General features: G+C 34.5%; 40 protein-coding genes, 6 long non-coding RNA genes, 2 other non-coding genes and 1 pseudogene across 90 annotated transcripts in view; 28 read left to right on the forward strand and 21 right to left on the reverse strand.

Moving 5' to 3' along the window:
- The window catches only part of LOC103837786 (tetracycline resistance protein, class A), a 12105-nt gene extending 6518 nt beyond the window's left edge, over positions 1-5587 (forward strand). For 2 of the 5 annotated variants that reach the window (XM_033278241.1, XM_009114162.3), the window contains exons 12-16: positions 1212-1290; positions 1384-1454; positions 1545-4751; positions 4867-4998; positions 5114-5587. In XM_033278241.1, the coding sequence (XP_033134132.1) occupies positions 1212-1290; positions 1384-1454; positions 1545-1637 (243 nt within the window). In that variant the 3' untranslated portion in view covers positions 1638-4751; positions 4867-4998; positions 5114-5587. Of the gene's footprint in view, positions 1-1211; positions 1291-1383; positions 1455-1544; positions 4752-4866; positions 4999-5113 lie in introns of those variants that run through there. The other 3 variants (XM_033278242.1, XM_009114161.3, XM_033278243.1) reach the window with 3 other exon arrangements.
- The window catches only part of LOC117127672, a 5651-nt gene extending 20 nt beyond the window's left edge, over positions 1-5631 (reverse strand). Inside the window, exons 1-2 of the long non-coding RNA XR_004450694.1 lie at positions 5433-5631; positions 1-4667 (exon numbers count right to left, since the gene is read on the reverse strand). The exon at positions 1-4667 is cut by the window's left edge and continues 20 nt beyond it. This is a non-coding gene — a long non-coding RNA (uncharacterized LOC117127672). The remainder of the gene's footprint in view (positions 4668-5432) is intronic.
- Positions 5632-9881: 4250 nt separating this feature from the next.
- On the reverse strand, positions 9882-12507 carry LOC103837789 (F-box/LRR-repeat protein 10). The gene is made up of 4 exons (XM_009114164.3): positions 12198-12507; positions 11904-12109; positions 11727-11820; positions 9882-11544 (listed from the first exon to the last, which is right to left on the reverse strand). Exons 1-4 carry the CDS (start codon positions 12390-12392, stop codon positions 10099-10101), a joined length of 1941 nt encoding a protein of 646 aa, XP_009112412.2. The 5' UTR covers positions 12393-12507; the 3' UTR covers positions 9882-10098.
- A 196-nt stretch (positions 12508-12703) lies between these two features.
- Positions 12704-18070, forward strand: LOC103837790. 2 transcript variants are annotated; one of them, XR_004450688.1, is made up of 3 exons: positions 12704-17292; positions 17354-17535; positions 17610-18070. It is a non-coding gene; the product is annotated as an uncharacterized LOC103837790 (long non-coding RNA). The 2 variants fall into 2 exon arrangements; XR_626958.2 differs by having other exon boundaries at positions 17354-18070.
- A 6679-nt stretch (positions 18071-24749) lies between these two features.
- LOC103837791 (NAC domain-containing protein 22) lies at positions 24750-26302 on the forward strand. The gene is made up of 3 exons (XM_009114165.3): positions 24750-25251; positions 25324-25592; positions 25664-26302. Exons 1-3 carry the CDS (start codon positions 25095-25097, stop codon positions 26075-26077), a joined length of 840 nt encoding a protein of 279 aa, XP_009112413.1. The 5' UTR covers positions 24750-25094; the 3' UTR covers positions 26078-26302.
- A 238-nt stretch (positions 26303-26540) lies between these two features.
- Positions 26541-31728, reverse strand: LOC103837793 (probable inactive receptor-like kinase BSK12). Of its 3 annotated transcripts, XM_009114166.2 has the most exons (9): positions 29671-31728; positions 29461-29596; positions 29126-29259; positions 28954-29020; positions 28785-28870; positions 28454-28642; positions 28218-28373; positions 28006-28119; positions 26541-27920 (listed from the first exon to the last, which is right to left on the reverse strand). In XM_009114166.2, the coding sequence occupies exons 1-9, from the start codon at positions 29932-29934 to the stop codon at positions 27666-27668; spliced, it is 1401 nt and encodes a 466-aa protein (XP_009112414.1). In that variant the 5' UTR covers positions 29935-31728; the 3' UTR covers positions 26541-27665. The 3 variants fall into 3 exon arrangements, with proteins under 3 accessions (XP_009112414.1, XP_033134129.1, XP_033134128.1); XM_033278238.1 differs by having other exon boundaries at positions 28490-28642; positions 28954-29259; XM_033278237.1 differs by having other exon boundaries at positions 28954-29259.
- A 3318-nt stretch (positions 31729-35046) lies between these two features.
- LOC103837794 (ubiquitin domain-containing protein DSK2b) lies at positions 35047-40074 on the reverse strand. 8 transcript variants are annotated; one of them, XM_033278710.1, is made up of 11 exons: positions 39679-39928; positions 38898-39593; positions 38427-38668; positions 38234-38347; positions 38029-38084; positions 37681-37712; positions 37404-37493; positions 37240-37313; positions 35439-35522; positions 35311-35350; positions 35047-35220 (listed from the first exon to the last, which is right to left on the reverse strand). In XM_033278710.1, exons 1-9 carry the CDS (start codon positions 39926-39928, stop codon positions 35448-35450), a joined length of 1629 nt encoding a protein of 542 aa, XP_033134601.1. In that variant the 3' UTR covers positions 35047-35220; positions 35311-35350; positions 35439-35447. The 8 variants fall into 8 exon arrangements, 6 of the variants coding, with proteins under 6 accessions (XP_033134601.1, XP_033134599.1, XP_033134600.1 ...); XM_033278708.1 differs by having other exon boundaries at positions 35072-35350; XM_033278709.1 differs by having other exon boundaries at positions 35072-35350; positions 35439-35517; positions 37235-37313.
- Positions 39848-41175, forward strand: LOC117127875. The gene is made up of 2 exons (XR_004450812.1): positions 39848-40074; positions 40105-41175. It is a non-coding gene; the product is annotated as an uncharacterized LOC117127875 (long non-coding RNA).
- On the reverse strand, positions 41033-43578 carry LOC103837795 (probable serine/threonine-protein kinase PIX13). The gene is made up of 6 exons (XM_009114170.3): positions 43006-43578; positions 42461-42780; positions 42157-42292; positions 41925-42067; positions 41731-41854; positions 41033-41639 (listed from the first exon to the last, which is right to left on the reverse strand). The coding sequence occupies exons 1-6, from the start codon at positions 43088-43090 to the stop codon at positions 41209-41211; spliced, it is 1239 nt and encodes a 412-aa protein (XP_009112418.2). The 5' UTR covers positions 43091-43578; the 3' UTR covers positions 41033-41208.
- Positions 43579-48234: 4656 nt separating this feature from the next.
- On the forward strand, positions 48235-51772 carry LOC103837796 (uncharacterized protein C1604.06c). Its single transcript, XM_009114171.3, has 15 exons — positions 48235-48737; positions 48801-48893; positions 48965-49038; positions 49150-49211; positions 49299-49350; positions 49436-49536; positions 49604-49671; positions 49753-49854; positions 49929-49987; positions 50067-50241; positions 50318-50491; positions 50628-50766; positions 50987-51044; positions 51128-51233; positions 51315-51772. The coding sequence occupies exons 1-15, from the start codon at positions 48330-48332 to the stop codon at positions 51435-51437; spliced, it is 1794 nt and encodes a 597-aa protein (XP_009112419.1). The 5' UTR covers positions 48235-48329; the 3' UTR covers positions 51438-51772.
- Positions 51773-54590: 2818 nt separating this feature from the next.
- Positions 54591-56176, forward strand: LOC103837797 (homoserine kinase). Its single transcript, XM_009114172.3, has one exon. It carries the CDS (start codon positions 54808-54810, stop codon positions 55918-55920), a length of 1113 nt encoding a protein of 370 aa, XP_009112420.2. The 5' UTR covers positions 54591-54807; the 3' UTR covers positions 55921-56176.
- A 1403-nt stretch (positions 56177-57579) lies between these two features.
- LOC103837798 (calcium-dependent protein kinase 6) lies at positions 57580-60762 on the forward strand. 2 transcript variants are annotated; one of them, XM_009114173.3, is made up of 8 exons: positions 57580-57828; positions 58099-58902; positions 59257-59400; positions 59486-59638; positions 59725-59840; positions 59918-60085; positions 60192-60416; positions 60496-60762. In XM_009114173.3, the coding sequence occupies exons 2-8, from the start codon at positions 58164-58166 to the stop codon at positions 60604-60606; spliced, it is 1656 nt and encodes a 551-aa protein (XP_009112421.2). In that variant the 5' UTR covers positions 57580-57828; positions 58099-58163; the 3' UTR covers positions 60607-60762. The 2 variants fall into 2 exon arrangements, with proteins under 2 accessions (XP_009112421.2, XP_033134598.1); XM_033278707.1 differs by lacking the exon at positions 57580-57828 and adding an exon at positions 57844-58009.
- Positions 60763-60768: 6 nt separating this feature from the next.
- Positions 60769-63068, forward strand: LOC103837799 (F-box protein At3g17710-like). The gene is made up of 2 exons (XM_033280739.1): positions 60769-61314; positions 61473-63068. The coding sequence occupies exons 1-2, from the start codon at positions 61116-61118 to the stop codon at positions 62210-62212; spliced, it is 939 nt and encodes a 312-aa protein (XP_033136630.1). The 5' UTR covers positions 60769-61115; the 3' UTR covers positions 62213-63068.
- On the reverse strand, positions 63028-64082 carry LOC103837800. Its single transcript, XM_009114175.3, has 2 exons — positions 63572-64082; positions 63028-63291 (listed from the first exon to the last, which is right to left on the reverse strand). The coding sequence occupies exons 1-2, from the start codon at positions 63837-63839 to the stop codon at positions 63257-63259; spliced, it is 303 nt and encodes a 100-aa protein (XP_009112423.1). The 5' UTR covers positions 63840-64082; the 3' UTR covers positions 63028-63256.
- A 532-nt stretch (positions 64083-64614) lies between these two features.
- LOC117128615 lies at positions 64615-64733 on the reverse strand. Its single transcript, XR_004452009.1, has one exon. It is a non-coding gene; the product is annotated as a 5S ribosomal RNA (ribosomal RNA).
- An 8826-nt stretch (positions 64734-73559) lies between these two features.
- Positions 73560-76449, reverse strand: LOC103837866 (annotated as a pseudogene).
- Positions 76450-78754: 2305 nt separating this feature from the next.
- Positions 78755-83878, forward strand: LOC103837803 (AT-rich interactive domain-containing protein 3). The gene is made up of 13 exons (XM_009114178.3): positions 78755-78918; positions 79627-81675; positions 81760-81799; positions 81910-81962; positions 82074-82119; positions 82337-82429; positions 82530-82640; positions 82726-82780; positions 82876-82948; positions 83036-83102; positions 83179-83229; positions 83325-83417; positions 83501-83878. Exons 2-13 carry the CDS (start codon positions 79640-79642, stop codon positions 83600-83602), a joined length of 2820 nt encoding a protein of 939 aa, XP_009112426.1. The 5' UTR covers positions 78755-78918; positions 79627-79639; the 3' UTR covers positions 83603-83878.
- A 3552-nt stretch (positions 83879-87430) lies between these two features.
- Positions 87431-94910, forward strand: LOC103837804 (thioredoxin reductase 2). 2 transcript variants are annotated; one of them, XR_004451585.1, is made up of 3 exons: positions 87431-88487; positions 89073-89363; positions 94870-94910. XR_004451585.1 is itself a non-coding variant. In XM_009114179.3 (2 exons), the coding sequence occupies exons 1-2, from the start codon at positions 87446-87448 to the stop codon at positions 89141-89143; spliced, it is 1113 nt and encodes a 370-aa protein (XP_009112427.3). In that variant the 5' UTR covers positions 87431-87445; the 3' UTR covers positions 89144-89438. The 2 variants fall into 2 exon arrangements, 1 of the variants encoding a protein (XP_009112427.3); XM_009114179.3 differs by lacking the exon at positions 94870-94910 and having other exon boundaries at positions 89073-89438.
- On the forward strand, positions 90757-93910 carry LOC103837805 (thioredoxin reductase 2). Of its 2 annotated transcripts, XM_009114180.3 has the most exons (4): positions 90807-91939; positions 92463-92519; positions 92661-92835; positions 92968-93910. In XM_009114180.3, exons 1-4 carry the CDS (start codon positions 91015-91017, stop codon positions 93770-93772), a joined length of 1962 nt encoding a protein of 653 aa, XP_009112428.2. In that variant the 5' UTR covers positions 90807-91014; the 3' UTR covers positions 93773-93910. The 2 variants fall into 2 exon arrangements, with proteins under 2 accessions (XP_018510389.1, XP_009112428.2); XM_018654873.2 differs by lacking the exons at positions 92661-92835; positions 92968-93910 and having other exon boundaries at positions 90757-91939; positions 92463-92548.
- A 246-nt stretch (positions 94911-95156) lies between the features above and the next one.
- Positions 95157-98670, forward strand: LOC103837806 (MLO-like protein 7). The gene is made up of 14 exons (XM_009114181.2): positions 95157-95504; positions 95583-95640; positions 95728-96032; positions 96119-96179; positions 96264-96352; positions 96438-96512; positions 96590-96678; positions 96780-96829; positions 96904-96944; positions 97027-97200; positions 97290-97325; positions 97418-97485; positions 97575-97635; positions 97739-98670. Exons 1-14 carry the CDS (start codon positions 95313-95315, stop codon positions 98054-98056), a joined length of 1617 nt encoding a protein of 538 aa, XP_009112429.1. The 5' UTR covers positions 95157-95312; the 3' UTR covers positions 98057-98670.
- A 54-nt stretch (positions 98671-98724) lies between these two features.
- LOC103837807 (plant intracellular Ras-group-related LRR protein 5) lies at positions 98725-100969 on the forward strand. Its single transcript, XM_009114182.3, has 3 exons — positions 98725-99499; positions 99579-100492; positions 100580-100969. Exons 1-3 carry the CDS (start codon positions 98980-98982, stop codon positions 100694-100696), a joined length of 1551 nt encoding a protein of 516 aa, XP_009112430.1. The 5' UTR covers positions 98725-98979; the 3' UTR covers positions 100697-100969.
- A 3579-nt stretch (positions 100970-104548) lies between these two features.
- Positions 104549-108366, reverse strand: LOC103837808 (MLO-like protein 8). Of its 2 annotated transcripts, XM_009114184.3 has the most exons (16): positions 108100-108366; positions 107811-108013; positions 107653-107710; positions 107307-107524; positions 107097-107213; positions 106962-107022; positions 106651-106739; positions 106440-106514; positions 106272-106360; positions 106142-106191; positions 106030-106070; positions 105781-105954; positions 105669-105704; positions 105508-105575; positions 105372-105432; positions 104843-105292 (listed from the first exon to the last, which is right to left on the reverse strand). In XM_009114184.3, exons 2-16 carry the CDS (start codon positions 108000-108002, stop codon positions 104843-104845), a joined length of 1779 nt encoding a protein of 592 aa, XP_009112432.1. In that variant the 5' UTR covers positions 108003-108013; positions 108100-108366. The 2 variants fall into 2 exon arrangements, with proteins under 2 accessions (XP_009112431.1, XP_009112432.1); XM_009114183.3 differs by having other exon boundaries at positions 104549-105292; positions 107811-108365.
- Positions 108367-123361: 14995 nt separating this feature from the next.
- Positions 123362-127280, forward strand: LOC103837809 (protein PIN-LIKES 5). 5 transcript variants are annotated; one of them, XM_009114186.3, is made up of 10 exons: positions 123362-123464; positions 124980-125203; positions 125290-125369; positions 125487-125611; positions 125728-125849; positions 125931-126185; positions 126280-126380; positions 126469-126521; positions 126659-126844; positions 126937-127280. In XM_009114186.3, exons 2-10 carry the CDS (start codon positions 125069-125071, stop codon positions 127059-127061), a joined length of 1182 nt encoding a protein of 393 aa, XP_009112434.1. In that variant the 5' UTR covers positions 123362-123464; positions 124980-125068; the 3' UTR covers positions 127062-127280. The 5 variants fall into 5 exon arrangements, with proteins under 5 accessions (XP_009112434.1, XP_018509651.1, XP_033136322.1 ...); XM_018654135.2 differs by having other exon boundaries at positions 123367-123464; positions 124952-125203; XM_033280431.1 differs by having other exon boundaries at positions 123409-123433.
- Positions 127281-127859: 579 nt separating this feature from the next.
- LOC103837810 (exosome complex exonuclease RRP44 homolog A) lies at positions 127860-134021 on the reverse strand. Its single transcript, XM_009114188.3, has 24 exons — positions 133841-134021; positions 133626-133757; positions 133392-133549; positions 133213-133268; positions 132974-133096; positions 132726-132856; positions 132404-132644; positions 132155-132314; positions 131666-131906; positions 131419-131575; positions 131231-131299; positions 130801-130926; positions 130671-130723; positions 130476-130582; positions 130243-130297; positions 130050-130149; positions 129795-129906; positions 129333-129453; positions 129075-129134; positions 128884-128989; positions 128712-128807; positions 128542-128623; positions 128395-128460; positions 127860-128262 (listed from the first exon to the last, which is right to left on the reverse strand). The coding sequence occupies exons 1-24, from the start codon at positions 133892-133894 to the stop codon at positions 128064-128066; spliced, it is 2805 nt and encodes a 934-aa protein (XP_009112436.1). The 5' UTR covers positions 133895-134021; the 3' UTR covers positions 127860-128063.
- Positions 134022-136176: 2155 nt separating this feature from the next.
- LOC103837811 (high mobility group B protein 4) lies at positions 136177-137646 on the reverse strand. 2 transcript variants are annotated; one of them, XR_004451586.1, is made up of 8 exons: positions 137377-137646; positions 137216-137308; positions 137086-137143; positions 136970-137014; positions 136815-136895; positions 136655-136726; positions 136491-136568; positions 136177-136438 (listed from the first exon to the last, which is right to left on the reverse strand). XR_004451586.1 is itself a non-coding variant. In XM_009114189.3 (7 exons), exons 1-7 carry the CDS (start codon positions 137421-137423, stop codon positions 136548-136550), a joined length of 417 nt encoding a protein of 138 aa, XP_009112437.1. In that variant the 5' UTR covers positions 137424-137646; the 3' UTR covers positions 136181-136547. The 2 variants fall into 2 exon arrangements, 1 of the variants encoding a protein (XP_009112437.1); XM_009114189.3 differs by having other exon boundaries at positions 136181-136568.
- Positions 137647-138329: 683 nt separating this feature from the next.
- On the reverse strand, positions 138330-138671 carry LOC103837812 (protein transport protein yos1-like). Its single transcript, XM_009114190.3, has 2 exons — positions 138643-138671; positions 138330-138578 (listed from the first exon to the last, which is right to left on the reverse strand). The coding sequence occupies exon 2, from the start codon at positions 138568-138570 to the stop codon at positions 138334-138336; it is 237 nt and encodes a 78-aa protein (XP_009112438.2). The 5' UTR covers positions 138571-138578; positions 138643-138671; the 3' UTR covers positions 138330-138333.
- A 1271-nt stretch (positions 138672-139942) lies between these two features.
- On the forward strand, positions 139943-142507 carry LOC103837813 (cyclin-B2-1). Of its 2 annotated transcripts, none has more exons than XM_009114192.3 (9): positions 139943-140251; positions 140317-140440; positions 140538-140721; positions 140800-140931; positions 141027-141116; positions 141194-141415; positions 141505-141603; positions 141687-141869; positions 141980-142507. In XM_009114192.3, exons 1-8 carry the CDS (start codon positions 140191-140193, stop codon positions 141867-141869), a joined length of 1095 nt encoding a protein of 364 aa, XP_009112440.2. In that variant the 5' UTR covers positions 139943-140190; the 3' UTR covers positions 141980-142507. The 2 variants fall into 2 exon arrangements, with proteins under 2 accessions (XP_009112440.2, XP_009112439.2); XM_009114191.3 differs by having other exon boundaries at positions 141687-141865; positions 141976-142507.
- Positions 142508-143055: 548 nt separating this feature from the next.
- LOC103837814 (phosphoserine aminotransferase 2, chloroplastic) lies at positions 143056-144619 on the forward strand. Its single transcript, XM_009114193.3, has one exon. It carries the CDS (start codon positions 143164-143166, stop codon positions 144409-144411), a length of 1248 nt encoding a protein of 415 aa, XP_009112441.1. The 5' UTR covers positions 143056-143163; the 3' UTR covers positions 144412-144619.
- Positions 144620-144872: 253 nt separating this feature from the next.
- LOC103837815 (protein NOI4) lies at positions 144873-145951 on the forward strand. Its single transcript, XM_009114194.3, has one exon. It carries the CDS (start codon positions 145514-145516, stop codon positions 145721-145723), a length of 210 nt encoding a protein of 69 aa, XP_009112442.1. The 5' UTR covers positions 144873-145513; the 3' UTR covers positions 145724-145951.
- A 1336-nt stretch (positions 145952-147287) lies between these two features.
- LOC103837816 (pentatricopeptide repeat-containing protein At2g17670) lies at positions 147288-151177 on the forward strand. Of its 3 annotated transcripts, none has more exons than XM_033280429.1 (2): positions 147288-148845; positions 150838-151177. In XM_033280429.1, the coding sequence occupies exon 1, from the start codon at positions 147346-147348 to the stop codon at positions 148840-148842; it is 1497 nt and encodes a 498-aa protein (XP_033136320.1). In that variant the 5' UTR covers positions 147288-147345; the 3' UTR covers positions 148843-148845; positions 150838-151177. The 3 variants fall into 3 exon arrangements, with proteins under 3 accessions (XP_033136320.1, XP_033136319.1, XP_009112443.2); XM_033280428.1 differs by having other exon boundaries at positions 147289-148845; positions 150846-151177; XM_009114195.3 differs by lacking the exon at positions 150838-151177 and adding an exon at positions 149132-149355 and having other exon boundaries at positions 147290-148845.
- A 14756-nt stretch (positions 151178-165933) lies between these two features.
- On the forward strand, positions 165934-169863 carry LOC103837821. Its single transcript, XM_033279809.1, has 2 exons — positions 165934-166742; positions 166774-169863. The coding sequence occupies exon 2, from the start codon at positions 167578-167580 to the stop codon at positions 168442-168444; it is 867 nt and encodes a 288-aa protein (XP_033135700.1). The 5' UTR covers positions 165934-166742; positions 166774-167577; the 3' UTR covers positions 168445-169863.
- On the reverse strand, positions 169793-173483 carry LOC103837820. Its single transcript, XM_033279806.1, has 6 exons — positions 171604-173483; positions 171390-171518; positions 171131-171307; positions 170907-171050; positions 170708-170826; positions 169793-170627 (listed from the first exon to the last, which is right to left on the reverse strand). The coding sequence occupies exons 1-6, from the start codon at positions 172078-172080 to the stop codon at positions 169964-169966; spliced, it is 1710 nt and encodes a 569-aa protein (XP_033135697.1). The 5' UTR covers positions 172081-173483; the 3' UTR covers positions 169793-169963.
- Positions 173484-173734: 251 nt separating this feature from the next.
- Positions 173735-177668, reverse strand: LOC103837819 (serine/threonine-protein kinase STY8). 2 transcript variants are annotated; one of them, XM_009114197.3, is made up of 15 exons: positions 177359-177668; positions 176870-176984; positions 176704-176783; positions 176509-176619; positions 176360-176414; positions 176089-176199; positions 175907-175957; positions 175574-175746; positions 175377-175484; positions 175079-175152; positions 174829-175004; positions 174609-174704; positions 174447-174527; positions 174302-174355; positions 173735-174216 (listed from the first exon to the last, which is right to left on the reverse strand). In XM_009114197.3, the coding sequence occupies exons 1-15, from the start codon at positions 177559-177561 to the stop codon at positions 174064-174066; spliced, it is 1641 nt and encodes a 546-aa protein (XP_009112445.1). In that variant the 5' UTR covers positions 177562-177668; the 3' UTR covers positions 173735-174063. The 2 variants fall into 2 exon arrangements, with proteins under 2 accessions (XP_009112445.1, XP_033135699.1); XM_033279808.1 differs by having other exon boundaries at positions 176089-176263; positions 177359-177603.
- Positions 177669-178511: 843 nt separating this feature from the next.
- Positions 178512-180980, forward strand: LOC103837818. The gene is made up of 6 exons (XR_626970.3): positions 178512-179033; positions 179211-179346; positions 179470-179537; positions 179840-179917; positions 180008-180229; positions 180332-180980. It is a non-coding gene; the product is annotated as an uncharacterized LOC103837818 (long non-coding RNA).
- Positions 180981-189024: 8044 nt separating this feature from the next.
- Positions 189025-191009, reverse strand: LOC103837822. Its single transcript, XR_626973.3, has 2 exons — positions 189402-191009; positions 189025-189326 (listed from the first exon to the last, which is right to left on the reverse strand). It is a non-coding gene; the product is annotated as an uncharacterized LOC103837822 (long non-coding RNA).
- A 3223-nt stretch (positions 191010-194232) lies between these two features.
- Positions 194233-205250, forward strand: LOC103837826 (receptor-like protein 6). The gene is made up of 3 exons (XM_018655003.2): positions 194233-197361; positions 198278-201206; positions 201816-205250. Exon 3 carries the CDS (start codon positions 202088-202090, stop codon positions 205034-205036), a length of 2949 nt encoding a protein of 982 aa, XP_018510519.1. The 5' UTR covers positions 194233-197361; positions 198278-201206; positions 201816-202087; the 3' UTR covers positions 205037-205250.
- Positions 205251-206835: 1585 nt separating this feature from the next.
- LOC103837825 (bZIP transcription factor 27) lies at positions 206836-224889 on the forward strand. Of its 6 annotated transcripts, XM_033279134.1 has the most exons (8): positions 206836-207357; positions 207574-207840; positions 208153-208540; positions 208616-208877; positions 208987-209077; positions 209220-209274; positions 212603-212619; positions 216243-216640. In XM_033279134.1, the coding sequence occupies exons 1-8, from the start codon at positions 207271-207273 to the stop codon at positions 216348-216350; spliced, it is 1275 nt and encodes a 424-aa protein (XP_033135025.1). In that variant the 5' UTR covers positions 206836-207270; the 3' UTR covers positions 216351-216640. The 6 variants fall into 6 exon arrangements, 5 of the variants coding, with proteins under 5 accessions (XP_033135025.1, XP_033135027.1, XP_033135029.1 ...); XM_033279136.1 differs by lacking the exons at positions 206836-207357; positions 207574-207840; positions 208153-208540; ... (2 more) ...; positions 212603-212619; positions 216243-216640 and adding exons at positions 223642-224257; positions 224352-224428; positions 224591-224697; positions 224734-224859; XM_033279138.1 differs by lacking the exons at positions 206836-207357; positions 207574-207840; positions 208153-208540; ... (2 more) ...; positions 212603-212619; positions 216243-216640 and adding exons at positions 223642-224257; positions 224352-224428; positions 224597-224697; positions 224734-224859.
- Positions 214915-215723, forward strand: LOC103837824 (la-related protein 1C). Its single transcript, XM_033279143.1, has 2 exons — positions 214915-215342; positions 215426-215723. The coding sequence occupies exons 1-2, from the start codon at positions 214964-214966 to the stop codon at positions 215686-215688; spliced, it is 642 nt and encodes a 213-aa protein (XP_033135034.1). The 5' UTR covers positions 214915-214963; the 3' UTR covers positions 215689-215723.
- Positions 217082-223218, forward strand: LOC108869626. Its single transcript, XM_033280357.1, has 2 exons — positions 217082-219559; positions 219591-223218. Exons 1-2 carry the CDS (start codon positions 218232-218234, stop codon positions 223216-223218), a joined length of 4956 nt encoding a protein of 1651 aa, XP_033136248.1. The 5' UTR covers positions 217082-218231.
- On the reverse strand, positions 224772-227454 carry LOC103837827 (protein MID1-COMPLEMENTING ACTIVITY 2). Of its 6 annotated transcripts, none has more exons than XM_033279139.1 (6): positions 226576-227454; positions 225941-226364; positions 225774-225845; positions 225590-225696; positions 225416-225512; positions 224772-224971 (listed from the first exon to the last, which is right to left on the reverse strand). In XM_033279139.1, exons 1-6 carry the CDS (start codon positions 226987-226989, stop codon positions 224892-224894), a joined length of 1194 nt encoding a protein of 397 aa, XP_033135030.1. In that variant the 5' UTR covers positions 226990-227454; the 3' UTR covers positions 224772-224891. The 6 variants fall into 6 exon arrangements, with proteins under 6 accessions (XP_033135030.1, XP_033135031.1, XP_033135032.1 ...); XM_033279140.1 differs by lacking the exon at positions 224772-224971 and adding an exon at positions 225004-225361 and having other exon boundaries at positions 225400-225512; positions 226576-227446; XM_033279141.1 differs by lacking the exon at positions 224772-224971 and adding an exon at positions 225004-225361 and having other exon boundaries at positions 225396-225512; positions 226576-227446.
- Positions 227455-230297: 2843 nt separating this feature from the next.
- Positions 230298-233258, reverse strand: LOC117128293. Its single transcript, XM_033280391.1, has 6 exons — positions 233252-233258; positions 232951-233031; positions 232750-232861; positions 232514-232671; positions 232325-232445; positions 230298-232241 (listed from the first exon to the last, which is right to left on the reverse strand). The coding sequence occupies exons 3-6, from the start codon at positions 232768-232770 to the stop codon at positions 231900-231902; spliced, it is 642 nt and encodes a 213-aa protein (XP_033136282.1). The 5' UTR covers positions 232771-232861; positions 232951-233031; positions 233252-233258; the 3' UTR covers positions 230298-231899.
- On the reverse strand, positions 233091-235072 carry LOC117128292 (kinesin-like protein KIN-10B). Its single transcript, XM_033280390.1, has 6 exons — positions 234988-235072; positions 234495-234830; positions 234354-234417; positions 234181-234243; positions 233461-234042; positions 233091-233376 (listed from the first exon to the last, which is right to left on the reverse strand). The coding sequence occupies exons 2-5, from the start codon at positions 234704-234706 to the stop codon at positions 233749-233751; spliced, it is 633 nt and encodes a 210-aa protein (XP_033136281.1). The 5' UTR covers positions 234707-234830; positions 234988-235072; the 3' UTR covers positions 233091-233376; positions 233461-233748.
- Positions 235073-235559: 487 nt separating this feature from the next.
- On the forward strand, positions 235560-237422 carry LOC103837828. Of its 3 annotated transcripts, none has more exons than XM_009114211.3 (3): positions 235560-236159; positions 236513-236798; positions 236901-237422. In XM_009114211.3, exons 1-3 carry the CDS (start codon positions 236076-236078, stop codon positions 237278-237280), a joined length of 750 nt encoding a protein of 249 aa, XP_009112459.1. In that variant the 5' UTR covers positions 235560-236075; the 3' UTR covers positions 237281-237422. The 3 variants fall into 3 exon arrangements, with proteins under 3 accessions (XP_009112459.1, XP_033136280.1, XP_009112458.1); XM_033280389.1 differs by having other exon boundaries at positions 236513-236780; XM_009114210.2 differs by having other exon boundaries at positions 236513-237422.
- A 435-nt stretch (positions 237423-237857) lies between these two features.
- Positions 237858-239671, forward strand: LOC103837829. 2 transcript variants are annotated; one of them, XR_626980.3, is made up of 3 exons: positions 237858-238753; positions 239085-239230; positions 239310-239671. It is a non-coding gene; the product is annotated as an uncharacterized LOC103837829 (long non-coding RNA). The 2 variants fall into 2 exon arrangements; XR_626978.3 differs by having other exon boundaries at positions 237878-238753; positions 239090-239230.
- A 1060-nt stretch (positions 239672-240731) lies between these two features.
- Positions 240732-242450, forward strand: LOC103837830 (rac-like GTP-binding protein ARAC1). The gene is made up of 7 exons (XM_009114212.3): positions 240732-241196; positions 241294-241381; positions 241456-241565; positions 241666-241729; positions 241800-241864; positions 241960-242025; positions 242136-242450. The coding sequence occupies exons 1-7, from the start codon at positions 241098-241100 to the stop codon at positions 242235-242237; spliced, it is 594 nt and encodes a 197-aa protein (XP_009112460.1). The 5' UTR covers positions 240732-241097; the 3' UTR covers positions 242238-242450.
- An 887-nt stretch (positions 242451-243337) lies between these two features.
- Positions 243338-243411, forward strand: TRNAI-AAU. Its single transcript has one exon. It is a non-coding gene; the product is annotated as a tRNA-Ile (tRNA).
- Positions 243412-248289: 4878 nt separating this feature from the next.
- On the reverse strand, positions 248290-249495 carry LOC103837831 (chaperone protein dnaJ 11, chloroplastic). The gene has a single exon (XM_009114213.3). The coding sequence runs from the start codon at positions 248944-248946 to the stop codon at positions 248482-248484; it is 465 nt and encodes a 154-aa protein (XP_009112461.1). The 5' UTR covers positions 248947-249495; the 3' UTR covers positions 248290-248481.
- Positions 249496-254662: 5167 nt separating this feature from the next.
- LOC103837832 (transformation/transcription domain-associated protein) lies at positions 254663-271070 on the reverse strand. Of its 3 annotated transcripts, none has more exons than XM_033278598.1 (35): positions 270726-270783; positions 269878-270593; positions 269625-269750; positions 269433-269518; positions 269192-269300; positions 268892-268987; positions 268730-268792; positions 268594-268653; positions 268439-268507; positions 268196-268277; positions 268052-268104; positions 267893-267964; positions 266580-267812; positions 265472-266461; positions 265045-265380; positions 264655-264913; positions 264348-264570; positions 263829-264219; positions 263578-263727; positions 263260-263481; positions 262850-263071; positions 261838-262488; positions 261388-261645; positions 260955-261302; positions 260197-260609; positions 259689-260106; positions 258199-259497; positions 257788-258048; positions 257401-257691; positions 256905-257321; positions 256379-256810; positions 256007-256285; positions 255322-255873; positions 255021-255230; positions 254663-254943 (listed from the first exon to the last, which is right to left on the reverse strand). In XM_033278598.1, the coding sequence occupies exons 1-35, from the start codon at positions 270781-270783 to the stop codon at positions 254824-254826; spliced, it is 11565 nt and encodes a 3854-aa protein (XP_033134489.1). In that variant the 3' UTR covers positions 254663-254823. The 3 variants fall into 3 exon arrangements, with proteins under 3 accessions (XP_033134489.1, XP_033134488.1, XP_033134487.1); XM_033278597.1 differs by having other exon boundaries at positions 263578-263751; XM_033278596.1 differs by having other exon boundaries at positions 254665-254943; positions 263578-263757; positions 270726-271070.
- Positions 271031-273296, reverse strand: part of LOC103837833 (protein WUSCHEL) — a 7106-nt gene continuing 4840 nt past the window's right edge. The window contains exon 3 of the mRNA XM_009114214.3: positions 271031-273296. This exon is cut by the window's right edge and continues 2734 nt beyond it. The gene's annotated coding sequence lies outside the window, so the exon portion shown is untranslated.

Raw genomic sequence — 273296 nt, forward strand, 5'->3', positions numbered from 1 at the left:
TGGTAAAATATTAAATATTATTACCAGATTTTTCAATTTCGACAGAAGTTACAGAGATTCACAAAGAAACAGAAGTGCAAAAATACAATCTAAACAGAAGAACCCAATCAGTAAACGATCAAAGGAAAGATGCAGATACTGGGATTAAGCACAAGACAACACCAGAGTAATGACGGACCAGAGGAACAGACGTGAACGGAGCGGGAACTAGTTGCCGCGAGCTACCGGAGAGAAAGGCGACCCAAACCTTGAAACACATGGCTCCTACAGCTTCTGAAACCCACAAGCCACAACCTGCACAAAGAATCACAATCTCGAACCCGTCCACTCACCCAAGAAGTATCGCCCCGGCAGCACGAGGAAGATCCTAAACCAGTGATGCCGTCGTTCGGAAAGGACAGTTGAAGATTGCTGCCTCCAACCAACCATCCCGGGACCCCGGGACCGTGTACACCCATTTAACTGGAGACCCGAGAAGAGTCGGAAAGGACAGTTGAAGATTGAGTTTGAATTGGTACCTTAAAATTGGGATCGGTCTAGTTCGAATCTTCAGATCCAGATATTTTCCCGGGCCTACTTCCATCATTGGTTATCTAAACAAATGCGTGCATACGCAGTTAACAAATCTCCCTAGAGTAATCCATGAGTCAGTACACTTTTTTTTGGCAAAATGATCATCGGTACACTTGATCCTTTTAGGTCATTTTAGGGTTTACACCAGTCGTAGTATAGTACGACACTTATCAAACCTAAGTCACAATTAATACCAACTTCTTCTAAATCCAATCGTCGTCAATAGAGTTTGCAGGAAGCGCCACTCCACATATATATGTTTGACATGTAACATCGTAATCCCCCCCCCAAAATTTGTATGTAGAGGCATTAAACTCTGCTGACATGTAACATTGATTAATTATTCTAGATTTCTTTATTAATTTTTGTATGTAGACGCAATAAACTCTGGCATCCAAATTTTTTATACAAACATGATAACGTGCTTTTGTTGCTACAGGATATAAATTCCGTTTTAATAGTACTGTCACAGTTGGTAAAGTAAATATACATGGTATATGAGTTCTACATATTCTGTTTTCATTTGAATGAAATACACATAACATCTCACACAAATCTTTTTTTTTTGTCATTAAAGATTTTGTTAAACTTCCACAGCTTCTAGATAGTATTCGTTTCATATTTCCATATCCTTTCAGGGGAAGGTCCAGGGATGCATATATGGGGTAAAGTCATTTGCAGAAGTCGTGGCTCCATTTGTATATAGTCCATTGACAGGTATGTGAAGATGTGAGAGTGGACTTACAATACCATTCATTACTAAGTTCTAATGAAGACCTCTAACAAGTAAATGATTTGGGTTTGATATAGCATTGTTTCTCTCCGACAATGCACCGTTCTATTTCCCTGGATTCAGTCTTTTATGCATCGCCTTATCTTTGGTATACTATTTTCCACCATCTCATCCACCAAAACTATGTTGATTATAAATGTATTAGTTATCCATGACTAATATTTTCTTACATGCACAGATGATCGGTTTCCTTCTGAGTCTTCTGATAAAAGATGTTCCCTCTTCGTTAATGAAGAAAACAATTAGCAGCGCTTCAAACGAGGAAGCTTGACACGTTAATAGTTCATGAAGCTATATATATAAACTATATGTATATGCTGCGAGATTTTTGTGAATGTAATGAATTAAAAAAAATATCTATATACTTTTAATCTTACGACAAAATTTTGTCAAAGTAATAGCAAAACATTACATTTTGTTGAATTTATTTTTCCAACTAACAAAGTTCATGAATTTACTATTAAGCAGAATTCAAAACAAATTAAAAGAAAAATGGTACAAATTAGCGACACAAATGTCACAACCAACATATTTATTTGATATATACATTTAGTTCATATTAGATTTATTTTATTTAGCAGCACAAATTTCACAATAGTCATACTTATTTTATTTTATATACATTAATTCATGACTACTTAATACTCATGTTCGAGATTTGGTTAGGTATGAATCAAGTGGTCGATTCGGACAAATCGAGTTAACAAAAAAAACAGAGATTAATCAGTTATTACTCGGGGATTTAATCATTTTAAGTATACATATTATATATGTACAATACTTACAATGTAATGCGCCGATTCAGATGATTATTCTGATTCTCGTTCAGCTACATCCATGGTCGATCTTTGCATTTGTTATCTTAACATCGATTTGAAACTATTCGGGTTTTAAAGATTTTTGTGGTTAAAGATTTCAGTTCCATTTGGAAATTATTAAAATTTTGGTTTGGGTTAAGTTCAAATATTTGTGGGTTTGGTTCGGGTTCGGATAACCCATTAAAATTATTTTAAAAAATTAATATATACTTTAAATTTTTCAAAGTCTAAAAATAAATTAAGATATTATATATAAATTTAAATAATATATTCTAAAATACATAAACTTAACATATAAATTGGTATAGCTTGAATATTTGGATAGAAAATCAATAGATATTTGAAGTATTTTTGGTGTTTTGAGTTTTGTTTAGATATTTTAAACAGTTACTTTTAACTATTTGTATATATTTTCAAATATTTTGAACAACTTTAAAATATCTTCTATATTTAGATATGTTTATATATTAAATCTAAAAAATAGTAATATTTTAAGTATATATTTCTCGGATACATTTGGGTAATCCGAAACACTTCAGTTCAAATCGAATTTAGTTATGATTCTCTAGATACCAAAATTTTGAATCCGTTCAAATATTTAACTAATTTCGATTCTGATTCGATACAATTTTTTCAAATAGGATTTTTCGGATTCGACAAGTTTCTTTGGATTTGAGGTTTTTAATGAAATGAGATGACAAAATTTTAATTATACAATAATCTTGACCTGCGATTTTATAACTACCGCCTCTATTTTTTCTCTCACATTTATTTCAAGTTTTGAATCATTTTTTACTCTATTCTTTCCAATCTTCGTAGATCTAACAAAAACCGTGATTTTTGACGTAAATCATAACAAAACGAAGTTTCTTCAAAATTTCCGAGTTAATGGTCGATTATTGTCGAATCGCCATGGTTGTTGGCCGTTGCACATGTAATCGCCGCCTAGCCGGCTGACCTACGTGATCCCAACAGTCCATGTGTATCCATAATACATTTTTCTTGTGTGACCCAACAGTAAACGTGGTCCAGATATCTATCCTATACTAAAAGCACGATATAGAGTGATTTCACAGTGTCCACGTCGACAAATTTATTCGGCCAATCAAAACATTTCAATAATACACGTATGATCTCCTAAACTGTTGCTTTTGTATGGGCTTCAATGTGGTTTTACTGGGCTTCGTCGGTTTCAATCTACCGGTATAATTAAAAAAAAAAAACCTGAGACGGATAACACGATGCTCTCTCCTCTATCGCTTCGTCTTCACCGTTTTCTCTCCATCCTTTCAGTTCTCTCGATCCTCATATTATAAATATTCGGCTTTAAGGAAATCGGAGAAGGAAAGAAGGAGACCATATTGACAGACATGCATTTGAAGATCTTCACAACCACATCAAGAGCTCGGCGGTGATCGTGACGGAGCCCGATTTCAACGCCAAGATCTGCCACTTCGGCACCGGGCAGCTCTGTGGGGAAACAGACGGATCGAGAGATTCCAAAGCCGTTTGATTCGAAGGAGTGATAGGATACATGTCGCCCGGATTTTCAGGCTTTGGGGGTTGCGACTCAGGAATCAGACGTGTTCGCCTTCGGAGTCATGATGCTTGAGCTTCTCTCCGGCGAGGAGTCGTTGAAGTATAGGTATGAGAAATCGACCGGGGATTTTGAACGGACTTCGGTGATTGAAACCGCGAAAGCGGTGGTTGACGGCGGATATGGTGGTGACGTAGGGGGCGGTTGAGGAGGTGGATGGATCGGAGGTTGGGGGATTCGTTTCCGGTGACGGTGGAGGAGAAGTTAATGCGGTTGGCGCTGGAGTGCGTCGAGGATGAGGCGGTGAACCGGCCGGAGATGGGAAGAGTCGCCGGAAAGATATCGCAATTGTATTTGGAATCGGAGAAATGGTTGGCGAATATGAAGACTTCCTTTCCAGGTTTCAGAAGTCTCATTTCTTTGTTAGGATCGCAGAGTCTGGTGAGCCGCTTTGGTCAAAGAAACCTCTGTGTTGGGAGATACAAAGCTAGAGGAAAAGCGGGAAAAAGAGACCTTGTGTTAGTGCTTTTTTAGATAGAGGAGAGTTTGATCTTAATGTTGCTGGAGGTGTAGCAAGAAGTAAGGCAAAATGTTGTGCCTTACCCAATGGAGACACATGATGGTAATTCTTATAAGTTGTTGTTTTAACCTACTGATTCTCACACAATGCCTTTATTTGGAAGGGTGAAGGTCTCTTTACAAGTTTATATCGCTGACTGTCCCAATGAACCAATCATTGAGATACTGCAGTTTGAGAAGCATCAAGACATGGACCAACTTTCTGATCATGAACACAAGGATCCATATGGGAACCTTTTGAAGTGGTTGATACCGTTGGATAACACTATTTCTCAGCAACCCCGTTACCTCCTATAAGCTCTACCCCAGATATCAGCAGCAGTGCACACAAGCCATTACTCTCTTCTGGCTCAGGATCTCAGCTCTTCTCATTCGTCCATTTTAGAAGCTACTCCATGTTAGCTCTGCCGGCGCCGTGTTTATAGTTTCTGTACGTATGTGTTTGTGGAAGGTAAAGGTCTTTCTTTTTGAATGTGGGTGTGGCTAATGAGCTCAAGTGTTGTGGTTTCATGGCTCATGTTGTTCTTTTTTGTGTAGCTTAAGCGTTTTGGTTTCATGTCTTACAGCAGTGCACACAAGCCATTACTCTCTTCTGGCTCAGGATCTCAGCTCTTCTCATTCGTCCATTTTAGAAGCTACTCCATGTTAGCTCTGCCGGCGCCGTGTTTATAGTTTCTGTACGTATGTGTTTGTGGAAGGTAAAGGTCTTTCTTTTTGAATGTGGGTGTGGCTAATGAGCTCAAGTGTTGTGGTTTCATGGCTCGTGTTGTTCTTTTTTGTGTAGCTTAAGTGTTTTGGTTTCATGTCTTACAGCAGTGCACACAAGCCATTACTCTCTTCTGGCTCAGGATCTCAGCTCTTCTCATTCGTCCATTTTAGAAGCTACTCCATGTTAGCTCTGCCGGCGCCGAACACTGCACCAGTTACTGGACCGTAAAAACTGAAAGCTCCAAACCATCATTTGACCTTGAAGACTGGAACTGTTACTCAGGTCAAACATTATGGAACGGTCACAAGTCTGGGACTGAAGAGCTCTTATCTTTCCGGGGTGTCCCTTTGGAGCGGGATAAATTCTCTGTTCGTTGGGACGTGAAGGCATATGCATTCCTGGTAAGAAGATGGAGGAAGAAACTCGAAATCATTCAACCTATTGATATCAATTCTTTTACAGCTGATTGTAATACAGATAAACATTTAATATAAATAGTTTTAAATTTTTATAATAAATTCTAATGTATATATGTAACATGGTCATATTTAATATAATATGGGTATATTTTGTTAACTCTTTGGAGGTTCAATCTTTGACGGACAAGAGGGAATAGCAGAGCATAAATCCCAGTGATATATTGATGGGCTTTAAAACAAAAGAAATGTCAAAAAATGTTGATTACATACAATCTGTATCACCTGTTTACGAATTTATAAACATAAACAAAGAAATAACTATTTAATATCACTAAGCTTCAATTTGAAATAAACTTTAGTATCACTAGGCACAAGCTAGGTTTTTAGATTTGTGGAATCATAACAAAACGAGAAACAAAAAGAATGGAAAAAAGCTCAAGGAAAATGATACAGTCAAATAAGTGGCGATGTAAATTAGACTGAAGTAAAAGTAAAATAAAAAAAACCATTATACAAAGTCGAATAAGGTGGCACTACAAATAAGTAAATGATAGGAAGAGTAACAAAAGAGTTTGTAGCAAAGACGCAAAGAAAAACACAAGAAATTCAGATAAGGAAAAAAATAGAAATTAAAAATTGTTAGTAAAATGGAAAATTCAAGAATCATATACAGTATCAAAACCTTAAAACAACACAAATGAACCCCGTAGGCAATAAGTAAAATCAGTGACCACATCAAAACACAAAATTCACAAATACGGTATCACTTACAAATATGATCGTGACACATAACAATTATATATTTAAGATTGTGACATTTGTTAATATATCTCATAATTAAAGATAAATTACATTTACGTATTATATATTTTTTACATATTATAAAATAATAAGTATAGTTTGTAATTAAAAAATTCAGTAACTATTACATTTACGTATTATATGTTTTTTTTGTGGAATGTTTAATAGTTTTAGTAATTTATGATTTTGAATAAAATTCAATGCAAAGTCTAAAATCTAAATATTAAGTTGTGAATATTTGTTCAAAGCTTTTATAAAAAAAATCAAAGCAAATTTGATTGCGTTTCGATCATTCTCTTCTACGAACTTGAGATGCTTCAAAGCATGAGTTAGCTCTTTGTGTATGCCTAATGACAGGCTTAACGACGTGATTAACATGCTGAGGATTAGTTTAGATTAGCGACGGTACCACGAGCTTCACGTCATGGATAAGTTATGGTGTTCTCTTTGTGGAGTAGATCTACTAAGCTCTTGATTTTCTTTTGTACGTAATTAAATGACAGCTTCAAGATTTATCTCTTCTCAACATGTTCTCATTTTTTTTCCACATAATTCTAATACTCATGCCTTTCTAATGCCACAGATAAATAGTTAAACAAAAATTAAATGGATCGCTCTCACCGTCTTTCCTCTTTCTCTTTGTTTCCGTTAACAAACATGAATCACTTGAACATTGATTTTGAGAACAAGATTGTAGAGTTTATACAATAATTGAATCTAAAAAGCCTTAAGATGGTTAAATTTCTGTGGATTTTATTTATAATCAGATAGCTCATGCTGATTTGTTTCGGCTATACAAAGCGGCTGAGCATTTGTGTTGCCTACATGAGGAAATAACACAAGCACAAGTCCGTATTCTGATTAATGATTGTGCTGCTTTCGAATAAGCTATATTTATTAAACCATTTAATTACTAATAATGAAGTTTTTATGTACGGTGTTATAGAATCTAAATGTATTCTTAGAATCTATATGGATCATAATTAAAGCTTAGATAACACAAATTCTCTTCGCCTCTTTGTATATAGCCGAAGCAAATCAAAACACACGAGAGTTATGTGATAATAAATAAAATACACCAAAATTTTATCATTTCTAGGCTAACACAAATGCTCTGTATTCATTTCACATGTTTGCTCAGCATCCCAAATATATTTTTTGATTGTAACAATAAGAAAATTTTGAGTTTAAATCATTGCAAATTTGATATACGATTTATATGTTATATATCATAGCCATGATATATAAGGATTATATGTTAAAAAAATATAACTGTCAAAAACCCCGGGCGTAGCCCGGGAAATTCCCTAGTTATATTAAAGGGAAAATTTGGAGAAATGCACTCAAATAAGATTATAATTTGAAAACTACACCCATTTAAATTTTTTGGAAAAATACACTTATATATATATATATATATATATAAATTTACCTAATTGTCCAATCTTAATATTTCTAACTAGATTTCCACCCGCACAACCGTACGGGTATATATTTTCATATATATATATATATAGATATTTGTCTTACATAATTATTATATATTTTTAATGTTAGTCACATATTTAAATGTTTGTATAATTATGTCAAATATAATAATTTTATAGTTTTCATGCTGTAAATTAAAATCATCACATATATATGTTGCTTATTATATATTTGTCCTGTTGAATTTGCGTTTGATTACTAAACTAATTTTTTTAATGCATGAAACAACATATATGAAAATAATTTTGTATTTAATTTATTATAATCATGATCCGTAATTCAAATCGCTAGATTTTTTTAGTAATTTGTAATGTTTATTAATTTTATATAATAAATTACTGTATATTAAAAAGTTTAAGATAAGAGAAATTTTTATACATGTATTATATAGTTTACTAATATTAACATGTTCTACCAACATATTATATTTTTAGCATAAATATTTTATATTTATGAAAATAAAATATGTTAACTTATCAATTTAAAATAATTTTATCATATTTTGTTCAATATAACTTTTTTATTTTAAAATGATAGATATTATTATAAAATTGATAAAATAGGATATAATTTTATTATTTTAGTTACATTTCATTACTAATTACAAAATTAGTTGAAAATATTTATATTCAATTTATGACAATTAAGATCTTATTATAATCTTTTTCAAGAGATTTGCTAGAATTTTAATTTTTTTTTGAAAAATTAAAAGATATTATGATTAAAGTAGTTAAAAATATTATATATATTAGCATTAGTGATATACATTGAATAGAAAATTTAAATGATGGTCCAAATAAAAATATCACTCATCAAAAAATCATGATTTTTATTTTATTAGAAAACAAAATTGAAAAAATTAAAATCGAAATAAATATTTATTTCTAACAAAATCTTTAAAAATTATTAGTAAATGTGTTTTTGAAATTAATTAATTTCATTTTATTTAAATTTTTGTTTATTAACCAAAACTATATTCAATTTTTATTTCTAATTATATTTTATGATAGTTGAAATTAAAACTAACTAATTTTCGAAAGTAAATTTAAAAAGATTTTAAGAAGATTTTTAAAAAGATTTTGTTAGAACATTTTAAATATATTTATTTGTATTTCAAATAAAAAGATAAAGATATTAAAAGATATAATAATGAACTTATGTAAAATATGATATTTTCTAGGAATGGTACAAACTAAAAAAAATCACACATGAAAAAAAGTCATGACTTCTGTTTTAATATATTAGATATATTGTTTAAAAACTGTTTTTTTAATCGCAATTTCTAATATATTGTTTAAAATTTGTTTTAAAAAAAAATCGTTAGAGAATCTATCTAATATCTTTTTAATATATATACGCAATATCATTCCCATATCTTTTTAATAATATCTTAATTTTTTTATTATTTTGAAAAATAAAGAAATCAAGACGTGTATCATCTTCTCGTCTCCTTCTCTCGTATCCTCTCCATTTCTGATTTTTTTTTTCTCTTAGTTTCACAGATTCTTTCTTTTAGAGGTTTGTTGATTCATAAATCATATTTTAGTTTCTAATTCTGATTCTATTTTATTCTGACAATAGTTCTATTTTTTTTTTTTTTTAGGAATATCATGCTGCGTTTGGCTAGAGTTTCAAAAGAGTGGAAGGTGAATAAAGAATCATGGAAATTCAAGGAATTTTTTTTTTAACAACGTGACTTGTTTATATAAATTGAATAAAATAAAATAAAGGGAAATATGTATAAACTTTATGATAAAGTCAAAACAAATCATAATTTACATATTTATCTTTGTTATTATAAATTTAAATGATAAAAATAACATAATTATCTTAAACAAAATAATTTTAATGATATTTTTTTATTAATTACGAATTTATATATTAATTTCGAATTAATATATTAATTATTGAAATATCTTGGGTAAAAAAGTCAATTCATAATTAAAGAAGTGTATTTTTCAAAAAGTAAAATAGAAAATGCAGTTATCAAATTTCAAATCCTAAATTGGGTATTTTGCAAATTATCCTTATTATATTAGCTCAGCCACGTCCCTTATTCCTTCAACACTTTTACACTTGACGGCCTCTGCGCTTATAGTGGGTATAAATTGGTGGATGAATTCATTTAAATTACAATGAATTCATTTTAATTATCCCATCTCTAAACTTTTAACAGAACAACACCACTTTCACTAGATATCTTTATTCAAATAAACAATACAAAAGTTTAAGAGAGATGCGGTGATTAGCACAACAACAAAAATAATTCTCAAAAAAATACTACAAGCAAGTGGCTAAATATGAAGAGAATTGGTGTTAAACATATAGCTTATAAGAATACAAGATTGCGTACCTATTATAAACTTATAGTTTCAGTATTATCATTCTTCTTCTTCTTCACTTCCTTCATCATCACTCTCGTCTTCTGCATCCTCCATCTCAACATCACCTTCATCTCCAAGAATCCACTGCTCAAGCTCATCTTCCTCTGCTTCCATGTGCTGCTGTATGTCAGCAGAGTCCCAGTCGTCTTCCCCATCAATTCCAAGCTCTTCTCCGCGGCAAGAGACCTTCAAATGCGGTCGTCTCCTCGCCAAAGCATCTACAATATCTCTGTTCACACTCCCAGTGATCCCTAACCATTTGAGCCTCGGGAAGAACGGTTTCTTCAGCCATTTGAACGAGAGCTGAGTTATGCCGCCGCAGTCATAAAGATCCAGCAGACACAAGCTGCTCCCAGGACACTCGTCTTCGTACACCCGTGTAGACGCAAGAGCCATGACCGAGGGATCGCCTATGAGTCTGCATTCTCTCAGCTGGAGCTTTGTGATCGGAGCTCCGGATTTCGCCAGAGCGAAAACGGCAGCATCAGTCAGGTTAGGAAGATTAGACACGTCGAGCTCGCGGAGCGCTAGCTTTGAGGATCCATCAAACAGAGTGGTCATGAACTTGTCAGTTAAGTTTCTGCATCCCCTGACGGATAGAGAAACCAGAGAATCCCAAACTCCTTCTTTAAGGTAAGAGAGCCCAATGTCACTCACATCAGTGCCATCAAGAAGCAAAACCTTCAGTTTCCGTAGATGCGAGACGGCTTGTAACGCTTCGTCCCTTATGTTTCTGCACCCTCTCAAATCAAGACTCTCCAGCTTCAGATTCCACGCCAGATTTCGAACCGCGTGATCCGTGAGAAGATGGCACCTCCTCAGGCTAACGTGGCTGAGCGAGAGAGCAGTCGCTAAGACATCGTGGAAAACAAGATCGGTCAGTTTGGGTCCGTGGTATACGCTGAACTTGGAGAGGCTAGCGCAAGAGTGGAGGATGGTCTTGAAACCAGCGTCCGTCACCCGGCAGAACCCGCCGAGACAAATGCTCTCCATCCCCAAGCATTTGCCAGCAAGAAACAGCATCCCTTGGTCGCTAACTCGGCGGAAGTAAGCAGAGTGAAACTCCTGGCTACGGATCAGAGAGAGGCGCTTCAGCTTGCCGTTTTGGTTGATCTCCTGGAGGCCGAAGTCCGTGAGGTCTGACAGTTGCCTCGGATCCTCGAGAGGCGCGTCTCTCAGGTCCAGATCAATCAACGACGAAAGAGAATTAGATATTGCCTTGACAACAGCGTCGGTGATACAATCAACAGAGAGGCGCAGCTGCTGGACGTTTTGGAGCGCCCGGCCGCCGCTGCCTTGCCCTGTTGATGTGAGTAGATGAGTCATCATCCTTGAGGAGATGTGTCCAAGCTCAAGATGGGTGAGTTTATCAGAGGCCAATCCGAAAATGCGGCCGTCACCAGGACGTAAGTATAATGAGAGGTCAAACATAAGTGCTAAGACCTGCCAAAACAACATATATGGTATGACCCCATGATTCCATTACACAACGCTAGAAAAACATTCTTTATAAGTGGTTGTGACGGATGTGAGAAGAAACAGATTAACAGAACGATAAACAATAAAGAAAGACACGTGGTTCACCAATAGGCTACCTCCACGCGGGCAAAGGCATTATTACAAACCTCTAAATGAGAGCAACCGTTCAGCAAATCTTCAAGAGCACCGCGAGTAACGGTTCGACCAACTTTCTCTGCTACAGAGCCCAAACAGAGGAGCCTAACAATAGGGATGACCAATTCGTCAGAAGAATGAAAAGATTTTTGATAAAGAAGATGCATCAATAAACAACACGCACAGACCTTAGATCCTTGCATTTCTTTCCGATTTCAGAGATGAGATCTCCACTGAAATCGCGGCAGTTGTGAAGAGAGATCTCCCTAAGGGAAGGACGTGCCAGCACGTCAATGGCTGAGTTCCCAAGGCGTCCACAGTCAAGCTTAAGGCTAGAGAGTTGCTGATTCGGAAACAACAACGGTCTAACCGTTTCCATTGACAGTGAAACATTCTATAAAAATTAAATTCTAAAAGTCAATTTAACATAATCTTTACTCATATAATATAAGTTGAAGGAGGGAGAGGGAGAGGGGACTTACGAAGAGGTGGAAGTTGGGAGTGAAAGTGAGGACACGAGAGACGCAGCTTTTGAGCGTTTTGCAAGTGGAGGCCAACGAGCAGAGAGAGGCCACGTCGAGCTTCGTCATGATTGTCTCCAGGAGAGCCGCTGGTAACATATCGAGGCTTCTCTCTTCATCGAAACCGTCAGCATCGAGGACGACGGTGGTAGCCATCAACGGAGTCTCTCTTCTCTTCTTTGCGGAAACAGTAGAGATCTCTCTATGGAGTTTTTGTGTTCGATCTGATCCCAAAACCGGATCCACTTAACAAGGAAATTAAACATGTTGATTCCACCCAAAACGGCAGCGTTTTATGAGAAGAGAACGAACTAGGCCTGGGCATTCGGGTCGTCGGGTCGGGTCCTTTCGGGTCCGGGTCTTTCGGGTCTAAGAGTTTAGGACCCGATAGGGTAATTTCAAATTTTCGGTTCCGGGTCGGTTCGGGTCGTGCCGGGTCCGGGTCGGGTCGGGTCTTAGATAGCTAGACCCATTCGGGTAATTAGAATTTATCGGTTCGGATTCGGTTCGGTTTCGGGTCGGGTTCGGTTCGGGTTCGATCTAAAAAAGGCCTAAAAATACAAAAAAATATCTGAAAATATTTATATATCCGAAAATATTCAAAATTTTATTCAAAATTTGTGTGTTTTATTATATTAAAATGTGTATATATACTAAACTATGCAAAATACAACAACAATTCGTTGTCTCCTAGTGGTTGACCCCTATATTCTCTAGACATATAACCCGTCTTTGATTCCCCCTTGATGCATTTTATTTAATTTACATTATTAATTCGGGTACCCATCGGGTTTCGGGTTCGGGTCGGGTCGGGTCCAAGACCCGCGGGTCCTCTACAACAAGACCCGATAGGGTAATTTGATCGGGTCGGTTCCTACCCGAACCGGGTTTTTTCGGATCGGTTTCGGGTCGGGTCTTCGGATCCGGGTAAAATGCCCAGGCCTAGAACGAACCTTCCTAAAACGCTTATCCATGTGAGCATGGCGGTCTAGTTCCACCCGTAAAAGGCCGGGTCGGGTCCGATTGGATCGTTTACTTTTTTAGTCGTCTATAAACTGCTTTACCTTTGCATCCCCTACTATTCTTACATCAATCAACTTCGCTCGTTTTGGCAACATTCCCTGAACACACATTGTAGTTCTTGTCAGTTTGCTTTATCTTTTTTTATCTTACTATCATTTTCGTGTTAGGCTTTACTAAATGACGCTCAAATGTCTGCTTATTGCTAATATCTATGAAAGTATTTTACCGTCTCAGCATGATGAAAATCATCCGCGAGAAATATCATTCCTTTGTATGAATTTTTAGAGTTTAAGACCCCTTGGAGATTCAACGGATACTAAGGTAAATCACTCTTATACTTGTTGATGAAGAACATATAGAGGCTTTTTTTTCTAAATACCACGAGGTTTGGGAACCAAGCCCATAATCCATCCTGATCTGAAACCACAATGTGTAGTATTAGTTTTTGGTCCCATCAAAGGATTGGGGACCTCTGACACAATGGTCAAAGATATGATGTTAACATGTATAATTTTACGCATCTAAAATTAACGGGATCGAACATGGGTATAAATTTTAAAATCCATATTTACTTTGGGTAAATACAAATGGGTATTGGTGTACCCATAATTTTTCAATTATATAAAATTAATATTTTTCACCAATAAATTCAATACTCATCATTTGCTTGACAATAAGTTTTTCAGCTATAACCACAAAAACGAGTTTTCCTGTCAAAACAACAAAAACAAATTTTCACGCCAAAAACTGGAAAACGAGTTTTTTCGCCAAAAATGAGTTTTTCCACCAAAAACAAAAATGAGTTTATGCTAAAACCGTAAAAATGAATTTTCCCGTAAAAAATTACAATACGAGTTTTCTCGCCAAAACCGCAAAAATGAGTTTTCCTACTAAACTGTTTACCGCCAAAAACTGAAATATATTTTTTTCCACCAAAACGAGTTTTTACGACCACAATTGTAACATGAATTTTCTCGCCAAAACCACAAACGAGTTTTTCCGCCAAAATCGGAAAAATGAGCATTCTCGCCAAAACCGAAAACACGATTTTTCCAAATAAATTGGAAAATGTGTTCTTTTCCAAAAACTGTAAAATGAGTTTTCTAGCCAAAACCGAAAAACTAGTTTTCCCGCCAAAACGATGGTTTCCACAAAAACGAGTGTTCCCAATAAAACTGCCAAATCAAATTTTCTCGTCACAACTGAAACAAATAATTTTTCGCAAAAACGAGTTTTACTGCCAAAACCGTTAACGAGTTTTCCGCTAAAACGAGTTTTCCTGTCAAAATCAGAAAAATAGTTTTCCGCCAAAACTCGAAAATAAGTTTTTCTGCCAAAAATGAAAAATCTCTAATTTGTTTGATTGTATTGTTTCTCACATGTAACCTAGAGTGACATATGTTTTCAGTGTACCAGATTTTTTAAACCATTGATGCCCTTTCGAGGGTTGATTTAATATATACAATTATTATTTAAAAAAATTATTGATTTATGCATAGATATAAAAATTATCTTTTTAATGGTATATAAAACGTATAATCTGATTATGCATACAAAATATATTTAATATTGTACATAATTTTTTTAGAACAAATAAAATAGTAATTTGTTTGGGTATAAACTGGGTCGTGTTTTTGTGGGTTGGGCTGAACTGAGTTAGTTTACCTTACATTAACATCCTTAGTTATATTTTATATCTTTCCTCAAAACAAACTCTTGCTGCGACTTTTTGTAATCATGCAGAAATTATAGCGGTTCAAGAATCTTACGAGACTGTGCATGTTTTAGGTATACTAGGGTGTGTCCGCGCTACGCGCGGATTGTGCCGTTATAAAATTTTTCTTTTAATTTAGTATAAAAATATCATTTGATTATTTTGTCGTAAAGAACCAACAAAGTATCAATTGAAAAGTAACTATTTTGTTGTTGTTTTTTTATTGAACTTACTATTTTGTTGTTTTTTGTTTATGTTTTATCGATGATCTCTTTTAGTCTTAAGATGTATTTACAACAGAACTTTTATGCATGTAAGTTTAATATTTTCAAAAAAATTCAGACTAATTAGAGTTGGACATTTTGAATAGGATAGAATGAGAAATAAACCATGCATATCGAGATGAAGTGGTTATGCTTTTCCTTAGAGAAACATATTTTGTTTTTTTTTTAAATCATTGAAAACATGTGGACAGTGTAACTTTTAAAGTAGCATTCAATATGAAACAAAATATTTCCAGCAAGATAAAACAATTTTACGACTCGAATATTTATTCAAAGAATCTTCTTCTTCCTCTGCCCTTGTGACTTTTGTTGTTTCAGCCGGTGTAATCTTTCTTTTTATGACGTCAATACGTATAAAAAAACACATATATTCATTAACAAACGATAGTCTAAGAAATAGATCTGTGATTAACCATAATATATCAACACAATGAATACTAATTTAATCCAAGAAACGGATCTGTGATAGACACCACACAAAATTTGAAACTGAGAACATCAATTTAAATTTATCTTCACGGCAAATGTACTCACCTGAGTCTTTGTAAATCCCTCCAACAAACTCCCAGGCTGTTTCTACACCCCCACAAAATTTTTTTAATAAAAAACACCATAAGCTGATGTAGATTTTTATAGAAGAAATATTCATGATTCTTGAAAAAAGACTAACCTCAGATGAGAAAACGTGACCATGAACACTGAGAACTTCATGCTTTCCAGATTTTAAATCTGTTAGTTCTCATTTAATAATCAGAAACAAAGGATGACATAATAAAAAGAAAAGAAACAGTCTGACTTCATATTTTCCATGTATAGTTACCATCACAACTTCATCTGAAGTTAATCTCTATGATGCAGACACGAAGAATACTTAAGAACATGTATCTTTGGATCATGTATCTTTGGATTTGAGCGAAAATTTGGTACCTTTCGTTGCCGTACGTGAGTTAGGATCTGTGGCAGGAATAAAGCCTTAATCATTTCTCGGCTTTGGCTGAAATTTTTCACTTATATATATTAAAGATGAAGCGGTAGGAGTCATTTAGAGGTCTTTAATATTAATTTGGAACTCAACCTGTTTATTGAAGATGAGAATTTAATTGTAAAGTATATGAAGAGGTAGAAACTCTTGGCTTTCTGGTTTGTGTAGGCAGCTAATACTAATAGAAAATTGGAAGAAGTAGCAGCAAACCGTCCGTGAAGTTTCATTTTTTTCAAAAAAATATGATGTGGATTTTACAAAATGACATGGCAGTTTGATAACATATGATTAGTTGATTTAATTGGCTGAGGTGGATAGCTTAAAAAGACTCCCTCAATCCCTTTTAGTATAGTATAGATGACTCGCCACATACAAAAAGCAAACAAAGTACTTAGTAAGAAGGAACCGACAAAAGTATCAAAGAAGGTGATATCAAAAACGACAGAACAAAACATATCCCTTCAAAACATATCCTTCTAAGATTTTTTTTCGTACGTACCAAAAAATAATAATAATAAAGAAGTGGACATCTATTATATCTGTTCATGTGATAATTTAGCTGATTTGTTTACAAATGAGCTTCCCATACATTTTGAAAAGGGAAAATTGGAAAAAAGAGACACTTTCAACTTGGATTTGTCACTCTAAAACTTTATCTACATTTTTTGTCTCATTAGGACTTTAATTTTTGTAAATACCCTTATACCCCCAAATTAATCTAAATTAAATTTTATTTATTAAATTTAGATATTTTAATTAGATTTTTATAAAGTTAAAAAAAGGTAAAATAGATAAAAGGTAAATACACATCACTAAACCTAATTACCATCTATCATCTTCTCCGCCGATCTCCTTTCCTTTCTTCAATGACGATTTCACCTCCTTCATCGGCTAAAACCCATAGTCTATGTTCTATGTTTCTTCTTCTCTATTTCTTATTCTCTGTTTCTTCTTCTGTACTCTCTGTTTCGTCGTCCTCGTTTGCTCGTCGTCGTCGGCTCAGTTCTTTGTTTCCTCATTAGTTTCATCAAATCCTACGATTTCTCACAAACGGTATGTGTTAATTTGATTTTTGCTCTAATCTCGTTTTGATGTTCCTCCTTTTCCTTGTCAGACACGAATTAGGGAACTGAAGATTTGTTCTTCGTCTACGGTTTCGTGGGACAGTCTTCTTCTTCCTCTACGTGTTTCTTTGGACGGTCACCATTTGACATTGACTGGCTATATATGTAATTCAACGGTTTGGCATGGCTCTTCTTGGATGTATCCACAAACAGCTCACTACTCTACACGGAGGTAATCCTAGTCACGGTAAACTAATCTCCTCTTGTACGAAGAGGTTGGTTGACCTATGTGGATAATAATGACAGGAGTTTGATCCTAGTCACAGTAAGCTTGTGGTGGACTTTGCGGTGAGCAGAGAACAAACGAACGAGAAGGGAGAGAAAATGTACATTCAGACAAGAATGGCAGAGTATGCAGAAGAGTTGTGGGAGTTGCTGGAAAAAAAAAGACAACACCTTTGTTTACATGTGTGGTCTCAAGGGTATGGAGAAGGGTATCGATGAGATCATGATATCACTTGCTGCTAAAGATGGTTGGGGGATTTTAAACAGGGATCGATTGGTTGGAGTACAAGAAGCAATTAAAGAGGAGTGAGCAGAGGAATGTGGAAGTCTACTAGGCAAGCTTGTGATGGATTTTGTTACTATTTTATTCTGTAGATAAAGGAGCTGATGCCATTGTCAATTATTCATTCTTTGCATCTTTCATTTTTTCTTGCAACAATATGTTTTTATTGGAATACATACCAGCATCTCGCTACAAACAATATCATAGTACATAAGAATTTGACATTTGAAAAGTGGCAAGTTCTAGTGGACACAAATCGGCTGCAGTTCATGAATTGGGATTTGGCAAATTATAAAACTTAATTGTTCTAAGCAAACTACTTTCTATTCTTCAGTCAAGAACTTTGAATTGAGATCAAAAAATTTTAAAGTGAGATTGTAATAGATTAATAGAAAACAGTGGCATCACAACACCTTTTCCTTTGGTGCCATTTTCTTGATTCTCGCAACAAAGAGGATGCTGGTTGCTGATGTGGAAGGGTAGAAGCGCACTGTTTTTGGAGTGCATCCACTTCTACATGGCCATTTCAGTCTCATGTAGCTCTGCATTGTCACCATCACTCACTTTCATGTTACTTTGTAAGGTCTACGGGAAGTCCACTGCTTGAATGTTTCTTCATCACATGCCCACCTGGATAATGAACTCTTTAGTAAAAAGTGTTTCTTGCTGTACAAGGTAGGTTTGTGGTAGGTGGAAGTGAGATAGCAGTTATATCAGCAAGGAAAAATCGACTTCACCGAGATCATATTTTTGAACCATGCTCTGCAGACAGAGAGGCCATGCCCTTAACACCCAATAGGTCTAGCATCATACAAAGTTTAGCACCTTATAAATAGACGCATTTCTATCTGAGACAAAAGCTAGGTCTTGACAATCAGCAATAACTCCTTTCAACTGTCTGAAGAACCACCCACATGAATCATTCATTCTCTGAATCAACAACCCAAATGCAATCGAATACAAATTAGAGTTACCATCTACAGCAGTAGCAACAAGTAGAACTCCTTTGTATTTATTTTTCAGAAAAGTTCCATCAACAACAATCACCTTTCGCATTGCATTGTAGAATGTGGAGAAAATATTTTCAAATATATTTTGAGAGATTTATGGTAGATTTAGTTTAGATTTAGGAAACTTTTTTAACCAAATATGGAAGTTTCCATATTTTCACGATTTGCCTATAATATATACACTACCTAAGCAGAATACCGTATAGTAGGTGAGAAATGTATTCTTCCTGTAGGCGTCATATAAGATAAAAGGTAGGACAAGTTATGTCACGTAATATAACCAACTTATATCATTGAGTTGTGGCTATATATCGTTATCAAGCTGTAGGTAGACCGAAGATATCTTTCTTGATTATAACGTAACTGATTCTATCTAAGTTAGAATATACAAGAAATGTTAGTTTACGGTATATACCCTTGATATATCTATGTTTAAAACATAAAATCGGATATATAAACTAGGTAGATTACCAGAATGAGTTTTCTAATTGTAGCTAGAAGATAAAATAAAATATGATTCCAATTTTTTTTTTTAAAAAGTTTAAACATATATATTGACATACTTATGTTTCCAACGGTTTTCATATTTTTTTACATTTTTAAAATTTAATTTACTATTTTTCTCATTAAAGAAGGGTAAAACATGTCCAAAATTATCAAAAGTATGAGAAGTCTTATTGTGACAAACAAAAGTTCAAAGTGTCTCATTTTTCCAATTCTCCCTTTTGAAAAATCATTCATTATATCATGATGCATTAACTGCGTGATCTTTAAAAAAGTTTGCTCATCATTCTCAGAAGAAAATTGCAGTAATTAATAATATTATGGCACTTCGAATTGAATTTTTTTTTCTTTGTCATGGTTTTCATCCTAACATATTTTCTGTTTATCTATCTGCAGACTCCCTTCCACGTACTAAAATATTTAATTAGTTCAACTGCAGTACTAATAGAGTAATCTATCCCTTGCTTTTCAACGTAAGATAATAACACGAGTTAGCTTTTCAACGTCAGATAATAACACGAGTTATTTAGCTTTCTTTTTCTCACTTTACACTCCTCTCTGGTTGTTTAATTCCAAAACAGAAAACACACACACATATATATATATATATATATATATATATATATATATATATATATATATATATATATCCTCACTTAGTAATAAATTTTCAACAAATGTGATACAACAGTTTTTGTTAAGCAACGAGTTTTATTTTAAGACTGAATGGTTTCTCATCTCTACGGAATATACATTGCAGTAACATATATCTTAGCCCTAGGCAAAATATATGGATCCGAATATCCTTAACCGGATCAATCCAGATCAGAATTTTAAGGTATTGAATCAAATTGGTTTCAATCCAACATAAATATTTGATCAGTATTTAGATATGAAGAATCGGATCCAAACCTGAAACGAACAAAAAATAATGGATAACCAAAATATAGAAATCTTAACATATATATATATATATATATATTATAATTTAAATATAAAATTAAAATAAGAATTTCAACAATTTAGTTATTTTAGATAATTAAATATTTTTATTATTTTAAATATTTTTGAACACGTTTGAATTAAAAACCCAGATCTAATCAAAAACATTTTTGGTTCTTTAAACAACACTAGACCCTGGATATAAATTTTTGGTTTTTGGTTATTTATTATATTTAACTAAATGATGTATTTGTAATATTTGATGTATTATGTTTACCAAGTAAATAATTTTTTGGCATCTTAAACCATCTATTTATGACGAATATTCGATATCATATAAAAAATAGAACAAACAGACGTAATTAGAAAATTGTAGACGATATATAAAAACAATGGTTATTAATGTAAAATATGAAGAAATATTATATTATGACTTATTATGGTATAAAAGATTATAAATTAGTTATAGATGTTTAAAGAAAATACAATGATTTTTAAACTTCTATGAAAAATTTAACATATAAAAAAGGGCGATGATTTAGTCATCAAATTGTAAATAATTTTATAATTTTTTTAATAATAAATTATTTGTAATCTTTTCGTTAAGATAATTATTAAATGTTCATAACATTAATATGTTAAAAGACCATATTATGAAAGCCCATGTGTAACCGTTTTTTTCGGGAAGTGTAACAAAAAAAATTAGATTTAACTCTTCATTTTGTTTAAGTTCTATGTTGGTAAAAGATTAAAAAAAATCTCTCTATCTTTTTTAATGTTCAATTTGAAGCTTATTAGGCGAAAATCATACGCAAATATAGGCAATTGGTTGGAATCTCTATATTTTTATATTTTTATATTCTTACAAATTTTAAATTTATTGTTTCCTATCCTGCAAGCAAATATATAACCGAAGTAATAGATCAATTAGTTGTAATCAAATATATTGTTATAATTAGTGTAATTATAATTACAATTTCTATTAGGGGTGGGAGTTCGGGTACCCGTTCGGGTACCCGTTCGGGTTCGGATCGGGTATTTCGGATTTTCGGGTATTTCGGTATAGAGGTATAGAACCCGTTCGGATATTTCTGTACTTCGGGTCGGGTTCGGATATTTTTAGTTCGGGTTCGGTTATTTCGGATCGGGTTCGGATATTTAGATTTTGAAAAAAAAAATTTAAAATTTTTAATTCTAAAGTTTCTTGTATTTAAAAATATAAGTTTCACTTAACTAATTTTTTTTTAATAGATTGAATGGTTACTAGTGTTGGACATAACATTTTGAAACTAAAAAGGACATTAATTTGGTTATTATTTTTAAATTTTGGATGTAACTTTTTGTTAATTTTTGAAATAAAAAGTTTGACATGCATTTTAAGTGAGTAGCAAATCATTTTCTCTGTAATTCTATGTATATCATATGAACTTAAAGTATGTGTAGTATCAATGTAGATATTTTATATAAAATGAGAGATGTAAACTAGAAATATATGGTTATTTATACATATGTTCGGTTAACTTCGGATATCCATTCGGGTTCGGATATTACCCGTTCGGGTTCGGATATCCAATCTCTCCTAATTCAATACCCGTTCGGATATTTTGCTACTTCGGTTCGGATTTCGGTTCGGGTTTTTCGGATCGGGTTCGGGTGCCACTTCGGATATCGGGTAAAGTGCCCACCTCTAATTTCTATATTTAATAAGTACATTAAAGATACGACATTGAAGATATTATGTTTTGATTAATAGAAGATATTAGATTTTGAGTTTTTTTTAATTGATTTGTTTTTTTTATAAAGCTTAGAAAATCAATAGGATGATTGGTTGGTTGATACATCCTATAAAGAAAACGAAAATTATAGGTGGTTTGAATATTGTGCATCGATCTATACATGATGTAAGTTGACTATATAAAACTTGAGCATGATCATTTCAAACTAAAGTATAGGAAGGTTATATGCATTTGTTATATTGTAGTTAATATTTTTTAAATATTACATACGTCAAGTGATTCACGTTTTCGTAAAAATAAAATTCAAGTTCATTAATGGACCGTACTCGTCCGTAATAAGCTACACTAAATATGATATATTTTTATATTTATTTAATGACATTAAGTTTAAATTTGATTAAGAAAAATTCATGAATTTAACTGAAAAAGACAAACATTAAAATATGTAGGTTCATTCAATGACATTAAGTTTAAATTTGATTAAGGAAAACTCATAATTTAACTGAAAAAGACAAAGATTAAAATATGTAGTTTAATTTAATTCTCAGTAACATAGAAGTGTAAATAAATTAGAAAACTTATGAATATTTTTTAATAGGTACTTCTCTTTTAATAAGGGAAAATCGCATAAAAAACCTTGAAAGTGTCACTTACTAGCACTTTAAACCTTGAACTATTTTCACTAACACTTTTAACCTTTAAAGTGACATTTTTATCATAAAAAACCTCGAAAGAAGAAAAATGACCGGTTTAACAGGTTAAAAACAGTTTTTAAAAAAAAATAATTATTTAATTAATAAAATAAACAAAAAAATTAATAAAAATCGAAAAATTAAACAAAAAACTCATAAATTCAAAAAAATCAAAAAAAATCAAAAAATAAATAAAGATTTAAAAAGTTAAATAAAAAATAACAAAAAATAAATAAGATCAATTTAAAATGGAGAAAAATATAAAAAAATCATAAATTTCAAAAAAAAATGAAAATTAAAAAAAAATTCATTTTCAAATGAATTTTTTTTATCAACATTCATTTTTAAATATATGTCAGAAATTATCATTGGAGATATGCTAAAAACCGTATCATTGGAGATATGCCAAAAACCGTTATTTCTGACGTATCTCCAATGACGGTTTTTGGCATATCTCCAATGATAATTTCTGACATTATATTTGAAAATAAAAAAAAAAACTTTTTTGAATTTTCAAATTTTTGAAATTTATTATTATTTTTTCTCTATTTTAATTTGATCTTATTTATTTTTGAATTTTAGGTATTTTTTATTTAATTTTCTAAATCTTTATTTATTTTTCTCACTTTTTTTATTTTATGAGTTTTTTGTTAAATTTTCCGATTTTATTAATTTTTTTGTTTATTTATTAATTAAATAATTATTTTTTGAAAAAAAAAACTTTTTAACCTGTCCAGCCGGTCATTTTTCTTCTTTGGATGTTTTTTATGATAAAAATGTCACTTTGAAGGTTAAAAGTGTTAGTGAAAAAAGTTCAAGGTTTAAAATGCTAGTAAGTGACACTTTCAAGATTTTTTATGCGATTTTCCCCTTTTAATAATATAGATATGAAATTATGAACTGATTGTTCACAACATATCTGATCCATAATTAGAAAACATGTGACTGATATAAAAAAATTGTAGGACCAAAATATCTAATACCCAAAGTATTCTATCCAAACCCAATCCGATATCAGAATGTCCCCCAAGGCCCAATCCAATTCATCAGTCACTTATGTTACAAAAAAATCCTCCTTACAGTTTACATACTTTACACTTTACACAAGTTTGTTTTTACTTTTGATGTACTATATGATAGGGACTTCTTAGGACCTTCATATTTGTGTAATTTCGTTGTCTGTTCTTTGTCGGCATTTCTAAGACTTTTCCGCAGTTTCCGAGAAACCTTTATATGCTAACATACATTCCTCAAGCCGCACTACTTGCTGCTCACGACTATTTATTGTGGTTTGTTCTTATATTAAGGTTGGATAAATATTTTTTTATTTCTGAAGTCGACCTTCATCTTCATTTAGTACTCCATAGAAATTTACGTACATTTACTGAAACATGCATAGTAAAGAAAGAAAATAAATTAAATCCAATTTTGTAGTAAGGTGTTTGACAGTTGAAACTTTGATCATGAACTTTTCAAGTTATCTATTCTTCCATTTTTCTTTTGTTTTAGATACTTAACAAAAATTTCTTGACCACATAGCCGTAAGTTTTTGAGGTGTTCTGGATAATTAGACCGGAATAGAAAAACTAACGAAACAATGAAGTCTATGAAAAACACCCAAAACAATTAGTTAAGACTAAAATATATACTATTTTTCTGAAACGGATGGAATATCACTTTATATTACCTTAAAATAATAGTATGTAATTTACAAAGTTATATTATCAAAGGAAAAAAAAGTTTATTCATCTTTAATGCGCTTTTGTCATATTGATTTATGTTAATTAGCACTTAGAAGAAAAAAAAATAAAGTTCAAGGTTCTGTCCCACAGAGGAAAAAGACTTCCCGTCTTTAGAGGAGACTTCAAAAGTCAAGCCTCAGATTAAACTAAATGGTGGAAGTCCCACGATCAAAATACACTGATTCTTTTGGGGCACCAAAGCTTCTGGTCCAAAACCTCAAGACCCTTTCTACGATAAAAGCGCGTGGGCTCCATTCACTTTGATCAAGACCTTTCTCTTTCTCAGTAAACATCACAAACGTCTAAAAGTATGGACATTAAGAAGAAACTACCAACACATTAAAAAATTGCAAACATGACTTTCAAAATTTAATATGTTAAATCCTGCCTCCACATCTTCCTCTTGACTTGGTCTGCTCCAATAAAACATAGCCCCATGGCCCTCATCAGACAAAGAATCTCTCTCATCACATAAGGTCTTAGTGTTATATATAAATAAGCATTGCACCATTAGTGATATCACCAACAACCTTTTCACTTACAAAGCTTTTAAAGCAACCAAAACTTCTGTAAGCGTCTTTAGAGACAGTGAGAGCTATGTCAAGAGAGATTGAGCTTCCAGGTTTCAGATTCCACCCGACCGAGGAGGAGCTTACTGATTACTACCTCAAGAACATGGTTAACGGGAAATTCTCCAAAGTCGAAGTCATTGGTTTCCTCAACATCTATCGCCATGATCCATGGGACTTGCCACGTATGTACCTATTACTTTCTTCATTCATATAAAAATCTTATTTATTAATAAAAATCTGAATTGTGATCACAGGTTTATCGAAAATTGGTGAGAGAGAATGGTATTTCTTTGTTCCAAGGGAAAGGAAGCATGGGAACGGAGGGAGACCAAGCAGGACAACTGAGAAAGGATATTGGAAAGCAACTGGTTCCGACCGTAAGATCATAAGCTTGTCTGAGCCAAAACGTGTGATTGGGCTCAAGAAGACCCTTGTGTTCTACAGAGGTAGAGCACCAGGTGGAAGCAAGACTGATTGGGTCATGAACGAGTACCGCATGCCTGACAATTGCACCTTACCAAAGGTACCTTAAAAAAAAGCTCTGTTATCAAGAAACAACTCTTTTTCTCATCTTGTGTTCTTGTTTGGTCGCAGGACGTTGTGCTGTGTAAGATATACAGAAAAGCCACTTCACTTAAAGTGTTGGAGCAAAGAGCAGAGATGGAATCTAAGATGAATCAAACAAGCCCAAACTCTCCTCTCTCCTCTTCCGAGACCATTTCTTACGTTGGAAAAGAAGAAAACTTGATGATGACTTCGTTCCCTTTTCCTCAAGCATCAGCCATGCAAGAAGCAAACAACAACTTCATGCTTCAAGGACATGAAGAGAAACAAAGAGAAGCAGAGCCGAAGGAGTCTTCTTCATCACTGAAGCTACCATGTGGAGTCTTGCCATTACCAGAGCTGCAATTACCTAAACAAGGATTAGAATGGGGACAAGACCAGTTCTTGAGTATAAGCCCATGGCTCCAGAATCTTACCCCAATTGTTAACCTACTAAATTTTTAGGATATGTAAAAAAAAAAAAAAAATCTCCCAACAGAACTAACTATTCTTCAGTGATACCTACCCTCCTTCACCTGAGCAAAAAAAAAAAAAAAAAACCTTGTAAGATGCTTGGCTTCAGCTTAAGAATTATCAATAAAATTTGTATTTACTCAGCAGATCTATGTATCTTTTGTAAGTTTGTAACATAAGAAAATCTGATGTAATAAATATTCAAACTTTGAATCATGAACTTCTCATGGATGATAATTTCTTTCGAACATACCAAGATATTCCATGAAGTTTCCGAGAAGAAAACTAGGGTAAAACTCATTGAGTCCTTACATATGTCGAATCAATCGTTGTTGCTCTTGTCCTGATCTGCAACAGATCTTGCTTTGTGGCCTTTCACACTGACTTTAGTCAGTGTGTGGGACCTTGGAAGTGATAAGCCCATCATTGACCATAGACCCATTAGTTTCATCTCATCAGTGCGTGTGACTCATAAATTACTATTCTCTGACACCGAGAGACAGGGGAACGTAAACTTGACTGTTAAATACTTAAATGCGTTTTTTTTTTTTAACTGTATTGTCTTTGTTTTTGGCCACTAGAATGGAGGATTAAGGTTTGATGATATCTCTCTTTTAGAGAGTGAGATTCCTCAAGTTATGGTAATCCATCTCCCTCTTGTTAGAATGGTAAATGGTGAGTGAACAAGAAACATAATATGGAATTCCTACCTTTTCTGGATTTTTTTGCCCTCAACAAGGTCTATTAAATAAAAAATTCAGCCGATTTTAAAAATTAAAAAAATCACTAAGAAAATAGAAGCGGTCAAAAACTCTTAAAGAAAAAGGAAAACGGCACATCGCCTATCATCTAGGGATCTAGGGAGGAAGAGATTCATGTAGGCACATCGCATTCGCATATCTGTCTAGACACATCGCCTATCGTCTAGGCAACCTTCCATCAAGGCCAAAAAGACCTAGTTATCTCATAAACGTTATTATGGCAACTTATCTCTCTTGTAATGAACTATAATTACCTTGGCCCCATATACAGCTTTTATCCGGGTTTATGCAGATAAAATCAGCATGTACTATCTCTATATTTTATTAATATTTTAATATATTTGAATAATATTTATTAAAATTATATCTAAAATCATATTTAAATTCTAGGAAGCATATTTTGTATACACCAAATAGTATGATAAGAAGATATGAAAGTCAAATATATAAAATTTAGCATTTATATACGGTAGAATCAACCATTTTCATATTTTATATAAAATATATATTCTAAAATAAAAAAAAATTCTAAAAAGAAAAGTTTGTAAATTAATAAAATATCAAAGTCCCAATATTATTAATTTATAAAAAATTTACTGTTAAGTGCAATAAATTTTGAAATGTAAATGATTATGTTCTATCTTTCTCTTTAGAAATCATTCTATGGAAATAAATCTTTTATGTTTTTATATTTTTTCTTGAAATGTAATTAAACAAAACTAATTCAAAATATGGTCACTGCAAGAAGGAAAAATGTTTCAACATTTGTATATCCTCATCTCAGAGTTTACACAGGACAAAAGTATAGATCAGCAAAATCAAGAATCTTGCTTACGGCGCTGTCTTTTTGCTTCAAGAAGAGTTGCTTCTTTCAAAGTATCAGCAGAATCAGTGATCATATTTAATTTGGATAGTGCCACAGACTGCAAGTAGAAGGCGGTTGGCCAATCAGGGAATACTTCTTGCGCAATCATCCCATCGTGAAGTGCTCGATCTGGTTGATTGCAGAATAAATAGCATAGACTACGCCTCGCATAAACACTTGGATACACCGTTCTCCTAGAATCAATGAACTTCGGACAGAAAACATACAGTTATAGAAACAGTATTTTTAATATATGCAAGGTAAGATGCAATAGGGTTGAACATACTAGTTACCTGAGAATAACAGTTAATGGCGGTTTCAAAGTCTTGCTCTAGGAAGGCTTGATCACCGTGTTTTCGAACCTCTTGAATATATTTTGCCTCCTCCATCCATTCTTCGAAAGAGAACTTAGCACATAAACAAAGAAACCCATACAAATAGAATAGTAAGCCTTTTGATGCCAGATTAGCAGCAGAATCATTCATTACTTGGTGTGTTTGGTTACCTCGACCACCTCCTTGTCATCTTCATATTCTGCTATCACCAAGATTTTATGAATAGCTGTGAGGTCCATTCTCAAACTGGCCTTTCCTAGTGGCGAAAGTTTATTCCCAGATAACTCTCTATGATGTGCCATTTCAAGCATTGCGTAAGATGGAGCCTGCAAGCAAGAATATCGGTGTTAACATAAATGCAAAAAAGAATATCGAGGATGAAACTACTGTCACAATAATAGATTACATCTGTTTTAGTTTGCAAGGTTTCAAGTGTTCTAACAATGTGTTTTGTGTCGCGACTCTCTCTATCCTCGTATTTCAGACATTTAAAGGCTAGTTTGAAAACTATGGTAGCTTCGTCTGCAGAAAACTTTCCCTTCAAGTTTGGATCAATCAACTCAGCAACATTTTTCCCATGTATCGTCTCATGAGCCTAGAAGCACAAAATTAATAAATGTCAAAAACTGACAATGAAAGATAGTCCAGGGGTTACACTCACAAAGTAAAGACAAAATGATTTATATCCACATATCAGCCTACTTATAAGTAAGAAAAACTTGAACACAATAACTTACATGGCTTGGAGGAATTGGCTTTCCAGTAAGCAAATCCACAAGGATGGTACCAAATCTAAACATCACACTTTCAGGGTTCACACTTCCTACAACCAAAATATAGTATCACATTCTAATAATAATAAATAATAATAACAATAATATGAATAGATGATTGAAAATCGATTACCGGTTGCTTTTCGATCATTGTTGGTCTCCTTCATTAACCCAAAACAGGAAAGACATGCATCACCATTCTTCAATATCCATGAAACAAAAATATTAAAAAGGTGGTCCAGCATCTTTAGACCAGAAGAAGGCATAGCTAGGAAAATGTTTAGAGAAAAATCTATTATCCATACCTCATCAAACATAATTGAGTAAGCACTTAAATTATTGTAGGATGCAAAGCCTGCACTACTACAACAATCCAATGCTTCAGCTATAGAATATGCTACTTTCAATCGCACTTCCCATTCCATGGTATGATTTTTCCCTGTGAATAACAATGGAACAAAGTTCAAAACGTGAGATGCTAACAAGTTCTGATTCAATCGATTGTACAAACATAATACAATGATACATGTTAGGTTTGGATCTTTCTAGTCACAACATTTGTTTGTCTTCAAAACCATCTAAATGACAATAATGTTAAGTAAACCACCAATATATAATGTATAAGAGTAAGAGAACATACGACGGAACAAATGCTTAGCAAGAGTATCATTTGGCATGAACTCGGCAACGAGAAGCCTTTCATTTCCTTCGCAGCAATATCCAATCAAATTAACGAGTCTCTTGTGCTTTATTCCCCCAACTCTATGCGCCTTCTCCTGAAAGACAAACGATAATCAAACCCATCCGTCTCAAAATCGATACAAAAAAATTTCAAACAAATAAAGGATACCACAAATGTCTTAGGATCAGTCCAAGCCATATTATTAAATTTTTTAACAGCGATCAAGCCACGATTCTGCAAACGGCCCTTGTAGACAATATTGGACGATTCTCCTCCGCTCTCTGAAACAACATTTTTCAAACTAAAATTTTCGGTGGCCACGTTGAGATCGGAGAAGGAGAACTTTGTCAATGGTGGATCTCCTTCTCCGTGGTTTTGGTGGGCTCGCTGTTGAGGAACTTCCCCGGAAGACAATGAATGGCAACACCCCATGATTTTTTTCAGCGGGCAAAAGCAAAGTTTCAAAAGTATTTCTTTGGCTTATTGATTCATAGTAAAAAAAAATCTGATTTCTTATTTGTTTAGTTGTGATCCTTTGACTCTGAGGCTTGGTGTCTCTTTGTTACCAATACAATTGTCTGATTTTATAGCATTAATAACATTGACCATCATATTCTGCCAAAATAAATGACTTTCTATCTTTATTGTCTCCCTCAAGACCTTTATTTATTTCTTTTCTAGGGCTCAGTATACAGATAGCATTTTGTAGAGAGGAAAATTAGCAAAACTGTAAGATATCGTTTTTTTTTTGTAAATACGCAATAAATTTATGGTAAATGTTTTAGAAAAAAAAATAGATTACATAAAATAAAATATTGTAATCTCACATTAATTTTTTTAAGTGCACGAAAACCTCTCCCATTTTTGGGTAGAAACTTGAATTTCTTTTGTATAAATTAAAATAAAAACTTCTACAATGTGGCTATATCATACCCTTTATTTTCATACCATTTTCTTTTCTAATTGTCATTAATGTATTTATGGGTCAACTCTGACCTACTTTGGTCGGAAACAATCAGATAGTTTCCATGTCTGAACTTTGTATTGTGGTGACAAGTATTATTAATTTATTATACATAGCCAAAATTTGCCTAGTCCAAATTCTTGTTTTGTTAAAAATACAATCGGTTTAATTTTTTGGGATTGATAAATTTAATTTTTCATAATAATTTGACTCCAAAGTATTCAACGTTTTACATTTAAGATTTAACATCGAGTAATTATGATAATTAAATCACACTGCTATTTTTTAACGCATGAAACCTTTTCATTAAAAATTCTCTTGCATGGAACAATATGTTGTTCATGCATACATCTAGAAAATAAAGCAGATCCAACCCAGTATGACTAATGTAAGAGATCACGTGTCCTAGATATTCACAAGTAATGGGGAATACACCGTTAAGTTTGGATACTAATTCAACTACCGTACAATTGAGCTCTCACACCAAATTTGCTCAATCCAGGCAGATTGTAGAACAAGAGGAAGAAGGAATTTACAAAGCAACTTTATGGATATATCCCTCCTAAGTTGAAAACTTTATGGTGGAAGAATGCGCATACTAGCTTATCAATTGCAGATGCGCTGGTTAAAAGAGGATTAACGGTATGGAGAAAATGTCAATTGTGTGGAGAAGCATCTGAAACCATTTAATAGCATCATGTTTCATTGTCAAGTATCCAATTTACTTTGGAAATTGACACCATTGAAGACTCCACCAAGGCAACAACTTCAATCACAAACTTTGTGTCCCAATCTTTATGTATTGCTAGTAAGCTATTATGCTGTAAAGCCGATAGAGAGTATATTCTTAAGACCAAAATACTCTAAAACAACTTCGATCACAAACTTTAATTGAGAGTCAATAGAGACCATGTTGATTTGTAAGACCATCTCCGATGGCTTACTCTATTTTTTACTCTAAAATAGAGTAACTCTATAATAGAGTTTGAGTTTGCTCTAATGGTACTCTATTTTAGAGTAGAAAATAGAGTGGTGAACAAAAAAAAAACAAATTACTCTATATTTGGAGTAAACCTATTTTTTACTCTATTATAGAGTGAGAAATAGAGTACTATTAGACCATCTACAATGCTACACTAAAATTTACTCTATATTTCACTCTAAAATAGAGTAACTCTATTATAGAGTTGGATTTGCTCCAATGGTTCACTCTATAATAGAGTTACTCTATAATAGAGTGAAATATAAAGTAATCTTATTTTTTCACTCTATATTTGGAGTAAAAAAACAAGATTACTCTATATTCCACTCTATTATAGAGTAACTCTAATATAGAGTGAACCATTGGAGCAAATTCAACTCTATAATAGAGTTACTCTATTTTAGAGTGAAATATAGAGTAAAATTTAGTGTTGCATTGGAGATGCCCTTAGAGCATTTTTTTTTAGAGTGAAAAATATAGTGGAGTTGGAGATGCTCTAAGTCACTGGTAAGCGTTTTCCACCCGCTCGTTGTAAAGCTTCTTGAAACCCTAGGGTGAAGGATTCTAGTGTTTGGCAAAAGTAGCCGTGTCGTTCTTCGAAGTGCCACGATAGCAAATATTGAGTTTTAATTGAGAAATTAAATTTTGATGAAATCTTACACCATCTGATGTAGTAATTAACCGTAGTAACGGATAATGGGTTGTGGATTAGATTTTTTAGTCTAAGAATTCTCAAACAAATCAACTGATGTTGAGCTTGTTGAGAAATATTAGAGTTCATCACATGCATTTCTTTTAATTTTTGGACTTGATTGATCATGTTGTTCATGATCTTTGATTAATTAAATGCCACGAGGGTTGATTTGATTTCTTCAACTGGATTTGATATGAGTTATGTAAATTGTTGATTAAATAACAAAAGATTTCAAATGATTTTAAATTTTACGTAAATCTCATGTTCATAACACATGATTTGAAATGGTATTTAGAAATCATTAGTTGAATAACAGAAAATTTTAATAAAAATCCAAAATCTCCTAAAAGTTCAAGTCCAAGACACCCCTAAATCATTTCTACACCAATCCCTTATATATTAATTGAGGAACATTTGAAAAGATGTAACCTCAATTTTATATTAATTAAAAGAGGCTCCAATGCATAGGTGTCACTCAATTAGGTAGTCAATTACATTCAATTGAAAAATAAGTAGGTCCACATTCGATTTTTATATGTTGTTAGATACATAAGTTGGTCAAACTATATGATATAATGATATGATATGATATTTTCTTTCCTTAAATAAAACCTGCGGAATTACCATAAATGACTAATATATATATGACAATTAATGAGTTTAATAATAAAGATTTGATAACAATGTATATCTCCTCCATCATTTTTGTTTAATTTTATATTATTAAAATAAATTAAACAATCAAATTAGCTATAAAAATAAAATTTAGATTTTTTCGTATATGTTATATTTTGAAATTTTAAAAACGACAATAAATGACTAAAACTATTAAAATTATTATGTTAAAAATTAATGATCAATGGTTTAACATTTTTATTATAAGAAGATACACATGATTTTAAAACCATATGAGTAAAAAATATTATTTAATAATAAAATAAATATATATATATATATATATTAAACACTATATACCATAAGATTACATAAATATTTTAATATTAAAACTTTCAATGAATTTTCAAGAACATTTATAAATTATAAACTTATTAAAAATTTCAGATTGAAAATTTTGTTATCGATGATTTAAATATTTTGTTATAAAACGATATGAACGATCATAGAACCGTATGATTATAAATTCTTATTTAATAAATAACTATACAAAATATACTATTCCTAGAAAAATAAGTTGGTCCATCTTAACTTATATTACACTTTTTATTAAACTAACTATCGAATTGATAAATAACGTACCAAAAAATGTTTTGCACTTTCCTTAAATAAAAGCTACGAAATTACCTAATATGATTAACGTATATGTGAAAATTAATTATAATGAATAATAAATATTTGATAACAATTTTTGTATCTTAGTTCTTTTTTAATTTTATATTATTAAAATATATTTAAAAATCACATTAAATATATAATAAAAACATTTATATTTTTCTTATATGTTATATTTTGAATTTTTCAAAACGTCTATAAATTATTAGAAATTTGAAGATCCCCACTCTGAAAATTTTGTGATCAATAGATTTTTTTTTTGTCATAATAAGTTACAAATGATCATAAAATTGTATTAATATGAACTTTTATTTAATATTATAAGAAGATACACATTATTTTAAAACGATATGAGTAAAAATATCATTTAATAATAAAACATATATATTTATATATATATATATATAGATTATACTATATACCATAATATTACATAAATATTTTAATATTAAAACTTTCAATGAATTTTCAAAAACATTTATAAATTATAAACTTATTAAAGATTTCACATTGAAAATTTTGTTATCGATGATTTAAATATTCAGTTATAAAATGATATGAATGATCATAGAACTGTATGATTATAAATTCTCATTTAATAAATGACTATATAAAATATACTATTCTTAGAAAAATAGGTTGGTCCATCTTGACTTACATTATATTTTTTATTAAACTAACTATCGAATTGATAAATAATCTACCAAAATTGTTTTTCCACTTTCCTTAATTAAAAGCTACGAAATTACCTAATATGATTAACGTATATATGAAAATTAATTATTATGAATAATAAATATTTGATAACAATTTTGGTATCTTAGTTCTTTTTTTTTAATTTTATATTATTGAAAGATATTAAAAAATCACATTAAATATATAATAAAAACATTTATATTTTTTCTTATATGTTATATTTGAATTTTTCAAAACGTCTATATATTATTAGAAATTTGAATATTCCCACTCTGAAAATTTTGTGATCAATAGATTATTTTTTTGTTATAATAAGTTACAAATGATCATAAAATATAACGCATATGAATTTTTATTTAATAAATATTCAAACTAAATAATATATATATATATAAACACTAATGATTTAAAGCAACAAGATTGGCTGATCAATTTAGTCGTCCAGTTGAAATCTTTCAAAAGTATGTGAAAGACTAAAGTCAAAGTAAATATGGATTTAGAATAGTAGTTATATTTTACTAACCAAATACCGAAAAAAACTGAACCGAACCGAAACCAACCCGATATTCGGGTTGAACACCCGTAATCCAAATGAAGCCAAACTATTGTTTTATTCTCTAAAATATAATAAAAATAATAACTTAATTCCGCGCAAGGAGTGGGTCTTATCCTAGTTAAGAGTAAAAATAATCAAAAAAAAAGAATTTGACATCGACCAAGAATAATCAAATTTTCTATGCATTTTAAGCTCAAAGTATATCTTCTCCAAGTGTTTCTTTGTGTAACAATATTAATAAAGTTTAGTTTGATTCCAACGATGTTCTAATGAAGTTTAGTTTTGGTTAAACTTAGAACCGGGTACGGTTGACTGGAAGGAATCAAGCCGAAAAAACTAGTATTTTTTTTTGCACGATTCAGTTCGGCTAAGTGATTATCCTCGATATTAATCCTATGCTGCATCAAAGCCTCTTTGGAATCTCTTAAAGATGAACACATCACAACGAAAATCTATAGGGTAACGTAAATGTAGCCATTCCAAGCTCCCAAACTAGCTCTTACAGAGGTATGCGTTGCAACAACTCAAATAAAAATCTGAAAGATAAAACGACGAAGACCCAAAATATATAAAAAAAGGTTTTGGGGGAGATGATGGATGAAGAGAAAGAAGATGACCACCAATACCGTATCGATGCAGCTTTTCTATCCACAAGTTTCAGGGATCCTATCATAAAGTATAAAATTATAAGTATTCCAAAAATATCATCATTACTGAAACATATTCAAAGATGATGAATCATCAGTACACGAACCTGCTGCTGCTACTGGCCAATACTTCCCAAGAGCCGTTCTACAGCAGCGTTAACGTTTCCATTGGTTGCAAGCAAAGCCCTTATGTTCTCTGCGCTGTCATATATATATATATATAGATTATACTATATACCATAATATTACATAAATATTTTAATATTAAAACTTTCAATGAATTTTCAAAAACATTTATAAATTATAAACTTATTAAAGATTTCACATTGAAAATTTTGTTATCGATGATTTAAATATTCAGTTATAAAATGATATGAATGATCATAGAACTGTATGATTATAAATTCTCATTTAATAAATGACTATATAAAATATACTATTCTTAGAAAAATAGGTTGGTCCATCTTGACTTACATTATATTTTTTATTAAACTAACTATCGAATTGATAAATAATCTACCAAAATTGTTTTTCCACTTTCCTTAATTAAAAGCTACCAAATTACCTAATATGATTAACGTATATATGAAAATTAATTATTATGAATAATAAATATTTGATAACAATTTTGGTATCTTAGTTCTTTTTTTTTAAATTTTATATTATTGAAAGATATTAAAAAATCACATTAAATATATAATAAAAACATTTATATTTTTTCTTATATGTTATATTTGAATTTTTCAAAACGTCTATATATTATTAGAAATTTGAATATTCCCACTCTGAAAATTTTGTGATCAATAGATTATTTTTTTGTTATAATAAGTTACAAATGATCATAAAATATAACGCATATGAATTTTTATTTAATAAATATTCAAACTAAATAATATATATATATATAAACACTAATGATTTAAAGCAACAAGATTGGCTGATCAATTTAGTCGTCCAGTTGAAATCTTTCAAAAGTATGTGAAAGACTAAAGTCAAAGTAAATATGGATTTAGAATAGTAGTTATATTTTACTAACCAAATACCGAAAAAAACTGAACCGAACCGAAACCAACCCGATATCCGGGTTGAACACCCGTAATCTAAATGAAGCCAAACTATTGTTTTATTCTCTAAAATATAATAAAAATAATAACTTAATTCCGCGCAAGGAGCGGGTCTTATCCTAGTTAAGAGTAAAAATAATCAAAAAAAAAGAATTTGACATCGACCAAGAATAATCAAATTTTCTATGCATTTTAAGCTCAAAGTATATCTTCTCCAAGTGTTTCTTTGTGTAACAATATTAATAAAGTTTAGTTTGATTCCAACGATGTTCTAATGAAGTTTAGTTTTGGTTAAACTTAGAACCGGGTACGGTTGACTGGAAGGAATCAAGCCGAAAAAACTAGTATTTTTTTTTGCACGATTCAGTTCGGCTAAGTGATTATCCTCGATATTAATCCTATGCTGCATCAAAGCCTCTTTGGAATCTCTTAAAGATGAACACATCACAACGAAAATCTATAGGGTAACGTAAATGTAGCCATTCCAAGCTCCCAAACTAGCTCTTACAGAGGTATGCGTTGCAACAACTCAAATAAAAATCTGAAAGATAAAACGACGAAGACCCAAAATATATAAAAAAAGGTTTTGGGGGGAGATGATGGATGAAGAGAAAGAAGATGACCACCAATACCGTATCGATGCAGCTTTTCTATCCACAAGTTTCAGGGATCCTATCATAAAGTATAAAATTATAAGTATTCCAAAAATATCATCATTACTGAAACATATTCAAAGATGATGAATCATCAGTACACGAACCTGCTGCTGCTACTGGCCAATACTTCCCAAGAGCCGTTCTACAGCAGCGTTAACGTTTCCATTGGTTGCAAGCAAAGCCCTTATGTTCTCTGCGCTGTCATAGAATCCCATTTCTTGTAGCTGCTGCAACTGAGTCGCAAAGCGTTCCTCAGGAGGAACTGGAATCAAACAAGAAACTTGTTTCAGTGGAGTGGAACCATCTCGTAAAATTGCATAAGAATAAGAAGAAGAGGGTATAACAATCTAACCACTGGATTGGTTTGTGCCACTAAGGCCACCAGCACCAAGACTGCCAAACAGATTCATCAATAAATCCATCCCTCCGTTATTTCCTGCTCCTATAAACATTGCGATCGTAATGATTTACTCAATAAGTTCATTGTGAATTATATATATATATATATATAAGGAAGCAAAGAGTACAAAAAGGCGACTATAAGAAAAGCAACTAAAGCCTTTAATGTAATTCAGATATATATGATAATTTTACGAGTGTTGAAAAAAAAAAAAAATTTATACGAGTACCTGCGGCAGCAGCACCAGTTTGCCCTGGTTCCCTACAGAGAAGATGGATTAGATTAGGAACATGAATAGGGATTGATGGAAATAAATAGAAAAGGAGAGATAACAACACCCTGCTAGCTTAACAATTAAAATGCTTCACCGCCCTTAAGAAAAGTTATCTACGATACGATAAGCTCAGTAAAAGATACAAGAGTTGCTGCATTACTCATCATGATTGAATCCATATATTGCTTAAGATAAAGATCATTCACCACCAATATAATTATTCGTTTAGCTAGTTAGACCATTGTCTAAACACAACATAGCACAAAAATACAAGTAAGATATATAAAGGATATCCACACTTACTGGCTGGTCGTATTTCTATTCTGGGAGGAAAGTAATTGCTGTAGAGACATCATTTGCTAAAGAACAAAAAGATACAATCCATGGCATTAGGTTAAAGAAACTTCGCATTTGGTTATAGCTAGAGATACAGAGAGATGTTTCTTTGGAGAGAGACCAAATGTTCAAAATTCACATGCATAACGAAAACACTGGAGGCCCAACTAACCTGCATCATCTCCGGGGAGCTAAATTGACGAAGGAGATCTGGGTTCTGCATCATTTCCCTCAACTGAGGATGCGAATCAAGCATACTTCGGAGCTGTGGGTTGAGATTGATAAGCTGGAAACCAAGAGGAAACATTAAAGACATGTTCACAATAGCAACACCGTCTTAAGCACAGGTTTAGCCTAGGTGTTACCTGGTTCACGTATTGTGGATTGGAAAGCATGCTTTGCATCATCTGGGACATGGCTGGATTTTGCAACATCTGGTTCAACTGAGAAGCATCTGGAGTGGCACCAAGAGGTGAATCCGCTCCAAGCATACCCAGTCCACCAAGGCCTCCAAGCCCACCAAGTCCTCCTAGACCACCAAGACCACCAAGTCCAGGGCTTCTCGCATCCCCACCAGGATTTGTCCTTCCTGGGGCGTTTGTCTGTCCTGTAAAGTATCCCACAATATTTAACTTAGAAACAGCCCAAGAAACTTACTTATAACAACTAATAGTGAGAACTATATGAACTAACTCAACAGTTTATGATACACATTACACAATATCGCTCATGAACCAGTGTGGTAAACATAAACGTCCATTTCTTATAACCAAGTCACTCTTACTGTTATCAAAAGACGAGTAATCACACAGGACAATGAGAACACAGTTTCTTACCAGCAGTAGCACCCCAAGGATTAGGAAGTGGGTTTGCATTCGGAATACCATTTCCTGTCCCCGTTTCAGCATTAGTAGAACCATCGCTACCTTGTGTAGTAGTAGTAACCCCCTGGTTTCCAAGGAGAGCAGCAAAAGGATTAGAAGCCGCATTGCTCCCAGCGTTCCCGGACATAGTAGTAGCATTCATGAGCGGCTCCTGAACATTCTCATACATACGCCTAAGATGGTTAAACCCCTCAGGCATAGACTCAATATTACTCATGGCCCTATCGGTATTCCGCATCATCTCACGCATCAGCTCCGGGTTCCTCGCAGCTTCCAAAGTCTGCCTGAGGATGCTAGGGTCATTAAGCACGTGGCCAAGCTCAGGGTTGCGGTCAACAAGGTCACGCATCTGAGGGTTGCTCATGATAATACTCCTCATGAACTCGGGGTTGTTCATAAGATTCTGGATGGCTGGGGAGTTCATCATGTCTCTAACCATGTTAGGGTTCTGAGCTAGCTGCTGCTGAGCCTGCTCGAGATCCGGTGGTGCTCCGAATAAGCTCCCACCGCCCAAAGGGTTGAATCCAAACAAAGATTCTCCAAGATTCGAGGTATTATCAGTGGTTTGGTTAACAGGAGCAGAAGGAGGTGGTGCTGAAGATGGCGCGAAGCCTCGAACCATATGAACAGTGTGATCAGCCTGCAAACCTATATACATACGATTTCAAATCAATTTAATCCACAGAACAATTCAAATCTACAAAACGACGACGAATCAGGAAGGGCCCCCCACCGTAGCTGAGAAGAGTTTGATCGTCCTTGAGGATGCGACCTTTGTAAATCAACCGCTGCTGATTCGCTGGGACGTCGCTGTTCTGCGCCACCAGCTCTTTGAAGGCTTCCACCGTGGAATCGAGGCTCGTGCTCACGTTAAATTTGGATCCGTTAGAGCATCTGACGTTGACGGCCACCAGAGCTCGTCCTTCTCCTTCGCCACCATCATCAGCGGTCAGCGGCTTACTCGAATCTCCTTCTCCACCCATTCTTAGCTTTTGGATCCTCCGCGAAATCGATCAAGAGCTCTAACCCTAGGATTAAAAAAAAGGATTCAACGAAGACGAGAAGTTGTTAAAGTTGGGTTATGGTAGATTTCTTGAGGAAAGGGATATGTTTTTTTTTTTTTCTAAAGGTCGAATAACAAAAAAAAAAAAAAAAAAAGGTCGAATAACAAATGAGAGAGACGAGAGAATTGTAGACAATGACTTATTGTTGCCTCTGAACGGTTCATGGTACTTCAATTCCAATTTCGGTCCAGTTTTGGTTTAGTTTTATAAAAATTATATTTTATGTTAATGATATATATTTAAATTTATAACATTTATGAATTTTAATTTATATAATCAGATATCGAATTTACTAAACCATTAAAAATAACTTTAGTATTCTTGTTTTTAATAGAATGATTTCCTATTTTATTTAACCATTAAAATTAAAAAAGATTGTTATACTTTTAAAAATATAAACTAAACTAATATTATTAATAAATAATATTTTTATAAACATATTTTTACAGAAATAATTATATTTTAATTTGACAAAACTGTAAAAGTCAAAACAATTTTGATTTAAAACAAAATAACAAATTATTTAAATTAAAGTTTAAATGTTATATCGTATCAATAAATCATTTATATATAGATCATCAGTTGTATCATATATTTATACATATCTATACTATAAAATATTAGTCTATTTTTAATTAATCAGTATTTCTGGTTTATTTGGTTTAATCAATTTATATACGAACCCTACTTATATACTATATTTCCAAAACTTAATATACAGTTTTAATTCGGTTTTGATTGATTCGGTATTATTAAATTGAACATTTTTTTTTAATTCTAATGAGAACCGAAAGACTTGGGCCACACCGGTCGGGTCAGAACATGTTCACTTGGTCGGGTCGAGTCGGATGGTTCTTGAGTAATTTTGCAATGAAGGTTTGTTGTGATCCTCAACCATAGATTTAAGGGCCATGATACATTTTTAATCAGTTTTTCATGATTACAATCTAATAATGTCTTTTCATACCTTTGGTAGTGTACAACAGTACGTTTTGTTTTAGTCTTTTGGTTTTGAGCAATTAATTATACAAACACACACAACAAACACAACACATTTACTACTTACAACATATGCTTTGTCTTGTCTTTTGGTTACATGTAGTATTACACGCGCAAATGGTTTTTGTAATCATCTTTTAACCAATACAAAACCAGAGAGAGAGAGGGAAAAAAAAGAATCTCGTGAGTTCAAAACAACACTAGTGAGCTCGAGCCACGGTTTGCCTCGGTTGAAAAGACGTCAGATGTTCTCTGCGGTAATGGCTTTGTTGGTGACCGACACTTGGGGAATCTCTAGCGGTCCTTCGTTCCAACGGTTTCTCATTGGCAGCTAGTACGAGTTCGAGCGATTCCACCACTTCTTTCATCGATGGACGGTTCTTTTGTTCCGGTTCAAGGCATTTCAGAGCCAGTTGAGCCACTCGGAAAGCAGATTTGAAAGGGTACTTTCCTTCTAGACGAGGGTCCATTATTCTCCTCAGCTTTCTTCTTTCAGACAGGTGAGGCTTGATCCAGTCAGTTAGATTCTGTTGTCCCGTAGGACGGAGAGGATCAACCGCACGTAAACCAGTCAAGATCTCAGCTAAAACGACACCAAACCCGTAGTTATCGCTCTTTACATACAAATGACCTGGTCCATAACCAACCAACATGTTCAAAGTTTGTCCACCAAAACCAAAACCAAAACCAAAACCAAAAAAAATATATCAAGAAACTGGTACCTGTAGCAACATACTCTGGAGCTGCATAACCTTGTGTACCCATTACTCGTGTTGTGATGTGAGATTGACTCGCCGAAGGACCTAACTTGGCCAATCCAAAATCTGACAGCTTGGCGTTATATGACTGCAACATGATCAAACACGTTGAACTCACTCCACACTTTTATTATCAAAATTCATATTTTTTTACTTACAGCATCAAGTAGAATGTTTGAAGCTTTGAAGTCTCTATAAATTACTTGCTTCTCTGAAGCGTGTAGAAACGCTAAGCCTTTAGCTGCTCCTATTGCGATCGTAAGCCTTATCTCCCATGAGAGCGGCTGAACAACAGAACCCTCTGGAAGAAACAGAAGCAGATGATAAAGCAATTTACAGACCATGTTAAAATATGACAAGTAAAAGAAAAAAAAAGAAGATGGTTATTACTTCTGAAGAGATGATTCTCTAAGCTTCCTTTCTGCATATACTCATACACTAGAAGCAAGTCGTCGCCTTCCAAGCAGTACCCCAACAGCTTCACGAGGTTCGGATGAGAAATCCTCCCAAGAAAATTCACCTCACACTACACAGAAACAAAGACACAATCTATTGTATGAGTGACCGCTGGGACGAAACTAATATTACATGCTGTGGTTATCTCCTCGTATTAAAAAAAAAAAAGACACAATCTATCAAGTAAACAAACAAAACTACTTATTGCATATCATTGTTACAAATGGACTCTACTCACTTGCCATTCCTCAAATCCTTGGAAGCTTTCAGAGTTGAGTTTCTTGACGGCAATCACGGTACCAGTACTGCTGTGACTCCCGGGGCCTTTCTCTTCAAGCCAGCCTTTGAAGACTTTCCCAAACCCTCCCTCTCCGAGAACATTCTCAGACTTGAAGTTCCTCGTTGAAGCTCTAAGCTCTGCGAGGCTGAAGATCCTCAAGTTCGGATTGGGAAGTATCTGACCTTCAGGGTAAGCATCTTCTCCACTTGCAGCAGAGAACCCACTAAAGTTAGATATGGTACTTCTTGATGTTCCCGTAGTCGTTGACTTAAACGGACCTGTTGCAATTATTTACAACCATTCCAAAACAGAGTCAAGCCCAATATCAACAACAACAACAAGAGAACGCAATTTCTGTAAAAACCCATATAAGAAAACAAGAAAAGAAGAGTTTTAAATCAAATTAACAAAAGGTTCCATCGTTTGACCAAGGCTTAACCATACAAGGGATGTAAGAAAGGAGTAACTCACCAAAGATAGGCAGAGAAAGTGAGAGGACGAACCTGAACTGATATTACCAGTAGAGGCAGGTGTTGTTGTTGTTGTTGAAGGAGATTTAGATGGAGAAGAAGACCAGCAGAGCCCCATACCGACAAACAAAATTAAAAAGCCAAACACACTGTTCTACCTCTTTTTCAAGTTTATACAATCATACACTTTAAAGAAAGTCAATGAGAAAGCAAAAAATGGCGTGTGAATGTAAAACAGAGTGCTTTACAAGAAAAGACAGAGCAAACAAGAATAGAGATTGGGCAAGACCGTTTGAAATTGGGTGTGAATGACTTGACAAAAAAAGAATTAAAAGATAACTTTATTTCTTTTCTTTTTTTCTCTTCTCCCTTCTCTGGCTAAATTATTTATTGTATGGCGAAGAAGTAGAAGTAGAAGCAGAAGCAAATGGTTACAGTATCACCCCATGCCATTTAGAAGGGGAGGAGAAGACTGAGTCTTAAGAATTGTTGTGGTGCAAGGTTTTGAGGAAGAAAGCGGTGAGAGAATGTTTGTAGTTTAAGGGTCAAGTCAACTCAAAAGAAAAAATAAATGTGTCCACACCTTTAGATAGAAATCAATCAATTCCCCCACCAAATTACCCTAACGCGTTTCCTTCATTTCAAACTTTATTTACTTTTCAACGATGTCACTATCATTTTGAAATAGTTACAAGCTCGACCATTTTGCTAAGTTAGAACTCAAAATAGGAAAATGATTGTAAACATCATAGAATATACCTAGAGCTTGATCCGCACGCCCGCACGAATATTTATTTTCACTTTTGATATAAATGAATATTATTTAAGCTTTTATTGGTTTATATTTTAAATATTTATCATATTTTAAAATTTTTATAAACACAACAATCAAATAGTTTACGTGCTGTAAAAAATATTGACCCAATACTAAACTTTCCAGAAATATTGATCTATTGATATGTTTGAGTAATATTTCTTTTAACATGAAATTATCTTTCAAATGTAATAAGAATTTAAATATTTTGATCAGATATGGGGCATATGGTGAGATTTAAATACGTTAGAAAATAATATTTGGTTATAAACATTAAACAGTGTTTTATAAGTAATTCAAAGATATTTAATTTTAATATTATTTTTTAAAAATAATTAATAGTAACCGAAATGGATAAACATATGTTTTAGAAAATTTTGAAATATATATAATCTTAGGCGAGATTTAGTTATATTAAAAATAATATTCAGTTACAAACATTTCATATTGTTCTATAAGTAGTTTAAAGATATTTTAATCTTAGCATATATAGATTTTATTGTTCAAAATAATTAATGGTAAGTTAAACATATATTTTAGGAATATTCATCATATTGTTTAATACCGAATTTAAACTTGAATTTTGTTCAAAAATAATTAATGGTAACATTATCCAAGTTTAATATTGTTAAAATCGATTTTAAATTTGAATATTCCCAAAAATTAGCTAATTTTTCTAGGAAATATATTAAATACGAAAATTAAGCTAAATTTGATTTAGGAAATGGTTTAATAAATAGGAAAAGACAGTGATTAAAAATACTTTAAGATATGTTCATTTAATTACTTCAGTGGCATAATATTGTAAATAAGTAGGAAAACTTAGGGGTATTTTATAAATGTACTTCTATTTTAATAATAGAGATACTAGGCTACTACTTTATACTGTATATTAGTTCAAAAATCATATAGATTACTGCTTCTTCTTTTTTGAACAACAAGATTCAATTGATTAAGGAACATAGTTTAAGTTACATGGGTTGGGTTGCTGATCAAATGGGTTGCTAGACAATTCTTTGCAAGCCCATCAGCAAGTCCATTTAGGGAACGTGAAATAAAAAAGAAACGACAAGATTGAAACGGAGAAGAAGTAGAGAAGGCGATATCATCGATATTGGCAAGAACTCCAAAGAGGTCTGTTGATCGTCGACGTGCAGAGATCGTGTTAACGAGCACTTGAGAATCTGATTTAATACAGATATATCGGTAGTTGAGGGCAGCCGCTTGGAGGAGAGCTTCGCGAATGGCAAGGGCTTCAGCCATACATAGTGAGGAGACGAAATCTTGAGCACATGAACCTCTGTGCAGTTCATTTGCCTCATGATCGGTGAAGATCCAAGCCAAACCCGCCGATTGGAGTCCTCCTTTCCATGACGCATCCGTGTTGCAGAATACTTCCATCGCTGATCCTGTTGTTGCGTGACCCCTTGGTGAGTTCTTTCTCTTTGATTCCTGTGGAATTGGTTGTGCACTCTCCCATTCTTTTAGACTTCCTATAGCTTTAGAGAAGACTTCCGTTGCTGATTGTGATCGATTTTCAAACAGGAGTTGATTTCGCGAAGTCCATAGTGTCTAGCAGATCCATGGAAAGGCATTTCCGGTGACGCCGTATGGGGGTAAAGGGGGTTGAAATTTGGAGAATTGGAGTTTTATTGTTATATTGGTTCATGTATTTGAAGATTAAAAATGATGGTTCAAGCTTGAATTTATAATTTCTATAAATTTAAATAGTTTTTATGTTTTTCATATTTTATATTTCCTAACTTGTTTTTTTCTTAACTTGTTTTTCTCTTTATATGTTATAAGAATATCACATATTTATAGAATTGTAATCAAGAACTAGATCTTGATCCGCACAACCGCGTGAATGTTTATTTTCAGTTTTATATACGTAGATATTTATTTTTGATCATTAGTAGTATACATTTTTTAAAAATTAATCATATATTTAAATGTTTATATAACTATTTCAGATACAATATTTAATAATTTTATAGTTTATATGTTGTAGTTAATCAATTGTTTAAAACCATTATATGTATTTATTGCTTCTTATTATATATTTATCTTATTGTATTTAAATTTAGTTATTAAAAAAATTAATATATATATATATATATGAAACAAAATATTTGAAAATTATTTTGTATTTAATTTATGCTAAATTCTGACCGACTTATCTGAATTTTCTTTTATCAATATTTTTTACTTTTATTCATTTTAGATAATATATTATTGTACATATAAAAATCTTATTTTTATACATGTATTATATAATTTTCTAATATTAAGTCGTTATGTCATCGTATTATATTTTTAACATGGATATTTTATATTTATGAAAGTAAAATTTAAAAATTTATCAATTTAATATAAATTAATCATTTTTAGTTCAATATAATAATTTTAACATGATTATTATATTAACTTTAATGAAATACATGTCAATTTTTATATATGTATTATATAGTTTGATAATGTTAACTCGTCTTACCAATGTATTATATTTTTGAACATAAATATTTATAGTTATAAAAATAAATTATATATAAATTTATTTTTAATATAATTTTACCATATTTAGCTCAATATAATAAGTTTCTTTTAATATGATTGATTATGATTATATAGTAGATAAATATATGACATAATGTTTATTTTTATAAACAATAACTGAATATATTAATTTATAATAATATTTCAAAACTAATTACAAAATAAGTGAAATTATATATTTTTATATATTATAAAATGAAAAGATATTATGATTAAAATATTTGAAATATTTTATGTGTTATTAGTTTAATAAAAATACATTTAATAAAATTTCTAAAAAGATGGTCCAAATTAATAATCCTACATGAACAAGTCATGACTTCTATTTTAATAGAGTAGATTAATAATCATGTTTATAAAACTTAATTTGATCTTTTATAATATGTGCAATATAGTCATGTTGAATATTCAGAATTACTACTATTAGAACGTGTGAAGAAAACAACGTTGAAAACGGCTATGTATAATAAATACATAAGAAAGAGACATTATTTTTCAGAATATTTTAAGATGATTATAAGAATTATAAGAATGTTTGCTCTAAGCCGCCGCTTCGTGTTTTTCGCTTGCATATCAGGTGTCTGGTTTTACCGGCGTCGTGAGAAAATCTCCTTTCTTTTATTTTTGTTTGTCTGATGCTTTATTTGTGGTTAGATAGTGCGTTAGATTGTTTTTTGGTAGTTAGGTGTTGGCGGAAGTAATGTTGTGATGGACGCACGTAGGATCGAAAGTGTTGGTTTTCGTTGTGTCTAATATTAAGAAGATCGGATATGTTTTGGGGTTCTCATGCCTCTTTTTATCTTCTCGTCTTATTTTCCAACGGTATTGTTGTTGAGTTTCTAAATATCAAAATATCTTTTATCTCAGTTATTTCAAATTATTTGAATTACCTAAAAATTTGAAATCAAAATATTTTTTTATCCGAGATATTTAAATTTATCTGAATTATCCAATATTTGATCAGAAAAACTAAAAATTTGATATTATTTATATTATATTCTAAATTATCCAAAAAATTAAAACTTAACCAAAATCGAATTGGAACCAAAAATTTATCAGATATAATCTGGTTTCTAACATGGTTACATGATCTAAATCCGAGATAACCAAAATGAATCAAATTTTACAATTAAAAATTGAATGTGCAAACCTAATTGAAAACTCAAAAAATCCAAAAACACGATTTGCGTCTGATAAGGTATCTGAAAAACTTACACATGAGAGATTCACATTTAAACCGAAAATATAAATAAAGTAAATCTGAGTGGCCTTCATGGTCCAGTGATAATGGATGGGCCTTGAATGCAAACACAGTTCGATCCTCCTGTCGGAGAAACTAAGGGGGGTGGAGTGTTCAATATAACATTTGAGGTGATTTGATTTTTAATTGAGTTTTAGATAATTTTAATAAGTTGCAGAGATTTATGTGATTTTTGTTAAACCACTCTATAATATAACCTAAAACCATGAGATTTGAGTTTCAATTTTTTTAACTAAGAAACTCTACCCAAACACCCTAAAATCACTTGAAAACTCCACAATTTAAAATATATTTAATAACAGTGAATTTTTAGAGTACTCTACGAAATGTTAAGTTCAATAACAATTGATTTTAAATGAGTTTTTAAAATTCATGTTTGAATAATAGTGTTTTTGTTATTTTAATACAAATGATCTTAAGTTTTCGGTTGAATACACCCCTAAGTTATATAACAGACTCGAGGGTAATCATTTCCAAAAAAATAAAAAATAAATAAAGTAAATATTGGGGTCAAATGTTTATATTTAATTTTTTTGGTGCCTATATGTTATTTCCAAAAAAAATAAAAGATAAATAAAGTATAATTTGTTTTTTATTAAGAACCAAGATACGACGTCGTGTTACTGCAATCACATCTTTAGGTTTTACCTCGCGCCTCTCGCTCCTAAACCCTTTCTTCCGTCGCTTGTCTCCGCCACGACCTAGAGAGAGAGAGGGAGCTCAACAATGGCGTCAATCCTCGCGAAGAAGCAGAAGAAGAAAGAAAACTACACCTTGAAAGACCTCAAGTCACTAGGCTCCGACCTACTCTCATCCCGAGCTCACATCAACAACCTCCCTCTCCTCCTCTCCTTCATCTCGCCGGACTCTCCGCCGCAGTTCGTGGTGGAATCCCTCCTCTCCCTCCAGTCCTTCTTCACTCCTCTTCTCCCTCAGCTTCCCTCGTCCTCTTCCTCGCCTGCTTCTTCGACGAAACGCCCTCGTTCCGATGAACAAGACGACGACGATTCGTCAAATGAAGTCGATGGTGACCCTGAAGTCATCTTCAAAGCTTGGCTGAGATCGAAGTTCGACGAGTTCGTGAAGGTTCTGCTCGATGTTCTTGTCTCTCAACAGTCAGAAGATGCTCTAAGGGTAAACTCTCTCATTGCTGTGGAAACGTCGTCGTTTCATGTGTCCTTAACGTTTATTTTTTAGGATATTGTTTTGGGAACGTTAATGGAGTTTGTAAAGCTTCTGAATGCTGGAAGATTTCACTCTTCCATCTACAATAGGATACTTAATGCTATTGTAAGTTTCCTTTCAAACATATAATGTGAAAAGTCTGTTCTTTTTCTCACTTTTAGTATTGTTCTTTGTAGATTCGTTCTGCGGTTGATGTTGATATGTTCTTGGATATACTTGACTCAAAGTACTTCAAGTACATCGATGTCCGGTATGTTGATGTTGATAACCCTTTGGTTAACATGTGTTCTTTCTTCTAGTTTAGCATGTTGTTGTGTTGCTCCTTTGGGAATTAACTCTTAATCATCGTTTTATGCTACAGCTATTTTACATACATCAGCATGGAAAAGTTTGTCAAAACTCTGGAAGCCTCAGCTGTTTCTGGTGCGTCTCCTTTTTCTTCTTCCCTTCTTGGCTTCTCTTTGTTTTTGTGTAAGTGTGTGGAACTGATGTGGTTTTGGCCGTTTGTAGCTGACAAAACAGTGATAGAAAATAGTGAGGATGAGAATGAATCGAAAGACAGGTTAGTATCAGTTTCTTCTAGACTGTTTGAATGTAAGTTTTTTCTGTTATTGTTCTGATGATCTGGAGATTTTTATAATTTGTAGCCTGGAACTCTCTATTCGCAAGATCTATCAAGTTCTATCTCGAATTCCACCACCTCATAAACAAGCTGAAAAGTCTGACCATGAGATGTGGAGTGGTTCAGGTGACTATTTCCCCTTTAACCATTTGTTTCAATTAGATTTGCTAATAAAGATTATGGGTATTATCAGATGAAAGTAGTAGTAGTGAGAAACCGAAAGATAAAAAGAAAAAGAGCAAGAAGGATCAAGACAGCAATGTGAGTTTTTTCATTTGCAAGTTTGGCTAAAACATACTGAATCCTTTTTGCTTTCTTAATTTTATTCTGTCGAAACTATAGCTTCTTTCTCCGACTACAATTGCCAAGAGGATGAAGCTGAAGTTCACTAAAGCATGGATCTCTTTTCTCAGACTGCCTCTTCCCCTTGACGTTTACAAGGAGGTTAGCTTCTTTACTCTCACAACTAACCCTTTGTCTGGAATAAACTTACTAATATGCTATCTTTTGACGATCAGGTTCTTGCTAGTATTCACCAGACAGTCATTCCCCATCTGTCTAATCCTGCAATGCTATGGTGGGCTTATTTACAAAAAGCTTTTACTGTTCTGTATTTTGTTTCCGTTTGTTACGCTTACTTATGTTTCACAATACAGCGACTTCCTAACAAAGTCTTATGATATCGGAGGAGTTGTCAGTGTGATGGCTCTAAGCAGCCTCTTCATCCTCATGACCGAGCATGGTCTAGAATATCCAAACTTTTATGAAAAGCTCTATGCGTTGCTGGTTCCTTCGGTCTTTGTTGCCAAGCACCGTGCAAGATTTCTTCAGGTATTGCTGGATTTGAATTTACTGGTTTATAATCCGTTATTCCTTTTCCCTCTAATATCTGAAACGCTTTCTGCAGCTTCTTGACGCTTGCCTTAGGTCATCACTGCTTCCAGCATATCTGGCAGCTTCATTCGCAAAGAAACTTAGCAGATTGTCACTCTCTGTTCCTCCCTCGGGATCGCTTGTCATAACGGCTTTGATCTACAACCTGTTGCGTAGACATCCTACAATCAACCATCTTGTTCATCAGGTATGAAAGTATTGCAAACAAAAAAAACATGTTACAAGATGGGAAAGTAACTTACTTCTAATATGATTGTCCCTCACGACTAAACAAAAGAACTTATAGAAAGCATGGATTTTCAAATGTGGTCGCTCTTGTGCAGGAACCCGTTGACAACGCCAATGAAGCCAATTCAGAGGCTGAGGAAGACAATGAGAGCAGCAGACCAAAGACTAACAAAAAGCTTGGTATGGACTATTTCAACAACCAGGAAACTGATCTCAAGAAAACTGGTGCCATGAGTAAGTATTTAACACTCCCTGTCTTTTATATGTATCTTTCACCCAATGTAGATTTGCAATGGTGGCACTCTAGCATAACGAGATATATTAGCTTTGATTAAAATGCCATGTTCTCTAGATTCACCTCACGAAATGAAGTTCTGATTGCGAGGTTGTGTTTTGCTTCCTGTGAGGCCATTTCCTTAGAGAAGTGATAGTATTTTTCATTATTTGTTAACAGGAAGTTCCCTTTGGGAGATTGACACATTGCGCCACCATTACTGCCCACCTGTTTCGAGGTATATATTTTACTCAATAAACGATACCTTACACACAAAAAAAGTTAAAAGTTTGATGATCTCTCTTTTCTTGCGTTGTGTAGGTTTGTTTCATCGCTGGAAACTGATCTAACAATCAGAGCGAAAACCACTGAAATGAAAATAGAAGATTTCAGCTCTGGTTCATATGCCACCATCTTCGGAGACGAGGTAATTAGAGCCACCACTTAACACTTTTGGTCTCCATGTATAGACAAACTAACTGTGGGGAGATGTTTTTAAAAATGGCAGATTCGAAGAAGGGTGAAACAAGTTCCATTAGCCTTCTACAAAGCAGTTCCAACATCTCTGTTTGAGGATTCTGATTTTCCAGGGTGGACATTTACCATTCCTCAAGAGGAGGGCAAATGCTGAGTGCTATCAAAAGAGTAGCCAGCTCATGACGTAAAAACAATGCCGGTATTGAAAGATTTGTGATACCCAAGTTTTGTAGTTCCGATATAGTTTTTGGTTTTGATACTGAGTGTGTCGTTAGGCGTACATCCACACTATAGCACCACACATTCGCGTCTCTGGTTGATTTGAAACTATTTCTTTTTCACCCAAAAAAAAAAGAAAAATTCTGTTTGCTCCTTAATAAGGTTGACGCTGCGAAACCGGGATGGTCGATGCTAAACCTATGATAAGAAACTTAATATATTTGTAAATTAAACTATAAACTTATGATAAGATTATACATTTACTAATCATTCAAAGCATAAACTCAACTCCAGAACTACTTGGAAGTTGTAAGACCAACAAAAGTGGTATCTTTTCTAGTTCGGTTTAGAGGTGTTTGTGGTTAAACATTGTTTCCTTGGTCAGGTGTGAATGGAAAATGTCGATATTTGATTCTGATCTCACTCCAATGATCATGATTTTTATTACTTTGAGTTAGTTGAATTTAAACAAGTTTTGTTGCTGTTGGTCATTAACCAGAGGCGTTCCTTCTATACATTTAAAAAGGCACTAGACTTTGACCCGCGCACCCGCGGGGGTTTCATTTTTTAATAAAATGAATAGTTTATAAATAGTTTAATACTATAGATATGTAACATTTAAACAAACAGAGATCAAAAGCAATCCCGACATAGAGACTTCGTTCAAGATGTCTACAAATCAATGGATATTGAACAAAAACCGGATTGAAACAAAATCTAAAGGTTTGTTTTCAATTTCATTATGGTTTTGTCTTTTTTTTTTTTTGTTTTACGAATAGGAGTAGGTATTCTTCAAATGCATGATAGTAATCGCTTCATAACAAATTTGTTTTGTTTGAATCAGATGAATCGAACATAAAACCAAGTTACCAAGGTGAAAATGTAGTGTGTTGGAAGCTAATTGAATAAGCAAATCATTATTTTTTAGTTGGAAACATTCTTAGTTTTTTACCAAAAAAATATTCTTAGTTTAATTCTTTTTTAGAAAAAACATTCTTAGTTTAATCGTATTGGTTGGATATCTTTATTCTCTTAGTTTTCTGATTTATTCACCGTTGTGTGTAAATATTTTTTTCTCGTTAATCGTTTAATCTGGTTATTATTTCAGATTTATATGAATAGCTTCCTGAAAAAGAAAAAAGAACTTTCGAAAAAACTAAAGTGAAAAAATACACGATTCAAACCACCTCATAAGATTCAATGAAATCAAAATGTTATACTCTTTCTTGTTTTTGTATTCATTGTTATGTCAAAATATGATTCACGTGATTGAAATTGGGGTTTTTAAGTAATTTTTTTCAGACATTAATATAAGGTGTATTAATAATTCAGGAAACACTAAGTTCTTAAAACTCTCTCTGGTTCAGAACATCGGCAACAAATAAGGTTTAGTACTCCATGTAGCCAACATAATATAAAGTAAGCTATTCTGATAAACTAATAATTACTTACGAAGTTAGTAATCAAGATTTTTAATGAAGTAATTAATAAGGCCTTGATATACCGAAAGTAAGAACTTACATATGCATCTGAGAATATTATCTCTAATCTTTCTCAGGACATGGCAGTGAATTGCTTCAATGAGATGATTTCAAGTGTCTGACTAAACTGGGAATTGAATTGTTTCAAGGTGTGAATGACTTCCACTTGGATGTATCAGCTCGTTTTGAAGGCTTCACCTCACCTCGTCTAGGTATGATAGTCTATGCTTAGCCGGCATTTCCTCTGTTAACGCTTAACCTCATCAAGTTTTGCTTTGTGGACATTTACAGGGAAATTGTAAGAAAGGAACGAATGTATTTATAAGAAATGATAGGAAGAGTTTTACTCGAGTATTGGGATTTACTATAAGTTAGAAATATCTCATTTTAATAGCATATCTTGAGCATCAAACAAATTATAGTTATGAAAATCGATATTATGTTTTAGAATATTCGGATCATTTATGTTAAAAATGACGATTTTCTTATTCTAGTTTATATATTGAGTTTAAATCGATATTTTATCACCATATTTGGGTAGTTAGCTAATAAATAGCTAAAACCTCTTTATTGTTCTGATTTTTACAAAATCAAAGTATCTCTTCGATAGATTCTTGGATTTTTCTAAATCCCGGCAGTTTTGGTTTCGAGTTATTGCAAGTTAATTAAGGCGGGTAAAATTTAATGAGATGGTTTAATACTGTTATAAAACGACCGTGTTTAATCTAATGGCATGAAATGGTAATTATTTAGAAAAACTCAGGGTTAAGTACAAAATGTACTTCAATTTTAATAGTTTAGATTTGTTTTAGACCCCAAAATATATTATAATTTTAAGGGCTCTTAATTTCACGAAAGTGTGCGGGTGTCCTAGTGGTTTTGTTGTTACACAACTGATTTTTAGTGTCCCACATTTGAGTCCTTTCTTTTTTACTTATGTCTTTATTTTATTTTTGTTTTGATGAGAATTCTTATGGAAATTCAATCGATAATCAAAACCAAAATTAAATTACAAACGGAAAATAAATCTTTTTTACTTATAGTGTTCGTTGTTTCGTTTACTTTCAATGTCACCATCTTATTTTCTTATGCAGTGATATTTCTTTCTTCTCTTTTTCTAGTTGGTAATAGTATATAATGTTATATTTTATGTTTTTGTTTCAGTTTTTTATATCGTTTCAAAACTATATTTTGTACTTATTAATAGTTATATTAAAAGGTCTCAGTTTTAAAACTCGCTTTGGGTCTCTAGAAACCCTCGTACGGCACTGACCATAAACAAAATTAATTTCTCATGGGAGGGCACAAAACATATGTTATCCAATAAGCATTAATCATGTATGCATGATCCTTGTCCCCCCTTCCCAAAGTCACACTCTAATGGTTAGGTAGCTGTCAAGAAATGAGAATATAAAGAAAGCAGGAAGATTCAGAAAAACAAAGATGAAGAAATAGTGTAGAGGATCATTCAAGAGCTTTCTCAGTGTCTTTAACCATTCATCATTGTGTCTCCAGTCCTGGTGATGTCTTGGAGTTGGTTTCTTCAAATATTGGACATAGTATAGGTTGCCAACAGAGACAATCATCTAAAGTCAGCATAAAAGTGGACAAGCTTTCCGGTCCGGTTCAGTTCGGTTTAGAGAGATTCAAATGGTTAAGCCGTTAATTTCAATGTCAGATATCTGAATCTGATCTCACACTCCACTTTTAAAATAATAATCAGCTAAAGAAAAAAACAGAACACATTAGGTTAGGTGGCCACGTTTGTTCATCTCTTATATCTCTCCTTACCTTTGATCTCACCGACCAACCTGTGTTTCATCAATGGCGACTCTCTGCTTCCAATCTCCCACCAAACCCATCTCCTACTTCCACCCCAAATCCAAACCCTCTCCGCCCCTTTCCACCAAAGTCTCCCTCTTTCGATGCAGAGCCTCCCTACAAACCCTCGTCGCCGTCGAACCGGAGCCCGTCTTCACCTCCGTCAAAACATTCGCCCCCGCCACCGTCGCTAACTTAGGACCCGGCTTCGACTTCCTAGGCTGCGCCGTCGACGGCCTCGGCGACCACGTCACTCTCCGCGTCGACCCCTCCGTCCGCGCCGGCGAGGTTTTAATCTCCGAGATCACCGGAACCACGACCAAGCTCACCACGAACCCTCTCCGGAACTGCGCCGGCATCGCCGCCATCGCGACGATGAAGATGCTCGGGATCAGATCGGTCGGGCTGTCGCTGGACTTGCACAAGGGTCTCCCTTTAGGTAGCGGTTTGGGCTCGAGCGCGGCGAGCGCCGCCGCGGCGGCCGTGGCGGTTAACGAGATCTTCGGCCGGAAGCTAGGGAAGGGAGAGTTGGTTTTAGCCGGTTTGGAGTCGGAAGCGAAAGTCTCCGGTTATCACGCCGACAACATCGCGCCGGCGATCATGGGCGGTTTCGTTCTGATAAGGAGCTACGAGCCGCTTGATCTGAAGCCGTTGAGGTTCCCGGAGGATAAAGAGCTCTTCTTTGTCCTGGTGAGCCCCGAGTTCGAGGCTCCGACCAAGAAGATGAGAGCCGCGTTGCCTACCGAGATTCCCATGGTGCACCACGTCTGGAACAGCAGCCAGGCGGCGGCTTTGGTCGCGGCGGTGCTGGAAGGGGACGCGGCGATGCTCGGGAAGGCTTTGTCGTCGGATAAAGTCGTGGAGCCGACGAGGGCTCCGTTGATTCCCGGGATGGAGGCTGTGAAGAAGGCGGCTTTGGAAGGTGGGGCGTTTGGATGTACGATCAGTGGGGCTGGACCGACGGCGGTGGCCGTGGTTGATGCGGCGGAGAAAGGGGAGGAGGTTGGTGAGAGGATGGTGGAGGCGTTTATGAGAGGTGGGAACTTGAAAGCTGTTGCTTGTGTGAAGAAGCTTGATAAGATTGGTGCTAGGCTTGTCAGTAGCATCTCCAGGTGATTTGAGACAATGTTTTGATAAAATTTCATGGGATTGGAATAGTTGTTCCTCTTCTGTAAGCTACAGATGATAATAAAGATTTCAACTTTGGACTTTGTATCCCACAAAGATTCATGGGACAATGTTCTCTGACACTTTGATTAGAGAGGCCTGGGCTTTGATTGGATGTTCAATATTGTTAGGGGTATGTGATTTCAAATAAAAACTGTTGTAGCTCTCGTGTGTTTCGAATGAATTGATGTATGAGAATAGTTAAGATTGGTTCTCCTCGGCATTTTATTAAATGGTAATACTGAACTTGTATCGATTTTGTAAATATATGGGCGGACCTGTTTGCAAAGCAGACCGAGCTGCCGGGTGTAAGAGACATTGTCACAATCAGGACTTGTGTTAAAGGATCACTCTCCTAATCAAATTCCCTAATCGAGAAGATACAAGAGAGCTGGAAGACCTGAAGCATGTTAACAAACACTGTTTGCAACTCTGATAGTTTGAGTAGCGAAGCATAATACGCACACATCCACTCAAAGAGGGAATCAGGCAAGATGAAGATAGTATTATGTATTACTAACACAAGCCTTAACCCCCTTCTATGATTCTGTTAATCAACAATTCTCTATTCAAAATGTCCCTTTACATTTATGTTGAACATTTCTTAACCAAGTTGATGGTGGTACCTCACTATTTTTGTATAATCTTCTGTCCTATTGAAGCTATAAAATTTAGAGTTGAAAGGTCTTTGCTGGGTAAGCTCTTTGACTCAGACTTACTCTGCTTGGCTGTCACTTAGCAATCATCTTTGAGTCTTTATCTTTTCAAATGCGTTTGTTCAACCGCTGGATTTGGATTGTAAGTAAAGTGCTAATGAATGATATTTTTTGCTGTAAACAGAAACTACAATCTACAAGTGATTGAGGTAAAACTCAAAAAAGGAAAGTGTATGGTTTATCTTTGGGATGATGCTACTAGGCACCATCTTGTCTGAACAGAATATAAGACTGATTATTCTTCTTTGATTGCTCAAAAGCTTCACTGTGAAAACATGTGAATTTTCGGAACTGCACGAAACAGTAATAATTTGAGACTTTTGAGTGTACTGATTTACTTTCGAGAAAGAAATTTGTTATAGAAAACAACAAAACCTTTAGTCCGAAACTAAAATGGCACCACGTGCGGAGACAATTCTAGGCTGCGATCTTTATAATCACTGACCGAAAATGACATGTCTCACGTCTTTGCCCTTGTAAGAAAAATGATGTTTCATTTCACATTTAGCTTCCAGCGAAATGGAAAAACAAAAGTGAAATCTTGATGAACTAATGTGAAAAGTCAACTTAATAAACCTTATATTCTTTTAAAATCAATCAAAAGTTTACTCTGTTAATAGAAGCCATAAATAAACTCTTAACTATTTAATAACATCTAGTAATAATACTTTTTGGTAGTTAACCATTATAAGCACATCCCAACACTTGCAAGGTACTACTACTACTATAACGTTTGGTTTACAATCATTCTATTTTTAAAATAAGTTATCCTAATTAAATGATTACAAAATTAACCATTTGCAACTATCATGAGACCAGTAAAAAAGAGATGATTAAATTAATAATTAAAGTGGGAAACGAATGAAGAAGGTGAGACGAAACCGCGTCTAGGTGATGATAACTAAGATCTTTCTCTCCTTCATCATCATAACAAATCCACAAAGAATGAATCTTCTACGCTCTGTTTGATGATTCAACGCATCCTATCACCCAACCACAAACAGCTACACACAGATAAATAAAGAAAGAAACCTTTTTCTGTTATCATTTTGACTTTAATCAGATTTCTTAATCCTAATCCTAATCCTAATCCTAATCCTAATCCATCTCCTCGTGTCCTACCTGTTCTTCTGCTATTCTGGTACAAGATCCTCTGTTTTTTCTCTTCATGTTTCTTTTATTACAGAATCCTCATTCATTGTTTTTTTCTTTCCTAAATGGTCGATGAACATTTTTAAGATGCGACTTTTCAGGAGCTCTTGTCTTCTTTCTTTTCTTGATTAAATTACAAAAACTTATTTCTGATTCTTGATCTCATGAGGGTTTGTCTGATTTCATTATTAATTCGATAATTTTCTTTTAAAAATTGTTTCTCAGGTTTTGATTTGATATTCTTGTCTATTTCTTTCAGTGATCATTGGATGATGAGAAGAAGAAAGTGAACGTTGTGAATAGAAAAGTTTCAACCATTGTTTCATGGGCAATTCATGCCGTGGTTCTTTCAAGGACAAAACCTACGAGGGCAATAACAACAACCTGCCCGAGGAAAATTCCATCACCATCACCCACGTTTCCTCCGTTCATTCTCCCACAACAGAACAAGACTTCCCTAAAGAAGACAACAACAACAACAACAACAACAAGAGCCCTGTTCTTGTGCTTCCCGTGAAAGAACCTTTTATGCGACGTAACATGGACAACCAAGCTTACTACGTTCTCGGTCACAAGACTCCTAACATCCGTGATCTTTACACCTTGAGCCGTAAGTTAGGACAAGGACAGTTCGGGACCACGTATCTCTGCACCGAGGTCGCAACGGGTGTTGACTATGCTTGCAAGTCTATATCCAAGAGGAAGTTGATATCTAAGGAAGATGTTGAGGATGTTAGGAGGGAGATTCAGATAATGCACCATTTGGCTGGTCACAAGAACATTGTTACGATAAAAGGAGCTTATGAGGACCCTTTGTATGTTCACATTGTGATGGAGGTTTGTGCTGGTGGTGAATTGTTTGATAGGATTATTCAGAGAGGTCATTACACCGAGAGGAAAGCTGCTGAGTTGACCAAGATCGTTGTCGGTGTTGTTGAGGCGTGTCATTCGCTTGGTGTCATGCATAGAGACTTGAAGCCTGAGAATTTCTTGTTGGTTAATAAGGATGATGATTTCTCTCTTAAGGCCATTGATTTTGGTCTCTCTGTTTTCTTCAAACCAGGTAATGTGTTATTCTCTTTCCTTTTTGTAGTTTTGGAGTTTTCACATACTTTAAAAAAAAAATATTATATGTAGTAGTTATTCTAATTCATATGGATAAAATGGGGTGAAGAAACTATGAAGTTGCATTGAAATACACAAAATTAGGATCTTTGTGAAACAAATAAAAATGTTAAGACTATAATCTTAGTGAAACCTTATTTAGGAAAACTTATAGATTGATTTGGTTGTAATGAATTTGATAGTATGTTTTATATTAGATGAAGAATCTTGTTCTCTGCTTATAGTATGTGGTTAAATCTGTGAGCTTCTCTTTGTTCTGAATCTTAAGTAATCTGTTACTCTAAAATTTCAGGCCAAATATTTAAGGATGTTGTTGGAAGTCCATACTATGTTGCTCCTGAGGTTCTTCTTAAACATTATGGTCCTGAAGCTGATGTGTGGACTGCTGGTGTTATACTCTATATTCTACTAAGTGGTGTCCCTCCTTTTTGGGCAGGTATGCGTCAAATGTGTGCTCTTAATGCCATAGGCGACGTTTCCTAATGTTTGGTTTGGTGTTTCTTTTTCTTTTTTGGAATCAGAAACACAACAAGGAATATTTGATGCTGTCTTGAAAGGAGATATAGACTTTGAGTCAGATCCGTGGCCTGTGATATCCGACAGTGCTAAAGATCTGATCAGGAAGATGTTATGCTCTAATCCCTCTGAACGCTTGACAGCTCATGAAGTCATGCGTACGTAATCATTTTATCTTCCAATAGTGGTTGCATGCTTTGGCAAACACATAACTTAAGTAAGACTATATATCTTTTTTGTTTAGGTCATCCATGGATCTGTGAGAATGGAGTTGCACCAGACAGAGCTCTTGATCCGGCTGTTTTGTCTCGTCTCAAACAGTTTTCTGCAATGAATAAATTAAAGAAGATGGCTTTAAAGGTCAGTTTTGTATTTTTGGAACTTCAACGTCCATTGTCAGATGAGATGAACTCATAGTACTTATCATGGTTAATCAGGTGATAGCTGAGAGCCTTTCAGAAGAAGAGATTGCGGGTTTAAGAGCAATGTTTGAGGCAATGGATACTGATAACAGCGGTGCAATCACTTTTGATGAACTTAAAGCTGGTCTGAGAAGATATGGCTCTACTTTGAAAGACACTGAGATCCAAGATCTTATGGAAGCGGTAAAAATGCATGGGAATATATATATATATATATATATATATACATATATTATTTTATTTCTCTATATAGACAGACAGTGACCATAGTTATGTTGTTGTGTCTTAGGCTGATGTGGATAACAGCGGTACAATAGATTACAGTGAGTTCATTGCAGCGACCATCCATCTGAATAAGCTAGACAGAGAAGAGCATCTTGTCTCTGCGTTTCAGTACTTTGATAAAGATGGAAGTGGTTACATCACCATTGATGAGCTGCAACAATCTTGCGTGGAACACGGGATGACTGATGTTTTTCTTGAAGATGTAATCAAAGAAGTTGATCAAGACAATGTAAAGCTTTGCCACTCTTGACATGTTTTTGTTTTGTCTCTTCATGCTGATATATTTTAAGCCTTTTTTTTTGTTACAGGATGGACGGATTGACTATGGAGAATTTGTTGCAATGATGCAAAAGGGGAATGCTGGTATCGGGAGACGAACAATGAGAAATAGCCTGAACATCAGCATGAGAGATGCTTAGTCACTACACACGTCTTTGAACCATTTGTTTGGTGAGGCTGCAAATGTTTCGACGGAATCAATATTTGCAATCTTTAATCACAGAGAAGGCTGAAGATAAAACCGGATTCATAGGTGCAGTAAGGCAGCTAAATCCTTGAAGGGTTTGACTTTAAAATGTAAAAAAAAAAAATTAATGAGTGATTGACAAAAAGTGGTTTGTTCTGTTTCATCGGTTAGCTGTGAGGACTATCTCTATTCTCTCTCTCCCTCTCTCTCTCTCTCTCTCTCTGTCTTTTGTTTTGTTTGTAACAACTGTTCAAGTTTGGTGACCTTATTTCATCTCATACATTATTGAAAAGCTTTGCTCCTCTTTGGTTGGAGTTGTCTATGCTTGGCATAAATTATTGGCAATATTTCCTTGTCCCATAAGAAAATAAACTAAAATAGAATTTCTTTTCTCATAGTATTTTTATAAGAGCTATATAATTAACGAACTTAGATATTTTTTTTAAAGAAACAGAAGACCTAATGGCTCAGACGCTGAAGCAGCTTCCGTGGGAACTGGAGGAAAATATACTCTCTCGTCTTCCACCTCCATCTCTCGTTCGACTCAGAACTGTATGTCAAAGATGGAACGCTCTTTTCAACGACAAGAGTTTCGTCAACGACCACTTCTCTCGCTCTCGTCCCGGATTCCTCTTCCTCGGCAGTCCCAAAACTATTCCATAGACATCATCAATCCCAACAGCAACGATCCTACAACACAGTCGTGTGAGCTACCCTTATCTGCTATGCCTTACCAAGATTTGCATTACCGTTGCACAACCATCAAGGCTTGCGATGAGCTCTTGCTTTTTAACAATAGGTATTTAAACGGTCTTTCAGGTCTCTGGAATCCGTGGTTGAGCCAGTTTAAAGTGATCAAGAAGGACGGTGCACAGTTTAATTGTTGCGGCTTAGGATACGAGATTATTGATAGAACCAATAAAGTTTACAAGATTTTGGGTTACTTTGATCCTGACCCTGAGGAAGAGTACACGAGAGTTGCTGTCTACGAGTGTGCGTCTCACGTGTTTAAACATATAGACTTGCCTGAAAATAAGTGGTTCATGTCTGAAGGTGTACGAGATACTGTGTCCTTGAAGGGAAATCTCTACTGGTTTTCTCTTTATGCCGAGACTGATGAGTACTTCATCCGAAGCTTTGATTTCTCTGTTGCTACTTTCAAACCTTTTTGTCTCCTTCCGTGTCAGAAGGACGACGATAATCGTGATGAACTTCTTCTCCAGGTTTTTAAGGAAGATCGTTTTTCGTTGTTAAAGCAAAATTACTTAACAAGGAAGATTGAGATTTGGGTAACGAATACGATATATAAAGAGGAAGTGGTGTGGACAAAAATGATGAATTTGCCAACAACTAACTTTCCGAGGCTGTTTGAACAGTTTTATGGCAAGAGTTACTTCATCTATGATAAGACTCTGTTTGTATGTTGTTGCGAAAATTCTACTTCTGTGCCTTGCATCTACATTGTCAGGGAAGATCTGTGTAAGCAGATTCATATAGATTCTGGGATTTTCCAGTGTTGTCACTGTGTTTACACTCCCAGTTTGTTCCCGGTTCCTTAATTTAAAGATACCATAGAGTGGTTTTAGGAACCAATGGATTTGTTGGAATTTCAAGTTGTTTTGAGTTGATAAATAGTTGAATAGAATATAGCTTAATTTATACAGTTGAATATAGACTAAAACTAACTACATAGATTAAGCTATATTTGAATATGTATCTTCTCCACAAGGCTAACGTGGAGAAGGAAAGGGTAACACTCGTTTCATTCTCTCTCTCTTGAAAACATAAGAGCATCATTAACCAAAGCATGCGTGCTTAATCAGTTTTTTATTTTTAAGGGTTCAACTGGAATGTATTTTTTTGGAATAGAAACTTCCTGAATGCTTAATTCTTTTTTATTCTATAAAATATTTACCAGTTGCAATGAAAAAAAGGAATGACTATTCCATTTCATTCTATACTATTTCTTTCCATTCCAAAAAAAATATCAACATTTTTTTGAAAAACTATTTCACGTAAAGATAGTTCTGGAACAAATAGAATACTAACTCCATTCCATTGAATTCCACTAATTATTATTTATGTAATTCCACTTCTTCCTTTTATTAACATCCAGTTACGGCCTAAGTAGGATTTAACCATTTCATTAAGAAACTTGTATATTTTGATCTTCCAATGCAAGGTGCTTATTATGGGATGCTTAAAAAAATAAAATATCAAACATTGTTTTTTTTTTTTGATAAAATTTATTTATTACATAAAATATATTAAAAGATAACATTTTAAACGTAGATTAACTCTAAGCGCCATGACCCATTTGATAGAGAGGATGGGTGATGATAAATCTCAGATTCAAAAAAAAAAGGATAAGCTGGACCAAGAGAACATAAATTCTTGAGGCTGAAATGCAAAAATCAGATTTGATAGGGCGGAGACTCCTTGTTAAGGTAATCATATTATTCATTGACAAATAGAATTAAAATATTAATTCTTGTGTGGTGGAATTTGTAACTGATGCATATACACAAGTCTCAAGTGTTACTTCGTATTTGAATTGCATTCTCTTACTGCGTCCTCTCCAACTTCACCAGTTATTTCCAGCTTCACTTGTCAAACTCCCATATCACTCCTCCATCCTCTGCAAACACCCCACAAACACACATGTTCACAATTTTATTACAGTGTCGTGTACACCATAACAACACAAATACAATGATAAATAAACTCAATGTTACATAATACATGCCGTAATTATGAATTACCCATTATCACAATTATGCCTTTTAATCACCCAAAAATACAAAGCAAGTATACTAATACTCAAACAATGTTCATTTTCTCCAGAAATAAAACAAGATTCAAGAAAATGAACCATCAAGCAATAAGGGATTGAGTGAAAGAAAAAAAAGGAAGGGAACCTTTGACTTTGTTGTTGATCCAAGACTCGATAAGCATACCAGCACCAATCCCACCGAGGACAAAGCTTCCATAGAAGGCAAGAGCCTTAGGCCAAGGCTTCCTAGGGAGGAAGTAAGCTTCGTACTTCTCCTCAAGTCCCCTCGGGATCTGTTTTCTTGCTCTCGTCACTCCAGAGCTTGGCTTCTTCTTCTTCTTCTTCGTTTGATTCTCATTCCCCCATTCTTCTCCTTTCCATGGATCCTTCGCCTCTTCACTTCCCATCTGCATTTAGAGAGACTTAACCGGTCAGATCTTAGGGTTTAAGAAGGACGGAGGTTCGACGAGAACTGATGGTTGAGAAACGATGGGAGTTTTAAGTCAGATTTATAATCCGAATCGTTGGTTTAAAACGAAGAAGATTGAAGGACATAGTATTTTTTCACATCATAGATCAAACGAAAACCAAATAATTTTTTTAACCAAATAATTTGATTGTTAGAAAAATGTGATAAAGCAAAAATTATGTGTATCAATTAGTTACTAGATTTTTATTCTCATTTTTTATTTTCGCAGAATATTTTTCAGCATAATTGTTTGGTATAAAAAAAGGCAAAAAAAAAAAGGTAAAATTTTATGTTAACCACTTTCATGATACTACTTTTCATCTTTACTACTGCTAAAGGTACATTTTCAAAAATATATTATTCATTAAGTAATAAAAGATTTTTATACTCATTGTTATATTTTCAAATTATACTTTTTCAAATTCGAACTTTTTTATAAATTTTTTTTTTGAATTATTTTTATAGAATTTTTTTTTAAAACTTTTTTTTGAAAATAAAAATTATATTTGAAACTATTTTAAATTTTTATATATATATTTTTAAGTACTTATTTATATATTTATTAGAATCCTAAATTTCACATTTCAAAACCATTCTCCACTACTCAACTCTAAACCCTAAGTCTAAATTGGTTAACTCTAGAGGTATAAGTGTCTTTTACCCTTTATTAAAAATGAGAGTAAAAGTGATTAGTGTTTTTTTGGACATCAAATTAAAAAGGGGTACAACACGAAGACTTCCCGGGAAGTCACCCATCCTAGTACTATTCTCGCTCAAGTACGCTTAACTGCAGAGTTCTGATGGGATCCGGTGCATTAATGCTGGTATGATCACACCCAAATTAATTAGTATAAACATAAAAATTGATACTACGAACGTAGTATTTATGACAATTTTCCTAAAAAGTAAAAAAAACAACAATGATTTTTTGGATCGAATTTTAACATTTGAATTTAAATATTCATAAGTTAATTTTTATAAATACATATATATATATATATATATATATATAATAATTAAATATATATTATTTTTTGAAAAATATTTATTAATTAAACATATATGTTGTTAAAAAAGAAAAAGTAAACATGTATGACTATGCTAAGAGCCTAAGCTAAATAAAATGTTGTCACCCATCACTCTATTGCATTAGAGATTATCCAGTACCGCGATAGCACCTCTTATCAATCAATAGTTTTCTAAATTTACCCTTTATGAATTCGTTTCACATACTTCTCTATCACATCTTTATATACTGTTTTTTCTTTCCTTGCTACAAACCATAACCAAACCTGCTCAAATCAAGCTCAAGCGATGGCCATGAAACCAAAAGGCAAGTCCATGTCTCCTCCGCCAATGCTCACAAAGTTATGTTCTTCAAAGATATCTCACCATGTCCCCATGAAACCCAGTTATCATCTGATATATTTTTGGGACCCTTATTGGTCTGGAAATTCTCCTCATAAATTTAGTTTCCCCTGATTTTTATTTTAAATATAGTTTGTCTTCTTTTTTTTTTATCTCTCTTAACAACACATTGTCCATGTTAATCTTCACATCGTCTTTCACATTGTCTTATAAAGACATTGTTGAATCGACAAAGGAGATGAACGGATCAAACACTTACTCTTTCGCTCATTCAAAGATTTCTATTACAAACTTTTATAGCAGGCAGCACCATGAGAAACTGTTCTTTGATATGGATACAAACGTGATCGGTTCAACGAGCTTAAATCCAAAAAATAGTGGGAGGTAGGCATGTTGACTCCCTGTTGTATGATATTTCATCTTCAGAGAACCCAACCTCAAGGACCCATTTCTATTTTGATAGCGAGAGTAACATAGGTAAGGTCTGACGTGTTTGCTTTGCTTTGCTTTGCATTCTTTTTTAATTTTCAGTTTGTATTAATTGTACTTATACACGGTTTTTCTCAGTTTCCAGGGGAGTGAAGATGGGTCCGCCTCAACTGCTACAAAATATGGAGGGGTGAAGAAGATTGAATCATTAACACTGTGAGAGCTGAATTCTTATGTAATCATTTCACCACCACAAGTTAGCCTCGAACTTAAAACCTCCAGCTTACTCTTTTGCAACTACCCTCTTACAAACCCAAACACTTGCAGGCTGCAGAGTTCTTGTGCACTGCGAAAGTTGACAGCATTGAAAAAGCAAATGGGTGGTGCTACTTCTCATAATCTAAATGCTCCCGAAAACTTTAGCGTAGTTTCTCATCTCTCACGTGCACAGCCTGTCATGATGCAAACATTGTAGTTATTGTAAGGTAATCCAGGTTGTACAATGTTTTAGACGTGCTTTAAAACTTCTGAGAAGGAAACAAATGCACCTAATCCCTAACAAATCTTATCTATCTTCGATGACGAGGTGCCGGGTTGAGATGGTAACAGATCACTCGAACTCTGTTCTGTTTGTGGTTTGGACGCTGAGATGAACAAGCTTACCGATGTCCCTGCCTCATCACTGTCTCAGGCCATGGTAACATCCACCAAATGACCTTTGTTATCTGTTTTTAGATTTAATAAAATGGGATGATGATCATTTAATAAATACTCAATCTCAAACAGGGCGCCGGAGTGGAAGACTGGAGCTGAATCGTGTCTACAGGGAACTGAACGGTTATTCAAGGATTCATTCCATGAAACAAGGATCAGTTTACAGACTCTTCAGCTTCTACCAAAAGCAAACCGGTTTCGGGTTGCTGATCATAGCATAGCCATTTTTTCTCATACAACTCTGACATGTTGGCTCCCTTTTTACGAAGACTGGTTCTGGTTCTATTCATATGAGGATTTTGAAACTAACTGTGACCTCAAAGGTGACCTTCACGGTAAGCTCTCTAATATTTCATATCATCTCTGAGTTACATTGTTTTATGATTGGATTTAGTCTTTAGCTTTTGTTCCTGCATTTACAATATAGTAATTAGTTGAATACAAATAGTTTGTCAACGTTTGCTAATGTGATACTAATTTATTCACCATTCCAAAAATGTCTCTGCTTCTGTTTATGTTTTCATCCTAGGCGTTTTTTGTTGTGTGTCATTGGTTGCTAATTTTTTCGTACTTCACATATAGGATCGCTAAAAAATATATGACTTATTGATTATACTATATTTTTATGAGCATATACTTGGATAGGATTATTGTAAGTGGTACATGAGAGGGTCAACATGTGAAGCTTTATCGACACAGGAACAAAAAGAGCAAGTGAAAGGTTGGGCGCAAAATCAAGGTGCACAAACAAACACTTGAATATCCTTAAAAAGATCTATGATAGAAGTATTATTTTTTGCTTAAAGTAACTCAAGATTGTTTTGTTTGGTGCTGCACTCTAAAGCCATTGCTTTGTCTCCTTATGTTAGCAAGCTTCTTGCTCCTTGCTTCTGTTGGTGGGATTACTAATAGATACATATGTTTTTCCAGTACAACAACAACTTCCTTAAATACTTGCAGTCAGGTAAATTTATTATTCAGTTTTGCCATGATTTCACGTGTAAAAAACAAATGTTATAACCGTCTTTGTTATTTCATATGACAGATTGACAGGTATGCAATCTAGCCATGAGTGAGTGAACTGGCACTGTTGTGTGGTGACCAAGCGTGATCAGTGAATAATGTGGTTTGATGTATGGGTTTAGGACTTGGGTTTTACATAGCTGGTGTTGCTGATTTAAGCTGCTACAAAAAGCATAAAACCTTGGCTGATGTGAAAGACTAATATGACTCATAACCTATGTTACATAGAAACGAAGCGGATACGTGGAACCGGCAGCGTATGGAAGCGCAGAAGCGAGATTTTTAAAAAAATTAGGAAGCGGGTACGTATTGGAAGCGTATGTATATATATGATTTAAATTTAAAATAAATCATTTATATTTATAATAATTATATGATTTCGTATTAAAACTGTGAAATACACATAAATTAAATTATTATATTAATTATTTTTATTACTTTATAATTAATTGACATAATATGTTTGAATATATGATTTATCTTTAATAAATATCTCAATGCATAAAGATAATTTATAGTATTAATTTTAATTGTTTTATATTTCTATTCAATCTATTCAATACTATTAAAATTTGGATTTTATATAAATTAAAATTAAAATTTTATATTTTTATTGATATAATACATTGTGTTTTTTTTAAAGAATGAAAGCGTGATTCCAAAACGGAATCGTAAGCTTCCAACGTGTTTTTAAAGATAATATTTTAGAAGCGTTTTGGAAGCGAGATTCCGTAAGCTTCCACAAGGTTCTGATTCCGATTCTGGTTCCGAAGCGGGAAGCGTACGTCCGATGAAGCTTCCGTGCAATGTAGCTCATAACTGGCTTCATCTATCACATCTGTTCAGTTAACAAAACAGACATTTTGTAAATCGATTTTATTGACAGTTTTCTATTTGTTGTGCATTAAAAACAAGAAAGAGAAAGCAATACAGGAGTTCAACATGGTAGTTATTCAAATATCATTTATGTGGGGGCAAATCACTAGAAAAATGGTGTAATTGCCAACTTAGACCAGGAAATTACACAAACAAATTGGTACACATATTTTAAAGAAAAAGTATCAATCAATTTATAGAATATGTGACGTACCACCAGAATTTTTAAGAAACACAAAGTAACAATCAAACTATAGTATACTAGGTTAAGACCCGCACCTTGCGCGGGATGAACATTATATATATATATATATATTATTTTATATATTATATGTTTATAACATATTATGAAATAATAAATATATATTAAATAATTAAAAAGTCATTATATACTACTTATATAATTAAATTGGTGCGAACATATAAATAAATTTTATAAATCGAAAAAATATTTTTTCTATTTGATATGATATATAATTAAATTTAAATGATAGTAACATATATATGGTATAATTTTAATATTAATATTTGTTAGATGATGTTTTTTGCTCATATTTTTTTATCATTTTTATCTGTTATAGCAAAAAGTCTAACTTAGTGATAACAAAATTTTCACAGTGGAATTAATGGTTTAAGTAATTTATAATATTTTTAAAAATTAAGTTGTCAATATTTTTTCAAATTTTTTATCAAAAAAATGTTCAAAGTAAATTTCAAAATTAAGATATTTATGTATTTTTATATGGCATATAGTTTAATTTAAAATAATACATATATTTATATATCTTTTATTTTTGATACTTATTAAATGAGACTTTCAACTTATATTATTTTTTAATTATTTGTATCATATCATTACAAAAGTTTTAAATCATAGATCACAAAATTTGAATGTGAAACTTTGAATAGTTTTAGTAATTTATACTCGTTAATTTTTATTATATAGTTACTATGATTGTTTAATTTATTTTAATAGCTTAAAATTAAACAAATATAATTATAATACACATTTATTTTTATCAAATCTTTATTATTCAAAATCATTAATTGTCATATATACTTTAGCCACATTAGGCAATTTCGTAATCTTATTTAAGGAAATAATGAAGCACATTAATAATGTATTTATTGTGGTTTAATAAAAAGCTTATTATATATTTAGATGGACCAACCTATTTCTCTAAGGATTCTAAGAATCATTCTAGTGATGACACGTGGCTACAAAAAAATGTTGCAATGCTTCTCAAATAATATATAGGGGATGTGATGTATCTTCCGAGTGTATATCGACAGTGGGCACACATGTTTTCTTGGCATTGATGGCACATACTTTAAAAAAAAAAAATATATATATATATATATATATATATATATATATATATATATATATATATATCATAGCTAATCCCTAAGTAATTATGTATTCATCACAATTATCTGAAATCGAAAAACCGAAAACCAAAGAACCAGGTTCAGTTTGGGTTCAAAAGATCCTATCAATTACCCGAGCAAATTCTATATCTGTATAAGCGAAAAACCAAAATCGAATTGAAACTGATAACCAAATGAATACTCGAATTTTTATAATATAGTTTATATAATTATTAATATTAACTATATTTAGATTTAAAATAAATAAATCTTTCTAAAATACTATTTTTAAAACAAAATACTCAAATATTTTTTTATCAAAGATATTTTAAGTTATCCGGGTTTTTCACAAAAACCCCAAAGTCTGATATTTTATCTGAAACTTTAATTTTACCTTTTTAACCCAAATTAACCGAATAAACAACACCAAAACGGATTAGATTCAAAATTATCTCTGATATTAGTCGGTTCTTAACTTTGTTACCCAAACAAAATCGAAAACCGAAATAACTAAACTGAATCAAATTGAATTTCTTAAATGCCAGAATGAATCATATATTCTAGAACCTAAAACAAAAATAAACCAAAGCGAGCCGATACACGAAATACACGTGCCCATATAGTTTTCAAGAATAAATTTGTTTTTGAACATTAATCATAATTCATATTTATATAACATGGATAAAAAATTATAGGTATTACACAAATTAAATAAAAAATATTAGTCAAAAACCCGGGGGTAGCCTCGAAAAATTCCTAGTATTTATAATGTATAGATTCTTTTGTTAATTATGGACTAAACGAATTCATTTAAGTTTTCAAAATCCTAAGTGATTTTAACTTAGACATGAAAAAATGTGATCGAAATTATTATATACCGCATCACCATTCACTAATGTAGTTTTCCTTCCTGACATATAGTATCCGATTGAGAATCAACCAACGTTAAACTGTATATAGTATAGACCAAACCTTTAAGACCTTGTAAATTTCTTCTCAATAAATAACACCAAACTTGAAAGTCTTCTCAACCAGTGGTGACGCCACTAACATTTTGGGTGTGGGACAGTTGCCTCCTATGATATTTATAAAATTGGTGTAGCTGTTTACCAAATTTTAATGCTGCTCCTGTTGATTTATTAAATTACTAGGTTAAGATCCGCGCCTTGCGCGGGATGAACATTATATATATAAATTATTTTATATATTATATGTTTACAATATATTATGAAATAATAAATATGTATTGAATAATTAAAAAGTCATTATCTACTACATATATAATTAAATTGGTGCAAACATATAAATAAATTTTATAAATCGAAAAAATATTTTTTCTATTTGATATGATATATAATTAAATTTAAATGATAGTAGTATATATATGGTATATTTTAATATTAATATTTATTAGATGATGCTTTTTGCTCATATTTTTTTTTTATCATTTGTATCTGTTATAGCAAAAAGTCTAAATTAATTTCACCGTGGAATTAATTTCTTAAGTAATTTATAATATTTTACAAAATTAAGTTGTCAATATTTTTATCAAAAAATATTCAAAGTAAATTTCAAAATTAAGATATTTATGTATTTTTATATGGTATATAGTTTAATTTAAAATGATACATATTTTTATATATCTTTTATTTTTGATACTTATTAAATGAGATTTTTAACTTATATTATTTTTTAGTTATTTGTATCATGTCATAACAAAATTTTTAAATCATAGATTACAAAATTTGAATGTGAAACTTTTAACAGTTTTAGTGATTTATACTCGTTTAAAAAAAAATCAAAATATAATATATAAATAATTTTTTTAATTTTTATTATATGGTTACTATGATTGTTTAATTTATTTTATTAGCTTAAAATTAAACAAATATAATTATAATACACACTTATTTTTATCAAATCTTTATTATTCAAAATCATTAATTATCATATATATTTTAGCCACATTAGGCAATTCCGTAATCTTATTTAATGAAATAATGAAGCACATTAATAATGTATTTATTGTGGTTTAATAAAAAGCTTATTATATATTTAGATGGACCAACTTATTTCTCTAAGGATTCTAAGAATCATTCTAGTGATGACACGTGGCTACAAAAAATGTTGCAATGTTTCTCAAATAATATATAGGGGATACTTTAATATGTAACTTTTGTCTCCGCCACTATTCCCAACAACATCCTTAATTGAATAAGGTAACAATTCAGGATCTTCTACCTATGAGATATCACACAATAGGTATAATCATTCCATACACTAACAGCACGAGATCAATATAAATAGATATGATATTGGTTTACCCCATCTAAAGAACCATTCATAATCTTTGACGCCTTTTCACTAACAATTCCTTTTGCTATGGTATCAAGCAGCTAGCATGAATTTTGTTACCACATCAAACTTAACTATAAACTCCACAATCTTTCTTGATCAGTCTCACTAATGTGCAAATAAAATACTACATTCGTTCCCAAAAGTAAGATTTTATATAGATTTCAGACTTATTAAAAATATAATAAATGTTTACAGTTTAATTTATTATTTATTTTTCTATATACTTTCTAATTACTCTCCACCAATTAAATCTAATCAATCCAAATATTTGTGATTAATGTTTTTCAAAAATATACAAAAATATCTTAAAAATATATAAAATCTATCTTTGTGAAACAAGAAGAAAATCTTACTTTTGAAAATGGAGAGAGTATATTTTGCAATCAACTAATTATTTGATCGATAAGAGGAAACAAAATGGTTTTAAAATCTTTCTTCTGTAGTTCTAAATGAGGTCATGTTGAGTGAAGAAGATGATGAATAAAGAATAATACATTAATAACAGCTTTACAAGTCTAGCAAACTACTTCTTCTAAAACCAAAACAACACTATCCAAGACCCAATCATCTCTTCCACAATAATCCTTGTTGTGCATCTTACTCCGTCAACCTAACACTAGCTCGACATGTTGGGCATGTATCAGCTCTGAGGAACCAAGTGTCCACACACTTCCTATGGAACACGTGTCCGCAACCGGGAAGTCTCCGACACCATCGTCCCTTTCTGAATCCATCAAGGCAAACAACGCATTCGCTTCCGTCTGGTCTGGCTGGTTTGGAAGTTTTGAATTGGGGAAGCTTCTGCACGAGTGTGGAAGATAATCCACCAGAGGGTTCATCTTGGGGATCATCTGGGGGATCATCTTGGGGATCAAGGAAACTAACGTTGGAAATTGATCTTATAATGCTTAATACTGAGAAAGAAAGAGACAAATATGGTGAAGAGAAGATGATGAGAGCATGCATCAAAAATACACAAGAATTACATGAACAAGAAAAAAAATACACAGGAATTACATGAACAAGAAAGAAAAAAAGGAGAAGGAAATTCAAAGGTTTGTGTGTAAGACAACAAGTCACTGGGTCAGAAATTATTAACCTCAGATCATATGGGTTGTGTGATATGTAATAGTAGATTAGGGTTGGTAGTATAAATATGTAAGCATATCGTAAGGAAAAGGATAATAGAGTGAAAATTAATCAGAAAGTGTATGAGGAAGATAATCCACCTGAGGGTTCATCTTGGGGATTTGGTAGACTACTGTTGAATATTGATCCTATGCTTAATCCTGAGAAAATAAAGAAACAAATATGGTGAAGAGAAGAAGATGAGCCTATGAAAAATACATAGGAAAACATGAAGAAGAAGAAGGTCACGTGCAAGGTCAGAAATGACTAAACCCAAAGCATATATATGGGACGTATGTGGTATCAGTATGTAATTAGTAGATTACGGTTGATTGTATGGAATAAGGATTAATAAAAAAGTGTAGGAGGAAGATAATCCACCTGGGGGTTCATCTTGGGGATTAGGGAGACTACTGTCGAATATTGCTCCTATGCTTAATCCTGGGAAAAGAAAGAGACAAATATGGTGAAGAGATGAAGATGAGCCCATGACAAATACGTAGGAAACATGAATAAGAAGAAGGTCACGTGCAAGGTCAGAAATGATTAAACCCAGAGCATGTATATGGGACTTTATGTAATAAGTAGATTAGGGTTGATTGTATGGAATAAGGATTAATCAGAAAATTTAGAAGGAAGATAATCCACCTGAGGGTTCGTATAGGGGCCTGGGGAGATTACGTCGGTGAAGGAAGAGGAAAAGGAGGAGGCTAAGGGGAAGAAGAAGACCGGCAGTGACGATTACGATAAGTGTCATTGTAAACCATTTACGAATAGAAGGGCAGACTTTTCATTAGATACAAGAGATAATATATACGCACATAAGGCGTGAGAAAACCCTAAGGTGACCAAAACAACTGTAGCAACAATTAACAAATAAGAAAACATACAATACATATATTGTAAAAAAAATATTTTGGACTGCTTCCAGAATATATAAACAAAAAAATAAAATAAATAACATTTATCCTTTGTTGTAAAATAAAAAATAAAAACCCTAATAACTACTTATTTGACCTAAGTCTCGTGGGTTAGAAGTTACAGTTGGAGATAATCTGGACTGGCTGTGGATGATACATGGCCGCAACTCCGGCGTCATTGCTCCCAGAAGCTTTCACAATGAAACCCATTGTTCAAGCGCCATGGTGAGTTTTTTTAAATCGAACTTCCAGGGCATGATCTCTGTATTAGGGTTTAGCTTTTGTGTTATGTTCTATAACCGCTTTCACTATATATATCCAATATTCGAACCTACGTCTTCCCATCGTTGTAATATCTCTTGATGATTCACCGTGCATGTGCTTCTTCTTCTACTAGTTGTCGATGCAGTGTTAAGGCTAGAGAAAATCATGGATCAAAGAACAAGTGCACTAAAGGATTGTGGGATCTAAATATTCCCTCAGAGCTCTTGGAGGAGATACTATCCCGCCTCGGAGTAAAAGACAACATAAAAGCTTCCGCTGTCTGCAAGGCATGGTGTGAAGCAGCTGCTTATGTCAGAAAGTTCAACCCGCTTTTCTATGGATCAAAAGAGGGAGACTATGGTGATTGGTTTTTGTTTTAGTTTTTGGTTTTTATTTTTTTCAAAATCACTTTTTTAAATTAAGTTTTAGTTTTTAGTTTTTAGTTTTTATTTTTGTAAAAATTATTTAATTTGCCAATCACGATTTATAACAAATAACTTCCCTAAACTTAGAATAACTAGTTTTTCAAAATTTTAACTAATTTATGAACTTACCCAATAAGTGGCGCTTTTTACCCAGCCAAATGCGTAGCTTTCTCAGCCGCTCCTACATCAACTAGTTGCTTGGTGGTCTCCTTCAGCCAATTAGGTTACAAAGATTCTTTGTGATCGCTACTTGGTGACCTGGTGAGACCGTATGGACCATCTATAAACAAAAATACACAGAGAAGAGAATCTATCATTTCGTAATAATACTAGAAATGATAAAAATAAATTAAATATAAATTAAACTTAACTTCGCCAGTGTGAACACGTTTATACTAATCACTAAGACCATCTTTAACCCTATAACCCCATATGGATTTCTTAATAATTTTTAATTAATTAAATATACTTTAATTGTACTTAAAAACTCTAGTTAAGAAACCTTTAAAATGTGTGCTCCAGTGGTAGTTTCTTAATTAGGATTCTTAAAAAAATTTAAGTTGTGTTGTTAAGCTTGTGTTGCAAGCAATTGGAGTTTATGATGCCTCCAAGTAATATATATATATATATATATATATATATATATATAATATATATATATATATATATATATATAAATACAGGAGAGGTGGAAGCTGAGGCTGAAAACAATAGAAGATGGCTTGAAGGGTACAAACACGTTTTCTATCTGGCAAACGACTACAAAGACTGAAAAAACTGGCAAGATTTTAGGATTCTTGACGAGTGGCGGTGGAGGATCAAAGAAAAGGTCTAGTTCTCAGCCACGAGGCTCAGTTACAGGAAGAATCCATGCTATGAATCAGCCGAGCAACAGAGCTGCAGAGACTGATGGAAAAGAGAACTCAAAGATTTCAGCAAACGGTTTCAGGGTTTTTGTATGACAGGCTTCAGAAGGAACCATATAGAAGAAAAAAATGAAAGGCATGTCTTTTTACATGGTACTCAGTGTAAGGTGATGTTGCCTGCTGTGTAGAAGCGCAAGCCGTTTGAGGATGAAACGAGTTTGATACCTTTGTAAATCTTGTGAGAGCATCGGCACGGTTTAGGAACAGAGAGGGGTTTGATGGAACAAGCCTTCTCTAGGTCAGGAATTGCGTGTAGGTGAGAAGGAAGATCGATGTTGAACTGTGACAGCTTTGATCACTTTGGATCTACTCCTATGTCCAGTATGGCACATGATACCAACGGTAGCACCTGCATGACAGATGATGATGTGTTAAAGACCTGTATAAGGGATATGAACTAGTTTTCCAGTACGTACCAGAGATACGGTCGGCTGAGGAAGAGAGAAGAGAGGCGGTGAGGATGACGGAGGAGAGTTTGATGTCTTAGCCTGTGCCACAGCACCCTCAAGCACGAAGATGCAGATCTACTTGCTTCAACAGCTCTTCTTGCGTCCGTTTCTTCCTCAAAGCCGAGAAAGCCTTCTCCTTTCCATGTTCCCGGATTAATTCTCTTGCTCCTTCCTTCTCAGCTTCAATTACTTTCTCAACCTAATTTACAAAAAGTTATGAAGGTGGGTTAAAATGGAATAAGCCAAGAACTCAAAAGCTTGAGCCTTTTGTTGTCATCAGTACTAAATAACAATCAAAACCATTTATAACAACATAGGCTTATTCTATCGAATGAAACAAAACTTCAAATGGTTAAACCTATATGATCACAGTTCATATAGAAAGGAGATAAGATTGGATCAAACAATACCTTTGTTTCAACCTTGGAGGTGCGAAGGAGAGCTTGGAGGTGCAAAGGAAAGCCAATTGAACAAACAATACGTTTGTTTCAACCTTGGAGGTGCGTAGGAGAGAACGACAGCCATCGTCGTCTTGCGGAGACAACGGGGGAAGCGGCGGAGAAGCCGAGTGAAACCAAAGAAAAGAAAAAGAGAAAAGAATAATAGAAAAATATATGCTTTGTCTTTCGTTAGCTGACACGTGGAGGAAAAACCTCTTTAGTTATCGATCACAAAAATCCTTTCTTAAGGATCGATAACTCCCCTTTTATTTAGTTTTCATTTAATTAAATACCCAATTAACTTTAAAACCCCATTTAAAATCCCCCGTTAAAGATGCTCTAAGAGCATCCGCAATAGGAATCCTTAAGAAGGAGTCCTTAGAAAAAAAAAAATTAAATAATCGATGGACTCCACTAAAAGTTAAGGATTCATTCCTTAAAATTCTTAGATAATGACTCTTTCTTAGTGAATCCTTGCACTATTTGCGGATCCCGACAACATGTGGTGACCCGCGATTAGTTGATATTTATTTATTTTTTATCTAATAAAGAAAAAAAAATAATACTAAAAAAATCAAAATACACTTTTTCTAAGGACTCCCTTTGAGTAACACTATTGCGGGTGCTCTAATAAGACTATCTCCAACAAGACATCAAATTTGGTGTGATTTTATCTCCAACAAAACATCAAATTTAACACTATCCCACCAAATTTGGTGTAATGTAAATAGTGTTATACCAATCATCACACTAAATCCTTAAAATACATATTTTAATATGTTTCATTTAAAAATATAGTTTAATTACTATCAAAGTTGTAGTTAAACATAAATATATTGTATTGTTTTTATTTTAAATTTATTTTTCACATTTGATGTAATAATATTCATTACACAAAATTTCTAAAATATATTTTAGTATGTTTCATATAATAATATAGATCAAATACTATCAAATTTGTAATTAAACATAAATAATATTATATTATTTGTATTTTTAATTTATTTTCATATAATTAAAAATTTAATTTTTATTATTTTATTCAAAATAAATTAGTAAATAACTATTATTATTTATCACTTACAAATAATAAAAATATAAAATTTTTAAAACTGAAAACATCAAATAATATATAATATTACTTTTGGTGTAAGATTTGGTGTTATTGTTAGAGATGACAAAACAAAAATTGACACCAAAACACTAAATTTGGTGTAAATTCAACACTAAATTTTGTGTCATTGTTGGAAATGTCCTAAGTGTTGGGTTATAACATGTTGTGTTATTATAGATGAAAAATATATAATATACTTGTGTTTTATATTATTAAGGTAAATCATTTCGTAACAATAATACTATTAAAAACAATTAAAATAAATTAAATATAAATTAAACTTCACTTAACTTCGCTGATGTGAACACGTTTATACTAATAACATGTTGTGTTATTAACTTATTATAGGTGAAAAATATATAATTGTGTTTATATTTAAGGTAAATCTTATCGAAAACCCTGAAGAAATTTTTTGACCAAAATAGTCCATAAATAAAAAGATACCAAAATAAGTTTATTAAAGAACAAAAAAAATTAAAGTACCATTTAATGATATACGTCTAATATAAATAAGTATTTTTATTTTTATTTTTAATATTGTCCAAAAGACAGTCGTATATATATTACTCACCGGTAGATTCGATGGTTGGATCTACGGAGTTGATAGGAAGCGGTGGTGACGCATTGGCCTCGTGACACGTGTACCTTCGACGGTGAGGATGGCAACACGTGTCCAAGCATCAAAAATGGGATCTGCGAGGCGGCCGAATCTACCTTCTTTAGGTTTTTAGGGTTTCTCAAGTTGGGCCGTAGGTCTAGTCTCAATTGAGGATCGGGGTTGTCCGTTTGGTTTGTTGGGCTTTAGTGTGAGTTTTTGTACTGGGTTTGGCCCGTTTTATTAATCAAAATCATCCGGTTGGAAAAAAAAAATATTACTCACCTAATAGTAACACAACAGTTGTTCAAAAACAAAAGTAAGTAACACAACAATCCCGAAATTATTATTATTTAATAATATCTGAAGGTTAAAAATTAAGTTGTGTCCATTGACACTGAAGACATTGGGCCGAGATTAGGTTAAGCCCGTGAGCCCAAAAGCTAAAAAAAGGGAAAAAACCGGTTCAAATTGAAACCCTCGATTTCGCTAAAGCTTTGTTCCAATTTGTGATTCGGTGGAGGAAGGAGGAGGACGAAAAGAGTGTTTTCCAGTCACTGCGAAAATTCATCAACCTTGTCGTCTCTCTCCCCCTATCTACTTCTTCCCTTTCTTTCCGCGAGGTATCTTCTCGATTTCTTTTCCGAATTCGCAATTTTTTTATATATCTGTAATGAATCCGAAATTCGCGAATAGAGGTTTTGTAAAATCGTATTCTTTTGTTATAAATCTGAAATTGACTGCGTAAATAGACATTTTTTCATTTCAATTTCGTTGTTTGTTATTAACCCCTCGTCGAAATTTTGAGTCTTTATTGGCATATGCTTACTACTGTTAAAATGAAATTTGAGCATTGGTTTATAATGAAGTTTAGAGATGTGAGAAGTCAAGAAGGCAAAGGTGCAACCTTTTTGCGTTTTCTTGAAAATTGCTTTGTTATGCCTTCACTTGTCTCTTTGCTTTTGAGTTTTCCTCTTTGTTGACACTTGAACTATGCTATATTTCTTGTTTGTATAAAACACTGATACTGCTGAAACGCTTCTCCATCTCTATTTCAATCTAGATCAGTAAACCAAAAGCTAAGTTAGAACCAGACTTATCTTGTAGATTTGTTGAATTTATCTCCCCTACTAAGGCCAATGATCAATAAACCCATTTTAAGATGTTCTCCTTAGCTCCAACTTGTTTGTACTTCTCTAGTGTGTACCAGATTTACCTTTTCTGTTTTGGGGTGTCTCTAAATTATTAGCTTCAAGGCAACCTGTGTTCATTTCTTTTGTTTCTATGCAATTCGTATTTGATAAAATTATTGTATCCGTGAATTGGTATAGGTATGCTGTTATAATGGATTCGGCATTGGAGAATATAACAGAAATGGAGAATGAGAGAGTTGAACAGGGCACAGACAAGGAAATTGAGACTAAAGAGCAAACTCAGGATAACGTTGTGGAAACCAATAAGGAGACTGAGACTGACGAGCAAACTCAGGATACTGTTATGGAAACCAATAACGGAATGGAGACTGAAGAACAAAGTCAGGATACTGTTATGGAAACCGAGGATAAGAATCCAGGAGAGACAGTCGGAGAGGAAGATCCAGTAAGCGAACTTAAGGATCCTCCTTCTCCCATGATCACTGAAAAGGAGGCCGACGATGATGATGATGTACCAAAGATTGATGGTGAGAAGAATACCCAATTAGAGACTAGCCCGCATCTAAGTCCTCCTTCAGTGGCTCTAGATCCTGAAGAAGGGTTAAGCAAAGACAATGTTGAACGGAACATTGGGTCCAGCGAAGTAAGTTCGGGTGTCTTGAAAAATGACACAGATTCTGTCATGGTTGACAAATATACTCCAGTAGTCCATGACGAAACGGCTACAGTAACTTATAGCAAACTCTCAGAGGAAAAAGGATCGCCACATCATCATGCTAATACTGTGACGGATCAGGACAAAGCTACAGAAGAGCAGGACATGGCATCCTCAGGAGAGTTGAACGTGATTACAGTCACTCCTGATACCAAACTCTTGGAGGACAAAGGATCACCCCTTCATCATGCTGATACTGTGATGGATCATGACAAACCTGCAGAAGAGCATGACATGGCATCCTCAGGAAACTTTAACGAGATTACGGTCACTCCTGATACCAAACTCTCGGAGGACAATGGATCACCCCTTCATCATGCTACTGTAATGGAGCAGGACAAACCTGCGGTAGAAGTAGAACATAACATGGCATACTCAGGAGACCAAAACGAGGTTACAGTCACTCCTGATACCAAAATCTCGGAGGGAAAAGAATCTCCGCATCGTCATCCCAATTCTGTGATGGAGCAGGATAATCCTGCGGAAGAACATAACATGGCATCCTCAGAAGACCATAACGAGATTACAGTCACTCCTGATACCAAACTCTCGGAGGACAAAGGATCACCGCTTCATCATGCTGATACTGTAATGGAGCAGGACAAACCTGCAGAAGAACATAACATGATATCCTCAGAAGATCATAACGAGTCTCCAGTAACTACTGACACCAAAGATGTTGAGGAGAACAATGAAAGGCTAGACAAGGGCGAGGCTAACAATATGAACTTGGCTGACCATGTAAGTGAGCCAGTGGATCATGATGAAGGAACCACAACGGAGAATGAAAAAGAGCCAGATGTGCCTGTTTCTGAGACCGAATCAAATCTGGAGAATAAGCCATCCGAGCCTCTCGTAGAAACCTCAGTGAACGTGGAAAAAGAGCCAGACATGCCTGCCACTGAAAATTTGACAGAAAATGACCAAAACTCTGATGTGTTGGCTGCTGTAGTTTCGGGAGACAGTGACAAAGGGTTATCTCTCTTGCCCGCTACCCAGACTTCACCTAACCATAACGAAGGAGTTGCTACACTTGAGGCTGAACGTATGGAAGACATGGAAGTCGACGTCCCTGATTCTATTTTGGTTACTGATGCTAGTATTGACCCTCCAAATAACAACGATGTCAATGCCAAGGCTCCTACTAATGCTGAAAATAAAGATTCTTCTATAGTATTAGTACCTGAGGGAAATGATGCTGATAATGAGAGTGCGTCAGTGAGACGTGAACCTGGTCCTCCATGTGTTGCATCTTCTGATACGAAGTCTGAAGTGGGGGCAAGTGGTGGTTTGAATAATGGGGTCCATCAGATAGGTCAGCCATCACCTGGTTTGGATAGGCCCATGAGCCCAAAACGCTCTTTCCTGTTGGATGATTCGTCGGAGGGCTATGAATCTGGAACGGAGGAGGATCAAGCTGCTTTTATGAAAGAACTGGGTCACTTCTTTAGAGAGAGAAACATGGACTTCAAACCTCCAAAGTTTTATGGAGAGGGACTAAACTGCCTTAAGTAAGCTTTCTCCCCCACCCATCTTATTGTGTTTTAACAATTTCAGTTGAAGCTGATGTTTTCATTCATTTTCTTTGGCGCAAGGTTGTGGAGAGCTGTAATTAGATTGGGGGGTTATGACAAGGTACGCCCCCACTGTCAATGCGCCTGATGAACGATATAGCATCTTTGTTGACGAGAAAATTTGGCCTTTGCATTTCGTTCATGATTAAAATTATACTTTATTTTGAATAGGTTACTGGATGCAAACTATGGCGGCAAGTAGGAGAGTCTTTCAGGCCCCCAAAGTAAGAAGAATTTTGTCCTTTACCATTGGCCTTGTTCTTTTCTTATTAGTTGATTTTATCTGCATATTACCAAGAGTTTGTTCAAATTAGTTGCTCCATTTACTTGGCCAGGACATGTACAACAGTGTCATGGACTTTCCGAGGTTTCTACGAAAAGGTGAGAGATTATATATATGTCCACCCTCTTTGTTGATCTCCATTCTCTGCTTTTTTCCCAAATAACGTGGCTCTATGCTTCAGCTCCCTCTTTGAGATAATTTAAATGATTGAACAAAGAGCAAGTGTGAATCCTCTGGAGATATATTTCCTTAATATCCATTAACATCTTGTAACCTTATTTATGTTAATATCGTTTCTTATTTTATTTTTTTCAGGCTCTTCTTGAATATGAGCGGCATAAAGTCCACGTGGGTGAAGTACAGATACCACTTGCTATTGAACCAGAACCAATGAATATTGATAATCAGGTAAGTTTCTTGAACATTATATCATGCGTCTGTAGTTTTCTGTTTGATCTTTTTATGCTTATTTTTTTGTGTGTTTATAACTTAACCTGCGGTCATGTAGGCTTCTGGATCTGGTAGAGCGAGGAGAGACGCAGCAGCACGTGCTATGCAAGGTTGGAATTCACAGCGTCTTAATGGGAACGGTGAAGTTAATGATGACCCTGCATTTAAGGTCCGACAGAATCTTGTATTCTTTCAACTCTACACCTTTGTTGTTGTCATTATCTTCTGAACCGCACGCTATTTTGTAACTGTAGGATAAGAATTTAGTTCTTCATCAAAAGCGCGAAAAACAGATAGGAACATCCCCTGGTATGAGTTCTGTTCGATGAAGAAGTTTTTGTATATCATTTGTATTATTGAAGCTTTGACTCAGTTTATTACTAACATTCTCACAATGTCATCAGGTTTGCTTAAACGCAAGAGGCTATCGTCTACTGAACATGTTGCAAAACATTCCATCCAAGTGTCTAATCCTATGTATGGTTATTAGTTTTGTACTCTTGAGTTTTTTGGGAGATGATACTTCACATTTGAATCCTGATTCCGTTTTGTTCATCTTCTTAGGTTGGATGTGACAGTTGTTGATGTTGGACCACCAGCTGACTGGGTAAAGATTAACGTACAGAGGACGGTATGTTACTTTCTTGAAAATCTGAGAAATTAGTTTTTATATTATATTAATTAGTATTCTCTTCTAATATCCGCAGCAAGATTGCTTTGAGGTGTATGCATTAGTCCCAGGACTAGTCCGTGAAGAGGTTTAGCTCTCTCACTCACACACTTGGAACAGAATCTGTGTACTTCTCTGTTTTGGTTACGTATCAACAACTTATCTTGGCAAATAATAACACAGGTCCGAGTCCAATCAGATCCGGCAGGGCGGTTGGTAATAAGTGGCGAACCGGAGAACCCTATGAATCCCTGGGGAGCTACTCCTTTCAAGAAGGTAATGCTCCTTAGGCAAATTCAACACTTATATATAGATTGTTGAGTGACATTTTTGTTAAATTTCTCTTGAATTGTATGTAGGTCGTGAGTTTACCGACAAGAATTGATCCTCATCATACATCGGCTGTGGTGACCCTGAACGGCCAGTTGTTCGTCCGTGTGCCACTCGAGCAATCTGATTAGAAACATTTTTACAGTTTAACAAAGCCTTGAAGAAGATCCAAGAGAGAAGGGAGAAGAATGTTTAGAAGTAGTTGTGAGGATCTTTTGTCTGTATATTATCATATGATTGAGAGCATAACACAACCTGAGAACCCACTTTAGGATAACTTTAATTAGGTCATCTAGTTTATCATCTCTGTTCTCTTTGATTAAATTCTTAAAAATCAACATTTATATGTACCACAAGTTCTTTAAACATTTTCTATTAAGAAACACAAATCTACAACCTTTTTAGTATTTGTCTTCTCATTTACATTTGGTCTCACGTCTTTGTGTTTGTGGTAGTCTCCATAAGAAAGCCTTGATCATGTTTGGTCTTCTATTTGCTAAAATGTTAACGAGTGTTATCTGCATGATCATTAAGGCAACCTTATCATTTATCAACGATAACATCTAGATATCCAGAAGCACAAGGATTTCTAAAACTGACATGATTACAATTAGATTCATGCAATTCAAACATCTTACATGGTGACAGGTCTGAGGGCCCAGTCGACACCATTGGTAGCATGACCCATCAACTAGAGCAGGAAGATCACTCGATCATCGCAAATTGAAAAGCATATATGATCCATGTATGATACAATCCATCTCTTATGATGGTATCAAAACTTAATGATGCATATTAATTTATACTCATATGACAGTAGACTAAAGACAAGAGCTCCTGGTTTATTAACAAATAGAGCAGGAGAATTCAATACGACAGATTATTTCATTTTACCTATCATTCGGTAGAGCTAAACACGAACACGAAATCAGGGACGGCTCAGTGGGAGGACAAGCGGTGCGATCGCTCCGGGCCCAAACCTGTGTGCCCCCCGTATAAAAATAATTAAGAGGTCCAATTTTTTTATAAATCTATATTTTTATATATAAAAAATTATAAATATAATAAATCAAAATAAAAAGGGCCGAGAATTATTTGATATGTATATAGTTTTATTTTCATTACAAATATATACAAAATATTACATATTAAATTTTATATATATTTTAAACATTATATGTATATAAATTTTAGAGGGTAAATTTTTTTTTTGCCATGGCTCCCTAAGAATGTTGAGCCGGTCCTGCACGAAATCATCCAAATTGAACAGAAACCAAATTAATAGTTTGCTAAATCTGGTTAAGGACATCATTTTGATTTGTTAAAACTTAAAAGTTTGTACTGTATTTTCTTGAGAAAAAGACTAGGATAACATTAAACCAAGTTTTTGTTCCCAAACTAGCACTCAAGTCTCAAAATCACAAAAATAGGTTTTATTAAAGAGGTAAATATACACTTATATTCATTGGGTTAATTAATCCAAACCTTAGGGTTTTGAATTATAAAAAGAAAATTTGAAAAAAAAAAATTCGAAAAAAAAATTTCAGAAAAAAAATTATAAAAAATTTCGAATCTAAAAACATATAATCTGAAATTATAAATTTTTTTTTCATTTTTATTTTATTTGTTTTTATTTTTTTTTGTTTGTTTATTTAATTTTAAACCAAATATATTAAAGATATTTTACCATTTAATTTTGTTATTTTGTGACTTTCTATTTTAGTGCCATTTTTGAGACAAAAACTTGTGACAATTGCCCTATTTTCTTTTGTTAGGACTTATGATTGTTGAAGATAATTAAATTTTCATCAGTTTAGTGCTGAAGGATATATGTCTTCCTTCAAATAAAGAAAAGTATTATATCATTCTGGCTTGTAAGGAAAGGGATAACCCAATGTTTAATACTCAAAACGATTATATTCTTGTTACATTGATGTTCCAAATCGTTGCATATATAACAATAACTAGGTGATTTTTCCGTTCTCATGCACGGTTATAAATGTTTTTGAAGTAAATATACTATAATAATTGATTGCTATTTACTTTTAAATTTTAAATTAATTTAGAATTTGTATGCATCATTTATATTTATAATATTATATTACTTTAATAATACATATGATTTTATATATGTTATATTTAACCGGTTTTGTTGTTTTTACAATCAATTTAGTTATCATTTGCGTAATTTGGATGGCATCTCTGAATTCAACTATAATATTTTTATTCTAAATATATTAAAATTTTGATTAATTTCTTATTTTCATTTAGGTGGTTGTTGTCTTAAATATGTAAATATATTTTATGAAGATTATGTATAAGTTCAGATATATTGTGCTTAGAATAAAAATAATAAAATAAACTAAAGTGTCTGATTACAAATTACATAAATTAATATAACGATAATATTTTCAAGTCTCATGCATATATATAAATTTTAGAAAAGAACTAAATTGTAACAGTTGTTTAATATTTTATTTTCATTTTAATATGTTTTGAGTTGTTCTATAATTTATATTTATAAAATAAATTACTATTCTTATAAAATTATATATTCTTATCGTAGTTAAATCTATGATTTTATATATAAGTTAGATTAGTCGAATCACTCATGTTGTGAGTATATTGAGTTACTGTTATTCTTTCAAATTCAAATGAAATATAATTACTTTTTATTATAACCAAGTCAAATCAAATGAATTTTATTTATTGTTTAAACGCACATATATTTTCATAGTATATATCAAATTATATGTTGATGTTTTTTAAAATATATTATAAAATAAAGTGATGCTCAATAGGAAGTTACATAGATAAGTAGGTGATACATTTTTTGAACCTCATGAACACATATTAATATTTACAATAATTAAAATATTTTATAAATTGTAAATAACTTTATGCCTTTGATTTATTGAATGGAAACTAAAATTTTATTTTCAATAATATTAAAAATGAGAATTCAGATTTGCTTTGGTATTTTGATTATGGTTATATTAAGTTCCACAAACATAAAATTTAAAGGAAAATTATATATTAAGAAAACAAATAACTTTAATAATGATAAAATATAATATATCTATTTTGCAACAATTTGATCAAACGATTTTTTTTAATATCTCTTAAAAATAAACAGTAAAAAAAATTGTGATTTTATTTGAAAATAATATTATATAAGTAAAATATAATTTATCGATATTTTTTTGATGTAATTGGAAGATATTATAGTCAGTAAAATATATGAAAAATAAATAAAACACTTCAATAATACTAATTATAAACTATTTTTAGTCAATTAAACATATATTAGTTTATGTTTCTCAATTATTTTATGCAATCTTCAAAGAAAATCGATAGATATATAAAAATACTTCTATTAGTTTGAATTTTTTTGTATTGTTTAAAATTATGTTTTAAAAGAAATGTTATTTCTTTTTCTAATATCAAGATTATCTGTGTAAATTTTTCTTAATGAAATCACATCATATACAAATTTATGCTTTTCATCTAAGAAAATATAGATATAAATAAAGTATTTTATTACTTCAAAAGTATATTTTATGTTATTTAAAAATATTTTTTAAATGTAATATTACTATTTTGTGAGCTTTCTTTTTTTTGAAATCATATTATATATACATATATTTTCGTTATCAATTTGTTTTTTTTTTACCTTTATAAAAAAATTCTTTTTTTTATTATAGGTATATGCTTTTGGAAAAAAATTAAAAGGAAACTAAATAAAAAAATAAATAATAGTATTTAATATTTTTAATTGATTAATGTTATCAGTGTAATCAACCATCGTGAAAGTTAATATGAAAACTGACTTCTCAAATAGTATCATAGAGATTCTCAATATGAAAACTTCAATTTCTTCTTATAGAAACAAATATTTTATTAAAGCATAATTGGTCAAACTGAAAAAGTAAATTCAAATAAAGGTGGTCCAATTATTCAACTTTTTGTGGAAGATGTGTTGGATCTCTGTGAGCCAATTAAAATCATTATTAAGCAGAGCAGGAGGCTTTCTACTCGGATCTGCTCTAAACGCGCCGTCTCTAACCTCCTCCTCTTCATCTCCCGCCGCCATGGAAACTCACAAAACCAAGGTCTGCATCGTCGGAAGCGGTCCCGCAGCGCACACGGCAGCGATCTACGCAGCTAGAGCGGAGCTCAAGCCTCTCCTCTTCGAAGGATGGATGGCTAACGACATCGCTCCCGGCGGTCAACTAACCACAACCACCGACGTCGAGAACTTCCCCGGCTTCCCCGAAGGCATCCTCGGAATCGACATCGTGGAGAAGTTCCGTAAGCAATCGGAGCGATTCGGCACCAAGATCTTCACCGAGACGGTTAATAAGGTTGATTTCTCCTCGAAGCCGTTTAAGCTGTTCACCGATTCGAGAACCGTCCTCGCCGACGCCGTGATCATCTCCACGGGAGCTGTGGCGAAACGCCTCAGCTTCGCTGGATCTGGTGAAGGCGCCGGTGGTTTCTGGAACCGAGGTATCTCGGCGTGCGCCGTGTGCGACGGAGCTGCTCCGATTTTTAGAAACAAGCCTCTGGTGGTTATCGGCGGCGGCGATTCGGCTATGGAGGAGGCGAATTTTCTGACTAAGTATGGTTCTAAGGTTTATATAATCCACAGGAGAGATACGTTCAGAGCGTCTAAGATTATGCAGCAGAGAGCGTTGTCGAACCCTAAGATTGAAGTGATTTGGAACTCTTCGGTGGTGGAGGCGTACGGAGATGAGAGTGGGAAAGGCGTTCTTGGGGGTTTGAAGGTGAAGAATGTTGTTACTGGCGATGTGTCTGATTTGAAGGTGTCGGGATTGTTCTTTGCGATTGGGCATGAGCCGGCGACGAAGTTCTTGGATGGGCAGCTTGAGGTTGATGAAGATGGTTATGTGGTGACGAAGCCTGGTACGACTAAGACGAGTGTGGTTGGTGTGTTTGCTGCTGGAGATGTTCAAGATAAGAAGTATAGGCAGGCTATTACAGCTGCAGGAACTGGTTCGTTCTTTGCTTCTCTTTTTACCCTTTGAAATCATTACTGAAATGTATCATAGAAGCAGCATCTGATATGCTGTGTGCGCTTGTTATCTACTACCATAATGTATTTAGTTGTTAGGTGTTGGAGAGTCATTAGCTTTTTATGATGGGCTCTTTACGTTCTCAAAGTGACTTTTTGTATATCATTTGATTTACTTAACAAAGAGTAGGGTAGGCATGATTTGTGTTTCCTATAGAATGTTGGTCCTTTTTGGCGTTAGAAGCTTCTCTACTATTCTCATACATTGAGAAGACACTGTAATGGTCATTAGCTGTTCTAGGTAGGATGTCCTGAGAGCCTGCAGTTATAATTAGACTGTTTCAGGTATCGATATAAAGTTCTTTAATATTGCTACAAGAAGAACCAGGCATATTTAGCTATCTTCACTGCTGACGACCAAGTTGAAATCAGATTGTTTAGGGGGGGCCTAGGATAAATTGTATTTCTGTCAGACCCAGTTTTTGGATACCTTTTTAGACAGTGATTTATCTTTTTAATTTCCACTTTCATAAGCAACACTGATCACAACTTACGGATTGGTGCAGGGTGTATGGCGGCCTTGGACGCAGAGCATTACTTACAGGAGATTGGATCTCAGGAGGGAAAAAGTGATTAGATAAGGTGTCGGTGAAGGACCCATTTATAAGCTTCTCTCTATTATTTGCAGTGTCATTTGCAGAACTGTCGAAAAGATAATCTTAATGAGGGAGTATGAGTAGTAGAGTTGTAAGCGTTTGCAGTTGAACTTGATTCTGGAGTTTGTGCCAAGTTGTAACTCTTTAGTGGGTCACAGATTTGAGCAATCTGCTCTTCATTTGTTCCTCAGGACCTCATTTGTTCTTCAGTTTGAGTTGAACCGATTGGATTTGGAGTCTCTATAGCTCAATAAAACTAAAATGGATTTCTAGAAATATTGGTCAATTATTTAGAGAAAACGATAAAAATAATATTGTTTGTAATCTACAACACTTCAAATTTAATTATAACATTTAGACATAGTTTGCCTTTTTATTGCATTTCAAAATTCATATTTTAAAAATACTTGGGGGTTATTGGTTGTTGTATTTTAATGGATTTAAAAATCCGAACTAAATTTAGTGTTATTGGTTCTATGATTTTTAGTTTTGTATTAAAATCATGTGTTATTGGTTTAATGATTCATAAATTATATATTAAATCAAATATTATTCAGTCGTACAAATTTACTAATAAATTTGATTTTATAATGAATTTGAATGAGTTTTTTTGGATTTTTTTTGTGAAAAATACAAAGACTCAAATCAGAAAAAAATCTTCGGATTTGTAAATATTAATCCGAATTTTTTTTAAAAATCTGCATATTTTTTACTTGGATTTATAAATATTACATGGATTTCTAAATCAATCAAAATATATAAACCGATAACACATAAATAATTATTTCTTATCAAAATTAAAGAAGATTATTTTTATTATTAAACAATTTACCTTATCTTAATAATATTTATATTTTGTAAAAGTTATTTTAAAACATATATCATTATTTTAAGACATTTATAAAATATTACTCCCTCCAATTCATACTACAGTAAATGTCGTTGTATACAAAATAATGGCATTTTGAATTTTGGTGCAAAATTTATTAATTTTAAATGTTGTATGACTATATATTCTACCGTTTATTTTTCTATTGATTAAAATATAGTTAAGTGTATAGTTAATAATTTTTTTATTTAGAAAACATATGAAATTATAAATTTTCTTAATTTGTGTGCACAAATTTAAAATAATTTTTCAGAAAAATGTAAATATGAGAAGATAAAGAGAGCGTCGAAATCACGGTTGATTAAGTTATTTAGATAACCCGCTTTGATTTAGCTGGTTTTTGGACGGGTGAATATTATCCAAGTTTAATATGCAAAATATTGAATTTCTCAATGAACCTCTTTTTAATTTTTAAAATAAAGAAACTCAAAGTTCATAATATAAGAGGACATTTGAGATCTTTTATTTTCGATTTATGGAAAGATCATTTCTGATTTAGAATTCTCTATTTGGCTTAGGCATTCGGATTTGGTTTGGTTAATTCAAAATTTCAGTTTTTGGTATTATATTTATAAGTCTTATATGGATTTTACTAACTTGTGGATGGGGTTCGGTTCAATATTTTTTCAGTTTATAAACAGTATTTGAAATCGTAAACTAAAAAAATATTCAAAATAACAAATAAAAAATATCAAAATCTTTAAAATATTCGAAAATATCTAAATTAGTTTAACATATATAAAAATAATACGTTTAATTAATTTCAAATATTTTTAGATTATTTTAGTTCAATTCATAGCTCTTAAGACCCGTTCCAATAATTTTCTGTAACGATTCCTATGAGATTTCATGGTTCGGGTTAAGGTCGGGACAACCGTTTAGGGTAAACTAAAAACTCACAGGCCTAAGCAGAGCGAGCAGGAGGAGAGGCTTTCTACTCGGATCTGCTCTCTCCACGCCGTCATGGAAACTCACAAAGCCAAGGTCTGCATCGTCGGAAGCGGTCCCGCAGCCCACACAGCAGCGATCTACGCAGCTAGAGCCGAGCTCACGCCTATCCTCTTCGAAGGATGGATGGCCAACGACATCGCCCCCGGCGGTCAATTAACCACCACCACCGACGTCGAAAACTTCCCCGGCTTCCCCGACGGTATCCTCGGCATCGACCTCGTCGCGAAGTTCCGTAAGCAATCGGAGCGATTCGGCGCCAAGATCTTCACGGAGACTGTCAACAAAGTCGATTTCTCCTCGAAGCCGTTTAAGCTTTTCACCAATACGAGAACCGTCCTCGCCGAGGCCGTGATCGTCTCCACGGGAGCCGTGGCGAAGCGCCTCAGCTTCCCTGGATCTGGTGAAGGCGCTGGTGGTTTCTGGAACAGAGGTATCTCGGCGTGCGCCGTGTGCGACGGAGCTGCTCCGATTTTTAGGGACAAGCCTCTGGTGGTTATCGGCGGCGGCGATTCGGCTATGGAGGAGGCGAATTTTCTGACTAGGTATGGTTCTAAGGTTTATATAATCCACAGGAGAGACAAGTTCAGGGCGTCTAAGATCATGCAGAAGAGAGCGTTGTCGAACCCTAAGATTGAAGTGATTTTGAACGGTTCGGTGGTTGAGGCGTATGGAGATGAGAGTGGGAAAGGCGTTCTTGGGGGTTTGAAGGTGAAGAATGTTGTTAATGGTGCTGTGTCTGATTTGAAGGCTTCTGGATTGTTCTTTGCGATTGGGCATGAGCCAGCGACGAAGTTCTTGGATGGGCAGGTTGAGCTTGATGAAGATGGTTATGTGGTGACTAAACCTGGTACTACTAAGACTAGCGTGGCTGGTGTGTTTGCTGCTGGTGATGTTCAAGATAAGAAGTACAGGCAGGCCGTCACAGCTGCAGGAACTGGTATGAGTTAGCGTTTAGAAATCAAGAATGCTGTGTGCTTGTTATATCCTAACATAATGTTCTAAGTAGTATTTGGTACTTAGGTGTTTGAATGTCATTAGCTTTTTCTCTGATGTGCCATGTCATGTTCTCCTTGTATCGTTTCACTTAACAAAATGGTTTTGTGTTTGCTAAAGAGTGGTCCTTTGTTGTGCCTCTTTACTTTCTTTCTAATACTCTGTTAGAAGAAACTTTAATGGTCATTGATTATTCTAGGTGGGATATCTTGAGAGCCTGCAAGTTAAATTAGACTGTTTCAGTACCGGTTTAATGTTCTCTTCTAGAAAAAGAAGCAGACGTATTTAGCAATTTTCACCGCTGATGACTAAGTTGAAATCAGATTGTTCTCGGTGGTCTAAGTTGATTGTGTGTCTCCGTCAAAACCCAGTTTTCATACCTTTCTAGACAGTGATTACCTTCAAGTGTAATGTTTTTCATTTCAGCTTTCACAAGAAACTCTGATCACAACTTATTGATGGTGCAGGGTGCATGGCCGCCTTGGATGCAGAGCATTACTTACAGGAGATTGGATCTCAAGAAGGTAAGAGTGATTAGAGAAAGTGTAGAAAAAGAACCAATTTATAAGTTGTTCTCTCTCTCTCTTCCCCTTATTTGCTGTTTGATTTGAAGAACCGTCAAAAAGATGATATTGATGAGGGAGTTTTGTTATGTGCGTTTGCAGTTGAACTTGGTCAAGTTGTAAGAGCAACTCCACTCACGGTATATAATGAAGTATCTAGGAGTACTCCAGTCACGGTATATAATGAAGTATCTACGAGTACTCCACTCACGGTATATAATGGAGCATCTACGAGTACTCCATTCACCGTAAATAATGGAGAATCTACGGTTAGAAGGTAACAAAAATAAATGAAAAAAAATTAAAATTTTAAATGATATTTTTTTGTCGAAAATACAATACGCAATGTGATAAATATGGGTGGAGAAGACAATCCAAACCAAACTAAGATCACAACCATTGATTGTAGGGAAAGATACAAGTGGAGCCCAGCTGAAGATGTTGTTCTTATCAATGCGTGGTTAAATACAGACAAAGATATAATTGTGGCTATTGATCAAAGAGCTTCTTCTTTTTGGAAAAGAATTGCTGCATATTATTCATCAAGTCCTGCCGCTGCAAGTCTACCAAAGCGAGAAAGCAGTCACTGTAAGCAAAGGTGGCAGAAAATAAATGATAGTGTTCACAAGTTTGTTGAATGCTATGATCATGCTTTGAGACAAAGAACTAGTGGCCAGTCTGAAGATGATGTTGTCCAAGTTGCATACCAATTCTACTTCGACGATTGCAAAAAGAGATTCACGCTTGAACATGGATGGAGGAAGCTCCGTCATAGTCAAAAATGGTATAGTTACATCTCTAAATGTTCTAAGAGTAATGGAAGTTCAAAACGAGCAAAATTGGATGAAGGGGGCACATTTTCTTCAAGCTCTAATACAAAAAGTAACGTAGAGGAACAAGCTATGGCCCATCCTATTGGTGTGAAGTCATCAAAGGGCGAAGGGGAGAATCTTGTTACTAAAGCAACAAATGAAGAGAATGTTGCTACTAAAACAACAAATGAAGAGAATGTTGCTACTAAAACAACAAATGACGAAAGGGAGTCCAACTCCCGATCGAGGCTCGAGAACTTGTGGGCTCTAAATGAGAGAGATATAGCTGAGAGAAATAAACTATCAAGGATAGAGCTGCTTAGAAGCCTTCTGGGAAAAACAGAAAAACTTTCAGAAAAAGAAGAAACTTTGAAGAACAAACTCATCGATGAAATGTTGTAATATCGTGTAACTTATATATATTGTAATAATATGCTGTAGGTAAGCTAATATATTAGCGTGCAAGACTTCCTCTTGATCATTATCTCCATCTTTGTAATACAACACTTTCTAAGGTCGAAGTAAGCAAACTTCTTCAAATTTTCAAAAATAATAAGTAGAAGAATAATCCCTATAAGAATTTGAAAGTTTTGCTCAAAATAAATAAGTAAAGAATTAAAAAAAAAATGTATGCTAAATGATGCTCTGCAAAGGAACAATTCATATACATCTAAAGGGTGAGCATTTGGGCAAGTAAATTCCAGACTCTACAACTACAAATATGCCTACTAATATGGGCAATGTTTTCAGTTCAGGTTCTTTTTTCATTTCACCTTTCATAATAAATGTATGCTAAATGATACTCTGCAAAAGAACAATTCATATAAATCTAAAGGGTGAGCTTTTGCACAAGTGAATTACAGACTCTACAAATATGCCTACTAATATAGACAATATTTTCGGCAATCAAATTTGACTTCATGATGAAAATAGACGTCATCAGTTAAAGATTAAGGCTTACTTAATTATAATTTGGATTATGGTTTAATATTTTGTTCTACCATTTTTAGTTTTATTTTTATAAGTTTTTTCTCTAATTTATGTTATTAATTTTAAAATTATAACTCTTTTATTATATTATATAAAAAATTGCTTTATTATTTTAAACATAAATTATTCTTATTTATTTTATTATCGGGCTTATGACAGATGAGAAAAATAAAAAAAAATTAACAGATACAGTTAAATAAATTTCAAATATAATTTTATATGTTTAAATGTTTCTTAGATTTTTTTAATTAAGATAAGTTTTAAAAATTATTTTTCATAAACTAAATTACAATAAAATTAAAATAAGATATAATAATATTATAGTAATAAGATACTATTTTACCATTGGAGCTAACAATTTTGGTATAGTTTCTTAACTTAAATTTTATTAGAACAAAATAGTATTATATTAATGAGATATATAGTGAATATCTTCCTAAAAAGGTTATTCTAATTCTTTGGTGGTCAGACCTTTGATCACATTGCTCTTGAATTGTTTCTCATTTGAGGATTTTTGATTTTATCTGATTATGCAATTTCAGTTTAAATTAATCCGAATGGATTCGAGTCTCTATAGCTCAATAAAACTAAAATGGGTTTCTCGTTATATTGGTTGGTTAATTCATAGTTCTATACAATTCTCAGTTGAATATTGCATAGTAACTTCCACTAATTAAATGGGATAAGTTACAAAACTAAACTACACACTTGTTTCTTCGTCAACACTGAACTGTTTAATTTTCTGATTCATGATATTTAACGTTTTAAATGACCAAAGAATATATAAAACATATACGTGTACTGTGGTTATTAACCTCTCAATAAATACAACTTCAGTTGTACAAAAAAGTACTAACATAAGTTTTTTAAACTCTACATTAGTTTTTTTCTTTTTGAAACTTAAACTCTACGTTAGTTGTGTCTTCCTTCTTTCTACCTCTCCTTTTCACTCATGATCACAACAAGCAAGAGTCAGAGATATTTGTTACGGTTTCTTGTGCTCCACGGTGGAGCTACGGCCGCGGCAGCTCCCTCCAGCGAGAAAACGCTCTCTCAGACACCCACTTGGGCCGTTGCGGTCGTCTGCACATTTCTCATCATCATTTCCCATCTCCTTGAGAAGGGTCTTCATAGACTCGGCAATGTCCGTCTTCATTCTTCTTCTTAAGTGTTCTTGTTCAAACACTCAATGTCTGAACCATCTTTCTTTGTTTCTTCGCAGTGGTTATGGAAAAAGCAGAAAAACTCTCTGCTTGAAGCCTTAGAGAAAATCAAAGCTGGTTAGTTAGTAATGATTGATATTATGACAAAGCTTGAATTGGTTTTTCAAGAAATTTTTTTAAAAATGGTGATTGATTAATCTGCAGAGCTGATGATTCTTGGATTCATTTCTTTATTACTCACCTTTGGAGAAACATACATTCTCAAGATTTGTGTTCCTTCGAAAGCTGCTCTCTCTATGTTACCATGTCCATCTGAAAAGACGAACACTCTGGCTCCGTCTCTTAGCAAACATCTTTTGGCTGCTGGTGATTTATCTGTGAACTGCAAAAATGGATCTGAGCCACTAATAACTTTGAAAGGGTTGCACCAACTTCACATCTTGTTGTTCTTCTTGGCCATTTTTCATGTTCTTTATAGTTTAATAACCATGATGCTTAGTAGGCTTCAGGTATGAAGAATCTATTTTTCACCAACATATCGATGTTTGATGGAGTTAATAATGATGGCTTCATTTTTGTGTTGGCTACCTTGCAGATTCGTGGATGGAAAAAGTGGGAGCAAGAGACATTATCTCATGATTATGAGCTTTGTATTGGTAAGTTCTGTTCAAATCCCTGAGATTTGTCTTTTTTTTTTTTTTTTTTTTTGTCTTTAATACTTTCTTTGGCTGTGGGAGCAGATCAAACAAGACTTAGGCTCACTCATGAGACTTCTTTTGTGAAATTGCATACAAGTTTCTGGACAGCAATTCCTTTCTTCTTTTACGTCGTAAAGAAACTATTTCTTCTTTCTCTTCCAATTCCATCAAACGTGTTCTTGATTTTTGATTTTGAATATTTTGAGCTCTTTGCAGGGGTGCTTCTTCAGGCAGTTCTTTGTATCTGTGGGAAGAACAGATTACTTGACCCTGCGCCACGGATTCATCTCTGTGAGTTTCAAAATCTTCCACCTTCCCCTTTTCTTTATTGTTGCAATCTTGATGTGTGAATCTTGTGGTCTGATCAGGCTCATTTAGCTCCGGGAATGAAGTTCAACTTCCAGAGATATATCAAAAGATCTCTTGAGGATGATTTCAAGTTAGTAGTTGGAATAAGGTACAACACAATCCATAAACATAATATGCAAATGAAATTATTTTGGTTGATCTTCTATTATTGTTTTCTTAATATATTTTTTTTTTTGTTTTGCTCCGCAGTCCAGTTCTTTGGGCATCATTTGTGATATTCTTGCTGTTTAATGTTAATGGTGAGCTACACATCTGTCTATATATTTTTTTCATATTCATTTCATATACTGAAGTGTACCTATTCAATTTCCAGGATGGAGAACATTGTTTTGGGCATCAATACCTCCTGTGCTAGTAAGACTATCCCTCTCTCTATTTATGCTAAACCTGCTATGGAGTAAGTTCTTTTGTCTCAATATAAGAAGTCTTGTAACAGATAATTTTAGCTGTTGGAACAAAGCTTCAAGCGATTTTGGCAACAATGGCGCTAGAAATAGTAGAGACACATGTAGTAGTACAAGGGATGCCTCTAGTGCAAGGTGCAGATCGATACTTTTGGTTGGATTGCCCTCAACTGCTTCTTCATCTTATTCACTTTTCCTTGTTTCAGGTAATAACACTAAGAAAACCATGTCCTTAGCATCTTTGTTCTTCTATTATGTTACTGTATAATTAATATATGTTTCCTGTGGTCTGCAGAATGCTTTCCAGATAACACACTTCTTCTGGATATGGGTAACAAAAACAAGAAGCACCTCCTTTTAATTTAAATATTTTGGAATTATTACTGAATAACATACATATAATATTAACCTTGGGGCTTGCAGTATTCTTTTGGATTAAAATCATGCTTCCATAAAGATTTCAACCTTGTAGTCATAAAACTCTTTTTATGGTAAAACGCTCATTCAAACCCTTAAAAATTATGTTTCTTACAATAGAAATCTTTTATTTAAAAACATGTGAGGATGTATGTATATGCAGCCTCGGGGCTTTGATCTTATGCAGCTACATAACTCTCCCTTTGTACGCCCTGGTGACTCAGGTTATTTCTAAACAAAAGTTTTTCGATATTCTAGTCATGTGACCTCCTAATGAGAGTAGTCTTGAATGTGAAACGATGAAATCTTGTGTTGATGTGTGAGCAGATGGGTTCACACATGAAGAAAGCAGCGTTTGATGAACAAATGGCAAAGGCATTGAAGAAGTGGCACAAAAATATCAAAATGAAGAAAGGAAAAGCAAAGAAGCTCCTGAGCAAAACACTTGGTGGTTCGGGGAGTTTCAGCATCTCCCCCTCTTCCTCTGGAACCACTCTACATCGTTCCAAAACCACTGGTCACTCTTCTAACGCCATATACTACAAACAAGAAGAAGAACACGACGAGATGTCTGATCTTGAAGCTGGTGCAGAGGATGCCACTGAAAGGTTTCAAGAGCAGCATAAGCCATTCCATCATTCTTAGCTGTTTTTAGTGTACTCTTATTACTTAAAGGTTGAGATGTTGTGAGAAAACAATGTTTCTACTGATTAGCCAACAATAGACTTATTTATTTTAACTTAACTACAGACGACAGATTATATTTAACCTTAGCACTATATAGTGTGACCACTGGTATGAGTGGTGAATTCACTCTATCTCTGGCTCGTAATAGTAGCTCCCAGGCCGATACATCAAGAAGTCTTTTAGGAAATTTACCCTTAGTTAGGTATTGTTTCTTTATTAATGATCTGGTTAGTTTACATTACTTCATAGCTTATACACTTGACTACTAGGAAATAAGGCTTCTCCTTCCTTTCCCAAAGCTTTTAACTTTTATATGATCTCTAAAACACTCCTTAACATTGCTAGTTTTCACTAACTAGTTATTAAATTGATAATTCGTTTCAAGAAAGGAAACAAATGATACTTTTGCACATATTTTCTTGGAACCGTAGTAAATAAATACATTATGAAATATAAAACGCATTTGTTTATCAGGTTATGGAAAGAACAAAGAGAAAAATACAGAGTAAACAAAACATGAATTTGCTTACAGAAAAAAAAAATTAAAAAACAATAAGAATATCCATAAGAATCGGAGAAAGTGGAAAGAACGTGAGACACTGACATACGCCGAGTCTATAGATAACTGATTAAGAAGAGCCATTATTAAAATCTCAAACTCCTCATAATATTATTTCTTCATATGTTACACGATCATTTTAATATATTAATTACAGTTCACGTCAAATCTTTAAAGATTACTAATATCTTTTAAATTATTAATTTGCAGGTCGAGAGAGAAGAAGAAACGAAGAATGAGAAGACGAAAGAGAAAACAGCTGTCATCATCATTGTTTGAGCCTATACAAGAACCGTTGTGAAAATCATCTTCTTCATTGGTGATGATGAATCAGGTGGTGGAAGAGATCATGAGCATCCACAGATCCTTACCTCCTAGACCAGACATCGACGACGTCGAAGCCGCGACTTCTCTCATACAGAACGTCGAAAACGACGATCAGAGCCGCTTGGACGCCGTCGATAGAGAGATCAAAAGCTCCGGCGTTCCTCAGGAGCTTTTCGACGTGTTGCAGGAGATGAGGAGAGGCCTCGTTCGTTTCCAGAGTAAAGAGCAGAAGAGAGAGGCCGCGAAAGTGCTCGATCTCGAATCTGCACACGTTGTGTTCGACGAATTGATTCAGAGAGCTTATGCGAATCTCTCTCGGCCTCCGCTAGCGCCGGTTGTTTCTCCGGCGAGTTTGTATTGTTCTGATGAGGCTCATGTCAAGTCCAAGGACATGTTCACGCGCGACGATACGTTTGTTAACAAGGTCAAATCTTCGCTCTATAGTGACGGTTTCTTAGCTCCTCGCAAGCCTCAGGTTTTGGATTCAACAACACTTCAGGCTAAGAACCTCACTGGTGAGATAGAATCTGAATGATGTGTTATAGTGTTTACATGTGATTAGTTTAATAACTGTATTGGAATGATTGTGTGTAGGCCATGATGGGGAGAAGCTGAGTCTCATAAAGCTTGCAACTTTGATTGAAGTGTCCGCCAAGAAAGCTACTCAGGAGCTGAACCTGCAGCACAAGCTGATGGATAATCTCGAGTGGCTTCCTGATTCTCTAGGAAAGTTATCGAGTCTCGTTAGGCTGGATCTGTCTGAGAATTGCATCATGGCGCTACCAGCGACCATAGGAGGGCTTTTGTCCTTGACGAGGCTCGATTTGCAGTCGAATAGAATCGGTCAGCTTCCTGAGTCTATAGGAGATTTGATGAACTTGGTCAACCTGAATCTTAGTGGAAACCAGTTGACGTCTCTACCATCGTCTCTGAGTAGATTGGTTAATCTCGAGGAGCTTGATTTGAGCTCTAATAGCCTCTCTGTTCTCCCTGAGACCATTGGTTCTATCGTGAGCCTCGAGAAGCTCGACGTTGAAACAAACAATATCGAGGAGATTCCTCATAGTATCTCGGGTTGTTCTTCCTTGAAAGAGCTCCGTGCAGATTACAACAGGCTTAAAGCTCTTCCGGAAGCTGTTGGGAAGATAACTACTTTGGAGATTTTGAGTGTCCGTTACAATAACATTCGGCAGTTGCCTACGACAATGTCCTCCATGGCTAACCTCAAAGAGCTTGATGTGAGTTTCAACGAGCTTGAGTCTGTACCAGAGAGCTTGTGTTACGCTACAACGCTTGTTAAGCTGAACATTGGGAACAATTTTGCCAACCTGAGATCACTCCCGGGGTTGATAGGCAACCTTGAGAAGCTGGAAGAGCTTGATATGAGCAATAACCAGATCCGTTACCTTCCTTACTCTTTCAAAGCGCTTTCACAGCTGCGTGTTCTTCACACACAGCAAAATCCACTTGAAGAGCTTCCAAGGGATATAATCAAAAAGGGGGCTCAGGTTATTACTTATCTATGTTTAGTGTTTTGTCCTGTCTTTGCTTGTATGGATGATTGATTGTATTATTGTTTGGCTTCATCCTCTCAGGCCGTGGTTCAGTACATGAATGATCTAGTGGAGGCAAGAAACACCAAATGTCAAAGAACTAAGCAGAATAAGAGTTGGGTCGTCAGAATCTGCTTCCTCTGCAAGTCCACCAACTAGAGAACACGGAGCCACTCTTGAACAAAATCTGACTTCGATTTCATTCTTACAACTCCTGAAGTCCAATCAAAGATTCCAATTGTATACTTTGTATTTGTTCATACCTGACTTGATCCTGAGGAAAATGTAATTCAATTTCGTAATGTCAAATTGTTTATATTCTTGTTTCTCTTGTTGTAACTTTTTTTATTTTTGAAGGGCTTACTTCTCCTGTTGTAACTTTCTTCTTTTTGAATGCTGAATTGAATTGTAATTCAATGCTTGTTTCTTCTTCTTTTAATGTGTAGCAAAACATGTACTGGGAGTCTGGGATATCCGAATCAAAACACGTTTCCACAGGCTCTGCTCTTTTTTTTTCTGTTTTAACCTGTTAAAAAGTTTACTGAGGAGAACATAAGTGGCCGAGCAAATTATTGAGCAATATATTTGTCATCTTTTTTTTTTCTGTTTTAACCTGTTAAAAAGTTTACTGAGAACATAAGCGGCCGAGCAAATTATTGAGCAACATATTTGTCATCTATTTCATTTTATTGACAAGTTTTTATTCATAGCCAGCCGTGGGTGAACACTAAAAATAATTCAATTGATAGATACTCTATTAATACTTTACCAATAAATACTCAAAAAAATAGAAAAGGTCGAAAAGTTTTCAAATAAGTTACCTTAAAATATTCAATTATCATGTGTCTGTGGACAGAAAATATCAAAGTATTATACAACAAGTAAATAAATACTCAAAATTTGAAACAATTATATATTATACATTATATTTAATTTTTGGTTAAATCTGTAGACAATTAGCAATGAGAATGTTGAATTTTTCCAACATTATGAAACACATATGGATTACATTAAGATGTTGAATTTTAAATGATATAATGAAGCTGTTGAATTTTATTAAAAACACATATGGATTACATTAAGTTGAATGTTTTCAACAGGTTGAAAGAACTGAAATGGGTTCAAGGCTACAATTTTTATTTCCTCCAAATTATAAATTTCAATTATTTTGTAGTAAAATATTTTTCAAAAAAATAAAAGTTATACCAGAATTCAGTATTTTATAGACATATAGATAAAAACTAATCTCATTTTATTTAGATACCAAAAATTCATATTTACTATACTTTCTTTTATTAACTTCTAATCAACTCTTTTGTGTATTTTAATTTACTTTTTTTGTCAAATGGATCCTATTAATAATTGTGACAAAAAAGGATCCTATTAATAATTTTATTAACATTCAAAAATTTTGTATCTTTCATTTTAACAACGAAAATTTTAATAATTATCAGTTTCACAACTAAACTAAGTAAAAAGTAAAAATAACTAAAAAATAAGCAAAATATAATTTTTTTTTGGGAAATATAATATTAAAGTGAAAATATTGTCTTTTATGTAGTAAGAAATGGAAAATTAGAATTCATCTAATGAAATAAATACTCAAACGTTAAGAAAATGTGTTAGAAAAAATTGAAAAAAACAGTGATGACAATTCACAATCTCAAACTTAAGCTTCATATGACACTATTAAATTTTCTAAACTATGAAATCTGATAGTTTCCATATGTATGTATTTATATAAGAAAATATTTTACTTAAAATGTAGCACGTGCCATACCTCTTTCAAGTACAAGTCTGCCCAGGTTTGATATTGTAGAAAGATTGAAGTTGTTGTAAAAAAATTGTGTTATGTTTCAGTCTAAAAAGATTAAATTGGGCAAGCCGGGCATAGACATCCTAAGCCAAGATCTAAACCCACCATTTTGCCCAACGGTGTATCGCACGTTACACCACCATCCCAGTTACAAGAGTTGGTGCCAGGGACGGAACTATTAACACCATAAGGGGGTCAGCTGACCCCATTAAAATTTATAATTTATTCACTAAATATAATAATTTTCTTCAAGCGATGCCCTAATAAATATGTGTCTGACCCCGTTTCCATTTTTTACTTCGGCGTTTCCTGAAGAAAGACTTTCTCTTTCATGAAAAAGGGAACAATAGTAATTTTAGACATCTACTTAATTTCTGTTTTTATGTATAGTATTAATCAATTATATTAAAATTAAAGTACAAAATAATATTTTTTTTAAAAAAATTTAAGTGGTTTTCTACAGATTTTCATTCATTTTTAATTAATCCTACCTACTTCATCTATTGTCTTATCTAATTAATTCATCAGTATTTATTACAAAGTACTCCTATAAAACATAACTTACCTATTTTTTCATTCTTTTTAACTACTTCATTAATTATATTTATTATAATAATTTGACATCATTTATTTTTCATATTCACAATAATAATTTCACAAATTTAAATGGAATTGTTTCATTCGTAATAAAAATTCAAAGCAACTTTTTAACTGGCTTCTTAACTATTTATATTTTGTACTCTGTAATAAATGACTTCGTATTATTTGAAAAAAAACAATAAATAAAATAATTTAAATTAGTTAAAAAAGGAAGATGTACGAAATCACTTAAAATTAAATAATGTTTTGTATTTCAGTTTTAATAGAATAGATTAACAATTTATTTGTCTAAGTATTAGAATTGCTATATGTAATTGACAAACAATATTGAATTTAGTTTCTCATCATTACTTATACATAGTATACTATATATTTTTATATTGTTTCCATTTCAACAACAATCAAAAGTATGTATTCCATATATAATATTTTATAATTTTACACATATCGGCACATACGTGCACAACAATGTTAATTAATGTTATTATAAACATTTAACTATACTAAAGTATAAATTTTACTGGAATAGTTTTTTTTTTTTAAACACTAATTATATTAACCAACAGAGATTACAGGAGTGGAGTACAGTTTAGGTTACATTTGCCGGCAGGTTTATAAAAAACCTCCAGAGTCCAAGGCTCCAACAACGGAGAAGCTAAGCCCAAACATGGGAATTAAAGACAAGAACATGAACCATCCTTAATACTAACCGATCTAAAATAGAAGAAGTGAGGAACCAAACAAAATAACCTTTACAAAACAGTGAACAATAAAGCACGATGACTTCAAATGAACCCCTTTGAACGAGACAAGGCGAGGATGCTATCCAAAGCTAAAACCTCCGGCTTGTGACTCCTCCTATAGAGAATAGCCCATGCGATTAAGAGACCAGTTCTTCAAGCTTTCAAGATCCAGGAGACAGAACAATTTCAGTTCTTAAGTCTACCACCGGGAATGGGTTGACGGAGATAGAACATCACGAGACGTCGAGATGAAGTAAGACGAGAGATAAGAACTCGATCAAATCTTTTGGTAAATGACAAGGAGCGAGACAACTCATAAATGGGTTCAGCCATTCTCGAGAGATCAAGAAGGACGAAGATCGAGACCCAAAATGAGCCAAAGAGAGTTCAAAGCCAACATGCAAATCATTTAACCCAAAAACAGGTTCATAATGCGACCAAAAAGAAGGGAAACAGAACCCAACTCACTTCAACTAGATCGATCAATATCACACACAGAGAACGACATGCAAGCTCTCATCCCCGGTAAGGATAAGATCTAGATCTAAAATCCAACCAAAGAGAAAAACGAGAACAAGACATGAAGATCTAAACTGATTGAAACCAAAAAGGATGGTTCAAAGAAACTAAACCCGACTCCGGCTCTGAGAGAGCAACCGGAGTCGGAGAGCAAGCTTCAACAATGGAGGATTGATGAGAGAAGGCAGAGTATTTTTGAAGAGAGAGAAAGAGGACTACTGGAATAGTTTTATACGACTTTTATTAGAAAAATTTATTAATACAAAATTGCACACTGAAATTATTATTATTTAACCAATATATTACTAATAAAATTTGTATAAACAATACTAAAAAAAAACTTTTCTGACTATTTAACTTGCCCTTCATGTTCTTAAACCATAACTCTTATATCAGATTCTGGACGGGAACAATCGCAATGGCAAACACAAAAACCTTACTTAATAAATATGGTCGTCAATACTTTACTTTGTCACCACGGCATTGATTTACAAAAGCATTTAGATAAATAAACCAGAAAATAAATATCTTCAGTAAACCACTGTTTGCTGCAATGGCTCTAAACTCAAGAGAGGCTTGGCAAACTAGAACTATATGGGAAACACTATCATCGTCACACGGCTGGTCTCACCGGTCTTGCGATGGTTCTTTAAGCGGTGCAGGCTTGACAAAGGAGAACTCCTTAGAATGATTTTCACCGTCATGGCTAGTCTCACCAGTCTTGGTCTCTAGTTTATCTTGCTCAACCTTCACCGCAAGCTCAATACCTTGAGCCGTTGGCATGGCTGGAGACATGGGCGGAGTCAAAGCTTCGTTGTCTGTGTCAAGATCCGATGTTTCAGGGTCAAGTCCTTCGTATCTCATCGAATGCCCTGTGGTTTTATAGCGCTGCAATGACCTTATGGACAGAGAAGACCTAACCGTTGATGCCGTAGGGCTCACGCTTCCGTCTCCACCTAGCCTCTTGGTGGTGGTGCTAGCTTTCCCGCCTTTCTTCTTCTTCACAGCCATTCTCCATTTCTTGAGCGCCTTTGATGTTTGTTCGTCGAATACAGATTTCTTCATCCGTGAACCCATCTGGATAACGCAGACTTTTCAGTTCAAAGTTCTAAAATAGAAATGCTATATTTTAATGTTATGAACAAAGGGAAGTTACCTGAGTAACGAGTGCGTAAAGAGGGAGTGTGATGTAGCTGCAAAGGCATAAGACTCCAAGACTGCAAGAAACCAAAAGAATCAAGATTCGTGTGTTTGTTGTGATCACAAGACACTGAGGTTAGTTAGATTCTTACGCTATGGCTACTTTTACAAGGGCGATCTTGAAGTCAGGATGGTAGCAAGAGTTCTTCCCAAAGGAATACTGAATATTATTGCATAAAGGATTAGTCATTCTTGTAACAAACAAAGGAAGTAATTAAAGAAAGGGAAGAAAAGTCTTTAAGTCTGTTGTTACCCATATCCAGAAGAAGTATGTGATCTGAAACGCGTTCTGCAAAAGAGAGAAAATAGAAACATTCAGAGATAAGGTTATGGTTGTGTCATTACACTATTTCTAACAAAAGTACCTGAAACAAGGCGAAATGGATGAGATGGAGAATCAACTGGGGACGACGGAACCAGAAGTACTCATCGTTGCCTTGTACAAGTGGCATTCCTTGAACCACTGCGTGCTTATCCGTGATCCCCAGAGCCATCCTTGTCATGATTGCTTGAAGCTTTGTCCCCACAGCTAAGATTATCTGGAAAGAAGAAGCAAGATTATAAGAAACTGTGAATCAAGAAGTTTTCTATTTGAATTTTAAAATATATCTTACAATAACAGGCAGTGCAGATCCGATGTATAAGATCTTGAAGCCTGAAACACCAATCAAAGAGATTAAGAAACACAGTCCACTCAGTGATGTATCATACACTCAAGAGTCTGACCTTCAACATTTAGGAGTAGGAAAAGGACAAAAGATGCCCACAGGACAGGGCTGCAACAAGAGGCAACCGTGTTAGTGTTGCAAGAAGATAAACATAATCTACTTAGCTCAAGTGTTGTAAGAGAAGTTACCTGACTCCGACGACCAACTTGAAATCATCCTCCAAGGATCTTTTAATATACTTCTGGAAGTTGAATTGACTCCCTGGAGCTAGATGAACCTGCACAAACCAACAACATATAACTCAGCAAGAAACAATACAAAATATCTGACTAAAGAAGCCTAAACTGGAGACTCACAGCTATGAATCCATTTCTCAATGTCAAGTAGTCTGTTCTTCCGACAGATCTGAAAAATTGTCTGAAAAAACATTCCTGAAAACGCGTTGAAGTTACAGAAAGTGAGAACTTGACACTAAGAGTTTCAATAAAAGTTGAAGTTACAATAAGAGTTTCCAACTTAGAATAATCTATAAGTTGAGTAAGAAGAATAAGGTCGATAGTTTCTTACTACATAGAAGAAGAATGGAATCCTAGTCCAGAAGCTAGTGTGCTCTCTCACGAAAGATGTTTCGTGAGTGAGCCTAAATCTAGAAGTATCTGCAAACACACACACAAAGTCATTAACCAAGGCTCAAGACCACAACTCAGAGTATCTCCAATGGTACTCTATTTTTCATTCTAAAATATAATTTAGAGTAAAAATGCTTCTAATTATACTCAACTACATTATAGAGTTAAGTTATTTTGAAGAAAAAAATAGAGTGGAGCATTGGAGATGGTCTCAGGCAAAGAAAGCCTCGAAAGCCAAACCAAATGTACCTGTAGAAAACTCGTAGTGATGGGATGATGTCTCTTTCTCCCAGTGTTTCCATCCTCGAATCTGAAAGTGCACACATTCTATAACAAAACCAAATATTGCGGAAAACTAAACTGTGATGTCAAACTATTAAGTACCTTTAACCTCCCAAGCATCATGGTCAAGAAGCTGTAAACAACGTGGAAAATAGCTAAGAAGAATATGAGTATATGCAACTGATGAAGTGCCTCGCTAGAGATCAGCTGTTCATAACCCTGGCACCATCATTAAAAACATAACAAGATATTCTCAGCTGCATGCATTGTTTCATTTTCACAGTATACAAAAAAAAAGCATAACTCTCTTACCTCTTTGCACTTTGTAGAAGATGTTTCTGACAGGAACCTGTGCTCAAACCACAAGAGCTTCCTATGACCTTCTCCTTTATCATCTTCCTCCTTTTCAAGGGGAGCAGGAGCAGGGCATGGGAGCATGGTGTGAGCAACATGAGAAGGGATACAAATCTTCAAAATGTAGCTTGATCCGAATGTAAGAAGCAATGAGATGAATCCAAGCACCATCAGCTCTGCAAGAATCAAGAAATGGAGGTGGATTCAGATTAAACCTAACCAATAAAATATCTAAAACAATCAAAAGAAATAACTGAAAAAAAAGACAAAGTAATTAAAAAAAAAAAAGATTGCAAATTTTCACCTGATTTGATCTTCTCCAAGGCATCGAGAAGAGCTTTCTTGTGACGGTCCCATAGAACCTGAATCAAGAACAAAAGTTCACTTCAAACACAAAGATAATAAATCGAAACACTATAAATCCTTATTAATTCACATAAATATAAAGAAAAAGAATCTGACCGTTCCAACTTTGTGAATCAGCTTTTCAAGAACAACAGAGACAACGATGAAGAAGGTGCAAACACCAGCAACAGCCCAAGTGGGCGTCTGATTAAGCTCTCTCTGCACCTCTGTCTTCTCATCGGCTGCCGTAACCACCACCACCACCGTGGAAGCAAAGAACCACCATAGACAGAGAAAGATTCCTAACATAACTCACGGTTCTGTCTTTCTCCCGACCAAACTGTGTTAGTTGTTGTACCTGCTTCGCTACTTAAAACAAAACAAGAAGTAATGTGTAGAAGCTGACCAAGAGTGATGATGACTTGATGAGCTGTGTCTTCGAGTTCACATTTGCCGTTTTGTAGTTTCACGCGGTTGAATGAAGTCTAGAACTTGTTAGTTTTTTTCTTTTAGGAAAGGCCAAATCAATGGAGGACGCCAGAAACGAAATCTGTGAGGGAGATTACAGATCTCCGCAAGTTTTGTTTAATTTGTGAGAGAGAGAGAGTAGGAAAGGAAGTTGATAGCTTTCTTTAATAATTATCATTTATGGGTTTTAGGCAGAGGAAGGGAAGACGACAGGAGACAGTGAGTGAGTTTTAAAGCGCGTGGAGTTTTTCTTTTTGAAAGCAGTGAATCATGGCTTTGATTGATCAACCCTGATTGATTTACTTGTTTTATTTTCTTTTAAATTCTCTGTTCACCCAACTGATATAAATGGGATTATTCGTGAAATAACCTATAAACCCACCCAAAATTAGATTTTTAGAGAAAGGATAGAGTGAAATATGAAGAAAAAAGAAGAGAGAAAAAAATAATTGTGGTTATTTGGTGAATTTGGATTTTTTTTTGAGTAAATGTGTACAGTTTACTGTATAAATTATGGGGATTGAAAGAAAATACTCAAATATCTAATTAAATTTGATATATTGTATTCTTTATATTTTTGATTATCAGAATGTTGGGGTGAAACACATAATTCGTCTAAACTTAAAATTTTAACACGTAGTATTTCTTATTGTTTGTTTTAGTTACCTTAGTGATTATTCCCAATCAGTAAAAATAGTTTCTGAATCTATAGAATGGCAAGCATACGCAAACTATTTGGAAGATATCGAATTCTGATAGAGAGCTTTAATCACTCAGTGTTTATTTATGTATCAAGAACGCAGAATACAAAGACGGACAGTCTGGTATACAGTGCTCGGAAGCAATCGTCTTTTCTTGTTTATATGAATTTGGAATTACCAAGTTAGTTGGCAAAGTATTTATATTGATGACAAAAAAAATTCTGAAAATCGAAGGAAATAACAATGAGTTTTTTTAGGAGGTGAACCTATAGATTCACCAACCAATAGTATTTTGTTATTTTATATTTTATATCTTTTAAAAAAGAAACAAAGTAATAAATATTTGTCAAATTATATTATATTTAAAAAAGTAGCAATTACAAAAAAGAACAATTTAAAAAAAATATTTTTAATGCCGAAGCACTAAAACCTAAAAACTAAACCTTAAACCCTAAATACTAAATCATAACTTTTGGGTAAACCCTAAACCCTTGGATAAATCTTAAATCCTAAACTATAAACACTAAATCTTAAAAACACTAAACCATTAATCTTAAATTCTACACCTTCGTATACACCATAGGGTTTATGATTTATCCAATGGTTTAGTATTTAGGATTTAGGGTTTAATGTTTTGCTGATATTTTCTTTGCAACTATTACTATTTTTAATTTTACTTTCTTATTTTAAAAATATAATATAACTTGCAAATTCTTATTATTTGTTTCTTTTTTAAATATACTGAATACAAAATAACAAAATACTATTGATTAGTGAACATAAGAAAAACTCAATAGCATTTTCATACTAGAATATTTAATTAAATTTAGTAACATTAGATTCTCAAAATATTTCTGGGATAGTAAGGATATTTTAGAGCCAGATCCGTAATTTTCTCAGAGCAAATTGATAATGTTAAAATTTAGGTTATAGTTAAGAAAAGAAACAATGGTTAACTATCTTCATAGTTGACCAATCATAAAGAAAGAAGGAAATACAGATCTTTAGCTTTTTTTTTTTGTTTTCTATGCTTTGGCTTTCTAGTCTATTTCACATTCTATGTAGAAACACAAATCTTTAGCTTTTTGGATTTTATTTATTTCTTAAATAAAACCTAAAAAGGATCTTTCTTGATTAGCGTTCCCCACTTCCCCTACTCGGTCTGAACCTGATTTACAAATTATTTTTATTCTTATTGTATATTTTCAAAGCGGGAAAATTCCTTAAAAATACACTGACTAATTTTCATTTGCTAATAAAATACACAAACTATTTTGACTCCCCGTTTAATACACGAATTAATTTCCGTTGCCTATTAAATACACAAACTTTCGAAATTCGCAGGTTTTACACATAGTTTTAGACGGCGTTATCTATATTTAACGGAGGTGAAGACGATGTTAGTGTTTAATTAAACATGTGCTTAATTTATGAAAATAAAATTCCTTAAAAATACACGAACTAATTTGTATTTGTTAATAAAATACACGAACTAATTTTTATTTGTTAATAAAATACACGAACTATTTTGGATCCCCATTTAATACACGAACTAATTTTTGCTTCTCATTTAATACACAAACTTTTAAAATTTTCAGATTTTACACATCGATTTAGACGACGTCAACTATGTTTAACATGATTTAGTGGATGTCAACTATGTTTAGCAAAAGTGAAGTAGATGTTAGTGTTTAGTTAAACATGTGGTTAAACTGCGAAAGACAATTAAAAATCATTCTGATAGATTATATTGGTAGTTTTCTTCTTCATTACACTTGCATAGTGTAAATTAACCTTGATTGACGAAAAACAAGAATCAAAAACTAATTTCAAAATCAGAAACTCGTTTAAAATTACCTAGTTTTCTTCGTCATTTTTCATGACATGGAAATCAACTCCACTTTGAAGCAATATAAAATGAAATCAAAGCGAAGAAGAAGAAAAGGAACATAGTTTGATGAGTAAAAGATGTTGAAATAGATTAGGGTGTCAAACTTGAATTGATGCTAGCTTGAATATAAGGATCAATCGATTCGAGTGGTTTTGGTTGAGGGTGAGCGTGCTTTTCACATTTTAACTATACTTTTAGTTAAAACTAAAGTCATTTCTGTTAAACGTAGTTGACGTCGTTTAAATCGATGTGTAAAATCTACAAATTTTAAAAGTTTATGTATTAAATGGGAAACAAAAATTAGTTCGTGTATTAAATGGGGATCCAAAATAGTTTGTGTATTTTATTAACAAATGAAAATTAGTTCGTGTATTTTTAAGGAATTTTTTTTTCATAAATTAAACACATGTTTAATTAAACATTAACGCCGTCTTTACTTCCGTTAAACTTAGTTAACGCCGTCTAAAACGATGTGTAAAACCTGCGAATTTCAAAAGTTTGTGTATTTAATAGACAACAGAAATTAGTTTGTGTATTAAACGGGAATCCAAAATAGTTCGTGTATTTTATTAGCAAATAAAAATTAGTCTGTGTATTTTTAAGGAATTTTCCCTTTTCAAAGCACAAATGACTTCGTTTTTTTTTTGAACTTTTATATAACTGTTGTGCATCTAGAAAATTTATTTTATGATGTAGTACACTTTCATGTTGGCTTTTTCCGGTGGATGTCTAGATATAATCCAAAAAAAGGGGGCATCAATTTATTTATTATGACAATGTTGCTTTTGTCGTTATTCACCTAACCGAATATGAACGAAGAAGGAAATGATGCTTGACGCCTTAGACGACGCCTTAGACGAGATCGAAGAACGCCGAGACCAATAAATCCTCTCAATTCAAAACTACCAGCACCTTGCCGAGAGCTATTACAACATGAAAGTTCAAGCAAGGCCCTTGGAACTTAACGACCTCGTCTTGAGAAAAGAGAGCAGATGTTTATCAGCTCGAGATATTTTTTGGAGAACTCGTACCGAGGACATTGAACTCCATGATCCTCGTTAAAAAAATAACTACAAATGGCTTGATCCTATTTGGGGGTATGTAAGCAGTCTTAACAAATTCTGCCGCAACAAAAAAGACATATACACATACACAAAAAAATTTAAGGCAAAATCGTTTGCCGAGTGAATAACAGCCACTTATTATAATCAGGTCCAAATTACACGGGTACGTCATTTAACCAGATTAAACCGAGCTTCAGAGATCATTGATTACCGCCGAGAAGAATCATTATGCCGACTATGAGACAGTTTCACCAGTTACTTTCACCTCTCCAACTTTCCACAACACAAGCGTCTCGACGAGTGAATGGTAATTAACCTTGCCACGAGAAACTTTCTTGCAGAGCAAATGATAGTCATACTCGTCATGATTAGCCCAGACTACTTCGCTGAGTGCATGGCGACGTCCTGCCATATTCACTCCATAGCATATTTATATGGCAAAATCTCTTGGCCAAGCTCTTCATTCCCGGACCTACTCTCACAAATTCATTGAGATAGACTTTTTCTCTCACAAGTGAATTAGGAGGTTTACTGTTAGAGATAGATTGCATTCTTTTACAAGGTCCATTGAATAATAAAGCTCTGCCCAAAAGCTCGTCGCTTAAGCGATCAATCCAAAGGATTTGGTCCATTAAACTCGGTCAAACACTAGGTCCATCGTACTAGATCAAGTCTGCTTTAAGGCAAAGAAGGAAGGAAACGAGTATAAAAGAGGGTGGGAGAGATTAAGAAAGACATCCAAACTTCACTACAAAGATTGATGGCTAGAACTTTTAATTAGCTTTAATCTTGTTGACTTATACTTCTCTGGCGCACTCTCGTTGAGTGATGTCTCCTTTCTTTCTTCTTTGCATACAAATGTAATCTTTCTTTCATTTTGATAAATAAAAAGCTTTTAAAATAGTCCACAGTCGAATTTTGTTCTTTTTTTAGAGTCGACCAAATTCATATTCAACATTAACATATTACTAGATTTTGATCCGCTATTTGAAAAAATGATATATTTTTTGTTTTATAATATTTTCTTAGAAATTTAATTTCCATATTTTTGCTAATTATATTAAATTTGTGATATTTTTTAACTATTAAAATTGTGATGTTGTATAACTATACAATTGTGTCATAGTCATTATCCATAATATTGTATTGATGAAACTGAAATATAATACCGCACTACACCATTCACGTAACCGTTTAAAACAACATAACATGGAAAAATATAATGTGGTTACTGTCTAGGGAAATAGAAAATATTATAATAATCTATTGACACATTCACGTAACCGTTAAAACAACGTAACATAGATATAGAACATTTTATTATAACCGTTCGTTATCTCATGCACTACATCATTTGCGTAACCGTTTTTGTTTTTGTTTTTTTAAGTCTAAGGGCCATTCTATTATTCAAGTTTAAAGTGGTTTGGGTAAGCCATTCTAACCGTTTTTGTTAAAGGAGAAATAAAAAGTGGTTAGTATTTAAATATAGTTGGACACAAATTTTATCAATTGGAAATGTTCATGTTTTAATAGAATAGATAAAAGATAAAAGTAGACTAAGAAAAGAGAAGTTGTGTGTCCATTAATTTAGAGTAACCTATTATTCCATTCATGTGCGTTATTTTATGTTTTTGGCTTTATTCTTTTTGAGTTCACATTTTATCTAGAAACATAAATCTTGCTTTTAGGTTTCTTTATCTATTTTTTCGTAAAGAAAATCTAAAAATGCTCGTTGTCACAGTAGCGTTCTTCTCCTCGGTCTGAACTAAATATTACCAATGATTTTTCTTGAGAAAATTACAAAGGATTTTTATTCTACTGGTGTATTCAATTCAAATCATAAGTGATTATTTTGCAACTACAAAGATGATTCTATAGGGTTGTACTTTTTTTTCTAAAACATAGGTTGTACTTCTTTGATATGAGCCAAAAAAGTATACATTTTTAAAAAAACGACCTGATAGTAGGCATTGGAACAGAGGTTTCCGACTAACCAGAAAGAACAGTTGATCTTAGATTACTTTTTTTTTTTTTTTTGATCTTAGATTACATGGAAGAGGAAAGCTTAAACCAGAAGAATAGACATTAATTTTATTTTTATGATATCAAAAAAATATAATTCAAGAACGGCAATGTTGCTTTTGTCGTTCTTCACCTAACAAAATAAAACATTGCAAGTTGATAATCACTTTCGCATTCAATAGTAGGATATGATATAAATCTGATTACTGGATACATAAAAAGTAATGCTCGAATGAAAACTAGATAATTATAACATAAATGGCTATGGGTCCAGCAAAAAAAAAAGAGAGGCTATGGTTTGTGTTCCTCTATTTGCAAAATCGATTACTAGTAAATGTTGGGATTCTCTCATGCAAACATTTGCAATAGGATTTTCTATGTGATTTTCAAAAAATATGTTGTTTTACTTAAACTTTATCGGTGACATGAGTTAGAATTGATTCATTTCGAATTAGGAGCATAACTCATAAATGTTATTAGTCATGAATTACTTTTAATTTTTTAAGTTAATGTTTGAATTAGAATGTGTTGTAATTGAGTTACAATTTTGAGTTAGCCCTTGAGTAAATTGGATAATTCAAATCATAAAAAAAAATCATGCATTAGAAATTGAGTTAGTATTTTTTTTTTTTTTACAACAAAAGGCGAGAGAGAAACTAAGTAGATTCCTGATCCAAAAGCCACCTCAGGGGAATCGAATCAACATAAACCATAGTTGCAGGCTGATTTCTAGCACCTCGTGCTAGCTTGTCCACCATTGTGTTCTGTGCCCTCGGAATATGCTGAATAGTAAAGGGATGAAAAAATTCCTTACATCGTAGAAACTCTTCCATATGTGTAGTGAACGCCGGTCATTCTGTTGGTGTAGACACCATCTTCACCAGTTGAGAGCAGTCAGTTGCAAACACCACTTCTGAGATTCGTAGGGTCTTCATACACTCCATCGCTCATATCAACGCTTCACATTCGGCATGTAAAGGTGATAGACTTTTGCGAATAGACATGGCACCCATCATAGTATCAGTTGATCCACCTGCTTTATAAACTCATCCTTGTCCTGTGCACACATCTTGTGCTCTCCATGCACCATCTATATGACACCTACTTATATCACCTGTACTAAGGGTATCCACATTGTATGACGATCCCACCGATGGAGAATCCTTGGTCTGTGAATCCGTCCACATGACGCTTTCTATTTCCGCCGTTCGAAGAAGCTCGAAAGGATCCCTTGTCAGATTCCTATAAGTTTTTCCATTCTGATTATTCCAAATAAACCATAAAATCCAGGGAAAGCAACTCAAATTTGGTTATTTTGGTAGCCGCCAGAATAGATAATCCATGTTTGTAAAAATAGATGCGGTCGGGAAAATCCCTGGGCAAGATGAAACATTAGATAGTGCCCAAATTTGAAGTGCGAAAGGACATTAAAAAAAGACATGATTAATAGATTCCTCCTCAGCCCCACACAATTGACACTGCGTATCACATTTAATACCTCGTGAGTAAAGATTCTTATACACTGGTAAGCAATCCAAAATTATTTGCCAGACAAAATGTTGAAGTTTTGGTGAGCACTGCAGCCTCCACGAATGAGCCAATAGCGGTTTGGTATTTGGTCCCATATCAATATTTTGTTCACCCATATGAGGATAAGATTTCTCGGTACGATATCCAGATTTAACTGTATATCTACCATGATCCGTAAAATGCCAACCATATGAATCCGGCTTAGGATTTCTACTAATGGCTAGACTCAGTATAGTAGTCACATCGTCCTGATGAACATATGCATTGAGTAGATCCAGGTTCCAAGACAGATCAACTGGATTAATGAGATCCTCCACCTTAAGTAATGGATTCAGAAATTGATTTGTAAATTTTGGAGTTAGTATTTGTTTTGCATTTTGTTAGTTAAGTTACAGTTACTTTGGATTTTTAATCATTTTAATTTTTAATATTGTACACCACTATTTCTTCACGTCACTTTTCATTTGTTAAAAAATCATTTTATTTTTTATAATTACTAACTACTTAAGATTTTCTGATTTTTTTTTAATTTTTTTTAATTTTTTTTTAGTTTTATAAATTTTAAGTATTTTTTTGCTATTAATTAATTAGATCATTTAAAAAAAGAAAGAAAAAATTGATACATCATTATTTTTACTGAAAAATAAACAGGGGGTGATTAGTTGAGATTTATCTCTGTACTTTAGTTTTATTTATTTTTAAATCACTAAATTTTACCAATCATGTTGTAGTTTCACTTTTAAAAATTAAAGTCTACATCAAGTTTTTATTTAGTTTTACCAATCGTGCTTTAGCTTTATTTTTAAAGCTACAGCAAAAAAATAAAGCAAAACTTTTCTTACATATTTTAGGCAAAAACCCTACATCTTCTTTTTATAGGTTGTAGAATCTGTAAATGAAAAAAAAATCTATAATATCAAATAACTTATATAATCATAATAAAAAAAATTATAAATATTTTAATTTTGAATTTGAGTGTCTTTAAATTATAAGATATTTAAATAATACAAATATTATTTACATATCACATTTTAAATTACAATAAATTTTGATAATTTATTAAAAAATATTGATATAAATTATTTTAATTGATATAAAATAATAATTTTATATATACAACACATATTTCATATATTTTATTTTAAAATATCTACAGCCTATAGCTTACAACTACAACAAATTTAACTACATCAAAAGTCTCTATAGAAAAAATCTACAGTAACAACTTTACAGCTACAACCGATTTATCTACAACTAAACATCTACAGCTAAATTTTTAAAGTTGCAGTCGAACCAATCATCACCAGTGTCAATCACTTATTGACTTGACGAGTAAACTCGACTAAATGTTTTTTTGATAGAAATGTCACATTTTTAACACAATAGAAATGTCACTATCTATTCTATTAAAACAGCAGTATGACCAATTGATAAAATGTTGTGTCCAATTTAAAAATATAACTGCAATGAACTGATTAAATAGAATATATCAATATATTGTTATTTGTCCTGATATGTTAATAACTGCAACGATCCATGTTTTTGTAACTGCATTCAACTGATTAAATAGAATATATTATTATCTATAGTGATGTAACTGCATCGAACCATATTTTTATAACGGCATCGAACTGAATAACTGCATGAACTATTTGTACACTTCGTAAGTTGGAGTATCTTTACAGTTATATCATTGACATATCTTTTTATAATGATATGTTAATTGTTTCTCATAATCTGGGTTAAGAAGTATAAAATGTAATTATTAAATTACACACTTTATATTTGTTAAGAAATACAAAAGAAAACACTTATAGTAGTTTTACTTTTTATTTTCACCCCTAATATTACGAAAGAAAATATATACTCTTTTCGTTCTCAAAAGATCCATGTTTTAATATTTTCACATTTTTTAATAAAACATATTAAAACTAAGCTACAAATACATAGTTTTTTATAATTTTATATTTCTTATATTTTTAAACCAATAAGATTTTAAGAAATACAATTATTTTTTTAATTTCTCATTATTAGTTGACAAAAATTGCATTGAAAATATAGAATATGTATCTTTTTGAAACATTTTTTTATTTAGAATATAGATCTTTTAGGAACGGAGAGAGTACTATTGTCACTGATTATTACATCATAATATCTAACTATAATAAACTTTGATATATTTTTCAAAAATCATTATCACACTACAGTACACATAACTTATATTTCAATCCAAAAAATTGAGACTTATTCAATCAGACATTAATTTAATCAAATTTGAAATATTCTACACAAACATTAAGTTTATCGTTTAACAAAGCACGAGATGTTAAAATAAAGTTTAACGGGGTTTAAGTGAATTTTTAATTGAAATAAATATTCATATAAACTCATTTAGTACAATAGGTTTTAAATAGGTTGTTCGATTAATTTTTTTTATTAAATATGATCTTACTTCAAGTTAGTGAAGACCATATATATATATATAAATAGTTGAACACTTTAGAAATAAATTTTGAAAATAATTTCTGAAATGTGTACGGCACAAGTGTATAGTTATGCAACTTTACATATTTAATATATTTACTAAAAAATATTAAATTAAATTTATAGTAAGCATGAATATGATTAAAAACTCAAATAGAAAAAATTAAATTTCTCAAAAAAAAATTAAAACAAAAAATATACAAAGGGCGGGTTAGAAGCTATTAATATGTTAAAACTGTTTTTTGCTTTTTGATTTTTACACGAGTCTAACAATAATGGTATATATAATCAATACTTTTAAATTAGGAACATGACCTATTCATAGGTGTGGTCTAACTATTTTTATAAAATTATAAAATCTTTTATTAATTATTTAAAAAATATTATACAAAGAAAAACACAGATATAACTAAAAACTAAAATATAAAAACTAAAAGTTATAAAAATATAAAACAAAAATATACCCGCCCTTAAGGGCGGGTCATAATCTAGTAATTTGTTAAAATGTTAGTTAAATAATTTTAAGATTTAAAGTGTTAGTAATTATCACTTTGAATATTTTTCATGCGATTTTTCTTTTACAAAAATACAACCTTGTGTTTTCTGTATTCCTAAACTCAGCTAAATAGCAATTTTCCCCCATCCCTACCAGATGTTAGAAACGAGTAATGACAGATCAAAGAAAAAAAGGATTTCTGTTTCGATATTGAAATGGTCGCATTTGTCTAAATTTTAGTTGTAAAAGCATTAAAAGTGATGCTGACTGATTTGACTATTATGAATTAGGAGCATTTTTTTTTTATATTGCTGCCTGCCGTTTTGGTAGTCTTAAATTTAAGAGAATTTGTACTCCCTACACACAACATATTCCCTATTTGCACTCCATACCCTATTTCCCCCCATTTTTTTTCCCCCCATCATCACCTTTTTCCCTCAACTCTATGGTATCTCACTTCTTTTTGTATATTGAGCTAATTTACTCTAAATTTAAATGCACCGTTCAGATATACTCCATGTCGTGGTGGATTATTCAGAATTTTCTAATTGCCGCAAATGAAACGAAATCGCATAAAAAATATTGAAGAATTAACACAGCTGATATCAAATTGCTTCCGGTTTTTCAATATAGATAAACTTGTTATATGCCATATGGCCAAAGACGAATTCAGAATTCTCTAGAGGAGATGGAGGGCTTGTCGTTAGATCACATTCCTAAAGCATTCAAAGTAGTTTAAGACGTATTAAAAGTACTTTGTTTCTTCCTCATTTTGTTCTTGTGATTTGTAACGGTGATCATGTGATAATGAATGATTTATTCTTCCCTTATGTTGCCTATAGCCCATGAGTATTCTACGATAGGCCCAAAATGACAATGTTCGAATAGGTAACAAGTACAGCACCAAGCAGCCCAATGTATTAACATATACTTTTAATGTCAATTTTAATTGTCTAAATCATAATGGGTAACAAGTACAGCACCAAGCAGACCAATTCATTGTAGCTGAAAATTTCATAATCGAATGACTATGAGTAATAGATGCGTGTGGCTTGCATTTCAATGTCATTTCTCTTTTTGTATCTCTTACGAGTTTAATATTTTCTTAAGATTTCAGATATTTTGTTCTGTTTTTTTTATCCCTGTATCGATTAATCAATTTTCGGTTAAGGTAGAATTAATATAAGAAAAAAAATTGAACATTTCTCAAATTTATTAGCCACAGAATTCACTAAAAATGTTTTTGGCCTAATTTAATTAAATAAACATTAAAAATATAAAAAAGACTTCTCATCTTTGAAATTCAACAAGATCTTCTGCATATGTTTACCATTTAAATACAAATCTAGGTCAGCAATTTTGGCGTTGGAGGACTGGGATTAAATTTTATGATTGAGATTGATTTGTGGTGGAAAACATACAACTGCCATGTAGAGTATAATCTAAGAATTTCTAAAAAAAAGTGAGTATAATCTAAGGCAGAAAAGAGTTAAACTAGGAAAATGGCAAAATAGAGATATTTATTTGACAATGTAAAAAGAAAAGACATTTTATTTATTGATGCTAATCATAGCTAGGAAAATTACTCATAGTCATTCGATTATGAAAAAAGCTTCTCTCTCCTCTCTTAGAGAGAGGTTTCTCTCTCGAAACTCTATGCCTCTTACCAAACTCAAATCTTTCAGAGGATAGAGTTTAATTATAAGGGGAGAGAACTATATTTTGTTTTTTGTTGTAAATCTTTACTTTCGCTCGGCGATTTTCCTTTCCGGTTGCGGAATTTTCGTTTTCGCAGTGGCGATTAGGTGTTAAAGTTTTTTGTTGTGTTAAGCTTTCTCCTTCTTTAGTTCTGCAACTCTGTTCTTACCGTTTGATTCTGAGGATTGTTTTCTCTCTTTGCTAGCAAGCTTAGTGCTTGATTTATTATAGGAATCAATCTTCGCTTCATGAATAAGTGGAGTCTCCTCAAAGATCAAGACCTAAGATTTGTATAAGCTAAGAAGACTCGGTGCATAGCTAGATGAGACGGAGCTTCCTCTTTGGAAAGTGTTCCGGCAAAGTTTTGTGTTCGTGTCTCTCTGATGCTTTTCATGGGTTAACGTCTAGTGATCAGAGAAAAGATCTTTATGAATCGACGGCGATGAAGGAAGGAGGAGCAACAAGCAGTTTCAAGCGAGACGAGGCTGGAGATGGTGTTCCGTCCGGCGATGATCCGGTGCCGCTTTCTGCACTTCGTTTCTGGAATCGATGCCACGACAGAGGACGCGTGTCCTTCATGCACTAATGTTTATCTTAAAGTCTGGTTTTCGTTGGGCTGATTGTATTAATTTGGGCTTGATACTGTTTGTAAATTTAGCCTGCGGGCTTTAATACAAAGAAGTTGACCAAAAAAAAGTCATTCGATTATGAAATTTTCAGCTACAATGAATTGGTCTGGCTCTTTAAATAAATGATTTTAGCTGATTTGTTAGCTGATTATGACCGCTACGATCTCACTGCAAATGATTGGTCCGTTTATAATTTTCTGTGCTGCCCAATTTACGTGACGTAGTCCTTTTTATCGTCCAGCTCTATACAAAAGAGACACGCATACGCATGTTGCATGTGTCAACTGTCATGTGTACATGGTCTGTATAGCTGTTCCTGTATATATGGATGTATGTAGGCCTGGGCATATTATCCATAATCCGGAACCGAACCCGAACCCGAACCGAAAAACCCGAACCCGACCGGTTATGGATCCATGAAAATACCCGATCGGTTTTGATATGCTGGTACTTTGGTTATCGGGTACGGTTCGGTTTAATCCGAAATCCGAACATAAACCCGAAATAACCGAAATAAATGTATATGTATACCAATGTGTATTTAATGTACTCAAGACACAAAGACACAAGTTGTAACACGCGTTGTTATTTCCAAAGTTTCTTTCTTCATATCTTGTTCACTTCTCGAAAAACCTTTCACGGTGAGGCGATCCCTCTTCTTCCACTTCTCGAAAACCCTATTAAATTGAAAGAGTCTCTCATGATTGAATACCAAAACCTACAATTCTCTCTATCTCCACCATCTGCGATTTCCCGAAATCGATCTCAGGTACAAGTTGATATCATCTTTCAATTGTCTTCATCTCAATACTCTGTTTAGGCTCTGTTACAGGTTCTGTGTATATGAATGGATATTAGGATTTGGTTTATTTAGAATCGTTTTAGGCTATCATTTATTAGCTTGGTTCAATTGATAAACGATTTTCTGGTTTTCTTTTGTCTCAGATGGATTCATCATCAACTCCTCACCGAGTTCAACTTGACCACGAAGAAGAAGAAGAAGAATTTGCTACTCCTGATAGTGGAGGAAAACGTAAAGAATCCTCTGGAGCTAGTGGAGCAGCGGAAGATCGAAATAAAGTTGCGAGAGTTCTTCCTCCGAGGTCTAAAATCTGGAGCCATTACACAAGGACAAAGGAAAATCGGGACAGATGCCTTTGCCATTACTGCAAAAAGATGTTCTGTTGCAAATCAAAGTCAGGAACATCAAACTTATTGAAGCATTGGAGTGAAAGAGAAGCGGGATGAACTGGATGTGTACTTGAAAGAAGGAGTTGAGAATCCAGAGTTGATTGTTGGTGTAGAGTACGATGTTCTTTCTTTCTGGAGGAGAAACTGTACCAAGTTTCCAATACTGTCACAGATTGCAAAGGATGTCCTTGCAATGCAGGTTTCTTCTGTCGCATCCGAGAGTGCGTTCAGTACTGGTGGAAGGATCATAGACCCATTTAGGAGCTGCCTTACTCACTTCATGGTTGAAGTATTGATGTGTACCGAGCAATGGTTGAAGCAAGACATTCATTGTGAGTCAAGGGTGCTTACAAATGAAGAAATTCTGGAGGACATTGAAGAGCAAGAAAAAATTGAAAGAGGTATGTGATCTAACATTATAACTTGTAATATATTTGCTTAAATTTGGTTTGTATATTGATCTGCCTATCTTTGTCTTTGGATCAGAGGAATTGATGGCTTATCAGGAGTAAGCTCTTCCCAAATATGACCAAGTTCCTTCGCCACAAGCTGGCTGCAGTTTATGTTGCAGTCTATGTTGCTGTTTTCTGTTTTCTGTTTTCTGTTTTCCTCTGTTTCTTTTCGGTTTGAGACTTTGTTGCAGTTTTCATTTTAAAAATTTGTGTTGCTATTTTTGGTTTGAGACTTATGTTGCAGTCTATTGGTGTGTTGTTGCAAACATTTTTACTAAATTTGAGTGGCATGTTTCTTAGTTATTAACTTGATCAATTTACTTTATGTTGCTAATATTTGCTATAATGTCCAAACGTGATCACTTTTCATGTTTCACTTGTCAATGTGATCAATTTGCAAACATTTGTACTAACTACTAAGCTTAAGTTACAAGAATTTTTTGTTTAGTTTGTCTTCTTTTGAATTTTACTTCAGTTAAATCCGAAACCGATACAGAACAACCCGAACCCAATTGATATATGGTTACTTCAGTATAATCCGAACCCAAACCGAAACCGAAGTGTTATATCCGATCCCGATCCGAATTTAAGAATTTCTTAAAATGGGACCTAGGAGGTGTTATAAAAAAGAACCGATATCCGATTTACCCGATCCGAACCCGAACGGGTACCCGAACGCCCATGCCTAGATGTATGTATACAAGTTTGTTGACCAAAAATGTCACAAAGTTTTATTTATTTATTTATCCGACCAAAAAAATTTTATTTATTTATTTACTTTTTTACTAACATAAGTTTTATTGTAGTATGGTTAAGAGATTTTATTTCATATAAAATGTTGGCATATAATGTTTATTATCTAGTATTTCTGGCCAACTCTAGAAAGAAGAAAATATTGTCGCCTGTTGTCAGTGTCTTGTCACCATAAAGACGGCTTATATCTCTTTCTCTATTAGATTATTTTTACTTTTTTTGTCTGGTGAATATGAAAACGCGTAAATTACGGAAATACAGAAGCCTTTTTAGTTCTCACATTATTATTTTTCTCAACATCGATCAATGATTGTTCTCTCTTCTCTCTCTGCGTAATTTGTCTTCTCATGCGTGTAAAGAGGTAGATCCTTCTGAGTTCTTGCATGGTTCAGGTACTTCTGTTTTGTTTTGTTTTTTCTTATTAACCTGTGTTCTTTCCTTGAATCATACGTCGTGTAAAAAAAGCTGGTAAAATGAGGTCGTCTAAGGATTTAATTTCAAGCCTTTTTTTTATAGGAATTGCATACAAGACAGCTAAAAATAAGTACAATAAAATACTTATCATAATACCTAAGCAACGATAAACACGTAACATGTTACACGTTTTGAATCGGTTTTCAGATTTCTTCTTATTGCAAATTTGAATATTCATGCCTAAGATTCAATACCAATAATAATTCAATACCAATAATTAAGATACTATTCAGATATGAAAATATTGAAATAGTGGTGGATGATCTGTTAGGCGTTCATCATATAAGTTGTAGGAAAAAAACATCTTACCAATTTAGATCCATCAACAATGCATCTATGCATGTGTCATGTCCTGATGCCCAATATGGGTGCATATTATCTACCCTGTCCAAGTTCAATTATAAATATGTTGAGACAAATATTAATCTAAACTTTGTTTAATATATGCGTCTGTATTATGTAAAAAACTCCAAATTCCAGAAAATACAAGACCAAACCCAATTTATTAAAAATTGTAGAAAATATATCAATCATTTTATACGTGCCAATGCACTAACGTTTGGTTAGACTAAAACAATAATTTATGCAATAAGGTTAAATGTTGTTTACGATAAACGGTACAATGAGTTGTTTCTTTACTCAACTAAATATAATTTTCTTATTCACCCAAAAATGATGTTACCGTATAGTAGTTATAGATTAATGATTTTTAATTATTCCAGTTTTTATAAATCAAAATTCGTTTTGCAAATTTTTTTTTTTTGGGGGCGGGGGGGGGGGGGGGGGGGGGTGTATTTGGAGGAGTTCTTATTCAATTTTCTAAGCACAAGACATCAATGTTTTTGTTTGCTTCCAGACATTAATGTGTGATATTTTAAGACATGTTGACCATAATTTTTAATTGCATGAAATACGTGTTGTGAAATAAGTAGATCCAGTATTCCCCTGAATCTCCATATACGTCCACCATTGGTATGCTTTATTTGTTAATTACAAGAAATTAGATTCCATTTATTTTTGACAAGTTGTAAATAACTTCTCAACCATACATGGCATATATTTTACGCAGCAGCCTCAAAAGGGTCAACACACAACAGCTAAGAAACTGCGTTAAAATGTCCAGAACTTTGTCAAAACAAATTGGGTAACTCACATCAAAACGGAATATAAAATACAATATAGCTGAATAATTGAATATTTAAACAGAAGCTTCCTCTAGTTCTCCAATGACACAGGCCTGAAAAGACTCAAAACTCTCGCATGTTTTATGAATATTAAACTTAATTATCACCGTGGCTGTTAGAGTCAGACTTTTACGAGGAAGTAAATATAATTATGTATAAATACACACATATGCCAGTAGAAATCTGTGCTTACCACGTACCTTTAATTGCTCTCTTCTCAGGGCCTCAGGCTCATTACTTTCTCTGCAGATTAACTGCAGAAGAAGAAGAAGAAGAGAAACAAGATCCGATATCTTGCCTCATAGTAATCCATTAGTCCATTAAAGTTTTCATAAAAGATGGGGTTTTGGTCATTGTTGGAGGTGGCTTCTATGCCAGTGATTCAAGTCCTCATAATAAGTCTTGTTGGAGCTTACTTGGCCACTGATCGATGCAAGCTCTTTCCTGTTGAAGCCCGTAATTCCATGAACAAGGTAAACCAATCTTCATGCTTAGATCTCTGCAAAAGAATTAAGATTGTGTATGTTTTTTCAAATTTTATTTTTTTAACAAATTGTAGGTGGTGTTTGTAATATTTGCACCGGCTCTCATGTTTGCAAATCTAGCCCAGACGGTCACACTTCAGGACATGGTCTCATGGTAAGAAAAATCCCCTTACTTTTCCTAGATCATGGTAGCAAAATGTTACACTAAAATTATTTTTTATTTTTTACTAATTGAAATAAAAGGTGGTTTATTTTTTGTCAAAAACAAAAGGTGGTTTATGCCGGTGAATATGGGACTTACATTCTTAATCGGAGGACTTCTTGGTTGGATGGTTGTCAAGATTCTGAAACCACCTCCTTATCTTGAAGGTCTTATTGTTGCAACTTGTTCTTCAGGTACGTGACAAATTGTTTATTTGGACCATCCCATGAACGTCATCATCATCAATCTACATATGCATGACATCTACTTTGTATTTTTTCAATGACAAAACTCAACTTTGGTTTAATAGGAAATATGGGGAACCTACCAATCATACTTGTCCCAGCAATCTGCGACGAGGACAAGAGTCCATTTGGTAACCGTAGTGTATGCAGAACCGTTGGTCTCTCTTACGCGTCTTTCTCCATGGCGGTATGTAATATTAACACTCTAAAAAAACAGAGACATTAGATGAGGAAAAAGAGAAGTAAATGATGATTATCAAATATGCAGCTAGGGGGTTTCTACATATGGACTTACACATTCCGGCTTATAAAAGGATCGGCAATGAAGTTCAAAGAGATGGAAGAATCTGAGAAAACAGCAATCAAATCATCCAATAGTGACTTAGAGGCTGATCACAAGACCAAACTTCTAGGTGCACCTGAAGGCGAGCTCGTAAAGAAAGAGACAGGGTTTTGGAGAAAAGGAGTTGACTTCCTCCATGAAATATTGGAGGAGCTTCGTGCACCACCTACAGTTGGTGCAGTAAGTTCAATTTAACAGACTAGCACTGAAAAATATATACAAGAATGAAGTGAAAAAATAATACTTAACAGTGACATGTTTGATACCTTTTCAGATCATCGGTTTCATCTTTGGCGCTGTCACATGGCTCAGAAATCTTATCATTGGTGATGATGCTCCTTTAAGAATAGTCCAAGCCACAGCAAAACTTCTTGGGTAATTACCACAGTTTTGTCATTAATAACCTCCTTGACCATTTGCATACATATATATATTAAGTTATTAACTTAACCTATTTGTGCAGCGATGGGACCATTCCTTGTATGACAATTATACTAGGAGGCAACCTCATTCAAGGTAAAATTATCGGGAGGTTCTGGGCTAAATCCCATAATACCCACATACCCAAAATTACAACATATAATATTAGTTTCGTCCCGAGCTTCACTCGGTCATGTGATCTTTAACCTTACACTATGGTTCAAATTGATCAGGTTTACGTTCTTCGGCAGTCAAACCGGTGGTTGTTCTTGGAATAGTGTGTGTTCGCTACATAATTCTCCCAATCATTGGCATAGGCGTTGTAAAAACAGCTGAGAGTTTCGGGTTTCTCCCAGCGGATCCTCTGTTTCAGTATGTTTTAATGCTTCAGTTCACACTCCCACCTGCCATGAATATCGGTCAGTTCATAAAATCATTAATAGCTTAGTTCATGTAAATCTATAAAAATACTAAAACAAGGAATGACAAGTTGCACAAAAAACTCCCACAGGTACCATGACACAGCTGTATAATGTTGGACAAGACGAGTGCTCAGTGCTCATGCTTTGGACATACTTGATCGCCATTCTTGCCCTCACTGTTTGGTCCACAATCTTCCTTCACTTGTTAGTCTAGACAAAACCTGCGAAGCACAACGGAGACAATGAGGAAAACATGTGCTAATGCCCTCTCTTGTCAAAGGGTTCTTTACCATTTGTTTATTTGTCTATCATATAAAAGCTTGATAGATTTTTTTGTTTGCATTTCTACAAGTATTCATTTTTTTCCCTATTGCAAACACATAAATTGTATCATGTATTAAATCTGTTTAATGAAAAAGGCTGTTGTCCTTCATTGGTGTTTTGGTAACAAAGAGTAAGACAAAGATGGTTCATAATTGTCGAGATGAGAAAATATTTCTCAGCGAAATATTTCTCAATATCAATCTGTAACATTTGAGCAATCTTTCTGCTGAAAACATCTTTCAAGGCTTTTAACTAAGTAAATTGTCTCTACTTTAGGTGTTTTTTCTCTCTTAGTTCTTCAGAGCTTTGGTTATTGCATTGAAATATAGGTGCAGCCCCAATGAAATTGCAGCAGCTAGAATCACAACAATAATGGCTGTATGATACATGTCCCACATGGCTTGTGGCAATAAAATGCCCACATACCATATAAAGCTTCATTGGTCCCTCCATTCATAAGCTGCTTTTTGTGGTGGGTTCTACCTTTTCGACAGCCACCTTCACAGGGGAGATCAATTTGCAAAACTTGTCATCAGCTTCTTTGTAAAGAGAAACTTTGGTTCATCTAAAAATCTGGCAATGGAATGTTTGAATTTCTCACAAGATCACTCACGGATTATAATAACACAACCTCAATGGAAAAGTATATGGGTTATCAACAAAAAACCACATGACCACAAGTGAAGTGTATCTCAACAAAACTGGCATCCATTAATAGATAATGATATGATGATAATGATACAATGTCTTTGACTTTGACAATGAAACACAGAGAGCAAAATAAAATAGGCATAAAGTAAACAATACAAATGTAAATGTCACACGAACTCTTGACAATTGGTCCAGACTTATATAAAAGTAGTGAAAGTGAGACTTAAATGGTTGAAGAGTTTTACAAAAGGGTGAGTTCGAGTTTGGGTCGGTTAGGCTGAGGCTCCACTACCTCCATGTGAATCCTCACAGTTTGCAAGACACTGTAAGATAAACTTCCATCCATCTTAACAATCTTCTGCTTCTCCTCATCTACGTACCAGTCACCAACTCCTTTCTCACCTTTGGCTGTTAAGTAAACAGGGCCTTCGATTCCATACCTGCATTACAAAATCCATAACGTTGTCCAGTGTCAGAAGACATGATTGCTTAAGAGTGAAAAGATAAGAAGAAAAGGCAACACTAATGAATTTTATTATGGTAGTGGAATAAGTAAAGGATGGAGAACGTACTTTGGGACGAATACTATAAAACCATTGGATCTTATCTTCACAACTCTTGCCTCTGCATCTGTGGGTCTGCGACATCAAACAAAGTCTTTACCAGTCCATGCCTTTAAAATATAGTCTGTATTATGAAAAAAGGTAGACGGTCTATACCGGTTTTTGAAGTATATGAGGGTGTGCAGCTCTACTGAAGCTCGACTTGCCATCTGGGCATTCCTATGCCGATAGTTCAAATCTGAAACAAGTCCAATGTATTAGAATACTTGCAAGTTTGCAAATTTTGTCTGAACAGTTAAAAATGCTGGAAAACAATAAACCCTTACTATCAGCAACGCTAGTAAGTTGAGGTCTATCTTGGAACACCGTTGGAAGCTTGTATATTCCTAATGACGCGGCAAGTAATCTGTGCACAAAGACATCTACAAACAGGGAAAGAAGCAGGTTTATAGCATCTAACATGTGAGAAAAAAAGAGACAGGGCAAGTTTTCACTTACCAGCATATCTTCGGATAGGAGATGTAAAATGAGTATATAAGGGTGCTGCAAGTCCATAATGGAGATACTCTGGAGGACTGAGATCCCCACTGCAGAAGTACACAGCCTGAGTAGTAATAAATTAAATTGTTAGACGGTATCCTGCGAAAATCACCAGAATCTTAGCTATTCAGTCATCACGGAAGCATTACCTGTGTCATGCACCTAGTTGCCAATATCCTGATCAGCTTATTGAAATATGGATCCTCACCCTGAAGAATAACGACATTTGTTAAGACTGAGCCAAGCTAGTTGCTTAGTTAAAAGACGTATAGCATCAAAACGTGACAGCTGAATTTAGTTATGAGCAGTATGTGCAACCCTAGTTGTAGATATGGAACCGAGGAGTTACTCAAAATGGCTAGACAGTGGCTGTGCAAATAAGATAGTGCCGGCAAAAAAAAACTCACCACAGCTCGGTCCAGTGAATCAGCCAAAGCTTTAGATGAAGAGACATCTAAGCTAAGTCCAATAGCTGCAGCAGTACGCAACAGCGGTTCAAGCATTTCTCTTGTTGGGGTAGGATGACGCCTGCATTGAAGAACCAAACCAAGGATGCGATGAACTGTTGTTGATGATATAAAATGAACCAAGAAAATACAGCAAATGCACATAAAAGATAACAATGTCATAAACAGCTATTTGGGATCCCATAAATATGCATTATGCTAAATAAGCATAAACTTAATCACTCATGGCCAAATTTTACAGGAAAACAACTATAAGCAATTCGTGCAACAAATGAAAGCTAATTTGGCACAATCTTGGGAAATAATCGCAATCAGTTTTACGCAGAGAAACACTTCAACACATACAGAATGATTGCAATCTTTGAGAGTCATAAAATCTTCAAGAACTATCACAAACTTTACCTCAATAGTGAACAAGAAGGGAATAGTTTAAGAATTTGTTCAGCGACTGAAACATTTGCAGCAAGCATGAATTCCTCAACCATTTGGTTTGCTTCCCGGATCTGATACATGCCTATGCAAAACACAGTCACAGAGACGGATGAGTACATCTTTCAGAAGGATAGAGGTTGTTGTACTTAACGATTGTTTGGGTGACAAAGACTAAGAAACTATCGTTCCTATTCATCAAGAGCATTTTTTTCTCAGCAAACATACCAATGTCAAGAGGATCATGAGTCTCAGTATCAATCTGAAATTTAACTTCTGCAGACGCAAGAGTTAAGGCTCCCCTATCGATACGCCTTTGCCTCATTATCTACAGGTTTCAAAAGCAAATAACAGGTAAAAATTGTGTTCTTCTTTCTATCATCTCTGGAACATATAACAAGTGAGAGGAGGTGTTTTAAACCTTTGCCAAAGCATTCATGTTCCTCAGATCAGTAGTCACGGGGTCTGTCAATCGGCTGCAAATAGAAACAACACTTAATAATCTTGTGCATAATGTAACAGAGGGAGTCTTAAAACCCTCTACAATTATACTGTCAAATCACTAGAGAACATGAAACGAAATAGTTTTACCGTAAGAACAAAGATAAGCAAATATACCACTGATCCATCTAACACTATGGAAAGAGATTTTACCTGTCATCCATCCGAGCCTGAGCTTCAACATAGGACAATGCTGCAGAAGACTTGATTATGCTCTTTGTAAATCTCGTTGAGATAATTTCAGCTCCAGGGCTCATTTCCTAAATATATGAATATGCTTAGGCTAACCTTTTACTAATTTACTAATATTTGTACATAAGCTTTTGGGCTCCAAATGATAAAGCATACCCAAATAACCGAGAATGCAAGTCTTTCCACATCAGCTCTAAGCGAGCAAATATCTGCAAACAAAACCATGTTTCTTGAGTGCATTGGAATTCCAACATATACGGAAACATATCCTGTAAGAAGATGATACCTTCAGTTAAAGGCTTGGGAAGCATGTCAATGCGGCGGTCGACAAGGTAGACAGATGTGCCTCTTTTTGATGCCTCATCATCCAAAGGAGTACCAGGGTGTACAAAGTTTGTTACATCCGCAATGTCTTAAGTAAAAATGGTCAAGGATAAGCAACATCACAAATTCACTCACAAGACGTGAAGAGATTCCAACGGAACAAGCCAATTATTCTAGAAGAGACTGAATACTAATAGACATAAAGCAGATCACCTCAAAAGCACTTTTAGCACTCGACAATTATGATAAACTCGAACAATGAAGAAAAACGGTAACAAGAGCCATTTCAAAGCTTTGCTGTATGCACGGCAAAGTGATTTGTAACTCATTGACTCTTGACATGCCCTATATTGAAAGCTAAGTCCTACATAAATTATAAAGTTGTAGGATACGGACTCCAAGTTCAAAGTTCCCGTTTGGAAGCGATGTACAGTGCAATGCATCATCAATATCCTTGCAGCCTGTTGGCACCAAAAACAAGTTAACTCTACATGTACACAACTAACTTCAGACTCTGAAAGACACTTATATAGGCAAAACTAATAAATACTATCAAGCGAGTAAGGCGTTAGGTACATACCCGGAGGGTCCACACTAAATACAAGCAAATGTCGTAAGTCTTGCCTAACAGGACTGGAGACGTCTTCAGCAGATACAGACCAAGGTAAGGGTGGCAAGCATGCCAGAACTTGAGAAGAGAATGGCGAGTAGTCAACATCGTTCTCTATCAAGACAACCTGCAACATCCACAATAAAGAGTAACGATGTCAATGCCCTCCCACTTCCTACCAGAACAGAACCTAGTAATCTAATAAAGATGCCCCTACCTCTGTCTCAGTCTCCCTGTCACCTATTTTGCCGATTGGTCGTACATAATGGCCAGAAGGATACCGAGATTGGCGGTCCCATGAATCAACTGCCACTACTATCCTCATATCCAAAAGGTTCTCAAGCTGACGAGTGTTAATGCGAATCTTGGGAATTCTTCGATCTTTAGAGACGAATAAAGCATGCGCCGTTCCACCACTTCCAGCAGGTAGGGACATTGGTTCAAGAGATCCACAATAGCTGCACAATAAATATCATGCAACTTAGGAACCGTCATCCAGAAACCACAGCTTGAAACATAGTATCAAAATAAGACAAAATTAAAGAAAATCAAAGCGTAATTGCACAGAGAATAGCCAATGAAGTCAACAGAGCTAAAGATAATCGTCAATTTACATAAGGGGAGTATATTGGCATGTCGGTTATGTTCATATGATGTATCCATGTGTCATAAAGTTTAAAAAAAAAACAGCAAGAAGTGAACTCACGAGTGCCAATTTCTACGGATAACACCAACTACACGACCTGAAGGACGAGCAGGGTTAGCATTTTTATCACCAGAAGTTACTTGGGCTAAATTTGAGGTTCTAGGAGCATCATCAGCACTGTTGGGAGCCAAATGAACAGTATCATCCTCTTCCTCCTCATCTGCATTAATATGTGAAAGAGAGATATGTTTGACACAACTTCATGCAGGCAGATAAATAGTTGATAAATATGAAGATATTAAAAGAAACCTTCTTCAGCTATAGACAACGCCTTCTCCCCTTGCCATTGATCACGAGGCAAGAGCTCTACAGCAACAATATCACCATCGAAAGCCCTGTTCATGTTGCTGCGCCCATAGATAATAATCTCTTCCCCAATGCTCTCGCTTCCAACATAAGCTTCAAAGGGATTGAAACGGTTGACACGCAGTTTCCCTTGATGATATATTCCACGGTGCAAGCCAGCAGTAATTTCAGACATGGGTTTATGCTGCAGGCAGAGAAAAAAAGAACATAATTATAAGAGACAACGGTTGTTTAATGGCAGTATCTAGTCACCTTAATCCATTACCTCTAGGTATACAAGTTTCCTCTTGGAAGGTCTGGAATCATCCGCGTCTTCCATAGTGACGTCTTCACCGGTTGGTTGAGCAAGCAGGTCCAGCAATTCAGGTTGCCCAATTGATTTTACATAAGCCTCAACTGATACAGAAACACTCATTGATAAGCTTCTATGTCATGCAAAAGTGAGCTTTCTTTAAAACTGGAATGCTGAAAAACTTCAACTTCTATGGAAAAGGAAAAAGATGATTTACATACTTGTCTCTGCAGATATTCCCTCTTCAATGGCTTTCCGTTTATTCTCTCTGTCATTAGTGACAAGTAACACCTGAGATGTATCCCCTAGATGCTTCTGGTACCATAGCGTAGCGACACGAATAGCTGAATTCCAGATAACATTTAAATTTTTTTAAGGACATTTTCTATGAATGGATACATCAGAAAGTAAGCAACAAGATGTTAGCAAACGAAGAGGGTGATTATATAGTATATAGAACCTCTATCATTGTGGTCATTGGCAGTCTCTCTCTCCATGGCCTGCACATAAGTATCCCTGCGGAAAGTTTAGTAAAAGTGAGAAAACAACAAGAAACTAGAAACCGTGATCAATAAAAATCACATAACTTTATCAAAATGTGAGGACTCTAAAAGCCGAAAAGTTGGAGGAGCTTCTTACTTGTGGACATGATTGGAGAAAACATAGAATTGCTTGACAGGATTGCTGCAGAGAGTTCTGATTCTGTTGTAAACAGATTTGTTCCTGTTCTTAACCTCGTCCAGCACCACAGAGAGAACAACAACATTGTCTATTGCCTGATTCTCCAACAAATCAATCTACCAAACAAAAAAGCAAATCAATTTAAGCAGGAACAAGCTCAAAGTCTTTAGCTTTATAGTGAAAGCAAGTTACTTGGTGAAGAACGACGTTGGTATCGACAACAATAATCTTAGGGGAGGACAGACGAGCAGCTGAAGTATCGCAAGACTTGCAGGAAAAGGCTCCACAGTATATGTCATCTCGTAGATAAACCTCTCTCACTTGCTGCAGCGGCAAGTAAAGAACAAAACTAAAAACTCGGAAGCATAGATAGAGACGAGATAGAGAAATAGAGCAACAGAACAGACCTTTTGAATACGACCTCCTCTGGTCTTCTTATTGAAAACCTTGCTCTGCAACATCTTCTTCTTCAACCTCTTGCTCGAGTAATTGTTTCGCCGGTGAGAGATTTCAGTCGTTGGAACGGAGACCGAAGCTTTTAAATTGTCTTAAACCTAAGCCGAAGTGAGCCCTATACCTTATTTCTCGCCCGGTTCCGACCGGTTTGGTTATTCTTTTCAAATCGGTTTGGTCTGATTAAACCGAAGTGATTACAAAAATAAAAATAAAATAAAAAGAACCCAGACTGAACAAAATTTACAAGATTGCCAAAAGAGTATGATTTTAGTAACTTTCCATGGATTTGGTACATTTGGAAAAATAGAAATAATAAAGTTTTCAATAATAAAGATAGAAATCCTCAGGAAATATTTAGATATGCAGAAGTGGAGAGCGAGGTATGGGCGGAGGTTCAGACTATAATTCCAAAAAGACAAGTTTTGGACCCACAAAACTTTGAATGACAAGCATTGGGACAGTCAAGAATCTATTTTATAGATGGTGCGTGAAAAGAGAATGACAAATTCACGAGACAGGGATGGTTTTGCAGAGTAGTAGGATCAGAAGAGAAGATGATGGGGGCGATGAATCTCCAAAAAAGCTTATCAGCTCTACATGCCGAATGTGAAGCTTTGATATGGGCTATGAAGTGCATGAAGACCCTTGATTTTTCAGACGTAGTTTTTGCAACAGATTGTTCTCAATTGGTGAAGATGATGTCATCACCAGACGAATGACCAGCTTTTGCTACACACATGGAGGAGTTTCGACGCAGTAAGTGTTTCTTCCCTTCCTTCAAGATTCAATATATACCAAGAACAACTAATCTAGTGGCGGACAAGCTTGCACGAGGTGTTCGGAGTTCCCCTTCAGCTGTATTTTATGTTAATTCTACCCCACCGGTTTAGTTTTCCGAGCCGGTAGGTTTCTTATCATAGATTAGTTATCATTGTCAACAAAAAAAAGAACAAAATTTAGAAGATAGCTCTAGCTCCCCAAAATTGAGAAAAAAAAAACTCTAGCTCCCCAAAAGAGAACTAACTGCAAATATAATCAAGTAGGTGTATTCTTTTTTTTTGACAACAATAACTAGAATTAGATAACTAAACCACCCGATTCAGAGATCAAGTAGGTGTATTCAATCTAAAATTTAAGGTGATTTGGTTTTTAATGAAATTTTAGATGATTTTATTGAATTGCAAAAAAATAAAATGAGTTTTGTTAAACCACCTAAAATATCATCTTAAACCATGAGATTTGATTTCTAATTTTTTTTAACTTTCAAAAGCTTCACCCAAACACTTGAAAATCACTTGAAAACTTTAAAATTTCACAACTTATATTTTCAATAACACTGGATTTGAGAGTAATTTATAAAATGTCAAGTTTAATAACACTGAATTTTAAATGAGATTTTAAAATTCACGTTTGAATAACAGTAGATTTGTCATTTTGTTTGTTTAAGTAACAGTAGATTTGTCATTTTGTTGCAAATAGCATAAAACTTCCAATTGAATACACTTAATTAAGAGATTAGATACTTCCTTCAAAATTTAAAAATTAAAATTTAAATAAATTTAATCAACAAAATTTGCCACATACTTAATGAGGCTTCATATTTTCACAAGAGTATCTTATTTCAGAGACATTTCTTGGTCTCTTAAACTATTTTGCTTTTTTCTTTCTATTTATTCAATTGTGAGGTATTTTGTGAGAAACATTTGATAAAATACCTAGTTTAAATTAAAAACTAAGTATCGTATTAAATTAAAAACATTTGATACAATACTATCCAAACCTAGTTTAAATAAATATTTATAGTATGAAACTTTAGACTAGATAAATATTTAATCCAAACCTAGTTTAAACTAAAAAAAAAACTATCCAAACCAAACGAAATGGTTGTATCCACTTGGTTTACTTTTCTATAAGGGAAATTGCACCCAGTGACATAAAAAAAACCCAAAATTGACTAAGTAACCAAAAACACAAATTCTCTCCACTTTTCTGTTCATGTCTCTCTTTAGCATTTCTCTAGAAACCTAATTTTGCTTTTTTTTTGGTTATTTAACAAATAAGCCCTTTCTATAAAATGGATAAAACCAAAACAATCGAACAAAAAAAAAAGGCAAACCGTAAACCAGATTGCCCACACCTCTCTGGGGATCAGTAAACAGGCTCCAAACCATGATAATGTAATGGAACAACTTTGAAGATGAAACCCACCCCCATAAAACAAGAAGAACAAAAAAATATGAATGTTTCTGTCCATGAATAGACTCTAACAAAGAGACAAAAGCACAACAAACAGTCGAGATGGTATGTATACGACCCATCCCAGCAAATAGATTCTGTCCCAATCAAACGTTGGATCATATATTCCCACGGAAAATGCCAGACAAGAGTCAAACGACAATATACCATTACAAGGAGAGAGCACAACAAGTTGAAAAAAGTCAAAGAGAAGTCAACGATACCATAAGTAGAAATGAAAAGCTTAAACTAAATCCATATCATTATCACAACTGATCTAAAACACTAGGAAGAGTAGCAAATGAGTTTCTTAATATAACAAACACACAGAACATAAACCAGTTGTTTTCAGTTGAAGGTCACATCATCTAAGCAAATCCTCAAATCTGAGTCAGTCAATGGAAATAATAACTAGTAGACTCCTTAATCCTCGTCTTCTTCCTCCTGCAAACAAGTGTCCAAAACGTCACATGCAAGTAAAAAAAAAACATATCAACACAAAATAGTTTTTAAAAGTATTTAATCAAAACCTCGTTGCTTCCTCCAGCTTCATCCACTTCAGACTTGGATTCAGCATCTTCACCTCTATTGGTTCCACTAGCCTAAAACACAGAGTAACACCATTATAAGAACACACGCACACGCACACTCTCCCTAAGCATAATCAATGAGAGAGTATTATAATAATACCAGAATCATGTTGTACTGTTGCATACTCTTGAGATATTCACTCTTCCTGCTCTCAGCCTTGGAAGCGTAAGGAGCTTTCTCCTGATTCAAAAAACAACAACAAAAGTTAAAGATCCACAAGAACCAATCTATCAATTTCAATGGCTGATACTCACTTCCTCACTCATAGACTTCCATTGAGCTCCAGCAGCCTTACCAACCTGAGAGATACGATTATTAGTTTAACAGATCTGAGAATGCGGAAACTCTACAGATTCGGGATATTACTTACGGCGGCGACGGACTTGTTATTAGGGTTCGCCTCGTTGAACTCTCGTCGGAAATCATCTCTGCCGACGAAAATGAATCAGTTTAAACTGAAAAAAAATAAAGCAGTGAGTTGAAGAGATTGTGAGGTTTACAGGAAGACGAAGAAGGCACTTGGAGGTCTCTTAGGTTTGTTAGGATCCTTCGTCGTCGTTGTCGTCTTCTTCTTCCTTCCTCTGGTTTTGAGTCTGGAGAAATCGAAATCAAAATAGAGGTGAGAGAAGTTCTGCAGACGAAGAGAAGGAGAGAGAAAGACCTTTGATCGGTGCTCGTCGCTTCGAGTTTGGTTTGACCGCCTTTCATCGAGTCAGGAGGGTGAGGAAACGATGAATCGTTTGAGACTCGGACTGAGTCGGTAGGAGCGAGTTGTTTTTTACCTTTGGTTTCTTTTTCGGTGAAGTGTTTGCGGTATAAACTTAAAAAATAATAATTTTTGGATTTTAATTTAAAGTAAAAAGTTGTAGATTGAAATTCGCAATGTGGCGGGATTTTGACCGAGATTATTTGCCACGTTAATGGTTTAAAATAAAATCCAAAACGGGTTGCTGAAATATAAAATTTCGGTTTAGTTATAAAACCCGGGTTGGCTACTTAACCGTTCCGGAACTGAGCTCTGGTTCGGTAAGGTTAGTAGGAGTTTCAAATATGTAGAACTCTATTCAAAAATATCTCAAAGACTCAGATGAAATATTTGTAGATAAGATTCTAAATATTTAAAATATCTATTTAGTAAACTTAAAAAAAAATATTTGTGAAATATTTTCACTAAAAACTGCTCTAACAATATTCAAAGAAGGAGAACCATTGTTCTCAAGTTATTCATGGCATCTATTTGACACTTGCTTTGTTTTTTCAATATCATCTCCAGACTGCACATCTCAAATGGACAATTAACAATGTCTTGTTGGCTAGCTAGCCGTTTAATTAACAAGAGTATATAAATTAAAAGAATAATATTTTTTTTTTTTAACAAAAAACAATAAAAAGAATAATATTACACAAGAGTTACAGGCTATTTCGATCTTACTTAAACAGTAAAGTAAAACAGAAGAAAGACAAAAAGTGTTTGTTTAATTTTTTTTTAATACAATGCTAGTTTTTTATTTTAAAATTTCTATAGAATATAGAATGAACATGGATGAATCAACAACAAAGTGCTTGTTCAGACAAGGATCAACTAGTGTTTGGATTGAAAGTATTTGAATTTGATTTTTTAACCGGAAAAGAGTTTAAAGACAATGACAATTAAGTTGAAGAGCATGAGAGGAAGCCTCATGTACTGGCAGGCGTGGATGAGACCGACGACTTGGCCTTTGAGGGAGTTTCTTTTGCCGGTTTGGTGAAGCTCCGCGAGTGTCCATCCTTTGGGAGCTAAGAAACGGTCTTCGTTGAGGATAGCAAGTGCGTTTGCGAATAGCAGCAACCCTTCCATCAGTGTCCAGAATCCCATGATGATTTCTCGAGTAAATGAGGAAATTTGACTTGTAGTAGCTCCAAGCCTGGTTGGAATCCTTGGCCTAACTACAGCTGAGTCGAATCGGGGTTAAAGGGTTAAAGTGTTTGTTTAATTAGAAACATGAATTGTATGTGTTAAAAAGGAAAGAACCCCATGGATTAGTATAGATGTGGTGCAATTGAATTTTAAGGAGAAGGCTGGGCTTCACAATGTATATGTGTGAAATCTCTATATGTGTAGTCCAGTCCCATCAATCTTTTTCCCAAGTCAACTCCAGCCTAATTATTTAAGTTTCGGTTGAGTTTGAGAAATTTTTTACTTACCAAATCGCTTGATCAAGTCATCTGTAGACCGATCTCGTTCGCAAGCATGCATATATCAGTAATGGCATGAGAATGAGATGGTCCCCTCATTGTCAGAACTCTTTGGCGTTTGGTTTACGAAAACAATGCCTTTAAGACATTATTAATTAATTTGACAAAGATGATTAGGAGGCTCCCCCATGTTCACGGCTTCATTCCCTGGCATTTATGCCTAGTTTTTCGTGAACATTGACTGTTCATAATTCGTATGCTTATGGTAAGTAAAATGATTACAATTCTTTGGTTCTCTGTGCCATAAAATTTCAAAGTTGCAACTCTCGAATTCACAACTGATAATATAAACAGTTTAACTTGTAGGGTCTAGTTGATTTAAATGCAAAGGGTACAAATGCAGATCCATAAGTAAAAATCTGTGAAGTAAACACTTTTACGGTTTCAAGTGTTATTAACTTATTATATATATTTATAAAAAAATACTATACACATTCTTGTTATTTTCAAATCCACATTGTCTAGTTGAATCTATTGCGAACATAGGGAATAGTTGATATTAGTTATATTAATTAACTTGGTATGAATCTTTGACCCATATTAAAAAACAAACTTGATATGAATGATATGATGTACTTTGAACAGAGAAGCTAAGTTTTAGATTGTTTTCTTTCCAAAAATATCTTAGGCTATTAAAAATATTCAAGCAAAAGAATCACTAATTAAGAACTGTCACGGGGCAGCATAATTCTCGGTAGGGAATCTGGTTCTGTCTTCTACTGAAATTAGTCTGAGATAGAGCATATGATTAGCTCTGTAAATACGGATATGAATAAAGCTAAATTACTGATTATTTATGATAATAATTACTCCAAAAATTTAAAAGAAAATCAAACACTAGTTAGGCCGCGCCTATGGAGCGCAACCATTTGGTCTGAATAAAAGTAGAAGCCAACCAATAAAAGAAAAGATTAATAAATAAAAGTTTGAAATAAGAAAAGACGAAGCCACATGCCTCGGACCAAAGTTACCGTTAAGTCTTCGTGCCAGACTTGGAAGTAAATCGTTTTATTCTCATAATCCAACGGTCATATCTGATCCTAGCCGTCCATTTAAAAAATAAAATAAAAATTACACTTATTTCTATTTTGATTTATATTCGTCAATTCATAGTCACTTGCCTATATCAACCCCTTGGTCAGATTCGACTGTATCAGACTATAAAGATTCTCTTTCGCTTAATGCTCTTCCTCTAGTCTCTCTGGTGGGTTTTCTCTCGGAAGAATTAAAACGAACAAAAATGGTTAATTCCTGTGAGAACAACATCGTTGTTGAAGCCACTACAACGTCGGTTCTTCAAGGTAATAGAATTTTTCTAGAGTTATAGTCATATAGATGGAGAGTTTTGACATATGTTGTGTTTTAGATGAAACGACAAGTAGAAAGTTCGGACAAGAGATGAAGAGAGAGAAGAGAAGAGTTCTAGGTGTGATTAATCAGAATGTGGTTGGTGCAAGAGGTGTTGTCAACAAGAGAGGCAACTTATCTAAGTAAAATTCAACATTAAACTCTCTCAAGTTAGTATATGTAAAGATTGAATCTTGTAATCTCAATCTGCATTTTGTTTTGATTTGATTCATCTTGCAGATCTAGAGTTGAAGAGCCCTTGTATCATCAGGAGGATGCGAAGAAGCTGAAGACATCAGTTCCAAGTGAAAACTATTTCGGCGACTCTATATTCATTGATGACGAAGAAGAAGAAGAAGAAGCTACATTGGACCATACAATGCCAATGTCTCTGGAGAAGCCATACACTGAAGCTGATCCAATGGTAAACATAATTAATCCAGCTTGATAAAAAATCTTAGCTATAAAATCATTTCGAATAATTAAAGATTGAATGTGACAGGAGGAAGTTGAGATGGAGGATGTAATAGTGGAAGAAGAACCAATCTTGGATATAGATTTATCTGATGCCAAGAACTCACTTGCAGCTGTTGAGTATGTCCAAGATCTATACTCATTTTACCGCACAATGGAGGTGAAAAAGTTTGTTTACTTTTTTTTTTACGTGTCTTTGAATCAACCAGAGGCTTGAGTTTGCCTTAAAAAACAATTATTGTTTTGAATCTGCAGAGGTTTAGCTGTGTTCCAGTAGATTATATGATGCAACAAATGGACTTAAACGAGAAGATGAGAGCAATACTAATCGACTGGTTAATCGAGGTATTATTGCGTTTCTCTAGAATGATGTTACTGTATAAATGAGAGAGACTAAAGAAGCTAAAATGAATGTCCACTAGGTGCATGACAAGTTTGATTTGATGAAGGAGACATTGTTTCTGACGGTGAATCTGATAGATAGATTCTTGTCCAAGAAAGCTGTTATGAGAAAGAAGCTTCAGCTGGTAGGGTTAGTGGCTTTGCTCTTAGCTTGCAAGTACGAAGAGGTTTCGGTTCCTGTTGTTGAAGATTTGGTACTTATTTCAGACAAGGCTTATACGAGGAACGATGTTCTAGACATGGTAAAGTGCTGTTTCTCTTTGTTTTTACGTATAGAAGAATTCAAATCTTGTCTCATTCTCTGATTAAATGGTTACCATTGTCTTTGCAGGAGAAAACAATGTTGAGCACGTTGCAATTTAATGTCTCGTTGCCTACGCAATACCCGTTTCTGAAAAGATTCCTTAAGGCAGCTCAAGCAGACAAGAAGGTAAGTTAAAAACAAATGGATCATGTTTTATTTTTAAAAAAAAATCTAGAAACGAACTAAATGGTGAAACTGAAACAAAACAGTGTGAGATGTTGGCATCGTTCTTGATCGAGCTTGCTCTTGTGGAGTACGAGATGCTTCAGTTTCAACCGTCATTACTAGCTGCAACAGCTGTGTACACTGCTCAATGTACAGTTGGTGGTTTCAGGCAATGGAGCAGTACATGTGAATTCCACTCTCATTACTCTGAAGATCAACTCATGTAAGTCTCTCTCTCTCTCTACCAAAATATCATTCAAAGGCTGATGATCCTTTTCATTTGCAAACACAAAAGAGTCTTTTTAAACGAATTTGTCATCATGGGTTTTGCAGAGAGTGTTGTAGGAAGATGGTGAGTCTTCATCAGAGGGCACCTACGGGGAAATTGACAGGAGTATATAGGAAGTACAACACTTCCAAATTTGGGTACATAGCAAAGTGTGAAGCTGCACACTTTCTGGTGTCTGCCTGATGAGCCAAATGACAACAATTACTAGTTTGTACAGCTCATGTTGTCATAATTCCTTATTTGCTTTGAAGCAACAGTCAAAAATTGCTCTATTAGCCTTAATTGGAATAAAGTTTCCTCTCTTTTCCACCATTTTACTCTTTTAACTCTTACTAACCAATCACACTCATAGAAACTATAACCAAAAAACTTAAGTAACTCATACAGCTTACAAATTTAATTTTTATAGTTTAAGACAGTAGGCCTTAAAGTTACAAGTAGTTTCGCCTCTGTTTATGGCGGTTGGATATTAGGATTTGCTGTACTATAGTCCTAAATTTCCTTAAGATATTTCTAATCGTTTTTATTATTTAATTTTTTTTTTTGTGTTCAATATGGATAGCTGTTTTACTTTTACCCGATATCGGAAATGGCCAACTTTTTTGTAAAAAAACTAACTAAAAATATTTGAAAGTATTAAAAAGTAAGTATTCAGAGCTTTTGTTCTCTCTTATTGGTTGGACAGGGTTAGAACCTTTCTCTTTGGGCGAGCGTATCCGATTCCAAAATTTATCCTTTCATTTTCTAAAAGTTCTGGATTTTATGTTTTGTCTTTTTTCAGAAATATTTTCACCAACCTATGTTGTGTTGTGTTCAAAAGATATCTAAATGATCTAACTGATTATCGTATAACTGTATGTGCGGGTCTCCTAGCATCCAATTCACATCAATTGAGGTGTCAAAATAAATTATGTCTATCAAAGCCGTCTCTGATTGTTGAAATGAAGAAAAAGAACATTATTTCATTCCACCCAATAAAAATAATCAAACCTATTAAAAATAGAGTATTCGAATTAAGTATGTATAAAAACTTCCATATCCCCAAACTGGTTCAGATTGGATCCAGTTTTTCCAAAAATAAGCTACCTACCAAAAACGACATCGTATTCAATCGCATTACTTTTAAGTTTTAACCTTCACCTGTACGATATAGATCCCTCTCCCACCAACTCTCTTTCACACTTCGCTTTTTTGTTTTCAGATACCTTTTGGCCGTCACTGGTTCGACGACAATGTCGGCGTCAACAAACTCCCTCCTCCTCCTCGGAAACCAAACCCATCTCCCTTCCCTCAAATCCCAATCCCTCCTCCGCCTCACCAAACCCTCCACTCTCACCCTCCCCTCCACAAGAACCAAATCCATCAGATGCGTCGCTTCCACCACCACCACCGAGCGAGTCATCAACTTCGCGGCAGGCCCCGCCGCTCTACCCGAGAACGTCCTCCTCAAAGCCCAATCCGACCTCTACAACTGGCGCGGATCCGGCATGAGCGTCATGGAGATGAGCCACCGCGGCAAAGAGTTCCTCTCCATCATCCAAAAAGCCGAATCCGATCTCCGCCTCCTCCTCCACATCCCTCCCGACTACTCCGTCCTCTTCCTCCAAGGCGGCGCCACCACCCAGTTCGCCGCCCTCCCTCTCAACCTCTGCAACCCCGAGGACCCCGTCGATTACCTCGTCACCGGATCTTGGGGTGACAAGGCCTTTAAGGAGGCGCAGAAGTACTGCAACCCTAAGGTTGTCTGGTCCGGTAAGGCCGAGAAGTACACTAAAGTCCCCTCCTTTGATGTTCTTGAGCAGACCCCGCACGCCAAGTATTTGCATTTATGCGCCAACGAGACTATCCATGGAGTTGAGTTTAAAGACTACCCTGTTCCTAAGAACCCCAACGGTGTTTTGATAGCTGACATGTCTTCGAATTTCTGTTCGAAGCCTGTTGATGTGTCCAAGTTCGGTGTGATCTACGCCGGTGCGCAGAAGAACGTTGGTCCTTCGGGAGTCACCATTGTCATAATCAGGAAAGATTTGATCGGGAACGCTCAGGACGTCACTCCAGTGATGCTTGACTACAAGATCCACGACGAGAACAGTTCCTTGTACAACACGCCTCCCTGTTTCGGGATTTACATGTGTGGTTTAGTGTTTGATGATCTGTTGGCGCAGGGCGGGTTGAATGAGGTGGAGAAGAAGAACCAGAGGAAGGCGAAGATTCTGTATGATGCTATTGATGAGAGCAGGGGGTTTTTCAGGTGTCCTGTTGAGAAGTCTGTTAGGTCTTTGATGAATGTTCCTTTCACGTTGGAGAAGGCGGAGTTGGAAGGGGAGTTTATTAAGGAAGCTGCTAAGGAGAAGATGGTGCAGCTCAAGGGGCATAGATCGGTGGGAGGTATGAGGGCGTCTATTTACAATGCGATGCCTTTGGCTGGAGTTGAGAAGCTCGTTGCTTTCATGAAAGAGTTCCAGGCTAGGCATGCTTGATTCCATCTTTGTTGTTGAGTGAGTATAAGCTTTGAATGCTTGTGGTTTGATTTTTTGTTTTCATCTTTATCTACTTTGAATTCCAGTTGTGTGCGGAACTGTTTCAGTAATAATCTTTTAGCTTATGCTAACTGAGAACTTCTAGAGAGATTAAAATCTTTGAATAAATACTTATTGGGAAAATGCTGAGATGAGCTTTTGATGATAAGCAAATGCATACAAGTATCTCATGTTGTTGAGTTAGTTTGTCCTTTCTCTGTATCTGCTGTTGAAACTGATGCTCTTGTTTTCAAGAACCGCAAAATTACAAATTCAGGTTCGTAATCCAACTAAACTGCTAGTACAGAATCGTCATGTCAGGGATTTCATTGTGTTTGTGTATGCTACTGTTTGTTATTGCCGCTTTGTAACCATCAGCTAAATCTACATGTGGAAAGAACTCTTTAGTAATTCAAGAATAGTCACTATTAAACCCAAGAGACAGGAGCACAGAGTAAGAAGCACACAAGAATCTGCAAACTCATTGGGTCTTGCTCATTAATGACCCTCATCAGTTTCGCAGGATTTCCAGCCACTACTACACTTCAAACCCAAAAAGATGTCCATGGTTACAACTCCTGATTTGAAATAAAGCAGATAAGGTTAGGTCTAATGTCAGTCTTACCGATGCCTCAAGTAAAGCAGATGTGTTGATCAGCTTTTTCTCATTTGGTTGAGAGATGATGAGTTTCTGGTGTGTATATATATAAGGAAAATAAAAGATCAGAGAACTGTAAACTACCGCGTGAAAATGAAGAAACAGATCAGCCATGGATATGGTTTTCCTATAATTAGATTTCTTACACGGAAAGGCAAACGATTCTGTACCTCAGAAACATTTTAAAAGAAGAAAAGGCAATAGAATATTCTACCGCGTCTGGAAGATTTCAAAGACAATCTCAATCATAAACATCTGTTTTCCTTTTTCTTTTTATTCAGTTTCTCTATTATAAATCTGCATCGTGGGGTCAGACCCTCTAAACAAAAACATCAACTCATAGAAGAAAAAAAAGAGTTTGTGTTTTGTTGCTGTTCTCTATTCAGTTTTTGTTGTTGATCGAAAATGGCATCAAACGACGCTGGAAGGCCGTTACCAAAATTTGGGGATTGGGATGTGAATGATCCCGCGACAGCAGATGGATACACGGTGATATTCAGCAAAGCCGGTGAAGATAAGAAGACAGGAAGGAGTTCGACTAAGACGAATTCTCAGAGGAAACAAGACGGTGATAAGCCAGCGGTCAAGAAATGGCTCTGTTTCACATTTTCTTGATTTCTTTTTCTTGTGTACATTGTTGTCATTCTAAGAAAGAAACTAGCTTTGAACCTTTGACAACTTTTGTCCTAGAAGTTTTCTTATGATGAATCAGTTCTGCGTTGTGTATATTACAGAATCAACAAAACTTTCAGCTCCAAATTTCTAGTTGAAGAATGGAAACACTTGGCGAAATGAGGATGTTGAAACATAATAATTGTTTTGAGGTGATCCATCATCAAGCTCCTTCAACGTGTTTCTTTTTCACAACTTCAGATATCAGACAAGATTTTCTCTTCTTCATTACAAAACCTTTTGTTTTATCTTTCTTGATTTGGTCTGCAAATTTATGAATCAATGCCTTGTGTATTGTTTCAAATAGAAAAACGAGAAGATCATTGAGTTATTCTGAGAAGATAAATTGTTTGAAATAATATAATAACTTGCATACCACTTTTAATATTTACGTTAATCAAAAGTAGCATAACATTTTAGTTTTGAGTTTACTGATTATAATTTAGGGTTTGGTATTTTATAAATGATTTTAAATATTAATAAATGATTTAAGAGACTTAAGGTATTTAAATATTAATGAAAACAATTATCTTTAAAAACAAAACTCAAAAGTACTATCAAATTTGTGGTAAAGTTATAATTCTCCATTTTGAGAATATCTGTCATATTTAGCCTCCATAAATTGTTGTTTTTGAATAAAAAAGGATTTTGCCTACAAACTTGTACAGAAAAATAGAGAACAACATGTGTTAAAAGGGAGGGAAACAATGGATAGAGTTGAACGCTGGAGTCAGGGGGTTGATGTCACTTGTGTTCTTTGTCGGAGTAATGCAGAATCTCGGGACTATCTCTTCTTTGAATGTTCCTTCACTTCGCAGATTTGGCAATATCTCATGTCCGGGGTCTTGGCCAGTTCTTATACTAAAGTATGGTCTGAGATTCTGCCTCTTCTTACTCGTACTGATTGGGATAAGAGAAGGTTATTTTGCGCAAGATATACCTTCCAAGTTACTATACATATGGTATGGAGAGAAAGAAACAAAGATCAAGCATGGTGAGAAGCCTTTGCCATTGGATGTAGTGAAGACGCTTTTGGACAAAGGAGTACGAAACAAATTGACTATCTTGAGATTCAAAAGAGGCAAAGGAATGGAGAATGCTTTACAATATTGGTTTAGTACAAGAGTGTAATTTTTTGGAATATCCTTAAAAGATTGATAGAATTTATCTCTAAATAGGTCTACACTTGATGTAAAAAGGCTTTTTGATGAATAAATTTAACATTTATTTAAAAAAAAAAGGGAGGGGAACGCTAATACACACTGAAATTGGATCGACCACCAAACCAAACTAGCTATCTGAATCGTAATTGACCCAAACCAAACCAAACCAAATTTGTGGTAAACCTGAACGCTTAGACCTACTAGAATTCGAGGAAGAAATGTACCCATAGACTCTTAAATCTACAAGGTCCTCCAGATTTGTTTCTTTCAGTAGATCATCATCATTTATAGGTTTCTCCGAGCTATCATGTTTTGTTTTTGAATTTATTCAAATGCAAGCAATCAGAGACAACAATAGACAAGTAAGATTGTAAAAACGACTGTAAAAGCCCAACAGGCCCAATGATAACATACGCAGTAGAGCGCGAGTGTGATACTACCACCATTCCCCTTCTCGTCGACCCTACAAAAACCCTAAAACCTTCCGGCGATCGAAGCAAAACGACAAAAAAAATGGGGAAGATCCCGTCGTCGTTTCGCTCTCTAACGTCGACGCAACTGATCAAGAAACCCACCGCACCTCCTCCATCGCCTCCTCCCCCGCGAAACTCCCAAAACAGAATCACCGGAACTCATCACGACTCCCCAAAACCTCCCCAGACCACCACTCCCTCGAGAAACCCTTTCAAATCCCCAAACCTCTCCTCCGCCAAATCCCTCTTCAACTCAATCGCCGCCACCTCCAAAACCCCCCTCGACACCAAATTCCACAACTCCGTCCTCCAATCCTACGCCTCCATCGCCTCCGTCGACGACGCCGTCAACCTCTTCCACCACATCCTCAAATCCCAGCCCAATTTCTCCCCGGAGCCATCCACCTTCAACATCCTCCTCTCCCACGCCTGCAGATCCCCCGACTCGCCCCTCTCCAACGTCCACCGAGTCCTCAACCTCATGGTGAACAGCGGCGTCGCGCCTAACAACGTCACCACCGACATCGCGGCCCGCTCCCTCTGCGAATCGGATCGGATCAGCGACGCTACAGATCTGGTGATGGAGCTCTCCGAGAAGCACTCGCCTCCGGATATGTTCACTTATAACTACCTCCTCAAGCAGTTATGCAAGTACGAGTCGTTGAACGCTGTTTACGAGTTTAGGGATAAGATGAAGAAGTCGTTTAACGTGAAGCCGGATCTTGTTAGCTACACGATCTTGATCGATCATGTGTGTAACTCCAAGAATCTAAGGGAAGCGATGAAGTTAGTTAGTGATCTTGGTGTTGACGGTTTTAAGCCTGATTGCTTTGTGTACAACACTATTATGAAAGGCTTTTGCACGTTGAGTAAAGGGAGCGAGGCGGTTGGTGTTTTCAAGAAGATGAAGGAGGACGGTGTTGAGCCTGATCGGATCACTTACAATACTTTGATATTCGGGTTGTCGAAGTCGGGGAGGGTTGAGGAGGCGAGGAAGTATCTGCAGACTATGGATGAGGCAGGGTATGAGCCTGATGCGGTTGCTTACACGGCGCTGATGAATGGGATGTGTAGGAAAGGAGCGAGTTTGGGTGCGTTGAGTTTGTTGGAAGAGATGGAAGCGAGAGGGTGTGCTCCTAATGATGTCACTTATAATACTTTGCTTTATGGGTTGTGTAAGGGGAGGTTGATGGAGAAAGGGATCGAGTTTTATGAGATGATGAAATCGAAGGGTTTGAAGCTTGAGAGTTATGCTTACGCTACGCTTGTGAGGGCGCTGGTTAGAAGTGGGAAGGTCGCAGAGGCGTATGAAGTTTTTGATTATGCGGTTGGGAGCAAGAGTTTGAGTGATGCTTCTGCGTATGCTACGCTTGAAACTTCGTTGAAATGGGTGAAGAAGGCGAAAGAGCAAGGGTTGGCTGACTGAATGGTATTCTCTAGCTTGAGCTTTGTCGATGTTCTTCTTTTTTCGCTAGTCTTGTTTCTTTTGTATTGAATCAAAAAGGAATGAACTTGATTACTTGTACGAAAATGAACAGTTATTTCTTAAGGGAGCCAGCATTGATTAATGACAATAGGTTGTTTGGTAGGCTTGTGACCTGAGATCTCTTAAAGTGATTTTTTTGTGTGTTTCTCTCCTGTAGTGTCATGCAAACTGTTCTTGTAAGCTGTTGTGAATTCCATGATTGGCTTAACCGGCTTTCTTCTTTGTGCAGGTCCTGTTTCTTTTTTAAAGTTGTATCTTTTTAAAAGGAATAAATTTATAAGCTATATTCATATGAACGGTTAAGTATGTTGTTTAACTATATGCATATGAACACTGTGTATGAAAGTCATGAATTTGACATATGAACACTAATGTATGAAAGTGTATGAACACTCTGTTGGTAATGTGCTGAGTCACATGAGATCTTTTAACATGTTATAATGAGTTCTTAAAGACTCAAGCTCTATGAGTTACCTACATTCGGTGAAGTTCTGTTATAATTACCTTCTTGCCTTTTTTTTTTTTTTTTTTTTTTTTTTTTTGTCAGCAAACAAAACAGATTCATGTAGACTCTGCGAACCATTCCGGTAGCTCTGCATCCATATGGACGACAAACGACGGTTGCTTTCTTGCACTGCGTGCGAGACTGTCTGCCTTTGAGTTCTGTGTCCGTGGTATATGAATGATCTCTGAGCTGTTGAAACTCCTCTTTAAAACTTTTATGTCTTCCAAATAGCTTGCAAAGGCTGGCCACTCTTCTGGTTCTGACACCATCTTCACCAATTGAGCACTATCCGTTGCAAAAGTAACCCATGCTTGTCTAAGATTCCTCGTACATTCCATTGCCCATATAAGGGCCTCTATCTCTGAGTGTAGTGGCGACTGACTCGCTCTCGTGTTCCTTGCTCCCATTAGTCCATCGTAGCCTTCCAGGGTACTATACCATCCTTGTCCTGAAAAACTATCCTCATTTTTCCAAGATCCGTCTGTAAAACACCATCGACCTGGTATACTCGTTATTATCGAAGATACATGAATTTGGGTGCGTTCCATGTCTTGAGTCTGAGAATTTTGTGCTTCCACCCAAAGTAACGATTCCGTTTCTGCCAGTTTGAGAGTATCTCTCGGGTCCATATCCAAATTGCTAAAAACTTTGTTGTTTCTACCTTTCCATATATACCAGAGAATCCAAGCAAATGAATGATCCTCCATTTCAGGAGAAACTCTCCAAAATAAATGATCCATATTGGTAAACAAAGATTGAGTGGGAAAAATATCTGGATTCATCGGGATCCGTGAAAGTGCCCAGACCTGAACTGTCGGTGGACATTCAAAAAACACATGATTAGCTGATTCCTCGGGAGCACCACATCGGTCACAAACAGTATCTCCTTGCATTCCTCTTGACCTCAAATTTTTCTTAACCGCTATACATCCCGTCAATAGTTGCCATAAAAAATGTTTCAACTTGGGTGGGCAGCGTAACTTCCAACAAAACGCCTTCAAAGGTGTTATCGAAGGGCCAAACTGGGGTGGCATTATTTCTCTATCCGGATATACTCGTTCCACTTCATAGCCAGATTTAACCGTGTATTTACCATTGTTTGTAAAATGCCATCCATTCCGGTCTTCTAGATGAGATCTACTGATAGGAATACTTTGAATAATTTTCACATCTTGCGGATCCACTAGAGCCCGAATAACATCTTGCGGATCCACACAGCGTAACTTCCAACAAAACGCCTTCTTGCCTTTAGTGTCATTTACTCTGTTCTTAGCAGTTTTTTTTTTGTGTGGATGCCATGATTGGTTTATTGATCTTGTCTGGGACTTACCTGAGAGATCAAGGAGATAATATTTGCTTTTGACAATTGCACCACCGGTTCAAAGGTAAATCAAACAGAGTATCTGAGTAAAGATTGTTTCTTTTCTATGGCTTGCAGGGAAGATACTGTTATCTTCATCGAACAAGCAGCCAAGTGCAGAGTATTGTGAAGTTTCAGTTAACTTACAACCAAATAATTGAGGGGACAATAAAACAGAGGACAACGTTGGTGGAATCATATAGAAGATTTTTCAGAAAGGACAAGTGGTCAATGTTCTGGTATTAGTCAATTATTTGGCGAATAAACGTTTGTTGTTTATTTTGTTATTTTCTGTCATGTTTGATTATATATTGTATATTGCTGAAGCATCTGTTTCCTTGTTCCCTCATCTAAACAACAGAACGTTACGGAAAATTTTATATCAAGAAATGTACGTACGATGACATCCACCAATACAAGATTCTCCTACTAGGCCTATGAAAATTAACCGGACAAATATCAGTTTTCAGTTCAGGCTCAGCTCTGCAAGTTAAAAAAATCGGTTATTTGTTTGGTTGTGAGTTTAGTTCAATTCGCTAGAAGGTAAACAATCTGGTTAGTGGTTCAGTTTGTTCAGTTTTTTTTTTAAATTAATATTTTAAAGGAAATCATACTGGTTTATAGCAGAACAAACCAAAATTAGATTTAATATTTATAATCAAATTTAACTGAAATAAAATTATATGAATTTTTAACTAAATTAAATCGTTGTCTAATACTTTAACCAAAATAATCTGAAATGATCAAATATAATCAAAATTTAACCAAATTTAAAATCCAAATTCATTTGTACAATTTGGCAGAATGTTTAAAACTGAATCAAATCAAAATTTTCCGGTTCAGTTTAACAAAATTTGTACAAACCATAGGAACCAGAAATCAAATCAACCGATTCAAACAGAAATGTGCAAACCTATTCTAAGCTATAGATTATTAAGCAACCATAGCCTCTAGCCTTTATATCTTCGATAAAATAATTTAGTTTGGTGATTGATCGCATACCATTTTTTGTGTTTTCATGTTCACGACCGGTCCAGAGGGCAAGCGACCCTAGCAGTCGCTTAGGGCATACAATTTTGAAAATGCATATTTTATGCAACTTTCATATTAAGAATTTTTGTTAGTGTTTGTTTGTAAACATAATTTATAATTTTAATTATGATATTTATAGAGTAAATGCATAGCAAAATAATAACATTTTTCATATTAACAAATCTATACTATACTAAAAGGGGGATATGAGCTCCATTGAGCCTATCCACCTCAGCAAATTAAATCAGCCACTTAGAATATGAGTTTGTGCCATGTCAACTCTCAATAACTATAATCACAAGCCACATCATCTCATCAGTTCACGTTCTTAGTTTCTTCAGCTTCCTCCTCCCAACGTAAGCATTTATCGCACACACAAAACTGGTTCGGTTTCTTCTCATATTTTGTATTTATAGGAGTCATAGTTCTGTCTAACCCTAATCCCATGAGAAGCCTTCCTCTCCCCCGAGACAGTCAAGCCTACTCAACGTGAAAGAACAAAATCATTGTAGTAGCCATTATCTCTCCGGTCCTGATCATATCCTTGATATAGGTCTGAAATTCTTGACACATCTTTTTAATGTCTGCGTCCATATACCTTATGATATTTTCTGGCCATGTTTTACAGATACGTTTGTACGGAAGCAATTGGAAACTTCAGGGCAATACCTCGAACCCGGTCAGAATCTTTGTATTTGATGGCTTACTGATTCTCAGAATCTTTACAATATTCTCTATATGTTTAATGTTTGTATGTAAGGTTACCTAAAAGCTTCAATTTATTTATCCATCTTCTAATATCTAGATTTAAAATATGATTTTTGGTTTGTTTCTATAGTAACAAGTGTATGGTCCAAGGTAGTTTCCATAGCAGAAGGGTTGTATGCTAGATTCTCTGCTGCATCAGTTTTTTTAGGTCCTTACAAGGCTGGTTCTTTTTTCTTTGTTGACACCTGCAATAAGAATCTTGACACGTTCGGTGACAATCACTACTACGCACAGGTTTGTGTCGATCTTTCAGTTGGTTTTAGTAGATTTGTTTTTGTGCAATGTTGCTAATATTGTTTTCTTATGTCTAACAGAAGGTGGATACGATGCACAGTTTGATCAAAGTCCATGGAGATTGTTGTTAAGGAAACAAATGAAGCTAAAATGCTAAGAGCAGAGAATAGTTGTGGCCAGAACCAGCCTTGATCAAGGTGTTAACGCAGAATTCTTAAGACTGAATTGGAATCAAGTAGAATTTGTTTTGTAGATATGAAATCACTCAGTTGTTGTATTTGATTATATTATAGGTAAGAGTAATATCCCTTTGAGAATTGGCTAGATTGATCAAGGAAAAACGTTTTTCAAGCCAGGGTTAGGAAAAACATCCCTTTAGGTTGCACAATATAAATGTAGTATCAATGATGGAAAGGTGCTACATGATGTTTTTCTTTCAAAAAGACGCACCTCTATTCGTACGGCAGCAACACGCTTTAGTTGCAGGAAAGTGTTGGTTATTATTCTCTTTTTTATTTCCTTAAGGTTTTTTTGCTAACGATTTGGTAATAAGTTTAGTTTGTTCCTTATGTTGAACAAATGAAGGAAAAGTTGCTGCAAAAGATTCAAAAACAGAGCAAAAACCATAAAGGCCAAGTACATGGATGATCTTTTTGGGGTGTGTACAGTACATAAGTAGTATGTAGTTGGAGACACGATTTGGTTTAAAATATGACGTTGAATGTTGTGGTTGACTCGAAGAAGTTAACTTTTGTGTTACAAACTTTCTCTTTAGTTAGAAGCTGCTATAATTTTTGGTTACAATTTGCAAGAAAAAGTTATGCCTTGTGGGAGTTGTGTTTTACATTCTCCTAAATTGTAACAGATCTTCAGACAGAATTAGTCGTTAGTTTCATCTGAGATTTGACTTTTTGTTAGAAATTATATTGGTTCTTCGACAACAATCAAGGCCTTGGATTCTCAAGCTTATCTCTCTTTTAGTGTCTCATTGTTTGCAAAAAAAAAAACAAAGGCAAATATGTTTGTGATCTTCTAAAAACATAGTCTTTCTTTTTTTTAAACAAAATCTTTACATTGTGAATGTGAGTTCCTTAGCCTGTGGAAAATTTTGAATTTCAGGTGGAAGGTGAGGATGCTCAAATTATAAAGAGAACAAAAAATGTGATTTTAGGAGCTCCTATATGGGGGATGTGCTCTGTTACTCTTTTCTCCTTATTTCCTTTTTTTCCTTAGTATTTGAGCTCAAAGAAGATCTTTTAGTACTAAACCATTACCTCATATCTTAAACTACTCATCTTGCTTTCAGTATGCAACATGGTAAACAGTTTTCTTTAATCACAATAAAATATAAAAATCTTCAATGCATGTAATCTAAAAAATATTTGGGGATATACTTGCAGGCGCTGCACACTCATAGAATCTGGAACTGCACATTTATATGATGAGCTAGAGATATAGGTAGTTGAAAAAAACGAAGGAATCAATGAAACAGCAACAACTGTGCTTCATCAACAATTTTAAAGCTGTGAAAAAGCGATAAAAGCATCACAATCACAGATTCTTCACCTAAGCGGACTTAACAATAATATATTGTAAAGTTACAGCAAAAAACAATAATATATTGTATACTGCATATACAAAAATATTAATTCTGTGTTAATCTAAAATTAATATAAAAATATGAAAACACCAGGTGTAAAGATTAATGTATTTATATATTTTGAATAAAAGTAAGAGATAAGAAAACAAAATAAGACGAAGACAATTAATAGTATATAGTTATTTTAACAAAGGAAATAATAAAACAATGAAATTTAGTAAAATAAAATATGGTTAAACTAAAAAATTAAGATACACAAAAACATATAAAATTGAAACTTTTTATTCAAATTTAAATAATTAATAATAAATTTATAATTTTTGAATCATACATTTTCAAATTGAAACTTCTTATAATTTTTTTTCAAATTTTCTTTTTTGGTCAAAATTTATTTTTTCGATTTTGTTTTCAAATTAGAAATTTTTTTGAAACTATTTTCATTTTTTTAAATATTAAGTATTTATTTATATATTTATTAAAATCATATACCCATTTTCCAAAACACTATCCCTCAAATCTAAACCCTAATTTTAGATTAATTAACCATATTATTAGAAGTATTTATTTATCTTTTTAAAAGTGAGAGAAATATGGTTAAGATAAACATAAAAAGTTGTATTTAGAATGTGGCAGTTTAGAAAAAATTTCCTAAAATTTTGATATAACTAAGTAGAAAAACACTAATCAAATAATAAAAAATGATCTATTATACTTTAAAATAAATTATTATTCATACTAATAAAAATCTAAAATGGAAAATTAAAACATGAGAAAACAACAAAAATGACACATAAAAACAAAAAGAAGAAGATAAAAACATCTTTCAAAGAGGACCTTCAACATAAGCCAAAATATTTAACAAAAAGTAACCAATCAAAATATTCCAATCAGCCATCTTACTTAAATATATCCAGTAATACTAATAAATAAATAAAAATATAATTACATATATCAACATAATCATATTCTCATACGAGACATTTCCTCGAGGCTAATCAATCTCATATGTAGTGTCTCTAAGGTTTTATTTCAGTGGAATGAACTCATCTCCCATATTCTCCTCTTTCTTCTTACATACTTTATAAATGATTCCTTCCATCTCACCTGCTCTATATCTACAACAAAGTCAAGCAGTGTTAAATTTTTGGTTAAACTCTTGATTGATTTTTTGAAAAAAAATTTTGAATTGATTGACTTTATGAACTTTGTACGATGATAAAGTAGTAAGAACGGTGATAAAGATCGAACTCATGCATCACAGCATCAGCAATACACAAATCTTGAAATAATCTACACATAGTTTTCTTATTGTTGTTTATCTGTCATTGGCGTCCCTAACGCTTAAACATGAGCCAAGGCAACATCTTTCATATCTAGAAACCTGCAATATCTACAGTTTAATATAAACACAATAAAGAACAAAGTAAAATTCACCAATTCAAAAAAATCACTATAAATTATGTTGAGTTATTATTTTTTTTTGTTTTTTTCTATTAAACCTTTTATGATTTCGAGAGAAAAGAAATGTAAAAAAAAATCAAATATAAAAACAAAATATCTAAAAATATTTTAGTGCACTAATCCGCGCGTAGCGCGGAAAAAAGATCTAGTGATTATAGTAAAATTATGATTGAATATAGTCAAATGTTACCACATAATAATATTGTCAGACAATTAATTTTATGACAATATTTTCACTTATCACTAATGAGATTGAAAGCATGAAAAGGCTATGGTGATATAGTTGCTAGTAGATTGACTTCTCTTTATTGTGTTTATAGTGAGTTTCTGTTTTTAAGGTTTTCATACAAATGATGTATTGATTAAACAATTTTTTTGAGGTGACTAAATTTTATTTTAAAAATAAATTGAATTAGTTTATATTTTTAATGTCAATTATATATATATATATATGATATGATATTAGATAAAACCACAAAATATGTGTGGTTAAAATTTTGTTTAGGCCGGCACTGTTCATGTTATTTGAAAATGATTTTACTATATACTTTAGATGCTTGTAAACATGTGTGTGAAAATGTAAAAGAATTGATCTATTCAAATCAGCTTTTTCAGTTTTAAGATTATCGTGCTGAAAATTCTATTCAGGTTAACGCTACTAGATCATTTAATTATCCGGTCATTCATTTGTTAAAAAAATATGTACATTTTATATTTATCAAAAAATCAATTTTACATCTTGTTCACCACCATGTATTCGTTGATTACGTTCCCTCCATACGCAGAAGTATATCTTATTCATCAACCAAGGTAATGTATATATACAACATAAATAATGTATATACAACATAAATAACGTAAGCTGACTAGGAGTAGGATATTCATAGATTAATCTAAATCCCTAAGATATATGAAATTATTCTTATCTCTCATTACTCCCGCTTAAGTTAGTAATGACATGTTTAGAACGCCTAACTTGGACAGTAGATAATGAAACTTTTGTGTAGAAAGTGGTTTTGTTAGTAGATCCGCTGGTAGATTCTTGGTTGAAATGTGGACAGTAAAAAGTAGTTTATTTTGAACCGCATCACGTACTGTATGACATTCATTCTGCACATGATCAGTACGTTCATAGAACACCGGGTTTTTGGCTATATAGATTGGTGAATGACTATCACAAGAGAGTTGCGTAGGGACGATCATGTAAAACCGAACTGTAGAAGTAGTCGCTTAAGCCATTTGAGTTTGCATGTTGTGTCTGCCATGGACCTATACTCAGCTTCAGCTGAAGAGCGAGATACAGTATGTTGTCTCTTGGTATTCTATGAGACTAGTGAGTCTCCAAATAAGACAAGATAAGCACTCAATGATTTACATGTAGGCAGACAAGCTGACCTGTCTGCATTACAAAATGCAGCAAGCTGAAGGTCACGGTTGGATGATAACATTATCCCCTGATTCGGACTACCTTTTAAGTACCGGACGACCCTTGAGGCAGCAAGCCAATGATCTTCAAGTAGTTTTTGCATGAATTGAGAAAGAATTTTAACCACATAGTTAAGCTCAGGTCTGGTAAAGGTAAAGTATAGTAAACGGCCGACCAGACGCCTATACTTGCTAGGATCCGCAAGTGGTTTACCATCAGATTCAGCAAGCTTATAATTTAACTCAGTTTGGACAGGTGATGGCTTTGCACCAAGAAGACCACACTCTGTAATTACATCCAAGGCATACTTTCACTGAGAAACAAAGATGCCTTCAGGACCTCTTGCGATTGCCAAACCATTTTTTTTTTACCTTGCCTAAATCCTTCATGTTAAAATATTTGTTCAAGTAGTTCTTAAACCTCTGATAATAGAAACATCATCTGCAGCAATGATAAATCATCGTCATAGACTAAAATTGTAAGCATATATCTCCTCGTATAAAGGAAAATTATGAGTAGTCTTCATAACTCTGGACAAAACCGAAATCCAATAGAGTTTTGCTCAGCTTTGCAAACCAGCACGTAGGTGATTGTTTGAGTACATAGAGTGACTTTCAAAGTCGACACACTTTAGTAGGAACACTGGATTTAAAACCAGGAGGTAATTGTATATAAATTTCTTCTTTACGATCACCCTGTAAAAATACATTATGAATTATCCATCTGATGAATTTCCCAACATATAGCAGCTGCAATTTTAAGAAACATGAGCAACATGAGCAAATGTATCCTTATAATCAGTGCCCTCCTTTTGGCAGATTTCCACAAGCAACTAATCTGGCTTTGGGTCGTTATTACATACTAATTATTATTGTCTATAATTAAGTGGGAATGTAAACATTATTGAGTGGTCTTTTATTTCCAAATTAATTCTCATTGAGTCACATATCGACATTTTCCCTTGATTCAAACTTACACACTCTAAATTTGATTTTGAAATAGCCAAAATGTTAGAACATCTGGACAAATCCTGATTAAACGAACTTTGATTGATATATGTTTTTTGTCCCATGATATACTTGATTAATATTGAAGCTGAATCTGCTTAATAGATGGGTGCATCTCTTTCCATTTGCCTCCGTTGATAGCTATGTTGATAGCTCTGGGACAAGTCTCGACTTCTGATTCTATGCGCTACCTACTGGTATCTGCGCTTGTTGTTACTATTATTATTTTTTTAATGTCTTTTCATATTTTTCGGTTTTACTTGGAACCAATGGTGAGATCTTTGTATCTCCAGAAACTCATGGATAAAGGTTACTTCAGTGTTAAAAAAAAGATATACTTGATTTGTAGTCACTGATGAAATTTACCTAATTTGTATTTGAAATATGGCTAGTTGGCAAATAAGCCCATATAAATTCTCAATAATTTGGTGAGTTAACTCTTTGTTAAGTTTTGCTTCTCTTCTGTCATGTTGAACATTTTTTGGTCTCCCCCATTAAACAATATAACGCTACGAGAATTGAAACATGAGGAAGAAATATACGTACCACGAGGTCCACGAATACAACTATACAAGATTCCTCTACCCTTATATTGTAAGCGAAAGGTCTCTTAATCTACACTAGCCTAGCTTTTTATTTGACTAGATCATCATATATCTCTTAGTATAAGTTTCTACAAGCTGTCATGTTTTGTTCTAATACATATTAGATCTTTAAAAAAAATACATATTAGTAAATGCCAGCGATGAAGAAGAGACAACAATGGAGACAATACACTAGGGAGCTAGATGTTGCTGGATTTGTTTCTAATAATTTGTTAACACATAGCCGGACCTCAATTAAAAAAAAATATAAACATTCGCTTAAGGCATCTAATTTTTTGGAGACACACGAACAATAATCTTGCATCATTAGCTTCAAAAGGGTCTATTAGGATGCAATATGAGTGTCCAAGCATCAACGATGAGCTCATTCAATAAACAGTATCTTTGTTGAGTATTATTGGAGCTTATGTGTAACACTAAAATTAACACCTAACTGTTGTAGAGAACAATTTACATTTTACCAAAAAAACTATTGTAAAGAACACATGAATAAACATGATCAATATACTTCAATCCAACCTATCTTTTTTTTTCTTTTTTTTTTGAGCAAACTAACCTATCTTCTTATATAAAATTATCGATGCCTAATTTCTTCTCCGTTCTTATTCTAGCTCAAAATTATTTCAGTTTTAAGAAGGTTGGTTTAGGAATTTGAGAAAGAATTAATTCATTCCAAATCCAAATAAATATCAGATTTAAGTAGATTTTAAAAATATAGTATTATAAATTTAAAGTGATTTCATGAAAGAGTATTAGAAAATATATATTTAAAATTTCTCAGTTATTTAAAATGATAGTTTGTAAACTTCATAACCCTATTTTTATCGTTTATTTTTTTATGAAATGTATAAAGTATATATAAAAGTTGAATAGCTTTATTAAATAATAATTTTACATTTCTTCCCTAATTTTTTTTATTTAAAAAAAAAAAATCAAAGTAAAAAAAAATAAAAATTTTGATTTTTAAATATAATTTCTTTCAAACCCGACCAAATAATATTTATAGGTTTATTGACGAAATCCATACATTCAATCAACTTAAGTTTTGAAGATTTTATACAATGATTAATCCATTAACTTTGCATTGAGATCGTCTTCATAAATGCTAGATACAAGAAAGTAGAATTTAAGGGAAAAAAAAACTCTTAACTCTTTGATCCAATAGGTCTTTCTAACCACAAAATGGAGATTTGAATTTAAAAATGTGATTAAAAGTACCAATAAAAATGAGATATATCATTCTACGATAAATTGAAAAAAAAAACGATGTTCCCTCACTTTAAAAATCTATTAAAGCAGTTTATATGATTGGAACAACAATAATCTGTGTGATGTGTGTACGGCAAAAAACAAAAAAAAAACACAAAAGAATTATATGAACGTTTATTTGTTGTTCCCAGTGAAAAAAACTGATAGATGATGGACTTCAATTTAGAAATAGATAATTAACAAAATCTGTAGGGCCAAATCTCTACTTATATTCATATCTGTTTTTGTTGGGTCAATTCTTTTCAAACAAATTAGAATGATTTTATAAAATACATATATGCAAATAAAGTTATAGAATATTATGTAGCTACCTGAATAAAATTTACATACATTTTAATCAATTAAAAATCTTAATTTTATGTTATAACTGAAATATATAGACAATAAGAATATTTATATGAAGTGTTTTTAATATGATATATATGAACACAAAAATGTATTCATATTTCTATACGTTAGCAACATCAGCTATTTTTGTTTGCACTAATCTACAATCTAATAAACCATTATACTCCCTATGTTTCAAAAAATAATATATATATATATATATATATATATATATATATATATATATATTACAGTGTTTTTGATTATTTTAAAATACATAATGTTTTGATATTTTATATTATTTTTAGTTTTATTGAAAGTTGCATGACCAATGATGTTTTATAGTGTTTTTTTTTATGATTGGTTGAATTAGTTTTAGTTTATATTTTAATGCTACTTTTTAGGTTAAAGTGTATGTCTTAATTCTTGTGCATTCAACCAAAACATCAACTATTTTGGAACAGATGAAGTATATTTTATTTAAGTAACATAATAATTCAATAATAGCTATTACATAAAAATATATATATATATAAATATTAAAAATAAGTACATTGTACAATAAATATAATAACAAAAATAATTATGAAAATGTTCAAATATATATTGTATCTGGATATAAATGCTTAACACTAATTATAAAAAAAATATTAAACTGATTATAATATTAATCGGATGACAAAAAAAGATTATACTACTAACCAAATTATTAGCAAAATAAATTATATAAAACAATTATAATAATGTTAATTAAGCCACATAAAATAAATTTAAATTCTTTCAAATAGTCATTTTTAAGTTTTTGTCACAAAATATCCCTAAATAAGGAAAATGACCAAAATAGCCTTTTTTTATTTTGAAAATTTAATTTTTAATTTTCTAAAATTTGAAACTCTGTCCTCAAAATCTCACCTCTTAACTCTAAACTATAGGTCTAGATTAGTTAATCCTAGGCTATAAATATATTTTTGTCCGTTAATAAAACTTTTTTTGATCATTTTCTTCGTTGAAGACTATTTTGTAATAAAAAAATTATAAATCTCAGAAATTTCTCTAAGATAAATATTATACAACTAAAATCTCTCTTAACACTGAACAACATTCAATTAATTTATAAAATTTGTTTAATCAATTTAAAATAATAGTCGTGTTGTTGCACATATTATAATCTAGTTTACTATTATTCATCAGTAAAAGGTATACAGAATTTTTTTAAAAATACTATCTTATTTAAACAATTTTTTTCAGAATATTTATCTTATAAAATTGAGGGAGTATTGATTTGTAAATAAACTTCTGTTATATTCCAAATTGTTCATTTTCTTTCTTTATTTATTTTTTTCCTGGTTGAAGAAAATTTCGTTTTGGAACCACTACACACCTGACATGGCGCCACAGGAAAACCTTAGAATTTAGAAGCTAATATTTTTGGAGATCTATACCTTATACAATGTACGTAGCATGATTGAAATTTCGTTGGAGGCATGCAGTGTTTTTGGTCGACGGACGCATGCAATAATTGGTGACTTTATATAAGATTTACAAAAAAACTAAAACAATAATGGGATTTTTGCAAAATTGACCTACAACTTAAAGTCAAACACAAAACTAACCTCCCTTTTTTTTGAAAATTAGTTTTGCCCTATTCACCCCACAAGTTCATATAATTTACGAAAATGCCATCAATTTTTTTTTTTTTTTTTTCGAAAATGACATTTTTACTCTCTCACCCTCATCATCTTCAAGTAATTACAAGATTGCCATTGTCATCAATACCACAACCACCATGAACAACCAATTTGAAGCTCTTAATGCTCCAAAAATCGATTTACCCTTCTTCTTTTTCCATTCTTGTGAACTAAACACAACATATCTCTCACTTTCTCTCCACAATGAGCTAAAAAAACCCAAGATTTTGATTCTAAAATTTTTATGGTTCATAAAGTCATAGAAGCTAACGATTATGGATGGGTGACTTTCGTTTGTGATTCTGTGTGCTTGGAGAAGCCTTATGTATGCTAAGGAACTTATCTCACCAATTTAAGGTATGACATCGAGTTTTTTTCCAGATCTGTTCGTCAGACGACTTACTTGGGAAGTCGTCTCGCTGTAGATGACTTACCTTTCAGTCGTCTGGCTGTAGACGACTTACCTGGAAGTCGTCTGGTCAACGCAGAGGTTATTTTTGCAATTGACTTTGAAATCTGTAACCTGAGACGACTGAAAGTTAAGTCGTCTACTATTGTTTGGTTTCAAAAAAAATTCCAAAGAACCTAGACGACTTACATTTCAGTCGTCATAGGTTAGTTTTGCATTTGACTGGATAATTTCAGAAGTTTGACTTCCCCAGACGACTTACATTTCAGTCGTCTGGCGAAAATTAAAATAATAATATTTTTTTTAAAGTAAACGACTTACAATTAAGTAGTCATAGGTTAGTTTTGCAATTGAAAAAAAAAACTTCAAGATTTAATTAAACACAGACGACTTATAATTCAGTCGTCCACCAGACGACTTAATTGTAAGTCGTCTAGGACTTTTTTCCGAGATTCTGGTCAAACCTCATAAATCCTGGACGACTTACATTTCAGTCGTCTCGTGGACGACTGAATTATAAGTCGTCTGTATATAATTAAATCTTGAAGTTTTTTTTTTCAATTGCAAAACTAACCTATGACGACTTAACTGTAAGTCGTCTACTTTTAAAAAAATATTATTATTTTAATTTTCACTAGACGACTGAAATGTAAGTCGTCCAAAAAGTCAAATTCTGAAATAATCCAGTCAAATGCAAAACTAACCTCTGACGACTGAAATGTAAGTCGTCTAGCTTTTTTGGAGTTTTTTTTTAACCAAACAATAGTAGACGAGTTAACTTTCAGTCGTCCGAAATAACAGATTTCAAAGTCAATTGCAAAAATAACATTTGCGTTGACCAGACGACATATAGTTTAGTCGTCTAGACAACTTAGATTGAAGTCGTCCGCGTCTTCTCCACTAGTTTTAAGTCTTTTACGTTAGTTTTTGAATAACTTGTATTTTTAAGAGTGATAAGTAACTTCAAGATATGTAAAACTCATATTTACAAAATATGTTCTCTCCCTTAGTTTTACTAAATTTGACTAAGTTTTTCAATGCAAACTTATAAAAAATATGATATGTTTTGACTAGTTACTATTATTTGTTTCCATCTCTTACCAACATTCTTGTTTATTAAGATGAGAAAAAGGCCATTGGAGTTTATTATTGCATATGAGAGATCCAAAGATAAGAAAAAGGCTACTGAAGTCTATTATTTCATTGATTTGTAAATGTGTAAACACATTGTTAGCACATTTAATACATCTTGGAAAACATTATTACTGATTTTACAAAAAATTCACAACTAAAAGAGTATACATGCAATTCACAAAACAGACCACAAACAAAACTATTATAGATCATTCATCTACAAAGACAAGCTTGGATTCCACTTGAGTAGACAAGACCAGACAACTTTTAAGAAGTCCAGACGACTTCTAAGAAGTCCAGACGACTTCCAGGAAGTTCAGACGACTTTGCCAGAAGACTTTTAGGAAGTTCAGACGACTTCCAGACGACTTTACAGGAAGTCAAGACGACTTTTAGGAAGTCCAGACGACTTCCAGACGACTTCCAGACGACTAACAAGTAAGTCGTCCCAGAAGTCTTCCAGATCTGAAAAACCTGCATATTAAATCCAGATCTGGAAAACCTGCATATTCAAAAACGTTCAAATGGCTTAAAAACAGAAAAAATGAATGGAAGATTAGATAAATCTACCTTTACAGAACACACAAAATTACATATCTAAAAATAAAAGATCTACCTTTAAATTAGTGGAAGATGAGTACCATCTAATTAAAAACCTGCAAAAAAAAAAAAATAGATTAGTAACAAAGACATGAGACAAAATTGAAAAATTCATATAAAGTTTGGTGTTTTCAAGTCAAAGAGATTAGAGTGGGTTTGGAGAGTTTTAGTTTGGGAAAAAAGTAAGAACTTTATACAACAAGAAGTTACCAAATGAAGAAAAATCAGACATAAGAACTTACCAAAACGCTCAGAAAAATCCAGACGACTTCCTAGAAGTCCAGACGACTTCCTAGAAGTCCAGACGACTTCCTGGAAGTCCAGACGACTTCCTGGAAGTCCAGACGACTTCCTGGAAGTCCAGACGACTTTGTCAGAAGACTTCCAAGAAGTCCAGACGACTTCCAGACGACTTCCAGACAACTAACAGGTAAGTCGTCCGAGAAGTCTTCCAGATCTGAAAAACCTGCACATCAAATCTAGATCTGAAAAACCTGCATATCCAAAAACGTTCAAATGACTTAAAAATTGAGAAAATGAGTGAAAGATTAGATAAATCTACATTTATAGAACACACAAAAATACATATCTAAAATTAATAGATCTACCTCTAAATTAGTGGAAGATGAGTACCATTTGATTAAAAACCTGCAAAAGAGATAGATTAGTAAGAAATACATGAGACAAAACTGAAAAATTCATATAAAGTTTGGTGTTTTCAAGTCAAAGAGATTAGAGAGAGGTTGGAGAGTTTTAGAATGATGAACATTACATTTTTGTTGCAGCCATTTGAGAGGAGGAGAGAGAATGTGTAAATTTTTCTTTTTATAGGGAGACAAAAAATCCAATTAGATTAAATATTTTTGACTCAGACGACTTCCTGGACGACTTACATTTCAGTCGTCTGGTGAAGAAATTAAAACAGACGACTTACATGTAAGTCGTCCAGAAGAGTTTAATATTTTTAGCGGGAAATTAAATATTTTTAGCGGGAAACTAAAATAGAAGACTTCCCAGACGACTTACAAGTAAGTCGTCTGGACGACTGAAATATATGTCGTCCGGGTAGATTATTCAACAGACGACTGAAATATAAGTCGTCCACACCCTAAACATAACCCCTAAACTTAATTATCTAATTAAACACTTCATAAAACCAAATCAAACTTGAAAAGTGTTTACTATACACAAAAATAAACACATATAGGTGAAAACTAATTTTTGAAAAAAATATTTTAGTTTTCCGAAATCTAACCCTAACAATACATACAATACTACAACATATGTTTGCCAAACTCTTAAACCAAAGTATTTCATGATTCACTACTTTCACTCATCTATCTTCAAAACAAATCAATTTTATCATATCTTAATTTATATTAGTTAAAACTGTTTATAATTACTTGATTTTTATATTTTACGCATCAAAATATTTTTTTACAAGATTTATAAATTATTTTTAAAATAAACTGGTACCAGACGACTTACACTTCAGTCGTCCAGACGACTTACACTTCAGTCGTCCAGACGACTTCCAACATCTCAGACGACTCAGACGATTTACTGGGGCTATATTCGTAAAAATGGCTTATGTTTTTTTTGTTTGGTCACAAGGGGCTGAGCTGTAATTTCACTAGGCTTTTAGGTTAGTTTTGCATTTGATTCAAGTTTGGGTATAGGTTTGGAATTAAAATCAAGTTATGGGTTAGTTTTGGCAAAAACCCCAACAATAATAGTGCGGCTTTTAAACAACAAGACTCACTTGACGTCAAAAAACACTCCATTAACGTTAAAATGATAATTTAAAATCTTATTTTCTCCGTTTCATAAAGAATATTACTTTGATATTTTAATATAAACTAAGAAAATAATTGTAACGCATTTATATTCTTATTAATTATATATATTTAATTAATCATTGAAGATTAATGTAATTTATAATAAATATTAGCTAAAAATAAGTATAAAATACATTTGGAATTTTAAAATGACATTTTTTGTTTAGCAAGAAAAAATTGTCAAAATGATATTCTTTGTGAAATGGAGGAAATATGTAAATAAGAAAAAAAATTCTGATAAGACAACATGAAGAAACTAGGAAAATTTTGAACATCTGAAACCCTCTAAAAATAACTAAAAAGAAAATTGGTTCAATTTATGAGCATATTAATTATAATATATCATTTTAAATTAAAGTCACTTGATGAAAAGTATTAAAAGTTTTTACATACTACTATAAATTTTGAGTTGTACTAATTATATAAACAAAAAGGCTTGGGGACAAAATAATTCTGAGTTTTAGGACTTTGATTAATTCCAAAGCAGAAGACTAAGAACCAAAAAAAAAACAAAGTATGAATGGCAGCATACATTTACAATATTCTTAAATAACACTAATTATGCAGAAAACATTAGGTGCAAGTTCAGTTACAAAAAAAAACATTAGGTGCAAGTGCAGCTCCCCTTTTGTGAACTACACAAATATTAGACAAAGGATAAAACCAAAAGTTTTGACATTATTACATCTAATATTTACATCAAAAAATCATTTTGCATTAGTATTTCATTATGTAACTATAACGGCTAATAACAACATGGGTTTTGCTGATACTTTATACGATTTTTCTAAATTACAAATATCGACAATGATCTTTTATTGCTGGAGCATGTGCCAGACCCATTAATCAAATGACTACACGTTGCAGTGTTTTTCTTCTTCGGAAAATCAAGAAATCAACCAAATGTGGATACAATCAAGTAATCAACAGCAAAAAGATCGTTTCTCTTCCACGTGTCGTAAAGTGAGACTCTGAAGCTAATCATCATATTCAGAAACTTTATATTAAACTATAGAAGAACGTAACAGACAACCTAGGGAGGATGGGACGGGAATAATATGGTTGAGGAAGATCTGGATTTCTTCACCTACCCAGACAATCTATAGACCGTTGATATTATTGTAGTTTCAAAATCGACTAGAACATTAATTATGTGGCAAAACTGGAAGCACACCAGACGATGAGTCATAAGTTTTGTGGCCAAACTATTACGCATAATTTGACAAACGAATTTATACAAAAAGACATGACAACTCAGACTCACAAAATTAAAATATTAAAAAAATCTTATTGTTGTTGAAGTTTTGTTGGTAGACGTAACATACGTTACAAATCCCTAGGATATAAATAGAGCTCGTTGAATAAAATCAGTATAGAGAAACAAAGCTCAACAACAAGAAAAAAAAACAAATATGGCAATGAAGATCATCAAGAATCATGTAAGATCGATAAGTTTACCTTCAAGATCTCATCCCAGCACTGCAGCGATTGAGGAATCGCTAGACAAATTTCTTATCACTATGAACACGAAGACAGTAACGTCATCTGAATCGGTTAACTCCGGTTTAGTGGGGTTGGAGGATCTGTACGAGTGTACGGAGGAGTGTCTGAAGATGGGTTCCACACGAAATGTGCTGTCGTTTAATGCTGAGAGGAAGAAGATGAAGGGAGAGTTTATGGAGGAAATGCTTGATGGGTCGTTGAGGCTAATGGATATATGCAACGCCTCAAGAGATCTCATGGTTGAGACTCATGAGCATGTTCTTGGTCTTCAAATTTGCGCTAGGAGAAGGCAATATGTCGACTTCTCGGACTATGTCGGGTTTAGGAAGAACATGAAGAAAGAAGCGAGAAAACTTCTTGGATCCTTGAAGAACATTAATGTAGGGTTAGTGATGAGAGATAATGATCTTGATCAAGACCGTGATGTTCATTTCCTTGCCGTGAATCACGCTATGAGACGTGTTGTCTCGATGACGGTTTCGGCCTTGAAGTCGTTCTTGGAGTTCTTGTCGGGTCGAGAAAACGGAAACGACATAAGGAGCAAGTTGGCTTTGGTCCTCATGAAGAAGAAGTTTCATGATTACGATAAGATAGTCAAAAACGAGTTGGATGATGTAGATTCAGCTATATCTGGAGATTCTTGCTCTCAAGAGGAACTTCATAGGAAGCTTGAGGACCTTGAGGTGTGGACTGGGAGATTTGAGAAAAGTTTAGAAGGTTTGTTTCGAAGGTTGATTAGAACACGGACCTCGCTTCTCAACATCATTTCTCAATAGATGTACAGGGGCGAAACCAGGATCATTTTCTAACGGGTGCATAAGATATACAAAATTTAGATGGGCTAAGAGGGAATCGAAACTGAGATTCTGAGGGGGGTGCACTTATGCATTAAACCATCACAACTAACTGGTTTTTGTTGAACGTTTGCGTACTAAATAGCTATTATTAATAATATTATGGGTGCATGTGCCCCCATAGTGGCTGTACTAGCTTCGCCCCTGTAGATGTATATGTATGTAATATTGTAATCTTTGTGGGCATCTGATTTTAGAGGAATTGCCGGAGGGTTACATACTATACTCATAAGATTTTGTAAACGCTAGTTTAGTTAATTATATTTATAGAAATATTTTATCAAATATATAGCAATCTTTCGATCACACGTTTTGGTATCACTTAGTGATGATATTACCAATTTGAATCACTGGATGTAACATGAAAAAATCACCGAGAGTGTCTAGTGAACAATTATATTCCCAAATACTCACTTTTTCCAAACCTTTTCGCCAGGTGATGTCCGTAAAGAATTGATGCTCGGAATGGAAAAAGATACATTAATCATTGCGGATCTAACAGATCAAGCAATACTGATCCGGCAATGCTAATCTAGTAGACTAAACGGATTGAGTGGAACAAATATATATTTAGCAGTACAAGAATGAGCAGATATAATTATTTAATATATACTAGTAATTCACTCCGTGTTGCACGATCAATTTCTGCTTGCATTCAAATTCTATAAGAAAATAAAATTATAGTGTTCTTTATTTCTTGCTTTTAATCAAAATTGAATTTACAATAACTTTTTTGCTTAAGAATTTATAATAACTTACAAAAAAAGAAGAAGAGAATTGTAAGATAGTCAAATATGATCTGTTATAAAACCAGATTTGTGAAACAATCAAACCATAACATGCAAATTTCTAAATACCCCAAGTTGCATCACCATAGTTGTTGATTTTCTTTTTACTCGGTATAGTGGCATCACATTATTATTTGATAGCAATGATATATGATTTCTTCAAAGCTACAAAAACAAAATAAGGATATTTAAAGAGTAACATAAGAGAAGAATTAAATATACCACTTGTTTTCATATTCTTTACGCTTCTGCTCTTGTTCTAAGTTTGTTGCAGAGAAAGCTCTTTTGTTTGTTTGGTTTGTCCTTTGTCTTCTTCTTTCTATGTTTCTGTACTTCTTCGGATGCAAAAGTAAGACAAATACTTTCATAAATATAAGCCATTGAAATAACAGATTTGTAGATATGCATTTTATAGATAAGAGTTGGAAATGCTTAATGTTACCTTCCTTGCTGCAAAACTTGATTTCCAAACTCAAAGCATATAATAGAGAAAAAAAATTTCATGTCACTCACTATAAAAGAAAAGAAGAAATAATTTATCTGGACATAAATTAAACAAGTCTAGAAAGAATTCTTATTAAAAAAGTCTAAAAAGAACAAATATGTTCAAACTTGCGAGCTATTTTTAGTCTCTCAAATCTCAACTTTCCTGATCATAAAAACGAACCCGTTGATATCGCAGCAGCAGCTCCTCCAGCAGCTAGAAGCACAGCAGTAATGGCTGTACATATAAGGCAGCCACTTCCACGGGAGAGTCTTCCCCTGATCACTTTCAGTGACTTGTCAGCTTCTATGTAAAGAGAAGCATTGGCTCTTCCTTCAATGATGGCTTTTACATTCTTTTTCCTGAAGCTCTTGATAGTTCGTTTGAGAGTGATGATATCACCTGGTGATGATGATAGTTTGAGAGAATGATCCTTCCATTCGTCTACAAGCTTCTTAAGAAGAGCAACACTAGCTTCAAGATTCTCCTCATAGATACTGTCCCACAGGTTGAAGCAATCAGCGTCTTCGGCCAACAGCCAGATAGCGATTGATGTAGCTTCATCGGCTAAAATAGCATTTCCTTCCCCAGCTAACTTCAGAGTAGAAGTGAATATCTGTTTCATCGTCTCGCTTCCTGGTGCACCGGCAAGAGCCACTTCTTTCAAAAAGGGGTAGATTGACTCAAACCTCTCTGTATCCTCTACTCTTGCGGATGAAGCAGGGAATGTAAGCCGAAGCAAGCCCTCAAATACATGAGGTGGAATCCTTCTCTTTCCATCACTGAGAGTCCCATTCATGAGTATGGTACTAGCCTCAGGATTTGACAAAATGCTGATAAGACAAAGATTAGATGAATGTCACATAATAAAATAAATAGAAGAGGAGATACCAAGAAAACAATCCAAACTTACTTCTCAACCAGTTGCAGAATGTAATCCCTGGACTGAGAGTTGCACTTCTTATCAGCCACTAGTGGTAACAAGTTATGCGCCCATGAATACAAGCCTACAGATAAATCACCTTGGGAGGCCTATCCACGTTTTAAAGTTAAACACACACAAATTTCGAAAATTCTTGGTCCTTTTAAAAAATAAAGTATATGACACGAACCTGAGCCATCATCCAAACTGTAAGTGGAACCTCGTCTAGTTTTCGATACTTAGCCGAAATATCCGTCCACATAGCAGGTAATAAACCAATCAAAGAATGAGGTTTCATACGTAACACCATTGCTAATGCAACGTATAACGCCACCTGATCATAAAAACATAACATAACTGAAGCAATCACAGAGATATAAGTGAGACTTACAGTTCAATAAAAGGTTTTTTTACCTTTTCATGCAACTCATCCTTCTCACAGTCTATGATGACTTCTTCTTCTTCTGCCAAATCAGTGCGAATGTTCTTAGAGGCCCACTTCACAAAGTTAGAGACTTTCATGTCTGGAATCTGGTCTATCCAATCGGCTGATGCTTTGTAGACAGGTTCAGGAATATAAGATAATGGAACCTGTTTGGTTATATATAAAAAAAAAAGATAATTAAAAATCACACAAAAGAAAATAAAAAAAAAAGCAAGAGAAACAGCTTACATCGATCACTGTGGACAAAGGACAATTGTTATTGAACATCTCCATCCATGGAAACTGAACAGATGATACTTGGGAAAATGCTGTCTCAAAGTACTCGAGAAATTCCACTAGCTGACTCGTACCAGGTTCCTAAGTAACATATTAAAAAAACAAAACAAAAAGTTGACTTTTGATTTTGTGGGCTCATCATCCTGTTTTGAACGCATGCACTTACCAATGCTTGTTTTACAAGGAACTCCGAAAGATGTGAAGGATCGATCTTTGCCGCAGCTTCGGACAGAGATACTTTTGTATTCTTCTTCTTGTTGTTCTTCTTCTTCCTTAGTTTCGGTTTTTTAGTTTCCTCAGCCTTCACGTTCTCATCCCTCGCGACACGGGATCCATTCTGTTCTTCCTCCACATCAGCAGCAACCAACTTGACCGCTCGTCTTTGATCCTCAGCTTGCTTGTCTCCGTCAGGAACAATCTTGTCGGAAACGTCACCGTTCGCTGCCTGATCCGCCGGTTTTTGCTTCTGGCTGCGCTTACTACTGTACACGACTTCCTTCCATTCATTGTACTCGTGATGGTTAGCGTCAGATGTCTGAAAGCCATTGTACTCCACCACTTCCTTCCATCCATTGTCGTCGTAGGCGGAGTTACCGTCAGAGGTAGCAAAGCCATTGTGCAATTCAGATTCCATCGGATCCATATTACCTTTTTTTTCAAGTTTCTAGCTTTTTGACCTAGGCCAAGGAGAATACTTGATATCCAAGTCCCAATTTGATTTTATGATTTAGCTAAAGTCGTAGGATATCTGCTCTTATCCCTTAGTGATAAGTACATATTAATGGTGAAGATAATCTTAAGATATTCATATCCCAACTAAATAATTTAAATCTCTTATATATTAAAAAAACATTTGATATTAATGTGTTCACATTATTTTCGCCACATGGTAGCTTTACAACGATAACGATTTAAAAATGAGTATGCTGATTTGTCACGTGTATAAAGCTTCTCATCCAAACTTTACATAAATGTATTCACATTATGTACTACTTTACAGAGTTTATCAATATAAAATTCACATGTAAGATTCTACAGGTTATACAAAGATTTTATATAGAAAGACAATTTGCAAAAAAATCACTAATGTCTAAGCTTATTTTATTTTTACTTAGTTTTATTTAAAAAATTTATCTTTCATGTGTTATTTTAAGCAAAAATATCTTTAAAGTTAATTAACAAAATATTTATCATTCACTTTTATATTCTTTTACATACACATATATGTGCACATCGACGTAATAACATATATAACTAAATCTTCACACATCCTCAGTTCTCTTTGAAGTTGATTCCTTTCATCATCGACCAAATGATTTATCTTAGTATTTTTTTTCTTTTTCTTCAACTAATATCTTGATTCGATTTGAATTTATAATATGAAATCACTGGTTTGACATCATAATTGTCTAAAGTTCATATAACATGAAACCAAACAAATAATATAAAAATTTGGTTATCACCGAAAAAATAAAAAACTTCAAGCATTTTAAGTTTTTAACCGACCAAACCAAAATAAATATGGATTTAGAATGGTTGTTATGTTTTAAGAGATTAAAAACCGAAAAAATAATATAAAATTGAATATTCAGATTAAACAGATCTAATATCTTTTTATTTTAAAAAATAACAAAATTAATAATGCGGAAGGCGTGGGTTATTACCTAGTCTGAGAATTAAAAGAGATACAAAATTAATCAAATAAAAAAAACTAAAAGATATTCTAACATTGATAAAGTTACCTTCATGAATAGAACCGGAAACAAAGGGTCTTAATCTTCGTTAGCAAGCTTTTGAGAAATTGTATTTATGTTGAAACGAGTCTTGATGTTGGTTTGCAGAACTATCTACTTCATTCCTCAAATCCAAGTTGGTTGAGTCTTAGTGTTTTAGCTACTAGTTTCGTAGATATGCTCAAGGAATTTTGTTTTTGAGAAGGACGTTTATCTCATGCCATACTTTAGCAACTCCATCAAGCTCAGTCCAAAACCGTTCTTCTCCAGCTAGTAAATGTCCCTGAAGCATCACCCATGGAAGAAGATGCCAAACTTCAGACCGGTTTCAACTGGAGTCTCGGGATCAGAAAATTTCCAAACCGTACCCAAGGGCCTCAATTTTTCCATTAGAATAAAACCGATTCATTTCATGGTGTTTCTATCCTCATCATGAACGAGCGTGGTCTTGTTCAAGCTTAAGTAGGATGTGTAAGCGGCAGACATGAGTGGTAATGTATGTAACATCCACAACAATATTTGCTCATAAAAATACTTAAATGAAATGTTTTTGTCAGATGAATATGCAAACTTTCTCTTTTTTTATAAAAGATAAATAAAGTGCTGGGAAGGTTCTACGTAGAAAGGAATCATCAAAGAGCAACTAAAAGGAGAAAACACTGGACTATACGGTCAAAACAAGGTCCTCCCCATTTAAGCCACACCAACCAACTAAAAGAAAAAAATAGAGAAAACTGTACGATCAAAATGTAAGAGAGTGAATGAGTGAGTTATATTACTGATCAGAACTAGTAACGTGGCTTTTTTGAAGGCTTGCCTGGGTCTTCATCTCCAACCTGCTTGTTTTCACCACCACATCCTTCTCAGAGAAATCTCGCCTTCTAAGGGGATCATCATGGTACGACGTTTACTTCAGTCATTATCTGTTGAAGCATTTCTATGATTTCCTCAAAGTCTGGCCTTTCCTTCGGCTCTTGCTGCCAGCATCTCTCTAGAAGTCCCTTCACTCTTGGGTGTGTCTTCTTTGGAATTTTTGGTCTAAGGCCCTGATAACAAAACAAAAAAGGGTTTCAATTAAGCCTCTTCTCTTGAGGAAGATAAAAATAAAAATAGTACGCAACGTTACAATACCTTTTGAACAACGCCAACAGCCGCTTGTAGTGGAGTCAAAAAAGCATATGGTATCTGTTTCCATTTACAAATACACAATACACCTCAGTATCTTTAACTAGCGTGAAAGACAGACTTAGAGAAAGATTTGTAAGCAGATACTTACATCACCAGTCAAAAGTTCCCATAGCACTATCGCATAACTGAACACGTCAGCTTTGTGACTGTAAGGCTTGTGTTCAATGACCTGGATTTCAGAAGCGAAAGATAAACAGAAGAGAGAGCCATAGACTGATGTAAAAAGTTTCATATACTAGGATCAACATACCTCTGGAGCCATCCATCGATAAGTCCCTGTTTCGGCTGTCATGACCCCTGACTCAATCTGTACTCTGGCAACTCCAAAATCAGCAACCTTGACAAGCTGCTCAAAATTATCCCAAGTTTAGAACCCCAGAGGATCTTGCTTCTAGTAGAAACAAAACAAGTTCGCAGAGAGAAAATATAAAGACACGATTGTTAACTACACTAAGATTCAAAAATCTTACTCCATGTTCATCCATAAGAAGATTTGCAGTCTTAAGATCCCTGTGAATGATATTGTTTTGATGAAGATAGCACATCCCTTTTGCAACGTCAAGTGCAACTTTAAGCAAAGTTTGAAGTTTGAAAGCGCATTTCTGTTTGTGCAAGAAATCATAAATGCTCCCCCGAGCCATAAACTCTGTCACAAAGATGAACCCTCAACTCAAATGACATGTCTTTGTGAATTACAACTCAAATCTATTAAAATCTTACCAGTCACAATACAGAGGGTGGGAGATCGTGTGCATGCACCCAAAAACTGGACAACGTTTTTATGGCGGACTTTCCTACAGACAGTAAATATATGGGTCACAAATTGACACTGAGAACACTGAATCATGCATGTTGGTTACAAAGACTGTCAAAATTCAAGCCTGCTCCTGAATATAAACGTAACGAAAGGAGTCACTAACTCATGTTTATGTACAGAACTACGAACTGGATTCCGCAGTAGAATATCAGCTTAAGCTACTACGCATTCAACAGTATTATTAGAATTATTTGAACCGACCTCATAATATAAACTTCTTGAGAAAATTCTCTAAGTATCTCCGTGTTTACCCGCTCAGGCTTGAGGAATTTGATAGCCACTTCCTGACTGCAATAAGTGCCTTTATGCCTGCATAGTCATAAAAAAAACATATTACTGAAACTTCGAAACAAAAAATTACAGCTTTGTAAAACCAGCTTACAGAACAACAAACTCACAGATCCCCATATGAACCAGATGCCACTTTCTTTTCAATTTTGAGCTGTTTCACGTCAATCTCCCATTCGTCAGTTCCATCCGTGGGTATTTCAATGCAGGCGGGTATCAGCTCGTTGCTAGATTTGTCATGCTCAAAGAAAGCAATAGATTTCTGTTTAGAACCAGGTTGATCCTGTTGAACATAGCCAGCAAAAAGCAATTCTCAAACGTTTGAAGCAAAACATAGCATCAAGATATAGGTACAGCGTCACACTAAGGTACGCATGCATAGCGTTGCATCTTTTATCTCATAAACATAAGAAATTGTCACAAAATTAGGATATGGAAAATACCTTGAGCTTCAGAATCTCCTTGCTTAATGCATCTTTTAAACCATCTGTTTCCTACAATTCCAAAGTTGCTCAAGTCTATCAACAAGTTTACTGATAATAGACATAATAGCTTTAAGTACTTGAGATCTGTCTAAAGGCATTCACTACGTAAAAAGTAGTATTTCAAAAGGCTAAAATCATACCTCCTGAGACCAACCATCGACAACAAAAACATCCAAAGAAAAACCATCGACAGTGGAGAAAGCATGAGCCTCTTGAATATTCAATCCAAGCTCACCAAGCAGAGAAGTAAGCTGAAACAGAAAACCATTTGGTTTGTCGAAAAAATGAAAGGGAAACCATCCCATACAAGACAGTCTGTACCGAAGCATCAAAATTGTAGCAAAGTTGATGAGCTTGAGAAACAAGATGTCGTGGCAAAATTTTACTGATGTTAAACGAAGAACCACCAACCTGACTAAGGAGTTTAGGCTTGTCGATGGTTGAAAAGGTGATCTCATGCATCGGTCTGCGAAATAGGCAGCAAAATAAGTTAAGAATGAGTACAATAACATAATGAAAAACACGATTCAGAGAAACAAAAATTTAACAAGAAATCGCACCGAGTAGTAAGAGTTGCATTAACAGCACTATCAACATCTTCAACAATTTTATTTCCAAGAGTAATCGCCTCAAAATTTGGAGAAGAGCCAAAAGTTGGAGGTGCAAGAACCCTATAAACAAGAAGAAATGGTACTGTTAAAAAAAAGAAAGCAGGAAGCTGAAAATGGAACTGAGTTCGATAGAAAATCCCTAACCCCTGGCCGCTTGTGTGGCTAGAGCTTTGAGCATCTTCCTCCAAAGCAGGGTCTGACTCAGCAGAGTTTCTGGGAGCAACCTGACCAGATAAAACCAATTAAAACACAAAAAAAAAAGAATTCTTACAAAAGCTTTTCATTATCACTGAGAACTCAATTTGATCACCTGTACACTATGAACATCAAACACAGGCCTAGTTGCAGGATCTTCCGCCAGCTTCAGTAATCTCTGATGTGTGAGAACATCTTCTGCTCTCTCAACTTTAACATCCAGAGCATATCTGGAAACACTCAAAAGATAAAAATGCCAAAACAATTAAATAAACATTTTTTTTTTGAATTATACAAAGTTTCCCCCAACTATTCCTAGGCCCAAAAGACTAATCTGTGTTGCCGGCGATGTCCAAATTTTAAATCCCAGTAGCAGGAACTCGTGATGGCGGATACCTCAGCCAAGTATCTTTTACGACCAGAGCTAGAGGCCCCGGTTTAATTAAATAAACATTACTAAAACAAACCAAAAGACTTGATTCAATTGAGATTTTGTTCGATGAACATATACAAACCCTAGAACGAAAATTTAATCCAATTGATCAAGCCGATAGATAACAAAACCCTAATGAAACAGTTGAATCAAAGAAGAAGAAGATTTTACCGAGCAGGAAGACGATTGAAATGTTGCCAAAGCTGATCCTCGAAATCAGGAAGAGCAGCTTCCTCGTAGTTAGATTCCTGGAGCCGCTGTAAGATTTCGCCGTAGACATCGAGTTTCATCCGGTAGTGTCTAGGGTTTTCCTGCGACGGCGAAGCCACAACGGCTCTGCTGCCGCAGCTCTCCGATTCATCTGTGTTCGTCATGGATGGGTACCAAGATCGAAAATCTAAAAGACGATAGCAGAAACAATCTTCAGAGATTCTTGTGTAAATGCCGAAACAGAGAGAGAGAGAAGAGAGACGTTACGGTGTGTTGTATGTAGAGAATAGCCACGTCATTAAGTGGGGACCACGTTTTTTTTGTGGGTCACAAGACGCCCACTTATAAGTGGATTGGATACTGGATAGTGGTGCTCTTTTTATTCATTTTTATGCACAACCAACGTATAATAAAATTTGAGATGACGTTATTAGTCGAAAAATACAACTTTGATATTGGTAGCTTTATGGTTATTATAACTCAAGTGACCTGTTTTCTATTCAAAAATAGAATGCAAAGTCACAATTGAGTATCTACATTTGTAGTTTTTCTGTATTTGTAAAATAAAGAAGAAGAAAAAAGAAGATTGGCCTAATCGCTTCAATGATTTGTGAAATGCATAGTAATCAATGTTTAACGATTTCTACATTAGGTCGGGGATTCGGTTTTCAGAAGAATCAATTACTTGCAGTTGCAGATTATAAAATGAAAATCATGAAACCTTACCAAAAGTTCTAGATCCAGAATGCTACAAGTAGAGTCGTTTGTTGTGATATGTCCATTAAGATCAATACATGTTGAACCGTCCATCAATCTCAGGCTCCAAATGGTGTGATTGCGGTTTAAGCGGTGCAGGATAAACGGTTCAACTAAAGCGGTTTTAACAGTTATAAAAACATATAGATATATTGTATATGTAGAGATTTTTGTTGCTGTTAACTGCGGTTAAGCGGTTGTAAACATTCGAAGCCTCAATATTAAAGGGAAATCTACACTTGAAAATTTTATCTGTGAAGTTATTCATCATGATTGCATATATTACAAATAGTTAATCGTTAAATGTAATATGAATGTATCTTATACAATAAAGGAGAGAGACAATAAAGGAGAGTTGTCTCTCTCCTCCTTCCTCCACATCATCGTTTTAGCATTGGCAAAATTAGACACGTGGCAGGTGATTTTTTTTTGGTTTACGCTTGCTCTTTTTACGTTTTGAGTGTTGGGCCTCTTATTTTGTCTTTTGTTATTATAGTTTTCTGGAGTTTGGACTTTTACAAGACGTTTTTGTTCAGACCAATCACGTGTAGGGCGTTTCATCAGCTTCTTAGCTTTAACATTCCTAGCTCAGCATCCTTGCGAAGCCGTCGATCAACTCACTATAACGTTTCTCATTTGCATTAAAACTTACTTTAATCCGAGTTTTAACGTGATTACCCCCACCTCCTACTCTCAAAACATTCAATTGGACTCATCGTCTCCCAACTAAACCGACGGAGGCTCCGACTATAAATCTCCTAGCGATGACAGCACAACTTCACCAAATCGAGAAGAAAATTCTCTGCTAATTACCCACTCCGAGAATGGCTAATTCCTTCAACATTCTTGCGGATTTGAAAAACAGGGACCAGTCTCCAAGGTCTTCCGATCCGTTCACCCTCTCGATCACTCTCTAACTTTCGTTATCATCTCCTTGCTACTTTCGATTTCAAAATTTTAGTGTTTTTTCTTTGTTTTTTATGGGGGATAGTGTTGGACATCAAGAGATCAAAGGATTGATCTTTTGATTTTAACACGATTATAATTTTATGTGCAGGAAGATGACAGGCGTAAGAGTATGTGATCAGTGATGCTACTGCGATTGTCCAGACAAGTTTATAGCATCGTATAATATCGTGGACCGTACTGTATACCAGGCTCCACAGCGTTGTAGTGTCTTTGCAGCTCGAGTTGTATGTTTCTTCATCCTTTCTATTTACGTTCATGTGTTGCTTAGAGGGCTGAGACGCAAACAGTTTTTTTTTTCTTGCTGCTAAAGTGTTTTTTTTTTTGTTTTCTTCTCTTTCTCCTTTTAGGTTGGCTGTTTATAATATTTAGAAGGCTTTCTCTGCAGCTGCATTAAAGTAGGAGACCATTAGCCAGGGTAAGATTCTGTTTTCTTCAATAAGTTGGTTCTGTCTCAGTTTCATGTGATGTAAATATTTTTCCTACTAAGAGTTAGTTTCAAAGTTTGTTGCGAGCTTGACTAGCTATGTCCATAAGACTGGACTGAGAAGTATATGTTTTTTTTGTATGAACTGCATGTAGATGCAAATGTAAAAATACTTTTAAATTAACTTAGGAAGCTCATAGCTGAACAGATTTAATTTATCAAGTACTTTAGTATCTGTTGTTCTTTGTTGTGATTAACTTCATCGATCTTATGATATGATCTATGGTTTTCAGTTGATGCCAAAAACCAGAATGAGCCTTCTGAGACAAAGCCCCCAATAATACACAATCTTTCACACCACTTCTCTTTCGGTAAGTATCTCCAATATAAATTATTTTTTTTCCTCAGTTGGGTTTTGTGGGATTGCTCTGTGACAGAGGAATTGAATTTGATGTTCTTAGATTCATCAAAAGATGTCTTCATAGAAAACATGAAGCAACACACCTTATATAAGAAAAAAACGGAATTGAACAGTATATATGTCGAATAAGTCAAGAGTTCTTTGAGCAACGCGTTTCTTCAGGCCGATCTTGCTTTAGCAAAGGACTGCAACAGAGGCTCTTTTCTCAGGTTTTTCTTCTGGTACCTGGTACCTCAGCTCTTGCTGCCCTTATTTTTGGAAGGTATTTGTGTTAGCTTCGACCAAACCCGTCTTCAGAATCACTAAGATTTGATCTTAAGTGTAGGTTTGGTTGCTCATGATTGTTGTTCTGTTTCTGAACCAGACACTCAATGGTTGCAAATGCAGGAGATGGCAGAGCTGTTCTCTGTAGGAATGGTGAAGCCATAGACATGTCTCAAGACCACAAACCAATCTACTTACCGTAAAGAAGAAAGTCAAAGGAAGTGGCGGCTTTGACGATGCCAGTTACTTAAATGGCATAGCGATTATGACATGAAACTATCACGAGGGTCATGATATCCACTCATAGAAGAGCCAGGAGATTAAAAAGATACATTTAACAGAGGAAGACAAGTTTCTGATAATGGGATGCGAAAATTCAAAAGGTTTTTGTATCTTTAGGTGTGAATTACGTTGTCACCATGACCCGATAAAGCTTGCTTTGAGGTCTTTAAGGCTAGATAAGTTTGCTAACCTAACAGTGGTTGTTTAATTCTTGTCGGCTGATGACATGGCGATGGTCGCTCCTCTGGTGGAGGATCAAGTTTGACAGAGATTGAGGGCCTTATTTGACGGTTGAATGAAAAGATAGTAACATTCCCTTTTGTGTTCTTGGCTGAGCTTTTTCTTTCTGTTGTATATTTGGTGTCTGTATGTAACTTCCAGTGTTTATGTGCCCCAGTTTTGTGTAAGCGGTTATGTGTTCATGAATGGATTGAAAGTTTTTATATGTACATGCTTCATTTAGCTTATATAACTCCATATGCTTGGTCGCAAACTACATGCATATCCAATTTGTATGCTTGGTCTGTCGCTATTTTGTCCACTTTCTTAAGCAAGCAAATAGTTTTGTAATATGAACATTAACAATATACATTATTAAACACTTAAGGTTAATTAGGAACCAACAATTGTCCAACATGAAAATAGTTTTGCATATTTAAACAATGTATGCGAAAATTGTTACTATTTTAAGAGGATGAAATAAGTTATTATTTTTCTTAAAACAAGATAATCATAAAAAACACAAAAGCATTTACATTTTTTCTTTTGGAACATCAACTTTAATTCATGTTTAAATTTCAACTGAATTTATTTTATTACGACTATCAGCTTTTTTTTATACTTTTATTGATCAATCATAACCAGTTATACTATTCCATATTGTCCTAAGCAATTTTAAAACAAACTAATACACTACGGTCGCTTACCACTATCAAATGAATCAGAAAGATATCATTATCTTTTAATATACATTCACCTTCATATTTTTGAACATATTTTCTTTACTAATACTACAAAATAAACTATAAATTTATTTAATAATAAAACATACGAACCCGGCGCGTAGCGCCGGAAGACCACTAGTATGTTATATGATGATTTAATCGACAACTTGACAAATGTTAGAAAAAATTGCTTTCAATGATTTTTTTTCTAAAAGTAGTTTAAATTAAATAAATCTTCTTCTTACTATTTTAAATTCATGGTTTAATGTGTCTAATATGTGTACGTAGTATAATCATCCCAACGATTTAGAGCTCTAAAATTTAACTACCCTTTCGAACAGTTGTAAGTAAATTAATTATTGACCATCATAAACTAGTTGGGTAGAGTAGATTAGCTAATTTACAAGAGTTGAATATGTAAGCCAAAAATAAAAACGTTCAATATATTATCATCCAACATAACTTTTCAATACAATGGCGCAAATGATTTTATATAGAAATATAGATTATGTTCATTTGGCAGTCAGTATGCAGTAGCAATCAACATTAGCGACTAATGATAGCGATCATCGATCATCTTTTTTATTAAAAGAAAAGTATCATTTTTATCTAATACAAATTAGTAATACTAAAAGTCTAGGTCCATATATTCAAATAATTTTTTTATTGTTTACATTAGTTTATTTAATATATAACATTTCTAAATAATTATAAGGATATTAATAACAAATCTATTTTAACAATAAATTTAAAATTTAGTTTTAGGAATAACAAAATATGTTGAGAAAAAATCTAACAATTTTTTTTAAAATTTAAATATTCTTTTAATTAATGCACTGATTAATTTCGTAATTAGTATTATAATATTATTATAAATTAATTTTAATTAAATTTTTATTATAAAATAAATAATGAAATTTTTTGCTAATTTTATAAATTTTATAAGTATATTCTACATTATATTAAAAATAGAAGTAATTAATGAATTACATATTAAACTTATGCTTTTTTGCAAACATATTAAAATTATATTGAATTGGTAAACCAATATATTTTGAAAAATAATTTCATTAAGATAAATAAATAAAATATCATTCACCGTTTAAAGTGACTAAAATATCATTCACCTTTTAAAATGATTAATATTCATAAATTATGTAATAATTTTTACAAAAAATAAAATTGTTAACATATGTTAAATTTTAATATTTAGAACTATATATCATCTATTTAGTTATTTTTAAAATGACAGTAATATATTATCATAAATTATTATATACAAAATAATATAAAATTTTATATTTATAAATGAAATGTTATCCGCACGGATGTGCGGGTTAAAATCTAGTTTTTGTTATATCTCCAGTGATTAGCTGCTATAATCAGTCATTTTATTATTCATTTTGCTATTGCCAGTGATTAATATATATATATATATATATATATATATTATTCTTATTTATAATATTTTTGAAACAGATATATATTAGCTATATTATTGCTAGTAGATGCCGCTTGAGACTGCAAAACAAATATAGCTATGTTAGCACAAAAGGTAGAGAAAAGGGTTAAGTTTTGAATAATGAACTGTAATTTTTACTAACGGGAAGAGTGGTGGGTTAGCTCTCTTTTATAACAACGAGTACCAAGTAAAGATCATATATTCTAGTAATAGAATGATTGATATAGAAGCGGTGACTAAGGGGAAAACAAGTCTTTCTTACTTTTGTTTATGGAAACCCGGTTCAAAAGCTTAGAGAACAAGTATGGGAAAGATTAACTCGGTATGGGCTAGCACGATCGAAGCCTTGGTTTATTATTGGAGATCTAAATGAGATTACTGGAAATCATGAAAAGGATGGGAGGAGGAGGAGGAAGGGGGGGGGGGGGGGGCTTTATGCAATGCATCTTCTTTTATTCCTCTTACTAATATGATTAGAAATAGTGGTTTACTTGAATTTCCGGCTCGAGGTAATAAGATGTCATGGCAAGGACGAAGAGGTAAAGGGAAAGAAGTATTTACGGTTAGATATCGCCTGGATAGAGCCTTTGCTAATGAGGAATGGCATACACTTTTCCCACATTCTTATACATAATATTTGAGATTGGTGGGATCGGATCATAGACCAGTGGTAGCTTTTTTGGACGATAAGGTTCCAGGACGGAAAAGAGGACAATTCAGGTTTGATAAGAGATGGATTGGCCAAGAAGGACTCATGGAATCAATTGTATCAGGATGGACAGAAAATCAGGAAGGCCTTTCTGAAGGTTTTACGACAAAGATCAATAATTGTCGTCATGAAATATCAACATGGCGGAAAAATAATCAACCATATGGGAAGGACAAAATTCATAATCTTCAAAATGCGTTGGAAGAAGTACAAACTGATAATAATAGGTCACAAGAGGAAATTATTGAGATTTCAGGAAATTACAAGAGGCATATATGGATGAAGAGGAATATTGGCACCAGAAGAGTAGAAATATGTGGTATTCATCTGGGGACCTAAATACTAAGTTTTATCATGCTTTGACAAAGCAACGCCGGATCTGAAATAAAATAGTGGATCTTCATGATGAAGAGGGCAACTGGATTACAGAAGAGAATGGTGTTGCTTTATGCAATGCATCTTCTTTTATTCCTCTTACTAATATGATTAGAAATAGTGGTTTACTTGAATTTCCGGCTCGAGGTAATAAGATGTCATGGCAAGGACGAAGAGGTAAAGGGAAAGAAGTATTTACGGTTAGATATCGCCTGGATAGAGCCTTTGCTAACGAGGAATGGCATACACTTTTCCCACATTCTTATACATAATATTTGAGATTGGTGGGATCGGATCATAGACCAGTGGTAGCTTTTTTGGACGATAAGGTTCCAGGACGGAAAAGAGGACAATTCAGGTTTGATAAGAGATGGATTGGCCAAGAAGGACTCATGGAATCAATTGTATCAGGATGGACAGAAAATCAGGAAGGCCTTTCTGAAGGTTTTACGACAAAGATCAATAATTGTCGTCATGAAATATCAACATGGCGGAAAAATAATCAACCATATGGGAAGGACAAAATTCATAATCTTCAAAATGCGTTGGAAGAAGTACAAACTGATAATAATAGGTCACAAGAGGAAATTATTGAGATTTCAGGAAATTACAAGAGGCATATATGGATGAAGAGGAATATTGGCACCAGAAGAGTAGAAATATGTGGTATTCATCTGGGGACCTAAATACTAAGTTTTATCATGCTTTGACAAAGCAACGCCGGATCTGAAATAAAATAGTGGATCTTCATGATGAAGAGGGCAACTGGATTACAGAAGAGAATGGTGTTGAGAAAGTGGCAGTGGATTATTTTACTGCTTTGTTTAGCTCAACCAACCCAAGGGAGTTTGATAGCTTTTTGGAGGACATAGGCCCATCAATTTCCCCCCAGACGAATCAATTGTTACTACGAAGAGCTACGGAAGAAGAAGTTCGACAAGCACTATTTATGATGCATCCAGAGAAAGCGTCTGGCCCAGATGGAATGACGGCTCTCTTTTTCCAACATTTCTAGAATGTTGTTAAGAAGGATGTGGTTGATTTGGTTAATAATTTTTTGGTCTCAGGAGACATGGATTCACGGTTAAATATAACAAACATTTGCATGATCCCAAAAGTAGAGAGACCTACCAGGATGGCGAAACTAAGGCCGATAAGCCTATGTAACGTTGGTTACAAGATCATTTCGAAAGTTTTGTGTCAGAGATTGAAAATTTGTCTTCGCCATTTAATTTCAGAGACGCAATCGGCTTTTGTGGCACGAAGGTTAATATCGGACAATATTCTTATTGCGCAGGAAATGTTTCATGGGTTGCGAACCAACAAATCCTATCAAAATAAGTTTATAGCAGTTAAAACGGATATGAGCAAGGCATATGATCGGATAGAGTGGAGTTTTATAGGGGCTCCTACTTAATAAAATGGGATTTGACCCGCATTAGGTTAAATTAATGCGAGAATGTATATCTTCAGTTCAATATAAAGTTTTACTCAATGGGCAGCCACGAGGTCTCATTATCCCTAAGAGGGGACTACGGCAGGAAGATCCATTATCTCCTTATTTATTTATTTATTTATTTATTATGTGCACAGAGGCTCTAATTATGAATATAAAAAAAGGCAGAGCGGATGAAACAATTAACCGGTATGAAGGTAGCCCGAGCGTGTCCAGCTGTTTCTCATCTGCTATTTGCAGATGATAGTTTATTCTTTTTCAAGGCAAACAAAGAAGAGTGTCACATTATTCTTAGGATACTAAAGGATTATGAGGCTGTATCAGGACAACAAATTAATTTCCAAAAATCTTCAATTCAATTTGGATATAAGATTGAGGAATCAAGCCGTCAGGAATTGCGAGATATATTGGGGATTCAGAATTTAGGAGGAATGGGTTCTTATTTAGGTATGCCGGAAAGTTTAGAAGGATCCAAGGTTCAAGTGTTTGGTTTTGTACAAGATCGGTTGAATAATAGGGTGAATGGTTGGACTTTTAGATTTTTCACCAAAGGGGGAAAAGAGGTGATTATTAAATCAGTGATAACTGCGCTACCAAGCCATGTAATGTCGGTGTATCGATTACCGAAAGCCACAGTGAAGAAATTAACGAGTGCGGTTGCTCAGTTTTGGTGGAGCCCAGGAGGAAGTACACGTGGCATGCATTGGAAATCATGGGATAAATTGTGTGAACACAAGGATAACGGTGGATTAGGTTTCAAGGATTTGAATGATTTTAATACGGCAATGCTTGGAAAGCAATTGTGGAGACTGATCGAGAAGCCAAATTTTCTTTTCTCTCGAGTTTTCAAAGGACGGTATTACAGGAATGCCTCACCCCTGGATCCGATTCGCTCATACTCCCCGTCGTATGGCTGGAGGAGTATCACCTCTGCTAGATCTCTGGTTTGTAAAGGACTAATTAAAAGGGTGGGTACAGGATCATCTATCTCAGTATGGAACGATCTCTGGATCCCATCCACTCGCCCGAGACCAGCCAATAAAAATTTTCACAACAGTTACCCGGACCTTACAGTGGATTCTCTTATTCATCAGGAGTATCGCACTTGGAATTTGCAGGCACTTAGGACTTTGGTGGAGCCCAACGATGCAAAGTTGATTGAAGGTATTCTTCTGAGTAGAAATCAGATGGAAGATAGGAATGGTTGGCATTTCACTAATAATGGAAAATATTCGGTACAATCAGGGTATCAAGTAGAACGGATTTATCCTGACAAGGAAAAACCACCAGATTATTATGGTCCCAATGTGGATATACTTAAGGCATTGTTTTGGAAAGTGAAGTTCCCTCCAAAGTTACAGCATTTTATATGGCAGTTGATAACAGGTTGTATAGCAGTGACAAAGAATTTAAAATCAAGAGGAATACAAGGAGATACATTTTGTGCACGGTGTGGAAATCCAGAGGAATCAGTTAATCATGTTTTCTTTGAATGTCCTCCGGCACGACAAGTGTGGACATTATCTAAGATTCCATTAAATCTAAATTTTTTTCCAACTGGTTCTCTTTTTACTAATATGGATCATTTGTTTTGGAGAGTTAACCCGAAAATGGAGGATCATCAGTTTGTATGGATACTATGGTATATTTGGAAGGGCCGGAATAATAAGGTTTTCAGTAATATTGATGTTGACCCGACTGAGACGCTAAAATTAGCAGAATTAGAGTCAAGACTTTGGACTGAGGCGCATGATGTTAATAATCCAAAGGTCGCTCCTGGAGTTCAGTTCAGGTTGCCCTTAGTGACCACAAGCAGATGGTGTTTTACGGATGGTTCTTGGAAGGATAAAGATGATTTTTCAGGTCAAGGTTGGCTCGGTACCCTTCCAGGGTTTGAGGGTCTGTTAGGGGCAAGGAACGTAAGGGCAAGTTTATCACCTCTTCATGCGGAGATAGAGGCATTGATTTGGGCAATGGAATGTATGAAAAACTTAAGACAGTATCAGGTTACATTTGCAACGAATTGTTCTCAATTGGTGAAGATGGTTTCAGAACCAGAGGAATGACCAGCATTTGAAAGTTACCTGGAGGATATCAAGCTTTTGAGAAGAAGTTTCACCAACTCATAAATTATTCATGTTTCGAGGACGGACAATAAAATGGCGGATCGCTTGGCACGCAGTGCTAGGATACAACTATCGTTCGTCATACACATGGATACAGAGTTACCACTGTGGTTTACGGAGTCTATATGAGTCTGTAAATTTTCTTGCTGTAAAAAAAAAAGAATTGTAATTTTTACTATATGTGAAGAGATAAATTTGGACATCAATTAGTCAGTAGCTGATGTTATGTGTTACATGCACGGAATGAAATCATTTTTAACTTTATTTGTGAAGTTAAAAAATTTTGTTTTTTTTCAAAAAAGTTAAAAGTTTGCTTTTCTCAGAAAAGGTTAAAAAGTTGTAGAGTGTGGTGAAATAATTTGATAAACATACTGTGAAAAACTATATACAATAACTAGATGAAGAGTATGAATTGATTGGAATAATTTCAAAGCCTCTAGCTTGACACTTTTGGATAGACTCAACAATTCTTTTGGATTGGCATTGCGAGCACTAGAACCACCATTCTAAGATTACTTCGATCGGTGAAACTAAAGGCAGTATGCAATCATTTCAAAGCCTCAAGCTTGACACTTTTGGATAGACTCAACAATTCTTTTGGATTGGCGTTGCGAGCATTAAAACCACCACTCTAAGATCACTTCCAGCAGTGAGACCGAAGATAGTATGTAAACATTAAAATATTAGAAAAAATGAAAACACTCATGAGAGAGAAAAATACAAGTTCTAAAAAGAGAAACCATGAAAACTCTTCTAGGTACACTACTCTAATGCCTTGTTTGTTGTAAGTGCTCTAATGCCTTGTTTTGTTGTAAAACCAATAAATTTTTACTATTATCTTTAGATAAATGAAATTCATTTGACATCTTGTAGTTTTTGTAATACATATTCACTACAAGAAAATAAGGATATTGTGACGAAATTTTCCGTCACAATAGTAAAGAATTCGTAACAATATCATCATTGTTACGTTTTTGTTACCAATTATTAATGGTTACAATACGTGTGTCACAAATGTTCTGGAGTAACAAAAATGTCACAATTTCTTGCGACTAGACTTTTTGTAACAAATCGTCACACATAGTTACATTGTATACTAGTAATAGAACTGTAGCAATTTCTTACTTATTAAATTGTATCAAACTGTCTTAATTTGTGACTATTTAATGTGACAACTATATCACTCATTGTGATGGGTCTTTTGTTACAAAATGTCACTAATATTGACGAAATTGTAGTCTTTTTACCGTCATTGATACTGACAATATATATTGTCTCAAACCGTCATTATTCATAACTAATATATCTTTCGTATGGTAAAAATATTAGTCACAAAACATAATAATCAATGACGAAATAAATAATATTTATCCGTTACTATAATTGCGTAACAATTTTTTGTATTTTGTAACATTCATTATGAAATTAATTTGTCATAATTAAACGTCTAAAAGTATGACAGTAATAGTAACATCTCAGTTTCAATTGGTTACTGTCTATAAATCGAAATAAATATAACTCGGTTTACAAAATGAAATTGGTTTAAAATAAAATTCGGTTTAGATAACTAAACCAAATCATAAAAAAAAATTCAACCCTAAAAAAAATAAGCGGCCATGCGTGCCTCGCCTTGCCTCCTCCAGCCGCCATGTCTGGCCTTGCCTCCGCCGCACAACAGCCACTGCGACCACCGCTGGTCTTGTCTCATCCACCATCAAGCTTCTTCTGCATCATCACCTTCCTTTACAAAAAACAAACAAAAATCAGATTCAAAGAGAGAGAGACAAAGACAGAGACAGAGAGAGATATGTCGAACCGTGGTGGAGTGGTGGTGGACGGCGAGCGTGACATCAAATGATGGAAGACAGAGAGATCACTCATTCAATTATTCAACCTGCACCAAAATAAAAGCCATGCAGAAGAGAGATGATGGAAGTAAAACTTATAATAAACGACCATTAACGGAGGCGGTAGAAGATGGAGAGCGATGAAGGCAGAGCTCTTGCGAGGGTACACGGAGCAGAGATCTTCTGACGAATGAGAAGAGCGGAGATGCGGAGGCCAGCAGTTAAGGAAGCATATGAATGGAGATCTGAAGAAAAGGAATAACTTTGGTCCATTGGATCCAATCTCATCCGACGGTGAAAAGCTTGATCCTTGTGCTTGTGAATCAGCCAATAGGAACTTTTTGGCTGTTATACTTTATTTCTCAACTGACAGAATAAGTTTTATTCTTCTTTTTTTTTTGTCAACAAGTTTTATTCTTTAATGTTAGTTGTTTTAGAGTTTTTGTTTCTAATCTCATTTCGTACAGCGATATAATTTTGGTTTCTAATTTTTCTTTAGTTTTTATGTTTATTATAAGTTTTATTGTTGATAAAAAAAAGTGTTATTAAAATTATAAGTTTTAGAGTACATGTTATATAGTTCTAGATATGAAAAATAGATTTAGAAATGAAATTTATGATATATGATTCGGAGTTTGAGGTTTAAGTTTAAAATTTAGAAAATATTTAAAAATAGTTTGAAGTATGTATATGACTTAATGTCTTAAGATATAAGGTTAAGTATGAGTATATGGTTTGAAGTATATGTAAGGTTAAAAGTTTAAGTTAAAAAAACTTGGGATTTAAGATTTTTAAGAAAACAAACTTTGAAGTTATGTTTAAAAACAATTAAAGTTTAAAAACTATATTTGAAGTTCAGATTTATGATATAGGGTTTGATGTAGTTTAGGGTTTAGACTTGAGATTTGGACTTAACTTATTTGATTCAGGATTAAGTGTTTGGAGTATATAGGTTTAAATTTTTAAAATATATATTTGAAGTTAAAGTTTAAGAATTAATTTCTAAATTTTAAAAGATCAAATTAATTATTTTGTATGTAAAATTAAGTTTAGGGTTTAAGTTTAGGGATTAGTCTATAAAAAGGTTTCATATTCAACCACAAAAGAAAAATGATAAATCATGGTTTATTTTTTGAAACCAATGATAAACTATGGTTAAAACTGGAGCTATACATAAATAAAACTTACAAGATCACCCAAATAATTGTGTGCTTGAAAAGTTACAACATTTTTTATTTGTTATCCTTTTCAATGTTTTGATCACAAACATTTAGTATATAAACGGAGTCATAACCTTTAGTCACAGACTCGCATAGTTGTCGCCATGGTAACAATAAACATAGTTACAATTATGTCACATATTTTGTCTCATTTATTTTTGTCATATTTATGTCACTAAATGTGACATAATTTGGTTACAGCAAAACCGGTCACAATATTGTGACCAAATAACTACTCTTTTTTTGACATAAAAGATCAGTTACAAATCAGTGTCTGTTATGTCACAAATATGTGACTAAGAAATCTAGTCTCAAAAAATCTTAACAATAGCTCCTTTTTCTTGTAGTGATTATATAGTAAATGAACAAGATTATCTTTTTTTTTGTCGGATGCCCATTTTTTTAAACCAAGTTTTGGTCAGACGAGACGTTCATCTGAAAAGCATTTTTGTATGCCCGCGAAAATAATACATATATTCCTAGTTTTTTTCGCTAGTTGGTATGCCTGATCATTTTTTGTTCTGAGAAATATGAAGTAGGTTTTCGAAATTATCTTGTAGACTTCTGAAAGCATCAATCTTCGAAGCAAAAGCTGGCCAATCCATCGAGTTCGTGGACATATCCACTAGGTATGAGCAGTCCGTCTCGAACCAGATCGAGGAAATCTTCATGTCTCTCATACATGAAGCCGTCCAAATTAGTCCTTCCATCTTATCATGTAAAGCCGAGAGGCTTCTGTTGTACACATGTAATTCGGATAATTCAATACCCATGTGATCCTTAGAATGCTATCCTAAACCACTTACATTGCCATTACCAATCCATGAAGCATCGATTTGGCAAATCAGATTTTGAGGTATCCAAAAAGTATTGTCTCAACAACTAAAGTATGAAACTTGTTATGATCTTCGTCCACTTCCTCCTCTTTTTGATTAGTTTTCTGCAACTTCTTACCTTAAAGGAAACTAGTTGAAAAGTGTCAATCCGGAGATGACTTTCCAATTAAATAGTTTGTCATTCATCATCTTCCAGATATACCAACAAGATATACCCACAGATTTATGGAAATGTGTGGAATTGTGGTCCCAGTAGAATCATCTCTTTTCTCAACAGAAAATTAATGTTTTGGTATATAAAAGTACTCGAGAAGTACTTGGGAATAACCTGGATGGCGAATGAGATTATCAAATCGACATCATTATTGCAAAAGTAGAAACAGTGACTAATAATCATAAATTATCGAACAAGAGTTAAAGTCTGACAGACTAATAATTGTATTAATATACGAGGAAATATCCACAAGAATATGCTGACATTAAAATATATGGAATACATGTACAAACAAATGCACGTGGGTGCGCGTATGATTAATATGTTTTGTTTACCCATCAGTCCATCACTAATGTATAACTTAACAAGTTATCAGAATCAAACTCAAAGAGTTTAATTTCTTTTCCAGCATTGTTTGATTGGACTCACGTAATAACCGTATCCACGACTCGCTCTTGTTTCGATAACTATAATTTAGTTGAAATTAGCACAAAGGATATAGCATAAGCAAAACTATCTCGTGCTTGAATGGCATACAAATAGGGTATAGAGAAGAGAGAATAGAATCTGCGAAACTATTGTCGTCCAAGATAAGGGTCTAGAGAAACAAACGATCTAAAAGTGTTTGTCTTTTCAGATATCTGAATCTACAAGAAACCAAAACGTCTGACGGAGAAAATTTTGTTAATTCAAAGGATGTTCAATTACAGTACACTAGGATATTACAAAGCTTAATCTTAATTTCCTGTGTTCACTTTGACACGCATGAGTAAGGTTCTTGTTTTGGAGATATATATAGTTGTTGGAACTATTTTTCACGAGTCAATTAAGCTGAGTTAAAGATGAGTATATGTGAATAAAATTTTATAAATCTATTTGGCTGAGTAAAAAATATAATCTAATGTGAAGTAAATGTTGTATTTTATATGAAGAAATTTATCACATTTTGCAAGTCCATGGTGATAAATGGTAAGCTAAGTAAATTTGGTGACTAATCTAACTTAGTGACCAAGCGAAACAACTTAATAACGAATGGCTAATACTAAAGCTTACTTGGTGTCCAACTTTGGTGACTTAGTAACAAATGTTAAAAGCTTAAGCAAACTCAAAGATACATGTCAAAATTGCTTTATGACTAAATCTCTCTTATAAATAGATATTTTATCTCTCCATTTAGAAGACACTTAAAAAAACACAAGTGAAAACATTTAGAACAAAAAGATGTATGAAGATAAGCTTCCATAAGCTTTAATACATCATATACTCTCACTCTTCCAACTAAGACCTTGACCCGCGCGACCGCGCGAGTATTTAATTTGTGTTTGTATTTAATGATATATTTGTTAATGTAGTCACATTTTTAAATGTAGATGTTATATTTGTACTTAATTTTATATTTTAGCGTAAAACGTATCACCGATATTAGGTATTATATAAAAAATCTAAAATTTATATAATAATATCCATGTCTAAGATATATAGCTAACAATTTTTTAAATAAAAAGTATAAAAATAGACAACTATGAATTAGTATGCTATTTATAAATGAAACATTAGTTATAATATTTGTAAGAAAATAAAATGATCGTTAAAATTCTATGAAATTTGGAACATATACAAATTAAGATTGAAAATAAAATAAAAATATAAATTTGATGTAACGATAAGAAATTATAAATGAGTTTAAATTTGTGTATATTTAAACCACGACCTTGCAGATGTTTGACTTTATTTTTGTAAATAAATATTTATTTTGTCTAAGTGATAATATGTATTTTAAAATTTTACCTGTGTTAAATAATTATTTAATAAAATTTATAAGCATATTAATTTTATAGTTTATATTTTTAAATTTTATTATCTTGTAAACCGTCAATTGTATTACCACCATTTTTAGAATATGATCCTTGCATCTATTCAAATGTTTTATTTTGTTTTTGTTTGTGGATCAAAATTTTATGAAAATGTCTAATAAATTATTTTATATACATGTTAAGTTTGTAAATAATTATAATGGTGCATGTAATATATTTATATAGGTAAGAAGAAGAATTTGTTCAAAAAATAAGAAGAGTAACGTGAATTGTGGGAGAGAATGAGACAAAAATGTAATTTATCTTGTTACATAAATATTTTGTGTATATTATTGATATTTATGAATGTTTATAATATTAATATGATAGAGATAAGTTAAAAGATTTATATTTAATTGATTGTGAATTTAATTTAGAAAATATTCATACGGTCATGGGTCAAGCTCTAGAAATAAATAACAACAACAAGATTATTTTTCTTTATCAATTTTATTTTAATAGAAATTATAGTTCCAAATATGTTTATATATTTTATGTACTTATAAATTTATTTTCTTTGTCTTTAAGGAAACTTAGATTTTGAAATTGGAAAAAATATGACCACCTCTATATTATTTTAATTAGGAAATTTAAAATTTATATCAAAATATTTTATTAAAATTTTAATTTTAATTTTTATTATAGCTGCAAAGATTAATTTTTAATATAAATTTATGTTTCAATATTACCAATGCATCATTTAATATAAACAAAAAAAACTAAAAACATAAAAAAAATACCCGCCCGGTCGGGCGGGTCAAGATCTAGTAAGCTTTAATACATCATATACTCTCACTCTTCCAACTACATCATAAATCCTCACTCTTCTAAGAAATCTCTTTAGATTTTTTTATATAGAGTCTCAAGAGTATAATGTGGATGTTAAGTTCGTAGATTATGTTTTGGGTGATGCAAAACAGTCTCACATGGTTTTATCATGAGATTCAAAACTCGTACAGACACCGTCTCACCTACGAGATTCAAAATTCGTACAGAAACCATCTCACATTTTTTTGTTATTAATCGGTGTTAATTGAATGAATCCAGACACTTCAACTGGGCCCGTCCCTGCGCCGGTTTTGATCTTTGGGGGTTTTGTTACCATTTCAAGTGGGTCTATCCCTGCGCCTTCTCTGATCTCTGGGGTTTTGTTACGGTCCGTTTTTAACGGATCTTCAGTATAATATAATTATTTCTGAGAAAATAAAACCCTAAGATACTTTTGGCCAGACCACAAAACTAACTTGCATACTGCTTGAACCACGTTTTTCTCTCCTTCTAGGTCCACTTTGTTCACTACCAGAAGAGTCTTGGATGAAACTGGCAACGAGGAAGTGGTGGTGAGTTGCACTAAGTCAGAGGTCACAGACTAAACAGTCAACAGCTGTAGAACCTCCAAAGGGCCAAGCTTGGGCGAAGACGGATCAAACAAAAGGAGGACTGAAGGGGAGATCTCTGAAGGGAGATAAGCCATCAGAAGAACAAAGGAATTGAGAGAAGTAGAAAACCAAAGGGAGTAGGAGAATTCTCGATGACCGGAGTATTATGCATAATGCATAAAGGTAAAGCATTTGCTCAATGCATACGTACGGCGATTTCTTCTGATGATTAATTCAAAAATAATAAGGTAAAAATAATGCAAATGAATATTTAAACTAAATTCAGCTTATCTTTGGCTAAAAAGTTAGTAGTTTTTTATATTTTTAAAAAGGTTTTGCCAAATGAAAATGGAGTAAATAAGAAAGTTCTCCAGTTGCCCCGTGTAGTCATCTCTCTAGACTCGTGCTTCCGAAAACGAAAGTTGAACACTTTTTGTTTTGATTTCAGCAGTGATTGCGACAGCAAAACACCCTGATTGCTTTAAATGGGACGTCGTGTCTTGAGAACTAAGCAAAGACCCACCTTTCTCTCTCTTTCTTATATAAGCGAGCTCTGTTTTTACCTGAAATGGTTTTGGAGGCAAAAGCATGTCGTCCTATTACATCCAATCTCAGATCTCTAATATTGTTGTGTGATACTGAAGGATTTCCAACTTGGTGAAACAGTAAGAAGCTTGCCTCAGTGTCGTCACATGTTTCATTTACCTTGCATAGGCAATTGGCTCATCAGACATGGTTCTTGTCCAGTGTGCAGACGTGACCTTTAATTATCTCTTCATTACCCTCCCCCTCTCTCGCAATGCAGTTAAACCAAACAGTTCAGATACGGCTACACAGCTTCTTGTCCTCATCTCAGTTTCGATGTAAATTACAGTTCTTTTTTTTTTTACTTTTTGCAATTACCATTTACACCCCTCAGAGTTTACTAATTTTAAAGCAGGATGTTACTGGATGTATCTTCTTATACTATGTACTAGGAAGTAGTTGAAAATATTACTCAACTTCTGAATTATTATTTTTCGCTGCAACTATTGAATAATTACATTAATGGTGTTGAAACTTGAAAGACAAAAAAAAGGACGTGAATTACATTTTAGTTCAACTAGTTGGAGGAAAAATGGCTTTTTCGTACCTGAAGAGTTTCTAAAAGTCCTAAACATACCTAGACTTTCAATTTCGTTCACCACATACATACACTCGATTTTACTTTTTCACCATACCCAACTTTTGCTAACCAATGTATTGTAAACCAACTTTGACCGATTATCCGTGAGTCAACCGTTAACTTCAACTGTAGCTAATGGCAAAACGATGTCGTTTAGATTAAAAAAAAAATTAAATTGAAAGCGCAATAGGTGTCGTTTTGCCTAAAATATCATCTGAAGAACATGTCTTCATTTGATTCAGAAGCTCGAGTTGTCAGTTGTTCAAAAAAAAAAACTCGAGTTGTCAATAAAGGCCGCGGAATACCCATATGCGGTGCGGCGACAGTTTTGTGGACTTAGAAACCATCAAAAACCTAGGGAGATTGTTTCACTGCCGCACAGAACAGAGCATGTAAGCGGGCAACTGAGTTTGATTTTTGAATTATGATTTAAGTATAGAGTTCGTATGCTAGCATGTCTGTTTAATGTTTATAATGAAGGACAAAACTCATTTATTCAAATGGACTGATGAGTCACTTGTTGAGGAGATTGAAGAGTTCCATGAAGTGGTTGATAATCTGAAAAGGGATGTTTCTGGGTGAGACCATTCTGAAAAGCTATGAGAAGGGAATTAACGAGATGAAAGATGTTATTAAAGCTTGTGAAAAAAGACAACCAAGTGCATTAGATAATTGTGGATCCTTAAAATTGCGGTTGTGTGTGGTTTTGTAATGGTTGTTATGTATCTTATGCTAGCATAATCGATTTGTATTGGTTGTGTGGTTTGTCTTTTACTCGCTCTAAGAACTTTTCATGGAGTTTAGCCATGGTTGTAGTGTTTGTAATCAAGTTTGCAAGACAATATAAGAGTTCATAAGTATTATTTGAAACCTTACTGATGTTGAAACAAAAACCAACAAAATCATCAATACCTATAGTTATAAAAATCGAGGCATACCAAAAAGAATAAACATATATCCAACAAGTAAAACAGTCATAAAAGCCAAAGCATAACAACAAACACACAGCAAACGTCCAACACCAAACGTCATAAAAGCTTATCCATATCACTTCTTAAACTTGGACTCTCGGCATGATGTCCACATGAAGAAGAAGATGGAAGCTTAAATGATTTTATAGGCAAAACGATGTCGTATTGGCACTTTCATTTTAATTTTTTTTTAAAATCAGATGACGTCGTTTTCCATCTGATCTAATTAACGGTGGACTCACAGATTCGCGGTCAAGTTGGTTTACATCGGTTAAATAAAGTTGGGGTATGGTGAAACTAGGGGTGTTCAATCCGGATATCGGTTCGGTTTCGGTTCGGTTTTTTTCGGTTTTCGGTATTTCGGTTAGTAAAATATAACTACCATTCTAAATCCATATTTACTTCGGTTCGGTTCGGTTTATATACCGTCGGTTTTCGGTTTATTCGGTTTTATACCAAAAAACATAATTATTTAGTTTGAGATCATATAAAATGAATTTTAGAGTCATATTGTCAACACAGTCATTTATTAAAAATATATTACATGTTCAAATAAATGAACAAAAGCGTAAAAATGCTTCTACCATCAAATAAAATCATCAAATCTATAATTAAAATGAGAGCTTGAAATTTTGAAAATAAAAATATGAAACAAAACAGAAACATGAAAGAAAAGTTTTTCCACTCTTCCATATTTAGTGTTCATTAAAGTTATGCTTTTTCGATTGAACACGAAACTCTTTTTGTTTATAGATAAGAAAAAAGTTGTGAAAATTTTTCATTAATTATTTTCCATCAAATTTATCATTTTCATATTAATTTAGTGAATACTAAAATAAAGCAAAAAGATAAAAAAAAGACTTAGAAAATAAGATGTCTGAATTGCGATGTATTGTTATTTAATTATAGTTCAAGTGTTTTACAAATTATATAAGGTTTATAGTAATTTAACACAAATTTAACTTATAAAACAAATAGATTTTCATGTATTGTTATAAAATAGATACATATTTACATGTTTCTACTTTTAATCGGTTTTGTTCGGTTTATTCGGTTTAATCGGTTATATACCAAACCATATCCAAATCCTACGGTTTTTATAAAATTATATCCATTCGGTTTATATGGTATATACCAAATCCAAACCATATTGTCTATTTCGGTTCGGTTCGGTACGGTTCGGTTTTACCATATTGAACAGCCCTAGGTGAAACTGTAATACCGAGTTTATGTACGTGGTCAATGAACATGAGAGTCTAGATATGTTTAGAAATTTCTCAGGTATGAAAAAACCGTATTCCCACTAGTTGAAAATCAAAAAGTAAGACCCACGTTAAAGATATTGACCAATAAAATTGAATTGGTATAATCCACACAATGACACAAGTAGAAAGAGAGTGAATGTCTGATATTTTTTTTTTGACAAATAAATATAAGATGATATAATTGTTAAATTCTAATTGGTTGATGGAATTATTTAGATTTTTATTCACTCTCACAGTTTCAAATGAATTATGGGGGAATTTTAATTTCACGACAATTTTGATACCACAAATTTACTCTTAAATGATAATCATTTTCGTAAATACTTACAATTTGTGATATAAAAGATTAAATTTACTCTCTTAAATCATTTATAAATGTTTAAGAATGATGTATAAGACATTTATAGAAGCTTATAAACCAACCTCATTCCTAAATACTAAACCCTAAACAATAATTACTAAATCCTAAATCCAAAAGTTAAAGTATTGTTTGATTAAGTATATTTTTGAGAAGTGGTAGCCTGATTAGTGTATTTTAAACAATTTCTTCTGAATTATTTTGTAGTAAAATATTTTTTAAACTTTTCGTATATCAAAATTTATCATTTTTGTATTCTATAAAAGAGAGATTTGGTTTATTTGATTTGGATGCATAAATAAGTTTACTATATTGATATTATTCACAAATTAACTTTTATTTATATAAATACACAAAAAATATCAAAACTATTTTTCTTACTAAAAAACTGAAAATCAGAATTATTTGTTTTTGTCAGCAAATGTTTATACATAAGAGATCACATGTATAATTAAGGTTCGGTTCAGATTTGAGTACTCTTTATGTTATCTAAAAATATTTTAAAATCCAAAATTACAACAAAAAAACTAAAAAATCCAAAAAAAAAAAAAACTAGTATACTACTTATAAATTTTAAATTGATGACCGACCAAATAACAAAAAGATAAATTAAACTTAAGTGAGTTTTTACTGAAATTTCAAATATTTTGATCTAATTTGAGTAGTTGACCAAAGAAATTGATCTAATTTGAGTAGACATTTACAGAAGGATGTATAATCTAATGTTCCAAAACAACCCAAGTATGTAAAGAACTGTCGCTTGTAGACGAAGGATCACATGGTAAAAGCTTCAAACCAACGTCTGAGCAGTTCCTCTAGCCTGTGATTCCCTGTATCTGAGTGATGAGATGTGGTTACGCACTGATTTGTCAATGACTCGAGTTGTTACATCGACCGAAAGCCAAGCACCATCACGCCGGTTGTTCCTTTCTTTCCACAAGATAAAAAAAATTGTTGTCTGAAACACAATCCGAAGAAGCACGCTGTGACTAGTCAAAAAATAAATTTCATCAAAGCATATTATTGTTCTTTTAAGTTTTTTTTACCAATATTACTATGGTAGGCTACAGTAAAAAGGAATATAGGCTCTATCTTTTTTCTTTGCGTAGACTGATTTCATTGTTAGTCTGTCAATGTTAAGTGCAGCGCAAAGTCAAGTATGTTTTTATGCGTACAAAGCTATCAAAATTGGGACCGATAGACAATTCAAAGTGGAATTTTTTTTTTTTTGACAATTCTTAGGTGGAAAAGTTCTTTGTGACAAACAATCAACGAAAAAGATCTATGGTGACGGTCCGTAATTGGTACGCCAAATATATTACAAAATTTCGTTGTAAATATAAACATGTTGAAAAAATAAAATAACAAAGTTTATTTTAAAATATTTATTTTGTAGTTTTTGTAAAAATGTGACTTTGTGATTTTAACAATAAATTTGACTTACGGACTGATGAAAAAATGATTTTTCACTTTTTGGTGAGAAAATGTTATCTTGACAAAGTGTAATTTTTTATTTTTTTTTGACAATTCTTAAGTGGAAAAGTTCTTTTTGACAAACAATCAACGATAAAGATCTATGGTGACGGTCCGTAATTGGTACGCCAAATATATTACAAAATTTCGTTGTAAATATAAACATGTTGAAAAAATAAAATAACAAAGTTTATTTTAAAATGTTTATTTTGTAATTTTTGTAAAAATGTGACTTTGTGATTTTAACAATAAATTTGACTTATGGACTGATGAAAAAATTATTTTTCACTTTTTGGTGAGAAAATGTTATCTTGCGGTTTTGAAAATGTGATTTTGCATTTTTGACGAAAAATGTGATTTTGAAATTTTGGAGAAAACGTAATTTATAATTTTTAAGAAAATATGATATTTTGACTTTAGCAAAAAATGTGATTTTGCAGATTTAACTAATACGTATTTGTCAATTTGGTAGAAAATATAAATTTTACGGGTTTGATAAAAAATATGGTTTTGAAGTTTTGGTGATAAATGTGATTTTCTAGATTTAGTAAAAATGTAGTTTTGTACATGTTAGAGAATTAACATTTTTTTTGTGGTTTATCGTAAAATATGTGCGTCCTTGGTAAAAATATGTGGTTTTAGATAAATTTTTATTTTACAGATTTGGAAAAAGAGAATATGATTTTATGGATCTGGGAGAAAAACAATGTAATATTGTAGCTTTTAGATGAAATTATGATTTTGGGGTTTTAGTGAAAATATGTTTTTTGGTTTTAGTTAAAAATAATCATTTAGTAAATTTAGTTAAAAATATGATATTGAAGTTTTGACGAAAAATGTAATTTTATAATTTTGATGGAAGATATAGTTTACAATTTTGGTTAAAACTTAAAAGTATTTTAAATTTTGGCAGAAAATTGCAGAATAGTTACAAAGTTCATTGAACTTGTGTTTATTGCTCATTTACAACAAAATCGTACATTTAGATAAAGGCTTTACGACATTCTCTAATTTTCACTGGATTTTTTTCTTTACAAATGGTTTAATTTTTTTTTTTTTTATCGTCAACAATACAGCTGACTCTGTAAATCAAACCGGGTGATCTGAATCCATGTGAACGATAAAAGACGATTGCTTTCTAGCACTGCGCACTAGACGATCCGCCTTTGAATTTTGCGTCCATGGTACATAAATAATCTCTGATCGGGTGAAGCTCTCTTTCAGGGTCTCCAAATAATTTGCAAAAGCTGGCCATTCTTCTGGTTCATAAACCATCTTCAGCAATTGAGAACAATCCGTTGCAAACGTAACCGGAAATTGAAGTAAATTCCTCATACATTCTATTGCCGAGAGCAACGCTTCAATCTCTGCATGAAGAGGCGATAGACTAGCCCTAACATTTCTCGCCCCCAACAATCCATCAAAACCTTCCAAAGTACTGTTCCAACCTTGTCCTGAAAACGCAAAATTCTTCATATGTAAACACCATCTTCCTGGGATCGACAGCAATATCGCATCTATTATTTGTGGTATCTTCCTCTGGTCATTCACTACTTGTGCCTCAGCCCATAGTGTTGATTCTGTTTCAGCTAATTTAAGCGTATCTATATGATCCATATCCAAATTACTGAAAACTTTATTATTCCTAGGTTTAATTTGATTCAGTTAGCCAATTTTGAAAATTTTAGCCAGTTAAAAAAAAAAACTTATTTGATGATCTATTCTCAAAACTTATCTCATTGTCACCATTAATTAACAGTAATTTTCATATCCATCCTAACGTTTATCTGGATGAACCAACGAATGGTGTTGAATAATAAACAAACGAATGGCCCATAAATGTATGACTATTTGTTGAGAGAGAGATACAGAACATTCTTATATAGAGAGGCATCCATTAAGCTATTGACAGCAAAAAGCTATGATAGGCTCAAACTATTCATCATCATTCAGCTTCTTTCTTCGTGCCATTGTTCTTCTTCTCTTTTCCATTTCAAACTTTGTCAGCACTTTTGCTTCTCTTACACCTGACCTGTGTCATCCGGATCAGAGAGATATTCTTCTCGAGCTCAAGACGGAGTTCAAGATTCAGAAGCCTGATGGTTACTCGATCACTTCTTACCCGAAGACGGAATCATGGGGGAACAGCAGCACGGACTGTTGTAACTGGGATGGTGTAACGTGCCATACTGAGTCGGGGAAGGTGATTGGTCTAGACCTTAGTTGCAGCTGTCTTCATGGTCAGTTCCAACCCAATTCTAGTCTTTTTAGACTGAAACATCTCACAAGTCTGAACCTTGCATACAACAACTTCACTCTTTCTCCGATCCCAGATAAGTTCTACAATCTCATGTTGTTAAAAACACTAAATCTCTCTCGGTCTTCATTGAAAGGTCAAATCCCAAGAGAAATTCTCCAGCTCACCAATTTGGTGTCTCTCGATCTATCTTCTTATGTTTCTATTTATTCCCCTTCTCCAAGTTTGTTGTTGTCCATTAAAAACCCACCTTTTTTTCTCCGTCTACTTGCTCGAAACCTGAGGAACCTTACAGCCTTGGATATGAGCTACGTAAACATATCTTCAGAAATCCCACACGAGTTTTCATACATGCTCTCTCTAAGATCTCTACATCTTGAGCGATGCTCTCTGGTTGGAGAGTTTCCAAGCGGTGTTTTCATGATACCAAGCTTACAGTCCATTATATTGGATTACAATCCAGTCCTGAGAGGCAGCCTTCCTGTTTTTCATAGAAACAACTCTCTGCAAGTCTTACGCCTTTGGGAAACATCGTTTTCAGGTATCATACCTGATTCCATCGGCAACCTTAAACATTTAGTTGATTTGACCCTCGCATATTCCAATTTCTCTGGGAGGATTCCATCTTCACTTGGTGAACTTTCTAATCTCTCAAGTCTCAGTCTTTCTTCAAATCATTTCACTGGTGAAGTCCCATCTTCAATTGGCAATCTAAAACAGTTGATCAGCTTTGACGTTTCCAGTAATCAGCTCACCGGGAACTTTCCATCTGCACTACTCAATTTGACCAAACTAAGTGTTATCTTTCTCGATTCCAACCAGTTCACAGGTTCCCTCCCACCTAACATTGGCCAACTCTCCAAACTGGAAAGCCTTTCTGTCTCTGGTAATTCATTTACAGGAGCAGTTCCTTCGTATCTGTTACAAATCTCTTCACTGACAGAACTCGAATTGGACGACTACCAACTCAGTGATCTCGTTGGATTCGAGAATGTCTCTCTGTTCTCTAATTTACAAGATCTTTCCTTTATATCTAACAATTTCAGAGTCAGTAGTCCAGTTGACTTAAATGTCTTCTCTTCTCTCAAACAGCTAGTAGTGCTATATCTTTCGGGCATCCCTCTTTCAACAGCAAACATCACTTCAGATTCTGATTTTTCATCAAAGTTCCAGTCTTTGTCCTTTTCAGGCTGCAACATCACTGAGTTTCCTGAGTTCATAAGAGACCAGAGAAATCTAAAGTATCTATACCTTTCCAACAACAACATCAAAGGCCAAGTACCAGACTGGTTATGGAGACTACAAGAGCTGCAAGATCTGGATCTTTCTCACAACTCCCTAAGCGGTTTTGATGGATCCTTGAAAGCTGTACCTGGAAGTCATATCCAGATGTTAGATCTAAGGTCAAATGCTTTCCAGGGGAGACTCTTTATCCCATCCACATCTATAGCGTACTTGTTTGCTTCGAGCAATAACTTCACTGGAGAGATACCTCGTTCGTTATGTGGTGGACAATCCTCTCCTACCATCATAGATCTATCCAACAACAACTTCCACGGGTCAATTCCTCGGTGTTTAGGGAGTCACATGAGTTCTCTTGCGGATTTAAATCTACGAAACAATAGCCTCAGTGGAAGTCTTCCCGACATGTTCATGCATGCCTACGAGTTAGAGTCGATTGACGTCAGCCACAACAGATTGGAGGGAGAACTACCTGCATCTCTAACCAGTTGTTCTGCTCTGGAAGTTCTAAATGTGGAGAGCAACGAAATCAATGACACTTTCCCGTTCCAGTTAAGTTCCTTGCAGAAGCTACACGTTCTTGTCCTCCGATCCAATAAATTTCATGGAAAGTTATATCAATCCGATGGGGCTTGGTTCGGGTTTCCTCAGTTGAAAATCATTGATGTATCAAATAATGACTTCCTCGGTACCTTACCATCTGACTACTTCCTGAATTGGACTGCAATATCCTCGAATGAAGATAAGGATAGACAACCGCACTACATCGGGAATTCTTCTCTTAACTACAGATACTACAGTTCTGTTGTGTTGATGAATAAAGGAGTATTAATGGTGATGGAACGTATCCTCACTGTCTACACAGCCATTGATTTTTCAGGAAACAGAATCCACGGACAAGTCCCTGAATCAATCGGTCTCTTGAAGGAACTCCACGTTCTCAATCTGTCAAGCAACGCTTTCACAGGATACATCCCATCATCTTTGGCAAACATTACAGCGCTGGAATCACTGGACCTATCCCAAAACATGCTTTCTGGTGAGATCCCTCCAAAGCTCGGCGATCTCTCTTCTCTTGAGTGGATAAATGTTTCACATAATCAGCTCGTGGGCTCAATACCACAAGGTACACAGTTCCAGCGGCAAAACTGCTCTTCCTACGAGGGCAACCCTGGACTCTTTGGTCCTTCCCTTAAGGATATTTGCAGGGAAAAAACATCACCAGAATCTGAACCACCAGTGTCATCCGAAGAAGAAGAAGAGGAGGAAAGTTTCAGTTGGGTAGCAGCAGGGTTAGGCTTTGCACCTGGACTTGTATTTGGATTTACTATCGGATACATCAAGAAGAATCTTGGCAGAAACAAGAACTGAAGCGCGCTCCTTAGCCTCACTCCCCTAAGCATTACTGTTCTGTTCAATAAAGTTATTGCATTTTAGTATTATTTGTTGTATTGCACGAAAAATAGTGATATGTCAAACGTTATGTATAATATATGAAGTGTCAAAACAAGAGTCATGTCTAGGCCACTCTGTAACTTGATCAGAGCTTGGATCCTGTTTGATGGTTATCTCCGGTTTATGATTATTATTGAGAGTTGGTTTAGTTTCAAACAAACGTATCACTGAGACACTGACCCTAAACTATTAGCAATTTCCAAAGGATGAAAGTGTTAACAGGAATCATAGAATCGGATTAAAGCAAGTCAAGTATAAGCCGAAAGTTTTACTATCTGTGAAGGGCAAGTTAAGTAGCAAGTAGAGCAAAAATGTCTGAGTACTTGGCTTGTGTTCAGCCCTAGATACCAAACAACTAAGAAATCATAATTATTTAAACAGAACTTTTTTTAGTTACAGATTGTAAAGGTTGCCCTGTGATTGTACCAATTGTGTCCGTGAACTCAAAGCATCTAGAGTCTCGGTATCCTCCTGTGTTTATTTTTGCTAATGTATATTTTCTGCTCTTGAGGTCCTTTTTGGTTGAGATTGTGAAGAATCTGACTTAGCAGCTCTTTGTTGACCAAGTCTTGAAACCGATATGATTTTGCAGTTTAATTCTCTAGCTGTGGACAAACGTCACTAGAGTTGCCTTTTGAGTATTTATATGCATTAAGGTTGCTTCTCTAATGCTGAGTCAGTATATTATATTCGACTTCTTGCGCCCAAACCTGTTCTAGTTGTTTCGAACAACAGTTTTAGAGAGCCAAATAAAGACTTTCTGATGCTGAGTCAGTATATTATATTATCTCTACAGGTTTTCTGTCTCTTCAACACATTTATGTTAGCCGTTGAGTTCTCCTCCAATTATAATCGTTTGTCTATATTAGGGCTGGGCAAATAAATCGAACCTGAAAACCCGTACCGAATCTGATCCGATAAAAATGAATCCGAACCGATCCGAACCCGACATAAATACCGAATGGATCTTGTTTTGTGGTATTTCGGGTTATGGGTATTATCCGAACCGAACCCGAATCTAAATGGATATCCGATAAAACCCGAAACATTCAAAACCTCGAAAAGATCTTGTACCAAACATGATCTCAATTCCTAATATGTATCCAAAATACACTATGAAATATTGAACATCTAAAATACTTATCTATTACATGAAGGTTGGTAGTTCTATTGCATGAAGGTTGGTGGTACTATTAAATGAAGGTTGATGGTTGAAAATGGCCGTTGAATCTTGAAGTATTTAGATTTTGATTTTGTTTTCGTTAAACAATGTTTCTCATTTCATGAGAACTTGGTTTTCATTTTATGATTATATTTATTTGGTTTTCTTTTTATCAGTAAATATGTTTACTTTTCGTTTGATTTTGAATGATCACGGTTGATGTTCCTTATTTTTGAATCAATTTTACTTAAGTTTTGGATACAAAATAGATACAAATCAGGTATTTTAAAACTGAAGAACCGATTTTACTCATGTTTTGGTTATAAAATAGGTGAAAATCAGGTACTTTTAAACCGAAAAACCGATTGGAATCCGAACCCGAAAGTATATTGGGTTGTACCGGTTCTTTGAAGATTTACTAACCACGACCCGAACCCGATAGAACCCGAACCGGTCCCGAACCGAACTTTCATATAATCCGAATGAGGTTGATTTTGATAAACCCAAAAAACCGAAACCCGATTGGATAAAACCGAAACCCGTTTGGGACCCCGAATGCCCAGGCCTAGTCTATATATCCATTTTAAATGATGAAACATATTAGGTTGTATGAAATATTTCTGAACCGTATGATCTTGCAAAAGATCTGTAATCTATAAAATATATCATACAAGATTTCCTTTTTTTTAAAGATTTTATTTACATGATAACTCTTTAAAAATATTCTAGATAACATTAGGCATTTACACGTCGATCCTCACAAATACTTATTACCCAATCAGATCTCACCGTTTAGAAACTCAAAATATTGAGTGTGTTTTCTTTCTTTAAAAATAGATTTAAAGATTTGTCACAACTTGTTTTTGTAGTCAGAGTATACCGAATCTATTAAGAGACAATCATCTATTAATCTTGTTGAAGAAAAGTAATTAATAAATCTTTTCTTTTGGGCAGTAGCCGAATGCCTGTAGGATTCTTTTTCTTGTAAATGTCCATATATATAACAAAAACATTAAAAACTAAAGAAGGAGGAGAAGAAGGAGACTCTCGTTTCCATCTTCTGAGAAATTTGTTGGTTAGTTCCCAGTTTTCCTCTTTTGCATTGTACTTTCCTCTTGTCATAATTTCTCAGATGTTTCCTGATTCTTTCTTATACCTATATTTAAGAGATTTTGTCTTTTTGTGCGTGTGGGATCATAGATGTGTATTAAGACACTGATCAAAGTTTCATAGAGAGACCTAACTAGAGACGATGTCTTTAGCTTCTGAAACCACGGCCCTTTTTGTGCAGATTCCGTCTGTATACTCTACTTCACCTACAAATATCATGGAGAAGGAGAAATCAGACAACTCTGAGATGTTCCAGGGTAATGCAGAAAAGAAACCTGCTTGGAACAGGCTCTCTAATGGAGATTCTGGGATCAAGCCAGTCATGGTAGCTTCGTCATCGTGGCCATTGCTTTCAGAGGCGGCGAAAGCAGCTTCTTGTTCATCCTCTTATTCGTTAAAAAGTCTTTGCTGCGATGGATCTTCATCATCGGTCTCTTCGTTCTCCAAGGTTTGTTACAATTGAGATTATGTTCGATTACTTATACTCTTTTTGGCTTTTACATATGATTTTATTGGACTGCTTCTGCCAATGATTGATGATTATAGTTTAGCTAATGACCTTTTTACAGTATTTGATTATGAACCAGAAGTTGACATAGCGCCTAGGGGTTATTCAAAAAAAAAAAAATGTATTTGATTTGTGTAAACCTTTGTGAAGAATATGTACAATGATTTGCAAGTTTATCTCTCATATTGTTAAATGTGGAATCTGCATTAATGTTATGATTTAGTAATGCAGCTTATGTGTCTTTGATTTCAGCAACGTAGTATACTTGCCGAACTGGAACCAATGAAACAAACATTAACTGATGCGATTAGCAACATTAACCAACGAGCGGTTGCTCAAGCTTCAGGTTGTCCTTCACCATACACTTCTCCTAGCAGTTATAACCAAAGGAACATGTTTGCATCACAGTCCCATGTCCGTGCCCAAAACCAACATCAACGGAATTCAAACAACAACCAAAATGTTAGCTATCATCCTCATCAAAGTCATCGAGGTGGACACAATCAGGAACATGTGAATCTTCCAAGAAACTTTAATGGTCTAGGCGGATTTGTAAGACCATCACCACCACTACTTGTGCCACCAATCTATGCTCAACATATGCCACCTCAACCATTTTATTATCCTCTAGATTTTACTGGTGAGTTAACTCAAAATATCAATTTTTTATTTTACTTTTACGAGTTTTTTCCTAACACATATTTATACTTCTTAGGCTTTCCACCACAGATGATGTATCATCCTCATCGCATGCCCTTCATGGAGCCTCCTCCTGTCTTGTTTCCACGTCAAAATCCAAACCGCCGCATGCGCTCCATGGAGCCTCCTCCTGTCTTGGTCCCATCTCAAAAACCTTCCTTAAAAACCAAGACATTCAATCAAGTTCAAAAAGCTCCCCTTAAAACCAAGATAGCGAATCAAGTTCAAAAAGTTCCCCTTAAAACCAAGATACTAAATCAAGTTCAATTTTATTTGAGGTAACATACTTTTTTTCACTTCAATACCTATTCTTTCTTTTATTTACCACTTTGAAAATGCCCTTCAGAAAAACTCTAGTTTTTACTCTCTTTTTAACTCTTATTATAGCGAGGATAATTTACCAAACGACGTATATCTTCGCATGCGCATGAATGATGAAGGCTTTGTTCATATAGAGTTCATTGCTGGATTCAATAAGGTGAAATTCTTATATAGTTATCTTTTTGTTTATTTTTCTATATTCATATAAAATAGGTTGTTTATTTTTCACGTACTCTTTGTTTTATTTTCTATGTTGTGTACTTATTAGTGTTGTTTCTTTGTATTTGTATATCTATCAGCTTAAAGCACTGACAAGTAATATCCAGCTTATATTGGATTCTCTACAAGGTTCTGATATCACTACAAGAAAACAGCGGTATTCTGACGGACGTTCCGACGGAAAATGAATTCCTCAGAATATACCGAGGCATTTCCGAGGCAATTCCGAGGAAACACAAAATTTTGGTTCCTCGGAATTCCGTCGGAATATTCCGACGGAATTCCGAGGAAAATTCATTTCGTCGGAATATTCCGACGGAATACCGAGGAAACTAGTATTCCTCGGAAAAAACCGATGAATTCCGAGGAAATATTATAGACGTTAGAGAGCCGTTGGAGAGCCGTTGGGGGGATTTTAAAAATTCCGAGGACATTCCGACGAACTAGCCGTTTGCATCGGAATTCCGTCGGAATTTCCTCGGACCGTCGGCAGGATTTCAACTATAAATACAAGCACCCCTCTTCCTCTTCATTCACACCATATCTTCATCCTCCCTCTCACTTTCTTTACACACGAATTTGATTCATAAAAAACATGTCTTCTTCAAATTATTTTCGTTCTTGGATCGATCGACCTCATTTGGATCCGAACACGAGATTGCTTACGGAAGAATACCAACAAGGTATAACCGAATTCATGGGGTTAGTTCACCGACAACCGGAAGCAAAAACAGGTATGTTAAGATGTCCTTGCTCTAATTGTAAAAATAAAAAAGTTATTAAAGAATGGGATGTTTGGACTCATTTATATTTGAGTGGGTTTACACGAAGTTACAAAATTTGGTATCATCATGGAGAAACTGATTATGAACTTGGTAGTACTAGCGAACCTCAGCCAGCGGTTAGATTAGAAGATCCAATTAGAACGGATGTAGATTACGGTGTAGGTACTGAGCAGATGGTAAATGATCATTTTAGAGGGGAAGATTTACCCAATGCCGAAGCTAAGAGATTTTATGATATGTTGGATGCTGGAAAGCAACCATTGTACGAAGGTTGCAGAGATGGTCATTCAGCTTTATCATCTGCTACAAGATTGATGGGCATTAAGACGGATTATAATTTGGCTGAAGACTGTGTGGATGCGATTGCTGATTATGTAAAAGGTATTCTACCCGAAGATAATGTAGCTCCTGGCTCATACTACGAGGTTCAGAAACTCGTAGCTGGTCTTGGTTTATCGTATCAGGTAATAGATGTATGCAGAGACAACTGCATGATTTATTGGAGGGCGGATGAACAGCGGGTTTCATGCAAATTTTGTGGGAAGCCTTGTTATAAAGATACGAGTGGAAGAGTTCCAGTACCATATAAAAGGATGTGGTATTTGCCTTTGACGGAAAGGTTGCAGAGGCTGTATCTGTCTGAACGCACAGCGCAACCAATGAGATGGCATGCGGAGCACTCAACAGATGGTGAGATCAGACATCCTTCAGATGCAAAAGCGTGGAAGCATTTCCAATCAAAGTATCCCGACTTTGCGTATGAGAGAAGAAATGTCTACCTTGGATTATGTACTGATGGTTTCAGTCCGTTTGGCAAGAGTGGAAGACAGTATTCTCTATGGCCAGTCATTCTTACACCATACAACCTACCCCCAAACTTGTGCTTGCGACGAGAGTTTTTGTTTCTCTCGATTCTCGTTCCCGGACCAGAGCATCCTAAGAGATCACTTGATGTGTTTCTTCAGCCACTAATATATGAGTTGCAACAACTATGGACTCAAGGTGCTGAAACATACGATGTTTCGTATAAAGAAAACTTTCAAATGCGGGCAGTACTAATGTGGACAATAAGTGATTTTCCAGCATATGGTATGTTATCTGGATGGACAACGCATGGAAGGCTATCATGTCCATATTGTCAAGATAACACTGATGCTTTCCAACTAAAACACGGAAGGAAAACGTGTTGGTTTGACTGTCACAGGAGATTTCTACCACCAGATCATCCATATCGTAGAAGTAGGAATTTGTTTACGAAGAACAAGAGGGTGTTTGACAGTCCACCTCCGGAAATTCGTGGGAAAGATTTGAAGACACAACTTAGAGATTTTGGTGCAGAAAGGACGCCAGACGTCGGTGGACATGAGCATTTTCCGGTAGATGGTGTTGGAAACCTACATAACTGGCACAAAAAAAGTATTTTTTGGGATCTGCCATACTGGGAGGATCATCTACTAAGGCATAATTTAGATGTCATGCATATCGAGAAGAACTTTTTTGACAATCTCATGAACACGATCCTTAATGTTCAAGGTAAAACAAAGGATAATTTGAAGTCAAGACTGGATTTAGTCGATATATGTGCTCGTTCAGAACTTCATGTTGATGAGAGTGGTAGGGCTCCTTTTCCCATATACCGACTTGATGCAGCGGGAAAGGATGCGTTCTTTGATTGGATTTCAAACGATGTGGAATTTCTAGACGGTTACGCATCTAATTTGCGTAACTGTATCGACAGAAAGGAAGGAAAGTTTACTGGCTTGAAAAGCCATGATTGCCATGTAATGATGCAGCGTCTCCTTCCGTTTGCCTTCAAGGAACTATTACCACGAAATGTTCATGAAGCAATTGCAGGGATAAGTGGTTTCTTCCGCGATTTATGCACAAGATCAGTGACTCTTGAAGGTATTGAAAATTTGAAGACTAACATAGCTGTGATTCAGTGCAACCTTGAGAAGATATTTCCTCCCTCATTTTTTGATGTTATGGAGCATCTTGTTATTCACCTGGTAAGAGAATTGGAACTTGGTGGTCCTGTGCAGTATAGATGGATGTATCTGTATGAGCGGTATATGTTCCATTTGAAGAAGATGGTGAAAAATTTAAGTAGGGTGGAAGGGTCTATAGTCGCACAGATGATCAATGAAGAAACTTCAAACTTTGCCGAGTACTACTTTCCAGCAGAAGTTCAGACCAAAAACAGAAGACCTGCTCGGCATGATGATAGAGGCGAACGGGCAACATATCATTGGAAGGTTCCAAACATTTTCACAGACGTTGGACGACTTAGCGGAAAACCAAAGGACCGTCGACTTACTGATCAGGAGCGCAGTCATTTGCAAACATATTTACTCACCAACTGCGAAGATGTTCTTCAATATGAAAGGATTTTCATGGCAGAAAAGCGGTTAGAATATAGATACGCCACAGAGGACGAACTAGAAGAAATGAAGCAGAGAGAATTTGGTGGATGGATGTTTACTTATGTGAGTGATGGTTTGGCCAGAGGCGAAACATTTGACGATTGGATACGCGAGATGGTCGTTGGACCAAACTTTGTTGTGAAGTCATATCCGAGATTTTGTACTCGAGGATATGCATTCACAACTCAGAAGAGGAGACGTTCGAGTACGACTTACGATGCTGGTGTTTGTTCTGCATCAGAAATACCTTTGACTATATGGTTGAAGTCAAGGTATTTCTTTTAGCTATCCACTTTTGACTGTTTCATTGCTGTGTTTCCTTTTGATTTGGTGTAATGATGAAAACATTTTATTATGCTTGAAACTGAAAATATTTTGAGAGACATTTTGTGTTCCAGCTTTTTTCTTTTAATTTTTATTTAGTTCGTATGTGACTAAAGAAACGGACGTGTCTGGAGAAAATACGTAATGCCTCACAACTGGCGGACTACATTTTATCCGAGCCAAGAATATGTAATGGCTAACAACCATCAACACATGCAGCTTGAGCAAAAACCAGAAGTGGGATCAAGTTCAAGCAATCAAAATGATGATAACAATAATAATAATTTGGTTGTATGATGTCTTCAAATCAAAGCTGAAGGAGTTTGCTTCTGCATATAGAGGATTGTGATACATTTATTTGAAGCTACCATCATTTGGAAGTAAATTAACATCGCATCTTAAACAAACAAAAAAAACACTGAAAAAGGAATGTCGGGGAAACTTAAAGTTTGCTATGACACTCTAATATGTACTTTTTCAGGTTTTACATAAATTAGGATTAACAGAAGTAGACATTTTTGGTAATTGGGGATGATTTCATATATTAGTCTGATTTAGTTTTAATTATGGTCTGTTTTGGAATTGATTAACCCGCTTTTTTGTTTGTTTATTCAGTTATATACTTCACTTTTCTAGAGTTATGATTTTACTGTAGTAAATAGTGGAGATTACTTGTTATTTCACAATCATGTAGTGCATTTTCTCTTTCGGAATTATTAATAAACGTTGATTCTAGTTTGAAGCCCGAACTCTAATTTTTTTTTTCAAAAACAGATACGGGCTTAAGCGTTTTCAACAAATATTCATTTTTCAAATGCAAAAAAAAAAATGTTAATGCGTATGAAAAAAGAGAGAGGTAGAGTGAGTGAAAAAAAATAGGAATGGCGAGATGGGAAGCTTGAGAGAGTTGGATTATATTATTATATTTGGATTTTTTCGCAGAATTTTGTTCTAGTTGTAATACATAGTCCTTATGTTTTAGTGGTTTTATATGATTTGATATCTGATATTTTCATGATGAAACCTTAATTAATTTAACTGATCAAAATAAATTTGACGTGTATGAAATACTTGTCAACCGTAAGATCTTGCAAAATATTTAGAAAATACTTTAAGATTTTATTATTTTGTTATTAAATCTTTCTGAATAATCTAGATAACTTTAAAGTTTTAACAATACGGTGTCAAAAATAATATTTTACAGTTTAACAACTTATAGAAATTCGTTTTAAGAATAAATTAATAATTTTCTTTTCCGCTGTACAAAGGGTATATATTAAACAACAATCAAAAGTTTGAAGAAGAGGAAGTCTCATCTTAGTTTTGATCGTTTTCATCTTCTGAGAAATTTGTTGGTTGGTTCCTATGTTTTTCTATTTTGCATTGGACTTTCCTTTATCATAATTTCTCAGATGTTTCGTGATTCTTTCTTTTACCGACTTTTAAGAGTTTTCTTTTCTTTGTCTTGGGATCATATATATATATATATGTTTATTTAAGACACTGATCATAGTTTTGTACAAACAAAATGTACTAGAGCAGACGTCTAGACCTTCTGAAACCACGGCAACTAACAGTGTCGATTCCGTCTGTTTCGTCTATAAAGATCATGGAGAAGGAAAAATCAGACTACTCTGAGAAGTTCGAGGGTAATGCGGACAAACCGGCTAGGAACAAGCAAATCATGGAAGCTTTGTCGTGGTCATCACTTACCGAGACAGCGAAAGCAGCTCTTTGTTCGAACAAGTCTTCCACTGATTCGTTAAAAAGTATTGCCTGTGACGGATCATCATCATCGGTCTCTTTTTTTCTCTCAGGTTTGAATTAATCAACTAGGATTTTGTTTGATTAATATGATACACTTTTTCTTTTGCTTCTGCATATTTTATTGGACTGACTTTGCCTTTGATTGATGATTATGCTGGTAAAGCTTTGCTTAATGATCAATTTGCTAAAGAAGTTTGATTACGATGTTAGTTTAGTAGCTAAAATTTTTGGATTATCTAGTAAGGAATTAAAAGGTTACGAAGTTGACCTAGTAGATAAAAATACTTGATTAGGAAGTTGACAAAGTAGCTATAACTCTTGGATTGCAAAGTTGAGAGGATTTGATTTGTGTAACCTTTGATAAAGAATAGATACAATGATTGTAAGTTTATGTCTGATATTCTTAAAACCGGAAATCTGTATTAATGTTATGATTTAGTAATGTAGCTTCTATTAGAGATTAGTCTCTAATAGCTTCTCTGTTTTTTATTTCAGCGAAGTAGCATTCTTGCTGAAACAGAACGAATGCACCAAGAATTCTTTACCCACGGCACGGTTGTTCAACCCTCAGGAGAAAGTTCATATGGTAATCCTTTACCATACACTTCTCCTAGGGGTCATAAGCAAGGAAACGAGTTTGCATCATGGGCCCATGTCAGTACCCAAAACCAACATCAACAGAATTCAGACGAGAACCAACATGTTACCCAGCAAAGTCAGGGAGGCAGACAGAATCAAGAACATGTGAAACAGAAGTGGAATCCTCAAGGAAAATTTAATGGGCAAGGAGGATTCCCACCTCCACCAAGAGGAGGTACACCAGCATTTGTAAGGGCATCACCACCATCAATCTATGCTCAGCATATTCCAGTTCAGCATTATTTTTATCCTATAGCATTTACTGGTAAGTTAACTCAAACTGAAAATATCAACTTTGTATTTTACTTTTATGTGTTTTTTTCCTAACGCATATGTTTTACTTCTTAGACTTGCCACCACCAATGATGTATCATCCACATCGTATGCCCTTCATCGACCCTCTTGCTGTATTGTTTCCATCTCAAAATCCGGACCGCATGCCCTTTATCGAGCCTCCTCCTGTCTTGGTCCCATCTCAGAAAGCTCCCCTCAAAACCAAAATACTGAATCAAGTTCAAGAAGCTCCCCTCAAAATCAAGATACTGAATCAAGATAAAAAAGCTCCCCTTAAAACCAAGATACTGAATCAAGTTCAATATTATTTGAGGTAATATTTTTTTTTCACTTCAATACATATTATTTGTGTTGTTTACCACTTTGAAAATGTCCTTTAATTTTTGTTTTTGATCTTGTTATAGCGAGGATAATTTACCAAACGACGTATACCTTCGCAAGCGCATGAATGATGAGGGCTTTGTTCATATAGAGTTTATCTCTAGTTTCAATAAGGTAAAAAATTTATATAATTATGTTTTTGTTTCGTGTTTCATTGATATTTTCACATGCACTTACTTTGTTTTATTTTCTCTGCTTGTACTTATATGTGTTGTTTCTTTGTATTTGCATTTTTATCAGCTTAAAGCACTAACAAGTAATGCCCAGCTGATATTGAATTCCCTACGAGATTCAGATATCATTGAAGTGCAGGTATTTCTTATAATTATCTAATCTTGACTGTTTCAGTGTTGTATTTGGTGCACTGATGAAAACATTTTATTATGCTTGTGTTGAAACTGAAGAGATATTCTGTGTACACCAGCTTTTTTTCTTCTAATTTTATTTTGTTTGTATTTGACTACATAATCAATTCCGTATTTGTTTATAGGGCTATGAAATAAGAAACCGGCATGTCTGGAGAAAATACGTTATGCCTCAAGACTGGCGGGTTACTTTTTATCCGAGCCCAGAATATGCAATGGCTAACAACCATTAAAACATGCAGCTCGAGCAGAACTAGAAGAAGTGTGATCAAGTTCAAGCAATCAAAAAGCCGATAATAATAATAAGAAATCAGTTGGTTGTATACCGTCTTCAAATCTAAGTTGGAGGAGTTTTTGCTTTTGCATAGAGAGGATTGTTGGATTTATGTGAAGCTACCATCATTTTGCATATGATGTCAATTAACATTTTGTCCGTAAACCAAAACAAATATAACAAACTGAGAAAAGCTTTTAAAAAGGTTAAAAGAGTTGTGTAGATTAAAATTTTGAGTTTTATGACTTAGTTTGCAGAATTTTATTTTTGATTTCAATTTTCTTTTATTGTTTTGATTAACATGTCATTTAAAGTGAGCAGTAGACTCTCTTTTTCTGTTATTTTGGGATGATGTAATATACTCATCGGATATAGTTTTAACTATGGTCTGTTCCAAACTAATCAATTTAGTTTATTCAGTCAAATCTTCACTTTTCTAGAGTTATGATCCAGTAACCACTATTTCTCCTCCAGAATTGTTAATGAATAGTTGTGATCCCCAATTTCATGATCTTCGAAAAAATAAAAGCTTGAAATGCAACTATCTTTGTTTTGGGAATGGTGATTTTGGATTTTTTTAACATCGGTTCATCTATACTCAAATTTGAGGTGGTGTAGAAAACTAAACCGGAATATATAACAACCAATATAATAAAATCTATATGGTATTCTTTTGAGACCTTAGCTAATGAATCTGTTTTTTTGATTTTCAGAAAGAGGATGATAAACAACTGAGAAGTCTACAAATCTACTCTTCTTTCTTGATAGTTCATTATTGAAAATCTTGGCCACGATTCTAGGTTTTTTATCATCGATATCAGGTTCTTGCAATCAGTACCAAAGTGTTGGCAAATAAGTTGCTTCTAACAAACAAGAGTTGGTTTCCATTACCTCTATATTATATATATGATAATTATATAAATTTTATTAAAAGTTATACATTTACATGTGATATGGAGATGACTAATATGTAACTGTTTTTGTTTCACTTGACCATATTTAACTCGAAATATGGCCAAACCCAGATTATGATAGGTGCTTACTGCTTAATGACAAAGCTATTGTTTGGGAGTAAAACATAATAAAATCATAGGATAAGACTACAATTTAAAATAAATTGATTATCATTATCTCATTGTTCTTTTGTTGTGTGCGCGTGAAAAACAAACAAAGAACTTAACCACTTTGGTCCTTATATGTGTATGCAAGTGGTTCCAGTGCATTAATCTTGTCTGCTTGATCCTATTTGCTGATCAATCATGTTAATTGGATGATAATCAATCTTGTAAATTTTAAAATGATATCTTCTTGACAAAAGTTTGACGTCATAAAACTATAGATTATCACCATTCGCATTGTGGATTAAGTGAGAAGTCATTACAAGATTTTTTTTTATTTCCACAACAGTTACATCTTTGTCTCTACTGCTGGACCAAATCTATTGAGAGAGAATGAAAGAGAAGAAGCTATCTCTCTCTTCTCTGCTCTCTGCTCTCTCAAAGAGAGATTGAAAGAGCTTTGACATCCCAAAACCAAAAGAAAAAGCTTTATATGCTGTCATCAGCAAAGCATAAGATCAACCATAAAAATTTTATTGTTATCATTGATTTTAAATTTTTGTTATAAAAAAAATGCAAACAATCAAAAATAGTATGAGTATATAATATTTTTAATAGATGTCAGTATTAAAAATGTACTATATATCTATGTTAATATCATTTAAACAGAACACACTTCCATAACTAACAAAAAACGCACCGTTTCACTCTGAGGGCGATTTTGGGTGATTCGAAAGGCGATCGAGAGTTTGTTCACCACCGCTATACTCGCCGGTGTAGCGATGAGTTCCCCGGAGGTTCAAGAGGATCCTCCGCCTGTTCTGCTGAGATCCTATGCTGAGGCGACGCAAAGGAAACAGATTCTACAGAAGTATGAGTTCGATATTGCGATTTCAGATGGGAAAAAGTCGGTGGAGGTGCCAATGGAGATCGTAGAGAAATCAAATCCGTTGTGGGAAGATTTTGTCATTGTATCGTTCTTAGAAGCTGCTCCACACATTGCGAAGGTTCACGTGATCCTGAACAAGATCTGGGCATTTGGGGATAAAAATCAGAAGTTGGATGTGTATGAGATGGATGATACTATGATGAGAGTTCGTATCACTAATCCTCGGGTGAGAGATAAGGTGATAAGAAGGGGTATGTGGAACATTGCAGGTGTGCCTATGATAGTTTCTAAATGGTCTCCTGTTGAAGATCTATCAAAGGCTAAGATGATTCCTCTTTGGGTTCACTTGACGAACGTTCCTATGAGTATGTACTCTTGGGAAGGTCTGAGCTTCATCACTAGTGCAGCAGGAGTGCCAGATCATCTGCATCCGGAGACTCTGGCTTGCAAAGATTTTGAAGTTGCAAAAGTTTTTGTGAAAGCTGATCTGTCTAAGGAGTTGCCTACGAAGATTAATTACATGATTCAGGGGAAGGAAACAGTTGTTGGTTTTACCTACCCATGGCTTCCACCGAAGTGTAAAACATGTGGAAAGTGGGGTCACTATGAAACGTTTTGCAAGGTAGAGATGAGGGAATCAAAAGAAGATAAGGAAGAAGGAGTAGAGAGTGATGGGATGAAGTCTGGAAACGAAGAGGGAAGTGAAGAGATAAGAAGGTTGAACTCTGTGAGGAATATTGAGGAAGTTTCACCAGTAAGGGAAAATGAAGGGATAAGAAGGTTGGATTCTGAGAGGAATGTGGATGAAGTTTCACCAGTAAGAGGAAATGAAGAGAAACAAATTGTGGATGTGGGGAGTGCAAATCAGAGGGAAGAAGGAGAAATAAATGAATGGCAAACAGGGTCGCAGGCAAGAGTAACTACAACTCCACCGCAAAAAACAATTGTTACTCCTTCACGTTTTGCTATTCTAAGTTTAGAGGAAGATGGGGGAAATGGAAATGAGAATTTGGGGAGTATGGTGGCTGAAGATCCGAGAGAATTTACCTTGAATAAAGTAATAGAGGAAGCTATAAAGAAGGCTGAAGAGAATAAAGGAGGTGCAAGGCAAGTGTTGCCCCGAGCATCAAAGACGAATCATAAAGTGTTACTGACAGAGAATTCAGTCCAAGCCGAAGACAAAAGTCTAGGGGCTTTGAGAAGGGGTTCTCGTAAAAACCATTAACATGGTGGGTTTCTTTTGGAATGTGAGAGGTTTCAATAAAGGAACGAAGCAAGCAGTGGTGAGGAAATGGTGTCGGGATCAATTAATGAATTTTGGATGTCTGATTGAAACAAGGGTTAAAGAGAAGAAGGCTGGGAGGATTGTAGAAGAGGTGTTTGAAGGATGGAATCTGATGGCAAATTATGAGTTTAATCGGTTGGGAAGGTTGTGGGTTGTTTGGAGATCGACTGTCCGTCTGACTCCAGTTTTTAAGAGTGCACAAATTATTACGTGTTCTGTACTTTTACCGGGACGGGATGAAGAGTTCTTTTGCTCGTTTATCTATGCGTACAATACAGTGGAGGAAAGAAAGGAGCTTTGGGAAGATTTGAGAAATCACAATGATGCTCCGATGTTTAAGAATAAGAAATGGATGTTGATGGGAGATTTTAATGAGATATTGGAGAGTGAAGAACATTCTGGATTTGAAGCTTCTCCTAGACCATTACCTGGTATGAGGGATTTCCAAGAAGTTTCGAGATACTGCAGATTATCTGACATGGGATATCAGGGTCCTCTCCTTACTTGGTGTAACAAAAGAGAAGATGGATTAATCTGCAAAAAGCTAGACAGAGTGTTAGTGAATGATGTATGGTTACATAATGACCCAGCGTATTGCGTTTTTGAAGCGGGTGGATGTTCGGATCATATGAGATGTAGAATTGAGATGGAGGTGGAGGTGAAGAAAAGGAGAAAACCATTCAAGTTCACAAATGTGATTGGTAAAATGCCGGAGTTCTTGCCATTAATGGAGGATCAATGGAAAAACTATGAAGCTTTATATCAGTCTACCTCAGCAATGTTCCGTCTCACAAAGCGTCTAAAGGCTCTGAAACAACCGTTAAGAGCTCTTAGCAAGGAGAAATTGGGAGAATTATCAAAGAGAACCAGAGAAGCATATCAACTCCTATGTGTTAAGCAGCAGGAAACAATGGAAAATCCTACGAGTGAAGCAATCAGAGAAGAATCAGAGGTGTACATGAAATGGCAGAGACTGGCTGAGATAGAGGAAGAATGTTTGAAGCAAAAATCGAAGGTTCACTGGTTGGACGTGGGGGATGGGAACAATAAATTCTTTCATAGCTTTGCGAAAATAAGGGAAGTTCATAATGCCATTAATGAAATCCAAAGGGGAGATGGGACTCTTGCTAAGACAGAAGACGAGATCAAAGAGGAGGCAGAGGGTTTTTTCGCAGAGTTTATGCAAAGAGTTCCACAAGACTTTGAGGGGGCTACTGTGGACAGTCTTAAAGATTTGTTGAGGTTTCAGTGTAGTGAGGTTGATTGCACAAAGCTTGAGAGGGAAATCACAAATGAAGAGATAAAGGAGGTAGTCTTTCGGATGCCCTCAAGTAAATCTCCAGGACCAGATGGGTTCACTTCGGAATTCTTTAAGGAAGCTTGGCCAGTGATTGGAGCAGATGTAGTAAATGCGGTTCAATCTTTCTTCACAAAAGGATTTCTACCAAAAGGACTAAACTCAACCATTTTAGGGCTGATTCCAAAGAAGGAGGAAGCAAGAATGATGAAGGATTACAGACCAATCTCGTTATGCAATGTGCTCTATAAGGTAATCTCAAAAATCATTGCAAATCGTTTGAAGGGTATTATGCCGAAATGTATTACTCTTAATCAGTCTGCATTTGTTAAAGGAAGATTATTGATGGAGAATGTTCTCCTAGCATCAGAGTTAGTGAAAGATTACCATAGAGAAGATATTTCGCTTCGTTGTGCTATGCAGATAGATATAGCAAAAGCATTTGATTCGGTCCAATGGCCTTTTCTATTGAATACATTGCAAGCTATGGGATTTCCGGGGAAGTTTATTCAGTGGATTTCTCTGTGTATCACATCGCCGTCCTTCTCTGTGCAAGTTAATGGCGAGTTGGCTGGCTATTTTCAGAGCAAACGAGGTCTTAGGCAAGGTTGTTCTCTATCTCCATGCCTCTTCGTTATATGTATGAGTGTGTTGTCAAGAATGATTGATGAAGCTGCGGGTAGAGGAGAGATTGGTTATCACCCGAAATGCAAAAACATAGACATTACACATCTATGTTTTGCAGATGATTTAATGGTGTTTACTGATGGCACAAGGAAATCAATAGAAGGGATATTGACGGTCTTTGACAGATTTGACAGAATGAGTGGGTTGCAGATAAGTATGGAGAAATCGATTTTATTCATGGCGGGTGGTACTGATCAGAAGAGAGAGGAAGTTCAGAATCAGTTTCAATTTGCATCAGGGACGCTTCCGGTACGTTATTTGGGGCTCCCTTTATTAACTAAACGCATGACTGTCAATGATTATTTGCCATTGATAGAGAAGATTAGGAAAAGAATAAGCTCATGGACAGGGCGTTTTCTTTCTTATGCGGGAAGATCACAGTTGATACAATCAGTTATAATGAGCCTAACCAATTTTTGGATGGCTGCATTTCGACTCCCTAGTAGTTGTATTAAGGAGATTGAGAGAATCTGCTCTGCGTACCTCTGGTCTGGTCCGGAACTTAATGGTAGGAAGAATAAGATTGCTTGGAAGGATATCTGTAAGACGAAGCAAGAAGGTGGGCTGGGGATTAGGCCGTTAAAGGAAGTGAATTTGGTGTGTTGTATCAAACTGATTTGGAGGATATTATCATCTCATTCTCTTTGGGTAAATTGGGTTCAAAACTATCTTATCAGGAAGGGGTCTATCTGGATGGTGAAGGATAATAATCAGTCTGGGACTTGGATGTGGCGGAAGATATTGAAATGTCGGGACATGGCGAAAATGCTCTATAAGGTGGAGGTAAAGGATGGCAATAAAGCTTCTTTCTGGTTTGAAAAGTGGTCTTCTTTGGGTTGTCTGCAAGATGTTTTAAGTGGAAGAGGTCACATTGATTTGGGAATACTCGCTAATGAAAAGGTTGCGGCTTGTAGGAACCATAGAAGAAGACAACATCGCATCCCACTCTTGAATAGAGTAGAGATGGAGATCGAGCTTTATAAAGCAAATTGGGTTCAAGAAGAAGATGTCTCATTGTGGAAAACAGAAAAGGGCAAATACAAAAGGGTTTTCTCTACAAGAGAAACTTGGAATATAATCCGAGAGAAGCATCTCTTATGTGGCTGGCACAAAGCTGTGTGGTTTAAACATGCAACTCCTCGGTACTCTTTTATTCTTTGGACTGCGATACATGGCAGACTCTCTACTGGTGATCGCCTGCGAAGCTGGAATTTAAATGTGGATGTATCTTGTGGGTTCTGTAGTGAGCCAATAGAGACGAGGAAGCATCTGTTTTTTGAGTGTTTTTACTCTAGGGAGATTTGGGAAACACTTGTAAGAGGGGTGATGAGGAGTTTGTATACGACGGATTGGGATAATCTCATTGGGCTGCTGTCAACTAATTCCACATGGGAGGATCTCAGTCTGTTTATAGTGAGGCATGTGTTTCAATCTGCAGTACATGCTATTTGGATGGAGAGAAATAGACGAAGACATGGAGAGAAGCCTGCCCCTGCAGTGCTTATTGTCAAGAAGATTGATAAAGAGATGAGAAACAAGTTTACAGTGATAAGAAGGAGGGGTGATAAGAAGTATGAAGGAGGAATGGCACAGTGGTTTAGCACAAGATAGAAGTTTTTTATTCATCTTTTCGTTTTATAAAATTTGGGGAGGGATGGAAAGTTTAAAATAGGTTGCACTTGTTGTAATAAGGAATTTTTCTTTTGAATTAAATTTAACATTCAATTCAAAAAAAATATCATTTAAACTTAATTTTATAACATATAAAATAGAAAAAAATGTTTGTATGGATAAAAAAAGTGTTTGTCTGGATAAATAAAATTTATTTAAGTATTTGTATCAATTTAATTATATACGTAATAGTTACTAAATTTTTAATTATTCAATATATATTTATTATTTTGTAATATGTAAAAAATATATAATACTTAAAAATAATTCATATATAATATTTATCCCGTGCAAGGCACGGGTCTTAACCTAGTTGTGGATTAAGTGAGAAGTCATTACAAGATTTTTTTATTTCCACAACAGTTACATATTTGTCTCTTCTGCTGGACCAAATCTATTGAGTGAGATTGAAAGAGAAAAAGCTATCTCTCTCTTCTCTGCTCTCCTCTCTCTCAAAGAGACATTTGACATCCCAAAACCAAAGGAAAAAGCTTTCTATGCATCAGCAAAGCATAAGATCAACCATAGTGATTTTTCAATTTCCTCATCAACATCATCCTCATTATCTCATTCCCTTCACAAGCCAAGAACATGACTCAAGTCACTATGGAAGAAGTATGGAAAGAAATCAACCTTGCTTCGCTTCACCCACATCGCCAGCTAAACATTGATCATGAGCCAGTGTTGAGTAACCAAAACCCTAATAAATCCATCTTCCAGGATTTCCTCAACAAGCCTTTGAATCAGGAACCTCCACCTTCGTCTTCCTCCACTCACCACGTCTCTCTTCTTGCTCCTCCTGCAACTGTTATCAGCTTGAACACTCACTCCATTGATACCCACTTTGATGAATCTGCGATGTTTGGTTGCTTTGGGAAGAAAAGAGGCCAAGATTCTGATGAAAGCAGAGGAGATAGAAGGCATAAGCGTATGACCAAGAACAGAGAATCTGCTGCTCGTTCTAGAGCCAGGAAACAGGAACGTGTCTCTCCATACACTTCCTCCCCTTATTAAATTCATGTGAATCAAGAAAAAATAAATAAAAATGAAAACTCTAGTGTTGACTATACTATCATATATAAACGAGCTGGAGCTTGAAATCGTGCACTTGCAGAAGGAAAATACAAGACTCAAGAGACAAGAAAAGCAGGTACAAACCTTTAGAAGTTTAGCTCCTTCTTAAGAAAGTTTTGCATTACTACTTGTAGTAACTTACTTCTTTTGTTTCTATATTAAGGACATGGGAAGTGTAAAGGTTTCTGCTGCTTAAGGTTGACTTATGCCTAATTTTTTTCTGTCTGATTTTGGGAAGATGCAGTTGAAAATGGCTGAAGCAACTCAACACCAAACAAAGAAAATACTTCAACGGTCTTGGACATCTCCTTTTTGAGAAAATCAACAAGTCATCATGGTGCAGAGGAGAAGGAAAAGATCTGTACATTTTTACCTAAGGTAAACTTGGCGATGTAGTAATTTAGGTAAGTGTAGAAATGTATCAAGAGAAAAAAAAAACCTTTTGAATTATGTACTGTAACATATGCTCTATTGCAAAACACAGTAGCATTTGAGGTTCTGTTTTTACTTTTCACTGTTTAACCCATTACTGCACTGGACTACCTGTTCACTATCAGTTGTTTTTTTTTTTGTGCAAACACTATCAGTTGTTGACTTCTTCTTCTTGTGTATACTTCATCTGCAACCAAAAAAAGAGAAAAAATAAACACATAATAGCAAATATGGTGGCATCTGAAGTTTTCTGAAAGTTTGAAACACTGGAACGACGAGTTTGGTTCATGATATTTTCGTCAAATGTCCATTATTGCTTACAAATGTTCTCGTCACCTACATAATTACATATTCTATGTAAAAGAAAAGCACAAGGAGCGTTCTGAAAGTATCCATGGAGACTCTAATTTACATTAAATATTCAAGGAAAATCATCCAAGATAAATGTTCTGTTCCGTGTTAGAAAAGTTTCATTCTTCCATGAACTGAGGTGATGGTGGAGTCATATTTTTCTTCTTCTTCTCTGCTTCAAATATTAGAACCAAATATTCAAAAATTGGCATGTTAATCTATCTATCTATAAGCCGTTCAAAAAAAAAAATTCTATCTATCTATAAATGTATTTATTTACCGTACGAAGCTCCATGAATCTCAACTTCTCTCAGTTCTTGGACAAGAGCACAACAACAACACATCAGATGTGATAAAAAGTCGTCAATGGACCCTCCCTGCCACGTCAATACATCCATATTTTGTGATTGAATCGCTTGACATAATAAGGGAACAAAGATTTAAATGGATGTACCTTTATTTTCAGCGTCTTCCGAAGCTTCTTCCTTATGCTACAAGTATAGCAGCAGCATGAGAGCATCAAAGAATACACCATTAGCTCACTACAAGCTTCACTTGAAGCTGAAACAAAAGCTTTTGAGTCAAATTCATGGAGACTCAGATCACAAATGAGTCTGCCCTCATATAAGATTTCTTACTGATTTGTTTGTTAGTAGCCACAGTGGATATCTTTGCCAATGTACCACACGGGAAAAAGAATGTCTTCAAGCCTGCGAGTTTACTACATTACCTTAAATTATTCACATATTTGATTTTAAAAGAAAAGAATTAATCTTGAAAGTGAGAACAGAGGAAGATGGCTTACATAGAGTAGGCTCTGAGCAACAATCCAACAAGTCAGTGTGCCATTCTTCCTGGTGCTGTGATGATTCCATTCCTCTAGTCCTACTTTTCTTTGCATAAACGGTATCATAGGACTCATCTTTCACAGGTTCATCATCAACATCTTCAACAGTTTCAGTAACAGCAATCAAACGCTGAATGACTTGGCACTGGTCCGTGTCATAGCGCGCACGCGAACGTTGCAACTCAACTTGCAACTTCCCATTCTCCGTTTTAAGCGCTTCGCAGAAACCCATCTCCGGGTAAGAACGAGATAGCGTCTTCTTGAGAACCGACGCAGCAGCTTCTCTAGTGGATTCTTGTTTCAAAATAACATCTTGCACCTTTCTATCTTCTTCATCGAGCGTGTACTCACGCTGATCACTGTCAATAACTTCAAGCCTCTCCTATCAACACAAAACTCCATATTCAGTTTTCCGACAATGTCAACAACAACAACAACAAGAATGTTACAAAAATATTTTAGGGGCTATAGACATTGCCCTGAATTTTGGGGTTATAGACAATTTAATAAAATGATTTTGGGGGTTATAGACGATTTAATAAAGATGATTTAATAAAGATTTGAATAATTTTTTTTATAAAACACTGACTTACCCGAACCCGAACGTTGTCGACCAAAGTGATAAGCGGAATGATCTTGAGATAACGATCGATCTCGTCCTGAGCCTTACGAAACTGGTAAACAATGTTCCATCCCATGGCTAACAAGTAGAGATAACTCTTGTCTTGGCAGCTGTTGACAAGAAGGTAAGATCTTCTAAGAGCGTCCTCAAGCCCTTCGAGAGGCTCCTGAACCTCGGGACGCGTCTTCTTCATTTCGGAGATTTTAAGCTGCTCGAGCAAGTTACCAATGAGCTTGAGATGCTGTGCGAACTGACGGCAGTTCTTCTTGTGCATGCGAGCTGTGTTCGCGGCGGCGACTATCATTCCGATGAGTTTCACGGCGTCTACTCCTGTGAGCTGCGCCACTGAAGCTATTTCGCCTAGTTGATCCCATGAGTGAGCCATTTTGGAATCTTTCTGTCCTTACCGCTTGGAGATAAGAAAGAGAAGAAGAAGTGAAGAAGGTCACTGAGTGTTTCGGTGATAGTTTGGTAATGGATTATCTTGTCTCATGTCTTTACTTGCCACGTAGGAACTGAAGTCCCATTTCACGAGTTTCTGGATTACGAATCAAGGCTATGTGTCACTCTAGATAATTACAAATCTACCACGTATAGTTTTAACCTCCCATACACCATGAAAGTTGAAGCGGTGTATACAACAAAACCAAAATAAATAGGCATTGGACATTGGGGATGGGATCGGATTTTTTTTTTGTTTTAAAATTTCCGAACTTCGTTTATTAAAACTTTTATTTTGTATTGGGTTTGATTAATAATATTTTGGGTAAATTTTATATTTTTTTTACAGATTTATTGTGGTTTCAAACTCATGTTGGAATAAAATAATTTAAATTATTTAAAAATTATATTAAAATAAATCTGATATTGAGTATTTTAGTTGGTTATTTGAATTTAAAATCATTTGAATATTAATTCTGATTTTTTTAATGTTGATTTATTATGATATTACAATTATAATAAAGATTACCTAAACGATTCAACAACCGAAAATACTTCTTGTTTTATGAGGATCTATATCTGCATCACATGAGCTGTCCTACGAAGACGTACGTCTGGCAGAATTTATTTTGCACCATGTTGAAGATCTTTTGTAAATTTTTTTTTTATAGTCTGTATAATTGTTTAATAAATTGTTTTCTCCGAAAATTGAAACTTATAGAAACTTTTAAACTTTAACCGCTTCCACGTTAAATCTGATTTTTGGATTTACTTTTTGGGGTGTCTTTTTTTTGGATTTTCACGTATCAATCGGGTTTGTATTGTTTTCGATAAAAAAATACCCTTTTTACAATATTCGTTCAGATACTTTAAAATCATATTCGTTTGCATGTCACTACAACATGTATGTTGGATATGGGCCCGGTCTCGCGTCATGGCCTATGAGTTCACTCGACCCAATTTCGGAAGTAAAAGCCCAAGCGCGGGAGCAAAGCCCAAGAAGAAAGTGTGGCCATCAAGTACAACCCGCCTCGAGACAGCCAGCTTACCTGTCCGTCAGAACGACCTGACACACACCATCGACACCCCGGGAAGCAAGGATAGGAGAAGACACCTCCGCCGAGCACCGTGGCAAGTCAGAAAGTAATGATAACGAACCAACAACTCTTTCCCACGCAACGTGTATAAAAAAGGAAGGCTCAGGACCTAGAAAGGGGAGGACACAAGAGCGAAATTGAGAGAGAGATTAGAGAGGGAAATAACTTCGAGTTTCTACGTTCGTCATACAACGACGAGTTCTTCTTTGTATACCTTTTCGGTATTTTGCTTACACTCCAATAAACGAAACCTTTAGCCCTTTTCTAATCACATTTAACTCCTAATTATAAGTCTTCTAAACTCCATTACCGGATTTAAGATTCAACAATGTAGTTAAAATGTTATTTGTTTTGTTGTCGCTTGGGATTAGGGTCGGGCCTGAAAAATTTTGGCCCAAAAACAAACAAAATTTTTTTGGTCCATTATTTTCAAAAATCAGAAAAGTGGCAGGAAATGCAATCTAATGATTCGAACTCGGCACCTCTTATGCGTGTCCCGGCACTCTTACCAATAGAATTAGTGTAAAGTTTATGTTATTATTGGCCTTTTAAATATACTAGATTGTTTGTCCGCGCTACGCGCGGAAAGGTATTTTTTGATAAAAAAATTATTACGGAAATTAAAATATAGCATGGAAATAAAACTGTATTAAAATGTTTGGAGAATTGTGTACGAAATAAAGAGGAGTTTGTTTATTGTTTAACAACGTAGACAAAAGAAAAAATGGTTGTGCTGCAGAAGAGTGGGCTGGAGGGATATTGGAGTCATGTACTTTGTAGAGTTCCTTAGTAATCTTTTGGTGGAAGAAGCTTATGTGATGTTTTTCCCAGTTGTTTGGTGGCTAAAGGGCTGCCAATCATTTAAATGGAAACTGTTGATCATAATATATGAGATATAGATGTTGAAATTATCATAGAATATTTTTTTTTACCGTTGTGAGCTGGGAGATATATAAAGATTTCTTTATAGACTATATTCTTCACTTTCTCTACGTGTGAACTCCGATCTTATGCATAAAACCATCCACTTAATGAACATAGTTTTTTCGATGTCAGGTTTTCGGAGAACACGCCCCACATCATCTGTTTCTTTAACTGTGATATTATGTTCACCTTCCAAGTGAATGATTAGCTTTTGGACTAATGGTTTCCTTTTGTGAATATGGAATGCAAACATTCACCACATAGACTCACAAGCTGTTAAGTAGCGACAGTCGATGAAGTCTTGGAATGCCCTGCATAGAGCACAGTGTGGTGTAAATGTGAATAATTATTTATTATATTTTATTCACAATTTTGTATTACAAAGTCTTTAGAATTACCTGCTTTAAAATATATATATATAGGTTTTTGTATTTATTATTTGGTTGTGTTAAGAATTATTATACTCGTTTTTTTAATTAGTATGTATCTATATCTATATTATTATTTGCGAAATAAATTTTTACAACGGAGCTCTCACGTTAAAAGTTAGAACGGTTAATATCGTTTATACCCTTAATGAATAATTATATAAATTAGTAGAAATATGAAAACGAATTTCAAATCTATCTGATTAAAAAATGATTAAAATTAATAATAAATCGTTTATACCTTTAATGAATAAATTATATAAATAGTCAAAAATAAAAACATGTTTTAAAACATAAGATAATTGTTATATATATTCTGTTGTTATCTGGAAATAATATTTTATTATAAAATTTATAGTTAGATATAAAATAATTTATAATTAAATGCTAATCAAACAAATAAATATATTTTCTAAAATATATGTGAATGTCTTTAAAATTTAACACAACAATAAGCATATATATATTTTGATAAAAAGTAGGGAAAGTAATGAATATATATTAATAATATTTTATTTATATGTTATATCTGATAATTGACTATAAGTAAATATAATAAAATTCTCAAAAATAAAATAAATTTTTAAAACATAAGATAATTCTTAAATATGTTGTGTTTTTATCTGAAATAATATTTTTAATTATAAAATATAAAGTTTAATGTTTGATTTTATCTTTTTAAAAATATAATTAATAATTTATTATGTTGGTTTTGATTTAATATTTATAAAAGGATAAATATCTATAAAAATACTATGTCCGCATGTGCGGGCGGAACACCTAGTTGAATATAATATTTAGTGTAAATGTTTGGAATATTTTGTGTAAACGTTTGGAATATTTTTTTAGATATAAAAGTATAAATTATGCTAATTTGAAAAAGTATAACTTAGTAATAGTAGAGTATAATTATTTGACATTAAACTTCTGAACAGATAGTAGTCTATATTTTCTAAAAACCATGTAGGCATAGTTTGATTCATAATATAGTATCCAATGTGTATAGTTTTTTTTTTTAATAAATGTTTACCCTAGGGAGGTTTTTAAAGTGGTAATTTCTAAATTTATTTTATTTTTATTTTTTCCATCATTAACCTTTGAGGAATTCTGTAAACCTAATTGATTAAAAATACAAAATATTCAATACAATAGTTTTTTTTTTGGATCCACCTTTACACTAAATTTGTGTTAAAACTTACATCTGATTACTTTGGAAACTGGTGTATTTTTTTGAATTTTTTTTGGTGGCTTTTAAAACATGTGTTGAAACATCTTGGTTTTAATGTCCTCGGTAATTGCAGGGAAAAGAAACATTTCCTTCAAGTTGGTAGGTAAATCTGAAATATTTTTACTGTAATACCTAATATTTATGTCCACTGACTAAAATAAGTATGCTAATATAATTTGAATAGACAACAATGGTGAATTTATAATCAAGTTCTCAAAAAGGTCTGTTGAATAGTTTGATATAAAGATAACTTTTATAATTTGATTGTCTCATTAGACTTAGCATATTAATTATATTTTATTACTTGGTTTAGTAATATTCTCATACCATGGGGGAAATAGCGAAGCTGTAGAATAGCTTGATATAATAATAAGCATACAACTATGTATCTGTGTGTATACTGGCATACTTATAGGAAACCATTTAGCCAAATTAATAGTTACTAACATCTAACATTTATATGTTGGCCAAGCGTGGTTTGGCTATGCTTTCCAGAGTTTGGCTTCTCTTAGTGTTCTATATTTTTCGTATATACTCACTGGAAACACAACCTGTGTGCCAGGGAACTAAACAAATCAATGGTAGACAAAAAAAACAAAATTCTATCCTATGATAATCAGTCTTTTTGGAAAAAAATTCCACGAAAAAAATATAGTCTAATTTTTTTAGACAAAGGGGACTTAATCTAGGTGTTTTTGTTTTGTTTTCAAATATCGAAGGAGATATAAAACTTTTAATCCACGTTCAATGAAAATCAAAACTTGTATTAAGAGTAAAATCAAGCTAATGAGTGACATAGACTTCTATGGAGATAATATATTGGCTCTGGTTTTTAAGGTAAGGATTTACAAATATGGAAAAAAAATATTCAACTTAATTGTGCAATTGATTCTTTTGATATGGGGCATAAATCAAGGCATTAGATATTATTTGGTAGCACTAATTTGGGTCCGGTAATTTAAAAAAAAAAATTAGTACCATGCTTTTAACGTGAAACTCATGCTGATTCAAAAAAAGTTAGTACCATACTTTAAAAAACAAATTGTTTCCAAATTAGATTCAAAAGTATGAAATAAGCAGAATTAGGAGAAAGAGTCAAACAAAAGCCAAAAAAACTGGAAAGCTAAAACAGATAAGTGTAGTAAAAGTTGCATTCTTTGCCACGATGAGAGGCATATTAGTTCCCATCTTTAAAACGTTTAGCGTTGCCTATCTCAACACCATCACCCATCCTTTTCAGCACTACCTCTGCAGAATCTTGAGGGCTTTTGGATGGCTCAATAACGTCATACCCAGTCGCAAGTGTTCCATTACCAGAGCCACTAATTTGATCAGCAACTGGATCTTGTGTAGATGGTGGAGCAGATGGGGACAGGACATTCGTCACGGTTATTACCCGCGTCCTGCCTGAAAAATTGTGCTCAGTCACCTTTACATTGAACTTGTGTGTTTGCCCTATTGTGTTGAGCAAAACTTGCGGAACGGGCACCTCGAATCCATTTTCTTTATTTCCATTGGCCTGGCATGTTTTAAAATAGTTGTTATCTGAGACCGTAAGTGTGTAAATAATGAGTTTGTACCTCAAAATAATTGAGTTTGTACCTCAAAATAATTGCTAACCAACTCCGACGCATGCTTCCCTGTTAGCTCACGACCGGCATCGCCAAGGAGAACAAAAACAGCCTCATCACTCTTATCATAAACATAAATCTTAGCTAGGTATCTGGCATTAAAATATTAGCAGTTAGTCACCGCTAAACTAAAATTGAATCAAGGGGTTAGAGTTCATACTGTGGTTCACCGGCAACATCGTTCTTGCCACATTTCGCGCACATAAGGGAGGTTGGCCCTTTGGTTGCCTTTGTTTTGCACCCACCGCATGCTATATAATACCAAGGAGAGTCGTGGACAACATCATCGATTGTCGCAGTGCACACAAAGAAAGCATCCTGAGACAATGTGTAAGCAATTAAGATAAGTACAAATATGTTAAACAATGAATTAGAAACAAATATATTTTTTTATACCTTCACAGCTCCCTGCTTCATGTAGGAGAATATTTCTTCAATAGTCAATGTCTCAGTTTTTGTAACCACATCTGCATTGACCTGCTTGGCAATATATGGATTTCTTCCCAACCTGCTCCAACGTTTGAAAACATTTCATAACTCAAACTGATTGTAACTGGCAAGGGTTCTAATTATTATATACTAAATTTATAAACATACCAGCCGATATACTCTTTAGTTGGTTGGACCTTGTAGTCAAAAAGACCCGTGAGGAGGTCATGGATGTGAGAGCAAGTGTGCCTGTAGTATTATGTTGTCATAGACAAAGGCAAACGAAACAGAAAATATACATATTAGTTCTTTGTTTATGCTTTTACTCTCTATGCAATATTTATAAAAATTAAACAACTACAAAGAGCAAAGCTAAACGACTGCGATGACACAGAGGTAAAGTATATGGGCTATACAGAGAATTTAAGATTGTAAGGTGCGATTCAGTCTGAGATAGTGAAAAGTGTACCTCCTAAACGTTTGGGGTAAACAGTAGTCACCAAAATCATGGAGGGAGTGTTGTCAGAAGACTTGAACTTCTTGCAGAAATCCACAGCAGCTTGGTCCCAAAGATAGAGCTTCATAACAGGTCCCCTGCAAATGATTAACATTTTCAGTTTTGGAAAATACCATAGTGTACTGTGTGATTTGGACAAAAAGGTAAACGTAAACACTTACGCATGCGACTGCACATGCACCAATAAACGCCGAGTGGTTGCGAGCTCGGCATCGTCAAAGAAGGGATGCATATTGAGGCTCTAGCCGTTAACCAGTTTCAAGTGTCCAATAACATCTGGTACAGGTTGAGAAGCAGAATGTTGTTGAGAAAGCTTATAATTAATAAGTTATGAATTTAAGATAACACCCTAATCTAAAATCAGATACTGTTTTTTGTAGATAGTTAGCTACTAATTGTGAGATATTGTGTACAAAATAACAAACCAAGTATGTGGAAGCAACATATTACTAAATGATAGAAAACTTACCGTAAAGATCACCTTTTATATCACAGCCAGCTTCGAAGTCTTCATAGGAATGGAACCGGAAACGGTCCTCCTCAAAGTCCACAGGACTGTTCTCAAGGGGTGCCAACTCGGAAGTGTGGGAGAAGGAGATTGTCACGCTGTGAGCAGCAACCCGGAACACCTCTTTGTTTCTGAATCCGTAGAAGTTGGTGAGAGTGTAGAGACCGCCTTGTCTCATATGTGGCATGAATTTTTTGATTCTTCCCGGTGGGACAAAGCCTTGAATAACGGTCTCCTGCAAACAAATGAAGTTCGAGCGTAAGTGAAAAAAAAAAGAATTAACATAATTAAAATTCAAAAGAAGCTCTCCAAAGCGGTTTCAAAGTTAATCAAAAGAGAGTTTAAGTTTGGGGGAGAAGAATGAATGAAATACCGATTTCACAGGGCTTGTTTCTCTGAGTTCGATTATGTACTCAGCCATCTTCTCTCCAATCCCCTGCGAGAAAGACATGAAACAGAGCCATGTGAAGAAGTTAAACCAATGTTGACTACGGAAGCAGAGATTATGTAAATTCATGCGGCTTTACGTTATGTATATGTATTTACCCATAAATGTGAAGCATCAGGAGTTTCTCCACCAAATAAGTTCCTGGCGCTCACAAATGCGTTCCTGTGTACGGGTACATTATGAGGGAAGAGGTTCTGGCATATGGAACAATTAATAAACTCAACCATTCAAAGGGGTACCTCTGTTCTTTGCTAGTAAGTTTAGCATTTTCTGCAACGGCTGATCTATAAACTCCGAGTTTCTTGACCCAACTTTGATTTGTACCTATCAGCGGAGAACGTATAGCCATCATCCTATGCGAGCTTTTCGTCTTGCCTTTTGATTCCAGCCAAGCTTGCAGTTTTGCTTCCATGTCTACTTTAACCTTGGGGGTCTCAACCTTGGGATTCATAGACACAACGTTTGAAATATTGATACTAAATATCTTTGACAGTAACAAAAGCAAGAGGTTAATCACTTAAACATCATACGAAGAACATGATACTAAATATCTTTGACAGCAACAAAAGCGAGAGGAAACATGCGTCTTGCCGTTCGCTTTAACCACGGCGGATTGAACGGGATTAGATCCGGTTTTCGACTCGCCGTTGCCGTCGGAGAGGAGATGATCGATTTGCTGTTTGGCTTTGTCGACATAGTGTTTCATTGAGGAGAGTGAGTTTTCGATTAGGGTTTCTAAAATGAAAAGGCATCTTCGTATAAATAGGGATGAAACAAAGAAAACGAAACAAAACTATCAATGGATGATTGAAACAAAGAAAACGAAGCAAAATATTGACATGCTTAAAGTTTATCATAAAGGAGAAATTGATTGAAGTAAAGCATAGATCTGAACTCATTCTTCAAGTTTTTCAATCGGAGAAAACGAAAGGGTATAGAAGAAGATGCCGAGTTCGTTTGTTAATTTGGAAAAAAAGAATCAGGTCCAAACGTGAATAGCAGAAGTAGGACGAAGCCCACATGTTGAGGTCCATCTGATGTGTAAAAAAAAAGAATATGATTGGTTGATTATTTTGTAATACGTGGCATAGTTATATGATGAGTATATCTTCCTTTTAGTATAGGATAGATATATATCTGTACGGCCCCAAGCACATGTTTTATGTGCCTCTATTCAGGTCCGGCCCTGCTTGGGATTGCAACCTATGATTTGTGACCAAAATATTTTAATTTTTAGTCACTAAATTTTCAACAATATGACCTGCGTCTAGTCACACGATATCAAAAACGAATAATAATATGCAATTTGTGACCTATAATTTAATCATGCAATAAGTTTTACAAAAGAAAAACGTACAGCAAACTACAACCTGCGACATGCAACTGGTCCTAGGTCGGAGTCCCAAATCGCTGCCACTTGTAAACGAATACGGCCTAACAAGTCGAATTGGTTATTGTTTCTTATTGAATACAATTTCCTACAAGTATAGGCCTATTGGACTTTTAGGGCCTGTTGGACGTTTTGGGCCTTCTTTGAGTCTGAGTACTTATTCCTGTTGCCAAACACCTCTTATTCGTTCTTGGTCTATAAATAACGGATCTTTGATGGAATAACAGAAAAAAAAATCCTAGATCGGAGAGCTGCGAAGCCTGGGGATCTCTCGTTCTTCTTCTCTGATCATCGAATTATTTTTACCAGAAGTGATTAGGTTTCTCCATTTATATAAGCCCTCACACTTGCGATTCTCTCGCAGTCAATCTCTCAATCTAGGGTTTCGCGGGTTCGCCTCTGAGTTTGGTCTGTGATCGCGTGAGAGAGGATGTCACGGTGTTACCCGTTCCCTCCACCTGGCTTTGTACCGAACCAAGTTCGGGACGAGTCTCTGATCGAACCGATCAAAAAGGTTTGTTGAGCAATTAGAAAGTCCATGCCTTTTATGTTCTCAGTTAACAAGCTTGCTTCTCTGCCCCACCTTATGTGAAAAATCGAAATACTTGATTGGCTTTTAAAAAAAATAATGAAAAAATGATTAATTGGACTCTTTGAATCGGTTCCTGTAAGATAACAATCCAAAGTATATAACTTTGAAACAAAACCAATGTAGAGGTATCTATTTGTGGCATTAGAGTATGTTATTGCCCCAGCAACAATTATGCATTGTTTGTGCTTATTTGCCTCTTGGAACGGTTTGGAGTTTTACTGGATAACCAAGGTATGGACACTAACTGTTGTTGTTCCGTTGGTTTGAGAATCCAGGGGACAAAGGAGGAAGTTAAGAGAGAAAAGAAAGATAGAAAACACAACAAGGATAAAAAGAGGAAAGAGAGGGATAACGACGCTGGCCGAAGCAGTAAACACCATAAGAGACAGAGCAAAGATGAAAACGCCAATGCTAGTAGTAAGAAGGTTGAGTCCCTGGAGAAGAGCTGCCTTACGATAGAACTTGACCATCAAGCGTCTTCTCAGACTTCTTGTGATAGCACTCTTCGTAGCAATGAGAATGACAAGAGTCAGCCCCTCAACGGTAGGCATAACGACTCTGGTGAGTTTGTTTGTTTACTTGTTGCTGGGTCTGTTTTGCTTCACGTGCTTGCCACCACGATGATGACTCTCTTTCTTCGAATTGTTGCTATGGGTTTTGAAGAAACTAGCACACGGGTCTTGTTACATGACAAAGGGCAGAAATATCCTGAGGTGATGATGACCAACAAGGGTCAAAAACAGTGTTCGGCCTCTAGTCATCAAGAAATTATTGGACCTTCAAAGCTCTGCAGCAAATGCCCTCCTTCCACGGCCATGCGATTCTTGAAACTCATCGAGAACTGGGCTCCTGATCGGTTTGAGAGTAAGCTCGCAGACTCTGAAGATCAAGAAGGATGGTTGTTGATGAAAGTTGGCGCCAAAAGACATCATCAAGTTAGCGTTCAGACAAGCAGCAAGGGAAGTAGTTCGATGGTGTGGCCAACTGCTCAGATTCTTCCAGAAGCCGAACTACACGCATTGCCATTCACTGTACCCTTCTGATTTCCCCAAAGCTTTGTTTCCCTATGTATTTTAGATTAGCATTTTGAACTCGGAGGTATATGTGTGATTATTTGTAGATGCACTATAAATATATATAGTAAGTAATAGGGCAATTGTCAATAATAGCACCTTTTGAAGTTTATGTCTCAAAAATAGCACTAGAAGGAGAAAGTCACAAAAATGACATTTATTAAAGGGTAAAATATCCCTAATACCCTTGATTTAAAATTAAATAAATAAACAAAAATAAAAAAAATTAAAAATTAAAAATTAAAAAAATTAAAGATTATATGTTTTCAGATTCGAAATTTTATAAAAAAAATTTTGAAATTTTTTTTTGAAATTTTTTTTTTATTTTTTTTTTTCAAATTTTCTTTTTATAATTTAAAAATACTTTTTAAAACAGTTTTTAAAATTTTTATTTTTTATTTTAGTATTTATTTTTTATAAAATTTTAAACCCTAATTCCAAAACCCCACCCCTTAACTCTAAACCCTAAGGTTTGGATTAATTAACCCAAGGGGTATAAGTGTATATTTACCTCTTTAATGAAACCTATTTTTGTGACTTTGAGCCTTGAGTGCTACTTTGGGAACAAAAACTTGGTTTGGTGCTATCCTAGTCTTTTTCTCTAAGTAATATCAAAATTGAGTTTACATCTCAGAGATTTGAGTTTCCACAGTTTTATTTTGGTATAAAATCTACACTATACAGTGATCTTTCTAATATGATCGCTGTCTTATTTTCTTCTTTAACTTATGGTTTTGTTGGTTTTACCAAAAAGTCTATTTTTCTAACTATATCATGTTGCTTTTAACCTCCACCCACACACATAATATCATTTCACAGCATCTATCTATTGCAACGGTTGAAGAACACACTCTTTCCTGAAATTTCCAATTTTTTTAGTCCAGAAAAATTTAAATCTAGTTCTATAAGGGGAATTTGCACCCAATAACTACTTCTATAAGTATAATTTTCCGTTGTAATATAACCCGATTTTTCTGTAATTTCCAAGTGATTGAGAAAAATAGACGGTGTAAATAATGTTGTAAAATGAATGATAAAATATTGGGAAAATTGTTTTTTTAGAGCAAAAAAATATAAACATTGTCCTAATAGAATAATCCCAACCTACAATTGTCTCATTAAGCTAATAATTTTGAAAATCCCAGTTTAGTCCTTCGAAATACAATTTTAAAACTAACTGTAATACATTAAATTAATATAATATACAGAACCAATTAATTTTTTTTTTTTTTAAATCCCCAAATCAAAACCCCTAACCCTAATTATTTCAGTCTCATTCTCTAGGCCTCTCTAATTCTGGTGGCGACAAAGTCAACAGGTCTCTATTGGTGGGGAGAAGAAGATACCGACTCAAATCTCGTCTTCTCCGGCGTAAATCTCTTCTTCTCCGGCTTAGTATCTTCTTCTCCGGCTTAATCTCTTATTCTCTCATGTAAAACGAAGGTAACATCGACACTTCTCATTCCTATTTTGTTTTAAATCTTCTTTGCATGTTCTTTAATCGATAATAGTTCTGTGAAAAGCAAATAGATTAGTGCTTCGGTATATGTTTTTGTGTTCTTGTCAATCGATTTAATAACACACCAGTTTGTTATATGTGTTTGTGTTCTGTTCTTATCAATTTGTGATTACCATAAGAACCTACAGTTAATCTATGTTACATGTGTATGTAATCTTATCAATTTGCTTTACCATACGGGTTTGTCAATCGATATTTTGAAGAGATTGGTTAGTTTTGATTTCGTGTCATTGTTGTTGATGTTGGTATCGCCAGCGCAGACACTAGAAGATATGTAATTTGGCACTAATCCTGGTACTATCGGGTTAATGGGTCAGTTCACCAAACCGTTGGATCATCTGAGTTTGTACTTATGAAGATAAGGAAGGAGATTGGATGCTCGTTGGTGATGTTCCATGGAGGTAAAAGAACTAAAAACCATCTCTTAATGTCTGATGAATGATTTACAATGATCTAATCTGGGTTTTGTATATATCTTAGAATGCTCATCACCTCGGTTAAAAGGATTCGTGTGATGAAAACGTCTGAAGCTAATGGTCTAGACTATCTTGTCTTGACTTATGATATTGTTTGTTGAAACATATAATGAAAAAATCTTAGTATATAATATGCAGGATACTTGTGAAGCAAGTAAAAGGAAGAAACAGAAGCTAGGTTGATCTTATTCAGTTTGTGATGTTTCTTTGGTTCTTCTAATGTTCTTTAAGGGTTTTTTTTGGCTTGATGTCTTTTGTTTTACTGTTGCTATTACTATGGAAGAGAATGCTCTTTATTTGTTTTACTACACTGTAAATATTTGAAGCTTGTCTAATATCATTTTGTGGGTTTAGTTTATGAGTTCACTAACTGATCCAAGAAACAGCTCCACATGACATCAAATGTGTTAACATATTACTTTAGTGCTTGACGTTTCAATCTCATGGGATTCTGAGGACATTCGAAATTAATGATATAGGCCCCGAACACTAAATCATATTTTACATATATCATCCTGAGCACGAAGAAGAATCTGATGGAAGATTCATACAAACAGACAAGAGTTAGGTAGATAGATTGTACCAACCATATGAAAAAGCTCCTAACTTTGTGAAAAATCAAAGGAAAATTTAGGTATTTTGAGAAGAAAGGCTAATAAGTGTTTTTTTTCCAAAAAAATGGCTAGTAAGTGATCTTTTATTAACAAATTCGATTTTTCAAAAATGGTAACAGAATATTTCCACATATTTTTTGTTTTTTTTTAAAAAAAAATCGGTTTTCAAAATAGGAAATTGAATATTTCCAAATATTTTTTTCCTTATTTTTCGGAACAGATTATTCTTATCCGTAGAATACAGTTAATCTGTAGAAATCGGTTTCTACATATTTTTTAGAATTTTTGTAATGTGTAGATTTTGATTTCTACATGTTTTAAATTTACAGTAAATCTGTAGAATTCGGTTTATACTTGTTTTAGATTTATAGTAAATATGTAGAAGTTGGTTTCTACATGTTTTAGATCGATAGATTAAGCGCGGAATGTGTATTCTAAATATTTTTAGAAAACTCTTATTTACGTAGATCATGTATTCTAAACGTTGTAGATTCAATGAAAAAAGTAGATTTTGTTTTCTACTTTGTAGAATGTCAATTCTACTTTATTTAGAACATAATTTGAAATTATGATTTAAACATTTCTAAAAATGAAAAAGAATACCACTAAGTTTATATAGGTATTTTATTAGTAGTTACTATTTTTCCAAATTTTTTTTGTTTGTAAAACTATTTATTTAATTTATTTTCAGAAATATTAAAGGATATTATAGGCAAAAATGGTACAAATATGAGATTAGTCTAAATGGACATAGTTTCTATTTTTTTGCTCTAAAAAAACAATTTTCCCTAAAATATTTAGGAAAAACAAATTATCATTTTCCAAAGAAACAAATTAACAGAAGGGTGAAAGGAGAAAATAAATAAAAGCAAAAGAATCAGGGAAGTTTGATTGGATGGAGGAGATAGTTCGAACGGTTCAATTGCATAAATTGCCGGCCTTCACTTTTGCTACTTCCCTCTCTCTCTCTCTCTCTCTCGATACGATCCATCATCTCTCTTCTCTGATCACACACTTGTTCTCATTCTCTCACATTTGCAATTTCGATCAGGGTTTCGTATACTACAGATATCCTAGGGGTTTTTCTTGCACCACTGGAGATGGCGGATTGAAAGTAGGAGGGAGCATTTATTCTTGTTGTGTTACCTCAGAGGTGTAGAGAGAGAGATCTGAGGAAAATGAGCGCATCACGGTTCATAAAGTGCGTAACAGTAGGTGACGGAGCAGTGGGCAAAACATGTTTGCTCATTTCCTACACCAGCAACACTTTCCCTACGGTATCCTATCAAATACTATCTTCTTCTCCAATAATTGTCTTTCTTTACTCTCTTTCTGAATAATATGATTGATTATATTCTTCATTTTTTGAGGCAGGATTATGTACCCACTGTTTTCGATAACTTTAGCGCTAATGTGGTTGTTAACGGAGCCACTGTCAACCTTGGCTTGTGGGATACCGCTGGTACCCTCTCTCTATTTCAAGCTTGGTCTTTCTTATCTTTCTTCTTCTGAACTTGGTTTTTGTTTGTGGAACAGGGCAGGAGGATTATAACAGGTTAAGACCCTTGAGTTACCGCGGTGCTGATGTTTTCATCTTAGCCTTCTCTCTCATTAGTAAGGCTAGCTATGAGAATGTCTCCAAGAAGGTGAGTGCGTTCCTCCTTCTTTTGCTTACAACACAAGTTTTTTTTATTAAAGTTTCTTGCTTTTTTGATTTTGATGTTTTGTTATTCTTGTGTTTGCTAGTGGATCCCAGAGCTGGAGCACTATGCCCCTGGTGTCCCTATTGTTCTTGTTGGTACCAAACTAGGTTTGTTCCCCTTTTGATTATTTGGCTTTCATCTTTTACTTATGGTTTGTGTTCTCATCAAATGTGGCAGATCTTCGGGATGATAAACAGTTCTTCGTTGACCACCCTGGTGCTGTACCTATTACCAACGCTCAGGTATACATAATTTATTTAAAACTCAATTCAATTTTACTACGCTTGATACTTTAAAAAGAATTCCTCTTAACCATTCCCCACTTTGGGCATTAAAGGGAGAGGAACTGAAGAAGCTCATTGGAGCTCCTGCGTACATCGAGTGCAGTTCAAAATCACAGGAGGTAAGACAAAAAGAAACTTCCCTTGTGATGAATACGACATTGAGTAAGAGTTTGCTTTTTTACTTCTTAGATTCCTGGAGCTTGAGACTGTTTTTATTAATGAAATGCAGAACGTGAAGGGGGTGTTTGATGCAGCGATCAGAGTGGTACTTCAACCTCCAAACAAGAAGAAAAAGAAGGGCAAAGCACAAAAGGCCTGCTCCATTTTGTAATTTTTCCACGCTCATATCTCTCTCTTTCTATTGTCTCTGCCACTCTATAGTGATGGCTTAGAAGAAGAAAACACATTGGGGCTCATAGATGGTTCAGAGTTGGTTTGTTATAAGCTTTTTTAATCCTTAGTAAAACTCGGTTACTTCTTCTGTTTTACTGATAAATAGTTTCCTGCTTTAGCTGAGGGCTAATATTGCACTGCTTCTTCTCTTTTTCATTATCTCTATTCTTCCTTCCTATCGTTGTTCAAGAACAAAAGTTGAAACCTAAAAAGTTGCCGTTTCAGACAAGAACTTGTTTTCACCTTGTATGGTGTTACTGTTCTTAATTGTGTCATTTGTCAAGATACATAATACTACTTCAGGTGTTTTCTTCCCTCAGCTGTCAAAAACAGGTTAAGTAAACTTAGCGTAGTCGTACTATAGGCAGAAACTCAGAGTTGCACCTTTAGTATAGGGCAAATCTCCAAAATAGCACTTTTTAAGTTTATATCACAAAAATAGCACTCAAAAACTAAAATGACCAAAATAGCATTTTATCTTTTGAAAAATTTAAATTATTTTATTTTTCAAAATTTGAAATTTTATCCCCAAAACTTCACTTTTCAACTCTAAACCCTAAAACCTAAACCCTAAACCCTAAAATCTAAACCCTATACCCCACCCCTTGAGTGCTATTTTTGTGACTTTTGGCCTTGAATGCTAGTTTGGGAACAAAAACTTGAGTTAGTGCTATTTTTGTCTTTTTCTCTTTAGTATATCCATCTGTCTTTGAATATGTATATAATTAGTTAGTTAGAGCCTTAACGCCAAAGTCACAGGTTCGAAACCTGTATGAGCAGTTTTAAATAATGTACTTAAATTAAGCTGTCATATATAGTGTGTAAAAAAGAAATTACCTTTCTACAAGAAAAATTGTAACATTCTCAGGGTTTCAGATTTAGTACAAACTTAGTTATTAACACACAGTTATACTATTTCAGGCGTTTTTTTCCTTAAGCTGACAAAAATAGTGTGGAAAAGCATTCACATTTCTGTACAAATAATACCAGTCAAGGTCACAGATAATTAAAGTTATTATATAGATTACTTGTTCAACTGGCCTATTAGCTCAGTTGGTTAGAGCGTCGTGCTAATAACGCGAAGGTCACAGGTTCGAAACCTGTATAGGCCAACTTTCTCAAAATTTTATTATTATTTTAACCTATTTTAAAAACAGCATGCAGTCTCCGAGCTTTTCTCAGAAACGGCAGATCCGTAAACATCCAGAAAGGAAACTTAGTGTTGCTTTAGGACCAGGCCCTCATTAAAACCAAAAAGCAGTGGAATTTTTAATATCATTTTTTAAGTATGTAATTTTATTTATAAAATTTTATATTTTTTGAATTTTGTTTTGATGAAATTGTACTAATCATATATTAATCACCTATTTTGTTTATTTATATAAAAATGCAACATCATATTAATAGTTTAATTTTAAACATTAGTTTACATGAATTATTACAACTTTTATTATTTTTTTCCAAAATAATTATTCTCAAAATGTTTGTATGAGACTAAATAAAATTATTTAATATTATATTTTAAAATATTATTTATTTATATATTATATTTCAGTTTGGTGTTTTTTTTACTACAAAAATCAAACATAAAATGTTACAATCAATAAATTATTATTTATTTTGTTTTATAAAAAGTTAATATGATAATTCAAAAAGAATTGGAATGTACTATTTAATTTTAAAATTAATTACTGAAATATATATATATATATATATAATTTGTCTAGATTAAATATGATAAACAATTAAAAATAATAGCATAATGGAAATATATGTGGCTTTTCTTAGGAATGTAATTGTTTAGAATTAGATGTATATTTTTATTTTTTTCTGTTAGAAAAATATTATATATGAGTAAATTTAGGATATTTAGTTAAATTTTTAGTTTGTCTAGCATAGATTTTTTATGGTAGATAAAAATAGGATCCTAAATTAATAGATTAGATTTTAGATTTATTAATTCAACCCAAACCAGGAATACGATTTTAGTTACAAGTTGATTCGAATAAAATTATCCAAATCAAAAGATTCTTAACTAGCTTCGTTCAATCCATCACCCGACGCGTTCCAGTAGACCATAACCAATTTCTCTGAGCATCAATTGTTGTTTTCAGTCATCGACGAACATCACGAAAAGGTGAGATTAACCTCGTTGGATTGGCAGGTTTTGTCTGAATCTTTTGTTGCAAACAGAAGTGCCCGCCTGATAGCTACTAGTGTCGTGTTTGATAACAGATATCAGTCTTATGTCGCTAGGGGTCATCTTAGATGGTGTTCTCATATGTTTGCGAGTGATCGCAGCATAGCCTAGACTGTTGTTTTGTTAGGTTCCGTTGGGATTTGTATTTTTAGCTATAACTTATCGTGGTAACCTTCGTACTTTCGTTAATGAATATCATTTAGATGATATAAAAAAAATTTGGCAAGTCCTAAATTCTCGCGACGTGGTGACTTTATTTTGGATTTAAACCAGGGTCCCACCATAAGTCTGGATAGTCTCGGTGACGAGGATTTTGCTGGAAAGCGTTATTGTTGTAAGCTTTCTTACCATAACTGGTATTTTCATACTCAAAACTATAATATGCAATATTTTTTTTTTTTTGTAAAATAAAATAAGAGTTTTCTTTCAAACTGTATTCTTTTTAGCTTTGTGTACAAAACTGATTCTTTTAAAGTTTTGTGTACAGTGTTTTTCAGTTGAACTAATAATAATTGGTAAAAACTTCTTTAAAGCTTCGATTCTAATTTGATGGGAAGTTCCATAATGGTTTGAAATTGGATTTTGATTTTTAAAAAAATTCAACGGTTATATAAATTAGGTATTTAAAATATATGTTTTCTAAATTAGTTTTTATTGATAATATAAGTTAAGAGAATGACCGAGAGAACAAGACTCTAGAATCTAGACATATTGGATATTGCATTTGGTTTGAAATTGTTTCTCTTTTAGCTTTTCCTTGACAAACTTCAAATGCTAGACCCTATTATACATTACTGATCACGAACTAACTATAGTTCTCTATGGGAAATTCTAATTGACTACAAATACTTTGATTTTTTTTTTTAACTTTTGCAGTTCTATATTCTTTTAAGTCATAATGATGCGATCGATTTTTCTTCTAGAACGTAGCAACGAAAAGCATCCCATACTTTATGAACAAGAAACTATTGGATATATTCATATAAGGTGTGGGAGCACATGATACCAATCTTTTCCTTGGTAGAGAGCACATCTTTATTCAACATACTTGATTTGTTTTTGACTTCCTAACATTTTTTATTCTTGAAACTATTTTCCAATTTGACCCCAAAAAAACATTTTTCCAAAAACAATACATAGAAACTATATAAGTTTGAATGATCTTTGAACGGTGAGGTGCATCTAACGTACGTCTACACTTTTTCCCAAAACCTTAATCTTTGGTTTCGCAACGATAGCGACCCACTGGTCATACAGTCTACGGCGATCTTGTCGGTGCTCGTAGCGGTTTTCTCTCTCTCGATTTTCGATCAAACATAATGAAACAAACAATACCGGTATTTTTGGATGGTCTTCTCCTTCTCTCTCAGTGAATCGGGTGAGTTTTTCTGCCGTATAGTACTTTTAGGATGGCTTTATATTTTGGTGGCTCATTGGTGTAAGGTCTACTCTCTCTATTAAATGACAACATGGAGACGCCATAAGTTGCTTGTTAGTCACCAGGGGGCGGATGCTTGTATCGACGGTTGAGAAGACTATTGGTGACTTGCATGCGGGGTGACGATTCCCCATGTTTTGTTTCTCTTCGGCCTGATTTCTTCTCCTCACCGCCATGAGGGAGGCGAAGTCACAGCTTCTCAGACTGCTGCAGAGGCGGATCTGTTGCAGATGATGGCGATTAGGGTTTCAGAGTCATGTCTCAATTTAGGAACTGGCATTTGTGGCCGCAAGGAAGACTCTATGGATAGTGTTATCTTTGAGGGTGACAGGTGATAGAGTTGCACCCGATTTGAATACCTTGGTCGTGATGTCTCGAAAATCTGACTTGGTGTTCATAGTGCCGGCTCACGGTATATATGGGTATTTGGGCAATAAAAACTTTTTACATGAATCTATGGGCAACTTAATTTTTTTTAAAATTGAACCCTTTTTTAACATTATTTTTGTTAAAAATTGATCGGGCCATGGAGCACACACCCCCTTGTCCCATGGCCTAAGCCGGCCCTGGGTGTTCATCGGAAAGAACATCTTGCTCTTCGGTCTTTCTTTTCCATGGCCTTATGTATGTTGTTGTGATGTCTTACGATTTAGATTTAGCATTCTTTTTTTGTAATTTAATAATTGATGTTTTTCCGGTGTACCCATTGGTCCCTCTGTAATGATATTCATTTTTGGGTTAAAATTCTAATGAAGATAAAATATTATTTTCTAAATTGATTCATTAATTAGTAACTAATCGCTCAAATATTAATAAAAATAATATGGATTGACACTCTATACGGAGAAAGCACATTTTAGTATTATACAGTGTAGATGACATACCACCTTAACACAAAAGGTTGAATGAACAATTAGTTAATTATTTCAATTAAAAATTATTTGTGTGTGAAAAGAATACGATTTTGTCAAACAATGACGATTCGTGGGATGCAAATGTTCCAGAACATGGCATCCTCATACATTATCATAACGACGAGAAGAAACCTGTCTGACGTATTTGCTTACCAGTTTTTTTTTTTGAATCTACTGGTAACTAAGGAAAATACTCTGTCGCATGTCGTGTTCTACATGAACATTAAATCTTATACGTTATTTTGTAATTTAGTAGTCGCTAATTACGGACTTGGGCCACTGTTTTACTGTAATACATGATTTTTTTTTTAGTTTTTATTAGCTCTGGGTATTCAGATTTTCAGATAAAGTTTAGATCGGTTTATTGGATTTAGTTTTTTTGGAATTTGAACATTTGAATCCAACTAGGCATAAGTTCTCGATTCAGGTCTGGATCAGTTCTTTTTTGCCACAAACCGGTTAGAATCTCGTACGTAATAAATCTAGATTGGTTTATTTAAGATCTAAAAATATCCAAAGTATCCAAATCCCAATAAAATTTAGATAATAATCATCACATTATCTAAAATAGTTTAAAATAACTAAAAATAAACTAGTAATTAAAATTAAACATTTTTAACTCAAAATTTGACACTGAAAATCATCTTACTTAAAATATTATAAAAATAATAATGAAAAGCGTAAACAAAAATATATTACTACTAATTTAAAAATTAAAATACAGAAAATAAAATAGATAGAGTCAGAATTTTAGATATTTATGTTTTAAAACAGATAAAAATCAGTTTTTATCAGATCGGATCTATCCGGATTAGATTTATTCGATTCTTTTCGAGTTTGGTTTTTTGGAGTAGAAAAATTTTAGATCCAAATAGATTTTTGTATATTTTAAATTTGATTTTGGATCAGGTATTTAATTCAAATTTTTGAGTCTAGGTGAAATGCCCAAATCTAGTTTTTACGTAGAAGATTTCAGTAAACGCGTTGATCCTAATTCCTACGTGGTATCAGCCGACACATATTTTTTACTTAAAATGAAAAGTGATAAAACTAGTGCTGCAAAAGGGAAGAAAATACTAGGGTTACAAAATTTAAAAAGAATAGACTGATAAAATCTGTTTTAATATCACATCTAAGAAAACAATAAATAAAATATTTTACAGTTTTTTGAAATTTTAGTCTTTGCATATCATAAAAACTTAATATCTATCGTCGTTAAACAAGGTTTCAGATTTTACTCAAAAATTTATTATTTAAAGATTTCAATTTTTACAATATAACATTTATAAGAACTTAATTTGCTTCAAAAATTTAAATTTAATGGATGGTGCATGAAAAATATTCATTACCTAAAATGTTAATGCATTTCTAAATAAATAAAAAATCAACAAAAGAAATCCTGCGCTTTAAAAGCGCGGGTCAAAATCTAGTTTTTTACTTAAAATGAAAAGAGATTCAGCGGATATTATTAGCATTCTGATTATCGCCAATACGCCATATTAAGCAACTAATCATACAACATTTAGACTTTATCATTTACAACCCCATTAATCTCTGGATTTTGCACTATTAATTACGATTATAAAAAAAACTTAATGCATTGGTTAAACTCCATCACCGAGACGACTCGCTACCAGCACTGATCAGTTTCCCAATTCCCTCCAACGTAACTGCCGAATCCAGAAACGCCGACACTCAACGGCCGGCTCCGACGAAGGATCCTCCGATCGTAAACGGCGCGTTTCTCGGGATCAGAAAGCGTGCAGTACGCGGCGTGGATCTTCACAAACTCGTCCGCCGACCGACCGTTTCCCGCCACGTCGGGATGGCAGATCCTCGCCAGCCGCCGGTAAGACGATTTGATCTCTTGGCTCGTCGAGCCGACGGGGATTTCGAGAATCTCGTAGAGAGACGCTGCCGCCGACAATCGCTGCGGGATCTGCCGCAGTCTTGGTGGATCGTCGGCGCATGTGTAGTAAGAAGAGGCGGCGGTGGTGGCAGAAAGAGGCGGCGAGATCCTGGAAGTTCGAGACGGTGGTGAGAGAGAAGAGGAGAGAAATGGAGGAGCGAAGAAGGTTGAGGAAGAAGAGAGCATTGTGAAACGACGGCGTTTGCTGTTTTTATTTGTAGTTCCGATGTTATGGGATGCAGTGTGATTGTGTGAGGAAGTTTAGAGAAGAGAGTTTTAATTTATAGGCGACGAGGTCATTACTATTAGATAATTAACTTAATTTAATTAATTGATAATTTAGCCGTTTGTGAATGCGATTAAAGATTCTTGTCGGGTTAAGTTAAGTTTGAGTTGGGTCAGGTGGGGTCGTTTCGGATCACGGAAGCTGAGTCAGACGAATAGCTTATCTAGTTGGAAATTTTGTCGGAGAATGCGATAAGAATTAAGAACGCAAACTTTGAGCAACTTCATTTTGTTTGGAAAATTGGCTAATTAAGTAGAAAATCAGGCCATCTTATGTTCACCTTAAATTTTTTGCTAATTTTTAATACAGAATTTTAAATTGATTAAAACAAATTTTATAAATTAATTAAATGTTGTTTAATATTAAGAGGGATTTAGTTGTATAATATTTATTTTATGTAACTTAATAAACATTATTATAATTGTTTTTTTGTAATTTATCTTACTAATAATTTGATTCATATTATAATCTGTTTAAATTCTTTGTTTATAATTAATTTTAAGCATTTATCTTCAGATAATATATATTTTGAACATTTTCATAATTATTTTTGTTATTATACTTATTGCAAAATGTAGTAATTTTCAATGTATAATGTTATATATATATATATATATATATTTATTTATGTAATGACTATTATGAAATTATTATGTTACTTATATATCATAAATTAGTGCATACAAAAATAACTGATGTTGGTAACATATAGAAATATGAATACATATTTGTATTCATATATATCATATTAAGTATACGTCATATATATACTATTTTGCTCTATATAATTTAATTATAGCATAAAAGAAGATTTTTAAGTGATTAAAATGTATGTAAATTTTATTCAGTTAGCTATCTAGTATTCTACAGCTATATTTTGATGCAAAAAAAAATTCTATAACTTTATTTTTGTATCCATTTTCTATAAAATAATTTTTAGTTGTTTGAAAAGATTAACCCAAAAAAAAAGGATATGAATATAAATAGAGATTGACCCAACGGATTTTGTTAATTATCCATTTCTAAATTGAAATTCATCATCTAATAACTTTTTTAATCGGGAACAACAAATAAACTTTCGCATAATCTTTTTTTTTTGGTTTCTGTCGGAATCGCAGACCACACAAGTTATATGTTGTTCCAGTCATAGACACTGTTTAACATACTTTTAAAGCGAATGATATTTTTAAGGAAATATAAGTTACGAAAACAAAATGTTTTAATATACTTATTTTAGTGTATTTGAATATTTATATATATTATTATATTATTTTGACTATTAAATATGAAATTGTATAAGATACTATTTAATTTAGTTTTAATTATTTCAAATTGTTTTGTTATGAATTCTTAATAAAATCTATGTACTTTATTTGATTAATTTTATGATATATTTGATAGAGTTTTTAATTATTAAATTTAGTTTATATCAATTTATTGCATTTTATTTATATTCAGTATTTAATTTAATATGAATTTTTTTTAAAATTTAGTTGAATGTAATTTTTTTTTACGAAAATATAAATAAAATAATATATTAATTTAATTGAGTTGATTTTAATTGAAATTATTTTGTAGTATCAAAACCTATAAGAAATGGATTGTAATAATCTGAACCCCCTTTCTTCCACTCCTCCATTCAAAACCTAAGTTGGGTTGTAAAAGATTTCTACATTTTTCAAAACATATTTTGTTACAATTTCTAAAAAAAAGATTATATTATTTATTTTTAAGCATAAAAAATGTATTGATGTCAAATTTTCATTTATTGAAAAAAACATTAAAACATGAGGATTAACATAGACGAAAAATGATGGTCAATTATGTTCACGTTAAATTGGAACAGTCTGTTGATCTACTATTTTCTCTAATAAATATTTTATGGACCAAAACTAAACTTCAACTTCAGACTGTAAAAGAGATAAACATCTTGATAAACATTTTAAAATCAAACATAGTATGCCATTAACATTATATATAAGATATTTATCCTGATTAAAAAGCTTAAACCCTAAAAATAATACCATTAATCATACATAACCCATCTAGTATTTTTTCATCGTCATGCCATGACTCATCAATTTTAAGTATTTAAATTGATTACATTTAAACTTAAAGTCTTAAGTATATAATTTTATCTGAACTTTGAAAACTTAAAATTATTTAAAATTTATATGTTAAATCATGTATTAAATTTTTCATTTCAGTCTTGATATATACATTAGTAGATATTAGTGACACATTTCGTAAATAACTTGGTAGAAAGTTTATTTCCATATGATTTTTATGTTTACCTGAACTTTAAATAAAAAATTATTTTTGAAATTATATTTTTGACTAATACCAAAATTATTAAAATGCATAAAATCTGCAATTAAATATTAAGGAGGTGTTATTGGTTTATGTATTTTTATTGATTTAGAAATTCATATAATATTTATAAATCCAAGTAAAATATACAAATTTTCAAATTCTCGGATTAGTATTTACAAATCCGAAAGTTTTCATTCGGATTTGAGCCTTTGTATTTTTCACAAAGAAATCCATGCAAATCCATTCAAATACATTATAAAATCAAATCTATTAGTAAATCCGTACGATTGAATAACACTTGATTTGAATTAGAATTGATGAATCATTAAACGAATAACACTTGATTTGAATTAGAATTTATGAATCACTAAACGAATAACACATGATTTCAATACATATTTTAAAATCATAGAACCAATAACACTAGATTTAGTTTGAATTTTTAAGTCCATCAAAATACACCAACTAATAACCCCCACTAAAAGCATTTAGTCAACTACTATAATCCACCACAGTCCTGCAAAAGAGACATCAAATTTAGGATAAACAAGATTTTAACATATATGGTCGAAGAATAAAAGTAAAAAAAAAAAGAAGTGAAAGTGGTTGTATATAAATCCAAAAGGGACTATTGGAGGGACTAGATCTTTAACCAAGTATGGTGATATAGTCAGATCAGTAATGATCGGAAAAGAATTATGATGAAGCAAGAACTGAAAAAGTTTAGACAAGTCGAGAAATAGATCAAATAACCCAGATCATCTCCAACCATACTCAAATTACATTTCAAGAAGAAATTTAGAATAAAAATTTTCTAATCCTTTTCCATTTTGTACGTCATAATGAAGTACAAAATAGGTTTACTTCATAATGTAATGTATTTTCCCTCAAAAAATAAATAGAACTTTACCCATCAGCATGTCTCATCCATTTTCTCGAAACTTTTGCAATCACCGTTTTGTTGAATCTACAGTAGCATGGCATTTGAAATATTTTGGTTCTTGATTTGCAAAGACATTGACAGATCCTCAGTTACTCCTATAATAAAAATATCAACTGCATGGGGAACACACATGTGTAAAAATACTTAGAGCAAATTCAAGGATTTCAATGACTGAAATGGATGAGATTAAGATATGATGGAGGGAAGACTTCAGGAAATAGTAAGATTAAATCTTAATGGATTAAATGCATAAGATTAGGATATGATGGAGGGATGACTTCAGAAAAGAGAAACCAACCCAAAACCCCTAATGGGTGGTGAATGATGGGAAACCTACAAAAATTGATATTTGTGATTTGTTTTAAAATTTTAAGAAATTAACATATTTTATTTGGATATATGTTTTTTTTGTGTATCATTATGAATGAAAAATTGAGATAAAAGTGGGGCAAATACCAAATGGAATTGATATTTGATCAGTTCTACCAAAGGTCCAAAACAAACCCGGGTTTTCGTTTATTCTCTCTCTCTCTCTCTCTCTCTCTCTCTCTCTCTCTCTCTCCTCTCTCTCTCTCTCTCTCTCTCTCTCTCTCTCTCTCTCTCTCTCTCTCTCTCTCTCTCTCTCTCTCTCTCTCTCTCTCTCTCTCTCTCTCTCTCTATAGTCCCCACTTCAGCCTAATTATGATCATTCTAATTTGTAAACACTAGATAAAGCATTCAAACATGGGTTGGCCTTTGCGTGTGCCATCTCTCTCAGAGACTAATACCTAATAAGTAAAAAGTGTTTATTTTCACATTCTAATAAAACAAGCCAAGTACAACGAATTTTTCTGTTCCTGTCTGCTTCTAGGCTAAATGCAATGCATTGATTGCCAAAAAAGAAAAGCTAAATACAATGCATTTTTCTGTTCATAATATCAAATTTATTCTGTCTGCTTCCGAGCTAATCTTCATTTCCAGATCATGTCAAAAGATGAGAACGTGTAACACTCTTGGCCCCAATATATTTCACACGTTTATTTATATGAAGATTTTTTGGCCACTGATTATAAAATTTAGGAAAATGTGACAACAACATATGAAGACATGATTTTGATTGTCTTTCCTCTCCAACACCACAACTCCTTGACTTAACACTTGTAATTCTTAAAAAGTCTACGAAGCTTATGAAGACCGAATGACTGATTGCCCCATCATTGTCAATATCTGCTTCTTCAAAGTCAATATGCATGCAAAAGAAAAACCTTTTTAACACGTGTATGTGCTTGGTTTCACTACTTTCAGTATTAGGCAAATTTACTCTTTATAACTACCTTAAATGCTCATGCCGAGCAACGAGTTTCATTTCCAATTACTTTTAGGGATCAAAACCGGCTATGTTTTTTTTCTGGGATATAACATTCTTCAGCCGGCTATGTTTTCCTTTTTTGGCTCTTGTAAAATTCTGTATGCTTTGATAATATATTTCAGATGATCAATACCGGCTCTGCCTATATATAGCGTCATGGTTGGTCAAGCCTTGGTGGTAGACTCCTTGGTCAGAGCTTAAAACCAAATTTGTGATTATGCATTCTCATTCGAATCGGAATACATAAAGAATGGTTTCAAATGCACGTTCGTTCAAGCGTGTGTTTATGCATTTATGCTCAAGCTCTAAACGGCCTGTACATGCCATAAACTAGTAGACAAGCTTGTATTTTAACACTCTGCTTGAAAAGGTTATACACAGAAGATATACTCATCATTACATTGTCCTAATTGGTTATATATATCTTTGTTACTAGCAGGCTGAGTGAAACATTCGCCACAAACCCATAAATTATTTTTCAGAAGCTACAGACATAGATCCCAAAAAAACCATTTAGACTTCGAAATTTGTAAAAAAAAATGTTGTTGAAATCTTTAATAAATCGTCATATACCCCTAAATTTCATTGCCGATTACTGGTTATAGAACTTATGAAAATATGTTACAACAGCACATCAAATAACTTTCTTGATTCTTGATATAACCAGGATGATACTTGCAGTTCTCAAAAGTCTACAAAACTCATGGAGACTGATTTTGCCATCATTATATAAAATTGACGAAATTGATTAAAGTACCACATTCTTAATATCATTTTAGGGTAAATTTGAAATTCTTCCATTAATTTGCAGTAAATCAAAGCTCATCTCTAGCTTTCTACTTCCATTAGCACTATCTACATGTATATTTAATAAATAAATAAAAACCCAAAGTAAGAAATATTTGTTAGTATTTAAAAGTACTTAGATACATTGTTTTTTAGCATTTCGGATATGCGATAGGAACCGATCAAACGGATTTTTTGGGTCGGCACTACTCGAGACATTTTCGAGTGTAAGAAGAAATATAGTACATAAAATGTAACTAAACATTAACCAAAAGTTGTGATAAAATAACATACAGTCATACATTTATTTACAAACCTAATGAATAATGTTACCTTCCATCTTTAGATTAAAAAAAGAAAACACAGTTTCTAAAGTATTTTCAAATGTTAGAACCAAGGGTGCCATGTTGGATCCATCATACATAAGTTGCGAGGCGATAAGGCTGCCTCTACCAGCTCGTTCACTCCCCTTTGCACTGACTGTGGCGGCTCTACAATGTTCTCATCCTACAAAACAAAAATCAATAAGAATTTTTCATCTTATATAATCAATGATGATAAATGATGGTTGATCAGGTATGTACCTCTTCGGAAAAGTACTGTGGGGCTATTCCTCTGATCCGGCCAATGACATCGTTCACGTTGGAGTTAACTTTCTCCTTCAACTCGGCTGAGTTCAATGTAGCAATCCCTCCAGCGGGAGGAATCGGCATACCAAGAGGTCGTCTTCCAAACCACGACAGCAATTCATCACGGAAGAACATAGCCAGTTGATACCGAAGATGGTCGTTTTGCTGAAATTTAATAAAAACAAGAATAGAGTTTAAAGATCAATCAATGGCTTGTTGTTGCATCCATTAGCCTTTTGTATCTATGTTTGGTTACCTTGGAGGAGATAACAGCTTGAGCTGCTGAACACATGGATGACATGAGAAGACCTTCGACTCCAAACTGAGAGAAGAACGCTTGCATGTTCCTCGTGAGGCGGAAGGGCACAGGTTCATTAAACTCGATCATCCCGTTGGCGTCGTAGGCGGGGTGAAAATCTGTCTGGAACATCTTCCCGGTGTTTTTTGCAAACAAAACCTTGTTGGGGGACCTCCCACCAATTTGCAGCATGAAGGACATGAAACTAGAGACAGCTAGCTGGACTGCAAACTGCTTCTTGAAAGCCCACATGTGGCTTCCGCTCATCAATGTCTTGTACATGTACTGAGAGAATATACTGTCGTTGACCAAGGTTTTTGTGATCTCACTGTAAGCCTGCAAACGTAGATCTCCTATTGCCTCTGCTGAGACTTGCCCTGATATAGCTTGATTGAGTTGCTCCTTGAAGTGGCTAATTGGAAGATCTGCCTCTCGGTCATTCCGTGCACAGTGGTTCTCATACACCTCAAGGAAAGTGTTGTACATGAGATCATCCTCAACCATTCGGACCTGAAACCAAACATGTTGTTTAAAAACCATGCTGAGAGAGAGAGAGAGACGAGGTAGAGATTTGAGGGAATCTTGTGCAGTGAACCACACGCATCAATATTCATCAAATCTGATTTATGGTATTAAAAATCACCTGAGACCAGACAGGAATGATGATTGGAGTGTGAATTCCAATGTGTCGTCTTCTTGATTCCTTATGCTTATCAAACATTTGGTTCATCACACGGAAAAGCTGTAAAATGCGTTCATCACTTCGGGCGTTAGGCGTCAATGATGTCTGGACAATAAAATGCTTTTGAGAGCCATCTGAGCCAATAAGAGTCAACCGCCTGAAGCTGCTTCCATGCCTTCGAACAATAGGCACATCTGCTCCAACCCTATCTAGCTTTACTGTATGATCAGGTGCTACTTCCTGGATAGTTGAGCGCATGATTAGTTTCACAAGTAAAATGCAAGCGAAAAGAAGTGTAGCCTGATTACTTCAATATTAAAGACTTAATTCTACCTGATCAGAAAAGTACTGCCCTGGTATCTCCACGTCAACAACATTGAAGTCACGCAATACCCTGCTTTCATCCTCCAATCTCAACACAGCTGGAAACCTGTCTTCAACATTGCTCTGAAGAATGTTTTTCCAATTTTTCAGTCGGTTTGTAAGCTCAGCAAGTGTGGCCGGGAATGTACTTGTACTTTCTGGATCAAGATGATTCTCAAACTCCTGCTTGTACTCTTTCACAAATTCGACATGCTTGGTCACAGCATCTGCCGAGAAACAAGCTCTGCAGACACCCGACAGTTCTTTTTTGAGCGGTTGGGGAACTTCAGCAGTGGTTGCAGTTGGATACTTGTAACAACGATGCAACAAAGCATTCACAACAGCCAGTAATCTTTCTTCTGGTAATGTAACAAATCTCGAACCTATTTCCGTGAGAAGAACCTGAAAACGAAGATTACTTGTTTAGACTCATCCAAACGAAAGAGGCAGGACACAAAATCAGTTATCTATTATGTACAAAGAGAAAACATATCACCTCGAGTTCACTGGCTAAGTTGTTATGTTTACTCCTAAGAGCTTCCATGATATCCTTGGCAGCGTCAAAAGCACCTGCAGCAGAGATTGCTAGGGATGCACCATTCTGTCTCGCTGTGTTTTCACTATTAGTAGAGTTGCTCTGGTGCATAGATTGATCATTCCCGGGATGAGCATTATTTTCAGCTGTGGAGCGTTCACTTTCTTGGCCATGTGGGTTACCACTGTTATGGGTTCCACCGGCTCCACTAATTTGAGCACCTTGATGAGTTTCCGATGGTAAATTGCCTCCACCATGACCCGCTACACCAGAAGCGTTTTGCTGCATTCTTTGAGCTAAAACCATTCTCCCAAGTTCAGACTTATTTACCGCATCACGTCGCTCGAGTAAGTATGTGCGCAACCAGTAATAGAGAGCCTGAAACAGAAAATCCCCAGATAAATAATCAAAATGCACGATTTAGTAATAAAACGCTAAAAGGTAAATTATAAATTACCTGTGGGAAGACTGTAGCAATTTTCAATAAGACTAGTTTGCAATGGGGTGCTTCAGTTCTTTGTAGGGAAAGCAACAGTTGTGGGATCCAAGAAAGCCACACCCAGTGAGGAACTTGTTCTAAGTGTTTATCAAACACCCTGCCAACAGGCTCATTCGCTGTATCGAAGCTAAGAAGATAAAGAACACGAGCTATATGACTTCTGGAATTGGAAACTCCAAATTTTATACCCTGAAGAAAGCAATTCACAGCATATTCAAGCCAGATTTCATCTTGTGTTTCTTGGTAGGCCTACAAAACAGAGTATCATATAAGTACAAGGCATACAAAACATCAAAGGAATGTTAAGAGAAAATAAATAAACACAACACAATCATAAGAAAATACCATGTCACAATAATTTCCCCAGCTTATCCATCCTTTGGGTAAATTCTTGAACAGGGTGATCGCATTAGAATATGCGATATTAGCACCTTCAGTGTCATTTAATTTTAGATGAAAATCCCCCTTCAGACGAACGATCTCTGCTTTGATTTTATCTGGAAAATACTCCAAATTTGTGCTATTGATCAGATTAAGACCACTAGCAAGCTCTCCCTTCATTTCTAGATAGGCTTTTGCCTGCTCTCTAATTTTAACAAAGGCTTCCTGCACTCACACACCCAGAAAAAAAGATCAGGAAGATATTTTTATTAATAACTGTCTTTGAAGCTCAAACAAGAAAAAAGCAGGTCTTTCATCTACTAATTCAACTCTGCCCAAAATTCTGGAAAGATTAAAGACTTTGGAGAAACGTACCTGAACTTCCATTGTCGAGTGTCCATACATTTTTTCAAGTATCTGCACACAAACATCATAAAGCCCTTGTTTCCGAGCTATCCTGGCAAGCTTATTGACGTTCCATGCTTTGTCACGGAACCCAAGGTGATGAAGTGGAGAGTTTGAAGCAGCAAAGTCCTTAAACGCCTCAATAACAACATTATACATTTCATTCCTCCACTGCAGCATATCATACCAGACTGTCATATTGTCCCATTCATTTGGAGTCCTCAGCCTCCAAGTCTCGAGAATATCCTTCAGATCTGCATAACGATTTCCCAGTGCACCAACAGCAGCGTTTCCTGAAACTTTGTTCCCATTTGCGATGTCAACATGAATTCTTGCAGACTCCTGAACCTCAACTAGTTGCTGGAATTGCTGTAGTAATGGCACTCTAGCATGAACAGACATTTCAGGCAACTGCCACCATTGTTCCAAGGCAAGATCAACGCCTTTCCCAACTATGTTCTCAGCATCTCCGACACCATTTGAGTTTCTGTCATGAAGGGCAAAATAAGCTTGAACGAGGCGAAGCTTTGGAGTCTCCTCCACTTGCGCCTTTGGTATCACGTTGTCCTTCAAGTATGCCCAATCTGGTAGTTTCCAGAGACCATCAAGCAGGATTTCATAATTCTCAATGCTTTTTCCAAAGTCTACCAGGGCATCCCATTGACCAAGCTGTGCGGCACAGTGAAGCCACTGCTCCTCCCACAGGCACATTTCAGCTTTAGGGACCGTGTTATTATAAGTGCCTTGGGTTGCCTTAACCATTGCCTGATAAAAGAGGCTCTGAGAATGCTGCCAAAAACCATGCTGAACTAATGAGAGTCCAGCTCTTGTTTCAGCAGTGATGGACCTCTTCTTCCACAACCCAAATCTCATATCTTCTTCGTTTAACAAACGATAAAGCTCAGCAAGAGACTCGGCACATTTTGAATCATTCATGAACAACATCACATGGCTCTCCAGCAGCGCCAATGCGAGATGCCATGCATTGTACGTTTTTCCTATATATTTGATAAGCTCACTAGGCATCCTAGGTTGAGGGTGGCTCAACTGAAGCCCTTCTAGAAGTGCTTGCACAACATTTGGCCGGTGTCCTTGCTGCTTCTTATGGTAATCCTTTGACAGGAGAGATATCATAGGCTTAGCCAAAGCTACCTGTTCTTCCTTGAGAAGGGTTACCCATACAATTGGAAACACCAAAACCCATAGATGATATGCAACATTGGCATCCGTGTGTGCCAGCTCCCTTAAAGGGATTACAACATCAGCCACCTACAGTGGTAATTCAAAAAGGTTTAAAACTTAAGGATATGAATAATGTATTCTTCAGATTATCACAAGCTGATCAGGTGGATAAGATCACCATGGTAATTATATAATTAAGTAAAACATTTTAGACTAAGCAGAACAAAGAAGAAAGCACCATAATAACACAAAGGGAGTTTCAAATGATTCATAATCACCTGAAGTTTGCTTGCCGCGCTCAGAAATTGGGCATGTTTCATAACAATGTTGTCAAACATTGAAGTAACTTCGTCAGGACCCTCTAAGGTAGCCAGAGGTTGGTGTTGTATTCCCGAATTCTCAGAAGGCAAAAGCGGTATCACCCTGGCAGAATTTGGCGCCAGACTAATTGGCTTGTCCTCGACTAATATAGCTAGAAGGAGATCAAGACCCTGTTTGAGCCAAAAAACATCACTTAAAGCTTCCCAATCCTGAATTTGAATAATGTACTGCAACCGTGAGAACAAATTTTTCCCAAGAGACTCGTGATATAACAAGAAGAACTTCCTTCTCATCTCAGGATCCCTTGCCCGTAAACCCAGCATGAAATGTCTTTCAACTTTCAGAGAGACCTCTTGTCGTAGGGCCAGAGGGTACCTAATCAATAATTAGATGAAGATGACATTATCCCTCACATAAAAAACAATGACGTAAGGAAAGAATAGATTATAAAAGCCGTAAACATACTTTGTTGAATCAGCACAAAGTCCATATAGCAGCTGAAGATACTTCTGATCCCACTCTTCCAAAGCATCAGATGAGAAGTGTTGCTTGTCAATATATGAAAGCTTACTGAGAAAAGCAACTACATCCTTTTGGGTAAGGAAAGAACCAGACATTCCAGATGCACTTGTTTTGCTGAAATCATCCTCAACCCACCTTTTTAGCATGTCTAGTATGCAGAGAAGCACACTAGCATCAGTACCCTTTTCAGAAAGCAAGGTGTTCAGTATTTGAGTAACAGATCTTTTGCAATCTGGTATAAGCATGACCGTTTCATCAATAAGTTCCAGGACCGACTTTATATTACATATGACTGATCCAACATCAGCACTTTGACGAGAAGACGTTACTGCAGAATCTGTATCTGCTCGCGGACCCTGGAATGAAAAATAAAAGGCCCAGAGTAAGCCATGATTGAGAATGACTGGGTTCTCCAGTTACTATCCATTAGTCAGACGGAAAATAGAAGTAAATTACACGAGCTAGTAAAACGGATAGAAATGATATCTGAAAAAGCCAACAACTAACATATATACATAAAGCAAATAAATTGGACAAGCAAGGTGAAGAATAAGAGGCACCGGTCTAAATTTGAAGTGATCGGTGCAAAGCTAAAAAGATGCATAGGAGATTCAGTTGCCATTTAAAATTTCCATAAAACAGAAAGCAAGCACTAATGATCTCTAAGCACAAAAACAAGATATTAAGAAAGAATAACGTACTTGTCTAGGATGGGAACCCACTGCTGATCCCAGGTCTCGCGCAAGGCGTTGAAGGATACGCACCACCACATATGAATCAACAAAGTTCTTATGTACCTTGGCCAAGGTTTTAATGACAAGAAGTACAAAGCTAATTGAACCAAAAGAGGTATCATCTCCTGAAGCTTGTGGAGCAGTAACAGCACTCACATGTTTGTTTATCAGCTCATTCACTTTCTGGTACAATAGCTTTATGTCAGGAGGTGTACTAGCTGCATCCAGTGGGAATGCGGTGAAGACCATCTTCAACAAAGAGCATAAAGATTTACCAGCATCGAGCATCTTGTGTTTGAAACACGGTTCAAGAATCTGGTGAAGAAACAAACAGTGAGCAGCAAGCAAAGAGCATTTCTGTTTTGAATATTAGAATAAAAGCCAGCTGCAGCAAGCGTACCTGCGAAATCTGGTTGATGTTGTTCCTAATGAAAAGATGCGGCTGCTTCTCCAGAACTTTGTTCATGACATCTAATCCCTGAGCAAGTGCTGTTGACGGATCTGACTGGGACGGTGGCATGCTGCTCAGCAATTTTTCTAAATAGTTGAACTTGACGTTAGCACTTGGCCAAACCTCCAAAGCTTCCGAAAGCAGATCTAATGCCTGTTTGTACATTGTGTTGGTTTCCCTGTCCTTCGGCTCAATTACCAATGCTACCTGTTAAAGAAAGCGAAATATTTTCAATATAGAGAAACATAACTACAACTCATGTCCCGATATATAAAATGAATTTACTAGAGCAAAGTTATGCACGTATCCTCTTAGACATGAGGTGACATGGTTGAGAGAATTGGAAAGATGGCCAAAGTAAATATATAGTCAGTGGAAGGAACGAGCATTAAGCCTTACTCTTATGAGAAAATTAATGATCATTTCTTCCATGGCAGCATTTGGCTTGAATTCCTCATCAGGCTGAGTAGCAGATCCAGGAGTTTCTACGTTGGGGATTGATGATGCACCACCAGGTGACATGACACAAATTGATTGGAGACCAGGTTCAATTTTAACTCGTTTACTTGGATCCTCTGATGTTGCAGATCCATCTGTTGAACGCTTAGGATCAGCACCAGATGACATATGCAATTCATCAGTGGCATGACTGGTTCCATCAGTATCAGTGACCGTTTTCATTTCATTCTGTCTTTGCCTTTCCCAACTGACAACCAATCCAGCAAGTTCAATTGCCAGCCGCCTATTCTCTGCAGTAGTATTATACGGCAAACCTAGACGACTCAAAGAATTCACCATCTGAGGGACAAATTGTGCTCTACAGCTGTAAAAGAGATCTGAGTGCCGAACAACAAGTAGGAATATGTGGATCAAATTTGGAATTGAATGACCTTCCTCCACCAATATTTTTTTCGTGTATCTTATCCAAATTGGCATGCGTGAATCCCCAAGAGGTAGCCTTTTAGGTAACGCTGGCATTAGAATATCTAGCGCTTGCTTAACAAGCATCTTATTCTCCGGCTGGCATGTCCTAAGGAGCGCAACGAAAACCTACATCAAATTGGCAAATTACATTTGTATCAGTTAAAATTTCGAAAAAGTTGTCATGTAGGTCTTGTCAGTTTACTCGGATTCAGGGAAGAGTATCATAAATTAAAAATACCCATATGCATTTCATAGTATCATGAAATCTAACAAAACATGCATTTTGAAGACATGCATGAATTATTAAGACAAATATGCATTCAGATGTAGCTTAAGCTAAAAAATTGACAGTCTCAGTCATATACGAAGTTATGACATAATCGACGGAGTTTTACCAACGGAAAATAGGCTGGTATCTGAAGTTCACTGAGATTCTTTTATATCATTCTTAAAAAAACAATAATGGCGCAGCAAATATATGCGTTACCTGAAGAATAATTTTCTCGGGAGCCTGGTAAGCATCCAAGAAGTGGCAAACATTAACAAATGCCCACTGTTTACTGGCACTATCTTCCCGTTTGAGATGATTCCATCCAAACTTAATGAGCTCTTTTCTATGATGAACCAAGTCACTCTGAAGATATTTTAGAAGCAAAGTTGCTAATTGCAAAAGTTCGATCCTCAAAGGTTCATCATATTCAGCCGAAACCTACAACAATCAAGGGGAGATTAACAATAAAACAATAATATAATTCAGAACGCGCGGTTAAAACTTAAGAAAAACATCTGCACAGGGCTACCCAAAAAAAACTGTACAGATGCAATAATAACCAGCATGATTATTATACAGAAGCCTTCCCCACAAATGTGAGTTGTTTAGGGAAGAAAATGAATAACCTCTTCGGGTGGATCAAGAAGCCTCTCCACAATGGTTTTGACAATATCAGGGTCAATGACCTCCCATGTTTGGCCGTTTTGGAAAGCATGGGAAAGCATTGGAAGAATAAGCATTTGCATTGCCTGAACTAAATGATCATGGCCGAGTTCTTTGGAATGGAAAAGGTCCAGAAAATGCAGAAGAAGTGCCCTTTTTATGTTGGGCGGATACCCTTCTGCAACCTGATTGAATAGATTCCAGTTATTATACTAGAGCTGAAATGTTTGTGAATTAAATGCAAAGAGAAAGAATATAGTAAGCTTGAAACTCTCAGATACCTCAATAATGTAGAATTCCTTCAGAAAGGTGTAGTCAATGCGGCTATGAAACAAGAAAATCGAGAGAATGTCGAAGAGAACATTCACTTCAGATTTTTCATGCCGTAGGTAATTCAAGAAGCACTTCACAAGCCATTTGCTCTCTTTCACCTGTGAAATTGAGAATGCAAACGACTTCAACTATTCAAATATCTTACATAACTCGAAAAGAAGATTATTCAGATCTAAGCAGACAAGATATAATAAACTACCTGAACTAAGTTCAGCTCTTGCTCATTCTGCAAGCGAGATATCCTTGAAGGCGATTTCCAAATGAGAACCAAGGTATCGAAAACACTGCGGTTACTCTGCAGCCAGCTGGGTATCAGTTTCACCATTGTTTTGATGAGGTAGAGACCCTGAAAATACGCATCCGATGCTACATTAGCCTTTGTCTGTGCCGTATTAGAACTCTCTGATTTAACAGAGACAAGATTCTCATCTCCACATGATTTAGCTGGAAGAGTTGAAGCTTCCATGCTCATTGTAGCATCAGGTTTTGGCAACATTTCAGGAAAGGCATATGAAAGTATCTTCTGTGGAGACTTTGCTAGTTCTTCTCTTAACGGTTGACCCGCATCTGATCGGATTATATACATAAACCTGAGTTTTTCAAAATAGAAATACGCAGCTATCGTTAGCATATTTGTAATAAATGTACTCCAAGCGCACGCTTAACCTATAACAAGATGCAGTGAACTAAGAAATTTATCATAAGATATAGTCCTCACCTTCGGAAATATTTTGGTTCACTTAATCTAGAAAGAAAATAATCAACAGCGAGGCTCGCATATCGATTCAAGAACTTGGTAAGCGGTAGACGGTATGGGCTATTAATCTCACTGTACACTTGCCCAGGAGGAAGAGCTGCTTCTAAGTCAATCGTTAAGGTTACAAGTTCATCTAGAAATTTTGAGGCAGCTTGTGGAAGTAAGTGAAAGAGCTCGATAATAGCTGCCACGGAAACAAAAGAGGTGCGTTCAGGTGAATAATCATACAACCAGAAGTCGCTTGATATATTTTCAAAACATAAATTACCAGCTGCTATTTTTGGCTCTTCTCCAGCTTTCCATGATTTCTGGGACTGCGCAAGTTTCTCCGGCTCCAACCATTTCTTCAGGTGCTCTAACAACTTTCCTCCTAATGTCACATTAAACCAATTTGAGAGAAGTTCAAGCAGGCGTGCCAGACCTTGCAGTAACGGCATACTGAGATTCTTTGTGTGCGCCAAATTAACTAGTATCGGCCTGAGGCTACTCTGAAGAAGCTCCTTGGGCATTCGTTGTTGATTAATAACCTACATCAGAAAATAGATTATTTAAAAAGCAAATAATTGTATATGGTAATAACTCGGGTGAGCAAGCTCCTCATACACAAATTCAATGTGCTTTGCAAGAAGCCAAATTAAGATAAAAGACAACTACGAACCTGTCTTAAACCCTCCTTAGCAACCGCCACTATTTCTGGTGCTCTACACGTTAGCGACTTGAAAAACATGGAAATTATCTTGGCACGTAGTTCATTGTGAGCCTGCGTTCGGAAATCAGTCCATGCCATAGTTGTGCACAGAAGCTCAATACAAGCTGTTCGAAGCCTATTCAATGATGTAAGCACTTTAGGATTCATCAACTTCACCGTCCAGACAGTTTCATCAGCCTCAGCTATTTGTAATGCTTCTTGCAGAAAATTAACCAACTCTGGAGTCACTTTAAGAAGAGGAGGCCTCAGTGCCAAGCAAAAATTCAGAGCTGCAACAGTTCCAACCTGTAAGGTAAATTAAAATAAGCTAATAAAGACCAAGAGGAAGACAATGCCGAAAGAGATGCACAAAAGGAAACATAGAAGTGTGCGGCACCTGTTGATCAACTGTCTTTGATCGGAGTGGACGCATTATAAGTGGCTGCAGCAATACTTGGTATAAAGGCTCAAGCAACTCGGTTACCTCACTTCCAGTTCGGCTGGCCAAAAGTGCAAGGCAGTTCTGCACATTTTTCCTCACAGGGATGGATGCGTTAGGATTGAACAGCTCTGTAGCAAGATATTCTACCACATCTTGAAAGCTTTTTCTACGTGCCTCACTGTTTGCTTCGTCAACATTATTAACCACTCGTAGAATCTGCATAAGAACCTGACTCGTCTCTTCCTGCTCTTTGCTAGCATAAACAGGAAGCCTCTTTAGAACATACACCAGACCACGCACAATCTTTACTTGGAAATGACATAATGTTTCGACATTCACTTTCCCCACCAATGCACCTAACCCCATAACGCCTCCCATCTGTGCTTGCCATGTGCTCCCGTAACAGCCATGCAAAAGCCGGGGCAAAAGTTGTTCAAACACTGGTATTCGCACACTTGGATGGGGTGAATATACTGGATTAGTAGAAGGGCTGGAGACAATCATGGAAGCATTGTGACCACCCCTAGCCATCAGCACATCAGCATGTTTGACACGAGCAAGGAACAAAAGTGTTTCAGAAAAGACATTTAACGCATTAAGAGCAGCTTTGGCGTGGAGCCTATTTTCATCTGCAAGCACATCGACCAGGGCGTCTAGAAATATCAAAGGATCTAACTGCTTTAAGTTAGATGATCGATTACCCTTGGTCCTTGAACTCGCCGAAATCACAGAACCCCCAAGTGAACCAGTGCTAGTTGATGCATTTGTGGAGGTATAGTCGATATGCAAGATAATCGCAAAATGGCGGCAAATGTTTACTACAAAGTCATCATCCGAGTCTCTAAGATCCGGATCAGAACTGGCAGCAAGTATGGTGATCAACAGTGTCTTGAAGATTGACTTCTCAGCCATTAACTGGGTCTTTGTTTTTACTCCTAAGTCAGCCTGCGATAGCAAGAAGACATCGTATTTAATAAAAGGGATCCTTCTTCAGCATTGTAAGCAAATGACCAGGAATTATAAGAAAAGAGACAAATTATGACGGATTTAGATTAAAACTAACCTTCACTTCCACTGATTCACTCCTGTGCCAAGATGAATCAACAGAGGAACGCAACAGAGTTGATAATTGCCTGGGCGTTTGGCCCACATCAGTGACACAGCCAGGCAAATTAAGCTGAGACAACAGGCATACACGAAGGAACTTTAGAGCTTGCTTTCTGTAGTAGATGTCTATGCCTTGGTTCCTGTGAATAACCGCTCCTACAGCAAGATTAATGAATTTATCTAACGGCACCAGAAAAGGCGTGGATGGCTCAAATGTAAGAACTACGCGGAGACCATGCTCAGGATTATCTTTGCATTCAAGTGTAAGTGGCTCTTTCAAAAATCTTCGGTTGCGACCACCCAACTTTCCAAGAATCTGTAACGCTTTTCCACCCCAAGGATATGGCACAGGCCTCAAATGGGACCATAATGCTAAGATCACTTCAGACATCACATTCGCCATGCTAGGTTCCAGAAAATCAGGATTCAGACTATCCACCCAGAATTCAAGGGTGCGTAACCCCAAGCTCACAAGCTCATCGCTTCCCCTCAAGCAAAATACAAGAGGCTTCATGAGACGGGGAAGGTATGGCAATAATGAGCTTAAGCGCGCAGGAAGCGTCAAACAAAGCTCTAGCAAAAGATCTTTCATGTCTTCCCCAGCTGGGCCCTCGAGCATTGTTAGCAGAATATTAAGACAAGGTAGCAGCATTGGTATCAAATCTCTCAGAAGCAGCTCATATTTACACCCAGCGAGACCTCTGAACACTGTGCGGAGCAATTGCATATAACCAAGAGGCTTTTCAACCTCGGTAGCATTCTTCATGCAGACTTCCATAATAACAGGTACGTGGTGCTGTAATATTCTTTCAAAATCCAATGGTGCTTTGGTTACAGCCCCAAAGATGCATCTAAACAGATGCAAAACTAGTTTAGTTGCATCTGAATCTGGATTCTTCAAGACATCGAGTTTACTGCTTACTAGTAAATTAATCAAAACATCCGCAAATGACTTGTAGACTTTGGGAGCTTGCAGAAGTGCTGCAAATATCTGAACCAGTTGATTATTGTTAATCATGCACTCAAAAAGCTCCGGCATGCATAAAGAGAACATGTCCATCAGATCTCGAGGTTCCATAATAGCAAGAATCTGGGAGAAAAGACTAAGCATTTCCTTCTCCTCATCCTTTTCTTTGAAGAGAGCTAAGCAGTGGACACCACTCTTTAAAACACCAGAGGCTTTCCACACCTGCGTATAGGCAGAAATTATTAGAAGTTTAGCAGCAATGCACTATTAATGACTAGAGCAAACAATCTCACAAGCAATACCTCATCTTCTCTCATTCCTTTAAAACCCTGAGGGGCAGATGCTTGTGAAGCAAGAGCTTGAGGGTTCAACCCCTAGGAAGCATAAGAAACCTTAAAATTAATATACTTGCATGACAAAAAAAACACAACACTGAATACTAGAGACAACTGAACACAAACCTGAGGTCGAGGCAAATGAGCATGTGTTATACTCCATATTATTGTTTTCATTCCTGAAGACAAGTCAGGGGAAAAAAACATATTGATCTTCAAGTACAGAATCATAATCAAAGTAAGAAGACAAATTTTTCCAAGTATCAGTACCCATGACCAGTGTCTTGATCAGATTTTTACAATCATTCACTTCTTTTGAATGTTCGACAGGAACCTGCAAATTCAAAACTGCCTGCAACCAGTGTGGACGAGCAATTACCAAAAGCTACTAGATAATCTAAGAGTTGATTAAAACAAAATATACAACCCTATTAATAAGAATGCATAATGTTATGTAAAGAGACAAAAAGCGTGGTATGAAATCTAAGAATCTAAGAAATAAACACAAATTACCTGAACAGGAAGTTCAAGTTTAGCCCTCAAAGTGACCCGATCCTTTCCCACCTCACCCTCCTCCAAAAGCTACGTATCACAAAGCAAGAATGAGTTGTAAAGAATTCAATGAAATTGTATATTTGAGAAGAGAATTAGCTCAAGAGTAGGATTACCTGAGGAATAGTTCGCTTGAAAGTACTGAATTTCCCAACAAAGGCATCCAGGATACGTCCCTATATACAATGTTGCATGAGTTAATGGGTAGAGAAGCCGACCAATTCTATATTTTGCTCTCAAGTGAATGTTTACCAGTAAAATCCGTGCTTCATCCATTGACTGCTGATCAACACCTTTCTCGAATATTGGTTCTACCTGAACCCAACACAAGTATTAAGTATTAAATGATGCATATAGTTCAAAAGTAGTTTATCAAATTAAACAAGACAAGCACGATGGGGAGAGCACACTTACCAGATTTAGCATCAGCCTGGCACATGTTGTATGGATACTAAGAGAGAGGGTAGAGTCGTGCATGTTTCTTGAAAACAGGTAGATAATCCGGGATAACTGAAACGTTGATTATAGTATAAATTCAGAGGAATGTAAAGGAAAGCACACTTACTAAAACTGACAAAATGTTACATTCCTATAAATTTCCATATACAGAGAGCAATAACTGCGTATTGTAAGGACGTATTCCTCTTATGGTGGAATCCAGAGGATGTCAAGGTCAATGTTAAACACAATTTAAAGCTCTTCGTCGATAATAACCTGAGAAAGAGACAGATCTCCGCGAACGTGGTGAACGATTTCCGCGAGTAGGCTGTAAGCCAAAGGCCTTAAAGACTCAAAACAAGCTCGCCCAGATCCAACTAAAACCCTGACACACAAGAAAAAAAAAATTCAGCTTCACAGATTGTATGGAGAGACAAAAGTGTGCTTATCAAACATAACACCTCCTTGAAAAATATAGAACTTTAAAAATTTCAGAGATGTTTCATAGCTCACATACCTCTCATCTAAAAGAGTGTCGATAAGAGGAAATAGACCTCTCTTGAAATCCGTCCCAAGTACATGCTTTAGTGAGACTAAAAGTTCCTGCATATCATGTAACCAAAATAAAATTAAAATTAACTGAAATCCATTGCTGGTGCAATAAGAATTTTTAATAAAAAATGAAGATAAGGAAGAAAAGGTTTTCCACCTTTCTGATAGATGCAGAATCTGAACAGGTCACAAGCAAATTTACAATGCTTTTGCATATGCTTTCTTCATGCGGCCGGATATATTCAGCGCAACTTTTTAACAAATATGTCAAAAAGGAAACCGTCTGCAAATAAAACCCCAAAATGAAAGTCAATCTAACCATGCCAAAGCCCTTTACAAGTAAAATATAATCATATTTCAACATGGCAGAGAGGTTTAATTTCCTTCATGACACAGAGCCACTGTCTCACCTTAACCTGTGCACCCTTCAGCTCTATGAACTGAGGCTTCAAATGTGAAGGTACATTCTCAGGACCAGGGACGGATATAGCAGCAACCATCAAGGGAAGCAAGTGAGGAATATTGGTCTGAACAAGCCGGCTATAAAGCTGGAAAAGGAACATAACAACAAGAGGACTCTCAGTGATTATCTTAAACGACCTCGTGCTCGGGTTAAGCTGCCCATTCCCAACAGGTGCAACAGGGGTAAGTGACTGATCCGAAGAAGCAGACGTCTCCACAGGCTTCACCTCCTCCATCTTAACGTTATCAAAGAAATGGCTAACAGTGAACCTAAAAACCTGATAGATCTTGCAGACAAAGTCCAAAAACGGCTGAACCTCGTTCTCCAGCGTGGGCCTAAAGTTCCTAAGAAGGTCGAAGATAATGCGAATGCATATCAACCCGTTCTCCTCGTTATCCGTCGTGAGCACCTGCATTGCGACTTTCAAGAGGTCTTGCACAAAGGGACGGAGGACCTCGCTGTGGGGGAGACGGTTAAGAATCTCAACGACGATGTTCCGTAGCTTGTGCTCGGGGTTATCAACGAGCTGAGGCTTGGTGATCTGTAGGAGAATGACTGAGAAGGCAGGGAAGTAGCATTTCAAGAAGTTCAAGTACTCAGCGGTGTGAGCTATCTCCAAGCTGTCCCTCACCTCCACCACCATCTCAAGCCTTGTTTGGATGGCTACACAAAAAAAAAACAATTCGTTTCCCAAAAGAGAATGAATCAGAAGAGGAACAAAACAATAACAGAATCTTTTGAGAATCTTTTGAGAATCTTTTGAGAATCTTTTGAGAATCTAAGAGGGAGGCTTACGTAGGTCAGGATCCACGAGACGGCGGGAGTGTTGCTCGAAATTCTGAATTGGACTCATGGCGAAAGTAGGAGATGACCTAAGGGAAATAATTTACACGGCGGAGGATCTCCGCCGTCTCCGGCGATCTCAAAACGCGCCGGGGAAGAAGTGTTCAGGCTAGGTCAAAAGCAATTGGGGTTAGCTAGGGTTTTTACAGAAGGTGCTACTGAACTGGAGACAATTCTGGAGATTTACTGAGCGCGAGGAGCAACGACTTCGATAGGATGATGAAGATGATGATTCTCTGAGCAGCGTTCACTCTCTCCTCTTCTCTGTGACTTCTTTTGAGTAATGAGTTTTGTGAACTCAGACACAGTTCATGAGATCGCCTGCTTGTTGTGTTCACCAATTTATTAGTTTTCCATTTCTATTTAATGGGCCCGGAAGCTAAGCCCAGTTTATTTCTAAAGCCCACAATACTTTTTTATTTTTTTGTTTAAGAAAAAAAAAAGATGAAAGGGTTTTGTTATGAGGTTTTAGAGATGAAGTCCTCCTAAATCGAAAGGTTATCATAAAAATCCAACGGTTAAAAAACAACCACATAAATTGAAAATTGGTATACAAATTATCCCCAGAGACTTTAACCCAACAAGAATTTTTTTATAGAAATAATAATCAAATAAATAATCACAAACACATCAATAAAGACTAGATAAAAACTGAATTAAGAAACAATCCAACTAAAGACTTGACATAAACCACAAAATCAAGGGACCGAAGACAGGGTTGAGCATAGACTTCTCACTTCACCCTCGATCCATCATGTCATTCAGCCGGCGGAGTATGAGTTTCCTCCAAAACAACCACAAGCCCGTTTGAATAGAATATCCGTAGACATTACTAGCCAAGTTTTCAATGACAAACGGTGATAAGATTTAGCTCTTATAAATCAGAAATAAAAGATGTTTTATTATCAGATTTTGTTAGCATCATTAAGTCATACGAACTTTGGGCTATGCATGTCGTATTTTCTAATTAAGCTAATAATATGGGATAGGATTGTCATCATTTAGTCCCGATCTGCTCTCCCTCCACCCTTCGTCAGGTCCCAATTTTTCCTTTCATCTGTCTGTTTTTTGGTCAGAGGCGGGCAACAACCTCTTGTTTCTCCTCCAGGAGCAGAGATTCGTGGTTTGACAGCGTGGTCCATGTAGTTGTTGCGCAGACTGTGAAACCATCGGATTCTTGGGTTACTAAGGTGAAATCGGCCTTCCAACGTTTGGTTAGAGTGGCTTCACCGTTTGCCTCTCTCGATGGAATCCCGTCTATCAAAGCTTTAGACACAATAACTCTCGTTTCTTCTACAGTTTGGAAAAATCATTTGGTGCCCTTTTTCATGGTTGACCTCTATCTCCAGCAAAAATCTTCGCTGGTCTAAATCATATATGGGGGAAGAATGGAAACATTTCAGTTAAGCAACATTCTCAGCCGTCGTGTTTGATTTTTATTCCTTGCACAGTTACTCGTCAAATGACGTGGGTTTATAGCATTCAGCCGATTGTTCTTTCGCAGCTATGATTTGGCATCCTTCAATTAAATTATCTGAGATGAAGCTTGTTCATGCTCCGGTATGGGTATTCTTCAAAAAAATCCATTTGAATTGTGGTATATTCTCAGTTTTAGCACTATGGCTTCGGCGATGGGATTTCCAGTGCACTCCGAGTAACCCGGCTTGAAGTCATATACGATTGGAGTAGCAATCTAGGATTTTTCTGAAAGAGCTGTAAAGAAAGTAACCGAGAAGAACTGAGGTGTTACTAAGCTTAGGCCGGCAACGAAGAAACTTGCAAACTACGAAAAGCCAAAGGCCCTGGGGGCTTCTACGGCGACGGTGGTGAAGTTGGTTGCCAAAAAGGATGAACTTGCACCGAGTCTGAATATTGAACAAGCCCGTCTGAGAAAAACCCGGGAGAAGGAGGTCGCTTTGGCAAAACAATGCGTTTAAGCCGAAATGAGATCAAAATTGGTAGCTTGTTTTCGGAAAGCTTCGCATGTACATGGCCAATCAACAAGTTGTGCACAAAAAAAATTATCCTTCTTAGTTAGGCTCGAGGTACGAAAAAATGCCTTGACAAGATGATTACTAAGGGCCTTGGAGTTTAGAAGGAGGTGATGGACCAACTGAGTCGAGATGAAGCCAAATATGATACGGAATATGAGGAGATGGAGGTTGATGATCTTGAAGATGGTGATTCGCTTTATCTCCTTTATCACGTACTATGATTGTAGAGGTTCCAACTCAGACTCGTGCTAGTACTGATCAGCAAATCAGATTAAAGTTGGCTCAAACCAAGGATCTTCAAGAAAAGACTATGGTCAAAGACCTAGTTCAGGAAAACAACGATTACCAAGATATTGACCAGCTACTGAGAAAAGGATTGACCAAAGATATTAGCAGTTTAACTTCCTTGTAATGATTTATGTCTTTTTCGTTTTAATGGTGTTTTAGCCCGCTTGAACGTTTTATTGACTTTAATAAATTTGTTTATGCGATAAGTAATCTGTTTTTAGACTATATCTCAAAAACTTAG

This window comes from Brassica rapa, chromosome A09 (genome assembly GCF_000309985.2).
Source record: "Brassica rapa cultivar Chiifu-401-42 chromosome A09, CAAS_Brap_v3.01, whole genome shotgun sequence".
In the NCBI taxonomy this organism is placed as follows: domain Eukaryota; kingdom Viridiplantae; phylum Streptophyta; class Magnoliopsida; order Brassicales; family Brassicaceae; genus Brassica; species Brassica rapa.

Excerpts from the sequence above, each read along its gene's own strand:
- LOC103837810 (XM_009114188.3), bottom strand. The coding sequence starts at position 133,894 with ATGTTGCAGAGCAAGGTTTTCAATAAGAAGACCAGAGGAGGTCGTATT. Across the intron at positions 129,135-129,332 it reads ATTCACTGGACCGAGCTGTG|GGTGAGGATCCATATTTCAA; the intron begins GTGAGTTTTTTT and ends GTTATTCTTCAG. Across the intron at positions 128,990-129,074 it reads CAACTAGGTGCATGACACAG|GCTGTGTACTTCTGCAGTGG; the intron begins GTAATGCTTCCG and ends ATTACTACTCAG.
- LOC117128293 (XM_033280391.1), bottom strand. The coding sequence starts at position 232,770 with ATGAAGCAGGGAGCTGTGAAG. Across the intron at positions 232,446-232,513 it reads GATGTTGCCGGTGAACCACA|ATACCTAGCTAAGATTTATG; the intron begins GTATGAACTCTA and ends TTTTAATGCCAG. Across the intron at positions 232,242-232,324 it reads TGGTTAGCAATTATTTTGAG|GCCAATGGAAATAAAGAAAA; the intron begins GTACAAACTCAA and ends AAAACATGCCAG.
- LOC103837808 (XM_009114183.3), bottom strand. The coding sequence starts at position 108,002 with ATGTTAGGAATCTTTCTCTGTCTATGGTGGTTCTTTGCTTCCACGGTG. Across the intron at positions 106,192-106,271 it reads AAGTTGGTCGTCGGAGTCAG|CCCTGTCCTGTGGGCATCTT; the intron begins GTAACTTCTCTT and ends CTCTTGTTGCAG. Across the intron at positions 106,071-106,141 it reads CCTACTCCTAAATGTTGAAG|GCTTCAAGATCTTATACATC; the intron begins GTCAGACTCTTG and ends TTGGTGTTTCAG.
- LOC103837816 (XM_033280429.1), top strand. The coding sequence starts at position 147,346 with ATGATAACATACGCAGTAGAGCGCGAGTGTGATACTACCACCATTCCC.
- LOC103837803 (XM_009114178.3), top strand. The coding sequence starts at position 79,640 with ATGGATTCGGCATTGGAGAATATAACAGAAATGGAGAATGAGAGAGTT. Across the intron at positions 81,963-82,073 it reads GAGTCTTTCAGGCCCCCAAA|GACATGTACAACAGTGTCAT; the intron begins GTAAGAAGAATT and ends TTACTTGGCCAG. Across the intron at positions 83,230-83,324 it reads CAGGACTAGTCCGTGAAGAG|GTCCGAGTCCAATCAGATCC; the intron begins GTTTAGCTCTCT and ends ATAATAACACAG.
- LOC103837821 (XM_033279809.1), top strand. The coding sequence starts at position 167,578 with ATGGCAATGAAGATCATCAAGAATCATGTAAGATCGATAAGTTTACCT.
- LOC103837798 (XM_009114173.3), top strand. The coding sequence starts at position 58,164 with ATGGGCAATTCATGCCGTGGTTCTTTCAAGGACAAAACCTACGAGGGC. Across the intron at positions 59,401-59,485 it reads TGTCCCTCCTTTTTGGGCAG|AAACACAACAAGGAATATTT; the intron begins GTATGCGTCAAA and ends TTTTGGAATCAG. Across the intron at positions 59,639-59,724 it reads GACAGCTCATGAAGTCATGC|GTCATCCATGGATCTGTGAG; the intron begins GTACGTAATCAT and ends TTTTTTGTTTAG.
- LOC117128292 (XM_033280390.1), bottom strand. The coding sequence starts at position 234,706 with ATGAATCCCAAGGTTGAGACCCCCAAGGTTAAAGTAGACATGGAAGCA. Across the intron at positions 234,418-234,494 it reads CTTACTAGCAAAGAACAGAG|GAACGCATTTGTGAGCGCCA; the intron begins GTACCCCTTTGA and ends ACCCGTACACAG. Across the intron at positions 234,043-234,180 it reads AAACAAGCCCTGTGAAATCG|GAGACCGTTATTCAAGGCTT; the intron begins GTATTTCATTCA and ends ATTTGTTTGCAG.
- LOC103837800 (XM_009114175.3), bottom strand. The coding sequence starts at position 63,839 with ATGCAGATGGGAAGTGAAGAGGCGAAGGATCCATGGAAAGGAGAAGAA. Across the intron at positions 63,292-63,571 it reads GATCAACAACAAAGTCAAAG|AGGATGGAGGAGTGATATGG; the intron begins GTTCCCTTCCTT and ends GGGTGTTTGCAG.
- LOC103837832 (XM_033278596.1), bottom strand. The coding sequence starts at position 270,783 with ATGAGTCCAATTCAGAATTTCGAGCAACACTCCCGCCGTCTCGTGGAT. Across the intron at positions 258,049-258,198 it reads ACTCGACAATGGAAGTTCAG|GAAGCCTTTGTTAAAATTAG; the intron begins GTACGTTTCTCC and ends GTGTGAGTGCAG. Across the intron at positions 257,692-257,787 it reads GGGGAAATTATTGTGACATG|GCCTACCAAGAAACACAAGA; the intron begins GTATTTTCTTAT and ends TCTGTTTTGTAG.
- LOC103837813 (XM_009114191.3), top strand. The coding sequence starts at position 140,191 with ATGGTTAATTCCTGTGAGAACAACATCGTTGTTGAAGCCACTACAACG. Across the intron at positions 140,441-140,537 it reads AAGAGAGGCAACTTATCTAA|ATCTAGAGTTGAAGAGCCCT; the intron begins GTAAAATTCAAC and ends TTCATCTTGCAG. Across the intron at positions 140,722-140,799 it reads ACACTGAAGCTGATCCAATG|GAGGAAGTTGAGATGGAGGA; the intron begins GTAAACATAATT and ends TGAATGTGACAG.
- LOC103837814 (XM_009114193.3), top strand. The coding sequence starts at position 143,164 with ATGTCGGCGTCAACAAACTCCCTCCTCCTCCTCGGAAACCAAACCCAT.
- LOC103837826 (XM_018655003.2), top strand. The coding sequence starts at position 202,088 with ATGATAGGCTCAAACTATTCATCATCATTCAGCTTCTTTCTTCGTGCC.
- LOC103837794 (XM_033278710.1), bottom strand. The coding sequence starts at position 39,928 with ATGGGTGGAGAAGGAGATTCGAGTAAGCCGCTGACCGCTGATGATGGT. Across the intron at positions 37,713-38,028 it reads AATAGAAATACGACCAGCCA|GGAACCAGGGCAAACTGGTG; the intron begins GTAAGTGTGGAT and ends TCTTCTCTGTAG. Across the intron at positions 37,314-37,403 it reads TGGCACAAACCAATCCAGTG|TTCCTCCTGAGGAACGCTTT; the intron begins GTTAGATTGTTA and ends GTTTGATTCCAG.
- LOC108869626 (XM_033280357.1), top strand. The coding sequence starts at position 218,232 with ATGAGTTCCCCGGAGGTTCAAGAGGATCCTCCGCCTGTTCTGCTGAGA. Across the intron at positions 219,560-219,590 it reads AGGGGTTCTCGTAAAAACCA|AGGTTTCAATAAAGGAACGA; the intron begins TTAACATGGTGG and ends TTGGAATGTGAG.
- LOC103837825 (XM_033279134.1), top strand. The coding sequence starts at position 207,271 with ATGTCCATATATATAACAAAAACATTAAAAACTAAAGAAGGAGGAGAA. Across the intron at positions 208,541-208,615 it reads TTATCCTCTAGATTTTACTG|GCTTTCCACCACAGATGATG; the intron begins GTGAGTTAACTC and ends TATACTTCTTAG. Across the intron at positions 209,078-209,219 it reads TCATTGCTGGATTCAATAAG|CTTAAAGCACTGACAAGTAA; the intron begins GTGAAATTCTTA and ends TATATCTATCAG.
- LOC103837799 (XM_033280739.1), top strand. The coding sequence starts at position 61,116 with ATGGCTCAGACGCTGAAGCAGCTTCCGTGGGAACTGGAGGAAAATATA. Across the intron at positions 61,315-61,472 it reads CAGTCCCAAAACTATTCCAT|GTCTCTGGAATCCGTGGTTG; the intron begins AGACATCATCAA and ends ACGGTCTTTCAG.
- LOC103837807 (XM_009114182.3), top strand. The coding sequence starts at position 98,980 with ATGATGAATCAGGTGGTGGAAGAGATCATGAGCATCCACAGATCCTTA. Across the intron at positions 99,500-99,578 it reads TCAGGCTAAGAACCTCACTG|GCCATGATGGGGAGAAGCTG; the intron begins GTGAGATAGAAT and ends GATTGTGTGTAG. Across the intron at positions 100,493-100,579 it reads TAATCAAAAAGGGGGCTCAG|GCCGTGGTTCAGTACATGAA; the intron begins GTTATTACTTAT and ends TCATCCTCTCAG.
- LOC103837796 (XM_009114171.3), top strand. The coding sequence starts at position 48,330 with ATGGCGTCAATCCTCGCGAAGAAGCAGAAGAAGAAAGAAAACTACACC. Across the intron at positions 49,212-49,298 it reads GGAAGCCTCAGCTGTTTCTG|CTGACAAAACAGTGATAGAA; the intron begins GTGCGTCTCCTT and ends GGCCGTTTGTAG. Across the intron at positions 50,767-50,986 it reads CAAGAAAACTGGTGCCATGA|GAAGTTCCCTTTGGGAGATT; the intron begins GTAAGTATTTAA and ends ATTTGTTAACAG.
- LOC103837815 (XM_009114194.3), top strand. The coding sequence starts at position 145,514 with ATGGCATCAAACGACGCTGGAAGGCCGTTACCAAAATTTGGGGATTGG.
- LOC103837791 (XM_009114165.3), top strand. The coding sequence starts at position 25,095 with ATGTCAAGAGAGATTGAGCTTCCAGGTTTCAGATTCCACCCGACCGAG. Across the intron at positions 25,252-25,323 it reads TGATCCATGGGACTTGCCAC|GTTTATCGAAAATTGGTGAG; the intron begins GTATGTACCTAT and ends TTGTGATCACAG. Across the intron at positions 25,593-25,663 it reads ACAATTGCACCTTACCAAAG|GACGTTGTGCTGTGTAAGAT; the intron begins GTACCTTAAAAA and ends GTTTGGTCGCAG.
- LOC103837804 (XM_009114179.3), top strand. The coding sequence starts at position 87,446 with ATGTGTTGGATCTCTGTGAGCCAATTAAAATCATTATTAAGCAGAGCA. Across the intron at positions 88,488-89,072 it reads TATTACAGCTGCAGGAACTG|GGTGTATGGCGGCCTTGGAC; the intron begins GTTCGTTCTTTG and ends GGATTGGTGCAG.
- LOC103837827 (XM_033279139.1), bottom strand. The coding sequence starts at position 226,989 with ATGGCTCACTCATGGGATCAACTAGGCGAAATAGCTTCAGTGGCGCAG. Across the intron at positions 225,846-225,940 it reads TTGCTCAGAGCCTACTCTAT|GCTTGAAGACATTCTTTTTC; the intron begins GTAAGCCATCTT and ends GTAAACTCGCAG. Across the intron at positions 224,972-225,415 it reads GATTCATGGAGCTTCGTACG|ATGAAGTATACACAAGAAGA; the intron begins GTAAATAAATAC and ends TTTTGGTTGCAG.
- LOC103837793 (XM_033278237.1), bottom strand. The coding sequence starts at position 29,934 with ATGGGGTGTTGCCATTCATTGTCTTCCGGGGAAGTTCCTCAACAGCGA. Across the intron at positions 28,871-28,953 it reads CAATGATCGAAAAGCAACCG|GAAGTGTGAACCCTGAAAGT; the intron begins GTAATCGATTTT and ends TTTTGGTTGTAG. Across the intron at positions 27,921-28,005 it reads CCATTAACTGTTATTCTCAG|TTCATTGATTCTAGGAGAAC; the intron begins GTAACTAGTATG and ends TTCTGTCCGAAG.
- LOC103837809 (XM_009114186.3), top strand. The coding sequence starts at position 125,069 with ATGGGGTTTTGGTCATTGTTGGAGGTGGCTTCTATGCCAGTGATTCAA. Across the intron at positions 125,612-125,727 it reads TGTTGCAACTTGTTCTTCAG|GAAATATGGGGAACCTACCA; the intron begins GTACGTGACAAA and ends TTGGTTTAATAG. Across the intron at positions 126,522-126,658 it reads AGGAGGCAACCTCATTCAAG|GTTTACGTTCTTCGGCAGTC; the intron begins GTAAAATTATCG and ends CAAATTGATCAG.
- LOC103837812 (XM_009114190.3), bottom strand. The coding sequence starts at position 138,570 with ATGGGATTCTGGACACTGATGGAAGGGTTGCTGCTATTCGCAAACGCA.
- LOC103837830 (XM_009114212.3), top strand. The coding sequence starts at position 241,098 with ATGAGCGCATCACGGTTCATAAAGTGCGTAACAGTAGGTGACGGAGCA. Across the intron at positions 241,382-241,455 it reads TGGCTTGTGGGATACCGCTG|GGCAGGAGGATTATAACAGG; the intron begins GTACCCTCTCTC and ends TTTGTGGAACAG. Across the intron at positions 241,730-241,799 it reads TCTTGTTGGTACCAAACTAG|ATCTTCGGGATGATAAACAG; the intron begins GTTTGTTCCCCT and ends CAAATGTGGCAG.
- LOC103837811 (XM_009114189.3), bottom strand. The coding sequence starts at position 137,423 with ATGAAAGGCGGTCAAACCAAACTCGAAGCGACGAGCACCGATCAAAG. Across the intron at positions 137,144-137,215 it reads AGTGCCTTCTTCGTCTTCCT|AGATGATTTCCGACGAGAGT; the intron begins GTAAACCTCACA and ends TTTCGTCGGCAG. Across the intron at positions 136,896-136,969 it reads GGAAGTCTATGAGTGAGGAA|GAGAAAGCTCCTTACGCTTC; the intron begins GTGAGTATCAGC and ends TTTTTGAATCAG.
- LOC103837824 (XM_033279143.1), top strand. The coding sequence starts at position 214,964 with ATGCACCAAGAATTCTTTACCCACGGCACGGTTGTTCAACCCTCAGGA. Across the intron at positions 215,343-215,425 it reads TTATCCTATAGCATTTACTG|ACTTGCCACCACCAATGATG; the intron begins GTAAGTTAACTC and ends TTTACTTCTTAG.
- LOC103837805 (XM_009114180.3), top strand. The coding sequence starts at position 91,015 with ATGGAAACTCACAAAGCCAAGGTCTGCATCGTCGGAAGCGGTCCCGCA. Across the intron at positions 91,940-92,462 it reads CGTCACAGCTGCAGGAACTG|GGTGCATGGCCGCCTTGGAT; the intron begins GTATGAGTTAGC and ends TTGATGGTGCAG. Across the intron at positions 92,836-92,967 it reads GGAGAATCTACGGTTAGAAG|GGAAAGATACAAGTGGAGCC; the intron begins GTAACAAAAATA and ends CATTGATTGTAG.
- LOC103837820 (XM_033279806.1), bottom strand. The coding sequence starts at position 172,080 with ATGGATCCGATGGAATCTGAATTGCACAATGGCTTTGCTACCTCTGAC. Across the intron at positions 171,308-171,389 it reads CTTTGTCCACAGTGATCGAT|GTTCCATTATCTTATATTCC; the intron begins GTAAGCTGTTTC and ends ATAACCAAACAG. Across the intron at positions 170,827-170,906 it reads CAGTTTGGATGATGGCTCAG|GCCTCCCAAGGTGATTTATC; the intron begins GTTCGTGTCATA and ends AAACGTGGATAG.
- LOC103837797 (XM_009114172.3), top strand. The coding sequence starts at position 54,808 with ATGGCGACTCTCTGCTTCCAATCTCCCACCAAACCCATCTCCTACTTC.
- LOC103837789 (XM_009114164.3), bottom strand. The coding sequence starts at position 12,392 with ATGGCTACCACCGTCGTCCTCGATGCTGACGGTTTCGATGAAGAGAGA. Across the intron at positions 12,110-12,197 it reads CTCCCAACTTCCACCTCTTC|AATGTTTCACTGTCAATGGA; the intron begins GTAAGTCCCCTC and ends TAATTTTTATAG. Across the intron at positions 11,545-11,726 it reads ACGGTTGCTCTCATTTAGAG|GTCTTAGCACTTATGTTTGA; the intron begins GTTTGTAATAAT and ends TTGTTTTGGCAG.
- LOC103837806 (XM_009114181.2), top strand. The coding sequence starts at position 95,313 with ATGATCACAACAAGCAAGAGTCAGAGATATTTGTTACGGTTTCTTGTG. Across the intron at positions 95,505-95,582 it reads GTCTTCATAGACTCGGCAAT|TGGTTATGGAAAAAGCAGAA; the intron begins GTCCGTCTTCAT and ends GTTTCTTCGCAG. Across the intron at positions 97,486-97,574 it reads GTCATAAAACTCTTTTTATG|CCTCGGGGCTTTGATCTTAT; the intron begins GTAAAACGCTCA and ends ATGTATATGCAG.
- LOC103837795 (XM_009114170.3), bottom strand. The coding sequence starts at position 43,090 with ATGGGGCTCTGCTGGTCTTCTTCTCCATCTAAATCTCCTTCAACAACA. Across the intron at positions 42,781-43,005 it reads TACTGGTAATATCAGTTCAG|GTCCGTTTAAGTCAACGACT; the intron begins GTTCGTCCTCTC and ends TAATTGCAACAG. Across the intron at positions 41,855-41,924 it reads CAAACATTCTACTTGATGCT|TCATATAACGCCAAGCTGTC; the intron begins GTAAGTAAAAAA and ends ATCATGTTGCAG.
- LOC103837831 (XM_009114213.3), bottom strand. The coding sequence starts at position 248,946 with ATGCTCTCTTCTTCCTCAACCTTCTTCGCTCCTCCATTTCTCTCCTCT.
- LOC103837828 (XM_009114210.2), top strand. The coding sequence starts at position 236,076 with ATGTCACGGTGTTACCCGTTCCCTCCACCTGGCTTTGTACCGAACCAA. Across the intron at positions 236,160-236,512 it reads TGATCGAACCGATCAAAAAG|GGGACAAAGGAGGAAGTTAA; the intron begins GTTTGTTGAGCA and ends TTGAGAATCCAG.
- LOC103837819 (XM_009114197.3), bottom strand. The coding sequence starts at position 177,561 with ATGACGAACACAGATGAATCGGAGAGCTGCGGCAGCAGAGCCGTTGTG. Across the intron at positions 175,153-175,376 it reads CAAGAAGTTTATATTATGAG|GAAAGTCCGCCATAAAAACG; the intron begins GTCGGTTCAAAT and ends TACTGTCTGTAG. Across the intron at positions 175,005-175,078 it reads CACCCTCTGTATTGTGACTG|AGTTTATGGCTCGGGGGAGC; the intron begins GTAAGATTTTAA and ends TCTTTGTGACAG.